Consider the following 261586-nt stretch of genomic DNA (forward strand, 5'->3'; position numbering starts at 1 on the left):
AATAACAACAACAACAACAACAATATATATATATATATATATATATATATATATATATATATATATATATATATATATATATATATATATATATATATATATATATATATATATATATATATATATATATATTGATCATCAGTGAATGTTCAACCCTTTTTTAATAGTTGTGTTTGAGTCCTCAGTGTGAAAAGATGAATCTCAAATCATACAGTCACTGCTGGAAAGGGTTCAAATATGCAAAAGATGCTGGAAAACTGAAGAATTTTCTGAAAAACGTTGGGCAGTTTAACTTCTCAGGACAAACAAGAGACTCATGAACCACCATCACAAAACAAAAAATCAGCCGTGGATCATCCAGGGAACGACACAGTATTAAGAATCAAAGGTTCATAAACTTTTGAACGTGCTCATTTTAATAAATTCAGCTATTTTTTTGTGTATGTAAAATATCTTATTCAGGACAGTCCTAAATAAAAAATAACACGCATTTTGTATGATCTTTATATTAAAATTATTATTATTATATATTTATTTTAGTTTTTAATAGACCTGTCTACTACTGGGTAATTCATACGATATTTTTTTATCATATGACAAATGTTTGTAAACAGAATACAGATAGCTTCGTATAGGCCTAATAATCAACATATGAGTCTAAATATAATATAGGGTAGAGTGGGGGAAAATGCCCCCCTTAAGGAAAATGTGACATTACAGTGAAACAAAACATAAATGTGACTAGAATTGCCATCCCGGTTTTGAGTGACTATGGCAGGAGTTATTCACCAATTATTAAAATTGCTCAGCCTTCATAATTAATTAGTATTTTGACTGAAAATATTTTTGTACAAAGGGGGCGTTTTGCCCCAGCAGTGGGGTAAAACGCCCCCCAAGGTGGGGTAAAATGCCCCCTTTCTTACCAACCAGTTTGCTTCATAGATCAACAGCAAAATGAACAGACTAATTTTTAATCTCTAAAAGTAAAAGGCAAGTAATGTATCAACATGTATAGGCCTATATATATTAATATTTATTTGAGGAATGTCCAACATGTAAAAATGTTTAACATTTAAATTTATACATATAACTAAGTCATGCAAACAAATATGTTGTAATAAATAAATACATAAATAAATATTAAATCTTATAAATTTGTATATTTATGTTGTGAAAAATATTCAATAAATGCATTAAAAGCCACTATGTTTTATCATTGGGTCACCTAACCACCTTCCATCAGTGAGCTAACTGTGCTATCAAGCTAGCCTAATGCTCACTTGAGGAATTTTTATTTTTATTTTATTCAAATATTTAGATTTTACCACCTAGTTATACTGCATTAAGTGCAAAACAAAGGATTTGATAGACAGAAATATGTTACTAATTATGAGAAACTATGCCCTCTGGGGGGCGTTTTACCCCACAAGCTATGACTTAAAAAAAAAAAAAATGTTTTAATATAATTATTATATGCCTTATAAATAACATATCCTCTCAAACTACAGACTTCACTATTCATCTATCATACATCACTGTGATATCCTGCAGAACAATATTCTCTTAAACACTTGTTTACTAATATCTGAAAATTTTAGCGCTTGCCATGTAATCCTCTTCTCTTCAAATACGTAGCTGGTGTCAGCTTCTCCAAGGAGATTTGTTTATCCCCGTTGTCAAACGTAGTGCATAGCAACAGTGAAAATGTATCTTGACTCCCTCTAGTGCTTATTTTGGGGAAAACAGGTGGGGGGCGTTTTACCCCAGAGGGGCGTTTTCCCCCACTCTACCCTACTGTTCATGAATGAATATAATATAAATATATTTTTAAAAATAATAGTAACCATTTCCATTGTTTCCACCAAAGTAGGCTAGTACCACAGTTGCTACAATAGGCCTATACATGTATTTCTGGAAAATTAAAAGTAGGCTAATGCGCAATGCACAGTGCCACCTAGTGGATTCTTTGAGTGCAGATTCCCAAGGGAACAGACACATTGTAGCCTACACTTGTCGCAAATTTAAGGTAACGTCAAATAAAATACTTTTGTGCTGAGCTAATGTTGTTAATATTGCAAATATTGGCATTGATATATGCTACTTTATGTCAGGTATTTAGTTTTACAGGTTATTGTGTGTAACTAGGCCGTGGTCGTTTGGAACCCCCAGTCATGTTTATGCACGAATACATTCGTTCATGAATTAGCAGTGGTTGGTTTTCCTGTCTCTAAAACGCAAACTGTTCTTTACATGTGGGGTACTGTATGTGCATCAAATCAAGTTTCCTATGTTTCACTTGTGAACGTCTTGGCATAAGTCAGCATTTTGTGTCTGTGCACACTGCAAATATGTCCCTTCTCCCTATTATGATTTCTCTCTTTGACAAATAATTGCACAAGTTGCATATGCACATGCATCTGTGGTTGTGCATGATCGATAGACAGAGTGAATACTGGCAGGTGGGGGTTTGTGGTTGTGCAAAGGACATCTTTAACCAGGAAGAGGTGATTGGGGGCTTATATACTGTATAAAGTATATATACAGTATATATATAAGTAGGTACATTCAGAGTGGCTGGGTGTATGGGATAATTGTAATTGATTTTAATAATTTAAATTGTATATTATGCTATAGGTCTACTTGAGTTCCCAGCATGCACTTCGATCAGAACAAATTAATTGTACAGATTGGTTATTGTTTGTTTTTTACTTGTTTGTTCAGACATCTGTTTGTGGCTCTTTACATTTTAATGTATTGGCTTCCCATGCTACTGTTGAGATTATGTTGGAGAATATTGCAAACTTTCACAACAATTTCTCTAGTATTGTTTTGGTAGGCCTATTAGCTATACAGTATGTTCATTATGTTGAAACAACAAATTATTGAAAATGTGAAAGTTCTGTCATAATGTAGGCTGCTTATATTGTTCCACAAACCTGTATGATTTTCTTTATTCCATGAAAAGAAAAAATAATGTTGTTTTGGACCCCATTAACCACCCACACGTGAACTTACACTAACCCACCACTTGATGGCGCTAGATGATTAGCTCATTCAAAGGTGAATTTGAAAGAAAATGCTTACAGATGTTTACTGCCAAGCTGTCAAAAGGCAACGTGTGATTCACCCATATTCAGCCCCTCATATGTTAACGGTCTCAATAAGAGGAAAACCACTGTTTTAGTTTGGCAGAAAGAAAGTTTCTCTAAAAGTTGCAGAGTGACAATCTGGACTCATAGATTTGATTCCGTGTAAATATACTTTACGCAAAAGCACGTCACAGAAAAGCACTTGTTTACTTTATGCATCACATGCTGCTTTTTATGAAATATACAAATGTAAAGTGACAGGTTTATTTACAATTATTTTCATGTGTGCTTTTAAACAATGTCAGTTACTGTCTCTGATTCTAGCACGAACACCTCACAGTGGAAGAGTCAAACGGTACCCACTGGAGCAATTTCCATAAGCCTAGAAGTTCTGAAAGCGCATGGAAACAGTGAGAAGAAGAGAGAGTGAGAGTAATCACAGGCCAGACTGCACAGGAACAAAGGAGTTGGTTGTAACTAGCCATTATCCTGTCCTTCTGAGAAAATAGATGGGTTTCTTTGGCTTATTTTCCGACAGGCCGCAAAAATAAAACGCTTCTTTTTGTTTATTCAGCTAAAGTCTGTTGAGCTGTTTGTAGTCTTATCAGCAAAAAAAACATAAAATTCATACATATTTGACACCCGCATTTACGTTGAGTAATGCATTTCTGATTGAACGTAGTCTGAAGTCTGATTTCAAATAGTTTGTCATTATCAGGGATATCTACATCTCTGTTTGAAATCACTCGTTTTAGCTCACGATAGGCATCAACTGTGAATGATGAATGCGTGAACGAGAGAGCGGTTTTGGATGCATATGGGTGATTGTGTAAATAAATACTGTACTTATTTTTTTGTATGAAATGCCTAGTGAGAACCACGACACAAAAATATCATGATGGACATGATGGACAGAAGCAAACATTTTCCGTCCTCTCTTTCCATGCTGACAGCTAATCTCAGATGTTGTAGAGGAAAGTCTCTTGGCATTGTGTTGAAGTCATTACTATGGCAACCGGTGAATTTATAGGAAATATTAGCTACTGTGTGCTAGACATACTCCATTTCACTGATAAATGAAATTACCGACAGGACATGAGTGATTTTATTACAACCATTCATCCATCTATCGTCTGTCTGTCTGTCTGTCTATCATCTATATCTATCATATCTGTCTGTCTGTCTATCATCTATCTGTCTGTAGTATATCTGTCGGTCTGTGTATCTGCATCTACATTTACTATTATGAACAAATCTAGATTTTTTTGTAGTTAGAAATAGTAGCAATAACTTTCCCTTTTCATTATCAAAAATGACATTTTCCTAATATATTCTTCTTTAAATGTGTGTAGTTTCGTTAAACCTATATTTGATGTAAAAACAGTGAAGACGCCCATCATTCAATGATTATGCATTAGGATGTATGAATTCTCTCTGTGGAGTTTTATAGACCCTTTTTATGTTCTAATCATATTTTTGTGCTAGATAGACAATCAAGTATATTTAATTGAGTATATTGGGTACAGTATATTTAAATCCTGAAGTACTTAAGGTTATAAGATTGGCCTGTGCAGTGTTTTAGCTTACAGAATACCAAGTCCTGTGCCAAGCTGCGTGTGTCCCTGAGTCTGCTCCTATTTCAGGTCTGCAAAAGATGTTCAAAATTGTTCCATGAATGCAAATGATATCGAAAGAAAAGGAGCCTGAGTAATGCGTATGAAGTGTTATGCTGTAAAGTGAGAGAAGTGTCAACTTAAGAATTACCTGTAAATAGCCTGTAAGTGGAAAATGTGGGCAAGACCACACGAGTTGATGCTTACACGATTGCCTAACAGAAACTACTGCAGGAGGAGAATGTCATAAAATTATGAGTGAAGAAAATATGTAATCTTTCATAAGGTATTGTTTTTCTGGGTGACGCTGTCACTTACTATCTAAGCATGTCCTGCCTCAGTGCGCCGGACAAGGTAATTATACGCCCCATTTTCAAGCAAGCTGCTGAGGCGGGTTGCCAGATCCTTCTATGATAAGAAGTCTCAGTTGCCCCAACCAGCTGTCAAGGGTCCAAAACCTTGCCTGCTTCCAATTGAGATTAGCACAGGCTTTTTACTAATTAATTAGCCTTTGAAAGCACCACTGATTGAAAAGCACTTGTTATTCCAAAGAGCAGGATGGCACTTTTTTTGAGCTGCTTGCAGTAGGAGGAAGAGTCGCTTTTTATACTTGAATGTAATGTAAAAACATATGGTTTCCATTGCAACCTTAACAATTCAAGCATTGCATAAACCCAATAACCATTAGCAAAATGGAAGCAGCCTTCATTGTACCACAATACGATAATACGTTTTATGCAATAAAACTTTATTGCATGCAATTTTAATTTTAAGCCAATTTCATTTCACAAATGATAATGCATTATAGAGTACGGCATGGTAAAACAAAATAATGTAAATAACATTTGCTGTTGATGTAAATCAGGCTTTCATTTTATTTCTCCTTTTGATTAGCGTCCCCGTTCTGCAATGTCTGCAAACCTGTCAAAATCTTCTTATTTGAAGACATACAGTAGTTATGTGGTTGTAGAACTTCTCTCTTGTGTGGTGTTTTCACTTGATGTCAGAGGTGCATTAAAATCCGCATGTTTTATTCAGTGTGTTACCAAGAGTGTAGTTTTAAGTACCTGCCTTTTAATTTCAGGTCCAATTCTTACCAAGGCAAGTGAAAATATTATTTTTATACCTTTTGATTTGGCTTAGTTCCTCAAAAATCACCTTCTTTATAGCCCACTGGAGTCAGAACCCAAGACTCCACAGAGGAAAGAGAGCGGATGGTTTAACCTGCACTGCATAAATATAAATGCACATAGAAATGAAAAGCAGGTGTTATTTCAACGAATTTCACGGTCTGTATATTAAGGTAAATATTTTAAAGCATTTGCTAAACCGTTCAGAATGCGGTCTATTCGTTTTGGCTCTCTGGATAAAGTGAACGACAGGTGAAATTCTAGATTTTACTGTTGTTTTTCTACTTATCTTCATATCAGTTTATTTTGTAGTTCACCAACAGGTCTGAGTTTGGCTTGCTCTTATTTTGCACACACTCTACATTTCTCCTCCAACACTTCCAAACAGCATGTGAGTCACTGTCATCCCAAGACCACAAACATCTGAGGCTGAAACCGCGAAACAGCTAAAGGAAATACTTACGCTGCTGGTTTTGGTGCTGTTCTACTAAATTACAAATCTATAAATATTCCAGGTTTCGTAGATGTAGATGGTGAGTCACTCAGAAATGTCAAAGTTCTCATCTAAGAAAACACCTTTCAAAATTATTTACGAATAAATTCATAACAATTTATTGAAATATGTTGAAACCATTAACACTACACTGCATGTTGGATCAGGCTTAACATTATGACCTAATATTGTGTTGGTCCCCCTTTTGCTGCCAAAACAGCCCTGACCCATCGAGGCATGGACTCCACTAGACCCCTGAAAGTGTGCTGTGGTATCTAGCACCAAGATGTTAGCAGCAGATCCTTTAAGTCCTGTAAGTTGCCTCCATAGATCGGACTTGTTTGTTTAGCACGTTCCACAGATTCTCAATTGGATTGAGATCTGGGGAATTTGGAGGCCAAATCAACACCTCAAACTCGTTGTTGTGCTCCTCAAACCATTCCTGAACCATTTTTGCGTTGTCCTGCTGAAAGAGGCCACAGCCACCAAGGAATACCATTTGAAACAGTGTACATGGTCTGCAACAATGCTTAGGTAGGTGTTACGTGTCAAAGTAACATTCACATGGATGGTAGGACCCAAGGTTTCCCAGCAGAACATTGCCCAAAGCATCACACTGCCTCCACCGGCTTGCCTTCTACCCATAGTGCATCCTGGTGTCATGTGTTCCCCAGGTTCCCCGGCTATCCACATGATGTAAAAGAAAACGTGATTCATCAGACCAGGCCACCTTCTTCCATTGTTGGTGTTTTTGGCGGTGGACAGGGATCATCATGGGCAACCTGACTGGTCTGTGGCTATGCAGCCCCAAACGCAACAAACTGCAATGCACTCTGTATTCTGACACCTTTCTATCAGAACCAGCATTAACTTCTTGAGCAATTTGAGCTACAGTAGCTTGTCTGTTTGATTGGACCACACGGGCCAGCCTCCACTCCCTACATGCCTCAATGAGCCTTGGCTGCCCATGACCCTGTCACCGGTTCACCACTGTTCCTTCGTTGGACCACTTTTGATAGATACTGACCACTGCAGACCGGGAACACCCCACAAGAGCTGCAGTTTTGGAGATGCTCTGACCCAGTCGTCTAGCCATCACAATTTGGCCATTGTCAAACTCATTAAAATCCTTACGCTTGCCCATTTTTTCCTGCTTTTAACGCATCAACTTTGAAGATAAAATGTTCACTTGCTGCCTAATATATCCCACCCACTAACAGGTGCCGTGATGAATAGATAATCAGTTTTATTCACTTATCATAATGTTATGCCTGATCGGATATGTATATTAAATATCATATTAATCCTCATAGTTTAAAATCTAGGCATCCATTTTAAAACGAGAGCATGCAATACATAGAATGGGGAAATAAGTTTACATATTTTTAATTATACAAAGTTCCAATGCAGAAATTCACATACAATTTACCAGACTTTGGTATTGGCTCGAGAAATCAATACGAATAAAAAAATCGTAATACTACAATCCATAAAAAAGTAACTACCTCCTACATGTGCAACTTAGAATCAGTTGGGTTAGTGTATGTTGTTTGGTTAGAAAAAGGCTTACCCACCTCTGTATGCAAGTATTGGACATCTCATGATGGGTAGAGGCAAAGAGTTCTCCCAAGACCTTCACAACAAGATTTTTCCCTACATAACAATGGTACTGGTTACAGAAGAATTTCCCAACTCCTAAATGTTCCTGTAAGCACCATTGGGGCCATTTTCCACAACTGAATGGTACATCACTGCACCATCAACTGTCCATGCAAAGGAGCTCCTTACAAGATTTCTGACCAGGGAGTCAAAAGCTTAGTCAGAAGAGCAGCCCAAGGGCCAAGGACCACTCGGAAAGAGGTCCAGAATAACTTGGAGGCAGCAGGTACAGTTGTCACAGAGAAAACAATAGGAAATGCACACCACCGCCACAGCCTCCATGCATGCTCACCACAGAAAGCTCCATCATTGAAGAAAAGGTATGCTGAAGCTCATTTGAACTTTTCTACACGGCATTCGGAAAGGTCTGATTTACTGGGAGAATTGAGTCTGGTCAGATGAGACAAAAATCAAACTTCTGGCAACAATACCACATGCCATGGTTGGAGGAGAAATGGTTTTGCATATGACCCTAAAAATACCATACCAACAGTGATGCTTGTAGGTGGAAGCATCATGGTATGGGGCTGTTTCTCTTCTCATGGTAGTGCAGAATCAATATTACTGAAGGGAAGATGAATGGAGCCATGTACTGGGAAACACCAGGATGGTGAAGATGAGACGTTGGTGGACCTTCCACCTGGACAACAATCCAAAACACACTGCGAATGAGAATTTGAATTGGTTCCAGTAGAAGAAAATAAAGTTGTTAGAATGTCCCAGTAAATTACCTTAATCCAACAGAGCATTCGTGGAAGGAACTGAAGATCAAAATTCACAAGAGATTTAAAGTTTGGTCATACAGGATGTGCCTTGAAGCTGTCATTGCAAAAAAATACTTCCAAGTGTGTTCAATACTTTTTGCCTGAGTCAGTTCACTTTATTACACATAACTTTTTTTATGGATTGTAAAATTATGATTTGATTTCTGAAGTTAATATCGATGTCTGATCAAAATGTATGTCAATTGCTGCATTGGAACTGTGTTTAATAATAAAAAAATATGTTGACGTGTTCAATACTTATTACCCCCACTCTATAATGTGGACCAATACACTTACACATGTGACAGAGAACAGTCAACAAGGAGGTCAATTTGATGCTGTTATAAAGATTTACCCTCAGAGACTTGCGCATATAAAATGTTTAGTAATGTTCCATGGTGGCATTTAACCTACTGACTAGGTCAGCTAAAACTATTTCATTAATCTGTCCTATAATTCTTCAAATCCCCCTGGACAGGTGCGCTGCTTTTGATTTTTACAAGTTGTTTAAACACGGAAATGAAAATCCAGACATAATATATGCCTTACAGACCCTGCAATAAATAATAGATTGATATGTTTTATTCCACGTGGCCTTTAAATGTCATTTTAATTATATTTTTCTTAAGTTCAGTACTTGGTTTGAGAGACAATATTTAACTTGGAGGGAAGCTTCCTGGAAATTATGATCATAGAATGAATTTAATAATAAATTTCTGCATTTTCTCTTTGAGTCATTTATCACTGTTATTAGAGAAAGAATATTTGTGTCAGCAAAAATTTTGATTGATTTCATGTTAGTGTCGTTTAGGTTCAAGATAAACTAGTTTGCATGTTAATTCAATGTTTTTGACAGACATACAGTAAATCACTTTAAATTTAGGTCTTGAGGCCTATGACAATATATTCAATATTTTAAAATTGAATGCCATTTTTTTCCATCTCATATGATGTATTGTTTTGATTACATTTTGTATAGAAATAACTTTTTTTAACAAATTTTATAGCTAGCATTGAATAACGAAGGCACATTAAAAGGTTTCCACAACCATTTTCATATAACAAAGAGATAAGATTATTTTTCTTTTTTAAGATGGCTCCTTAAAAGGGGACATAACAGTGCCAATAGTTGAAGAAACACCCAACCATACATTTTTGTGGCATTGCAAGAAAAATTCCTGAAAAAGAAGCACAAAAGTAAGCATATAGAATGATTAGGAATGTAATACAACATATTATTTTTTGTTTTTACAAGTTACAACCATAACATTTCCTCAGTAAATTGGCATAGTAATGTGTTTTTTTTAAACCTATTGTTATAGTAAATCATTCCGAATGAGATTCAGAATTCAAATGTGTCAGACTCCTCAGTCTTCTTTCATTTTGTGAAGGCATTCACCCATGGCAGTGCTATAATAGTGGGAGTGACTGTGCAAATTCATCAGAAGTGAGAGTCAGTGCCATTATTACATACCACAGAGAGTCAGATGACATTGTGATGAGCAGCTAAAAGCAGTCACAGTATGTCGTCTTTCTGTCAAGCTGTGCTGCCTGTCTTAAAAAGAGTGAAAGCCATATTGCCAATCCAAATGACACTATTTTTATGGAAAAGGCCATTTCTTTCTTTTTAAAATCCATCATCAATAGCAGCAACAACAAAAGACCATTGTGGTTTTGTATTTATCATGTGTTGACCCAGCATTAGCCTATATATTTTGCTGAAAAGAGTGTCAAATTCATTAATAGAAATTATAATATAAACCATGAAAGAGTGGAGTTGTCAAAAAAAAACAAAATCAGTAATTTACAGCTTTGTATTTGAATAAACCTTCATGTAAACAGTTTATCAGATCATTTTTTCCTTCACAAAACATTGGAAATACAAAAGCCTTGTTGCGTGTGTCTAAATACGGCCAGCGTTTGCCAGTGTTTTTTTTTTAAAACATATTTATTTGTGAATACTGCAGGTCAGATGCAAGGGCAGTTTGTTTTCCAGCGGATTTGGTTCAACAATGCCAAAAGTAATCACTACCTTGCGTGTGCTTGTTACCGCCAATGTTAGACATCCAGATTTAGAACTCATTTCTCAGCAGAACCGAGGCCAATTAAAAGCACAAGTCCCTTGTGCCACGACTGAGTCTGGTTTTATTACAGAAAATCTGCATTGAACTGTGTACTGATGTATTAATGAATTTTTTTTTTTTGATGGTAGTTGAGTCACCAAATGACATGCACTATAATGGTTTTTAGTTATTGCTAAAAAGACTGCATTCTAACCAAAAGGAAACATTTTAATATAAAGAAGTTTTTGACATGATAGTTTGATCCTTACATGAATCATAATCGCAGAGGCGTATTTGCAAGATCAAACTTTACTTGCTATGTGATATCATGCTCACACTATAATTAGTTTTTTAAATTAGTTCTTGTCCTGGCTATAAAAATAACTGAATCCTCTGAATGCAGTTCAAAGGTTATCCAATGTAACCTAGCAACCTAATAAGTACATAAACAACTGCATGTTGGTTTCATTTGAAGTGTTAAGACCAGCTGTGAAAACAGTGGGCACCAAACATTGGTTGTCATGTAAAAAAAATGATTTGAATTGATTCAGCAATGCTGTGGTGAGTCCATATCCTATTTAGTGGGCCTTGTTCACTAATAATTTTGTACAATTTGCATGTTTACATGTGAAGCAAAAATTGTCCACTGTAGTCTATTTACAACAGGTGCGTATATACACATTTGTATAGGTACCATCGATCTTCTGATGTTGAAGAATCCCTGATATTAATGGAGCATACAATTTCACTAAGATATTTGCTATTCGCAAATCACACTGAACGATTCATTAGTGAGAGGTTACAGTAGACTGGTACGTTTGCATCTGTTCTCGAGTCAACAACTCACTGATTCAAATTATCCTGTCAGAACGAGTCTCCAGTTAACAATTCACTGAATTCACAAGTCTGACTCAAACTGAGCAAAGGAGATCCTCAAGCTTGAATGTGCGCGTAACTGATGGCGCAAAAGTAACCCAGATAGCTCAAGTACGTCTGTAAAATATCTGCTAAAGATCTGAGATCTGGAAAACATCTGCTGTGTTAAAGGTCCCATGGCATGGATTTTTTTATTTTATTTTATAATGTATTCTGAGGTGTACTTATATTGTTAGTATGATTTTTACATCATAAAATGTCATAATTTAGAAATAAAAGGTATTTTTTCTATACTGATGTTTTCCCTCTGGCTGAATGCCCTGTTTCAAGGGGCGTATCTGCTGTGAGACTTCAGCAAAAATGCCCACTGTTGTGATTGGCTGAGGGGGCGTGGTTTAACGAGGTCTACGAGGCACAAGCCTGCCAGAGAGACGGATGTCACTTCTCATCAGTTCTCTCAGCATGTCTCAGTTCAGTGAACTGTTACTAGCATATACTTCAGGTTATTCGTTTATTTCTAGTCGGAGGGACTGTCACTCATATCAGAAAGTTAGTAACTTTGGTAAATTATGGATCAGCGCTGACTCGAGACGTGTACCGTTTAGAACGATTCAGCCCGATTTGGTGAATTGGTTCGACCGGTTCACTAAAAAGAACCGGATCAAAAGAACGATTCGTTCGCGAACCGGACATAACTAATGGACCAGAGATGGAGAGATTGCTAACAAAGTTATATTGAAACTACTGAGTTGTGAGAGCGCTGTCAGCGCGAGCTTATTTTGTTTGTATCCGAGAGTTCTGACTAAACACGAGTCCCAGTCACGCCGAGCCCTTCTTCCTCCTTATTCTACCAACTTTGTAATACATGTAATGTACCATTACAGCTGTCGAGATGAATGAGTTACGAGTAAGTGTTGATTATAGCATTGTTTTTAGATATTTTCCTATCATATGAAAAGCGTCAGTGCACGCACATTGAGTACACAGCGCAAACAAAGACACAACAGCAGTAATCGAATGTTATCCAGTTTATTGTGGGAATAGCTGGCTAGCCTAGCCCGGAGACCCTCACGCTTACCCCCCTTCTGCTTAATCTCGCGCCGCGAATGGTGCCTCTGCTGTGGGCGAGATGCAGTACTGGGGGTCGGTGATGTTGAAGGCCGACCAGCCAGTGCAACCCGAGCCTCGGCTTGCGTGAGGTTTATCTCGAAAGATGTGGATCTGCCGATGTTGAGCAGAAACTCACGACTGTATGCACATTTTAGAACAGATATACGCGACGAGGTCATACAAAAACACTGATTCACAAGATAAAAAACACCATTCTGTCGGGAGAGAGAGAAGCCGCAGCACGAATAATAAAGTTCTGTGTGAACTTGAATAATTAGCTACAGATCCGAAATCACTGATCACAGATCAGAAGGAACTGAAAAACGACTTCTGTTTTCATTTGTACATCCAAACACTGAGAAACTGCCAGCATTCACTAGTTCACAAGCCATGATCTCTCGAGGACAAACAAATATGGCGCTCGCATGGGCGTGCCAAATTCTCTGGGCGGAGGAAAGGGAGGTAACCGTTCCTGTTATGACATCATAACAGGAAAATTCAAGATCAGCTCGTCTGGGCTGTCATTTTCTCAAAGGCAGAGAAACACAGCCATAACTCAGTTTACACCGATCAAAATTTCTAGCCACTTGGGGACAATATTCAGGCTAGGGGAACTCATATTAATGTTGAAAAACCTCATAAAATGAAAATGTCATGCCATGGGACCTTTAAAACATCTAATAAATATCTTAGAGCAGTTTTACATTTATTCTAAACCATAAACATCTTACAAACATCTTCTAAATGTCTATATGACATCTGACAGAAGACGTCTCAGAGATGAATTGCAGATGAGCAAACACTCTAAAAAATACATCAAATATATCTAAATGGATACATTAAATAGACGTCTTTTGAGATGTTTGTGTGCTATCAGGGAAGTTACTAATGCCAAATTTTATGATTTACTATAGTAAATAAATCATATGCAGGTCATCATGACTGTCACTTGTTTGTGAACTATTGGTGCCTACTTGAAAATTCATAATTATTCATAATGATTTCAGACTGAGCTGTAATCTATTTAAAGGAACACTCCACTTTTTTTGAAAATAGGCTCATTTTCCGACTCCCAGTTAAACAGTTGAGTTTTACCGTTTTCGAAACCATTCAGCTGATCTCCGGGTCTGGCAGTAGCACTTTTAGCATAGCTTAGCATAGATCATTGAATCTGATTAGACCAAAGAGTTTTGATATTTTTCCTATTTAAAGCTTGACTTTTCTGTAGTTACATCGAGTACTAAGACCAAAATGAAAAGTTGCGATTTTCTAGGCTGATAACTATACTCACATTCCTGCATAATAATCAAGGAACTGTGATGCCGTACCATGGGTGCAGCGGGCGCAATGATATTATGCAGCTCCCCGCAGGGAGCGTACTGGGGACTATTTTCAGGTGATGCGTAATATCATTACGCCTGCTGCACCGATGGTACGGCAGCAAAGTTCCTTGATTATTACGCAGGAATGAGAGTATAGTTCCTAGCCATATCACCCTAGAAAATCACTTTTTTTCCTGTCGGTCTATAGTACACGATGTAACTACGGAAGAGTCAAGTTTTAAATAGGAAAAATATTGAAACTCTTTGGTCATTTTTGAGCGAGATGCTAACGGTCTAATCAGATTCAATGATTTATGCTAAGCTATGCTAAAAGTGCTACCGCCAGTCCCGGAGATCGGCTGAATGGATTCGAAAACGGTAAAACTCAACTGTTTAACTCTAGGGGAGTTAATGAGGAAAATGAGCCAATTTTCAAAAAAAGTGAAGTGTTCCGTCTAGTCACCTTGGCATTTTTGGCAAAATTGAATTACTGACATATTTCTATTCTGTGACAATTCTTTTACATTGTGATGACTTTTTATTTAGAAAACAAAATGGTTCTATCTACAAAGTTGAATGGATAGCATACAATATACATACAAATCGGTTTAATGTATGGTTTCAGTTGGTTCTAAATTGTATTTGTAAATGCATGTTTTGTACATAAAATGATAAAGGTTTTATATACTTATTTACACTCTCAGAAAAAAAGGTACAAGAGCTGTCACTGGGGTGGTATCCTTTTAAAAGGTACACTTTTGTAAATAAAGATTAGTACCACAAAGGTACTGTACATAACGGTACCAAAAGTATACATATTAGTACCTAGATTATACATATTAGAACCTTTTTTTGAAAGGGCCCCAACAGCCCCATACTCAAGTGACAGCTTTTGTACAAATTTTTTTTTTTTTTTCTGATAGTGTAATCTCATATGCACCTGACCTGTAAAGCAAAATTTTCTCTCAGCTGGAGAACTTTGTGTCACAGAGGTAAAAGTGAACCCCTCTCACTGTTCATTACTGTAAAACCGAGCTCTGGTTTGCATTGTTGTTTTTTTTCTCTCTCTCCCCAAACTGTACACCATCTTGAAAATCACTTTCCTTTGCCTTGAATGAGCACAACTGAGCTCATTTTTCCTCAGGAATGCACTTCTAACAGTTGAGTGCTGGATAATAAACAGGCTCATATATCCATATTCACCCATCAGGTGGTCATCATGAGGATTCTTATGGAGCAGAGCAGCGTGACTGATCTGGTGTGCAGACATCATCAGGTAATTCAAATCGCCGGCCAATCTAAATATAAACTATATTCGTCTACACTGTGTTCCACAGAGGAACAAAGGCATACAGGTTTGGAACAATATAGGTGGTGAGTGAATTATGACAGAATTTGTATTTTGTATTTTTATTTATCAAGTTACATAAGGCACAAACATTGTTTTTTCAATTTTTAGATTTGGTTTGCTTTTCATATAGTGTTATTTCAGACTAGAAAGACAACAATACACTTCACATCAATTACAATACATCTTTAAAGGCTGTTTTACACAAAATTAGGTTTTTTTTCTCCTGCACTTAGAACTTTTACAGTTTTATTTCTATCAATATTCGGTAGCCTGGCGTGGCCATACTCAATTCTAGTCAGAATATGAGTCTGGTACCGCTCCATTGAGCTTTGATTATGGGGCGTGTTTCAACCGAGCCAGGAAAGACCTCAATTGGATAGACCCACAACCAATCAGAGCAACGGAGCGACGCGTAACGTTAGTTGTCAAATGTCAACAGAACTCAACTGCACTGTGTTACCAAGTCCGTGTTTTTCTCCATGTCCGCGGGTTGAAGCGACCCCAATTATGTGATTATATAAACCCAGGAATGCGAATTTTAGCAGGCAACCTTGCCAAAATAACATATTTTGCCAACCAAACGCCATTTTTTTCCGGAGAACCCCCCGGAAAGTTATTGTTTTGGGCTATAGTTTTGAGTAGCAATTGTGCGCGACATTGCAAAAACACTTGGAAACCCTGTCTGCACGCACGCTGGATTAAGTAACGTTACAAGAAAAAGATGAGTGTAAACGATCTTTGCCAGTAATAAAATAATTTAAGGATACACAGAGTACTTACCAACACGATCATCGTTTCTGAGAGAAATAGTGAAGGTGAATGCATAATACGAACAAGTTCTCCGTTTAGGATGAGAGCAAATTCAACCCAAGAGCCTTCGATGACGTGGATGATTACGTTACTGTTGATCATCTGTCCATCATCGTCTAAAGCCCGCCCTGACAATTTCATTGGTCCGAACAGTTTCTGTTCGGGCATAATTCCTCCTCTATGGAGCGAGTCCAGACCGAATTGCCCGAGCAAAAAAAATTGTGGGCGGGGCTAAATTCGGCTGGCATCCAGGCTAAATATTCGGTGTTTACTGAGGAGTTTGTTCATACTATTTAATTTGCCTGATTTTTACATTTTATTCCTAAATATTTACCCAGCTCATCTAGAGTGTCTTGCCTTAACAACAAAAATTGCATTTAAAGTTAATTTTTTAAATAAATAAACATTTTAGACATCATCTTGATCGACATCTTTAGTGCTTTTTTCTTCCTTTTTCTCTCTCTTCTTCAGGAGCACAAACATATTTTGGATTCTTGGTTGCTGCTGGAATGTGAGCCACTGTTTTGTTCTGTTTCTCTCTGTCTCCCCTGAAGCCTTAATCTTTGCAATGTTTTTATTTTCATTTGTCTTTTTCCCCTCTTGCTCTCTGAGGGCAGTACCTGTTGGCCAGCATTTATGCTGTGGTTTATCTGTACTCCTGCGCCTTCTATTGTCCTTGCCAGAAGTGGTAAATCGTGCTTTCGTTCACCTCCTGGAGGTATTAAATTCAGTTGGATTCCTCAGTGTCACAAAAGGTTTTGTGTCTTGCTGAAAGTTAACGAAGTGCAAGTGTGTTGAGAAGCGTATATCCCCAGAAACCGAGGGTGGGTGATGGTTGTTTAAAGTCTAGGTCTTTTTTTCTCTCTCTGTCTCTCAGCTTGAAACAATTCTTTCCATTTCAGGCTTTAGATCTGTGGCTGGGCCAAAAGGATGTTGCCGTTTCACGTAATCCAGGTGGCGTTCAGACCTTTAAACATAGACTAAAATGCTCAGGTTGTCTCATTATGCCAAGCTCTTCCTCTAGTTCGTGCTCCTGGGCATCTTAGATAAAACTTGATTCAAGCTCTCCCAGATGATGTTGGACCACCCATGGCTGTGCTGAGTGGGCATTGCTGGTATCATGGGTGGCACATTGGGTAAATTCCCTGCTTTCGCCGACAGTCAGACACCACGATCCATTGAAATCCCTGTTTTGGTTCGAGGTTGGTGAAGCTGTCATTCAGACAGAAGTGGAAAAACCCCTTGTAATTTCGAGCCTAGCAGACGTGAAAGAAGAGACCGTGTTCAAGGTTGTAAGGATTTTCAGTGAAGTATAGTAACTCTGTGTGGAGTTAGCGCAGACTTTGCAGACATGCTTATTTAATCGGCTTGTGATGTCCATGAAAAGCCTCCATGGTAGCATATATCCTATATTTATGTATTATGACTATTTTGGATTGGGTTTTGTATATATAGCCTACTAACATTCAAAAGTTTGTGGTCAGTACAATTACTACTATTACTACTACTACTTATAATAAATATTTGTATTTAGGCAAGTTGTATTAGTTGTATATTTGTATTAGTTTTGTTGTTACAAAAAAAAAATCTACTTTAAATAAATAGTGTTCTTTTGAACTTTCCACTCATAAAAGAATCCTGGAATAAGTATCACAGTTTCCACAAAAAATATTAAGGGGCCCAACAAGATGTAATCTTTTTTAAGTGTGATGTCACCCTTCTCTGATGTTGTACATTTTGTTTTATTGATGGGTAAATATCATATCCATACTTGTAAATGGAAAAAAGGTAAACCCTCCGTATATTTCTATGTGAGTTTGTTCAAATGTTTCATAGCTTGAAATGCCTCAAAAATATAATAGATACTTTGTATCTCTTTGTCAAAATATCTATTATTTTTGTAAGTTTTTCTTTGATGTCTTTATAGGCTAACTGTTTGTTCTCAGCCTTACTCCGCAAACTGTTTTTTCTTCTTCTTTTGTTTGTTTTTGTTTTATTCCTATCCACATTCCTGTGTTTTGCAGTAAAAGAAAACACAACAGTTTTTTAACATGGATAATAATAATTAAAACAATTTTTACCTGATTGTAAAGTGTATATTCTGTTATGTTCAATTTCAGTCTTGTTTGCTTTGTTTCTGTTACCTGCCTGCCTGAGTCCTCATTAGTCTCCTTGATAAGTCATTCTGTTCAGCTGTTTCCTAATTAGTTCCCTTTGTTCCATGCATTTAAGCCCTGAGTTCACCTAAAGCTGGGCATACACTGTGCGAGTTTCGTCCGAATTCTGACTCGTGCAACTCTTTTTTGGGTCGGGCCGATTTTCAGCTTTGTCATGCGGTGCTCGTGCAGTGTAGGCTACAGGGGGAAACAAGAGGCGATAAACCTCTCTCGATCGGCAATTGGATGGTCGGATACATTTCAGGCATGTCAGAAATTCTGGTCACCCCTCTTGTGGGTATCGCACAGCTGAAGCAGAGCTACAAACCGATTGCCCTATTTTCCCCTCACTGCGCCTGCGCGAAAGCAGAAGTTGTATCATTTCATCTTTAATGCAACAAGAAAGAGAACGATAAGAGGGAGATCTTTAAGTTCTGTAGGCAGCTATCAAATAGCAGCAATTTAGCAAAATGTTGCATGATGCCATTTCGTTATGGAGCTTAGCTTAGCCAGCACCTCTTTCATTAAAGGTGAACTATGTAGGATTTTTGCAGTAAAATATCCAGAAACCACTAGGCCAGTGTTATATATTTTGTTCAGTTGAGTACTTAGAATTTCCCAAATGTTTCCAACTATTTGTAAATCGTGAGAAATTGCTATTTTAACCGAGGAACCGGGACGTGTGAGCTATGCGTGTGAGGGAGTCGCCTGTCGATTGCGTCATATCTGCGTCACTCTCGGTTTCCGGTTTTATTCAGTGAAACACTTTACTCTCACTGCAGTGTGAACAAGTGTCATAGCAGCCGCCGAGCGAACGTCAGAACTTCCTTTTCAACACACTCAGATTTATCTAATACGATAAACAGTTGCGTTACCTCATACTCGTGATTGGAAAAGAGGAAGTGCCGCCGGCAACCGTGTCATAATAAAAGTCCCGCCGGCGATTATGCCATAATAACAGTCCCGCTCTTCAATCGCTCCTGCGGCCTTGCTCAGCTCCACAACACTCGGTCCTGCTCTGCTTCAGACTACAGTAATGTTAATTATCGCATACATGAACATGATTTCTGCCCGAGTCCTATCCTGACTCTTTTCCACCGGCTGTGAGGTGAAGACCACATGTCCCAAGATTCTGCGCTCAAACGTGGCGTCATCAAACTACGCCTTTGTTTTGAACAGGCGACCTCTAGTGGACGGAAAAGTTACATAGTGTAGCTTTAATTCAGCTACTTGACCATTAATTTACTTGTTTCACTTTTCACTTTATTTACCCATTTATTTAATATTTACTTAATTTTATTATCACGGGAAATGTGAACCGTTGTCCATCATTTGACAATATGTAAAAAAAAGAAAATGTCATGTCGCAATATTGAAATTAATTTTTCTGTTTTCATTAAGGTGAGTCAGTGGATATCACGCAATGTGCAAACTTTGCGCGAGAGAAATGTCGGTGAAGTCTCAAACCTCAGTCAAATATTCACTACAGAAACTGAAATTAAAATCTGACGAGCTTTCGGCGCATATTCTCAGAGCAATAACCTACTTTGACATATGCTGAAAACGTATAATAATAATACTCAATTTGATACATGAATTGGAAATGCTAAATCCTCTTAATATCGATAGCTGATGCATTTGACCATATCTCTAGTAGGCTAAATGGTGCATTCGTACAGGTTTATCGTACACGTATACTGTAGTGTGAGCAGTCAAGTCGCGCTCGACGATCGGACCGTACAGTGTGAGCACATAAATGTGAGCTTTGGCTTTACATCGTATGTGATCTACTCGTACAGTGTGAGTAGGTAACCTTGCTGAAATCACACAGTATATGCCCACCTTTAGTTCTTTGTCCGTTCTCGTTTGTGTTATGTTACAGAAGAATGGACCTCGATGACGACAGCGCAGCGACAGTGAAGCAGATTCTGTACACTGACTACAAAGATGGATGCAGCAGTGGAACATCACTATCAGCTATCGCGGCTGTTTTAAGCGATTTAAACTTTTCCATTCCGTTAAAACCAGAGCAAAGAACAACACAAGAAGCCTTCATATCTAAAAAAGATGATATCGCTGTCTTACCGACTGGATTCGGCAAAAGTCTGATATACCAGCTTGTCTTAGCGAGAGCCCTCTGGTAGTGTTAATGTTTCACAAAATATAGTTTTAAGTCCTTTTCAGGCTGTTTTTAAAGCCAAAATCTGTGGTTTATTTATAAAGAGAGCGCCTTTTTGAAAATTTGATCTGCCGTTTTTGGAGTTGTGAGCTCCAGTGGACCAGCGGCGCTCAATTGCTCAACCCCACCGAGAAGCGCCTTTCCTCGGCCAGTCCTTCTGCCGTCTGCCGCTGGCTCTGATGTGAAGATATGATTCGTCTTGTGTAGATCTAACGGCTGATCTTTGCTCTCATTAATCTATAATTTGTTCCCTGACAGATCGTTTTGTCTGAGGGCAAAGTGAAGTTTCATAACTTTATATTTGTAAGCTATTAAACTTTACCGTTGTAGTCTCCTAGCGCTGACTTTCTTTGACTGAATTGCTTTATGTATTGTATAGCTTCTTATACCTTTTACTTATACTTTTAAAATGGATATTGATCACGCATTAAACTAACATTTAACAAAAAGAGACTGGGTTTTTTTTTTATGTCATATCTCATTGTATTACAGTGATAATCATAGGCTATCACTGATATATGCACACATGATATTACATGTTTTTATTTTTTAATGTAAACGAAAAGAGGCCGGGTTTTTTAAATATTTCGTTTTGTTGTATACATGCATTGAAGATAATATGCATTGCCTTCACTACATTTGTGTGGCTATAATATGTTTAATATTAACTATTACCGTAATCGGGAGTTCATTCTCCGGAGTCAAACTTGGTAAGTCACGGACGCAAGTTAGAAGTTCGCGTACAAAATATGTCATAAAACACCACTGCCTCATTTCATTAAAAAAAAAAAAACTTAAACATATTAGCCACACACATGTGGTTCAGGCAACGCGTAGTTAGGCCTACATTCATTATCTTATATATTTATAATAAAACGAAGTATAAAACACCCTGCCTCTTTTCGTTTACATTTTAAAAATAAATAAACATTAATATGTGGTTTAGGTAAGGTGACCAGATCTCTGAAATGGAAACCGGGGACATTTCCTATTTGAGAACACAAGTACAGACAAGTAAGCATATTGAGAAACGGCCAGAGTCTCAGATGTTTCTCCGTCGCTTTGCATACGTCATCTCCCTCATCGCTCTGATTGGTTTTAGGTCTATCCAATTGCGCCGAGAGGCATTTGAGCGACGCCCGTTGGTGACGCCCCTTTGGAAATGATTTGTCTATGAAGCTTTGCCAGACCATAACTCAGTTACTACTGAGAATGGTCTGGTTTTAACCAGGCTACCTCAGGGTATGTATACACAACAATGTTTTCAACTGAAAACGGAAAACTTTTTATGCGTTTTGGTCGTTCATTTACACTACAACTGCATTTTGAGAATCTGCCTCGTTTCCTCTGGCCACCAGCTCCACCTAGCCCAGTGGATCCCAGCCTCTGTACCCATCACTCAACCTCGGTCTGTCGACCCATCATCTCCGCCTTGGCTCCTCCCTCTCTCGGCTCCACGGGAAACCAATGTCCTGATGGAACCACCAGGCTCCCTCATCCCACAGGCTTTGCCTTGGTCAGACTTTGTCCTGCCTGCACCTTCTGCTCCGTCTGGCTCCGTCTTCCTCCGGTCTTCCCCTTCGTCTGGCTCCATGTTCTCAGTCCTCAGGCTCCCTGAGTCCACCTTAGCCGCTTGTCGCCGCGGCTCCACCTCATTATCCTGTGCCATCGATGTTGTATGGGCTCTTTGGCTCTTCAGCTCCACCCGAGTCTCCATCTCCAGCTGCTCCATCGGCCGTCTGGTAAGTTTTCACCATGGCTCCTCCCTCCCTCGACCCCACCCACGTTTGTGTTATGTTGGTTGTTTCTCTGTTCTGCTGAGCATTTTGTCATTTAAATATGGTTAATCTGATTCTTTTTCGTTCATGCAATTTATATACTGTCGAAAACCAACCATTACACTGAGCACCAAATCAGCATATTATAATAATTTCTGAAGGATCACATGACACTAAACAGCAGTAATGACTGCTGAAAATTGAACTAAATAATGTTAATTTTGACTGATTATTTTTACTTATTAATATGATTTATTATATACCAAATTTCTATAGATATCACAATAATATTATTGCAGGTTTTTTTGGCAATGATAATTGTGTAGTGAAAATCTGATATTGTGACTGCCCTAACTGTACAAATGTTTCACAATTTTAATGTTTTACTGTATTTTTGCTAAACTTGCAGCCTTGGTGAGCATAAAAGACTTATTTAATATGCTTTGTCATGTGTTAAATATTTCAGGAATAAAAAAGTAGTAATACAAATAGCATTCAAAAATGATCCAATAAACACATTTCTCAAACTGTGACAGTAACAACAGTTTTTGGGAGAACATGTCTGTCTCAGACATTTCTTGCTCTTACGCCAGTCTTGATTTAGATGACTGGCCTTTTGTCTTAGGGCAAACTTTAAAGATAATTTAAAACAATTGGACCTACTAAAGTTTGGCTTCAGGGGATGATTCTGTAAATGTCAGGGCATGGGCTATAACTCACACAGATTTCTGGACAGAGTTTGATGGAGAATATGACACTTAGAATGGGGAATTTTTTTCAGTTTTTCTCCACATTACTAATGGTGTCTTGGAGATGGTTTTGTGGTCTATAAATGACAAGAAGATATATGCAGAGGATTGCAAATGAATAGAATGGTGTTCATTAAAATGCAAAAGTTCATTATATTTTATTTCACCATGATTATATGGGTTCATTAAAATGTATAAATTCAGAATTGTAGTATTATTTTATTTTGCCATGATCTGTGTCACATTGATTGATCTTTCGCACTTGAACAGACAAAAACAAAATATGTCAAAATTTTCGTTGTGTCGGGTATCCTCATAATCAGTCTTAAAGGGGCACTTCAGTGCTGGGAAGATGAATGTGTATTTAAACTGTGTCATTTATGTAGTACTAACAACGCACACTGCATCTCGTCATCATCCTCATCAAGATGGCTACATATATACACACCTCACCTCACTCCAGCGTCCGGTCTCGTTCTCACGAAGTGGACTCTCTCCTTGACACTCCAACGTCTTCCAAGTTTGTTTCTCCAGCGATTCTCCTGAACCTACCTCCAGTGTCTCTGTGTGTGTGTGTGTCTCGGATATCTCCATCATCCACGATATACTGGTCCTACAAGGAAAAGGTCACCATTACCATCTTCATCAACACAGCTAAAGTATCATCAATCAGCTTACTTACCTTCCAAGATTCATCAGATCAGTTGTTGTCAATAAAACTTCCTGCTTAATGCCATCTTGTTCCGAGTCTACTTCCTTAACAGTTACCAATTTCCTTTAGATGTAACTTTTTAAGTATTTTTATTTTAATGAATTTCCAAATTTTTAACATAAAGAGGGATTTTGTGTAGGACATGTTTTGTCCCTTATTTCAAGAATAAGTGAGATATAGAAGCCAACATGAAACACCATTTGCAAAAAAAATTGTGACATACTGTATTTAAGAAAAAACATGTTTTGTTCCATTAGAATTATTAAAAGGAATTGCAGAAAATAATGACTGCCACTTTTCCATTGGTCGGACAAAAAGATATTCCCGTCCACAAACCAACATTGTTGCGCCACTGTTTGTGCACTCTTCACAAAACCAACCTCTGAATTCTTTATGGTTGACTCTGCATATAAAACTAGGATAGAAATTATTTTAACACTGAAAAAAAAAAAAGCTTAGCAGGCTAAAGTGAAAACAAATGTTTGGCTGAGAATCGTTTGCTTCCCACGCTTCAATTGACGTTTGTACTCAAGTTGAGCCGGGGACTTAGGAAAGGATCCTCTCTCATTTACTGTAAAAAAAAAAAAAAAAATTTTTTTGAGTGTGCAAAAAGTCAATGCATTTAGATATCCAAACTTATGACGAACTTACTCAAATTAATTATTTTATTCCATATCATTATTTTTAGAATCCCGTGAGATACTCCTAAGAATTAGATTGTTGCAGTGGTTTGTGGGTTGGAGGCAAATGTCTATTCAAGCAGAATTCACTTTGGAAAATGACACTCTATTCACTATACTAAATTAGCAGTGAGCTGAATATTGTGACTTTTGCTGGGAAAGACAAACTAATATGTCACAGACAGATCCTCAAACCCGAGTCTCCAAACATATTGAATTTTAGTTGTGATGGATTGTGGCTTTTGAGCCACAGCTCATTCAAAATCCATGTTGTAGGTGAACATTGTAATTCAGCCTGTGTGTGCATCAAGGGTGTTGTGAGGTCAAGAAAAACATGAATATGCTCTAGATCCCGACAGTTGCCGGGAGCAGCCAAAAAACGATGGAAAAAGAAATATTTTGGAAACACAAACTCTGGCAGATTATACATAAACTCTGAGGAAATAAATCTCGGACTGAAGATTCTTTATAGGTGTTGGTGGGAGACATGTCTTGGACTGCGGCATCATAAATTGGTTGTTTATAACTTTCTTATGCAAAGCCAAAACTAAAATGATCTGCCAATCTGTGCACATGATACACCCTGCTGTTGTTGTGCTGTTACTCTGGATGGCTTATTCAAGTTGTCAGTGTGCAAGAGGTTTCTAATTTTGTGTTTCTTGGATGAGTATATAACTCTCTGCATTTTAAGTCAGTTAAACATTTTTTTATACAAATCAGATGCTGCCTGATTGGGTACAGAGATTCTCTAATTCAGCTCATTGAGTTGATGGGTTCCTTGTGTGAATTCTGCTATAGTTTTCTCATAATATACATTGCAGCAACCCCTCTTTCCTCACAGTGTCTGAAAGGATTCGGTCTCTCTAATCCTCTCCTTTCCGAGATCATACTCTGCTCTGATTGGTCAGATCTGTTGCCCAGTCTGTTGTGATTGGTCTACTGCTTACAGCGTGTTAAAAACAAAAAGCACATTACCATATTTGAATATAAGCACTTACATACACAGTGATACGAACAGTAACAATGGTGTCGGTTTTACTATATCAATTCGAGCCTGAGTTTTCTTCCTGAGCAAGTGCATGCAAAGTTAAATTCTTGGTGTGAATAGACCATAATACTTGAGGTTTTAGTTGTCATAATCATACTTTAGAATTAGCAGTTTTTTGATCAAACAGCTTTTTTATATTATTATTTATATCATCTTTTTTTTTCTTTTCTTTGTACTACACAGACATACACTTTTAAAAGTCTGGTCATTGTATTTCATGCATATAATAATTTAGCAAAGATACCAGGTGGACAGTACTTTTTGCCAAAAATATATGTTAATTTGTTTATTGATCAGCTCCGCCTGATGAATTTGATTTCCATTTAGATGAATATTCAGTTGTGTGAATAAACCTTTCGTTAGTCTGCTTCACATTTTGTGTGAATAGCCCTAATTTTGGTAAATTAGTTTCCCTAATGCCTTAGGGTTCCCACTAATTTCTTGCAGAGAACGTTAAGAAGTTCAGCCAGTTCCATCTAAGTATACTTGTCTTGCTGTATGTTTTGCTTTTCTGCTGGCTATTTGTATGGATGATGTCACTCCACCTGTAATGTCCTACGGGAGTCTGTGGTCATTGCACCATGTTGCACTACAGTCCAATTTCCTGCCTCATCAGTACTTTGATGTCCCAGACCTGGAAATAATCCACACTGAAATGTGTTGGCACTGAAATTCAGCACTAAACAGAGTTCCTCTGGCAGTTACCAATAAAATGCATGTACTGTACATGTTGCATGTTCCCATCCTCCTTTCCTGTCCCGTTTTTTCCTGGCACTAAACAATAGTTGCTCAACTGGTTAATGAATATGCATGTTCAAATAAAAGTATTTTTTTTATTTAATATTTATATAAAATACTATAATTAGTATTTTTTAAATAAAGTTATTTAATTACTTTTTTCAAATTAATATGAATAAGAAAATATCAAAACAATTAAATAAATGTTCTGTCAGTCTGTCTGTCTAAACTAAAAGGGCCCTATTTTAAGGATCTAAGTGCATGGTCTGAAGCACAGTTAAACCCACTTTTGCTAGTTAAATGACAAAAAAAATGGTCTAAAAGGGTAGTAACTAAGCGGCAACCTCCCCCAGTTTCTCTTGAAGCCAATACGGAAGTGACTTAAACTGCAATTCATCGACTGGCCACTAGAGACAGGCTCCAAAAGGGAGGAGAATCTCATTGAGCCCCATGTTAAAATGACCAACTTTACAGCAGAACAAAAACATGTTTACCGCCTGGTACAAATTGTGGTTTTGGTCTATGTATCTAATTCTGTTAGTCATCACGTCACCTCAGCTCCACCCACATCCCGCCTTTTTGCCCATTTTCTGTTATCCGGGTGTGACGCACCATGACTGCCATGCACCACGCATGCACCATGCACCACGCGCTGCCAAGATGGCAACGGCCAGCTTGACCCTACTTTATGCTTCAAAATTGCTCGACAGAATTCTATGGGTGACGTCACGGACACTACATCCATATTTTTTTTACAGTCTATGGTAGTACCTCTCTTAATGTGTCATGGGTGTGTTTTGGGGTGTTTTAGGCGTAACGTGCAATAAACCAATCAGAGTCTCATCTCCCATTCCCTTTAAAAGCGAGTTGCGCTTGCACCATGGCGGATTCGCTATTTACATGATGGAATTTGCAAGTTGAAAGACTGAACGCTTCTCCAGAGAGGAATCCTTTTATTTGTAATATTTAAAAATGTTTATGTTCTTCTGCGCGTCCCTGTGTGTGTAACAGGCAGTGTGCGCGTGTTGTGCACCCGCCGATAGGCACATATTACTAAGGTGCCCTTTAAATAACAGAAAAATGCTGCGCTATTGACTTTAGACCAAGTTTTTGTTGGTCAATGAGGCAGTCGTTTTTAGTTGCCTCAAAATAGCAATGCGCTAACAATGCGCCTGAACACACCTCGTTTTCAGACCAGCACACCCATAGGCGCGAGTGCATTTGCTATTTAAACGTGGTGCTGGACTTAAAATTATAACTGCATTGGGCTGAAACTAGCAAAAAACACTTGCACCGCACTTGGTGTTACATTGCGCCAGGTGTATGATAGGGCCCTCTGCCTTTAAATTTTAAGGCGTTTTTGATTAATAGACACTGTACTCCCTTGAAATTATCTAATAAATAATGCTGTAGAATGAACTCTTTCAGAGAGCTACAAATAGCAATTTTTCTGTTTAATAGAATACCTTACTCACCTGTTGAATGATAAAAATGCAATCTCCACATTGCTTTTTCAACATTTCAAATCCCTCAGTTCTCGCCATCTCTGTTAAGGCAAGCCAATGTTGATTCTCGTTTTATTACGAGCTCTGTCGCATTCTCTTTTTGCCAGCAGACTTTACTCTGTTCTGTGTTTTTTTTTTTAAACGGGTGATTCCCCAGAGGTACAGTGGGGAGAACAAGTATTTGATACACTGCCGATTTTGCGGGTTTCCCAGTCAACACGTGAGATCATACGATGATCACAGTGACATCACACAATCCTCATACTGTGATCCTCAGCATGTGTGTAAAGCGTGAGCTCAAGGTGAGTTCATCTGATCCTCATACTGTGATCCTCAGCATGTGTGTAAAGCGTGAGCTCAAGGTGAGTTCATCTGATCCTCATACTGTGATCCTCAGCATGTGTGTAAAGCGTGAGCTCAAGGTGAGTTCATCTGATCCTCATACTGTGATCCTCAGCATGTGTGTAAAGCGTGAGCTCAAGGTGAGTTCATCTGATCCTCATACTGTGATCCTCAGCATGTGTGTAAAGCGTGAGCTCAAGGTGAGTTCATCTGATCCTCATACTGTGATCCTCAGCATGTGTGTAAAGCGTGAGCTCAAGGTGAGTTCATCTGATCCTCATACTGTGATCCTCAGCATGTGTGTAAAGCGTGAGCTCAAGGTGAGTTCATCTGATCCTCATACTGTGATCCTCAGCATGTGTGTAAAGCGTGAGCTCATTGTGAGTTCATCTGATCCTCATACTGTGATCCTCAGCATGTGTGTAAAGCGTGAGCTCATTGTGAGTTCATCTGATCCTCATACTGTGATTCTCAGCATGTGTGTAAAGCGTGAGCTCATTGTGAGTTCATCTGATCCTCATACTGTGATTCTCAGCATGTGTGTAAAGCGTGAGCTCAAGGTGAGTTCATCTGATCCTCATACTGTGATTCTCAGCATGTGTGTAAAGCGTGAGCTCAAGGTGAGTTCATCTGATCCTCATACTGTGATCCTCAGCATGTGTGTAAAGCGTGAGCTCATTGTGAGTTCATCTGATCCTCATACTGTGATCCTCAGCATGTGTGTAAAGCGTGAGCTCAAGGTGAGTTCATCTGATCCTCATACTGTGATTCTCAGCATGTGTGTAAAGCGTGAGCTCAAGGTGAGTTCATCTGATCCTCATACTGTGATCCTCAGCATGTGTGTAAAGCGTGAGCTCATTGTGAGTTCATCTGATCCTCATACTGTGATCCTCAGCATGTGTGTAAAGCGTGAGCTCATTGTGAGTTCATCTGATCCTCAAACTGTGATCCTCAGCATGTGTGTAAAGCGTGAGCTCAAGGTGAGTTCATCTGATCCTCAAACTGTGATCCTCAGCATGTGTGTAAAGCGTGAGCTCATTGTGAATGCTTCACACTCAGTTGGCGGTGGTAAATGCACCATCTAAGCTGGTCTTCCAACCACCATAAAACATGTAAAGAAGAAGAAAAAGTTGTGCATGGTATTGTTACACCGCAGAAATGGTGAGTGGCCTATTTACATACTTTTAGATTTTAGAAAAAATATTTTTCTTCTGCATGATCTATCTTTAAAGATACTCTTCAGAGAAGTGGGAAAAAAGATGAGGATGATCCCAAGCCCACAAGCTCTGATGTCTCAGGTGATTTAAACATATACACACATATACAAAAGATAAATTAATGTATTAATGGTGTGTATAATGTGTTACTATGCAGAGGTTTTTACACTTTATATTGCCAAAACCCACCATATATGATGAACCTTTAGCGAAGGAGTAATGTTGGACATGTAAACCTGAAGATAAACATTTTTAGTTCAAATTTTTTAGTTTTATAGAAGCTTTACAAAGAATTCTGTTTTACAAAGAAAAACAAATCCAATACTACAGATAAAAAAACCAAATATAAACACTTAAATGTCTCTATCAAGAACTTAAAAATGTGACTGTAACAATGTTTGAATATATTAATATTAATGTTTTTTATGAATTTTATGAAGACCCTTACAACCTTCTGGAGGCCTGTTGTGGGTCCCCTGACCCCGGTTAGAAAACCCATGCATTCATGTATTGATGTACATTAAGCCACTTACTTCTATATCTTCCTCTCAGAATTTCATGATCTTCAACAACATCACATGACTTATAAAGAAATTACAGTGCAAACCAGGATACCAGGTGTGTATACATTGTTTATTCATTGTGTATACAAGGTTTGTTATGGCAAAAGATTAGGTGATCATACTAATTTTAATGTGATAAACAGACGATGTGCATTTAAAGAATTCAAGAAATGCAATGAAGCGAGTTGGTCTGAAGACAAAGAATGTTCAGCTGGCCAAAACTCCCAGATACCATGGTAAGCTTGTGTTTTAACTTATCTAAGGAACTTAGCAGAATCAGCTTTATAATTTTATTTGCAGATTTTGAATGTCTTATGTCTTTTGTTGAAAGTAGTCAAGAGACCACTTATTCAGAAAGCTCTGTGTGTCAAAACATCTGGTGAGTATGAAACACTTTTTCTCTTAAATTGAATCTGGTTAAGCTAATTTGATCATTCTAATTCACATTGTTCAGGTGACTGTCTGGATGATAACAATGGAAGCCCTGATGACAGTTATTTAAACTCAAGCCAGCCCAACCCAGTATTCTTAGGTGAGACAATAGATATTCCCTTTAACACATGCAAACACATCACAAGGTACCTTATAAGATAATTTTGTGTCATGACTCTCACAGATACTCTTCAGGGAAATGTGGCAATGCATGAGGATGATCATCCCAAAAGCTCTGCTTCTTCAGGTGAGTTATAATTTAATATAATTTATTGTGTGTGTGTGTGTGTGTGTGTGTGTGTGTGTGTGTGTGTGTGTGTGTGTGTGTGTGTGTGTGTGTGTGTGTGTGTGTGTGTGTGTGTGTGTGTGTGTGTGTGTGTGTGTGTGTGTGTGTGTGTGTGTGTGTGTGTGTGTGTGTGTGTGTGTGTGTGTGGGCATGTTTTCGTGAAATATCAGGACACAAATGTGTATAATGACATGGGTATGACATAGGTATTACAAAAAGAGGGTGAAATATGAGGACGTTCCCCATGTCCTCACTTTTCAAAATGCTTATAAATCACACAGAACAAGTTTTTTTTCACAGAAAGTGAACTGCACAGTCTCCTGTGAGGGTTAGGTTTAGGGGCAGGGGCAGTGTAAGGGGATAGAAAATACGGTTTGTACAGTATAAAAACCATTACGCCTATGAAATGTCCTCACATTTCACAAAAACAAACGTGTGTGTGTGTGTGTGTGTGTGTGTGTGTGTGTGTGTGTGTGTGTGTGTGTGTGTGTGTGTGTGTGTGTGTGTGTGTGTGTGGCATGTTTTTGTGAAATATCAGGACACAAATGTGTATAATGACATGGGTATGACATAGGTATTACAAAAAGAGGGTGAAATATGAGGACGTTCCCCATGTCCTCACTTTTCAAAATGCTTATAAATCACACAGAACAAGATTTTTTTTCACAGAAAGTGAACTGCACAGTCTCCTGTGAGGGTTAGGTTTAGGGGCAGGGGCAGTGTAGGGGGATAGAAAATACGGTTTGTACAGTATAAAAACCATTACGCCTATGAAATGTCCTCACATTTCACAAAAACAAACGTGTGTGTGTGTGTGTGTGTGTGTGTGTGTGTGTGTGTGTGTGTGTGTGTGTGTGTGTGTGTGTGTGTGTGTGTGTGTGTGTGTGTGTGTGTGTGTGTGTGTGTGTGTGTGTGTGTGTGTGTGTGTGTGTGTGTGTGTGTGTGCGCGTTTTTTTTTTTTTTTTTTTTACATTGTACCAAATGTCCCCACAATTAAAGTGAACCACCTACATGTGCATTGTGGATAAAACGATCAGGGAAAAAACGATTTAATTGATGTAGAAAAATAAATATAGAAACAATATAACTGATTTAGATAAATGCAATTTCACTGACCTTATGTATGTAATTTTGATAACAGGAAAGGAACCAAAGGAAACAAAATGCAAAGTCACCATGGAGAAATTTTTTGGTATGTGATATATCAATTAGACATTATTTATTTATACAGACATAAAACATCCTTTGCTATATAACAATCTAACTTTACAATTTTTCAGATCTGAATACTAAGATACTCCAACAAATTCAAATGCTGGAACAGAGACAAGCTGTCATCATGAATGACTTGGCAAAAGTTAAGTCTGTTCTCATGAAGCGGGCAGAAGAAGATGCCCATGAGGAACTTTTTAAACAACAACAGTGCTCCAGCTTTGAAACGTTTGAAGCCTTCTGTCAGAGGCTTGAAGAAGACAAAAATTATCGAGAGCTTTATGTTAGTACTACTATATAAATGTAGCGTTTATCTTTACAACAAAGCCACAGTTTTATTTTTTTATTTTTTTGCAGCAGATACCATGTAAAAGAAATGTTGAAGCCTGGTATATTTTAATCATGACAATATTATGTATGTTTTTGTCAGGTACACTATCTCATCCATACTCACGGCAGCTCCAATATAGGTGAGATGGTGAGACAGGCTTTAAAAAGCATAGCGTCAGACAATGTTCTCTGTCTGTATAACAGAACGGGGAAAGATGGGAAGAAGGTGTTGCCACCTGTGCTCCTGACATGTTTGAAAAGTAAGTGTTTAAGTTTTGGTTTGTGCATCTGGATGCTGCTATAGAAATTGTAATGTGTAACCTTGCTCTTTGTGTTTTTAGAATGTGTCAGGTGTTTTCACAAACAAAATGAAATAGAGGTGAAGAAGCTAAAAGTAACCACCAGAACAACACCAGACGCGGAATGTATTCGCCAAGTAGACATTTTTTTGTCCAACGCCAACACCAGGCTGAAAAGGAAACCAAATAAAGGAAAAAGCTGACTTTTTGTTTGATTGTTTTTATTGATGGAAATAAAGAATGTGGGTGTAAAAGTTTGAGTTAACTGAATCATTTTAGATAACGGTGAACTAACACAATTATTGCATAGTGGTGTTATATGGTTATATGGAGTGTGATGTGACCTCATATTTCCACCACAGTATGAGCACACAGTGAGTGTGATGTGACCTCATATTTCCACCACAGTATGAGTGCACTGTGATTGTGCAGTGACCTCATGTTGTGAACAAAGTATGAGCACACAGTGAGAGCTCTGTGTGGTTACACTTTTAGTTCACTGTGACACTCACATTATGACCGCACCATGAGAATATTGTGAGCTCATAGTGTCATCATTGTGAGATCAAATTGTTGACTGGGTTGCCCACTTACAAAGCATGTAGAAGTCTGCAATTTTTATCATAGGTACTCTTCAACTGTGAGTGACAGAATCTAAAACAAAAATCCAGGACATCACATTGTATGATTTTTAAGTAATTCATTTACATTTTTTTGCATGACAGAAGTATTTGATACATCAGAAAAGCAGAACTTAATATTTGGTATAGAAACCTTTGTTTGCAATTACAGAGATCATACGTTTCCTGTTGTTCTTGACCAGGTTTGCACACTCTGCTGCAGGGATTTTGGCCCACTCCTCCATACAGACCTTCTCCAGATCCTTCAGGTTTCGGGGCTATCGCTGGACAATGCGGACTTTCAGCTCCCTCCAAAGATTTTCTATTGGGTTCAGGTCTGAAGACTGGCTAGGCCACTCCAGGACCTTGAGATGCTTCTTACGGAGCCACTCCTTAGTTGCCCTGGCTGTGTGTTTCGGGTCTTTGTCATGCTGGAAGACCCAGCCACGACCCATCTTCAATGCTCTATACTGAGGGAAGGAGGTTGTTGGCCAAGATCTCGCGATACATGGCCCCATCCATCCTCCCCTCAATACGGTGCAGTCGTCTTGTCCCCTTTACAGAAAAGCATCCCCAAAGAATGATGTTTCCACCTCCATGCTTCACGGTTGGGATGGTGTTCTTGGGGTTGTACTCATCCTTCTTCTTCCTCCAAACACAGCGAGTGGAGTTTACACCAAAAAGCTCTATTTTTGTCTCATCAGACCACATGACCTTCTCCCATTCCTCCTCTGGATCATCCACGGACATGTGGATGTGCCCTGGACATGTGCTGGCTTGAGCAGGGGGACCTTGCGTGCGCAGCAGGATTTTAATCCATGACGGCGTAGTGTGTTACTAATGGTTTTCTTTGAGACTGTGGTCCCAGCTCTCTTCAGGTCTTTGACCAGGTCCTGTCGTGTAGTTCTGGGCTGATCCCTCACCTTCCTAATGATCGTTGATGCCCCACGAAGTGAGATCTTGCATGGTGCCCCAGACCGAGGGAGATAGACCGTCATCTTGAACTTCTTCCATTTTCTAATAATTGCGCCAACAGTTGTTGCCTTCTCACCAAGCTGCTTGCCTATTGTCCTGTAGCTCATCCCAGCCTTGTGCAGGTCTACAACGTTATCTCTGATGTCCTTACACAGCTCTCTGGTCTTGGCCATTGTGGAGAGGTTGGAGTCTGTTTGATTGAGTGTGTGGACAGGTGTCTTTTGCAGGTAACAAGTTCAAACAGGTGCAGTTAATACAGGTAATGAGTGGAGAACAGGAGGGCTTCTTAAAGAAAAATGAACAGGCCTGTGAGAGCCGGAATTCTTACTGGTTGGTTGGTGATCAAATACTTATGTCATGCAATAAAATGCAAATTAATTATTAAAAAATCATACAATGTGATTATCTGGATTTTTGTTTTAGATTCAAAAAAGGAAAACCTGTAAAATTGGCAGTGTATCAAATACTTGTTCTCCCCACTGTATTTAGCATACTCCATGCCAACTTCTGCTCAACAACTGCTCATTGTGACAACCAACCTATGCCACTCCAACACATACACGCATCAAAGTAGCTTCAATAATTTTTCTCTATGACAAAACACACATGGGCAAGTGACATATGTACGCAATTTCCTGCGAAAAATGTCCCCGTCAGATCTAAAATATAAACACTTATAACACGCTTTGGAAGAAAGATTGATGATGTATTGACTCTAAATTTTGTTTATTTTGAACCTTTAATCAATCAGCATATTGTCATTATTTGTTTTAGTTGATTGGCAGCCCTACTAATAGATAATGAAAACTTAACAAAGATGGTTCTATAACCCTCAAACAATCACACCAGGTTATCTTGAGTATATTCCAGCTCACCCATGTGTTTTCAGGTCATTTTTTTCACCTTTTTTATGGAATGAAAGCTGCCGAAGCAGATAAAGTCCATCAGACTGAGTGAACAAGCATGAATCATATGTCCTCCTCTGAAAGGTTGATTTGTGGTCACCACATGGGTGATAAATCCCACAATACCTTGGTTCAAATGACATGATACTGCCCTCTCACACATCTTTCTCTCTATCACGCTGTTTTTCTCTGTTTTAGAGCCAAGAAATGTGGGAATGAATATCTCTTAAGCTAAAATATGCAATTGTACAGAGAACAAAACAAGATTTCATAATGAAATTGTCTGTGGCTATTTTGATGAAGCATGACATAGATAGGACAGCGTGATAATCTCCTGTGATAATGGCTAGTGTGGATTTTTAGGTTTTCACAACAGTTCTTTAACTAAAAGTGCAAAAGGTTTAGGTGCGGAGAACAAGTTTCTGTGCTTGTTTCAAGTGGTGACAGCATTATGACAAGTTCACATCTGGTTTTGCACAATTCACTGGTGTTGCTTGCTTTTAATCATGCTGTTGTGAAGGAAGCTGGCTTCATGGACAATATAGATAAGTGTTTCCAATCCTCTGTGGTTTACTGGAAGACAAAAGCATTGCTGTATTATGAGGAAAGATGCTTTTCACAAACAAATAAAGAGTCAGCAACTTTGGTTAGCCACCATATTTTCTGAGCATATGCATTCACAAAGGTGGTCTAATTTCCACTTCCACTTATGCAATGTTGAGAAGGCATGGAGTCCAGCTAATTGCTGAAATGTGACGTGTCTTGGCCAAGCACACCCTTCATTGGAGGGTAACAGACAGTAGCAGCATTTTTGGCTTTTCTGACATTTTACGATGGCTGTCTCACTACATTGAGTTTGCCTTCACATATAGGTCACCTTTGGATCTGTTGTGTAGAGTGGATTATTCATAATATTGTAAGCGCAAGAGCTACATATTTTAATTTCTATAAAAATTGTTGATATATATCATACACACAAACAAATGTTATAAGAATATGCATTTATCACACAGTTCTCATTAAACTCATCTGTATCTGGTTTGTGAGGAATCCCATGGATGTGAACCTTTGGATTACACTGCATATGCATATCATTAACAGATTATGTAATCACAGTGGGCAATGATAGTGATAGCTCTGACAAACACAATATATTTACAGCAAGTCACCATAAATCTAAAAATTACTGTAATTAAAGTTGCAATATGTAAGCTTTTTGCAGTAAAATATCCAAAAACCACTATAGGCCAGTGTTATATATTTTGTTCAGTTGAGTACTTACAATATCCCAAATGTTTCCAACTATTTGTAAATCGTGAGAAAACTGCGATTTTAACCAAGGAACCAGGACGTGTGAGGGAGTCGCCTGTCAATGGTGTTACCCTCGGTTTCTGCTTTTACTGCCATAGAAACCATGGCAACAGTTGTGGACAACTGCGTAACGTCTAGCGGCACGCTGTTGTAGTTTCGTTCAAACATTATAGACTATGGCAAGCAAACTTTGGAACAAAATGAGAAATCAAAAGAGGACCAGTAGCGACGTGGCATTTTCGAGATGGCTAGAGATTTGCAACAAACTTCGACTTGACAGAGATGCCGTTATTGCATGTGCTTTATTAGACAGATGAGCAAATGTACATAATCAATGTTATGTCACTCAACACAATGAGGAGGGGGGGGGGGGGGTAATAAAGAGTTTTTGAAGTGAAGCGATGCGTTTTTGTAAGAAAAATATCTAGCTTCCACCGGACCGCCTTACGTATTCAACTTAGAAAGTGTAACACCTCTCGCAGTTCAAAACGCTTACGCTACATCCGATGTTGCATCAGTTGCGCTTTTTCCGTAAGTTGAATAAGGAAGGCCCTGGCGGAAGCTAGATATTTTCTTCATAATGTGTTAAAAAGGGATACTTTTCTTACGTTTCTTATATGAAGCTTTGAAGCGTTATGAATCAGTGAGTCGAATCATGATTCGGATTGCGTGTCAAACCACCAAACTGCTGAAATCACGTGACTTTGGCGATCCAAAACGCTGAATAGACTCACTGATTCAAAACGCTTCGAAGCTTCATGATGCAGTGTTTTGATATCGGTCATCAATATATAAGTCGTTATTTAGGTTTTTTTTCGCACAAAAACTATTCTCATCGAATCATACAATTATTGTAGAACCACTGTAGTGAGATGGACTTTGTAACAACGTCTTTAGTACCTTTTATGGGTCTTGAGAGTGTAAAGTACATTGTGCCAATGGAGGCCTTTCTGAGCCTTCGGATTTCAACTAAAATATCTTCATTTGTGTTTCGAAGATGAACGGAGGTCTTACATGTGTCGAACGACATGAGGGTAAGTAATTAATGACAGAATTTTTATTTTTGGGTGGACTAACCCTTTAAACCCTAATCTAAGGCCTGTCTATGTAACTGGGCCTCAATGTGTCAGTGTTGTCATTCGTCTCTATTCAAGAGAATGCTTTAATCACAAACCCTTAGCACCACTCCAGCAGACATAATCGCATTGCTAAATATCCTTGAAATGAACTCCATTATTCCCTTCCTACACCATTAGATAAACTATGTGGGCGGCATTCATTTTCTGTACTATTTGTCTCCTATAAGCATTAAGTATGAAACTATGCGTTAATCAAAAAAAAAAAAGCCAGATTGTACACATCCATCAGCAGTTATTACAGCCGAGGCAATGGAATGTTTTTGTCTGACTTGTCGTGACCTATGGAAAGTCCTGACCCCTTTTTATTAGATTCTCGGCCGTATAGCATTGGCCATCCGAGAGCAAGTAAAGTAGAATTTGAATCGCTTCCAGAGTGAACAAATGATAAATGAGTGCTGAAAACATCGCACTAGTCATCTTACACAAATGCCACTGACAACACAGGTTCAGCTCACAAAGTCAAAGATGGTGTTTGTTTTTCCACATGCCAAATGTCTTTTAAGATGTTATTAATGAACCAAAGGTTATGTTGAAACGGTAAGCAGGAAATCTTATTTTTTCTTCTTTCCAAAGAAAACCTTCAGCTTGAAATGCTACTTTGCAGTGAACAATGGTGCAGTATCTGCATAGCAGTTGCTTAATTTTATCATTTCTTCAGTGCGATTACAAAAACAAATAAAAAACCCACTAACATAGACAAGTCTTAAGCTATATTCCAGACTAAAATGCATGTTTGAGCTGTTTAAACTGAAGGCAATTTCCACTGATATCTTAAAATATGTGCCAATGTTTTGTCTCAAGATGCACATCAGTAAGGTACTTCTATAAAAGTTACTGAAATGCCCTAATTGAACTAAGGCCTAATCCTGGCTTAATCTAAGCCCTGTTTGTGAAACCAGGCCTTATAATTTTAGCAGAAACAATGTGGGTTGAGCTGCACTCCAAAGTTGAATACACCACTGATAGCTGTATTGTTAAAATAAATGTTTCACACAAGTTGCCACTGAATAAGTATCAAAACATCTATGAATATCATTGCATTATACAACAAAAATAAAACTAAATGGCTCTGGATAAGATATAAGATATGAAACCAAGTTACACAAGATAAAATAATGTGCTATATACTAAAGGTATTTAAATGGACATTTCACATAAATGCATTTTAAAATGTGGCTTAATAGTTCAAATACTTTTTCAGTTCACCATATTACACAAAATGTATTGAGTTAGTCATAAGAAAAATATTCAGTGAAAATATTGTGGATCGTAACAGCGTTTTAGATTTTGCGCACCTGCCCTAAAATGCTTAAAATGCAATTAATTATGGATTTGAGTTCTAGGAAAATATTTCATTTTCTGTCAGTGTTTAATGTGTGCTTAAAATCTTATTGACGTTCTGTTTAGAAAATTAAGCGTGTCCACTGTTTTCCTTTTTAAGTTGTGTCCGTGGACATTTATTTTAGCACTGCAAATGATGAATTAAAGTCATTTTGATTGGACCAAAGGGCATATTCATTACATATCTTTTGCTGTTCTCTGACAGATCCATTCGAATACAAGCATAAGAGAAGATGAAGGCAAGGTGGGCTTGCTTTGCCCTCTCTGACTTCCATATGAAATCATTTCCCTTGAGAGGTCCCTGTGGTGCTGCGTTTAAATGAACAGCTCCTTGGTGAGTGGATCTGTTCAGAATGGTTAAATAGAAATTAACATGTTTTGTTGTACACTCTAAAAAAAATGGTGCTATATGGCACTAAAACTGGTTCTTGGCTCGTAATCATAGGGGAACTGCTTTTGGTGCTATATAGCACCATATCTTAACAGGTTCTGTATATGGTAGCAGTGCTAGCACCTCAGTCATTTAAAGAACCGCTGAAGAACCACTGAAGCACCAAGATTTGGTGCTATACAGCACTTAAAGTGGTTCCCCTATATGATTACAAGCCGAAGAACCACTTTTAGAGCTTTATAGCACCATTTTTTTGTTATTGATTGTTATATAATAGCTCATAAGAAAGAAGAATCACAAATGAGGTCTCTTTAAAATCTCAGTCACTTCTCTTTTGATTTGCTTCTCAGATGTTTCTCCATAGAACGACTTACATGACTTACATCCTTTCAGAAGAAGAAATGCCAAAAATAATAGCTGATATTTGCATTCTGAAAGTCTGTAAACCAAAAGTCAAAGATTAGCTCAAACATTTCTGCATAAAACCAAATTATCCAAAAATCTAAGTGACTGTATGTTATTCATATTAAAATTTCTATATTGTTTTACTCAGTATGTTAAGAATTATTGTTGAACCTTTTCACTTTTATTTTCCATTTTTTTTAGGACAAACTACAATTCAAAAGTCTGAGATCAGTAAGATTTTATTATTTTATTAAGTAAATTATTCCATAAGGATGAAAAGTGACAGTAAAGAATGTTACAAAATAAATGCTGTGCTTTTGAACTTTCTATTCATCAAAGAATCCTGGAAAAAAAATGTATCATGGTTCCCAAAAATATTAAGCAGCACTGTTTTCTACATTGATTATAATTAGAACATCAAATCAGCATATTATAATGATTTCTGAAGAATTACTGAAGACCGGAGTCATGGCTGAAAATTCAGCTTTGCCATCACATGAATAAATCATTTTAAATAGAAGACGGCGATTTTAAATTGTAATAATATTTCACAATATTACTATTATTGAACAAATAAGCACAGCCTTGGTGAGCATAAGAGACTGCAAAAACATTTTTAAAAATCTTACCGACCCCAAACTTTTGAACAGTAGTTTATCAGAGTAAAAAATTATAACTAATTATACTTGAGAAAAATAAGAACCCTGTTAAGTCTAAGCTATGAAAGAGCAACCTCTGCACAGTTTTTTCATTTAGTGAGATACTTTGTACAAACCAGTCCTTGATTTATTAACTAAACATGGATAAATTTTTTCTTGTAATATCTATTTCTACATAAAATTCTGTAATGCAAATCTGTCAAGCATTACCAAGAAACCATCACAGCATTTGAGAGCGAGATGGATCAGGTGCTAATACTGATTTGGCAAGACGAATAGCCTCATTCAAGTCCTCTCCCATATGAAGCTCTATAGAATCGCCATTCTTTGCTGTACCTATCAACAAACCTGTTTTTTTTCCCCACAGTTGTTCACTGATTGATCACACATATCCGTTTCGGTGCGTGCGCCGGCCAGTGTTTATAGTTACTGGAGTGTGTTGGGTAAATACTGGGATTAACATGAAGGATCGATCCGTTTTACATCAGCACGGAACTTTTGGAAACCCACCGTGTTTTCTTCACAGGCTCTAATCCTGTGGCGGAGATTTCTCAGCTGCTTCTTCCACTTGTGGAAATACGTTCCCAGGCATCTTTGCTTCATATAGATGGGCAGACAATGCCAGAGCACATGCACGCGTAGAAACGGACACTGAGTCACATAAACACTCATATACACTAGAGTCGCAGACCAGAATCAGTCAACATCAAACCGTGTGAGCTTGACACACACGCTCGGGGCTCAATGTAAATACGCTATGATCTGTCCTCTGATTTATTTACTACTGACATGCTTTTCCACACACTCATTTATAGACTGTCAAGAGTGCATGCTGGGAAGTGGTGTAACGGTGGAAAAAGAGACAAATCTATGCACTTTTTGTTTGATGGTTTAGGAAACAATTTAGCATAGTCATATGTATCCTTTTTGATTAAAAAAAAGAAAACTTTAAAATTCTGTCATCATTTTCTCACCCTCATGTTGTTCCAAACCTGTATGACTTCTTTCTTCCAATTAAACAGTATGATACATTTTTTCAGAATGCACACTTCTATTTTTCACATAAGAAAAGAAAAGTAGGCTATATAGTGACATGGGGCTGTCAAGCTCCAAAAAGGACAAAAGAGCATCCTGGACATTCAGGTTTGGAACAACATGAGGTTGAGTTATGCCGAGTTCATACTGCACGATTTTAGGCAAAATTTTCTCTCGCCGACAGGTTTTGTGAAATCGACGAATGCCCAAAATCATAGGCAAATTGTGCTTGTTCACGCAAGTGACAATCACGCAGCATGAATTATCAAAGACGCGATCTGAGAGAATCCTTGACAAGTCGCCGACGCCTGTGAGGTATTTGGCATGCTAAATACCTCACAGTCCAGTTATTTTTGCTAAATAACTGGACCCGTCACGATTCAAAATCCTGCAGTGTGAAATGTGTTCTGTCTGAAAATTACATCTGCGATGACTAACAGCCAATGAGAGAGCAAGATACAGGGCAGCGGGAAGTTTGGGGAGGAGTTATACACCAGAATATCAGGATTTTAATAGATATATTTACAATTATTTCAAACAGAAACAAAGAACAAACATTTGCTTGAACAGCAGCACATTGCAAAATCATTTATTTACCTCCAACTCTATTTGCAGAACACAATCCTTGCTCCCTGTGTCTCCGCAACCAATTTCCTCCTCCATCATTTATTTTTTATTTTTCTTCTTTTCGCTGCAAATCAGCGCACAGACAATTTGGAATGCAAGCTTCTTGTGGGCTATCATTTTAATAACAATCCCAGTCTCACGCAAGAACTCTGGTCTGATGCACGCATGATCTCGCGTTGTTTCCTTGTCACATCTCGTGTGTGTTTGGTTGTGAAGCGTAGTTTGTGGACGAGTGTCACAATCACAAGTGAGAGTGCCCCTGATTACCACCTGAGGGCACTCCACCCCGGACTGTCACTCCATCACAAACTACATTACCCTTAATCCTTTGCCCGGACTCATCATCACTCATTGTTTGCACCTGTGTTTCATCACCTCATTACCCCAGCCTATATAAACCATGTTCACTCTGTCATTAACGGCAAAGTCTTGTTTGTTGTTAACTGCATTTCTGAGCATTTTCCCTGGTTTCATGTCTGTCGGTTTTTGGATTTCTTGCCTGTCTCCTGGATTACCCTTTTGCCTGTCTCTCCTGCCTTGTTTACCTGTTTGGACTGCTTGCCTGTGTATGACCTTTTGCTTGTTTTTGACTACGATTGTGGATTACCCCTCCAATAAAGCTGCATTTGGATCTTCTACCTTCTGTCTCAGAGCAGTACGTTACAACGAGACAGAGTGGTCTGCGATTCCTCCTCTTGAATAGTCATGCAATGTGAAACCTCTTGTCACCGATCCATCATGCAGTGATAAACAGCAGCAACTGATAGTCATGCAGTGGGAAAAAAACTGTGATCTGATGACTTTGAAAATCGTGCAGTTTGAACTCGGCATAAATAATGACAGAATTTTAATTTTCGGGGAACTATCCCTTTAACGACAAAATGTGACAGCACACGTAATGCTTTACCTGTTTAGGTCAAATTCTTGCGGTTTTCCGCTCATATTATTTTAGTGCTACCCCAGCTTTGGTTGATGATGTGCGATTTTAGTGCAGGTTAAATTTTACAACCCTGAGGTTCCGTTGAAACTTGAGCTGTTTTTATTTTCCTTATCTAGATCTTAGCCATTTGAGGAATTTTCATCTTTTTGAAGCCTTAAGTAATATATAAAACCATACAGCAGACCCCAAAATTATTTAAATTTAGCCCAAGTGGCTTCTTTTATTTTATTTTATTTTATTTTATTTTAAGAAAGCACAAACTCAGTTGTGGACAAAAAAAATAGGGTTTTAGGTTAAAAATGATGTATATACTGTACAATTCAAAGGTTTTTGGTCAGTATACGTAGTATTTTTATGTTTTTGAAAGAAGCTCTTGCTCACGAAGGCATTTATTGGATCAAAAATACAGTAAAAACACTAATATTGTGAAATATTTAAAATGGCGGTTTTCTATTTTAGTTTCTTTTTTTTCAGTGTCACATGATCAAACATGATCAAAAACAGTTGTGCTGCTTTACATTTTTGTGAAAACTGTGATACTTCTTTTTTCAGGATTCTTTCATGGAAAAAAAAACGGCATTTATTTGTAATAAATAGAAATATCTTGTGACTTTATAAATGTCTGTGAAATGTGTCCATGCTGAATAAAAATATTAGACCCAAATTTGAACAGTATATTGGTAGAAAAAAAAGTTGGTTAAAAGTTAGTTCTGTGAGAAATCATTTGCAGATGCCACTTGGTTTGATATTTCTAATTCATACAATTTAATTGTGCCCTAAGAGTCCAAATACATTTCAGGGCCATTGTACATATCCATTCATTCCCTATAGGGCATTTCTGTATGACCAATCCTACAGTATGACAGAGTATACCCATTCTTACACATATGCAGCACAGATGTGCGGTTTCACATCTTTAAGCCACAGACACACAACCTGATGTTACTTTAATTTCTCTCCTATAATTACAAGTGTCTGCCTGCCGCCCTAGAACACCAGGATGAATAAAGTATTCACATATGAATACATGTGGCATGTCAGTCAGTTTATTTCAGTGATGCTGGTTAAAAAAACCTAAAACGTCACACATCCCACAGAGATCTGTTTTCAATGGATCAAATTGATACATTGTGTATTTGTTGCCATTCATTAGGTCTCCATGTAATGTCTGTCTGACAAAGAAGATAAAGCATTGTTTGGGTAATATTCTCTTTGCCGGTCTCTTATCTCCATCTCATTCATTAAAGTGGAAATCATGATGGATTCAATTTAGTCTGTGAGGGCTCAATGCCCAAGTAAACCACAATTACACTGTGATCCTGGATGTGAGCAAGTTACTTTTAGGAAACAAAGGGAAAGTGCAGTCGTGGAACAGTTTTATGAGCGATTTGTTGTATGTATTGTGACAATATTTAATATAGTTTCCCTTTCAGTGTGAAGAACATTTTAATAATATCTACTATAAAGAACCTTTTGTGGAAAGGTTCCAAGGATGTTAAAGGTCCTTCGTGGAATCATCAATGCCAATAAAGAACTTTTATTTCTAATAGTGTATAACATAGTACAGATAAAATAATCTTCCAGTAGGCTACTGCTCTTTAAATTTCCCTTAATGCCCATATGACCCTGTAAAAGGTGAGCGTATGTTACATATCGTAACTGAAAAGTCTGTTTTTCCATATTTCTACCCCTCTAGTCAACACAGCTTTCATACTAGCTAGATTGTCTTGACGACAGATATGCAAGCAAGCTCCAATGAGGGAAATCTGAGCAGACATCATGAAAGTTAATAATTCACCATCTGCACGGTAAGGCTTTTGCGTTCATTTGCATATTTTGACATGGTGAAAGATGAGCCAGTGAAGCTTTGGATTGCAAATTTGGTGAGGTTTTATAAAAGACAGACTGCATTGTTTGTGGTTTAAGTGGAGTTAAGTTAGCTTTAGCTGATTATAGCAGGGACGCCATGCCACTTATTTGAAGTCATGTAATGTTATCCTTATGGAGGCTTTCATGATTGAAAACGCAGTCGTCTTTTGACAGTCTAGAAACCAGTCTACATATTATGCAGTTAATATGTTGATATTGAGAAACGTACATTTTAGTCACAATATTGCCAGTTTCAAATGTTATAGCAGAAGTTTTGTGCATCATTGAACAAGCAGTTGTGTTCCTGAATGAATCATGAACAATGAGTCAGTGTTTTAACTTTTTACCAAATTGTTTGTCTGATTTATATGTAGGATTTTTGGATTAAAATATCCAAAAACCACTAGAACAATGTTATATATTTAGTTGACTTGTGTACTTATGTTATCCCAAATGTTTCAAAGAATGTTTAAATCCAGAGAAATATGCCATTTTAACCAGGACATCAATGACAAAACCTATCAATGACATCATACTTGTTACCCTTGATTTATGGTTTTATTTTGTAGAAACCATGGAAACACCAAAGACGCTTTAATATATTATGTGTTTTATTAGACAGGTGAGCAACTGTTTTGATGCATTCATCAACAGAAAACAAATTGTTATATAGCCCACACAACACACTCTAAAAAATGCTGGGTTAAAAATAACCCAAGTTGGGTTGAAAATGGACTAACCCAGCAATTGGGTTGTTTTAAACAAACATTTAACCCAACCGCTTGGTTAAAACAACCCAATTGCTTGGTTAAAACAACCCAATTGCTGGGTTAGTCCATTTTCAACCTAACTTGGGTTATTTTTAACCCAGCATTTTTTAGAGTGTATTGTCTTAAAAACTTAAATCTCATTTTCATGATTTACCGCGAGTACCATGTTTTACCATGTCTAATATCAATCTAGCTTACAGCAGTGTGCAAGAAGCGTCGGTCCTACTTTATATTAGGTGGCATTAACTACTATGTACTTATATAGAAAAAAATACTTTTTTAAAGTACAATGTACTTATTGTGTTCATATTGTATTGCAAAACACTTTTGCTGATATTGAGGTGGGATACGGGTAAAGTTAGGGACAGGTATGGTGGCATGGGTAAGTTTAAGGGTAGGGTTAGGTGTAAGGCACGGGTCAACAGAGTAATTATAAATGTAACTACAGAAATGAATTACAGATGTTATTACATGCAGGTTATTTTTAAAATGTAAGTACAATGTAAAAACATGAATGTACACAATAAGTGCATAGTATCAAATGATTCATTTAAATGTTAGCACATAGTAGTTAAGGCCACCTAATATAAAGTGGGTCCAAAGTGTCTCATAGTAGCTGCTTAGCGAACGCACTGAGTAGCATTATAACATAACTTTCAACACACTCAAATGTATCTAGTATGATAAAACAGCGCTGCGGCATAATAAAAGCTCCACTGCTCTCAAGCTGTGTGTCACACTTGTCTCTCATTAGTAATCATTCCAGTGGCCTCGTTATGCTCCACTGGCTTTCAGCACCACCCTGCTTCATACTAGTAACATTAATAAATCTACTTCAGCTCTGCACCGACCCACCCGTGGGTCCAATATTGCATCATCATAATCATTTAAAGAAATCTATAAGTTGTGCAGCACAAAACTAGACATATATGGTATCATTTAAAAGATTAGAACCTCAGCTTTCTTGATAACCCCCCAATCACTGTTGCATTTATGTTACATAGAAGAAGACAATAAGGTCTGAATTCTTGAGAAAATCATATGAATAATATTAAATTTCACACAAACTCACCAAAAATAGACAAGTCATATCAAATGAAAGCTCTCACCCTCGAGAATATATATTATTCCACCGATCCAACACTTTACAGTAACGTTATTATCAAAAGAATCACGAAGATGGAAATGACTCCTTTGAACAAGCAAACACATGAATCATATTCCTGTTCGGATCACTACCTCGTTGTGGAGCTTCTAGCCTCACTATATCAGCTCGTTCCTTAGGTTTTCTTCAAAATTAGACTATTTTCACATGTCTCTGAGCAAGCATGGCCAAACGACACTGTAATATTTCACCGATGTTCAGCTCAAAACATGTGATGCAGACAAATACTCTTATTATCCTTAGTTTTGATCGTCTTTGTTAGCCGCAATTTTTGATGACATCATCACGTATTGCGTCATACGTCAAAGAAGCTGAGTATCTCAGCTCTCTATAGACATGTCGATCATGCTTCTAGACCAATCAGAACCTGAGATCTCCCTTTACAAAGTTGAGGAGGCAGAGCCTTCTTTTCGATTTCCCAGCGGCAGGTTTAAATCAAAGCAAATGAGTAGGAGTTATTAGATAGTTTGGACAGATTAATCTCAATAACTTTCTTTTGGAAGGAGATATCAAGAAAATTCTGCTTAATACCAACTAGTGGAATCAACAGAAACTTTCTGAAGGGATATAGACCAAACAGATAAAAAATTATAGATTTTAGGTTAATATATTAGCTCATCCATGAATGTGATTTCTGCCTGAGACCCATCGATTGCTTTCCTGTAAAGGTGAAGACAACAACTCCCATGATTTTGCTAAATCAAGACGTCATCAAGCTATGCCTTTGTTTTGAATAAGCGACCTCTAGCAGCGAAAATTACATATTATGCCTTCAACTCACTTATAAAAACAGTTGTTTCATTCTTGAATGAATCAATATTTTGAATGAATTGGTTGAGTGAGTGACTCACTCAAATAACCTCAAGTAACCTGCAGAAAAAGTCACTACAAATTCCCAGCTGTTGTGGAAAGTTAGCAAAGGCATATAGTTAGTTATAGAATTGTTAGCCGTGAAAATGAATTTTGCGCTTATTACCACAACAAGGCTGCCTTTGACTTGTTGTCACCCTTGAGGTACAGTATGAGAAATTTACACTAACTACCTATTGACGTAACAAGAGTCTTCTCTTGTTTTATTACAGTGATACAAGAAGGTTGCCATAGTGTTAAAATGATATGACCACAGAGTTACTCAAAACATATGGCAGGGAAACCACAGTGTTACTGTAGAGGTTAGACATGGCTATGACAAAGCTGAAAAGAATGAAAGAGATGTGTGCTTCACTGTTAAGATCTGATTTTCTGCAGATGTGCAATACGTCACTGCCAGAGATGAGACAGTATACTTATGTAATTGGTTAGAATTACAATAGTGCACAATAATTTAGAACAAAAGTAATAAAATGTTGTCTTGATGCTATCACACTGTTGCCAAAATCACTTAATATCACTATAGAAAGATTTGTAAACAGTCATGTTCACCTCTCATATCATAAGTAAAATGTCTGAATTTAGGACTCTAATTTAGAAAGCTTTGAAATGCTCCACACAAGAGATCATTTATATTTTTTTAGTGAAGCACAGAGATCTATGGCTGTATTCAAGAGCTGAGCTCATCTAACCAAACCCTCTGGTCCTTAGTAAATTATATTTAAAAAAAAAGCAGTGAAGATAATTCAGAGGGCTTCACTTAAGATTATTCCTCTTGAATTGTATTTTTCCTTTGGCCTTTTAAAACACTTTGGGTGAAAAATGGGGTAGTTCTGGATATCCGTTTGCCTTAAATTATAAATTAGAGCACCTTTATTATTAAAGTAAAAATGAAAAAAGGATGTGTAAAAACATGTTTACATCCTTACCTTGAGGACATTCATGACTCACACTAAAGGTATTCTTAGTGCTGACCCAGTCCAGTAAAATTGCCTATTTTTCTTTTTAATGCTGTATTTCACTAGCCTGCAATACCCATAGCAAGATTACAGACCATGTGAAAGCCACATAATGCCTGTTCTTGTATTGTTTTAATGGAGTCTGTAACCACCAAGACAAAAATCAGTGACATGAAGGCGAAGAAAAAAGATTAACATGTTTGCTGTTCCAAAACCAAATGAGCTGCCTACGTAGGCAGTATCTTAGGGCAGCACAGCTTAATGACTTAATTATGCTGCCTCTTAAGATACCTTGTTTTAACCAAATTCTAAGGCAACATCACATTATGCATTTTTTAATAGAAAAGGCAACCATAAAAGCATTGCAATAAACTCAGTGAAAAAAGAAATCCAAGAGAGAAACATTAATATAAATGTATATTTAATTTAATACTAAAAATAGATTTTAAATTAGATCATTGCAATACATTTTTTTTTATTTTATACAATATTTGTTCTATATTATTTATGCTTGTTAGATCACCATTAACTATTTGTGTACATTTGTAGAGCTTTTTCAATCAGTCACTTATGAGTTTACTTTTTGTGCCATTTAGAAATTATTTAATAAAAAAGACGAAAAAACAAGTGGAACTCTCTCTAAAACTTTTAGCACGTTTTTACTATTACACCTCTCAAGGTTAACTAATCTTGAAAAGTGTTGATTATGGCATTATATTTAGATCTATGGCATTCGTGGCATAAAAGGTTGCAGTGCATGAGCGTTGTAGCCGATCACATTGAGCACATGCAGTGATCTCGTCATTTGCAACTCGATTTCTGCGCACTAATGAATGCCTTCATCAAAACTAACAGTGCAAACACGAGATTCGTTGATTATTACAGGAGTTTTGCGAGAGTCCAGAATTCGGTCACTGATAAACTCACGCTGTTTGATTGACAGCTCCAGCGATTGTAAAGGAAGCGTTCTTTGATCGCTTTCTGTACATAATTTAATCACAGTTTAAATATGTGAAATTGACTGTTTAGTCACTGGTTTGACTTACTGACACATAGACAAAGAACATCTGACTGTACATGAATCCTTACATATAAGAAAGCACTGGTCACGGATGATTTTGGTTAGACACGTACACATAATAAGTACATCAAACAAACTGTAACAAAGCAATAATTACACATAGTATCTTTTGGTAACACTTTATTTTACAGTGTCCTTGTTACACGTGTTGCATTTAGTTAGTAATAACTATAGATTATGAATAATTACATACAATTAACCCTAAACCAATCCATATTCTTAACTAGTAAGTACATGTAGTTAATTATTATTACTCAGTACTTAAAGGGTTAGTTCACCCAAAAATGAAAATTCTGTCATTAATTACTTACCCTCATGTCGTTCGACACCCATAAGACCTCCGTTCATCTTCGGAACACAAATGAAGATATTTTAGTCTGATGGCTCTGAAAGCCATCTTGGCACAATGCACGGTTCACTCTCAAGACCCTTAAAAGTTACTAAAGACGTCGTTACAAAGTCCATCTCACTACAGTGGTTCTAAAATAACTTTATGAGTATAGTTTTTGTGCACAATAGTTTTTGTGCACAAAAAAACCCTAAATAACGACTTATATAGTGATGACGATTTCAAAACACGGCCTCATGAAGCTTCGAAGCGTTATGAATCAGTGAGTCGAATGAGCAGTTTGGATCGCCAAATTTCAGCAGTTTGGCGGTTTGACACGCGATCCGAATCATGATTCGACTCACTGATTCATAACGCTTCGAAGCTTCATGAGGCCGTGTTTTGAAATCGTCATCACTATATAAGTCGTTATTTAGGGGTTTTTTACGCACAAAAACTATTCTCGCCGATTCATAAAGTTATTGTAGAACCACTGTAGTGAGATGGACTTAGTAACGACGTCTTTAGTACCTTTTAAGGGTCTTGAGAGTGAACCGTGCATTGTGCCAATGGAGGCCTTTCAGAGCCATCAGATTTCAACTAAAATATCTTAATTTGTGTTCCGAAGACGAACGGAGGTCTTACGGGTGTCGAACGACATGAGGGTAAGTAATTAATGACAGAATTTTCATTTTTGGGTGAACTAACCCTTTAAATTAAATTACACTGTAACAAGGACACCTTAAAATAAAGTGTAACCAAACTTTTTAATCAAATAAGTGTGTCAGATCCAGTATAGAAGGCATAGCATTGTTTTCTCTCTCTGTCTCTCTCTCTGCAAATCCTGTGTCAGAAGGAAGATTTTGTTTTGCACTCTTCAAAGGCATGTTCATCGCTTAGTTGCTTGGTCCAGTGTTAGCGGCACGTCTGTTATTTACCTACTATTACTTGTCATGAGCGGGGCTACAGTGTTAACAATGTTGAAGTAGGCGTTGATCTCCTTCTGCAGAGGCGGTCTTTCACCTACAGTGTATGAAGTCATAAATAGGCACATTTCAAAACAAATCGTTCTCTGGGATTGGTTTAAAAAAAAGCTGTTTTTGGACAAACAAGGACGTTTTCAGTTCTGAAACTTACAGATATTCTTATAGTATAATAACCTCTTATATGTCAAAAGGAAAATTAGATTTTTCCATTCATGACCCCTTTAACTCTTTCCAAGCCAGCGTTTTAAAAAAAAGTTTATGATAATTTTCACAAAAATGTAATGGCCCATAGAAGATTTAGTTGTATGAATATCTGAGCCTGCAATATATCAAAAGAAAGAGCAGAGCCTCTGCTTTTAAACAAACAAAAATGTATTCTATCTTCATGCATTCCTTTTTTATCAACACTTAAATAAGTTTAATAAAAAAAAGCATAATTTTGAACGAAAAGCTGAAAAAAAATCAAATTTTTGTCAAAGACTGCATCCAGATCAGATTCAGAGTGATGATTAAACACAGATGGAGTAGATCGAGTCCATCAACACTCCTAAAGCTTCACAGTCCTATAGCTCGTTCTGGGTCATCATTTCATTCAGTAACATTAGGCAGTTTTGATTTATATGATGTTTAATGTTGATGATCACTTTATTTTATATATGCATCTTACATACGATCGCTTGTTTTTTTGCGACTTCTTCGTCTGTGTTTAGATCAGGAGATTCTGAACTCATACAGAAGATGCGTAATAGCGCCCCCCTAGCGTATAACAGTGAAAACATGGAAACAGAATATTCTGTGTTTGGCGGGGAAGCGTTTTCTCACAAATAACGGAAAATTCTGTGTTTGGCGGGGAAGGAGTTAATAGGTGACTCTATTAGATGACTCCAACTCCTGAAAGGACTTCAGATGACGCAGTTCTGAAATCAACATTCACCAATGCTAAATTAATTTTTCTCATACCCTAATCATTGTTTACTTCATCTTTACTTCAATGAGCCCATTGTTTCTGCCTTAAATTATTACATTGTTAGCTAACTGTGTGATTTGTGTATGTACTTTTCTGAAATCCATAACTTGGACACAGTCTCCTCTGATAACAAATCACTCAAATAGTAATGTAGACGTATACATTTTCTGTAAAGCTGCTTTGAAATGATATGTGAAAAGCGTTATACAAATAAATGTGAATTTAATTTAATTAATACATTGTTGTCGTGTAAACATACCCTACAATACACAGGTAAACTAGAACTAAAACAAGACACATGTGATGATAATCGGTAACTATGGAAACAAACTGGAAACAGGAACTAAACAACAACATACAAATTAAGAGTAACTGGATCATAAACCAAACAGAACGTGACACTTATGAGTCTTCGGTTAGGATGCTGACTGGTTTTGGAACAGAACTGTGCACTGTCAGCCAAATTGTGAGATATTTTTTCCATTGAGCAATGCATGTGCTAATGGGAAAATGTAATTTTATTAATTAAACATTATGGCTGGACGTATTGGTTAATTTATTTACATCCTATAACTTGCGTCAGTTTAAACATATTTCTGATTGTGTTTTTGGCAAAGCTGCAGAACCAATTTAGCATATTTCTTTGGGAAAAATCTCAGATGTATTGATTGGTGATGGCAGTGTGCTGGAATTAATTATATCTAATGTCCCTTGACAGTTCTTTGAGCTGGAGTGCAGTCTGCACTGTGTCTACAGACTCCCAAACGTCTCGTGATTTAGCAGCTTTTTCTGCTCTTTTTAATCCTTTCTGCCAAAGTTTAGACCTCTGAGAAATTCTTCTTAATGAAAAAAGGAGTGTTTTCCATGTCTCTGTGCATGCTTCATAAACACGTACTACCTGAACTTTTGGGTTTTCTCGGTCCTGCCGGGAGAAAATCAAGACTCCCTCGGCTATCAACTATTAATGTTGATCGTATATTCTCTATCACCCTGCGAGAGGACAGGTGCTCAGCTGAAATGGGGTGAAAGGAACATTTGGCAACAAAATTGTGAATTTCTCTGAATCACAGAACAGCCACATAACTCTCAGGTTTCGATCATATCACAGTGTGCAGGGTCTATGGCTTCCTGTTGTAGTGAAAGTTAGTTGGGGTTTTTTAACAAACACTGTTTTTGTTTTCATAATAGATGTATTATTTTCCATATGGTTCATGTGTCTTTTTTTCCTTTTTTCTCTTTTAATTTCTGTTGAATTGTGGAAAAAAATGCATATGCCAGAATTATGTTCGTATCATTGAGATACCATTATTGTTTTTGTTAATATTTTGAAATGATTATATTTTCATATTTTTTGTTTTCGTTTTAACCCATTTAAGCCCACCGGCAACTATAGTTGCCACATTGTATAGTTGTCCTTTTCCTTTTTGTAAGTATTTTTCTAGATAGTATCCATGTTTCTAATCTCAATGACACACAAGAAAACAACCAAATCAAGGATTTCAAGAGAAAAAAAAAAGGTATTAACTTCCTTCCTGTCACATGAATCTGCCAACTTCCTACCCCTACTTCCAGGAAGCATAACGAAGGCAAAGCCTCCCAAACGAAGGTTATTTTCATGTTACTAATAAGTATTTTTTGTTGACATATATATATCTACATAATCGTGAAGGTCTCTAGAATCATCCAAACAAAACAATTCTTACAAGAGATCTATAGTTTTTTGTACACACTCCAAGTTGCTGGTGGGCAAATGACTTGTAAGTACATATAATGGGGAAATGGGGTATACTGTGTTAACAGGTTAATAAATCAAGATTTTTGGTCTTGTTTAGTGCTTTTTGCTTTCATAATATTCCACCTAAAACATAACTTAACCCTTTAACTGACATCTCTACTGTACAGTAGACATTAATTTGATAGGGGAAAATATACTATTTTATGATATTATGTCTTGAAAGGGCCAAAATATTGAGGACCCTTCATCCAGTTTGGAATGGATGCGTTTCATTCTAATCGGTCAAGGACCCTAATTCTTTTTATGACTAGTAGCTTACGATTCCATTATAATGTGGAAATTCATTAACATGACTATATGCATGAAACCATTCAGAAAAATGTAGGCACAAATGGGTTAACTTTAATTAAGATGTTAGTAATTTTGTTTTTGTCATTCATTTTATTCTAATAATTAAAAAGTGTTCACAACATATTTTTATTTGCACATTTTTTGACAGTTCTTTTGACAGAATTTCATGACATTCACCTTGACAGTATATTTCATAAGTATCTGCAATGCATGGTAAAAATGCGTACAGTAATGTAATGTGATGCATTAGTAATGTTAGTTGGGTGTAAACATCATTCAGTTACAACTACCAGCATTACTACCAACAGTACAACTTCACATTAGTTAATAAAGCATTGTACATTAGATATTTCATGCTTGAAATATCTCTGACTCTCTCTTTGACCTCTGTAAATGATTTAAAATGTGATGTACTTTATTTCTACAGGTTGTTTGCATGCAGACGCGCGTCTTCCTAAAGGTGATAAGGATAGCTAATCTCTGCTGTGTTGCAGTTCACCTCTCCCAAAGGCCTGTTCTTATTAGCGATGCACAGTTCCATCTCAGAAACAACCTTCAAATGGAGCAATATCCTGTGCTGGCTAATTATCAAACTCCAGATCTTAATAGATCTTTTGTGAAGGTAAAAGCAAAATCAATCACAAATGTAGCCTGAGAGAATCCATTTTCAGAGGACCAATTTGTCCACCATTTCACATCAATCGCTATCTCCCAGCCTCGTGTAAATTGAAAGCAGAGTGAGGCGAGTGAGTGAGGATGGATCTGGACGCTTCTAACACCTGTCTTCCTCGCAAATTTCACCCGGGGGTGAGAATGAATCAGGCTGAGGGCCCATTTTCCGAGTAGTGGTTCGCTATTGTCAGACTGCACGTAGAACTTTGCTTTTATTCTTTCTATCATCACATACATTTATCATTGGGTCTGTATTACCCAGGGTTGTGTGCTAATGCAGTTTTGAAACTGCTGATGTGAGAGGAGGGCCCTGCTCAAACAGAGTGGAATGAATGTATTTGAGATTTGCTTGGGCCCCAGATGCATTCATTTCACAGACATGCACACACACACACACACACACACACACACACTTTGTTTCCCAGCAGATATTTTGAATAGATACTTACACTAATCTCCCCCTGAAGATGTGAGCAATTGGTCATTTACTGGCAGAAGTAATACTATTTAAGCCTGTATAGCTACCTCCCATATGTTTTGCTCTGATCCATTTATCATTTTGTCCTAAGGTGGTCTATAATACCCGAAGAAAGGAAGCATTAACATTCATCTCAATGACAGTTGCAGTGTTACATGATTCTTCAGAAATCATTCTAATATGCTGATTTGGTGCTCAAGAAACATTTCTTATCTTTATTTGTGCTGTGTTGTATTTTTTGTGGAAATCATGATAATTTAGTTCTGGATTCTTTGAAGAATGAAATGTCAAGTCAAGTCAACTTTATTTATATAGCGCTTTTTACAATGCTTGTCTTAAAGCAGCTTCACGGTGTTAAACAGGAAAATAATGCAACAGAATTTGATTCGGCTGTACAGCCGCTTTGGAAAAAAAGGTGATGTCATCAGCTCATTTCAATTATCATATGTGACAATGTGGGCAGATCAGAAATTTAGTTTATATAGTTAATTTAGTTTACTAAATAGTATTTTTTAGTCGAAAATGTATTTTATACGTGTTATTTTATAACAATCTAAAATAATTTACTGTCACTTTATTGTCAGTGTCCCAATTTTTATGAGGATTTAAAAAAATAATTAATTAAGGGTAGGGTAGGCAATTTCGAGGAGGCTAGCAATAGCAAGTTAGCTTTGAAAGCATAAGATCCCACCCTCCCTTCAGAGCGTCTCCAAAGCCATGCCTTCTTCAAAACACATGAACCAGTCTGGTCTCATTGTTAATCCATAGGTATTAATATGTAACTTTCAAAGACACAAAAAATACGTTTTTGTACGTTTGAAGTGCTGAAACGTAGGATAAGGATGTATTGGTAACATTTAAACGTAGAATTATTACATTTTTACAGATAAAAATTTACAATTATTTACGAATCTTTCATAAAATATTTTTTTACGAATATGAATCTTTTGATTCAAATCTTTTTTTTATATATCATAAAGATATCTGTATAATTTTCCTTTTACCATTTTATATATCAATGTAAGATCCCTTAACACTACCCCCAAACCTAAACATACCCATTTTATACAGAATATAGGCCTAGAGAGAATAAAACATAATGGACAGAAATGTGTTGGAAAAGGACAATTTAGTAACAATACAGCATTAAAAAGATATATTGAAAGGCTAATCCTTTACCTACCCATAACCATTTATTAAAACTGCATACTTTTATAAATAAAATTATAACAGACACACTAATTTATTTATTGTGAAAATGTCAAACGCGATACCAAAAGTAGTTCAAATGACGATGTGTTGCAGTCACAGTCCTCCTTGGCGGTATATAACGCCGCATTCACAAGGGGCGTCGGCGTCAACGCTTCTCGTTTACTTTGAATGGGTGACGTCATGCGTTGTCGAACTGAATTGTGGGTTCCGTTGCGTCGCTTCACTCGCGTTGCAAGCGGCAAAAGTTGAAGATTTCTCAACTTTTCAAGCGCCAACGCAGGCGTCATCCAATCAGATCACCCTATGCAAATATCCTAGAGCAGACGCTAGCCAATAGCGTTCGTTTAAAACACAGGTGAATGAAGAGTGAAGAACGATCTAAAATGGAGGAAAAGCTAATAATTGCGGTGGGTAATCACCCGGTCCTTTACTACCAATCATTATTTACATACCGGGACACAAACTGGAGAGACCAGGCCTTGAAGGAGGCGGCAGAGACGGTTGGAGAATCTGGAATGTATCATGCTTGTATTCCGTCCGTGTACTCTGTTTATCATTGAATGACAGGCAGCATATCATATCATGTGTGGTTCAAATAGGCGCTATCCCCCAGCCAAATGAGGAATCAAATATTAAAGTGATCAGTTTTCATACACAAAATAGTCTCACAGACTAGCTGTCAAAAAAGGCGCTTTTTTGTCTTGTGTTGTGGTCCAAGCGGGAAGTAATGTGATTAGCTGATGTCACTATGACGGTCGCGTCAGCACCAAGCTTCAGCCACGCCCTCCGTCAAGCGTTGACGCCGAAGCCCCGTGTGAATGCGGCGTAAAGGCCCGGGTATACTTCACTTACCGCGCCCGGACGCGTCACGCGTGCAGCCCTGTCCGCGCGTCTTTTAAAGTATACTACACAACGGATGCGCGCGGAGGATCGCGTTCGACACATGCGCAGTAAAAAAGTGTCTATGCTCTACCAGACATCGGAGGGCAGCACTGAGTCCTGTCATCAAAGGGACATTTGCTGGGCATGATCGGAGAAGAACTGTAGTGGATCCACCATTGCAACATAGTTTGGAAGAAACACTGAAGAATCAAAAATTCTCTATTTTTTTTTAAGCGTGTTTTTTTTAAACCGGTCTTTGCACACTCTTCTTCGACGGCTGAACACTGTGCTCAATACTGTGTGTATTGCCACCTAGTGGACTCTTCTGTACTGCTGGCGCATGCGCTGTTGCACGTGGACCGTGTGTGACCGGGGTGTGCGGCCGGCCGCGAGCCCTCCGAATGACGAAAATTACGTCATGCGGGCGGTGCACGAACGCGGACGGCCGAAGTATACCCGGGCCTTAACGCCGGTTTCATTGTACGGGGTACATGTTACAAGCACGCCAGGCTCCACCCTCTCACAACCACAATGATCCCTATCACTGGAATACTGAGCACACACACCTGCACGCCATCATCACTGCAATCACCACCTGCACTTAAGCCCCACGCTCACACTCAGTCACCGTTCGGTATCGTTTGCACATGCTACTATTCATGCTTGCTTCCTCGGACTTACCTGACTACATACCTGATCTCCTTCGTATCCTGAGTGTCTCCTCGTCTCGTCCTGTCTCCTGGTCCTCGTCTCCTTCAATCCACTGTCCCGCTGTTCTACAATCAAGAAAACGTATAGTATCATCAGCATATCCAGCATTCACCTGAATCACTCTATCTGACTCTCACCTCATCTGCTCACATCCTGGTTCTGCAAATAAACTCTGCTTTCACCTGCCTCTGTTATCCGTGTCTACTCTGTTTGTAACAGTACAGAGCAGAATTTAAATTTAATCTATGAAAATATTAACCCCATTTTAAATGTACATCGACTGAAACACGAAATGTCACAATCTGTGACGAAGCAGGTGAGAGCCAATGAGCGTTCGATATCACTGCCGTAAATCATGTTGTAATTCTTCATGAGGGTGCACGTTTTTTAAATTCAAACTCATAATAATGAGCGCTGGGTTTGACATTGACGGTCGCTGCTGAAAATGAGATGAAGATCGCCTGATAAAAATGAATACAATTGTGTTTTGGTGTATCTTATGGTTGTATTGCCAGTCGCTGTCTCACGGCAAACAAACAAAATATAAAATGGTTGAACGATTACAGAAATGTTATTAATTTTAAGGTTTTAAAGTGCAGTCTTGTTTCACATTATGTAATCCTCCAAAACTAGTTTGCAGCAGAAGTCACGAAACAGAGCAAAATGTTATTCAATTTAAGTAGATTAGTAAACTGCATTTACTAAATGCGACTGAAAACATGAATGACATATATGATATGACAATAGAATCAAAACATTAATGCCACAATTGTAATATTCATACATGGGAATTGTTCACACGTAAATAATTTACGTTTTAGTGCAGTCAATACAGTATTGTACATTTAATGTGTATGAAAACCAGTGTTGGGCACGTTACTTTAAAAAAGTAATTAGTTATAGTTACTACTTACAAATAGTAACTGAGTTAGTAACTGAGTTATGTCATTATAAAAGTAACTAATTACCAAGGAAAGTAACTACTGTTACTTTTTTTTTTTTTTCAAATGTTCAAATATGTCAAAACTCAGATGCCCCCAATTTTAAATATGTTAAATGAATGAATTGGACACTAAATAGAATAAATTGCTATTATAAAACATTGTACATTAAATGTACACTATTGTAATGTTGCTGTGGGACAATGTGAGAGACACCCATCAAATTCAATATATTATTGTAAATATTATCAGTAGTATCACTACTATAGTTTAAATATTGTGTAAATAGTATCAGTACTTCTTTACTACTCCTCTGGTAGTGGAGCTCACGTTATCACCTGGGTTTTTAGCCACTAATGTTGTGGCTGTGATGACGTGAGGCTTCATTAGATTAGAATTAGAATTACTTGCCACCGACGTGGAGAGACTCTTTCTTCCTGGGCATAATCTGCACGTTACATAAACATTCTTACCTTTCACCTCAACGAGGGAAAAGTAGCGCTTATACTTCCAGTTAGCGAAAACTACCTTTGAAGTCGCTGGACTGCCATCGCTGACTGTGCGTCATAGGTGTGTGTGTGTGTGTGTGTGTGTGTGTGTGTGTGTGTGTGTGTGTGTGTGTGTGTGTGTGTGTGTGTGTGTGTGTGTGAACTCAACCTATCAACCTCAACCTTGTCTCCCACCCACCAATCATCATCAGTTATGTGTAGCACCCAACCCACCCCCCAACACGCATGACTGGCGCGCGCGCGCACACACGCTGCAGGTCCGACTGACAGAGAGCCTGTTGGGATGAAAAACGCTTCAGTGAGCTCAATTATAGTAACGCCGCATTTTTTTTCTCAGTAACGCTAACGGCATTGTAACGGAAGAAACAGTAATTCGTTTGACTACTCGTTACTGAAAAAAGTAATTCCGTTAGTAACGCTGTTTATCTGTAACGCCGTTATTCCCAACACTGATGAAAACTAGTGGTGGGCATAGATACATTTTTTTTATCTAGATTAATCTCACTGTAATCTTGGAATTAATCTAGATTAATCTAGATTAAAATGGCTCATTTGAATTCTGCCGAAGGCATTCAGAATATGTGTGCTCGTAAGTGATCGTTTGTCTTTTTGTAGTTTGAATAATAAATAACTTCTGTCCCTTTAAGACCTGACGCACGCATGGATCCCAAACACTGTTCCTGTGATCTGGTTACAACTGTGTTTACGTTAAAACTCACCAAGATGGGCATTGAGACATTTTTAAGTGTATTTGACCATTAATAAGATGGAAAAAGGAGCTCATTTCTGCACTTGTATGTCAGAGGCGGCTTTAATACCGTATGTGTGTGTGCTTCAGATGCGATCACGAAATCTGTGGGAATTAGTAGAATTAACGTTATGTGCAACCCCGCGCGAAATTCAGACCGGTCACACCAATACTAACATGCTGTCATGAAGAATAATCCAGCAGAACACCCGTTCGCCATGTTCAGAGGGTTAACCGGACTGAATGAGAGGAGGCTTTTTTTATCGCCCGATAAGAGTCTCACGTTAACGCAGCACGTTAACGCCGATAACGGCCCACCACTAATGAAAACGTAAGTAAATGTACGTGTGATAGAACCACACTTTACGTAAAAGAAACACATATTCTCATGAGATCACGTTGCATGAACACACAGCAGGTTCTGCAAAGCGTCACGAGAGACGGTGTTAAATTAGGCCCTACCTCACGTCTCAATCCACATAACATTAGAATGAGCTCTTATTTGTACCACCTGACTGCTACAGATTCATTTAGCCAGTGATGGTGTTAACATAGAAATGCAAAAATCTGAGTCTGAGGACATGAACAGCTCTGGGTAGAAGGTCGCAGGTTGCCATCTCGTAATTATGGTTATGACATGGTGTGAACGCAGCAAAAGCTTGTTGTTATGGTTCAGAAAGAGCTGTAAAAGGCAGCTGCTGTTTCTTTGCGGCTCTCAGTGACTGTCTGTCTACAACTCTACATAGCCTCATGAAACACGCTAATGATGTGTGATGTCTACGTGAGCCGGGTGCGCAGAGGTATGGAAATACATATGTTGACACTGACAGACAGGACATTGTGATGATTGGACGAACATTTTCTGGTCCTGAGAATTCCACAGAAGTTATATACATTTGTTAAATATTTAGACCACTTCTATTATTGATTGCCATCAGGATGTGAAGAGAGTGTAACAATAATACTACAAATTAATAATACTACAAATACACATATATGTCTTGTCTGTTTTGTCCTTGTTTAGTGTTTCTTTGTTTGTCTTGTGCTTGAGCACATGGCTGTGTCTTTGTTTAAGTGTGACATGTGTTCTGCTTCCTCCGCCTCCTTGTTTGCTGTTACCAAGCCCTCTTGTTTAGTCTGGTCTAGTCCTCATTTCACTAATTGTGCTCATCTGATCCTCATGTGTTCTGGTCCATTTATATTGTGCTACGTTCCCCTAATGTCTTTGCTGGTTTGTAGCGTTCATTGTGTGCAGTTCCCTTGCTACTTGTCAGTCAGTTAGGTTTCCTAGTCTGATTATATCCTTTTTGGTAAATTCAATTTTTTCTTTGTTCCTGAGTTTTTACTCTAGTCTAGTTCTTGTCTTTATTTTTGGTCAAGACTATTTTTTTTTAGTTCTGTCTTGTTTTTGCTAGCTTAACTTTTATTTAGTTGCTCTCTAGTTTCCTGTAAGAGTGCTGTCTTGGTTTATTTTCTTGGAGTTTTTTTTTTTTTCAGTCGTTTATAGAGCTTGGTTTTGTATAAATTCTCTTTTGCTAGCTCCAGTTATTATTTAGGTTATTTTGTTTTATTTAGTCATAGGTGTTAGTTTGTCTGTTATCTCATTGTTTTTGTCTCTGTGTGTGTGTTTTTTGTTGGTTCTTGCCCTGTGCCCTGAGTTTCCCCTGGCCACTGTCTCTAACTGCCTGGCAGCCAATACTGGAGCTGCTTCTGAGAGAAAACATCAAGCCTCAGGTTCTTGGTGTTCCTGCCTGGATTTTCCCACCATCCTGGTGTTGCCTCCCAAGCTGTCCTCAAGTTCGTTGTCTCCCTAGACTGGTCTCAGTGGTCATCCTCCCTGCCTGTCATTGTGGCGTCTGTCCCCTGCCCTGCTGTTTGAACTCTCACACCATGTCACTTCCTTGTCTTGCCCTGTCTAGAGTCTTGTTAATAAAGTCTTCATTGTTCATTCAGCGCCTGGGTCCTCCCTCATTCCGCAGCCCTGACATATACACTCACCTAAAGGATTATTAGGAACACCTGTTCAATTTCTCATTAATGCAATTATCTAATCAACCAATCACATGGCAGTTGCTTCAATGCATTTAGGGGTGTGGTCCTGGTCAAGACAATCTCCTGAACTCCAAACTGAATGTCAGAATGGGAAAGAAAGGTGAAAGCAATTTTGAGCGTGGCATGGTTGTTGGTGCCAGACGGGCCGGTCTGAGTATTTCACAATCTGCTCAGTTACTGAATTTTCACGTAAAACCATTTCTAGGGTTTACAAAGAATGGTGTGATGAGGGAAAAACATCCAGTATGTGGCAGTCCTGTGGGCGAAAATGCCTTATTGATGCTAGAGGTCAGAGGAGAATGGGCCGACTGATTCAAGCTGATAGAAGAGCAACTTTGACTGAAATAACCACTCGTTACAACCGAGGTATGCAGCAAATCATTTGTGAAGCCACAACACGCACAACCTTGAGGCGGATGGGCTGCAACAGCAGAAGACCCCACCGGGTACCACTCATATCCACTACAAATAGGAAAAAGAGGCTACAATTTGCACGAGCTCACCAAAATTGGACAGTTGAAGACTGGAAAAATGTTGCCTGGTCTGATGAGTCTCGATTTCTGTTGAGACATTCAGATGGTAGAGTCAGAATTTGGCGTAAACAGAATGAGAACATGGATCCATCATGCCTTGTTACCACTGTGCAGGCTGGTGGTGGTGGTGTAATGGTGTGGGGGATGTTTTCTTGGCACACTTTAGGCCCCTTAGTGCCAATTGGGCATCGTTTAAATGCCACGGCCTACCTGAGCATTGTTTCTGACCATGTCCATCCCTTTATGACCATCCTCTGATGGCTACTTCCAGCAGGATAATGCACCATGTCACAAAGCTCAAATCATTTCAAATTGGTTTCTTGAACACGACAATGAGTTCACTGTACTAAAATGGCCCCCGCAGTCACCAGATCTCAACCCAATAGAGCATCTTTGGGATGTGGTGGAACGGGAGCTTCGTGCCCTGGATGTGCATCCCACAAATCTCCATCAACTGCAAGATGCTATCCTATCAATGTGGGCCAACATTTCTAAAGAATGCTTTCAGCACCTTGTTGAATCAATGCCACGTAGAATTAAGGCAGTTCTGAAGGCGAAAGGGGGTCAAACACAGTATTAGTATGGTGTTCCTAATAATCCTTTAGGTGAGTGTACATTCAATAAATGGTCAAATCAAGAAAAACAAATACAGGTCTCATTTAAAACAATTTGCAAAAGACAAAAAATGCTTTAAAAGAGTAAATTTTGTTCATTCCAAACCCAAAGAGCATAAAAAGAAAAAGCAAATTTACCAAATTCTGAGTAAACCCACGGGACTTTCAGCCAAATCTGAAATGCAGATCTAGTACCTATTTGTATAAAAGGTAAAAAGATTGGAAATACAAGAAGGCAGTTTACCAAACATGCAATTTTCTCCTATGATGTAGAGACCAAGCCATAGATTTGTATACAACACAGTGATGCATACGTGACTCTGCGCCACAAATTTTAATGCTGCATTATAAACGGTCTAATGTACGGAAAGATGCAACTGAATGCATATAAAAGATCACCATAATTAATTATACACTTTAAAAAATAAAAATGGAAAATGTACTGGTAATTTTCTGCCAGGACATTATCCAGTAATTTTACGGAAATGTCCGTTAACCCTTAAAACACAATGTGTAATTCAAAATACAGGTACAACACCTTAAAAAAACAATATGGAAAATTTCTTCATATTTATACAGTACATTATGCCCTCTTTTTACTGACTTTATTTACAGTGTAGATATGTACTCTGTACTATTTTCTTTCTAGCAGGGAAACATTCAAGCGATAAAAGAACCCCACATTTGACTTTTTCCACAATGATTCTACAAAAATATAAAATTTTAAACAATGACAATAATAAATGTTTCTTGAGCACCAAATCAACATATTAGAATGGCTTTCCATGAGGGTCCATGCAAGTCATGCTTCTAGGTTACAAACACAAGATGTGGTCCCCTATTTCCTGTAAACCACCGTAACTCAGTTTTGACATATTTGAGCTCACCAGCTCATTAAGGTACCAAAATCACTCCTTTAGGGTGAAGTGTCTCTTATGTCCAAGCTCACTCCTCTCCAACATTCTGCCTCCACGCTAAATCTTTTCCTCTATGCATTAGAAGTGATATAAAACACAAAGGCTGAGTACACGGATGACAGTCAGGTCAGTGCCTGAGAGGGGCTCGTATGTCAGCGTGCCGAGATTGGCTCCAGATGCCGTGAAATGTATTACAGACCAACAGTGGCTTTGTAATGTGAACGTGTGGGATGAGAGCTCTCTGTGAGAGCCGCATGCTTCCCTTTTGATATGGGCGGCAGATGTATGCCTGGGCCTCATGGTAATTGCCTGCTCCATACGTGGTCTGAAGAACCTCTCAGAGCACAATAGGTAGGAGGATACGCTGTTGGCTGCTGGGTCTGTCCTTCTAGTGCAGAAGATGTGAGATTTTATGCTTCTCACGTAGTCAGACTTTTCACTTGCAGCAATAGGCTGGACCTTATTGTAGCATATTCTGGTTTGATTGTTTTTACATTTCATTTAGGGACGGGGTTATCTGAAATAGATTGTACAGAAATCGGTAACACTTTACAATACGGGTGCACTAATATGCATTAATTCATGCTTAACTAATGCACAGATAATCATAAGTTGATGTATGACTCATGAAGAACTAAACCATTACTGATTACTGTATCAGCAACTAATGAACATGCTATTAATTAAATGACATTGTGAATTAATTCCCTAATAACATATTATATTAACTAATAAAGCAAATTAATGCGTTATTTACCACAATGGGTCAAAGCCATGCATTTCAACTTCCAGTTGTCTGCTTTAATTAATCATTAGCTTTGCAAAGGTATCATTATGTTATGACTTTACTTGTTGAGGCACATGACTATTTACTAATTGATAAGTAATATGTCATTGTGGTTATGGCGTTTGAATTAATTTTGAATGAGTTAATAGTCATGTGCCTCAACAAGTACAGTAATAACATAATGATACCTTTGGAAATCGTTAGCTAATTATTAATTAAAGCAGACAATTGAAAGTTGAAATGCATTCGTAATTAATATATGAATTTACATTATTAGTTAATATAATGTGTTATTAGGGAATTACAGTTTTTCTCCATTGGTTTGGCTCATTTCTTGAAACAGAAATTACATTCTCAAAATTGTAAGATTGAATAGTCTTACAGTTCAGCACAACACTACAGCTCACTTGCAAAAGCTAATATATCTCCCAAAACTGTTCACTCATGTGTCAAAACTAAATTTCCTTCTCATTTAAACAGTCAGTGCCCCCAAAATGCTTCGTCCCTTTGGCATTGTGTAAGCACTGCAAGTCAAAATGTTTAGATGTTTTGTCACTATGGCAGAGGACCATTGAAATATCCCTCATGTCAACCTTTCAGTCTTAGCCCAGTACTTCATTGACAATGGTTAATGTACGGTTTTTTGTCTAGCTAACAGAATAAAGTTATGTATAAAACTGAAAAAAAAAAAAGAAATAGGGTAAAAGTAGCCTCCAAGGTTTGACATCACACATTGCACTCATACTGCAAAGAAAATTGTAGCCATTATTATTCACACACATAAAGTAACTTCTATTCATCAGAGTAAAATGAAAATGTATACAGCATAATATACTGTAATATAAACACACAAACAAAAAACTATGAAAATTATATGCAGCCTACAGTGATGTAAATAAAGCTGGAGTTTCACAACTAACAGTTCTTCACTGGTCACTGAAAACTGTTCACTCATGCTTCAAAACTAAATTTCTTTCCCATATAAAAAGTCAGTGGCACGAAAAAGGGCAAAGATCCTTCTCAATTGCTTTGGCATATTTCTTGAAACAGACCGGACGTTCTCAACACTCTTGGGGCTTTTGCCAAAATAACGTGGATGGTTCGGCACAACACCATGGTTCACCTGCAAAAGCTCATACCTCTCCCAAAACTGTTCACTCATGTGTCAAAACTAAATTTCCTTCTCATTTAAACAGTCAGTGCCCCCAAAATACTTTGTCCCTTTGGCATTGTGTAAGCACTGCAAGTCAAAATGTTTAGATGTTTTGTCACTATGGTAGAGGACCATTGAAATATCCCTCATGTCCACCTTTCAGTCTTAGCCCAGTCCTTCATTGACAATGGTTACTGTACTGTTTTTTGTAGCTAACAGAATACAGTTGTGTATAAAACTGAAGAAAAAAAAAAGAAATAGGATTTTAGGGTAAAAGTAGCCTCCAAGGTTTGACATCACACATTGCACTCATACTGCAAAGGAAATTGTAACCATTATCATTCACACATATAAAGTAACTTCCATACATCCTCTCTACCCCCTTCCCCTCTCTTCCCCTCTCTTCCCCTCTCTTACCCTCTCTACCCCTCTCTACCCCCTTCCCCTCTATACCCCTCTCTACCCCTTCCCCTCTATAACCCTCTCTACCCCTCTCTACCCCCTTCCCCTCTCTTCCCCTCTATTCCCCTCTCTTACCCTCTCTACCCCTCTCTACCCCCTTCCCCTCTATAACCCTCTCTACCCCTCTCTACCCCCTTCCCCTCTCTACCCCTTCCCCTCTCTTCCCCTCTCTACCCCCTTCCCCTCTCTTCCCCTCTCTTCCCCTCTCTACCCCCTTCCCCTCTATAACCCTCTCTACCCCTCTCTGCCCCCTTCCCCTCTCTTCCCCTCTCTACCCCCTTCCCCTCTATAACCCTCTCTACCCCTCTCTACCCCCTTCCCCTCTCTTCCCCTCTCTTCCCCTCTCTACCCCCTTCCCCTCTATAACCCTCTCTACCCCTCTCTACCCCCTTCCCCTCTCTTCCCCTCTCTTCCCCTCTCTACCCCCTTCCCCTCTATAACCCTCTCTACCCCTCTCTACCCCCTTCCCCTCTCTACCCCTTCCCCTCTCTTCCCCTCTCTACCCCCTTCCCCTCTCTTCCCCTCTCTTCCCCTCTCTACCCCCTTCCCCTCTCTTCCCCTCTCTACCCCCTTCCCCTCTATAACCCTCTCTACCCCTCTCTACCCCCTTCCCCTCTCTACCCCTTCCCCTCTCTTCCCCTCTCTACACCCTTCCCCTCTCTTCCCCTCTCTACACCCTTCCCCTCTCTTCCCCTCTCTACCCCCTTCCCCTCTCTTCCCCTCTCTACCCCCTTCCCCTCTCTTCCCCTCTCTACACCCTTCCCCTCTCTTCCCCTCTCTACCCCTCTCTACCCCCTTCCCCTCTATAACCCTCTCTACCCCTCTCTACCCCCTTCCCCTCTCTACCCCCTTCCCCTCTCTTCCCCTCTCTACCCCCTTCCCCTCTCTTCCCCTCTCTACCCCCTTCCCCTCTCTTCCCCTCTCTACACCCTTCCCCTCTCTTCCCCTCTCTACACCCTTCCCCTCTCTTCCCCTCTCTACCCCTCTCTACCCCCTTCCCCTCTATAACCCTCTCTACCCCTCTCTACCCCCTTCCCCTCTCTTCCCCTCTCTACCCCCTTCCCCTCTCTTCCCCTCTCTACACCCTTCCCCTCTCTTCCCCTCTCTACCCCTCTCTACCCCCTTCCCCTCTATAACCCTCTCTACCCCTCTCTACCCCCTTCCCCTCTCTTCCCCTCTCTACCCCCTTCCCCTCTCTTCCCCTCTCTACACCCTTCCCCTCTCTTCCCCTCTCTACACCCTTCCCCTCTCTTCCCCTCTCTACCCCTCTCTACCCCCTTCCCCTCTATAACCCTCTCTACCCCTCTCTACCCCCTTCCCCTCTCTACCCCCTTCCCCTCTCTTCCCCTCTCTACACCCTTCCCCTCTCTTCCCCTCTCTACCCCTCTCTACCCCCTTCCCCTCTATAACCCTCTCTACCCCTCTCTACCCCCTTCCCCTCTCTACCCCTTCCCCTCTCTTCCCCTCTCTACACCCTTCCCCTCTCTTCCCCTCTCTACCCCCTTCCCCTCTCTTCCGATGAAATTTGATGAAATGAATGAGAAATGCTATTCTGTTGTGAACAATTGCAGAGTGGTTTGAAGGTTTGTCCATGTTGTTTTGAGAATATAATTTCTGTTTCAAGAAATTAGCCAAACCAATGGAGAAAAACTGTAATACAATATGAAACATTTACCAAATAACAAGTTAATGCTTACTTAATCTAATGGTAATCTAGAATCTTAATTAGTTGCTGAAACAGTAATCATTAATAAATGGTTTAGTCCTTCATGAGTCATACATTAACTCATGATTATCTGTGTATTAGTTAAGCATGAATTAATGCATATTAGTGCACCCGTGTATTAAAGTTTTACCCATAAATCTTATTAAGGTAATATCAACATGCCTGCTAATTTATGCTTTATGTGACAGTATTTGTCTGAACTTTTGTTTCAATTTATTGAGCTTGATAAACTGCTGTTTATGTACCCAATGAGAACTTGTTTTTGTATTTCAAGTGGTCAACATCCAGCGATAAAACGTGAATTTTTGTAGTACTTTTTAAGTCTCAAGTCATTCTCTGTTTATTATAAAACTTTATGATATCGTCTTCAAATTCATGTAACATTCTACATATACTTTAACTCTGTGATTCGGTTTTTGTTGTTTTTGCTATACATTGACCCCATCTCATTTAAATGTACAAATTATGTTTATTTAAAACCTAAAAAAAAACCTTTCCAAAAACATTGCAGTTTGGTCTGTTTACATTTTCATTGTAAAACATATTTTGATATTTCATATTTAAATTTTTTTGGATTAATTTTGTTATTGTATTTATTAGGCAGATTTATTTATGTTATACTCACAAAGGCTGCATTTGTTTAATAAAAAAAATAACAGTAATATTGTGAAATATTATTGCAATTTAAAAATGATCCTGCTGATTTGGTGCACAAGAAATATTTATTATTATTATGATAAAAATAGTTTTGTATTTCTGTTGAAACTGTGCTAAAAAAAATTCAGGATTCTTTGATGAATAGAATATGTTATTTTGTAACAACGTAAAAGACTTTATTGACACTTTTGCTCAATGAAATGTATATTTTATTCAGGATAGCAATGCATCAATTAAATTAACTCTACTAGATTAATTAGAAATGCACTCATGTCACTCAATGTGTGTGTGTGTGTGTGTGTGTGTGTGTGTGTGTGTGTGTGTGTGTGTGTGTGTGTGTGTGTGTGTGTGTGTGTGTGTGTGTGTGTGTGTGTGTGTGTGTGTGTGTGTGTGTGTGTGTGTGTGTGTGTGTGTGTGTGTGTGTGTGTGTGTGTGTGTGTGTGTGTGTGTGTGTGTGTGTGTGTGTGTGTGTGTGTGTGTGTGTGTGTGTGTGTGTGTGTGTGTGTGTGTGTGTGTGTGTGTGTGTGTGTGTGTGTGTGTGTGTGTGTGTGTGTGTGTGTGTGTGTGTGTGTGATGATATCAATTATATTCATGTAGAAAGTAGACATGGAAGCAGCTCACTATAGGTTTTTGGAAAACATCTTTACAATATTCCATGTTGGATTCCAGGATTAAGTGGAAAGTCAAGCTTGGTGGTTGGTAGATATGGCTCTTAATCAGTAAGCACAGTGAGGGCCTCCAGATCAGCCGTAATGAACGGCGCACTAATTGGACTCTGGCAACCTCTGTCCTCATCTGGCTGCCCTTATTATGTATGGGTGGAACAGGCAGGAGCCAGGAAGCCCACCACTTCAGAGCACACCGCAACACAAATAAAACTGCACTGATGAGATTAAGCAATTCAAGATGTGTGCGTGTACTTTTTTTAGGGAAACAGTGAGAGAGAGACTGTTCCGCTCTTCCGTTATTGTTGTTGCGTCCGGTTGTCGGGTCCTTGCGTGCACACCTCGCACAAAGCCACATGCATTATGCTCCATTCAGTAAACAGAGCTGTATTGTTTTCATTGTGCCTTTATGTGTCACTCAATAAATAAACATTGTTTCCCATAACTATTATATGGGAAAGATAAATACACAAAGCTAATTAAAAATCTTTAGCCTTGGGACAGTGCTCAGACAACGCTCTGTGATTCATATTTTGGGTGAATCTTAATGCTGGCTAGGAGAAAGAGTGGAAGATAAACATTTAAAAAATGTGACTAGGACGTTAGACTGTTGACCACATGAAACCTAATTGAATTTGAATTGTTAATTTTATGCACATGCACATTTCATTGAACCAAGCAAGCAATGTTGCATTTTGGTTGCAGTTATGGAATGCCTATATATATATACACCGACCAGGCATAAAATTATGACATAATATTGTGTTGGTCCCCCTTTTGCTGCCAAAACAGCCCTGACCCGTTGAGGCATAGACTCCACTAGACCCCTGAAGGTGTGCTGTGGTATCTGGCATCAAGATGTTAGCAGTAGTAAGTTGCGAGGTGGGGCCTCCATGGATCAGACTTGTTTATTCAGCACGTCCCACAGATGCTCGACTGGATTGAGATCTGGGGAATTTGGGGGCCAAGTCAACACCTCAAACTCATTGTTGTGCTCCTCAAACCATTCTTGAACCATTTTTGCTTTGTGGCAGGGCGCATTATCCTGCTGAAAGAGGCAACAGCCACCAGGGAATACCGTTTCCAGGAAAGGGTGTATATGGTCTGCAACAATGCGTAGGTAGGCGGTATGTGTCAAAGTACTGTGATCCACTGTGTATTCTGACACCTTTCTATTAGAACCAGCATTAACGTCTTGAGCAATTTAAGCTACAGTAGCTTGTTTGTTTGATCGGCCGCCCATGACCCTGTCGCCGGTTCACCACTATTCCTTCCTTGAACTATTTTTGATAGATACTGACCACTGCAGACGGGAACACCCCACAAAAGCTGTAGTTTTGGTGATGCTCTGACCCAGCCATCACAATTTGGTCTTGTAAAACTCGCTCAAATCCTTACGATAATCAGTGTTATTCACTTCACCTCTCACTGGTCATAATGTTATGTATGCCTGATTGGTGTATATACAGTATATATATATATATATATATATATATATATATATATATTAGGGATGCAACAATACAGTTAGTCCACGGTTCAATACATACCTCGGTTTTTAACCACGGTTTTCGGTTCGGTTCGGTTCTGATGGCTTGTCACATCAGTTTTTTGCTATTCTATTCTTAGGCGACAGGAACCGCAAGAGGTTAAGGAGAAAAAAGACTATTTTTTAATTGCAATACTCTTTCTTTATTTTACTTAAAATAATTGAAAAACCTTACTTAAACTTAAAACTTTACTTTAAAAAAAAACCTTGTACACATTCCTAGTGTATTATATAATATAAAATAAATATATATATATAAAGATTTACACTGGCAGCTCAGAGCTGTACAGCAGCATTTAAGTATGAAATTGAATGAATAAATGTAAAAATAAAACACTACATAGACTTCACTATAAAATATACACTGATTCTTATTAAAGCTACTGTATTAAAGTTTTTCAGTCAATACAAGAGCAGTGAGTGATTTTCTCTTTGTCTTTTGTTGTTGTATTAACATTAAATGGATAGTTCACTCAAAAATGAGAAATGAATACAGGTTTGGAACAATATTAGAGTGAGTAAATAATGACATAATTTTATAGGTGAACTGTCCCTTTAAGGACCGCGTGTTCACTACTGCACTGCTTAAGACCTCCGTAAATCTAATATACAGACACACTCCGATTTTACTTTCACTTTAGACATAACCGACTGTGTTTATATTAACCTTGTGTGTATTTGACAGTATTAGCGCAGTAAGACTACTTAGTCCAGTAATCACGTGTTTGACATGCGTTTAGTGCGCGCTCTCGGAAAAGCGCATGTTTAAAACCTTGCACGCGAATGAGCCGGCAAGGCTTTAAAACGCATGCAAATAAGAACTTTCGTGATTCTGAATATCTATAGTGTTCCGTGAGTATAACTCTACCACTAACGTGTGATGTGAATGTATGTCACGTTGTTCAGTATTGGGATGGAGGCAAATTATAGAATTTGTAGAAAAATACTTAATTAAAGGCAAAACCGAAAAACCGCAATTCACAGGCGCGTATTGATCCGTGAAGGCCGTACCGAACGGGACAGTATGGAAAACGCAAAAAAAAAAAAAGAAGTGATTTCTAAATTTACTTTGACTTGTATTTCATTGCAGACAACATGAACACAAAATATTTCATGTTTTGTCTGGTCAACTGCATGTCATCTGTAAATATGCATCCTTTCCTGTCATTCAGACCTGCAACACATTTCAAAAAAAGTTGGGACAGGAGCAATTTAGGGCTAGTAATGAGGTAAAATGGTTAAATAATGATGTGATTTGAAACAGGTGATGTCAACAGGTGATTGTAATTATGAGATTTGGTACAAAAGCAGCATCCAAGAAAGGTCTAATCCTTTAGGAGCAAAGATGGGCCGAGGATCGCCAGTTTGCCAAAAAATATGTGAGAAAATTATTGAAATGTTTAAAAACAATGTTCCTCAAAGAAAGATAGGAAGAGATTTGGATATTTCACATTCAACAGTGCATAACATAATTAAAATATTCAAGGAATCTGGAGGAATTTCAGTGCGTAAAGGACAAGGGCGCAAGCCTAAGCTGAACAACCGTGATCTCCGATCCCTCAGGCGGCACTGCATCAAGAATCGTCATTCATCTATAAGCGATATCACCACATGGGCTCAGGACTACTTTGGCAAACCTTTGTCAAGTACCACAATACGTAGTTACATCCACAAATGCCAGTTAAAACTGTACTGTGCCAAAAGGAAGCCCTATGTTAACAGTGTCCAGAAGCGCCGTCGACTTCTCTGGGCTCGGAGGCATCTGGGATGGACCATCACACAGTGGAAACGTGTACTGTGGTCAGATGAATCAGTATTTGAGGTATTTTTTGGGAGGAATGGACGCCGTGTGCTCCGGACCAAAGAAGAAAAGGATCATCCAGACTGTTACCAGCAACAGTTCATCACTTGGTGTCTTCAGTCCCTAAACGTCTTTTAAGTGTTGTGAAAAGGAATGGCAACATTACAAAGTGGTAAATGCTTTACTGTCCCAACTTTTTTTTAAAATGTGTTGCAGGTCTGAATGACAGGAAAGGATGCATATTTACAAATGACATGAAGTTGACCAGACAAAACATGAAATATTTTGTGTTCATATTGTCTGCAATGAAATACAAGTCAAAGTAAATTTAGAAATCACTTCTTTCTTTTTTTTTTGCGTTTTCCATACTTTCCGTACTTCCAACTTTTTCTGATTTGGGGTTGTATATATATATGTATGTATATACAAATTGAGAAAGAGCAGGGACGTTTCCTCAAGGGAAGGAGGAGCCCAAAAAAACGGTTGAGAAAATAATCAACAGTACAAACATAAAACAATGCAAATATTAACCTGTAGGTAAAGTTACAGCGCGAGGCTTGCCTCCCCTGAGCCCATTGAATTTTAACAGGGTGTAATTGAGAATAAATGGCGGAAAGTCACGTGAGAGGAGGCCTTGCCTCCATCGTGCTATGATTGGATATGATCAGTTATGATTGGATATGATAAATCCCGCCTATTGTTTTTGTGCGTGTTCTCGAAGCGGCCTGAATGGAAACCATGTTGGCGTTAATAGGAAGACTAATTAAAAAGTAAGTAAACAACTCGACCACTTAATCGTCACCACTTTATATCACGTCAAAATCAAAACTTGAAATGGCATGAAAACATGATGACTGTGGGTGTGGGGGTTTTGCAGTTCTGTTTATTACAGTTTTTCTCATGCGCTTTGATACATTTGCAGAACAGTAAATGCATTTCTCAAAACAATTCGTACAAATCAAAACGCCATGGATTACCTGCAAAAGCCAGTCTCTTGCTCAAAATCCTTAGTTCATCTCTCAAAAGTAAATATCTGTGTCAATGAACATGTCAGTGCCATCAGAATGACAAGTCCTTGTGTCACTGTGTACAGATAAGACAGTCAAATTGCTTAGTCATGTTGTCAATATAATAGTGTACTCTGGAGGGATGTTCTGATGCAAACTATGGCGAAAGTTTTGATGACAATTATTGTAAATTGTAGGTTACACCTTAGTGTACTATATGTGGGAGTTTGATTGCAAGAGACTGGACAAAATTCACCTTTACACTTTTACTTTTTGTACTGTAATTTTTTGACTGACCATGTCATTGCGATACAGAAAGGAAATGATAGCACTGCATAGCACAAAAAAAAGAAAAAAAAAGTTGAAATGTGAACGTCTAATGGAAATGTATAGAAATATGCTTGACATATTATGACAACTTTGAATGGTTTTCAACCATTTTGCATGTAAAGACTTATGCTATGATGAACTAATGCCTAAATGTTGTGCGGGGTGAGACTATTCAACAGAGAATTATAATAAATTTTGATCAACATGACATAAGCAATTGATAATGTAAGAAACAGCAGAGAATTGTACATAATCATTTGCAACTTGTTCAAAGAAATTATGCTTTTTTGATGTGCACAAGCGACACAATGATATGAAGATTGAACAGGTAGTTTTGAGAATTTCAAATCTGATCTGAGAAATGTACCAAAGCGACTGAGAAAAACTGTAACCTCTAGAGCGCAAAAAGTTACGGACTGCAGCTTTAAATTTAAAACTGCATAAAAACACTAACTTGATGAATTATATGGTTTTAATAAATAGAACATTATATAATTAGTGTAAACATACAAAATAAAAATGTATTTGGTCTCTCTTTTTATGTCATGTTTATTTAACCAGGAAAATTAAGTGTAACAGGGAAATTTACATTTGATTGGTAAAAAAAGTATACTATAGATAGATAGATAGATAGATAGATAGATAGATAGATAGATAGATAGATAGATAGATAGATAGATAGATAGATAGATAGATAGATAGATAGATAGATAGATAGATAGATAGATAGATAGATAGATAGATAGATAGATAGATAGATAGATAGATAGATAGATAGATAGATAGATAGATAGAAATAAACAACTTTGTGGAAACTTATTTATTTAATAAAATCAAGGAACTGCATATGAAAAAAGTCATTATTGTTCTTATTATAACTTAAACAAAAACAAAAAAACTGTTTTTACAGCATAGTTGTGTAAGCTGGGACTGGTGCCCAGAGTTCTGATGCCCTGGCCACCATGGCTTTATAAGTTGGCTCTTGTGATGTTGTCTGGGATTTTGTTTTGCTACTGCTTAAACTGTCTCATTAGAAGACAATTCCTGTGTTTATGTTTCATGGTTAGTGTGCATGTGCATTTATTTGTGAAAAAGGCCAGCGTGTGGAAAGAGTTCAGAGTTTAGTTCTGTCTGATTTTTTTCCCCCCGTTAGAACGCCTGTCTCATTTTTAAGCCTGTCTGTCAACAGTCCACCATGCTGACAGCACACTATAGATGCTGGAAATATGGAACAGCAAGTGCCTAGAATTACCACTTACTGAAACGAGACATCCATTCAGCCTTCAAAGGCTTTGCAGGAGTCTGTTAATGCTTTAAGATTTTTCTTAGCTGTTTGATAAAGCGTGACGGACAAGCTTGTGTATCATGAGGAGAATATCTCATCATGAAGTATACTGCACTTAATATATGTTCAATTATTCATTCCATTTCTTAGGTTTAAGACATATATATACAGATGAAGATGAAACAGAGGGATATAAAAAGAAGCAAGACATGTGTTTTGTCATGTGTTTATCTTGCTTTTATCTCTTGTCCTTCACAGGATTGGTTTTAATAAGTTCATACTTTCAAATTTAAAGGCGCAGTACAGAACTTTGGCTTCTCTTTCACCATCTGTGGCTGAAACATACAATCGCAAGTTGCGGAGCTGTTTTTTTTTAGTAACCACTTGGATAATAATTCTGATAGTTTGATGATTTCCTGCCAAATCTGATTCGACACTCAAAATATAACGCAATATTGTAGGTTTAACGTAAGACAAGCACACATTTCTGGACAATGATATGTTATGCACTCGCTCAGTAATGGGACTTTGTTGTTGTTTTTTTATCAAACTCAATTGTCCATGCACTGTAAAATCCAACAGTTGTTCTTACTAAGACTTGTTCTTACTAAGACTTTTTTAGTAAACTTTACTTAATGTCCAATAATTTGTTGACATTAGTAAACATTACTTGACTGGTTTGAGTACCATTTTGCCAAAGCAAAAAAACAAGCGAGTGGACGGGCGGACGGGCGGACGGGCGGACGGGCAAAGTGTTTTTGAGGCAGGGCAATTTTTTCTAGACTTATCACTATTTTCCTCCACTTCTTCTCACCATAATTGTGATTAGTGTTCCCTTTGGTTGGACACTTGGAACTTCATTCATATTATAGTAATTAACTTCCTATTAATGCAGCAATGCAGCAAGAAATTGATTTCAAAATAAGGGAAGTAATATATATATGTATATATGTATATGTATGTATGTATATATATATATGTATGTATGTATATATGTATGTATATATATATATATGTATGTATATATATATATGTATATATGTATATATATATGTATATATGTATATATATATATATATATGTATATATATATATATATATATATATATATATATATATATATATATATATATATACGTATATATATATATATATACGTATATATATATATATATATATATATATATATATATATATATATATATATATATATATATATATATATATATATATGTATGTATATATAAATATATATGTATGTATATATAAATATATATGTATGTATATATAAATATATATATATATGTATATATATATATATATATATATATATATATATATATATATATATATATATATATATATATATATATATATATATATATATATATATATATATGTATGTATATATATATATATATATATATATGTATGTATATATATGTATGTATGTATATATATATGTGTGTGTATATGTATATGTGTATATGTATATGTGTGTATATATATATATATATATATATATATATATATATATATATATATATATATATATATATATATATATATATATATATATATATATATATATATGTAATATTTGTCCATTAATGATATAGAACATAACTATTTTTCATGTCAAATAATGACCTTTTAACATTTTTTTTGCTAATATTTATGGCATAACCTTTTAATTGAGTTGATATAATCCCTCTATGTTTGTCACAATATCATTTGACCATGCTCGAGTGTGTCACACACACACTTCAACATTCAGCATGCAAAACACAACAATGGTAACAAGGATTTTTTAAATTTATTTTTAAATTTTTTATTATTAATACGACCTTTACTATTTTACTTGCTGTCATTATTGGGGTTATGCTGACAAAAGACAAATAGTAAAATAAAGGCAAAAATAGTAAAACGAAGCAATTAATTTATTCATGCCACAATGCACTCTGGGAGTACACTTCCTCAGATCCCAGATAGAAAGTTGACAAAACTTAAACGGTTTAAGTAAGAGCAACTTAATGCAATTAAGTAATGCTTACTTAATTGAATTAAGGCAACAAGTTTGCACAATTTAATTAAGTAAACTGAACTAATTCGTTTTTACAGTGTGGTAGAACTTGAAATTCTGTCATTTACTCATTTGAACCAATGTTTCTATGGTCTTTGTATTTTTTTTATTTTACAATTGACTGAAATGTTTTATTACATATATTACATATATTGTCATTCGCTTGACAACTTTTTCACATTATTTATATACTATTATAGTATTTATTAATATTTTAATTCAGCTTTTAAATTTCCTTTTTCAGTGATTTTGAATGCTTGTCAATTTTATAAATTTATTTAAATCTCTCTATTTACATTTTAGTTTTAGTCATTTTAGTACTTCAACTTCAACTTATTTCATTTCAGTTATATTTGTGGTTGCTTACTTACTATTATTAACTTTTTCAGCATTATTGCAGGTTCAATTAATTATTTTGCAGATTACAATAAAACATCAATGCATACCCATGGCCTAAGATAAACTAGATTTAAAATAGTCTAAGATAAAATAGATTTAGTGTATATTATAAAATATAGTGTAAATTATAAAATAAAAATAAGTTAGTTTCCAAGAGAAGCAAAGTTTTTTTTTAAAATTCATATTATAAACTTATATATATATATGTGACCCTGTACCTCAAAACAAGTTATAAAGGTAAAAAAATATATATGTTTAATTGATTTATACATCATATGGAAGTAAATAACCTTTCCATTGATGTATGGTTTGTTAGGATAGGACAATATTTTGGCTGAGATACAACTATTTGAAAATCTGGAATCTGAGGGTGCAAAAAAAATCTAAATATTGAGAAAATCGCCATTAAAATTGTCCAAATGAAGTCCTTAGCAATGCATATTACTATAATAATACATTTGAAATGTATATATTTACTGCAGGAAATTTACAAAATATCTTCAAGGAACATGATCTTTACTTAATATCCTAATGATTTTTGGCATTAAAGAAAAATCGATAATTTTGACCCATAAAATGTATTTTGGCTATTGCCACAAATATTCCCGTGCAACTTATGACTGGTTTGGTCACATATTTTAAGTTTATAGTATTCACACATTTTTTATAAGCTTTATCAGCTCAATTAATGAAAACTATTTTAATACTTTTAGTTTTAGTTAACAATAATCACACTGATTATATTAAAATCAATAGTGATTTAAGTCTCTGAACATGCAGTTTGATTCACTTATATAGGTATTTTGCTATGTTACATGGAATGTTTCAAACACAAAACATTTGCAGTCAAAGGTTTTTTTTTCAATTATATTTACATACTTTTAGAAATGAAGTATCAGTACCCTTTATCAGCTAATGTCAAATAAAGTCTATACAAGTTGTCATGATTCACCAGTGAGAGTGCCCCTGAATACCACCAGGGCACTCCACCCCGGACTCTCATATCAAAGATTACATTACCCATAATCCTTTGCCCGGACTCACCACTCATTATTTACACCTGTGTCTCATTTTCCTCATTACCTCTGCCTAAGGCCCTGTCCCAAATGGCACACTACACCCTCACGGTCTTCCTCTGAGTCCGCACTTTCACGACGTAATGCCGTTTTGACTCAGGAAGGAGTCCGCTGTGTAACCCGCACCAGTGCGGACTTGGCAGAAGTGCACATCGAGGGCGCATATCGACCTCAAAGGGGGCGCTCGCGAGCACCCATCTGAGATCTAAAATGACAAATGGGACACCCTGCGGTCTCATGGACTTAACAGACACGAGTAAGTCATTGTAAGTCCACAAGACCGAAAGTGCACATGAAGTGTGCCATTTGGGACAGGGCCTATATCTAGCCTGTTCACCCTGGCTGAATCCGAAATTGCCCCCTAAACCCTCATTCACTATTCCCTACGTTAGTCCACTTATACAGTTCACTTGAAGAAGTTAATGAAAACGAGTGAGTGAATTCGGACAGCAGTTGTGTGTACATCGGCTGTACACTTGTTATTGCGGTGCAATGTGGGATTGAATGAGTGCACTCAATAACGTCCACTATGGTTTCGGACACCACTACAAATGGCTGAACAATTCAAGCCTTGGAGCAGTTTGTTACTCAAGTCAACAATTGTGGAGCAACAATGAGGAACATAAACTCTAATGTAATATGCATTGAACACCATTAGAAGTGGTCATTAAGATTATCAAACAGAATCACCTTGAGGTTGTTACAGTACTTTAAGTGGGCCGGTACGCCCCGGAACTCAGTACCCAAAACTTCCAAATACAGCTCTTGAGCGTAACGCCACCTCTCCGTGCGCCCAGAACGTGCTTTTAGCGTACCGGTACACTCATTTGCGAGCAGAGACTACATTATGCATACACCCTTGAGTTTTTCAAGTGAAAAGCGCATGCGTCGCTTTTGCCGCTGTCAGTGTCAACAACTCAAAGTGGTCCGGAGAGGGTGTGTGAAACGCGCAACCATAGCTGCTCGTTTAAAATCTATGGTTAAAATACAAAGCACTTGTGCCACGGTCGCGGTCACAAGTGGTGACGAGGACGAGAGTGACACCACTTCTACCGATGACAACAGCCGCATGTTGTAGCTGGGTCGTTCTTGTTATACAGTGACTTTTCTGTCTTTATGATTTACTTACTAATATTTTCTATAAAATGAGTCACATAAGAAATGGCTTAAATTATAAATGTAGGTCTTCTTTATCACTTAAACAGATTTGTATTTTACACACCTTTTTATTGATATATGCATTCAATTTTATCATGTCCTCAGTGCAAAGTAATCAACTTCCACAAGAACTATAAACCATGAAATGATAAAAATCTCAAAATATTTTTAGATTATGTTATAGAATAGGCTAAACTACCTCTAGTTATACATATAAATCATGTGAAACTATAGTTATTTTTTTTACAATTGTCTTCATTTACTGTGTCCCTGAAGTCATCTTCCACCCTGTTAGTATGTATTTCTCGACTTCCAAAAAAGACCACAATTTCATTGAGACAATTTTCAGGAAATTACATAATTAGTTTTTCCTGCTGGAATTCAACTGTACAAAATTAAGTAAGCTTCAACTCTCACCTCTACCTTTTTTTTTAGTTTTTGAAATGTTATCCTGCTTGTCCCACTCTTAAAGTTCCACCCTGTTAGGCTCTGTTATGAAGAATGTTTGTCCGGTCAAAAAAATGTTAAAACATATCTGACATAGTTATAAAAGCTCTGTTTATCTGTAGAAGGTTAGCTAGCTAAACGTTGATCCCTCAAAGAGCTACGGCTAACTTATCTTACAAATTTTGATTCCACCCTGTTAGATCTATAAACCTAACAGGGTGGAAATTCTAATAGAATAAATCGTATTTAGTGTATATTGCAAATTCTATAAACACATATATGCATATATAAATATTATATATAAAACCATGTTATATAGGTGCAGTGCCACACATTACTGATGGCAAATCATGCGGGACAATGACGGAAAACTCATCCACTGTTATGGTCTTCCACCATGTTAGGCGAGTCATTTTTGAATAATAATTTGACAGCAACGTTAAATGTTTTGCATACTTATGTTTTATTTTGGTATGTGAGGATCATTAACAGCATATACAATATATGTTTTTGAACAAATTTTTTTATTATTTACCATCCAGTTGGCAAAAACGGGTACAAAAAGTACCTGTTCTTAATAATCAAGACATTCTATTCATCAATAATAGTTTTGTTATTGTTTCAAGAATAAAAAAAAATACCATGATGGCATAAGGGACATATACTATCCAAGAAAAACTTGTTATTGTTTAACATTTACATTATTAACATTTTGTGATAACTATGTATATGTCCCTAACAGGGTGGAACACCTTCACGGCCCGTGTCTGAACAATGAATCTACCCATAATTAATATTTTATTAGTCCCTGAGCTTAAACTAGTTAAACATGTCACCATTTTGGTAGAATGCTAAAAACATGAAAATCATGTACTTTTTTTTCAAACATTTATGAAGCCATACCGCATACCAGGAATGACCCAGCTATAGTTTCTAACTGTGTTGCTATTTGATTAGAAAAAAGAAAGACAAAAGTGAACATTGGCCTGCATGGTAGCCTAATGAGGTGCCGTCAATGGTCTTGCTTTGTAAATAAACCGTTATTGTAGCAAATGATATAGTTAAACAATTACAAGAACTATATGTTAGTTCTAAGGCTGAGAACAAGTTAGAAAGAGCTTTAAAATACGGACCTTCTTGAATTATTGACTAAATAATCCCCCCATAACCACGCCCCCAACAAAGCCCCGCCCCCTCTGGTGAGTACCGGCACTTTATTTTTTGGGTTGTTATGATTGGAAAACTAGTTTCAAAGAACTGTTTTTGGTGTAAATATGTAGAGTAAAACCTTTATCTTTTACAGGGTGTGAACTGTGGCCGAGCAGGATGACCTCTCAATGGAAAAACCATTTCCAGCTCAGTCACTGCTGTTTGTCCCTCTCACATGCAGATAACTAATCATTTCCATCCTGTTTTTCATTGCTAGCAGTTTATAAATGAAACAACGATAACATTTGACGGTTGGTGTTATGTTTGTAAGTTCAGGGTATCATGTTTGACAGTGTGATGGTCAGCTTTGTTTACACATGTGCAAGTATGGTTTCTTGGCTTTGTTTTAGCGAGATTTGAAAATGGTTTCTTATCAAAGGTGTGGTCAGAGCAGTGCAATATTTTTGTCTAAAGTAACCGGTGAAATGTAATTTGTGGACAGTGTGCATAGTTTGTGTGGCAACCCAAACATAAAGTAACCTAAAAAGCATATTTCAGAAATGTTTACCGTATAGAATTCAAAGTGGTCTTTATGTTTTAGTCCAGCTGAGTGGAAACAGACATGGCTCTGGGTTATGGAAAAAGAGATTGTGTTTTGGATGACTGTCAAAATATTATCAATCAATATGACCAATCTAAATATTTTTCCCCCACATTGTACATCTGTCTCACTCTGTGTTATGCTGATATGCCTACTGTGCTGACCCGACGTCCAGATAAAAGCCCTCGACACACAAACAGATCACTTCCCAGACTCAATACTGAACCCACGGCTCGGAGAGGTTCTATAATCTCAGACAGCGCTGTAACCAGTGGGATGTAATTAAAGCACCTCAAGCGGTGCACAAAAGCAGCTCCTCTGGAGTTGAGGACATTGTCCATGTGGTGCCTTAGGTTTTATTTTTTGCATGCAGGGAAAATATGCAGGCCACAGTTGGACTCTTTCATGTTTCGTGACTCAGATAAAAAAATTCTGAACCAGGGGTTCAGTTTGTCATAATGTATTTCCATCATTTTTTTCCATTCAAATGTTTCCAAATGCATTTAGTATGTTAAGAAGTGAAATTAGCAGAGCAAAACGTTAAACTCTACTAAATCTCCCAATTAACATTAATCTTGCACAAAACATTATATGACACTTCATTTTAGCATTTACTCTCCCTTTTGAGTGTCATGGCAAAGCATGCTTGGAAATAGAAATCCCAGCCCAGTTTCAGTTGAATTTAAGTGTGTTTAACTGAAAAGAAACAAGTTCACTAAACTCAAAACAATTAAACAGTTCAGATTACTTAAAATGTGTCAGTTTTGTTAACGCAAAAGAAAAATAAAGTTCTAAATACTCATAAAACTTAAATTGATTTGTTTAATTTAAGTTTACTCCATCAAACCAATTAATCATTTTGAGCATTAGGGTTTAAAGTCTACTGGAGTTTTTCTTTTTTCTTTTTCTTTTTTCGGACTGTTAAACATAAATCTCCCCAAACTAGGTTAGGTGAACTGAACATAATTCTGTGCCCGGGGTTCAACATTTGGTGCTTTGCCCCTAGTCACAAGTAACACAGTCGTCTCTGTATATGGAAATGTATATGGAGCATTTTACTACAGTGCAGATGCGGCAAGTAATGGTGCTTGGTGCGCAAGTTTCTTGCCAAAGGAACACTATAGGCTAACTGTAGCTGAGCATGTCTGAAACTCTGTCTTACGAAAGCCGTAATTATTTCTTGTACTATATTCAGCAAAGTTTAGCATGTTTGGCAGTTTTTTTCTCACGATTTTTGAGTTAGTAAAAATGTATCGTTTAAGCTTTCATATTTAAGTCTGAGAAAAGAAAGAAAAAAACACAGGAGCAAAGACAGAAAAAGAGAGTAGGAGAAGGAGTGAGAGACACACTCAGTGGTAAATCAGCAGTCAGTAAACTGGGCCAGTTCTATTGTTGGTGCCTTGCAGCAGAAAACAGAGTCACTCCTCACATTAGTATTCAGGACTGGACTCATTACAATTCAGACAGTTTTCTTGCCTTCTTCATGTCTGCCTGTACACTATAAATGAACTTTGCAAACCCCAGTTATCACAGATCTAATGAATAAACTCTGAATTTAGCACAGGTGTGCACACTGCATAAGATAAATAGTAGCCTATTTCTTATTTATTGCAACTCAAAAACTGACTTGAAATAATTAGCTTATTTTATCTCAGTAGCCTTTCTTTTATCAGACCCTTTTGGTACCATAGGTTTGATAAATATGCCTGATAATAATAGATAATATTCTCATTCAGCCAACAAAGAATAAACAAAAATGTTCTTAGTGCACATTTAAATCATTAGTTAACCAATAGTCAAATTGCAACTATATATGTGCAGGTGTTTGGTTATTTTAAAGCTGAAAGTATTCGGAAAAAGCAGGTTTTATTTCCTATGTGGGAAAGGGAAGCTTTTAAAAGCTGCATGCCCCTGGCAAACTATTCCTCATGTAATGCTTTTAATGTAATGGGTCTTAAGAGGGGAAGTTGTAAGTTACCAACGGCAATTCTCAAGGTGCTAAATTCTGCATTAGGCTTGAATTTCTTCCTGATAAAACCGACAAAATAAAAACTTAAGCAAACTGTGAAGGGCTGTCTTGTATCTCAGGCATCAGTGTTGACAACAATAATGTGCAGTAATGTGTTTTCTGAACGCAGTTTTAGGCACCAGTCTCTTTTTCTTTCTTTTATACATACAGCTAGGTCAGCATGAGTTTACATTTATGTTCTTAGCAGATGCTTTCTGACCAAAGTGACTTAAAATAAAGTGCACAAATCATGTTAATGGCTATTTCCATGACAGATAATTGCCATTGATGTGATTTGTGCACTTCATTGTAAGTCGCTGCAGCATCACAGGCTGGTTAATCTCAGGTCTCGGCTCACAGTAACACACCATTACCTGCCAACACCTGCTGTCTTTCTCTTCCCGAATTCTATACCCCTTGAAAGTTCAGTCCACACTCACCAACATTGACTCTAATGCATAATGCATTATCTTCTTGCCCTTAAAAATACTCCCATAACACCTCTTTATTAGCCAAGAAAACTACTTTCACTATTTCACTTTCACAGCCAAATAACTGCGTCTTGTAGTTAATATCGATCTATAGTCATCAATGTAAAATGCATCAAATCTTTTCTGTTTCTGTGATATCTGAAGAGCTTAATTCATTCTCCTTTTAAAGCTTTTTTGTTTGCATTTGAAGTAGGTTTTGGTTCAGATCTGAATGTAATTGCCTGTAGTTTTATGCTTTAACCACAGGTGGCGATAGAGAGGCCAAATGTGTGTGAAAGGGCAGTACTTTTGATAAAGTACTTACTTTGTGACCGCTAAAAAGTACATTCTATGAATCCGGACATGCTTAATTCGCCATGTTATCACTGTCATGACCTACCGCTGTCAAATCTTAGTAAAGGATAATAAAGTGTCCATCGTATGTGCACTTCATAATCTAACTGGAAGTAGTAGGTAATCTAGGTCTTGTGTTTTGTGAATACTGTGAATTCAGACACACTACTCTTTTCACACACTGTTTTTCGCCTACTATAGTAGGAAGTACTATGCAATTTTGGATACATCCTATTTATGGCTTGCAATACAGTGCAAGAAACTAGTTGAATACTTTTAGGGAACATTTGTCATGTAGTGATAGGTCTTTCATAAACTATTTGAATTACATTTTTTTCCTGCCATAAATAAAATAAATCCCGGACAGTGATTATAATGGTTGTTATGCATCTGATTATACATGCTACATAATCTACAGATCTCGTTATTTACAGTAATTTGTGTTGTGTGTACTTGACTTGCAATTTTTGGGTTTAAAATGAGAGTGAGTAAATGATGACAGATTTTTATTTTTCAATTAATTAAGCCTTTAATGCATTAATGCTTTGCCAATCATTATTACATATTCGGGTCTGTAGCGACCCAGATCTATATCTAACACGGATGGATCTCTGCCTGTCGCGAACATATAAAACTCTCCTGATATTAGAGTAACAACCACAGAAGAATAAAATAATGCATATTTTGTTACCTTTTGGAGCTTGGAAGGGTTCAGTTTGAGCAGATGTTTTATACCATCATCAATGTCCTCCTCAGAGCTCATTTCCCAGTACATTCAGCATCTGGCTCATATTCGCCATCTCAAACATATTCTCAAAATTATAATTTTCTACATCTTCAAAATCAATATTTTGATCGCTGACAGCTTCTTCACCAGATCCACCATCAAGTGACAGTGACACTAATATTTGATTGCGTTTGGTACTTTGCTCTGCTGTAGAGACATTTCAAGTTTTGCTGATGATACTTCCTATTCTTTTGTTTTCTGCCTGCGGTAACTATGAGTGAACGTCACTTCATCATTGTGTATCAGACATTGCCACCTTGTGGAATAAAGGTGAATTGCACTTATTCAGTCATCAAAGATTCAATTATTATTGTGCAGAAAAAATATACTTACACTGTTACACACCTCGGGTCTTTAGCGACCCTATACAATTTTTGTTTTTTTAAATGAATGGGAAAACAAGCATTCTTTTATAATTTTTATTTCTTGTTATATTGTTTATAATGAATTGATTGAGGAATACTAAGAAGGCTGATGTCTAACTTTTACAAATTTATGAGGACGAGGGTAGTGAATGACATCCCGGGTCACTAAAGACCGGAAGTATACATTTAAGGGTTAACATCCTTTCAAACTCTTTTTTTCTGCCTGTGTTGATATCCTGTAAAGGACCCCCACACTATGCTCTGCTGTCAGGTGTGTCTGGACAAGTTTGTGTGTGTGCACCGTACAAAAAGCTGTAGTATGCCTGAATGCTCTGTCTGTGGTCTAGAGGATGATTCAGCTTTCCATGTGGATCTTCTGCCAGACACATTAGCTTCCATCTGCTGGGAATCTCATCACATGCTTCTTGGCTTTATGATGGCATGCTGCTCATCAGAACCAGCACTGCTCCACTGCTGGTTGTAAAAACCTTCATCAAAAGGGTTTAAGTCTAGAAACATCTCACATACCTTTGTAGAGGCTCTGTTGAAGAGTCTGTCATGCTGTCAGCGACAGTTCAAAGGGTGCCGAAGCCTAGATATGCTGGAATGATTGATGGGAATGTTTGATTTATCCTTGTTGCTGTGCAGCAACCAAAGCTGTCAGTCATTTTTTGTTAGAATCAAAAAAGTTATTTGGCTATGAAAGAATTATGAAATGTTGACAGTTGTTCTCTGTTAACACCCTTGAAATGATCCTGTCATCACCAATAAACAACTGTAAGTTAACGCAATAAACTTTTTTTTTTTTACCTTTTGCTTTTTATACGGAAAGGGGAGCCACAAACATTTGCATAAAGGTTTATTGCTTTAATGATTTAATGAGGCTCAGATAAATATTTGTCTATCACATACATCTTTCCAGTTAACAGGGAATGTTCTCAGAGATTTGGATAACGTTCTGGCAAGGTTCTCTCAGTTATGACCAAACATTCTTCCAGTAATGTTAACGGAATGTTCTTTCAAAATGATCGGGTATTTGTTCTCAAAACATTAGCACCGAATTTTTTTTTTTTCAGTTTTTTTAGTTGGATGTCCATTTAATGAACATTCTGAAACATTCCCATAATGTTCAAAAAATGATCAAATGGAATGTTCCCTTAACGTTTGCATAACCAAAAAAAGGTTATTAAAAACATTTGAAAATACAAAGCATCGTAAGCATCTGTCACAGGGTGTTTTGGTGACGGTTCATGGTAATGTTTTTAGTTTATCATGTTCATGGTTATGTTTATGAGTGTGTCATGTTCACTGTCTTGTTTCCTGGTCTTGTCATGTGACTCCCATGCCCTCATGTGATCTTGTGTCTTGTCCTGTCATTGGTTCATTGTCTGATCATCGTTCACAGGTGTCCCTTGTCTTGTCATTAGTCCATGTTTGCCATGTGTCTTCGTCTGTTATTGAGGTTGTAACCACTGTTGGTGAGGTTTGTCAGGTCAAGTTCTTGTTTTTTGTATCGCCAAGTCTTTTGTTTTACGTTTTGGATTTTGATTTTGATTTATGTTAAGCTTTATGTTGAATTAAAACTGCACTTGGGTCTAGCAGCTTGCCTCTTCAGTGCATCATATGTTACAGAATAACAGACTGCCAATATGAACCCAGCAGTGGCCATTCTTCACCTTCGTCAAGGCCAGCATGCCATAGAAAATTATGTTGAGGACTTTTGTGGACTATGCCATGAGGTTGATTTTAATGATGCTGCTCTCAAGGGCATTTTTCGCCATGGACTTGATGACCTTTTAAGTTACTTAATGCCTGAGAGCACTGTGCCATGGACTCTGACCAAGTATATTGACATTGCACTGCACTTGGATGGGTCATCTCTTACCGTGGGTTTACCGAGTCACCTGTCCAGAGCCAAGCCATGGCTCCAGCCCACGTCCAGGCTCCGGCCCACGAGCCCGCTCAGGCCCACGAGCCCATAGTCCTGCCCAAGAATTTTTTTGGGGGGGCAAGGGGTACATTGAGGCCACAAAGGCCGCGCTCCCAGGCCCGTCCATGTTGCACCTGGGGGGGTTTGATAACATGCATTTAGAAAATACACAGGATGAATTTTCAGTTCATGCCGTCTTTAAGGACCTCATGAAAGGGTGTCACAAATGAAAATTAGGGTTTGAGGAGCTTATCGAAGTGCTTGTCTTACTTTTTAAATACCCAGAGGCATTTAGTTTGTCAACACATGAATTGCTAATATGCATATTTTGTTCCTGGAATAGAAATACTGTACTTTTTTAAATGCATATATTTTCTAATTTTAGCTGTATAACAACATATATGTTGATCAAACCTAACAGATATGGAGTTAAAGGTGTAGTTCCCTGTTTAAAATTTAAATGATCCCATGATTTACTCACCCTCAAGCCATCCTACGTATGATTTTCTTCTTTCTGATGAACACAATCGGAGTTATATTAATAAATATCCTGGCACTTCCAAGCTTTATAATGGCAGTAATGGGATCCATTGAGTATGAAGCTCAAAAAAGTGCATACATCCCTCATAAATGTACTCTGCACGGCTCCAGGGGGTTAATAAAGGCCTTCTGAAGCAAGTCGATGGGGTTTTGTAAGAAAAAATATCCATATTTAAAACTTTAAAAAGATATCTATTTCTAAGATATCTAGCTTCCACCAGACCGCCTTCCGTATTCATCTTACGCAGAAAGTGTATTCAAAATGCATACGCTACATCCGATGTAATACTTTGCACCAGGTACGCTTTAAAAAAAAAAAGGTGAATATGGAAGGCGGTCTGGCATAAGCTTTTTCTTACAAAACCGGATTGAGTCACTTCAGAAGGCCTTTATTAACCCCGGAGCAGTGTGGAGTACGTTTATGAAGGATGGATGCACTTTTTGAGCTTCAAACTCAATTGACCCCATCACTGCCATTATAAAGCTTGTAAGGGTCAGGATATTTATTAATATAACTCAGATTGTGTTCATCAGAAAGAAGAAAGTCACATGATGGCTTGAGGGTGAGTAAATCATGGGGTTATTTTCATTTTAAGGTGAACTAATCCTTTAAAGGTCCCATGGCATGAAAATTTCATTTTATGAGGATTTTTAACATTAATATGAGTTCCCCTAGCCTGTATATGGTCCCCAAGTGGCTAGAAATTTTGATGGGTGTAAACCGAGTTCTGGCTGTCTTTCTCTGCCTTTGAGACAGCACTGCGACAAACAGTGAGTAACAGTGTTCATTAATGCCTGATCTGTGATCAGTGATTTCTGATGTGTAGCTAATCATTCACTTTCTTTCTAGATCGTTTAATGATCGCCGTTTTGATGCCCTAAGCCTAATGCATCAGTGAATCAAGCCAGTGACTAAAACGATCGTTTCTGTTAGTAGCATGAAACAAATCCGTTTTTTAAGTGATTAAACTACAGAGAGCGATCAAAGAACACTCTTTATAATGTCAGGAGCTGTCAATCACACGTTGCGAGTGTATCTGCACACTTGCCCAAACTGCCATTATAATGAATGACGCTGTTAAGCAGCACAGCGAAGCTCTTACTGTATTCATATCGACGTCGTGTTTGCTGTTAGTTGTGGTGAAAGCATTTTGTGAGAGAGAACGTGTTGCAATGATGAGATCACTGCATTCACGCGATCAACAGACTGTCTGTCTACTCAATGCTCATCACTGCAGCCTTTCATGTGATAGGAATAGATCATAAAATAAAGCTATAATCCACACTTTGACAATTTGTTCATCTCGATGGCTGTAATGGTAGAATAAGGTGGAAGAAGACAGAGTCGACGTGACTGGGACTGTTTATTCGGAACTCTCAGCTACAAATAAGCTTGCGCTAACAGCACAGCGCTCTCAGAAACTTGGTACAATAAAACTTCCTCCAGCTCTCCGTGGTTCACGAGTGCCCTGTCAGACTCTCTCTCGTGCAGTGCCTCGCTAAACCACGCCCCCTCCGCAACATAATCTAACACTCATTTCAAATGCAAAGATGTCAGCCAATCACAACAGTGGGCATTTTCACTGAAGTCTCACAGCAGACACGCCTCTTGAAACGGGGCATTCAGCTGGAGCGGTTATAACAGTATTGAAAAAATGCCTTTTATTTCTAAATTATGAAAAAAAAATGATGTAAAAATCATACTAACAATATAAGTAAGCCTCAGGAAATATTATCAAATAATAGAAAAATGCCATGCCATGGGACCTTTTAAGGTCTGTTCACTCCAAGAAGGATAACTATAAAGATAACTATATTAGTGTCCACACCAACGGACAATATCGTTCTGTTTATTCTAAGCGTGCTTGTCTGCCGCTTTCAATGCTCGAGCTCATTACAGCAGGATGGATTCTGATTGGCTGTCAATGTTTTTATTGTTCATCAGCTGGATAAAATCGTTCTGAAAGTGTTTCCAACAATATTATTTCTCTGTGCCGTTATGGTTATATATGTGTGTTGTGAACTCTGCTTTTCTTCAATATGGAGAACGATTTTTAGAACTATATCTTTATTGTTATCTTATCGTCCTTGGAGTGAACGGGCCTTCACTGCTGGCAAGATGGGCTTTTATTAAAACTTGTGTATGTAGTGCTATATTACAAGAAAAAAACTGAAAAACAGCTATGGTGTACCCTTTTGCCAAAAACGTTGACAATATTCACTTTTGATTTTGGCACCACCCCTCTTTGGATCTGACCGTCCATTGCGGGAATACGAAAATGCGGAAGTTGATCTGGTTTAACAAAAGCCTTGGAGATGTCAAAATCCAGCAGTTGACACAAAATCACTCTTTTTGCATCATCTGGCAAACTTTTGCTGAAAAATTAAATGGGTGCAGGCAACACGGAGATAGAGTTCTCATTGTTCGTTTACATATACTTTCGACATTGTAACAATACAAATAGTTGAAAATCGTTTAAGCTAACAGATTAAAAGCCACAAACTCCCACTTCTATTTCATGGCTTTGTAACTGTTATCTTTCCCACAACCAACGACCTAGCAACCATGCTAGCCTATAAATAGAAAATTTAGATAACTTAATTATTCCAAATGTCTTGCAGCCACCCTCTCTCGGTCCCAGACTTGAAGGTCAACACCAGTGAGTCTGCTGACCCACTTTTATATACCAGAAGGAGCGCCCGGCCAATGACTGAAAGGCATTCTGCAGCGCACCATCTGCGCACATGGATAGGTCAAATGTCAGCATGCCTTCTGAATCACACCTGGGGAAATTTCTAAAGTGTGATGGATTAGAGAGTATTGCTTAAAGCATACGTTATGTCCTAACGGTTAGGAGACCATCGTGGCTCACGGAATGAAGACACTCTCATCAATGTTAAAAACTAATGATTAACCCTCTGGTGCTCTTCTGTCCTTTCTGACCGGAAATTTTTTTTGTTTTGAAATGTTAAAAATCACAGCTTCATCGGAATGATATGAAACTTGGTGACTTTTCTTGCATTAGGTATGTAAACACACCAAAAAATCGGGCTCATGATTCGAGCATGCTAATTGGTTGTAATAAAAAAAGTAGCCTTCATTGTCTTCGGTCATAAATGACTGACCATAGGAAATGAATGGGAAATTGGCAAAAACACAAAAATTCACAGAATATTTGCATGTGCAATCTACAAATCGGACACAATGCTGAAAAAAGTACACCGCAGTAAAAGGGTGACACTCTAAAATATCAAGAGTGTGATATTGACACATCCACTCACACACACACGCACACTTATACACACACCTATGAAAAACTGAGCCTATGAACCACATTTAGAATTTTTCATTTTTCTTCATCGGATAAATATGAAACTTGATGACTTTTCTAGCATTAGGTATGTTAACTCAAAAAAATGTATGGCATGATTCGAGCATGCTAAGTGGTCATAAAAAAAGACTCCCACTTGTGCTCTTTGGTCAAAAATGACCCCCATAGGAAATGAATGGGAAATCTGCAAAAACACAAATTCACAGAATTTGTGTGTGTACAATATACAAATCAGCCACAATGCTGAAAAAAGTACACAGCAGTAAAGGGGTGACACTCTAAAACATCAAGAGTGTGATATTGACACATCCACTCACACACACGCACACGCACACTTATACACACACCTATGAAAAACTGAACCTATGAACCACATTTGGAATTTTTAAAAATCACAGCTTCATCAGAATGATATGAAACTTTGTGACTTTTCTAGCATTAGGTATGTAAACACAAAATTGAGGGCATAATTCGAGCATGCTAAGTGGTCGTAAAAAAAGACGGCTCTTCTGTCAAAAATGACCACCATAGGAAATGAATGGGAAATCTGCAAAAACACAATTTCACAGAAATAAATCTATATTTCTAACAACAAAAAATATCTAAAACTATATAATAAATAGTCTTTGAGATTTTTTAAATATATATTCAAATCCATCAACAAAAAAAATCAATAAATGTGTTCAAAACAGAAGGGAATTCTCAAGCCTCTCCATAGAGACCTCTAGTGATTACAATTCAATTCAATTCAATTCAATTCAATTCAATTCAATTCAATTCAATTCAATTCAATTCAATTCAATTCAATTCAATTCAATTCAATTCAAATTTATTTGTATAGCGCTTTTCACAATACACATTGTTTCAAAGCAGCTTTACAGAAAGTGCATTTCATAAATGTACATTGAAAAATGTTAGAAAGAGAATGTTAAAGAAAAATGTTAGAATAAGTTAATCAATCATGTATTAATTTAGGCCATAACAACGCTGGCTTTGAGTCGTCTCTTCACAGGCATCGAGTCGTCTCATCACAGGTGTTGGGGCATCTGAAGTCTCCATGAGAGGCTGGATACAAACTGGAGCTGACGAACTAGTTACCTCGGGACAAGTGTCCCGAGATAACAACAGAAAAGCAGATGGGAAATAATTAGCATAGCTGCTGTTCAGAATATTAATGCTTTTGATCCGATTTAACTGTAGTATAAAACGTATTTATAATGTGAATGCTTGGCTAAAGAGATGCGTCTTTAATCTAGTTTTAAACTGGGACAGCGAGTCTGAACCTCAAACAATATCAGGAAGACTATTCCAGAGTTTAGGAGCCAAATGTGAAAATGCCCTCCCTCCTTTAGTGGACTTAGATATCCTAGGAATGACCAGAAGCCTCGAGTTTAGTGATCTTAAAGAGCGCGATGGATTGTAGGGTGATAGAAGATCCGTTAAATACACTGGAGCTAAACCATTTAGGGCTTTATAGGTCAGTAGCAATACTTTGTAATTGATACGGAACTTAACAGGTAACCAGTGTAGAGATGATAAAATTGGTGTTATATGATCATATTTTCTTGACCTAGTAAGAACTCTAGCAGCTGCGTTTTGGACTAACTGTAGCTTGTTTATTGATGATGCAGGACAACCAGCTAATAAAGCATTACAGTAATCTAGTCTCGAGGTCATGAATGCATGAACTAACTTTTCTGCATCAGAAATAGATAGCATGTTACGTAGCTTAGCAATGTTTCTAAGGTCGAAAAATGCCGTTCTTGTAACATATGAAATATGATTTTCGAAAGACAAGTTGCGGTCTAATATAACACCCAGGTCTTTTACTGTATCGGATAAAGTGACAAAACATCCTTCTAAGTTAAAGTTGTATTGTGAGAGGTTTTGTGGGCAGTTTTTCGGACCAATAAGTAATACCTCCGTTTTATCTGAATTTAATAGCAGAAAATTACACGTCATCCAGTATTTAATATCATCAACACACGCTGTCAGTTTAGATAATTTAGCGTTTTCATCTGGTCGTGATGAAATATATAATTGAGTGTCATCAGCATAACAGTGGAAATTAATTCCATGTTTTCTTATTATATTACCTAGTGGCAGCATATATATTGAGAATAGCAGAGGGCCTAGCACGGATCCTTGCGGCACCCCATAGTCTACTGACGTCATCTTTGATTTTTCCCCATTTAGACAGACAAAATGGTAGCGGTCTGATAAATACGATCTAAACCAGTTTAATGCCTGTCCCTGAACACCAGTGTAATTTTGAAGACGATCTAAGAGTATTTTATGATCTATAGTATCGAACGCAGCACTAAGATCGAGTAGAACTAGTATTGAGATACAGCCTTGGTCAGAAGCTAGAAGTAAATCATTTGTGATTTTAACGAGTGCAGTTTCTGTGCTATGATGCGGCCTGAATCCTGATTGAAATTTTTCATAGATATCATTTTCTTGCAAGAAAGAGCACAATTGAGCGGACACAACTTTTTCTAGTATTTTAGACATGAATGGAAGATTTGAAATTGGTCTGTAATTTGCTAGGTTATTATGATCTAATTGTGGCTTCTTAATGAGAGGTTTTATGACTGCCAACTTGAATATTTTTGGAACATGACCTAAAGATAAAGACGAGTTAATAATATTAAGAAGATGCTCTTCAACTACAGGTAACTAGCCTGGCGTGGCCATACTCAATTCTAGTCAGAATATGAGTCTGGTACCGCTCCATTGAGCTTTGATCATGGGGCGTATTTCAACCGAGCCAGGAAAGACCTCAATTGGATAGACCCACAACCAATCAGAGCAACGGAGCGACGCGTAACTTTAGTTGTCAAATGTCAACAGAACTCAACTGCACTGTGTTGCCAAGTCCGTGTTTTTCTCCATGTCTGCGGGTTGAAGCGACCCCAATTATGTGATTATATAAACCCAGGAATGCGAAATTTAGCAGGCAACCTTGCCAAAATAACATATTTTGCCAACCAAACGCCATTTTTTTCCGGAGAACCCCCCGGAAAGTTATTGTTTTGGGCTATAGTTTTGAATAGCAATTGTGCGCGACATTGCAAAAACACTTGGCAACCCTGTCTGCACGCACGCTGGATTAAGTAACGTTACAAGAAAAAGATGAGTGTAAACGATCTTTCCCAGTAATAAAATAATTTAAGGATACACAAAGTACTTACCAACACGATCATCGTTTCTGAGAGAACTAGTGAAGGTGAATGCATATACGAACAAGTTCTCCGTTTAGGATAAGAGCAAATTCAACCCAAGAGCCTTCGATGACGTGGATGATTACGTTACTGTTGATCATCTGTCCATCATCGTCTAAAGCCCGCCCTGACAATTTCATTGGTCCGAACAGTTTCTGTTCGGGCATAATTACTCCTCTATGGAGCGAGTCCAGACCGAATTGCCCGAGCAAAAAATGTTGTGGGCGGGGCTAAATTCGGCTGGCATCCAGGCTAACAGGTAGTTTAGTGGGTATTGGATCTAATAAACATGTTGTTGGTTTAGATGCAATGATAAGTTTATTTAGCTCTTCCTGTCCTATAGTTGTAAAGCGGTGTAGTAGTTCTTGAGGGGCGATAATTGCGGTTGAATCATAAGACATCATTAAAGATTGTACATTTACAATTTTGTTTCTGATGCTTTCTATTTTCTCAGTGAAGAAATTCATAAAATCATTACTACTAAACTGTAACGGAATATTTTGTTCAGGCGATGCTTGTTTATTTGTTAGTCTAGCCACAGTGTTAAATAAAAACCTTGGATTATTTTGGTTATTTTCTATTAGTTTGCGGAGATGCTCAGCCCCGGCTGCTTTTAGGGCCTTTTTATAACGTGACATACTATCTTTCCAAGCGATTCTAAAGACCTCTAAATTAGTTTGTTTCCATTTACGCTCTAAGTTACGAGTTTCTCTCTTGATAACATGTGTAGCACTGTTGTACCATGGTGCTTTAGTTTTCTCTCTAACCTTTTTTAATCTAATTGGTGCAACAATTTCTAATGCACTAGAGAAAATGGTGCTCATACTGCTAGTCATTTCCTCTAGTTCATCTGTTTGTTTGGGTTCACTGAGCAGCTGAGACAGATCAGGTAAGGTATTTGAGAATCTATCTATAGTGGTTGGAAGGATTGTTCTACCTGGTCGATAACGTGGCGCAACATGACAAATTTCAGCAGTACGCAGTATGCAAGTTACCATGTAATGGTCAGTGACATCATCACTTTGTGGTATAATATCTATATCGGTTGGGTTGGTTCCATGTGATATAATTAAATCTAGTGTGTGATTAAGACGATGAGTGGGACCAGTGACGTTTTGCTTGACCCCAAAGGAATTTAATAGATCTGTAAACGCAGACCCTAACGCATCATTTGTGTTATCTACGTGTATGTTAAAATCTCCAACAATTAATGCTTTATTGACGTTGACCAATAGATCTGAGAGAAAGTCTGCAAACTCTTTTAGGAAATCAGCATAGGGCCCTGGAGGTCTATATACAGTAGCCAAGGCTAGAGATAATACGGATTTCTTTCTTACATCTAAGAGCGTAACATTTAGCAATAGTACTTCAAACGAATTAAACCTGTGGCCTGTTTTCTGGGTAACATTAAGAATATCTCTATAGATTGTTGCAACACCGCCACCACGACCAATCAGACGGGGCTCATGCTTATAACAGTATCCTGGTGGAGTAGACTCATTAAGACCGAAATAATCATTTGGCTTAAGCCAGGTTTCAGTAAGGCAAAGTACATCGAAACTATTATCTGTGACCATTTCATTTACAATAACCGCCTTAGGTGTGAGCGATCTAATGTTTAGAAGACCTAGTTTTAGAAATTGTTTTTGTTCACTAATATTGCGATTTTCTGGTTTAATCACAATTAGATTTTTCCTAGATCCTACAGTAGATTTAATGTTTGACCTCACTAAACGAGGAATAGACACAGTTTCTATATAATGTTCTACATTGGTACTTATGTCAATTAAGTTAGGACAAAATTGTTTTTGTTCAATAATATTGAGATTTTCTGGTTTAATCACAATTAGATTTTTCCTAGATCCTACAGTAGATTTAATGTTTGACCTCCCTAAACGAGGAATAGACACAGTTTCTAAATAATGTTCTACATTGGTACTTATGTCAATTAAGTTAGGACAGCAAATACTGTGATTTGGACTTTGACTTACTAGTCATATGTTGGTGGTGTGCAACGCTCTGGAGATGTTGTCCGACAGAAGAGCCGCTCCGATTCTGCTGGGGTGAAGGCCATCAGGACGGAAGAGCCTAGGTCGCTCCCAAAACAGATTCCAATTATTTACAAAGAGCAGCTTCTGTTCATCACACCATGACATTAACCATTCATTTAGAGCAAATAATCTACTGAACTTTTCATGTCCTAGTCGGTACGTGGGAAGCGGTCCAGACACGATGATCGTTGCTTCAGGCGATGTTCTGCGCACCGTCTCGATCAGGCTCCTGTAGTCCTTCTTCAGAACCTCCGTCTGCCGCAGCCTGGTGTCGTTCGTTCCCGCGTGCAGCACGACAGCTCCGATGCGCTCGTCACCGTTCAGGATCTCGGGAACCTGCGCAGCGACATCGAGAACACGAGCACCAGGAAAGCAGTGAGTGATAACCTTGCCTTTACCTGAGGTAGCGTGGACATGCCGGACGATGGAAGTACCGATGACCACAGCGTCGCGTTCCGTCTCGCGAAGAGGGGAGAAGCGGTTCCGGGTGGACATCTCGAAGACCGGGAGGGGCGGAGAGGTCCTCGATTACACCCATGGTTGCATGATTTCTTAAATAATTCCAAAAGAGGGCACTAATCTGCCTTCAAAAAAAAATATTTTGAAGGCCTAGTCTCTATTTTAACCTGAAATACTGCAATAATTAATTTTATTTTTTTTAAATTACAAAAAAAATATATATATAATTTTCAATGGCAAAAATAGACCATAATTATTGCATAAATATTAAAAAATACCATAAAATCATCTCAAAATACAATATTAAAAAAAGAAAAAGAAAAATAGATTGCATTGGTTTTACTGGGGTGGAGGAAGTTTAATTTTTAGGTGTCCAGTCACTTATGACCGGGAAGACAACCAATGCAACCCCTAAATGAAGAGCACCAGAGGGTTAACTCTATTTACTTAAATATACTCTGTGCACAATTCATGGATGCTATTCCAAAGAAGAAAAAACAACAACTTTCCCTTTCAGCTGACATCACCAATCCCTCTTATTTTTCAATCAAACCATTATTGTAACATCCACTTTTAAAGATCCACAATTTCCTGACAGATTAAATCAAGACCCACCTTACTTTTTTCCTCATTGAACTTGTTTGAGTCGGAAATGTGTCAAATTATGAAGTAAAATGGGTTGTGAATGCCAGTTGACATTGAAAACATGCTCTATTTGACTGATAGTGGGGAAAAATGTGTGTGGATATGGAAGAAAAAAGGTTTATTTTAGTGATTCGAGAGTTTTGAGTGTGGAAAAACTGTGCAACTGGGTTATGTGATTATGTAAATCAGATGTGGGAAAGCCATTGGATGCGGAGAGAAACTATGGGCAGCTGGAACAGGCCGGTTATGGGGAACAGGCCTCCATCCAAGCCTCTTAATGACAGTCATTGACCCCCTTCTGTCTAAGACTGTGAATAAAGCCACAAATATGCATACATTCCTACATTCATATAAACAGATGGGAAGTTGAAGATATTCTCTTACAAAAGGTAGGATCTTTTACCTGATACAAAGAGGAAGCAATCTTTTACACCCTGGAATTTCCTTACACATAAATTCATGTAGACATGAGCCTGGAGTAAGGTTATCTATAATTTTCAGTTGTTATTACACTGATGTTCGGGGTTAGATTTTATATTACATTCTTCTGTTGCTTGCGCCGTTCATCCATTCGTTCTTTATCGCACTTCTGTGAGTAATCTGAGATTTCCATCTCTGCTGGAAATAACCTTAACTACTTCTGATGTGTTGTGAATGTGTGCAGGTGCAGGTACTCAAGCGTAAAATACAGTTTCTTTGTGCTTTATGGGCATGAAACACTTTACGCCAAGTCGCTAACTCACATAATATAGTGGATCTTTTCCAAATACAGAATTCATTCATACTTCACATCACATGTCTTCGAGACCATAGTTGCTCAGTAGGGAACTTGCAAAACAACATTTTTTGCTCAGATAAGGTTACCAAAGTCAAAATCATGTGGACATGTGACTGGAAATGTTAAAGTTATTCATCTGTGACCCATTCAATCCAGGTCTGTCAAAGTCAATCTTGAGTTTAAATTTTCTAACTTGTTGAAGGTCGCAATGCAATTATTATTGAGTTCATTATTAGTGGGTATGCATGATGTTTGAAATCAAAGTGTAAAATGAATAGCTAGAGGAAAGGTACGGGATATGAGCATTTTCCTGGTATTGGCTATTGAAGGCCTGCTGACTTGCCATTTTCTTGCTTGTGAATGGCTTTCACATTCATATAAAGCCTCACTAATTACTTTTTTTAATTATGCATAAATAACCCTTCTCCATAAGTGGTCTGTTATGGAAATACCATTTGCGAATGGTACCCTATTGAATACAGCATTATCAGTTTTAAAAATGGTATTGCTAAAGGTCAGTTTATTTTTTGGCCAAGGAAATCTCTCTATCTCTAAACATTATTATTATTATTATTATTATGAAATTACATTTACAGCCCATGGTTCCAAGCTTACCGATCCTGCAACCATAAATGAGTAATGAAGGAGAAAATGTTATGCCACTCTTTCTAATCTCAGAGTGACAAATACACCAGGTTCTCCCATCCATCACCACATCCTTCTACATTAAATCATTCTGCCTTGAAATTAAATGGTAATATCACTTATGTGGCTGAAGGCCATGTTAAGAAACGGTTTTTAACTAGACGTGATCTTGTGGGCTGTTATCTATTAAATATAATAGTTGCATGGAAACAGATGGACACAGGGTGAAGCTTTGAAAAGAGGAGGATATAAAGTACAAAGAGAGTACAAACCTTAAAATAATCCAAAACATTAAATTACGTTTTTTTTTTTTTTTTTTTTTTTATTAAATAAGAATATGTTGTAGCTGTAAATGTACACAACAGTTAGCCCTCAGATTTGTATCACTGAATTATTCACCCAACATATTAATTCAGTCTTATTGGTGTGAATCATAGAAACATTCTGTCAACCGGATCAGTTTGTTCAAAAATGCTGATTCAACAAAGCACTTCTATTGTGTTTCTTGGAGATTCACAATGATTTATTCAGCTGTGACAAAACTGTGTCTAAAACGTACTCAGTATTACCAGCTTCTTTCTTTAAATGTAAAATTAAAGCAATGTCACACTCAGTCATGGAAGCTTCAGCGTAAATTCTACCAGGAAGATTCTAATGCCACGTCATTCATTGTTAAAAAAAAATAGATCTAGCCAATCACAGCTTGACTGTAACATACGCCCTGGGTCTGTGTTCATCAATGTTGCCATATAGACTCTTATTTTGAAGTTATTTTCTGTGCCCATTGTCCCTATGTTCTCTTCCTGTGTTTAGTTCCTGTTTGCCTTGTTACCTCGTTTATCTCTGTAGTAACCCTCATTAGTATCCATAGTAGCTTATCATCTACAGCTGTTCATCATTAGCCCTTGTGTTGTCTTTTGTCGGTCATTGTTCTTACAAGTCTCTTTGTAAGCTGTTGCGTTCCTGGTTTTCTCTTGTCTGGACCATGTCTCTGGTTCCCCTGTTTGGATTATGTTCCTGTCTCTGTTTTAGATTATCTTGGTTTGTGTTTTTTAAATAAACTGTTGCTGTACTTGGATTCTCACCTCTCCTCCTTCCTGCTTAAACATCGACACTTATACCCCTTTTCCAACAAGGCAGTGCTGGTTCGGAGCCAGAGCCTAGTTTCAAATCGGATCTTTGTCTTTCCACACCCAAAGCACCAGCTCCGAACCAGGAAAAGTGGTTCTTAAGTAGCGCCAAAACATTGCTGGTCTAGAAGTAAGAACCGCTTGCGTCAGGGGCTGGGGGCGGGATTTCCGTGACCAACAAGACAAACACAAACTTGAGATCCGGCATTTTTGAAATAGCAGCTAATCGAGCTAATAGTTGCTCGATTGTAATCTCCGTCTATACAAATTACGGCGAGCTGCACGAATGCGTTGGATTCGCTGTGTTTGGATCAGTGTTAATTTCGTTGACAAATAATTTTCGTCAACAACCTTTTTTCACTGACGAAAACGAGACGATAACTAAATAAAAACTAGTGTTGGCTGACAAAAACTGACGAAAATGACATTGACGTTGATTTTCGTCAGTTTTTAGCATCCAACACTAGTTTTTAAAAACAAATAAAAACGAGACGAAAATGTTAGGGAGGGACAATTAGGGAAGAGATCCAGTCAGAACTGATATCCTGCTTAACAGATGCGCACATTTGATTTGAACGTGCTGATCTAACCGCTGGAAAACACGGCGCTGTTGCACGCTCTACAGGCTCACACATCCCCAATACAGCACTCCAGAGAGATTACAATCAATGAATAGCGCACATTTATGCCTGGCAATTGTTTATGTACCATTGCTGATGAATAATGACAATGTTTACTTTACAATGTTTATATAGTAATATGTTTTAGACGGTTGTAACAATGCATATTTGATCTCCTGAACTTGAATGAGCATCCTGAAACTGCAATAGTAAGGCGCAGACATTTCAAAATAAGAGTCAATGCGTATTTCCAGCTTGTTCATAATTAAAAGTCACACTTTATTTCGTTTTTGGTTACAGAATAAACTGTATTTAATTTAATTTCCATTTAATTCATAGTCAGGAGGAAAGACCAGTATTTGACACACTTATTCAATAAAGTATCAGGGTTATAATAGTTCACTAAAACCATTAAAAAAAATCTTCATTACTTGAAATTAAATAAATGTTAACTGAAATTTAAAAAATTCATAACACACTTATTTGAAGCTTTAGCTTAACCTCATATGGCCTACAAACTAAAACAGAAATACAAAGTTATAAAAACTATCTAGATGTTTTTAAAAAACAAACAAAGTGAATTGAGCTCTCTTTCGTGTATTTTTAATGTCAAAAACAAAATGATGTCAAAATGTCAGTTCAAATGACAGTTGGTTATGTAATGCTTAAATGCTCAATGTATTACAATTCAACTAAACTCATTAGATTTTAGGAGACTAAATCTCCTGTAGATTTAGTCAACTAGAATCTTATGATATTTTGTCGACTAAAACTGGACTAAAATTAAAAACAATTCAGGTGACTAAAATATGACTAAACCTAAATGGCATTTTAGTCAAAAGACTATGGCTAAAACTAAATCAAAATTTCCTGTCAAAATTAACACTGGTTTGGATGCCGATGTAGGATCGTAAAGTTATGTGCATCGCCATTGTTGATGGAAGGCTTGTTCGAGATGCATCGAAGTCGATCGCCGTATGACATCAGCAACAAGTAGGCCTACAGCAAGAGCATACGACTCCTTATGTTTTTGAATTGCTCATGCTGTATTTTGATATCATACGCTGATCGGTCTGCGCAGCGCCTATGCATCTCAAACAAACCGTGTGTGTTTGTGTTTCCCGCTGCCTCGCTACAGGCGCTAGCGTTGCTGAGAAAGATGAGATGTATAGAGTGACGTAAGACCCGGCTCTGCGGTGGCGCTCTAGCATGTGGAAAGACAAACCGGTTCTTAGAAGGCTCGTCAGTCGAACCAACTCAGAACTGGCACTAGCACTGGCTCTGAACTAGCACCCTGTTCATTCTGGTGGAAAAGGGGTATTAGGGCCAGATTTACTAACAGCTTGCGCCAGCGCAACCCTCTTTTGGCGTTACAAAACTACTGTCAAGATTCACTAAAAACGCACAGTGATAAATTAGCGCTGAAAAGGCGTGGACAGAGTTATTTTTGCGGCTGACCTTATTGCATATGTATTTGTAGGAGTTTCCCTTTCAGGCGCAAAATTTATGGGAGAAGAGTATTTAAATTAATCATGCAAGATGATTTACTCGTAAATTTACTGGTCTTTGCGGCATTATTTACCGCCCCCCAAAAAAACACGTCTGGTTTGCTAACGGTAGATTGCGTTGGTCATTATGGAAACGATCCGGCTGTGTCTGTGTGCTTTAATTTGCGCGTCGTCAGTAGATCATGTGCAGAACTGTCCACTCCCATCGGCACATTTATGCTATTGCGCTCTCACACTAATTTGCCCTGTTTAGTAAAGCTGGCCCTTAATATAAAAGCTCGATCTTACTCTATGCTGCTTGTAGTTGTCATAACTGATGTTTCCATCCATCCTCCCCACCACCACGAGGTTGGCCCTTTCTGTCCGTCCTCCCCACCTCCACCAGGTTGGCCCTTTCCATTTGTCTGGGGGTTGGCTCCGCCCTAGCCTTCATCTCCTGGCAGGACCTGCCAGTTTACCTCATACCTGGACTAAGGACGGGGCTTACGCCAAAGAACTATGTGTATTGTCTTCAATTCTTTCACAAAATAAAATCTATTCAAACGTTTACCTGCCTATCAAGGCTTTCTGGTAGAAATGCTGGTGATTTGTATCAGACCAACCCCAGACAGCAACATAGTGTCCGCATGTGCCAGATGTGGTCAGGATCTGGGCTGTGTGCAGCACATGTCCATGTGATTTTGCTTAAATAACCTTCTGAACTGAAACTTTCTTACAATACAAAAAGACATCTTTTGAAACAGGCTAATTTCTTTTTAAAACATCCATGGTAAACCACAGACAAAGGGCCTTACGTTTTTGGAACATATTTATGAAGCACATAAAGTGCTGGTTATAAATGTAAATAACTAGGCAACTGAGTTTAAAACCCATATGTAAATAGAAGGCGGTTCACCTTGGAGTAATGGAGATTTCTCCCACACAGGAAACAGATTATTAGTAAATCATACAAATTTGACATTGACAAATGACATGCACCAATAATACATGTACACGAGGGATAACACCTATTTCATATACAGGAATTTGATATTATACTTTAGGTAATGAGATTTCAGCATGCTATTAAACCCACATCAAATTTACATGGTCTATAATTCTTCATAATCTTGAATTGTTACCCATAAGCAAACGGATATGTACTTAGGATTTGTAAGCTCTTTATTGTGTACTCAATCTATACCTTCAAATGTGAAGTTTGTCATTTGCAGCTGCCACACTTCAAGCTTACTTATTCTGCTCTAAAACAGATTGTGGGATTTGAGACTTTGCTAAGATTAAATTTGAGGGTATTAGTATAACTACGTCGGTTCTATATCTATAGAATGACAGGAATTTTGAGGTTTCTGTGTATATCCCTAGCAGGAGGCAAACAAAAATTGTTTGCAGATCTGATGGACCCCAAAAAAAGAGAGAAAAAAGGATTTGGGAATGTTCTAATTTTGGAAAATTGTAAAAATACTGAATTATTCCACTGTAATGTTTATGAAAACTTTTCATTTGTGAATATGAAATACAGTATAGCTATCTTTATAAATATAAAATACTCTTTTAGTGCTGTGTGTACAGAATTATCTCAAATGAAGCCCTGTGGTCAGGAGGGAGTCAAATGGTAATTATAGCCTCAGAAAAAAACAAATGGTTGTCTTGTGGCACACCCATTCCTTTAAGACAATTTCAGTGAAAATCCACCAAGTGCTTGAGTTACAAAGGGTCAGTTCCTGTGATTCCATCAGTTCTGTAATAGATTACATCATAGCCTCCTGCTGTTCTGTGAATGGCCACATTGAAGCCTGTCTAAGTAACCCGGGTCTCGCTATTGAACTAGAATTACATCAATATTCACTGGACCATAGAGCACTCTTTGTGTCCTTAGCAACTACAAGATTGATTTTTTCTCTCTTCCTCGGTTTCTTTTCTTCAATTTCTCAAGTCTTCAAAGGAATCCAAATACTCCCTGCTGTTTGAAGAAAGCAGTACATATTACCCATAAAGCCTGCTTAAACTGTATGGCTGCTGCTAAATGATAAATGTATGTAGGTGGAAGACCTGATTATAGGAGCGATACATTTGCAATGACAGTGTTTCTCCACTTTTGCCAAAGACAATGGCATGTGTTCAGAATGTGGGCCCTCTACTGGATGTTTTAAAATTCACCTCATTTAGGATTGCTTGTATACAGATTTGATCGACTCCAATGCGTTACTATTATTAGTAGTAGCCTACTGTTAGTACTAACAACAGCCATACTGAGGGTAGGATGGGGGAAGATGCCCCCCTTTAGAACAATGTGGATTTACTTCTAAATTGTAACATATTTAGATATAAGTTTAGCATGCAAAGGACATCAGCCAATGCATTATTATAGGAAATATATCGAAACATTTGCTAATTTAGTTGTTATAGCACATATTAAGATACCCCAACCCCTGGACAAACTTTTACAGAATGTACACATGACTTTTGATAGAATTCTTATTAATATTTATATATTTTTTAAGGGTCATTAATGTAGAATACTAAATAAACTATTGTTACATTTTTATTTTGACAATTCAGTAACCGATGACGGAAAAAGCAGGATTCCAGTAAAAGAGATTCATCTGAAAGGTAAAATTATTCTATGACTTACATATACAGGCATATGAAAAATTACTTATTTAATTGCCCATATGTTAATTGAAGATATAATAGAAACAATATGAATGCAAATGTATAATTTTAATGAGAGCAAAGATGTCTGAAATAATTCATGGATACTGGGGGGAAAACTTTCCGTTTCGACTGACTAAACCTCACAAATGTTGCTATTCCGATGAAATGACAAAATAAAAAATAGCGTAGTCATTCATCAAAGGTGCTGAGTTGAGATTTTGTGCCATGGTCAGGAGAAAAAATTAGGGTGGGAGGTTGGGTTGAGGGGGTCATCTGGGTGTTCGTGGTTGGTTTGCATCTTACCCCAAACTACTAGCCTGGATGCCAGCCGAACTTAGCCCCGCCCACAACATTTTTACTCGGGCAGTTCGGTCTGGACTTGATCGGTAGAGAAGTAATTATGCCCGAACAGAAACTGTTCGGACCAATGAAATTGTCAGGGCGGGCTTTAGACGATGATGGACAGATGATCAACAGTAACGTAATCATCTACGTCATCAAAGGCGCTTGGGTTGAGTTTGTTCTAATCCTAAACTATTTCTCTCAGAAATGATGATCGTGTTGGTAAGTAAACTCTGTGTATCCTTTTTTTTACAAAACCGGCAAAGATCGTTTACACTCATATTTTTCTTCTAACGTTAGGCTACTTATGCTGCCTTCACGTGCTATCGGAAATGTGATGATTCTGACTTCTGAAGTCGTGATTACGAGCGCATTGCATTCAAGTTTCAAAATGTGAGGGCGTTCATGTGCAATGTTTACCCAGGAAACTCGTATTTACGATAATTCCGAGAGCACGTGAAGGCAGCATTATTCCAGCGTGCGTGCAGGTTACAGGGTTGCCAAGTTTTTACAACAAAACCCGCCCAATTGCTAACGTTCCTCAAAACTAGCTAAAAACAAGCCCGATAGCTTTCCAGGGGGGGGTTCTCCGGGAAAAAAGGCATTTGGGGGGTAAAATATGTGTTATTTTGGCATGGCTGGCAGCTAAAAATTGCATTCCTGGGTCTGTATATCACATAATTGGGGTCGCTTCAACCCGCGGACATGGCAACACAGTGCAGTTGAGTTCTGTTGACATTTGATAACTAACGTTATGCGTCGCTCCGTTGCTCTGATTGGTTGTAGGTCTATCCAATTGAGGTCTTTCCTGGTTCGGTTGAAACACGCCCCATAATCACAGCCCAACGGAGCAGTATCAGACTCATATTCTGACTAGAATTGAGTATGACGACGTCAGGCTACCAAACTACCCTATACTACTAATAACTGACCTGACTGGTTTTAACAAAAGCTGAGTGCTATACAATACACTAATTAACTGAAGAGCTGAGTGCTAAACTCAAATGTATCATTATGGTTGCAGATCTAAAATAATTGATTTCAACACCAATTCTTTCAAAGTGACACATTTGCTTCAAGTTCAAGTGTGACAATGTGTCAGTGTCTGAAATAATGAGATCTGCGTAATGACAAAATGACTTCCTTTTGAATTTTCACTCACTTGTCTAGGGTGGACTTTTATCACATTTTAAATTTGCACTGCTATATTTATCATTAATTGCTCTTACCACAGCAAATTAAATCTGACACAAGATTTAAGACATAATATGCCATGCGCTCTTATAAGCCACATTTTAGGCTGTAGAAGAAATACTTAAATACAGGCATTTAAATGCATTTATTTTACTGTAGAAAAAATCCTGTTAAATTTACAGAACAAAAAAAACAGCTGTTGCCAGAAAACTGTAAAAAAAAAAAAAAAAAAAATGACGTTGACATCATGCATGATTTCATAATGCATGTCATTAAAGGGTTAGTTCACCCAAAAATGAAAATTCTGTCATTAATTACTTACCCTCATGTCGTTCGACACCCGTCAGACCCCCGATCTTCGGAACAGAAATTAAGATATTTTAGTTGAAATCTGATGGCTCTGAAAGTCCTCCATTGGCTCAATGGCACCGTTCACTCTCAAGACCCTTAAAAGGTACTAAAGACGTCGTTACAAAGTCCATCTCACTACAGTGGTTCTAAAATAACTTTATGAATCGGCGACAATAGTTTTTGTGCGCAAAAAAACCCTAAATAACGACTTGCATAGTGATGACGATTTCAAAATAAAGCATCATGAAGCTTCGAAGCGTTATGAATCAGTGAGCCGAATGATGATTCGGATCGCGTGTCAAACCGCCAAACTGCTGAAATTTGGCGATTCAAACCGCTGAATCGACTCAGTTATTCATAACGCTTCAAAGCTTCATGATGCTTTGTTTTGAAATTGTCATCACTATGTAAGTCGTTATTTAGGGTTTTTTTGCGCACAAAAACTATTGTCGCCGATTCATAAAGTTATTTTAGAACCACTGTAGTGAGATGGACTTTGTAACGACGTCTTTAGTACCTTTTAAGGGTCTTGAGAGTGAACGGTGCCATTGAGCCAATGGAGGACTTTCAGAGCCATCAGATTTCAACTAAAATATCTTAATTTTAGAGGTCTGACGGGTGTCGAACGACATGAGGGTAAATAATTAATGACAGAATTTTCATTTTTGGGTGAACTAACCCTTTAACTGATATCATGTTAATATACCAAACAACCTTAAAGGGTAACTTCAGTGATTTAGCATTAAGCTTTGTATCAGTAGAAACCCCGAAGTATACTAAAATTATGGTACTTTCCCCCCTCATGTCCCCCTGAGACGAGAAAATTATGCATTTTATTTCTGGAAAAATTCTTCCGATGACGCAAATATCGTCATTTTGCGTCATCTGAGGTTTTTTTGGCCAGAGGCTAAAAACTAGAAGGAGGTGTCCCGCATGTTTTCAACCCGCCCACAGGGAAGAGCTATCACGCACAGAATGTAAATGCGCACGCGGCTCGACCTCGGGCATTCATAACAGAGTTGTGCAGAGCAAAGTGAGTGTTTCAACTTTTCAATGAATTCCTATTAAAGTTTAGCTTCCATATGCGTTCAGAAAACGCGCCAGACTGGACATGCGGTGAGAATGACAGCCGCGCTTACCTCAGCTACTACTTCCCTCTCGTGCTGAATTAAATCTGACTCCTTCTGCGTTTGTCCTGTGACTTTCGTTCGGCTCACTCACACTTTATTGAAAAGACACGTTCAGTTTTTAATTGTAGTGTTTATTCTCTAACTGAACGAAATTATTGTATTATTATGAAGATCAAAACAAAGCTGGGGGCGGTGTAGGGAGTGGCCTTGTAGGGCAGCGAAGCAAGTGCATTCTGGGAGTTGTTGTCTTTCATCCACATGAGACAAGAATGCATTTTCTGGCTTTTCTCAGTCTAGAAGGCACCAAATTCAAAAATAATTTCACATTTCTACTACATAAATGACAGAGTTTAAATACACATTCATCTTCCCAGCGCTGAAGTGCCCCTTTAACTACTGAAATGTACTTTGAACCTTAAAATATTATGAATCAAAGTTCATATGCCATAAACCATATGTGTCCCTTGCCATAAACCCATACACATAAACAGTGCACAGTGTCATACACACAATGACAAACACCACCAGAGTAACACAATATAAAACGTAACATAAACCCCTAAAATACGAGCAAATATAACAGATGACAAAAGATGAATCTTGATAGTCTGTTGCATACCTGTTAAAATGGACAAATGCATCAGAGAGCACAGATATTTTTCTTTATTTAAAGGGATAGTTCACCCAAAAATGAAAATTATCCCATAAATGATCACCCTTAAGCCATCCTAGGGGTACATTCTTCTGGCGGACCGCCTTCCGTATTCATCTTACGAAGAACGTGTTATGCCTCTCACAGTTCAAAATGCTTGCGCTATGTCCAACGTCATCGTCGCGCCAGTTACACTTTTTTCGTAAGCTGAATACGGAAGGTGATCTGCCGAAAGCTAGATATTTTTTTTAAAATATTGATATTTTTCGGACACAAACCCATCGATTCGCTTCAGAAGGCTTTTATTAACCCCCTGGAGCTGTGTGGATTACTTTTATAATGGATGCCAAATTTTAGGCTGCCATTCACTGCCATTATAATGCTTGGATTAAAAAATATGTTTTAATATCCTCCGATTGTAGCCTATTCGTCTGAAAGAAGAATGTCATATAGCTACACCTAGGATGGCTTGAGGGTGAGTAGGCTAATTCATGGGGTTATTTTCATTTTCGGATGAACTATCCCTTTAAAAGGTCTTTAACACAGTTAAATGTGCTGAAGGCGGTGGATGACAATTTGGATTGCAGAAATGGCTGCTTTATTTGAATTATGGTTCTTAAAAAGTAACACCCTCAAATTGTAGGCTATTTTTCAAAATGTTTTGTTTCACTAAATAGGTTCATTTTATGCAAGAAAATTGAATCAAACATTGTGTAAACATTTTATAATGCGTGCAATAGAGGGTTAAGTCAGACAGTGTGTGTGTGTGTGTGTGTGTGTGTATACATACCCAGGAGGAGGGGTTTCGCGCACGCGCACTGGAACCACTAACCACACGCGGCTCAATCACGACATTTATTCGGCGTCCACTATGCATCATCTCAACACTCTCAGTGTAAGGACGCCCAAACACAGTAGACCGTACTGTAAATACTATATGTGTCCCATCCACTCTACCTTACAGGATTCTCTCCGCAAATAACATGGGTTAAGAGGAGGATGTCTGGATAATTCATTTCAACTCTTTGCAAGGATGGGGACTCGGATATTGTTTTCTGGCAGAGGCATTTTGACAAAGACGAAGAGAGAAATCAAAGAAGGGCTTTAATATCATCCTCCAACTCTTTCGTTTCCTTTCCTTCTTTTCTTTTTGAGAGATGATCGCAGAGTTGGTGTGCAGCGCCGTGGCACTGCTCCTGTATGTCAACACACTGGACGCCGATTTCTGCTACGATGACAGGTATGCCAATGAATGAATCGGATACATCTGCACGTTCTTGATCATCTCAGGGAGTTCAGCGGTTTCATAGCAACCGGAGAAGGTTGAGCCGAATGTAGTAGCGGCGGCTTTTGTTCTTTTGATTCTGTTACATGTTGCGACAACGCAGGGAATGGCGGCGCGCGGGCATGACAACTGTCAGCAGATAAACACAGCCAGTCGTGCAAGTTTGAAACATTGAGTGTTGTGCGTGTTTTGCTGTGTTTTTGTTTTGTTTTTTTGCCAATGCGCTCAAGGACGCGAATCACGTGCTTTCTATTTGTGATTGTACGGAAAGTGATGATGCCTAAGAATATCACAATCTGCTCGTTAATTTATAATAGGGGAATTGTCAGCCCGGGGGAACTGACCGTGTTTGAGCCTGATAATTTAGGATTCGTGTCGTACGGTGATATTTAGGAATGGGAATCATGTTCCGATTGCATTTATGATCCTTTTAGTACTTTTGAGGAAGAGTTCTTATTGCATGCATGCTTACTGCCCTCAGCTGTCTTCTGCCAAATTGATTAGATAAACAAATAGGCTATAACAAATGAGAAATAAAAGATAAAAAGTGTTAATACCGACTTTTAGTGACTTTTCAATTACTTTTTTTTTTAGAAGCGGGACAAGTGCGGTTCAATTAGAACTCTTAGGCTATATTAAATAATATGTGGCAACATTTCTTTTATTCATAAAATACAATTGATTAAACACTGTCATATCACTAACCTATGACTGAAGTCTTACAAAGCATAAGTAGCCTACAGTTTTTTGTTCATTTTGTATCAGACATTACGAATGTAATTCGCTGTTCGATGAATGAGTCAGAATAACCAACCACTCCGACATATTCATACGTGTTTTAAAAGGGATAGTTCACCCAAATATGAACATTCTCTCACCCATATGTTGTTCCAAACATGTATGAAGTTCTTTCTCTCTGCTGAACACAAAATAAGATGTTTTGAAGAATGCCGGTAGGCTACAGACAGTCAAACAGTTGACAGTATCCACTGACTTCCATACATAGTAGCCTTTTTTTTCTTCCTACTATGGAAGTCAATGCTGTCAACTCTCCTTGAAATATCTTCTTTTTAGTTCAACATAAGATACAAAAATAAAGAAAAGAAACTCATACAGGTTTGTAACAACATATGGGTGGGTAAATTATGATTTTTTTGGGTGAACTATATCCTTTTAATTCCCTAAAAAGAACTGACTCCTCATTTGTTGGGGAATCGGACGGCTATGGCCGCTCTGTATGGTTTTAATTAAACTAAATAGAACCAGTTAATAGGACTAATTTGTTTGTGAATTGGACTGTACCGGTGTCGACGTCTGCTCCCCTATGTTTCCTATGGACTGTCTAAACCGAATCCTAATCCTAACCCTACCAGTAGCCTATGGGGAAACGGGGGGAATAGACTTTGAAGTAAGACCAGTCGCAATGGATGTTTTTGATTTAATAAGTAGAACCGATTTATGAACCAGAACGTCATGAAAATATCATAAATCTCTGTTCCCATTCCCAACCCTAGTAATATTAAATATGTGTTGCAAAACAAATATCTCAACACTTGGTCCGGTCATTTGTTTTGAATGGATGGCAAAGCCAGATATCCATCAACCCTCTCACAGGGAGAACGGTAGCTCTTCATAATCTATTCACCCTTCCACCCCATGGGGAAGACAAATTTATTTTCCTAAGTAGCGTTAGGGCATGTTATAATAACATTAAAGAAACCTAGAGCTGCACGACAGTTACGCGCAGTTGAGAAGCAATAATACAGAGAGCGATCAAGCCTTGAACACGTCAACTGTCGCCAATTGTGAAATGAATGTGTCTCCAGGGTTAGATTCCTTAATTTACAGTGACTAATTTATTTAATTAGATGCCTAACAACTTTCTTATGTTATAAGAACCATAGGATAGCCATGTTTTTCTTTCTTGACGCACTTGACTATCTCAGAAATGTGTGGAATCTTTAAAAAATGGGGTCCATTGTTTTCCTCAGGTCGTCAAGACATGCATTTTCCTCATAGGATATAGTTATTAGAGCAAGTACAGTCCTCTGGGTAATACTACAAAAGTACCAGTTACTACTTTTATAGCATACAAACTGTGCACTATATTGGTATAGTTGTGTAAGCTGCAGTCTGAGTACATTTTTCAAGCAATACCCTCTGTTTTTAAAATGCCTCATGTCCGTAATTAGTAGCAGGCGTCATTTAAAAACTGAAATGGCATTTTGTCTCACAGCATTCCCTGAGGTGGAAGGAACGCCGAAACAAGTGTCAGGCCGGTCCTGGGCAATGTTACACACCCTGTGCTAGTTATCGTTTAATTTGCGCTGAGAAAGAGCAGATGTGAGATGGTGGGGGACGAGAAGCCTTTTTTTGAATCCTGATATCACATGTGTAAACGAGAACCATCTCCTAAATCACTACACTGACCTCTGTTATTGAACCACAGGCTTGTGAGGACCAACATTGGTAACATTTAAAAGAGCACTATCAGATATCCCTAGTCGTATAAGGGCTTTATTAAAAACGGGAGGTTGGCATTTGATTTTGGAGCATAATAAAAGCGTTGAGGAATGGGGGTTATGATTTTTAATGTGGAGACAGGAAACGGTGCACTTAGCAAAAGTGGTTCGGCACACATATATATTGCATCCAGAGTAATGCACAAAACATTCGCTTCAAAATGCTGGCTAAAAAGCTGAAAAATGTGAACTTTTGATGGCAAAGGCAGCATGAATTATATGTCTAGTCACTTTTTAAGCATGACATGTAGTTTCATTTTCAGGCAACTCACGGCTGTTTCTTGTTGGAAGAAGTTTACAACGGGAATTATTGTCTTAAGGATTATAACAGAATTCTAAGTGGAAAAACATTTCAATCCTGATTTAAATAAGTTGCCTTTTAAAAGTGCATCTGCATCTCTTTGTCTTGTGGTTTTATATATGATGCACTGTTAAATCCATTTATGAAAAGACAAAGCTGCTGTAAATCTAAAGGGAAATTAAAATTGTCCATCTTATAATACCAGAAATAACCATTACTACATTTTATATTGCTTCCTCATTAAAAACTTCAGCTTCTTCCTTTATTGTTATCCGTGAAGCATTTACTCTGTTGTGACAAACCATCACTCAGGTCTATTAGCTGTTGAGTAAGCTTGACTTTAGTGCTGTGTGTCCCAGCGTTCCCCAGGGAGCTCTCTGTATCTGCTCTCTGTCTCCAAATCACACCCGACCCTGACACCTGCGCCGCTGAGTGGAGGCCATAACTTGTGGGGCTCATATCTGTGATGCCATAATCCCCACACCCAAGAGCAGAGATGGAGAAAAGAGTGGAGAGATGCCAGGGCTGAGTTATGGCTTCATCTCCGTGGCCTGCTGTGAACCTGTCCAGAGGCCTGATAGATGAACTCGCATGAGGAATCGTCGTCATTCACCTGAAATTGAGGGCAAACCTATTGCCGTTTCAAGTTCTTGCAGGCTGTATTTATTTGGGTTTTGTGGTTTTGGAAAGGAGAAGGCTTTGAATTGGATGAAGGAGTTCCTAAAATGGCTAATTCTTCTTTTTTCCTTTCTCATGTCAAATAGCATCAGATACGTTTTGACAAGTTCCTCCACAAGTACTTATGAAGACAGCACAAAATGGCATTTGCAATGTATTTATCTTCCATAATGGGACATTTTTCAGAGTGTAAAATAATATGGAGCTGAAAATAATGTACAATTGGATTTGTTTAGACCGTGAAAAGTGGACCTCGGTAGACTGATATTGTTGGTTAATAGTATTTTTTCCCTCTCTGTGCAGCCTTTGCTGTGTGTGTGTGTGTGTGTGTGTGTGTGTGTGTGTGTGTGTGTGTAGGGTGTGTCTATATAGGGTATATATGATATATGGTGTGTGTATGTATGTATGTATGTATGTATGTGTGTGTGTGTATATATATATATTAAACTAGTAATTGGCTTATTGTGAAGATAATGCAAAAAATGAACTGACAGCTCTTGTTAAGACAGAGAGATTTAATATTGACAGAAACAGCATTATATTACTACACTACATAAAGGCATAGCTATGTGACATTTATTATGGATTTATGTGAATATTGTTTCAAGTTCACTTAGATTCAGTGTTGTTATTTTTTAAAAGCCTGTTAAAGGTTTAGTTCACCCAAAAAAGGAAAATTCTGTCATTAATTACTCACCCTCATGTCGTTCCAAACCCGTAAGACCTTCGTTCATCTTCAGAACACAAATGAAGATATTTTTGATGAAATCCGAGAGCTCTCTGACCCCTCCATAGACAGCAATGCAATTAACACTTTCACGAAAGGTACTAAAGACATCATTAAAATAGTCCATGTGACTCCAGTTGTTCCAACCTTAATGTTATGAAGCGACAAGAATAATTTTTGTGCGCAAAAACAAACAAAATATCGACTTTATTCATCAATTTCTTCTCATTTGTGTCAGTCTCCTAAACGCAGTTTACGTTGTAAATACAGTGCAGGGCTTTCAAAGCTCTATGGCAGAACGGCCGATGCTATTCATGTGAACACCTCGATGCATGTGTGTGATGCTGATGCAGGAGCTAGCCAATGGTGAGCCGCCATTCTGCCTTAAATATCTTAATTTGTGTTCCCGAAGATGAACGAAGGTCTTACAGGTTTGGAACGACATGAGTAATTAATGACAGAATTTTCATTTTTGGGAGAACTTACCCTTAAAATGTTCAAAACAATGGCTCGCAATTATACTGTAATGTTGAACGGCTATAATTATTCACTTCATCCCCAGAATTTGAGGAAAGATCCATTAAATAGAGACATCAGTAGCAGTATTGGTATCGGTGATACTTGGCTTCATTCATAGTACTTGGTAAAAAGATGAACAATTTTAAAACATACTGTCTGTGGTTTCTACATTTATTTTGGAAATAAGTGTAAAAATATTATAGTGTAATAAAAATGTATTACAATTTTTTTTTGTTAGGTGCGATTAATTACAGAAAAATATTTTATTATTATTTATTTCGATTAATCGATTAACAATCCAAGATATTGTTATAAATGTATTATTAAATGTGTGCTTTTATATTTATGCTGTAAGAATGATTTATTTAACTTTTGTGGATATGGAAACAGAGGGTTTATATATATATGTGTGTGTGTGTAATACTTGCGATACTGACCTTGTGTCGAGAGGATCTAAAATATTGATACAAATGCTTAAACTAGTAATTTACTTGTAAAAATTAATGTGAAAAATGAACTGATAACTCTCTTTCAGACAGAGAGATTTAATATCGACAGAAACGGCATATTATGTCACCTCCACACTGACTCTTCTCCATTAAGCAATTTTCCGAGTGGTTCTGCTGGTAGTTTAGCTACCAAGCCTGTTTAGCTGAGGCGGCAGGGATGAGCTGGTGTGCGCTTTAAATAGTCTGCACTGTTGGTTTGGGTTTTGTGGTGCTGTCTGGCTCTGTTCTCCTCAGGCGCTGCTGGAGTGTCCACCCTGTGGATCCGACCGCACACTTGGGCTCTGTGGTGATGTCGAGATCCAAGGGCGGCAACCCGGACTCGGAGCATCTCTCTCCTCAATCCGTCCATCCCAGCAGTACCCTGTAATTATCTCGGAGAGAGAAAAATTAGAGCGGGAGACACACTACGGCTCGCACCACCCTTACACGGCCCCCTTTTAATCCTCCAACAGCTCAGTCCAGATGGTCATGTTTGCAAAGCATTGTGGGTGTATTTTTTTGTTACGCCTCTTCTGTACTTTTGTTTGAGGAGGATTCATGTGGAGTTTGATGTAGACATCAGAATTCCAGATGACTACGATTATGCCATCGACTCAAAGAGTCCCTTGCGAGAAGACGCTCGGATCATTGGCATATTGTGGTCAAGTGTAATGTGTCTGTTCGTACTTCAGTCAGACACTGTAGAGACTTTGTTTGTTAGTCTGTTGTGTTTTCTGCATTGCGCTTTATTAATTAGTGCAATGTGTTTCCTTGTGAGACTTGTAAATGGTTGACTTCTATGCTTAGAACTTTCGGGATAAGATTAAAACCGAGGCTCATCAATTTTTATGCACAGACAGACAGTGCAAAACTACACCAAGTGCGTGCCAGTGGCTTGCAAGTTTAAGAGACTTCAAGCTGTGGGTTAAGTCATATAACTTCGGGGAGTATTTTGGCACATCCAGAATGAGGGAAACGTATTGCCTCATCTTTTGGTTTGAGTAGAGATGTCATAAAATAAAACACCAGATTGAACAGCCACCTGTGCCATTTCACTTAAAGCTGCCTGTGAAACAGCTGCATTCGCTTTCTCGGCATTATAAATATTTTTGCTTTAAGTTCATAATGGCGTGACAGTTTTTTGCCATTTGCATCAGTGTAAAGATGGAATCGGAGCCCAAAGTTAACACTGTCATAGTGGCAAATGCTAGTTAAGTTGGCTTTGGTCAGCAACCTGTAACCATTTGGCTTGTAACTTTATTAGGAACCGCAACATAACTGGCGTAAATCATGGCATGCGTGAATCGATTCTGACATACAGACTGTCCACTTAAGAAAAGCTCTGTGACGCATGTGATTTATGACAATCTGAGTGGAATTAAGCATGTTTTTATGTAATAAAAAATGTTTGTTTGCTTTTTTTCTCTGTAGAACACATATTTAAATGGTCACAAATATGTGAAATATTATATAAATATATTTAGAAGGAACCTTTCCATTGCACAAAAGCATTGAAGTTACACATTTTATTAGTATTTTTCTAAAGTCTAAATTATTGTATTGCTAGACTGGAAAACATTGTTCTCGTTGCCCTCCGAAACACCTGAATTTGCACAGGATTGTGGACCGTCAATAGCTGTGAAATGTATAGACGTTTTTGTTCTCTGAGAGGATCCTCTTGGACCATTCTCTCTCTGTGACGTACTCTAACCTCTGAGTTCTGGGTCAGCGGCCTTCTGTCAAACCACAAACACTATTAAACACAACCCGCTCTACTGTAGTTGGCGTTTGTGTGCGGGGTTTTGGTGTCTCCCACTGAGTAATCTGACTAACAATTACTATGGCCATGACCTCGTAAGGTCAACTTTCTCAGGGCTGTAACCTCAAACCAACCATTTCTCCAATTTACTGCCGTCCTGCTGTGTCTGGGGTTTAAACTGACTGAAAAACACCATTCTGTATTTCTCAGAGAGAAATACCAGTGCAGAGTTGTACTCTGAAATGTTCTATAAAGGTATGTAACCTAAAAAAATTGCTTTGAAAAAAGCTTAGAATTTTTTTTTTTAAAGAGTTTGCATTTGTGTAGACCTGCAACTTCATATTTATGTGATATTTGACATAAATATCGATGCAAGGATCCAAAGTATCAGTGCTATATTTTGAAACAAAGTTTTGTGATGCATTGATATCTTCACTCTTTGTAAAAATCTGAGATGAAGGAGGGATTGGAACAAAAGCAGTTTTCAACATTTGTACACACTGAAAAAAAAAGTGTACTAGAATTTACTCCTCAGAAATGTATAGTAAATTTTACAAAATTTCACAAAGATACAAGTAACACATTGAAATAAATAAACATGAAATATACAAATGCATGGAATACATGGTATCAGGGGGAAAAAATGCAAGTGATCGTGACAGCGCCTCCATAGAAAGACTTAAAAAAATGTTTTGTTTTATTTACAACCTAACTTTGGCCAGGTTTCACAGACAGGGCTGAGATTAAGACAGGATTAGGCCCTAGCTAAATTAGGACAAGTAGCTTTTATAGGGGGGAAACATTACTGATGTGCACCTTGAGACAAAAAAATGGCAGTGACATATTTTAAGATCTATCAGAGCAAGTTGTTTTCAGTTACAACAGCTCAAACATGTATTTTAGTCTGGGACTAGCTTAAGCCTTGTCTGTGAAACCGGCCAATAAAGTTTTACAGTGCATAGCTATTAAGCATCAGATCAAGGCTCTGAATTCCTTTTCAATAATTTGAACTCAAACGTATGCTTTACTATGATTAATGATTTGCAAATTACTTCTTTATGGACATCAAACATTTGGAGCAAACTATTATTTTGTATAATTTTTTAAAGCAACAGCTAAAATACTTCAATCATGCAGGTGCCTCTTGATAACCGTGTCCATTGTCCAGATGGCGTCTAGACTAAAATGTCGGGATTGGGAGCGAGCCGAGGTTTTTCCCCTCTCTACTCAATCGTCTTGGTAAGCAGCAGAGGGGGGGCTCTCCCTCCAGCTTGATTACTGAAGTGAAGCTCTGTCAGAACAGACTGAAATTGGATGGCCGTCATCCCACTCCATTGGCTCTCTGAGGGAGCAGCTTCTCTCTTTGTGATTGCCAGGGCAGATGATTGTCATTTGTGATGTGTGAGCAGAAATGAACTGCAGGCCAGTGCGGCCTGACCCATCGCTGCCCATAGGGGCTCTAAAATGGGTTGTTGGTCACAGCTGATGGCCTTTCAGCCCTTGTAAATCAAACAGGCCTGGACAGGCCGTAATCAGGGCTGAAAGAGGGAGGCCATATGTACGGCAGGTTTACTGCACAGTAGAAGACAGCAGTGCAGATTAACTTTATTGGACATGCTGTAGGATCGCATGGCTACCTCCACAACTGCGCTGCTTCTTTGTGGCTGTCATTTAATTAAAACCTAACAGATTATCTGTCTAGATTCATTATTTTGGCCGCCTTCTTTCTGCCCCCTTCAATTGTTGAACTAATCACATTAGCCACTAATTAAGGTTGAATTAAACCTACTTTTAAACTGTATGCAAATTAAGGTAAGTCCTGTTCTTACCTTTGTCCTATATACTAGGGTTACACAATAAAATGAGAAAAAAAGCAAGTTTAAATGCATAATTGATAATATTTAAAAAATAATAAATAATACTAAGATTATTATTTTTTATAATGTAATCATTTTTGGTCAATTTCTTCACCTTCACCCAGCTTTGCTAGAGTTTTATTGATGTCAAAGTTGACCGCTAAATAAATAAATTAAATGATTAATTAATTTAAAACTGTATGGAAGTCGCAACTAAAATGGAGCAAAACTTCATATACAATGTAAATGCAAAAACAGCAAAATAGTGTTTGTGCTCCATTCAATATAAGAGCTGTTGTTTCAGTGGGATTGTGTCTTTTTTGTTTTTTTTTTTTTTTTCAGGCTGTATATGAGCAGCAGAAATATTAGACGTCCCTATATCACAGTTCAAATCAAAGTCAAAATATTTGTCAAAATAGCACCACCACTACAAACACTCTCAGAAATTACTTTAGAGACAAGAATGAACTTGAAACACTTGATAAACAACAAAACTTGGCTGTACTGACGGTAAAGATGGATTTTATCTGTGAATTAGTGTGTTCATGCTTCAGGGGATATTTAGATGGAAGCCATCCCACCGAACGTTGATGTGATGATGTGGCCTGATCATTGAGGTCTCAAATCATTTTCTTTCATTTCGCTAGATGGGAAATGGCCAGAGACGAGAGCTTTGATTTAGATCTAAAGTTCTTGATGGATCTAATGCCATGTTCCTGTCCTGTGCTGGCCTGCCTTCATTTTAATAGGATTAGCAGTGCCCTGTGGATTGTGGGGGGTGCTGTGTCAGTAAAGCGTCTGATCCATTTGAAGCACAAAACCCCCCTGTTGCTAGCATCTAAGGAGGATGCTATAGTGCACTTAAAAAAATAAAGCAAGCCTCTCTTTTCCTTGGTCTACCTTCTAGTGTCTCCTGTTCTGCGTCTGTGCCTGCAGAGGAAGCTGGGACATGACCTGGCCAAGAAGCTTTTGTGCTTTGTGGAGAGCTGTGTGGTCTCTATTCACTCATCCGCCTGTGCACACCATTAGCGCTCACTGATGAGAAATAAGCCTCAGTTGTGTTGCCCATTGGCTCAAATGAACAATGAAGTGCTCGTTTTTTCGCTCTCCTTGGAGCAGGGAATAGATGCATTGCCTTTGTGTATCTATCAACCTGTCAGAAACGATTCTGATCAGCCCTGCAACTATGTACGTGCCAGAACAGACATCTTCCGCTGAAGACCAGAGCATTATTTAGTTGTTTTTCAGTTTCTGTTGTTTTTACTGTATAGGGTATAGATCTTATGCGCCAGATAACCAAGCATGCAACCGTCCTTAGAATTTTGTTTTAAAAATCGATTTATTTATTGATGAATTAACAAAAGTTATCATGAGCATTTTAATGTTCGAAGCCGATGTCAAAACAAATACAAGTAGACCGGAAATATTTTAAAATGAGTGGTTCATTCATAAATCTGTAAGATCTTACCTTCATGCTGTGGAAATATAAACCCGAAGACAGAACACAATGAGCGCAGTGCTGAAAAGGGGCGGTGCAACATAGTCTATAGTCAGCTTTTTTTACTGCTTGTTCATTGGATTAATTGGAATAAATAATTATATTAAATCCGAATATATAGTTATAAGCCTGAATATTAGGGGTGTAACGATACCCTCATGTCACAATTCGATACATATCACGATACGATATTATTGCGATACTCCAATGAATACTTTTGGTATTACATTGGGGCGGAAATGAATAGGCTTGGACTGCTGGAAACCCAATGCACAGGACAATGGTAACACCAGAATAAAAATATTCATGATTCTGAAGCTAAAAATACAGAATTATTTTAGACGAATATGCTTGCACTCTGTCACTGTTACTATAGGCCACTTTTTACTGGTAGACATTTGGCCTTTATCAGCACCCACAAATATTCCCCCATTGTATTGTTATACATTATATTCAACATTATATAATGTTTAATGTAGTACTGACTCTACTGACTCTAAAACTCTGTAAAAACAATCTCACACAGTGATTATAACTATATATTCAGATTTGCATTCATATATTCAAATTTGTATCTATTTATTCAGACTTATACACACATACAACGTACCCATTTATTTCACATGCATTGAATTGGTAAAGATCATATCAGTATTAGATCATATGGCCAGATTTTCAATTGTTGCATTTCTGCTTCCTAAGTAGCAGGGAAATGGAAATAATTTTACTGAGACTTTCAGTAATCCAAAAAGTATTCCCTCTTTCTTTCTTTTTATAGATCTTTAAATATTTGCACAAATCTTGTAATGCATTTATGCAAAGTCAACACATGATGTTGTTTTTGGCTCCGGCTCTGTAAAGCTTTCATTTCTCAAAGGTTTCTGTTCCACAGTCCTTTTTCTACACTGATCTTATCATTGAGATTACCTTTGATTCAGCAATCCTGTGGCCGGCTTTGCAAGCCAGAGAGGACTTTGCCAACCTCATGTAAGCAAACTAGGGCATGTGAGCCGTCTGCTTTCCATATGTGACATCATGCCAGATGGGCAGTGCCCGTTTTGGTTTCTTACAGAGATCAGTGGGATAGGAGGATTAGATTCTTGTATTTAGTAATAAAGGCTTTAGAATATGGAAGTCCAAATAAAATTATTTGCACAGGATGCCCTTGTGTACCTGCAGTCTGGTTTCCTGTATCTGTCACTGCTTAAAATGGGTAATTCACCCCAAAATTAAGAGGCCGTTTACACAACACCATTTTCAATTAAAAACGTAAAACTTTTTGTGTTGGCCGTTTATTTACAAGAAAACAGTTTTTTGGGGGCCTGAAAATGCTAATTGAAAATGAGACCATTATGTCTATGTGTAAACAAAAAAAAAAGCAAGTTTGCGCATGCATATTATGTGTTCAGTTTATAGGCGTGTACTAGCTTATATATGGTCCATATGGACGGGGATCGTTTTGGCAATGGCGTCATCTCTATACAAAAAATGCAAAGGAAAAACGTTTCAGTTTTTAGTACATCATTGTTGTGTAATCCCATTATTTGCCCACCTTCATTTCTTTGCAAACTCGTTAGACTTTCTTTCTTAAATGGAATTTTTTTTTTCTCGCAAGCTGTTTAGCTGTTCTTTTGAAAGCCAGTGGTTACTGATGGACAATAAAAGCTTGATGAAGGTGCCATAAAAGAAGTCCACATGTTCTCTGTAGACTGTAGCGAAACACTGGTTACATCACTTGCCCACTGCGGCATGCCCGCACCCACCGTCGTTTTGATTTATATAAAAATAAAATAATTTAGTTCAGATAGAGAGCAGACACTACAATTTAAATCTGAACGTGTCTGCTTAATGAAGCTTGAGCCGAACGAGAGTCGCAGCACAAACTAGCAGCAGGAGTCAGATTTCATGTATCACGAGAGCTGACTGACAAGATGACAGCGGAAGATTAGGTTTCTAAGCAGAATGTAAAAGCATCTATTTTAGTGAGTTTGTCACAAGCGGCTACCTCCCACAGTTTCTCTTGAAGCCAATACGGAAGTGACATAAACGGCAATTCATCGACTGGCCACTAGGGACAGAATCTAGGTGCAGAATCTCTTTGAGCTCCATGTTAAAATGCCCAACTTTACAGCAGAATAAAACATGTTTACAGCCTGGTACAAATTGTGGTTTTGGTCTATATGGCTAATTTTGCCCTTCATGACAACTGTGAGGGGGGTTAATTTTTTTGTAACTCATTCGTGTACATTATATAAAGTATTAAAGTTCTTCAAAATTAAGGGCGTAGCTACTTCGAGTGACAGGTTGGATAGCCATTTATCTGCTATCCGTTAGTCATCGCGTCACTTCAGCTCCGCCCACGTCCCGCCTTTTTGCCCATTTTCTGGCCATTTTCCATTTTCATCTCAAGATGGCAACGGCCAGCTCGACCCTACTTTACGCTTCAAAACTGCTCATCAGAATCCTATGGGTGACGTCACGGACACTACGTCCGTATTTTTTTTACAGTCTATGGTTTGTCATTATACTGATTTGTTGTTGTCTTTTTCATTAAGAATAATAGGCTAATGAACCCACAATTCAAGCAACCCGCCCCCGAATTAGCGCTAATTCTATACCGATAGAAAAATGCACACGGCCGCACAGTCACTCATTCACGGCCGCACAGGTGCACGCATTTACGGCCTCACTGTCATTCACAGTGCGTGTCCCCTGGCGTGTTTTCAGTTCATGCCTATGGAACCTTAACTTCCATAGGAGTTCATTGAAAACACTCGCTTTGCTCCGCACCCTTATGAATGCCTGAGCGGATGTGCACATTTTTACTTTTGGTTTAGAATTGGTGATTTAAAAGCCCCCACCGGTGATACCGGTATTACCGGTGTTGTCACACGTCAATTAAACGGTGGGAAAATTTCCTCACCATCACATTCCTAGTCCTCTGATTACTTTGCGTGAAAAGTTATTTTCATATTTGCTGCATTTCGTAAATCTCCTTAAGCTTGCATTTGATTCAAATTTGCCCTGATGGTCATGAAACATGAGAGAATTATTCAAATTTGCCATGACGGTCGTGAAACATGCGAGAACCTGTGAAGTTTGACACGTCACTGATGAATGTATTTGAGAACTATGGTAGAGGGAAAGATTTGGTAAGTGAATGATGAGTGATTTTATTGGTGAATAATTAATTTAAATTCATTGATTTTGTATTTCTAATTGAAACATACTAGTCAGCATATATATAACCGATGACAATCTAAATTTAGAGCTCGTTATAATGATGTGTGCCTGCCTTCTCGTTGCTGTCTGCATGTGGTCTCTCTCAGTTTGGCACTGAGTTGTTAATTGGCCCCATGGAGAACACGTCTGAATGTCTAATGCAACACTTGCTGTTTGTCATCAGTTTTCTGTCTTTTAACATCCAAAAAACATCAAACCAACTTACTTTTTTCAATCTGTGATCTGTGATATCAATGTGTCTGAGGAGACCAAGACAGCCTGCACTGAGATGCATGTTCTTTTTTTAGTTTTGTTACATTTTAGAAATGAGAGAAGGAGGGAACAAATCAAACCCAGCAGCAGTCACTGAGGCTTCCTTTGGCTGTGAGTGATCGCTTAGAACATCTTGGAGGTTGAGTCATTGCTTTTGGAACAACGTTCATTTTGTCCTACTTCCAAGTTATCTCTTCTGTCATCACTGTAATGCAAACAAACATCTCTAGCTCTGACATCAGCAGCAATATGGCAGGGAAGAGCATTTGTAGAGCAGCTTATGGGACAGACTGGATTAGGGTTGTCAGAACACTGTAATTTTAGTAGTCAATACCAATGCAAATGAAATTGCACAATTTAGAAAGAAATTAATGCTAAATTACTAAATAATCAAACCCTCTCTTGGGGGATAAAATCAGGAAGATGTTTAAGTGCTTTTGCTCACCAACGATGCAATTATTTGATTAATCTTACATTAAAGCTACAATTGTAAAACTATAAGATAACTGTTTTCTGTTTTAATGTATTTTAAAATGCTGTTTTTATGTGAAGCTGAATTGTCAGCAGCTATTACTCCAGTCTTCAATGTCAAACGATCCTTTAGAAATCATTCTAATATTCCGAATTGGTGCCCAACAAATATTTTGATTGCACTTTACTTTATTTGTGCACTTACATGTACTTTCAGTGAGCTTACCTAAGAAATACTGGGTAATACAAGGTAACTACATGGGTTAAGGTTAGGTTTAGGGGGTATGTTCAGGGTATTGTTATTACCCCGTAATTGTAATTACAATAATAAGAGCATAGTATGTACATGGGGAACAGGACTGTAAAAAGTGGTCTACCAAATATTGCTGCTGCCAGTTGTGCTGCCAGTAATACAATAAAGAACAGTGTAACCAATTTCAAGCAATATAACATGTAAAAATTGAACTAACATTAAAAATTGCACAAAGTAAAAAGTGATCGAAGTGATTTTTCAGGAAGTGGTCTTTGTGTTCTTTCTTGATATTATTGTAGTATATTATTTTGCAATATAATAGACACACACCATTATTTGCATTGTGCATAGCTTGACCTTACATATTCAATCCATTCAGACTTGTGTTTTTATTATTAACTAACTTTTGACATTCCTAGACTGGATACCATTCCATCATCCACTGTTTGTGCTGAACTCTAAAAGGCCTATATAAGGTTTAGGCTGCTAATTTTTATACTTCTCACACTAAAAAATAATAGTAGTTATAAAACCAGTCATAAAACCAAATGAAAAGTTGTCATGTTTTATATCCACAATGCTTTACTGTGAAAAGATGCCTAGTCAGGCATTTCTCCAGATAAAGAAATGCTTTTGTGAATTGTGTATGTTGCAGGGCATTGATCTTGAGTAAACAGAACTACAGGAAGTTTTCCCTTGCACTTGAACTCACACACTGTTTAGTTTGCCCAGTGGGACATCAGGCCGAGTGGGGTCTTCCTTTCCTGGATGGGGGAGTTAGTGGAGGTTTATTTTTGGGTCTCAAAGGAAATTTAGCTTCTGAGAGAATACATGTGTCTTTTTGACAGGTTGGCCAATGATCCTGCCACAAAATTAAGTGTGATTCAACGTTCTTGCTTCTGAATATCTCCAATTCGAAAAAAGCCTTTTTAGTCTGTACTAAAAATCCCCTTTCACACAGCAATACCGGTAAATTACCATAAAATTACCAGAATGACTTTACCGGTAAATACACAAAATATGCTGTTCACACAAGCAATGGTGTTCTGGCTTTTTGCCGGTTAGAGACCGTTCACACATCAGCATTAAAATACCAATAAATTCTGTGATGTCAGTCATCGGAAATGATCCTTAAATGCTGTCTTCATCCGCCCACATGAGGAGAAGAGCTTTTAGTTGCACAATCTGTCCAATTTGACATCTTTTTGACATGTGAGTGACAGGCATAAGGGGGTGATCAAACAGAACGCATTTTTGCTCTCAAAAACATAAGACTCGCATATCCAACTGCAGAGCCACTGTGCTGATGAATGGAAAAGAAGGCTGGGTCTTGAGCGCGACACATTGAAAAAGCTGCGAGACGTGCCGCAACGGTCAAAGATGATTATTTAGCACATATTTAAATAGAAAAACTATTAAAAACCTTGCTGTAAACAGCGTGGAGTAATCATGTCATCTTCATAAGTCTTTATGATTGGCCCAAAGCAGACTTCTTACGTCAGCTCGTTCTGATTTCATACATGAATATACCGGTAATCTTCATTACACGTTCACACAGAGCACATTACCGGTATTTAACTGGTAATGTTACAACTTCCCTTACTGGGAAATTGCCGGAACCAATTTACCTGTATTTTGAAAAGGTCCTGTTCATGCATGATCTGTTACCGGTTATTTACCACTAAAGATTGTATGTGTGAAAGGGGCTAAAGACTAGCTCAGTCTAAACAAAGCGTTGTTAGATTTAAGTGTTCAAAGAATAACAAACTAAGAACTGAAGAAATGCCCTTGGTGAGGATCTTTACATAATCAATAGAGTAGTCAATAAAGTAGATCCTCATAAGGACGTCTGGACCACCAGATGTAGCCCACCAGCTTCACTGCCATGTTGAAAATGTCAACATGTCTAATTAAAACCATTTCAAATGATGCGGAGCCTCTTCATCTTATCGAAGATGTTTGCTTTTGCGTGATTGACTGCTATAAACGTTTGAGGCCCATGTCAATGGTTCTCATCAGAGAGACAAACACAATAACTTCAAAGTTTCCATCTTCTCATCAAGGGCTTAAATAGAGGAACTGTTTGGAAACTCTCAATTGTGCTGGCCTGTCACTGTCTGTGATTGATTTAGTTAAACCTTGTGGTATGGTTCAACATTACACAATTTATTTGGAACTATTACCTATGATCCTCCTCTGTTTGTGTGTGCAAATGTTTTAGTATAAAGGCTAAACCTTCGGAACGAAGTCATCATGGCCACTCTCTCATATATATCTGTTCAATGTAGTTTTTTAAGCTTTGGTACATTACAGCCATTTACCAGTTATTGGCCAAAACATTAAATAATTGACAGAGTCAAAGACTTTTGAGATTAGGATCTGAACCTGTTCCGTCTGCACACCACTAGGCTACGGCTCTGTCTCTGTTTCTAAAGGTCAGAAATCCAAAGATCTAATGCAGTAATGGAAGTCACTCTGTCAAGATGAGATGTTGCTTCCTGGTAATGCAGTTTGTCTGTGATGGACACAAGTGGGTTTTATTGTCTCGAGTCACATCTTAAAGCATTTTGTGTCAAATTACAGCATTACCAGTTCATAGCAAACCCATGTATTGACTGCAAAAGCACTTTTCACATTTATTACAAGAAGCATTGATGAAAAGCTTGACAGATGTAGATTTTGATGTATGCATTGTTTGCAGATTGCCATAAAATGACATCATCTGTTGGTTGTAGCATCTACTTTCCAGCCCTAAATGCCATATAAACGTAATGTGTCTGGGAAAGGCATCTTTCCTGCACATTTCGTCTGGGGAACGGTTTGTGTTTGTGTATGCATGTGGGTGTGTTAATTGTCTCTGTGATTAATAATGGTTGTCTGAAGTAAGATGAATTGGCAGGCTCCTACCCTCAAATGTTTGTTGATCTTTAATTGCACAGTAATGGCCTGACATGAGAAAGAAAAAAAAAGATCTCTGGTAATCATGAACTTAGATTCAAATGTAATCACATCTTGCTCCTAGCTTCAGAAGGCAATTAGCCAAAAAAACAGGTTTTGTTAAGAAAAGAAAGACCAATTTTGTCTTGCAAGCCTAAGAGGACATGTTTCCAATGGGTGTTGCTTAGTGATGCTCATGCTCAAATGGAGCTTAAGAAGTAGGCAGTTTCTTTTCCAACCACATTACACTGACCTTGAATTCATCGGTTTACCCTAGTTGCATCCTCTGTATCTTCTGCTGATTTCATCAAGAGACAGTAAAGTGGTGTTTTCAGAGTGTTTTTGGAGAACTGTGAGTCGATCCCCTAAGACCAGAAAAGCGTAACGGAAAAGCGAAGCGGAAAAAGCGAATATTTAGAGTGCGAATAGTTCGCGTCAAAACCATTCACATCAGCCACGACGCGAGTTTGCGAAGTTTCAGAGCTCCAACATTCCAAAACAGTTGCGGCGACAGCTGAGAAAACACGGACACTTCATCATTCAATGGAGACAAGCTTTTCATTTTATTTAAAAGGCCAAAAAGAAGGTTTTGGGTGCACCCAGTCTTAAAGAACAGAGAGTCTGAAGGGGAGTATGCTAATCTTGTACGGAAGCTAAAACTTTATCATGGCCGGTTCCGCATGCACTTTCAAATGTCCGTGGGATAGTTTGAGGAGCTCCTCTAGAGACAGTAGCACCGCATCTGACGAGACAAACACACACTTCAGGAACCAATCGATCCGGAGCAGCTCTGTTTCCAGCTATGTTTCCAGTTGAGTCACAATGTAAACATTTAAGTGCCACAGTCGTACTGACGGAAACACATTCACTTTCTATAGTCGCGGACACAATTAGGTTAGAAAAAAATCAACGTATTGATTATAATATCGTAATCTGTAGCCTATAGTGGGCAAACACTGCTGCATCTGTACAGCTGTAAACACAACTACAGCTGTAATCTCGTGAGAAATGCGATACCTGGCAAAGGTTAATGTTGATTGAATGGCTAGTGACATCAACTGGACATTTCGTCACCTTTGTTTCCTTGTATGTGATTGGTTTAAGCCTTTTCTATCGCTGCGAGTGTTAAAAAAAATAGAAACAAAAAAATAAACGTTGTTTTTTCGCCGCGGCACATTCGCGTTCAGTGTGGAAGCTCTCATTACACAAACAGCTGATCAAAAAATAAAACCCTCGCGCAAATTATTCGCGCGTCAAAATTGCGTCCAGTGTGAAAGGACCTTTACACACACACACGCAACGAGAGAGCGAGAGTCTTACATACCACACAGAATCAACACGGTACATGTAAACGATATTCTTTGTTGTATTTTCCTGTCCAAATAATGAAGTTCATTTGGAATTATTCCGCTTTTAAGAACTAGCAGAAGATATGCTGGTTTCTCCGGGAGTGGGCGGAACTAATGCGCAAACGGCAATCGCTCATCTATTACTGTCCCTGTTTTGATTTCAGGAAAGCAGTTTTTGAGCGAACGCTGACAACGTGATTTCATATTCATGATCTAGTATATCAGTCTGGCGAGTAAACTAAAAAAAAATTACTAGCCAATGTCGATTCTATTGCCAAGGTGTGGGTAGAGGGTTGGAAAGTAAATGGGGGTCCATTTTGACTTGAGTTTAGAGTACTGAATTCGTATTTAGGTTGTGGAGTTTAAAAAACTAAAAAAGTCTTAATCCTAAAATGACATTGCACTTCACACATTTTGACACCATTCAGACTTCTTATATTTGTTATTTAATATTTCAAGCCTTGTCATTAAATGTATTCAACTATAATTATTACATAATCTTGCCTTCTTGGGCTAGATGTTCATTTCAAAGCCAATGTTAAAATTAATCATCCAGAGCTGCTGCTGCACAATGTCTAAGAGCACATAATCAGCTCCATTAAAAATTAATTCTATTAATTATCTGCATTCAGACATCCGTTCGTTGCATTTGTCTGATTAAAGGGGGAGGGGGGAGTCTAATGCTATTTCATGCATTCTGACTTATTTACACTGCTAAGGAGTTGGATTCTCATGCTAAACATGGCCAAAATGTCAACAAAAAAAAATGAGTTGGACATATGACGGAGTATTTCTGTAACAAATTCAGGATTCGAATACATTTCATAACATTTTTTTCTTGTATGGCGGCATAAGGACGGTATTGCAACGATCTTCGTTTGGTTTACAGAAGCTGTTGGCAGTGCTGTCATTTTTGTTTTTAGACCACAAAATCAACAATGTCACTAAAGAAGTGTCACAAAACCGCAGGCGGTGAGTGAAACTGCATCAAATGTCTGTGTTTTGTTGGCAATATAATGTAAACAACCCGAACGTATAGTGAATCGAGTTATCCATGGATAATGCCATGATGTATTTTGTGTGTGTGTGTGCGCGCGCACACTTGTGACTCTTTAGCTCCTCCCACTGCACACCTGCACGAGCTCGGCTGTTTTCGGAAAGAATCGGTACAGCGCATCTGTCTTTTAAAAATATGATAAAACTAAAGACTCTTCAGAGATACAAAGGATGCAATACTACTCTATAGGTACTCAACATTAACATGAGACTGGCAGAAACTGTGTGCGTTATGTAGCTTTTAAACATGATCTAATCTGGAAGGCAGCCATTAAACAAAGATCATCTTGCTTTGTATGAATAGGACATTTACATTTGAGTGAACAATACAAACCCTGCGTTTCTTACTGACGCTGATGACTTGACCGGCACTGTGGCTGGCTGCAGATTTTTCCATTCTTCCCTTCACCCAAGCGGGCACGTTCAAGTCGGCGTTCCAGTCACTTTGAAGTATCTGAAGTTAAATTGGATAGTGTCTGCGCAGCGTAAAGAGCATTCGAGAGTTATTTGTCTTACTTAGACCGTATCTGATTTATAGTTGAAAGATCCATTGGAAATAGCAGTTCCCTCTGAAATCTATATCCTCAAAACCCACGGAGGCACTTGGCTTTTCACAGGGTTTGGTTTCAGCTTGTGTAATGGTTGTCGTTGGTTAATATCACAATTTAAGATCTGTTTAAATGCTTTAATCATCCATTGGCCAGGATTGTCTTTCTTTTGGGTCTGACTACTTGGCATCTACTCAGGTTGACTTGGCTTAAATAATACTGTACTTTCAAATGATGCTTTTTCAACTGTTTAACCAAAAGTATTCACCCTTTGCACATTGGAAAACATAGTATACCTATGCATGTCAATCTACAGAGCCCCTAAAGGGACCTTTGCAAAGATAAAAAAGTATTGACTTTCCCAAATTGTTCCTTTTAAGTTGCAAGTAAATGAAGGCAACATTTAATAAGCAGTAGTGCCGATTGAACGGCAGCTGTTTCGGGCTCAGACTTTCATGGTAAACCGGAGTAAAGGTTAAATCCCCATAGAGTCTGGGTCTGAGAAAACCCTTAATCTCTCCTGTGATTTTTACGTTTGTACACCGTTTCATAATTGTGTTTATAAAGGAAGAAAAACAACAACTTGAAACACCTTGATTATCTTTGCCACAGGGTTGTGTCTGTTGGAACAGACTGAACTAGAACTGAAACCTGTTGTGTAATGCCGTTACCGTCACAGGAGAATGTCACTTCTCATAAAGAAACATGCAGTATTTGTTGAAAGTAAAACTTGTTGAGCTTGAAATCCTACATGAAGATGCTGGCTTGAGATTGGGAATGTTTTGTTCACATGAAGTGTGAAGCTCAATAATGTAAATGTAATTTGGTTTGTCTCCATACTGAAATGTCACTAGTTTTTTCTTTCTGTGGCTCGTTCTATCGTTCTTTCTATCACTTTCTTTCCCTCATTCTTTCTTTTGCTCTTTCACTCCAGCTCTTTCGTGCTTTATTTTGCTCTTTCTTTCTTTTCCTCCCTTTCTTTTGCTCTTTCACTCTTCAGCTCTTTTGCTCGTTCTTTCTTTCACTTTCTTTCCCTCACTCTTTCTTTTGCTCTTTCACTCTTTCCTTCACTCTTCAGCTCTTTTGCTCTTTCTTTCTTTTCCTCTTTCTTTTGGTCTTTTTTCTTTCACTCTTTCTTTTCCTTTCTTTCACTCTTTTTTTCCTTTTATTTCACTCTTCAGCTCTTTCGCTCTTTTTCATTCTTTCACTCGTCAGCTCTTTCGCGTGTTCTTTCTTTTGCTTTCTTTCTTTCTTTTCCTCTTTCTTTCGTGCTTTCTTTTGCTCTTTCTTTCACTATTTTTTCTTTCTTTCGCTCTTTCTATCATTTTCTTTTTTCCGCTCTTGCTGTCTTTAATTCTTCAGCTCTTTCCCTCTTTCTTGTGTTTTTTCTTTCTTTCTTTTGCTCTTCCTTTCTTTCACTCTTTCTTTCGCTCTTTCTTTCTATCCCTCACCCTTTCTTTCGCTCTTTCATTCTTTCTTTCTTTTGCTCTTTCTTTTACTCTTTCTTTCGCTACAAAACACTGTTATCATTTTTGACGTCCATGGTATTATTGGTCAGTAATCAGTATGTGATTTTGAAGTTGTAGATTTAAATGAAACATGAAACGTTCGTACAGTTCTTGCAAATGCTAATACTGTTTTTCTCCAGGGGTATATTGCGAAGAGCTATTGAATTTATTAAGACCGGGACAAGCATTTCCATCTGTGAGAAATGAATGTGAACTTCACAAGCCCCTTCCATGAATGTTCTACATCTTGCCGTGAAATTCCCTGGTCACTATTTGAGTTCTTCACTCACAGCCCTACACTTTCTTTTGTCTCTCTTTTCCTCCCACTGTTTGAAGTCATTAAGTGTTCATCTACAGAGAGCATCAGGGATAGTTCCGACAAACTCAAAATTATCTTGAAGCAGTTTAATAAGCTCAGACCTTTAGCACACTCACTGTCTAACAGTATTTAGGTACAGAAATTGAATAAACAAATGTATTAATAACACTGCACATGTTTAAACTGACAGGACCTTGCAAATGATAAACTTTCACTCTATGATGGTTAAACTTAGCCTGACAAACCAGACCCACATCAAGATGTTGGGTCTGGGAACACACCATTGGCAGGGCTCAATCCGAGGGGCGGGATAAACGGTTGTCTTTCAAATTCCCTCTGCATGCAATAGGATAGTGCTAGAACCAACCAGAGCGCTATCAGTGGTGAGACAACAATCACAAGCGGGTTGTGGCTGAGTCCCATGCGTTTTCCCACCAGCGGAGCTAGTTGATATAAACTTTTGCCGTATCCGGTCGGCAAAACTCCGAACACATCTTCCTTTTTTAAGAATAACTTCAGTGCCGGAAAGTAGCAGGGATTTCACGCGGAACCGTCATTATGTTAAGGCCGCCCACTGACTCTATACATGATGTGATTGCCTGACTAGAGTTTGGTTTTTCATGCTCGCAAGCCAACAGAGAGTTACTAGACGACCCTGGCTTCAAATTACATAGGGTGCGTCTAGATTCCTAGGCTAGGTTAAACTTGCATTTCGAACCGTGGGGCCTGGTCCGGACGGATCAACTACGATCCCCATACTTGACATCGCACATCATGCAACGTGACTATCGATATATTGTGCAGCTCTACTTGGTGTCTGCATGTATAGTCTTACTGAGACAAATGGGAGGATGATGATTTTGATGTAGATGTTAACTGACAGAGATTGAAATTAGTTCTGTCTGTGAGCAGTATGATGTATTGAGATTGCATGAATGTATTTAGAAGAAAAAAGTGAGTAACGTACAATAACACATGCTGATCATCATGACAACAGTAGCATTTTAAGCCCTGCCCAGCTACAAGGGTGCATCTGAAGTGACATTGGAAAACGTAAAAAACTAAATGTTTAGACCTCTGCCATCTGACCATTTGGAAGTTGCTGTAACTGTCAAACTATCTCTATGTCCAGATATATTTGATGTTAACTCTTTCATATAGCTGCACGTTTGAGGTATTTTTGTGGTTTGTCACTATTGCATGAAGATAGTATTTTGTTTGAGGAATTACTGGGTTTGGCAATCCTGTCATGTTGATAATAGGTAGTTGTGAGGAAAATTTATATTTTCGATACCATCTTTCAGCTCTCCTTTGCTATTATGCCTTCAACTCTGAGTGGATTTATGGGTATTCAGAGTCAGCGGTTCCAAAAGTGTAATATAAGCCAGTCATTGTCATTTCAAAAGAGCACTGATAAACGTCTTGAGCATCTGACAAAGAATCATGCCAAGTCTTGATCCTGCATGCTTATTTACGGTTTGCAGACATTTTCAATGCCACATATTCATGTTCATACTTTCTAAATAAGCAGTTCCCAAAGAGTGGGATTATTGTGCAATTGTAACGTAAGAAGGATCGTTGAACCCATTAGGATGTGTTTGTGGTGTTAGCTTGGCGTTGAACATTGACTCGACCAACCAATAAAACCAATGCTGCTTTTGTATCAAACAGCTATTTGCCTCAACATTGATTCCCAACTTGCAGCTAGCTATAAACCGCAAAATGTCCTGGTTTCTGAAGTCCCTAGATTGTGCTTTTTTTGGGGGGATAGGGATTATTTTGACTCAAATCGGTATGTTGAGATAAACCTCAAGTGTCCATCCGGTGCGTTCACATCTGCTGTGAGAATTCGAAAGATTGTTTATTTTTCTTGATTCAAAGCTGTTTGGATTCTTTGTGTCATTTTATTGGATCAGTGGTAAAAAAATTCTATTGTTTCTTCTAAATATGTGCCTTTTTAGGGATGATTCATGTGGCTGAATGATGCATTTTGGCCGCTACTAGGTCATTGCTGAGGAAAAGTACATCCATTAGTTTCTGACTTGGACGTTGGCCAGCAGTGAGCGGTCCTTTAGGCTTTTGCACTCTATATTGATCAAAGGAGGTCATCGCCATCACTGTTCCCAATAAACGCTTGGACTCAGGCATTCTATCCATTGTCCTCCATTACCTAATTGGAAAGGATAAATCAATGGCAGTGGAGCTGAAATCGGCCAGATTAGTTCCTGTCTGTTCTGCCGCTATTGGCTCTGATTGTGCGTGAGGTGACGGATGCGGAGGCCATCAATGCAGCAGAATAATTAAGGCGCTGTCTGTGTTCTAAGCCATTTTAACTGTGATTGGACTGCCTGGGGCAAACCATCTCCTGGCCAGCCTTCAGAGAGAGTACTCCTCAAAGACACAAAAACACTTTCAAATGAATGTTGAAGGACAGCAGCCCTGTTTGTCCAACAGGCAGACAGCTATGCTGGGGAAAGGGCTGGTAATTAGGAAGGATCGCTGTAGTGGATCCAACTGAGCTTTTAATGGCAGCTAAATGCCACATAGGTTTTTTTCATGTTCAGTGTAGCGGTCTACAAGGACAGCCCTGGGTAGCACTGACACCTCACAGCAAGAAGGTCCACAGTTCGAGCCCTGGCTGAGCCAGGAGTCATTTTTGTGTGGAGTTTGCATGTTCTCTCTGGGTCAGCGTGGGTTTCGCCCACACAGTCCAAAGACATGCAGGTTAGGTGGTTTGGATATGCCAAATTGGCCATAGGAGTGTGTGTGTAAGTGTGTCCCAGCACTCTGAGTGCTGGGTTGCGTCAGAAAGGGAATACGGCATAAAACCTGTGCCAAATCTAATATGTGTGTGCTGATAATTCAGATGAAAAGGACCCTGAAAATGAGCAGTACTAGCTATATTATATGATATAGTGTAGAGTTCTACAAACTGATGAGTTTTGGGACATGTATGGGTCATTTCAAGTTTGCAATTTTGTATTTAATGAGAACTCATTTCAGGGCAAAAAATAGAGCATGCACTAGGGGTTGAACAACCTCATATTCGATGGTTATGTGATTAAAGTCGAGTTGACATTGACTAAACGCTGATGACGTAATTAATAAAAAAACAAGAGATGGGAATTATTTGCAACATGCCACAATTTGCAACTAGAGGCTAAAATTTGTGAAAACTTTGATGTTGGCTTGAGAAGCCTGAACTTGGTCTCCTTGTGCACAACTGCAAAATGCTGCCCTCAAGGCTATTGTTCCTACGTAACAACTTATTTATCAGCTATTTTGTCTATGGGTTGTTACATTTCTTACAGATTTCTGCTAATTCCAAATCAGATAGGGATAAAGTAGTATATTACATTTATTTGAATGCATTAGTGATTGAGCGATTGCATGTGTGATTAATCCTACCTGTCGGTGTGACGTCTCTATACTAATAGTGAAGCTGTGCGTTTTTTAGCATTTACCCTATCAATATTGAGCATCCAGATGGTAGGAAGCCACGTCTCCTCCAAAACACATGAACATGCACAGCCGGAGCAGAGTCTGCAAAGTGTATCGAGATGGCGTTAAATTACCTTGTCTCAAATGCACATAACTTTACATTAATGATGAACTTAAACCATTAATTTCGGCGTCGATAGTGTTGCCATGGAAAAGCATAATTCCGAGTCTGAGGACGTGAACCGCTCAGAGTTGAATGTCACAGGTTGCATCTCTTAATTATGGTAGTTATGTCGTGAATGCAGCATATGCTATTTGTTTTAATTCAGAAAGATCTTTAAAAAGTGGCTGCTGTTTGTTTGCGGTGCTCTGTGACTGTCTGTCTACAACTCTACATAGCATCATGGAACACACTGATGACATGAGGTCTGCACGAGCAGGGTGCATGGAGGTATGCAAATTAAGGGATCATTAAATAAATAACTGAAGGAAATATATATTTGCTAAACAAATTGAATCCACAAATATGATTCATACTATTTTGGTTTCTCTACCTTATACATTAAGAAAATATAAATCCAGTGAGCTAGAACCAAAAAAAGTGGTCCACTTGTTCTGGAAAAAGTGGTATCAGTGCATGCCTATTTTTATGTTTATATGTTTATAAGTTATCTTTTGCATGAAAGCCCTACTGAGAGGAAATGCTCTATCAAGTTAAACATAACTAAACAGAGAAAACTCCTTGGAAAGAGTCACTTTGTATTTCTGTATTCAGCACAAATGCAAACCCAACTGAATGTAATTCAACCATTTGATCCTTTTTACAAAGGTGGCTTATGCTGTTTGCTGCTTTAATAAAGTGTATGGGCCACGGCAAACAGTGCTGGTCCCTCACAGCCAGCTGCCTCCGTAAGTGATTTGATGGCTGTGTTTCATAAGTGATATAATAGTTTCTGAAACCTGACAGTATTGAAAATGATCTGAAGCTGGTAAGGATAAAGTACTTTCACACAGTGGCTAGTGTTACCACTGCAGAGTCCATATACAGTGTCTGCACAGCCAATTTGCTTTTTATAACCATATGCTGGACCAAATGCAGTGCACTTTTGAACTGTTTTGACCAAATTTTTATAGTCTCAGTAGTTGTTTGAGCATTGCTAGGTGGTTTCTCGGGTGCTCTTGGTGGAGCAATGTGCTTGTCATGAAGATGCATTTAAGAGTCAAGATAGTTGTCAAGTGTGAGGTATTCAAGTGTTTAAGGGTTTTATTCCTCTGTAGACTAAAATAAGGAACTGTTAAAGCAGCTGCTTTCTTGGAAAAAAACAGATCCAAATCCAGTGTTTTCATGCACTGAGCCTTAACATACCTGGCAACGTCGCCTTCCAGCAATAACACTCACAGCCAAAACAGGGTTTGGTCAATTGCACCTACACTTTTCAAATCATAAAATCTCTATATGTGTATTATTCTTTGGGTTTAAGAAGTCCTGAGCCAGGGAATGGGAGGAGAGGGGATGAGGAAGTCGAAATAATACTCTGCTTTGCACCTCATAAAGAATGGAGCTTGCATGTGAAGTAGGGTTATGTTATCCACAATCCTAGCTCACTCGTCTGCTCCGAGTGTTGTTTGATGTGATAAAGACTTGTGAGAGGAGCACAAATCTTCCACACGCTCGCTGCTTTTCACCACCTTGTGTATCAAAGTAGAAACACCTGCTTGTTGGTCAGGATGCCCATTGCAGTCTAAAAAGGAAACGTTTCTGGAAAACTTTAGAAAGAGTTTAATTTACTATGCGGACATACTCTCTTTAAGTTAAATACGATTGGATAAAAAGACAAAATAGTGTTGTCTTGGCTTTATGCATGTAGAAACAAACCTGTTGTTAGTTATATTCAGTAACTATTTATGAGGTACCTAATGGGTACTGAATTAACATGTGACTTGCTCATAACTTGATATTTATGTTGTGGCAGATTTTGGGTCCATGCAAAGTCAGCTTTTGAACAAACAGAACTTTTATTTGTTTAGTTAAACACACCTCATCATACAGGGTTTATACGGTCATGAAACACCTGTAAATGTAATGGAATTTTAAAATGGCAATTTCCAGGCCGGGGAAAGTTTTGGAAAAATAAACATCCAGAAATCTTTGGAAAAGTCAAGTTTAAAATGTGATAATATTGGTTAAACAAACTACAATACTTAACGTTCATTCGATCCATCCGACTGCGGCCTTCCCATCAGATTTCATTTTGCAGCGTTGAGCATTATAACCCAATCACACGCGTTTCTGTTGAGCTTAAGAATGTGTTGGCCAATCAGAGGCGTTCAGATTAGTCATTGCTGAAATGAAGATTTTCGTTCAGTTTGCGCGCTCTCTGACTGAATTCTGACTGAAAGTGCAGTTTAAAAACATTAAATGTTACAAACAAAATATTGTATTGTTTAGTATTAGTATTTAGGACTATTTAGTATTTTTTTATATTTTATTAGTGTGCTGAAAGTTGTCAGTTTCTTGGTATAACTAAAAAATTTTTATAGCATCTTTTTTACGTGCATTTTTAAATGCACCTCGGCACTATTGCATTTCGTAACATTTAGTTGTGCTCAGTGTACCTATTTTTTTTGAATGCAAGAATGTTTTTTGTAACTGGTTTGGCTCATGCAGTCACCAAAAACTCATCCAAGTTGGTCCAGAATAACCTGAAACCAGTCTAAATGTTCAGGACTTAATTCAGGTAACCCTCGACTTGATTTAGAAAAATGTGTAGTTTGCACATCATCACCTTTTAGTTTGTAGACGGTTTATGGGCATGAATTATGTTAGCAACACATTTCAACTTGACTTCAGTCTATCTATCAATCTGTTTTTGACATAAGTACCATCTTTTAGCAGTTCTTTTACTGTGGTAGAGTTTTGGGTATGTTTTACCTCTCCTGTTTCCATAGCCTAGACATTGGCAGGAAGACCGAGCGATGCAGGACATTATGTGCTGAGATTAGCTGCATTCGGCCACAAATCCCAAATGCTTGTGGCCGCTGAGCAGAGCTGAATGTGCGTACTGTGTGAGGTTTTAACCCACTTTGCGTGACTTGAATATTTAATAAGAGTTAAGCTCTAGGAATGCGCACACTCGATCGGACTCCCCTGGTCTCGCTTCTGTTTTCTCTTTCTCTTTCCCCTCATTTATTTAATCATTCTACAGAAGCTTGGGGGAAACACCCCCATATGCTGAAGTGCTGATTTAATTCATTCAGCGCATTAATGAAATAGAATACATGGGCGTCAACAGATGTCATGCTTCAGAGAGTGTGTATCTGTGCTATACGTGTCTTAATCTGAACTTGTTTATTTTTGCAGTACGGCTGGAGTGTGGTTAGACCACGGCAGCTATTCTCTCAACAAGGCTGTTTGGGGGGGGGGGGTGTTTATGTTATTTAATTGTGTATATAATCTTATTTAGTATGTGGTAAGGCTCTTTGCAGCTTTTAAATAAAATTGCCCTGCATAATATTTCCTGAATGAAATCCAATACTTGTTTCTTAGTACTTTTGGTGTGCTGATTACAAAAATAGTGTTTTGCTCTAGCACATCACACTTTCTCACAAAATATGATGTCTTATGTAGCATTTTTGCTTTTGACAACCATTTGTATCCCTCAATCACCTCAAAAACTCCCACAGAGACATGATTCTTGTCTTCCTCTAAGCCACTATTTGTTCAATTTTCAGCCAATTTTTACATATTTTTCATTATTTTATGCCTAATCTTGATTTCAAGCTTAGAATGAGTGACAAGAAAATGCTAATAATATATATACATATACATATACATATCCGTGTGTGTGTGTGCGTGTGTATATATATAATATACATGTGTATACATGTATGCACTGCCATTCAAAAGCTTTTGATCGGAAAGATTTTTTTATGTTTTTAGAAGAAGTCTCTTATGCTCACCAAGGCTGCATTTATTTTATAAAAATATAAAAAAATATTATTAAAATGTAACTGTTTTCTATTTGAATATATTTTCAAATGTAATTTTTTTCTGTGAATTTTCAGCATCACTACTCCAGTCTTCAGTGTCACCTGTTCCTTCAGAAATCATTCTAATATGATGATTTGCTGCTTAAGAAACATTTATGATTATTATCAACCAATGTTGGAAAAAAAATTCAGTATTATTTTATGAATAGAAGGGTAATATTAGATTTTTTTCAAGATGCAGGGCTGTGTAATTAATGTAATATTCTTGAATGTTTTTTAACCACTTTCATCATCATCCCCTCAGCTGTATATGTGATCATACTTGATCACAAGACGGGTATGGGATTATCCCGATTAACCTGACAGAGAGCTGTGGAAGGCCCTGAGTGCGTCCACACATCCTGCTGAGAGAAGCTTAACCTCTGTACCTAGAGAGTGAGTCGCATTAGGTGATCTGTACATAGTTCAAGACTCATTGTTAAGCTGTGTGATGCAATACAGCCTAAAGACATTTGACACTGCACCGGTAAATCTCTTTGACTCTCAGACTTAATGTCATCTATGTGCCAGTTGTCACCGGGTTTGCGTTATTTTCTATTTTTTTAGGCGAGGTTTTGGTGCAAAGCCTGTTTGACATGAGATTTTGGTTCATAAAGTTCAGGTTTGGACCTCCCAGCTCAGTCTGTTTTACTCATTTGAACTTTAAGATGACCTTCAAACTTTCCATTCGAATTTGAACGATTTAAAGGCAAAAGCAATCAGAAAGTCCTGGGTTTGGTAGTTTCCTTACAAATATTCTTTTGCTTTTACTTGAGAACATCTATAGATTTTTCACATTAAGAAGGTGAATTTTCTGCTATTTTCCCAGACCTTTGACTAAGTTGTCATCTTTCTGATTTCTCTATATCGGTGCCTTTACATACTTGGTTACGCAGTCATTCTTTACATTTTTATTGTCTAATTAACCTTGATACGTCTTGTTGAGAGGGTTTTCTTTGACCTGAGCTTAACCACGCAAATCAGATCACAATGAGCAATAATAAACACAGATCCAGTCACATATTGACCTCATTGGATTGATTGACACGTACTAAATCTGAATGTCACCATCTTCCAAACATCACTTTGACATGTTAGTCCTTCGGATGTCTATTTCTTTAAATTTATACTCAATTCTGTCCTTTCAATTAAGTGTTGGCATTCTATTGTATGTATTTATGTTTCTGTGTTTTACTAGAAAGAAATGTCAAGGTTTCTTGGAAAGATTTGTATAGATATGGTCAGGCTGGGTTTTTTCTTTTTTGGTGCTAATTTTGGGTGAAAACTTTGCTTGACAGGTGTTCCAATCCAAAAGTTTTCATATTTTTCATTTTGTATCGGCCTTGGATATAAGTTTATGCTGGAAAAGCTGGGTTGGCAGTGAAATATTAGGAAGAAAAATCTTTGACATTAGGCATTCTTAATATTTAATAATGTTTTGTCTGCCTCTGGGCTGAACATAGAGCAGGGTTCTTTTTGATAGGAGGAAATGTACTGGAGTATATTTGCTACAGTTCAGAAAATTTCTGTTCAGTTTGTTTTTTCTTCTTCATAGAAATAAATTACTTTGGACTTATAGAAATAAGGGTCACACTTTAGATTAGGGTCCAATTCTCACTAATAACTTACTATTAGCTAATACTTTTGCCTCAATCAACTCCTAATTACTGATTAAGGATTAAGGGATGTAGAATATGGTCATATAGAGAAAAAAAAGTAATATGTGCTTTAAGTACTAATAAACAGCAAATATCCTAGTAATATGCATACTAATAAGCAACTATAAGGGATGGTTCACCCAAAAAATTTTGGGTGAACTATCCCTTTATAAGTGAGAATTGGACCCTAAACTAAAGTGTTTGCAAAATACGTTACTTATTAAACAGACTAGGATGCACAATATATTGGTAACAGGTTATCAGCCTTTATTTTCTACTCTTATAATAATAATTTAACCAGTTATTAGAAATGTAATTGTGCTTGCTTATTTCCCTTATATTTCTACATTTAGAACACTTAGGGACGTTAAAGTCGGCATGAAACGAAAGTTGGAAAATGATTGTCTTTACTTTCATATTGTGATGTATATCTGAGTAAAACAGCTTTTTGAACAAGAAGAATATGGTGGGGCATGGCTTGATTTTGTCTATCGAGAATTGATTGGATTGTTTGACTGAAAAACATCAGAGATTATGTCGCTGCAAGTGGGAGGGTAAGATTTTTTGATTAAAGATTGCGAGGGCACATGAAAAAACAGTGATTTTAAATAATTTATAAAAATACTGCAATATTCCATTAAAAATAAGAATAGTTAAATTTGATTTCATGGTGATTTTAAATAAATAACATGTAAAGTTAATGTTTAAAACACCAATAATTTAATAATACTGTTAACAAATCTCAAAATTAATATAAATTTTTCATACTTAATTTTCATACGGTTTTGTTATTCACTTATTGTTGTATTCACTTGCATTTAAAACAACTGATTTTAGTATTTTATTTCTTTATTTTAGACAAACATCAAATATAGCTTTAATAATGCCATTGGAGATAAGAGTTTATTGCTTAAAGAAAATCCAGAATTTTAATATCAGTGCATTCCTAACACAGACACATTAAAGGTGATGCAAGCACAGGAGCGTTGTGATAAATGCAAGGACAAGGCTGGCAGGTGAGTCTTATCCTCTGTCCTTAATGAGAGGAAGTTGTCTGTAATTATCATTTGGCAGTGACGGAAATGTGCATAGGATCTCCAGAAAGGCTTTGATGCGGTAACATGCAGAAGATTACTTGCAGCCGCTATCTGTTTCCCAGACTCACAAACAACGTGTGCCTATAAAACAGATTTTTACCCGACCCGACATGGCTGTGCAATGTTATTTGCCTATAAAAAGAGCTCGACCCAAGCCCAAACTAGACACAGAGCACATGATGTGTTGTATTCATTTGTTCATTGTGATGAGAAAGTGCCTTTGTGGTGACAAGACGATTAGGTCTGCGCTGAAGGCAAGCAATGTATGCACAAACAAACAAAAACACATCTTGAATTCAAGTTGTTTTTTTCACGCTAGTTGAACATATCAGTGACACTTTTTGTCATGTGGAAGGTTTTTTTCGGTGAGGTTTGTTTTCTTTTTTCTATATTTGGGAAGCCACCCCGCCGTGTAGTTTATGTCCTTACTTTATGAGCTTGCATCTGTAATGTCCCGGAGAGAATTTACTGCGACAGATTTCTACAGGGTGAGCAGGCTCGATTCCCAGCCCTCGCCCCAGACCTCCCAGTCCCTGTTTAAAGGGGGCGCTTCATACAGGCAGTCTGGAAGTCACAAACTGTATCGTTTTAACCCTTAAATGCATGAATGTGTCGTCAATCATTAATACATATTTGTGTCTTTAGCGACCCAGATCTTTATCTAACACTGTTGCGAAAATATAAAACTCTCCTGATATTAAAATAACAAATACAGAAGAAAAAAATTAAAGCATATTTTGTTACCTTTTGGAGCTTTTGAAGGGTTCAGTTTTATACCATCATTACTGTCCTCATCAGAGCTCATTTTCCAGTACATTAAGCATCTGTATCTCAAACATATATTCTCAAAACTATCATTTTCAACATCTTCAAAATCAATATTTTGATCGCTGACAGCTTCTTCACCAGATCCACCATCAGGTGACACTAATATTTGATTGCGTTTGGTACTTGATCTGCAGTTAATTGCTGAGCCATTTCAAGTTTTGCTGATGATACTTCCTATTCTTTTGTTTTCTGCCTGCGGTAACTATGAGTGAAACGTCACTTCATCATTGTGTATCAGACATTTTGTGGAATAAAGGTGAATTGCACAAGATTAAATTATTGTTTTGCAGGTAAAATATACTTACACTGTTACACACCTCGGGTCGTTAGCGACCCTATACAATTTTTTTAACAAAAAAATGTATGGGAAAACAGGCATTCTTTTATAATTGTATTGTTTTTGTCTTGTTATATTGTTTATAATGAATTGATTGAGGAATACTAAGAATGTTGATGTCTAACTTTAAAAAATGGAGGAGGGTAGAGAATGACGTCCCAAGTCACTAAAGAACCGCGGTAATTTATTTGCTCTGTCATTTGTGTAAAAGTCTTCCTCTACTATTGCTTTAAGACTTCACCACCCCAACCAAAATTGTAATGCATCAGATGTTCTTCTTGTTAAACAATCATAATACTGTGTACTACTACTGTGTAGATGCAAGGTGTATTAAATTGCATGCTTTTTTGTGTGCCTTTTTTTCAAGGCACACTCTCATCTACAGTACAGCTGGAAGACGGACATCCATAAAAACGTTTAATTGCTACCAGTAGTTGGCTGTCCAGCTTTCCCATGCTCAGCGTACAGCACTCATGCCATCATGCAGTGATATAACGTCTGGTATGAGAAGGTGTAGCATTTTGTTGCATGTGCTTTGGAGAGAAATTATATGAGAAATTGAAAAAAGTGAGAGAGAAAGTGACCATAATCCAAAGATTTTTTTCTTTCAACACCATAACATTTAAGAAGCACTTTGTACACCTTCATATAGTGGTTTTCACTGGTATGTTGAGTATCAAATCCTTATCTGTTGGTTGTAGGAAAAAAAGTAAAGAACTATACAAAGAGATATTTTGAGAATGAGTAAAGTGAATTTTGAGGAAATGATGGGCACATTTCCATCAGAAAAGAAGTCTGGTGTGTGTTTGTGCCTTGATGTGGTTCCAGCACTTCAGCAGCAAGAAATTCTTGTGCTCTTTGCTCTTTAAACGTGGCCCCTCATGTCATTTTGATTTAAAATGTGGTAAACGTATCCACATGAAAGCACCGCTGGGTTGCTGTTAGTTGTCAGTGCACTGTTAGAAACTTTGCGATAAGTCACTCTTTCAAGCTGGCAGTCCACTCAATGCCTGTTATTTTGGAAACGCTGCTTTTTGCAGTGATGTGCTATTAATATGCAGTGCCAATAGATGCTCATTATGTTTTATTTTCAGGAATGCAGTGCATCTGGTTCAATTTCCAAACCTGGTTGCCAGGGTGTTTGGCATGGTTGCTAGGTGGTTGCATTTTGAAAAGCCTTTAGCCCTACTTTAAGTATGAGCAATAGTAATAATGAAGCTTACCTTTTTCTTTAGGGGGTGTTTACATGACACCGTTTTCAAGTTAAAACTGAAAACGTATGCGTTTTGGATTTATTTACATGACAACAGTGTTTTGGGGGCCTGAAAATGCAAGTTTTTGAAAACGGGTTTTCATTATCGTCTCCATGTAAACCAATTTTTTTTTAAATTTGTGATAACGGTGACGTTATGCGTATTATGTGTTCAGTCTATAGGCATGTAGTGTTTCTTTACAAAGTGAAAGTGCCAACTACTGGCCTGGCATGCTTAATACAGCGTTTTTCGTCGTTTTCACAGATCCGTGTGAATGGGGATCGTTTTGACAACGTTGTCGTCTGTATGGGGAACAAGTAAAGGAAAAACATTGCCGTTTTCAGTACAACGTTGTCGTGTAAACATACTCTTAAATTCCTGTCATGCTATGTTTTTTTTTATTTTATCCAGGAGAATAGGTTAGTTTGATTAGTGTAATTACATTTAACAAGAAATTTGACTAGCTTGCTTCTTTGTCTGTCTCTCCTCCTCATAAAATAATTACAAGCATATGATGTCACTTCACCGATGTAGTGCTTCTTTAAAAGGCCTGTGCATGTGGCACCCTGGAAAGCCTTTTACCGCTGAGAGCCTTTGAATCCTTTCTGCTGGTGCTTTCTAGGTCACTGTGTCATTTGTTGTTCTTGCACTCCTGTTTATAAAAAAAAAGGAGGGTTAACCTAGAAGGGGGGATGGGCAAAACATTTTACCAATAGGGTTTTTTCTTGTCTAGTTTGCCCACTCAACCCCCCCAAAATAGGCATCAATCTCAGCAGCTTGACCCAGAAACACACCTCTTTCTCGGTTGCTAAGCGATTAGAATCCACAATGAACAATTAGCCTGAATTAAAGATCATTTAGGAACATTCTGTTAACTACTGGCATTAGTATGCTCTCGGGCCGATACGTTAATAGCCAGATGTTACACTCTTTTTTGTCTTTAATGAATTATTTTTAATATTTCACTTAATTTAATATTTGATATATTACCCAGCTCTAGTAAGGGCTAATTTGTGATCTTCTCGAATGCAGAGCTTTAGCTTTTTCACATCATCTGTTTTTTTGGGGAGGGGGGTTTTAACCACTTGATTTATTTTCATCCCAGTTATTTTTATTAACTAGAGAGTATACCTTTTGAATAACATGACCTTTTCATGTTCATGACCGTCTCCGTACATAAATATACTATCTTACATTTTTACTTGACTTGTACAGAATGCATTTATCAACCTATACAGATAACTTTTCACAGACCATGTTATGGAATGATGTTCCCCCAATCACAGTCCTCCTTGTACCCAGATGTTTATGAATTCCTGATCAGAGCATTGCTTTTGCAGGTTATCTGCATTCTTTACTAAACAAAATTCCTGCTGAAGTTATAAAGTGCTGGGAAGATTAAATGAGCCTTTCTCATCCAAACGCTTTAAGCTCTCCAATAAGAAAAGGTAATGTTTCATGATGTTTCGCTGTAGCTTGGCTGAGCTCGAATGTTTCTTTGCCTGAGCTCTCAGATAAGATAATCTAATGTTTAGACAGCTTAAGCAATAGATTGTGCAGTGGTTAGATGTGGCTGTCAACACTAATTGTCTTCGTGCTGAACATTTTGTATCCCTGGAGTGATAAATCTGTTAAGTTCAGAATTCCCTTTCGGTTTCTTCAGTTTTCTTTGTTTTTGTAATTTTTATATTTTATTAGTGGTGTTTGTCAAGGCTAGTTTTATTACTGCTCATATTTATGATTGGGTTTAGAACAAACTCCTCACCCCAAGTATTACATTTTTTACATTTTATATATATATATATATATATATATATATATATATATAGGGCCCCTTTAAAAGCCCCAATTGGCTTTTAAAGGGAAAGGGAGATGAGACTCTTATTGGTTTATTGCACGTTACCCCAAAACACACCCATGACTCATTAAGAGACTAGGTACAACTCTTTTAGAGCATGCGCTTGGCGTGCCGACCAAACTAGCAAAAGTGGATTTGGACACGCCCTAAGTTCACCTGCACTTTGCGCTTCAGACCATGCGCTGAGATCTCTAAAATAGGAGTCATAATTGTTCCGCAAGTAAATCGATTATTAGAATGACTGACACTGACATAATATGTATTCTATATTTCATTTCATTTTTGACAAATGCGTGGTTTAAAAGTGAATTTAAGTGTGAATTCGAATCGAATTGACAAATAAACACTACTGCTACCATATTTTCATCACCATTTTATTGCATAATGGGCTGCTTGTATTTCCCACATTCAGAACAAATGCCCTCAAGCTAGTCTCCATGCTAGTAAACACCCCAGACACATGGTCTTCTGTCAGCAGTGGTAACAAGCTGATGACATCTGTGTGCGTCTGTTTATGTTCGCAGTACTGCCTGTTGCACATATAGCAGACTGCAGACGGCGTTCAAGAGGAAGTGCAAGGCTGTTATCTCAGAGCTCACCATCCTTCACACCTTCCTTCCTGCATGACGCTGCTGACATGTACATGCACAAACACTTTGACCCTAATTCTTTAAGAGGAGTTTTCCTGGGTTGTGCTTTGTGACCTTGTTCTGCGCATGGCCAGGACGGGGAATGCAGCGACAGACTGACGTACACTGATGTAGCTGTTAAGAACGTGTTTGAAGATGTTTGGTCTGAGACAGTTGAGACTCCATCTGTTGTATTTTGCCTGCTTTGACTTTAAGAAAGACATGGCACTTTAACAAAATGTCAGCTGCATTCATCAGAAACTGATTCGAATGAGAAGTGACTTGAGTTCGCACCATTTGAACCTCTTCAAGCCCAAAATAATATTATTTAATGCAATAAGTTTTGGCAGAAGTAGCCATTGAGCAGCCAAAAAGGCTGAGACCTCAAACGTTGTAACACTTGAAGCTTAACATGTTTGAGCAGTGCTTTCTGACAGGCATTTCTTAAAATTCTGATTGTTTTGATTTCTCTTAAATAAAAAAGAAAACATTAGATTTGCCATTACTTCCATCAGAAAGGAACACATTTCGGATTTTCAGTTCTTCAGTACGTGTGTAGATCTACTTAGTTGCACTTCTATGTGGTGCCCTGTAGGGGTGTAACAATATATTGTCAGAATATATAGCAATACAAAAATGCAACAATATCTATAGTCTGTATTGTGTATAATTCACCCAAAAATTACTGTGTGAGGAAAAAAAATCACATTTACAGAGTTTTGGTGTAAGTACTATTATGTTGAATATAAAATATAATAATTAAATGGTGGCATATTTGTGGGTCCTGATAATGCAAATGTCTTATGTTACCAGTTAAAAGTGGCCTAGATTATTTTAAATGTATCTAGTCAGTGACAAAGTGCAACCATATTAGTCTAAAATAATTCTGCATTTTCCGAATCATGAATATTTTTATTCTGGTGTCTCTATTGTCCTGTGCATTGGGTTTCCAGCGCATTGGGTTTCCAGCACATTGGGTTTTCATCAACAGTACATTTTTTGTTAACCTTTTACCATGTGTCTTGTAGTATTGCAATGATATCGTATTGTGAGTTCCGTATCATGATATGTATTGAATCGTGACATGAGTGTATCGTAACACACCTAGTGTCCTGCTGTATTTACGTGTCTTTTGTTTTGTATGGTAACTTGTGACAGTTTGAGTTTTGGTTGGAGGGTTCACCAGGGTTGTACAAAATGCATAATTGAATAATTGGCTTCCGTTTAATTCATGTGTGAATTTTGATTAGCTACACCCCATAGAAAATGGAATTTGAATCTGAAATTACTGAAAAGCTGTTCAAACAAATTCAACAAAGTATCTGTCTCTGCCTTCTAACTATCTTTCTTCAAACATTTTCAACAAGGCTTTATCAAGCAAGCATTCAAAGTTTGATTTTTGCTAACTGATTTTATGCCCCCCCCCCCCCCCCCCCTTTAAACTCAGTTGTATTCAGGATGACTTATTACATATTCAAATGTCTACTACCTCAATTAGAAATTGAAAGAATAATTAGAAATAAGGAATGAATCTGGAATCTACTGGGCATTCGCAATTCAATTCTGAAAGACACACACAAGCCTGGTGTTCATGTGTCATTTACATAAGGTAAACACTGACTTGCTTATTAGTTTTCTGGAAGACTCTAGTCAACTAGTAGAAATTAGTAGTTTTACAAGCCCTGTGATAGTCATTGCACTATTCCTGTTTTCTCTCTCCATTCTCCACTTTGCCACCTGGAACAGTTTTCCTCTCCCCTGAGGTATTTTGAAGTGCCTGCATATTGCGACGCATTCAATAACCTCCTCAGTGACGATGAATGGGCTTAACTATTGTTTCTTAGGGCTTTTCTTAGTTATCGGGGCTATTTACCCACCGAGGGAGCTTCCGTCGTCTCGTAGGCATGGGGAATAGTCAAGCTGTTACTGGCTGAGTAATGGACCACACATGATCGAAGCTCACACTGTTCCTCTATTGCCGTGTGGGCAGAGGAGCACCTCTCCTTCTCCGCCTCTCCCTCGTTCTCACTCTCCGCCGCCAGTTGAGAGCCTCAGTTGTTTCTTTGTGTCATCCATTCATAGGGTTGGTGTATTGGGCAGAGCTGAGCCTGGTTCTTTGTCCTTAACGTTGGGAGTACCCTCCCTCAACCCCCTCCCCTAATCTTTCTGCTCTCCATCTACAATCCAACAATAGACCACTAGCAAGCATCTCAGACATGCCATGAATGTTAGTTCCCTTTTGTTGGTTTTCGTTTGCCCTGATAGAGCAGTGAAAAGCAGGCATTTTCATTTTAGACACTGACACTCAAGGTTTTGTCTCATATCCGAGAGTTGTCTGCAGTCTGAACTGAGAATGTTATCTTCCTCTTTGTGAAGCCTAGACACATAGATGCTTCAAAACGTCTTGCATAAGTAAACTATTCTTGACATTCTTATATTATGTACAGACACATTTATGGAGCTCAAGCATTTGTATTGCTCGAACAGCAACATTTGATTCCAAGAGAATGCATAAACTGCTCAAATGTATACATTGAATGCAATTTAAGTTGCTTTGGTTCAAAGCATCTGCCAAATACATAACTGTAAATTTTTTAGATTTCCTAACCAGACCCAAATCAGATTTCCTGGTTTGAATAGATTCTGATTCACAAGCTCTCGACTTGTTTCAGTTCCAATTAATTTGGGTGTATTCCAGTTATAATATCCATTTTGCTTGCATAGAAAATGCATTTTGTCTTCTGTCTTATGGTAATGATACACGGGGCAACTTTTTGAGCAATGTTGCTGGGCAATGTTGCCGTAAATGGGCAACGAGGTGAGACACAGGACCCACGACCGATCTAAGGTATCCTGATAGAAATTTGTTGCCCAATCTCAATGGGAAAGTGCCCATAGCAACATCGCTCGGCAACATTTCCCTGCAAGCAATTAGACTTTTGAATGCAAGTCAGACTATGCTGGTTGTCTCATATGTTGGTTTTTGCTTTTCTATATAGAGGACAAATCCATAGAATCACTTTTGTGGTACACATTCTTTTTATTGTATCACATTCGGTACAGACAGCAAACTCACATTCACAGCTTGCTAAAATGTGATTTCTTTTGCTGTGGCGCTGAAGAATCAGCAGCAGGAGAGCATTTTCAATGTCAATTGACTACAGAAGTGCATAATGATCCATCTAGTAGGTCAGACCGGGAGCTTTATTTTCTGTGCTATATGGAATGAAAGGAGCCTGACCTTCTTCAGATGGTTGCCATAATCACATCTGCTGTTCTGCAACATAATATACACCACTTAGTTTCATATTTTTCCATGACTTGTGTTTCAATCATAATTCCTCATACATGTGAAGGCCATTTTCTGGTTAAAACAAAGAACTGTTTGATGTGTCTGCAAATTCTTGCTCTTGTCTTGCATCGTTGGGGTCTGTAGTAAACGACTGTTGACCTAGTTGCTTTTTCCCCACTTAAGTACAATTTTTGTGCAAACTTAATAGCTGACGTGAATAAATGCACTGTAAACATGCCGTTTTTATTAGTGCAAAAGTTGTATTACTTGTCCGCTGGCCTGCATCGACGGAAATATTAACGGATGTATTGAAAGTTTTCTGGAATTATGAAAGTAATCCATTTGCAGGTTGATTTCCCTCGAAAGTATAAACACATGGCTGTGATGATTTCAAAACTTTGCTTTGGTTCAGAATCCCTTCCGGCGCAACATTGACATTGAGTCTGGGGGCGTGACTAACTGTTTGCATGAAAAATTGCAGACGGGCATAGTGTTTGGGAAACATTTCATGTTTTTGCGATTACATTTGGTGCCGCTATTTGCACAGATTTGACTCTGTCTCTTTAATTCGGATTGAAGAAAATCTGTGCGCATAAACAGTCACTGATTAGGATGTTTATGAAAGACCTCTTTTATGAACTTTATCAAAATAATCTCAGCATAAGCAACGCAGAAAACCTCTTTTTCTCATGCACAAGGCTGTTGCTAATCAGGAAATACATTTTGTTTGAAGACTTCAAAGACGCACACTTGACAATGGGAAATGGCCTCCTCCTGACAAATGTTTGTGCTTCTTTCCAGAGGAAATGAAAACACCTCTGTAACGCACTTTCAGCTTTAGGTTCATGCTCGTACGTCCTGTCATCTGGAGGAATGTAGTAAGCGATTTGTCAAGTAGGCCTCATCTGAAGTGCTGACTTCCCCAATACCTCAGTTTTATGTTAAACAAATGATTTCTGTCATCATAATTTTTGCAAAGTCAATCATGCACATTTTAGCCATAATTGTGGCGTGTGTTTTAGCTCCTTGTGAGTCAGTAATGTATTGTGTATTAGGTCTTTTTCCACATTAACGACCGGATAATGCAATTATAATGACGAGTGCGTGGTGTGCCACTGGCCTCATTCAAAGCGAGGTATTTGCAATGGCCTGTCTGTTGGGATTCAATTCCAGAAGACGGTGGAGATTTGGCTCAGAATGGTATTGATTGATGGATTGTACTCTGAGTATTCCTCTGTTTCTCCATCTCAGGCAGTGAGGAGGAGGGCATGGTGCATGAAATGTTAGCTTTTTTCTGATGGGTTTCCCCTCTGCGTGGTCAGCTGCAGTCGTGCACTGAAGATCTCTTGGGTTCTGATTCATTGAAACCATATGAAGAACCAAATATTTTTGAAAGCAACCCAAGCAGTGAAATCTGCTAGTTATTTTTTAAATGATTTAGAATTGATCAGTCTTGGGTGGTAATTGGTAACTCGAGCTTTAATTTTAGTGATGCTTGGCCTTGTTGGAGAAATGATGTCTTTCCTTTGTGTACCTACAAGGATTGAAAAGTCAATTGCGAAATCAAAAGGCTATAAAAACAGAATTGCTTACCAGGATGGTGGTGTGGTTTCTGTGATTTTGTGACTATAAAGTCTAAAATGCATAAATGAGCTCCTTTACAAAAATGCAAATTGACACCATGTGGAAGACAAAGCATTTAAAAACAGTTAAGTGGCTGGTTGGGTTCCTTTTAAGAATGTTTACGGGGTTACCAGACGCTTTCGTCTCACGCAATAGCACCGCTAAATATATTTTGGTAACACTTGAATTAATGTCATGCTTTAAGGGGAAAGATTTTGTTGTATTTCATTTTATTGCAAACTTTTCCAGCCCTCATTTTCCTTCCAGCCAGTAATTTAAGAAAATCCTTAGTTTGTTTAAAAAGTCAAAGGCCATGCTGCACTGAATGAAGCGATTTGGATTGTTTTCCGGAAGCTTCATCAGGGATTCTTGCTTTTCACTCTTCACTCTTTCTAATTTAACGGTGATATGTTTAACTTTTTGAATATTTACAACTTTTATAATATATAATAACAGTGCATTATTTATTATAAGTGTTCTTATTGAAACACATTATTATAATACAGTATATAATAAAAGTGGGCTATATTTTAAAAAGTTAATTCATCATTATTTCAACATCTTTAACATCATTCAATTATATTTCAGCATAAGAGCCTTTGTTTTAAATATATACATTTTCTTGGGATATTTATCATTTAAAGGGGAGAAGTTTAATTTTCAAAATATTTAATACCATATAGGTATGTATGTATATAATGCATGTTATGTATGTATGTATGTATGTATGTATGTATGTATGTATGTATGTATGTATGTATGTATGTATGTATGTATGTATGTATGTATGTATGTATGTATGTATGTATGTATGTATGTATGTATGTATGTATGTATGTATGTATGTATGTATGTATGTATGTATGTATGTATGTATGTATGTATGTATGTATGTATGTAATGCCGATTTCAGGCTGCACGATTTTCAAACTCGTTGGATCACTGCTCTTTTCACACTGCATGACTATCTGGGCCTACATTCAGTCTCTGCTGTGTTCACATTGCATGATGGATCGGCGACAGGAGGTTTCACACCGCATGACTTTTCAAGAGGAAGAATCGCCGACAATTCTGTCCGGTCTGCAAACTACGTTTCACAAGCAAACACATAAAAGATGTGACAAGGAAACAACGAGAGATCACGCATGCGTCAGACTGGAGTTTTCGTGCGAGACTGGAATTGTTATTAAAAATGATAGACTGCAGAAACATTACAATCCAAATTGTCTGTGCACTGATTTGCAGCGAAAAGGAGAAAAAGACAAAAGATTATGGCGGAGGGGAGACACAGGGAGCAAGGATTGTGTTCTCCAAAGAGATTTTGAACTCATCTGCGATTCTCTCATATCATGTCTTTTGATATTTCACACTGCGTGATTGTCACTCGTTTGAACAAGCATCCATTGATTTCGGGGATTTTTTCTGTGATTTTGCAAAAACTGTCGGTGAGTTAAAATCAGGGCTAAAATCGTGCAGTGCAGTGTGAACTCGGCATTCTGTATGTATGTGTGTGTGTGTGTGTGTGTGTGTGTGTGTGTGTAAGTATATGTGTATATTTATATATACGAACATATATACATGTTATATGTTTAAAATATATATCACATCAACTGTAACTGATGCACTGTGACAAGCTCAGTGGGCTATATAATGAAATTATGAAAAATAGCTCTGTGTAATTCAAAATGGATTATATTACCCATTATTTGTGTGTACTGTTTTATGCTTATGAAAGTATCACACTGTTAGCTTAGCAGCATGCTATCATAAAATTCTATTGAATTTGTCAAGCCTATTTTTTGCTGCCTGTGTAGAGCCTTCCAGATCCCTCACTTTTAAGGTTCCATGACTGATAATGCCTATGTAGACAGTGAGGCAGCTGTTGTGTCTTATGTTATGCACAGAATGCATTATCGGACATGCTGAAAGGATGATGCGTTCAGTGGCAGGAAGGGGGTGTGGTCAAAGTCAAGGTCTCATGTATGTACTGTTGGGGGTCATCTGTGATTTCACTCACAGGACACACACACGGGACGGTCAACATATGTACCTTCAATTATGAGCAAGCCCCCTAATGTTCAGCTAATAACTTGTGCGCTTGAACAAGAGGCATCTGTGATAACAGTGTGATTGCATCTAATGAGATCACACTGTGTGCCACCATGAACAATCCTCTGTGATTGTCTATAATTAATGGGGAACATGTGGAATCACGCATGGAAGTGTGCTTTGTGCTCCAGTGAGCTCATTAACGAAGGGAATTTCTGTATGGTTGCAGGACAGTGGGATAGAGACACTGATCATTATACAGATCAGTGGATCGAGAGTTGTTGAGATTTTGCAGTGTAATTTAGGAATATTATTCATGATTTTGGCAGTTAATTTCGTTAATGAATAATTTTCATCAAAGTTTTTTCTCTGACGAAAACAAGAGGACTTAATAAAAATAAAAAAAAGTTTTTGACGACTAAAGTAAAATAAGAAAATCAATTTTCGACCTTTTTGTCAACTAATAAAACACGGATTGTTAGACCTACCTGAAAAACTTAAAGCATTGTTTATGTAATTTGTATCTTTGTTCTAATGTATTTGGGCTATTTGTTTTATTTGTTCGATTTCAGTTGGATTTTAGTGGCTCTTATTTGGATTTTATGTTTTTTTGTCAACTAAAAATATAAACAATTCAAATCACTAAAAAAAGACTAAAACTTAATCACATTTTAGTCAGTCGGATTTAGTCGACTAAAACTAAAACAATTTAGATGACTAAAATATGACTAAAACTAAATGGCTTTTTAGTCAAAAGACTGACTAAAACTAAATCAAAACTTTCTGAACTATTACTGTTGTTTTATTGGCCCATTGTTTCAATTTTAACTCAGAACATAAAATAAAAAATCATAAATTAATACAGTAATTCAAATGAAATTAAGATGATTTTGTCCTCATCTTGTTTTATGAATGCTTCATATAATTATGAATTTTTACCATTTGAATTTGTCCCATTTTAGACTTTGTTTAACATTGTCTAATTTTAAATTGTACGTCAGGGGAAAAAAACGTCTTTATTAAAAAGAATTAAAAGATATTTTGCGGTTTTATTTTTGATTGCATGCATTTAAATTAATTGACAAGCACTATCAGGAACTGTTGTACCAAATTTAACATGCAGCATAAGTGTATTTTTATTTTTTTTGTGACTTCTTTTTCATTCATGGACTACCGATTTTCCTTAAAATCTGTGAAATACCATTCATTAAGTATAAATCATGCACATCACAGATCACCCTAGAGGTCTTTGAGCTGTTGTCAGCCTCCTCTAGATTGATTTGCGATCATGGCCTCTAGTTGATAGATTACCTGGTGTCCTCCAAAAGGCCGAGGTAATCAGTATCCCTTCCAGCAGATCAGACTTATGATGAACAAAGGTTTTTGGGGTCACGATGGAGGAGAATATCTGGAATAGCCATATGCAGCAGGCAAAAAAAAAGAAGTAGTATTATGGTCTGAAGGCATTGGGAGCTGTGTGTGGGTGGCAAAGTGGTTTTGGCTGCCAATATTTTACTGAAGATGCTCAGATTTGGTCGGTTGAGTTGCTGGCATACACGGTCGTTGTGCTGTGCTCTTAACTGTAGTGAGTCTTGGCTAACCAATAGCGTGCCATGGCCTGGCGCGGCCCATTTGCTGGTATGCCTCATAAAAAAGGACTGCATCGCATCCAAGCAGGCACTCCAACCCACAACTGCAGAACATCCGCCACGTGTCCGTGGACCAGGAGTCTGTATGCTCCAGTGGAGGAAGCAAAGCCAAGTTAAGATGCAAATGACACTCAGATGAATTCATTTCATTTCATTCCTTTCTCAAAGTATTTCTGATGATTTTTGTCTACAATGCAGATGTTCTTTTTGAAAATTTCTGAGATTTTTCCAGACTATTGCACATAACTGTCCGTAAAGCCAAGACACCCCGCTGACAAGGCAACAACTGAGAATGTTGCTGGCACACCAGTCCAGAAATGAAGGAAAAAAGAAAATTCTTAGGAAGAAAAGGGAAAAGAAAAGCCTGCTCAGTGGTCGCAGTATATTCGCTTCCATCTGAAGACTTTGTGTGTGTGTGTGTGTGTGTGGATCTCCACGGTATGCATTCCCATCCCTGTACCACATGTTCCTCTCTGCATTCTTTCAGCTGGTTCTCATCCATCCAATGTCATTCTCCTCATTTTCCTTCCCACGTGCTCCTGTGGGTCAACAAGAGCCGCACGAATGATAAACCATCCAATCGGTGGTCAGGATAGGCCGTGCAGTCAAACACAACGAGCAGGCCGCCCACTCTCTCGTTCGCTCCATGGGAAGACAAAGAAGCTCCACAAACATGCAGGAACAAAGTCCAGCTAATTTATTGCACTCCGGCCAGAGGGACTCGAGCCGTGACAAAAGCCTCCTGTTGAGAGGCCTGTGTACCGTGGCCAGAGAGTGGGCTGAGTATTCAGACCTGGGTCAAACTCTATATAAAACAAAGGCTCTTTCATTTACCAGAGGATTCACAGAGCATGACACGTTTGGCAGATTAGGCTAATTGATATTAGATGGATGACATTTTGTATCCATTGTTGCAGCTAAGTAGCATTTGACAAAGCTTATCCTGAGAAATTTGAAAACCTGTTTGTTATCATTGTCGGAGAGAAACTAAAATACGAAGTAGCAGTGAACAGTAGCTCATCTGTTTTAAAAAAAAGTGGCGGAGTAGCAATATTTTATATTTATTTTATGTTTTTAAATATTTCATTATTATTATAGCATTTTCTGTGTATTTTGATGCAGCTTGACAAGTATAAATCATAATATTACTAGTATAGTATTCTTTTGCTGCTACACAATTTTTTGAACCTAATAATTGCATAAAAGTAATTTATTTAGTGGTCTTTAAACCAAATGTGTAAACTGTGACAAAATAATACTATACTTTTTTTTTTTACCTATTTAGTTAGCCTGACAAGCCAGACCCACATCAAGATGTTGGTTCTGGGAACACACCGTTGGCAGGGCTCAATTCGAGGGGCAGGATAAACCGTTGTCTTTCAAATTCCCTCTGCACGCAATAGGATAGCGCTACAACCAACCAGAGAAACGAAGAAGGTGAAGTGGAGCTAGTTGATAGATTAAACTTTCGCCGTATCCGGTCGGCAAAACTCCGAACACATCTTCCTTTCTTAAGAATGACTTCAGTGCCATTCTTTGTTCTTTCCTCAAAGAAAAGCTTAACTCCAAGTCTTCCAGAGTCGTGGCCAAAGCCGATTCGAAAGGCCGCTGTTCGTTTGTTGCAGCCCTAAAGTGTAACTTAGCTACTGTTTTGTTAGTTAGCTACCATTTTCAAAAGAATGGCTTGACTGGAGTTTAACTATATTGAGTGATGTATAGCTTTGGCGAATTACGTTTTGAGAACACTGGTTGTGGGGGATCCAATATTTAAGTGTGGAGTGGGAGCTTTTGTTTTGTATTTTCTAAGGTTTAAGGACCAGGTGCCGTTTGCAACAAACCCTGAAGATTTCAACTGCAGGTCGGCAGCATGTGTGCAAGTCTCTCATGTAGTTCAACAGTACATTTGTTTTAACAATCTATTTGATGACTATTCAGAAAATCTCTGTTCAGCACATTTGTAACCTTTATGCAAGATGTATCTTGTGTCAACACCGGTGCCAAACAGGTGGCTTGGTTTGCAGTCTGAAGTGCTGACCGGGAGGACGCACATGCCACTTTATGATCCACAGGAAATTAACTAAGCTCCAAAGATTTGACCTGATACAGGACAAAGCTTGTGCACCTCTGTGAACAATGTTTTTTTTTGCAAGATCTTGCATGGTATTGCTTTAAACTCTGGAAGAAATTCAGCTTTTTTTGTCTGTTTTGGTTCTTGTTAATACTGGTGTAAACCATAAGAATCCATTTAGTGGTTTGCTATGTAGGGCACATGTCACATTTTGAGCAGTTGAGCTTTTCCTATTTGTTTTAAAAGGAACACTATGTAACACTAGCTGTTAAAAAACAGAACTGCATGCATTTTGCGGAAGAACATTGTTTTGGTTGTGCTTTGTTGTGTGGATGAATATGGTTATCCTACTGCTCATAAAACATTCACTACTACTACAGTTTAGATGGAAAGAACCTCAAGCTGACTGTCTGAAGACATTTACTGTAGCTATATACATTAATAGACACTGCACTTCCTTAAAAATAAATTCCAGTTAAAATGACCATTTGGAGAGCTACATTTGGCAATTTATCTGTTCAAAAGAATATCTTACTCAGTTGTTTAGTTAAAAAACGTAATCTCCACGTTGTTTTTACAAAATTTCAAGTCCCTCAGTTCCCGCCATCTCTGACAAGCCAAGCCAATGTTGATTTTCGTTTTATTACGCGCTCTGTCACGTTCTCTTTTTGCAAAGAGAACACGCACGGACAAGTTACACAAGTACGCAATTTCACGTGAAAAGCATCCTGCTCGGCCTAAAATATAAACACTTAGTTATAACAGGCTTACCATAGTAAATCAGGGTAAAACAAACACATGCATTGGAAGAAGGATTGGTGTATTGACTCATTATGTAAATTTTGTTAATTTTGCACCTTTAATTGAATATGTTCTAGATCGGGGAGAGCAGGGACGAAAGTACCATTTTTCAGAAAATCGTAATTTTAAAAGATAATGTTTTAGACCGAGATATATTTTTGCTGTGGCCAATAATAGAATTCTACAAATGTAGAACGACTACAGTATAATTTCACTTTGAACATAAGCTGCACATTGTTACTTTTGACCCCATCAGGTGGGACGAAAGTAACACACAGGTGGGTCAAAAGTAACACAACAATACAAGCTAGATTTTTTGGTGCTACTCTTGTTTTTATTAAACATACCTGCCTATGACCTTGTTAATATGTAACTGCAAACATATTTTGTCCTTTATCATTGCAAAAAAAATTATTAAATTACATTTTCATTTTATATGTTAAAGTTCATCAAATGTAATATGACAGTAGAAACTTGAATTGTTTAGAATATTTTTTATTTGATAAGTTTTTTTCTTCAACAGTATGAACCATATAAAAATTAAATTAAATTAAATTTGCATAATATGCATTATATATATAATAGCGGGACAAAAGTGACAAGTGTTACTTTCGTCCCGACAGGAAGTCCTGACATTTAAACACGATTTACTTTTATACTGAAAAACTCCGAAAAGACAAACCGTCAGGGTGTGTAACAGGATTAAATAACCCATAGATTGATCATTACTGTGACACATGAAACAAGAAACACAACTTGTAATTAGAAAAAAAGTACTGCTTCATTAATTTACTTGCCGTACTTGAAAACTGCATTTCGGACCTAACCGCGGGAAACGATGGTGGAATCACATGATATTTGGCAGATCCGTCAAGGGTTGTGTGCTGAACGTGCTGTCATAGCTTGAAATCGCTCGGAGAAAATCGCATTGTTACTTTCGTCCCATGTTACTTTCGCCCCGGTTCTCCCCTACCTCATTTTGCCAAAAATCAGACATGTTCTCTTTTTGCAGATTGTGATTAAGACAGTGAGGGGAAAGCAAGACAGTAATAGAGCATGCTGGTATATTTTTGATTTGAGGAAGCGGTTTGTCCTATCGTATGCCCTCAGATTTATGAGAGTCTAAAATACAGGCATGTTCTTTCATTGGCTTTCATGCCTTATTCTTGTGATAATCTCTTACCCCTAAAATGCTCCCTTTTTCCTAGAGGCCAGACATTTCTTTTGGGTTTAAATAGAGCATCTTCCTATAGATGTTCCACTGACCATCCTTCTGGAACGTCTGTTACCATCCATGAGTGTATTACAGAGCAGATGTTTACGGTGTAACTTATTCGCTTTTGGCCAAAGCTGCTCATGTTTTGTATATAGTTGTCTGCTATTTACAGCAAATATTCTGTGCACAGGAAGTGGAGGAAGGAGTGACTTTTTTTCTCTTCTCCTCCTCTTTTTTTCTCCTCCTTTTTCTTCTCTATTTTCTGCAATTAATTTAAATGATTTTTGAAGGTTATTTTACAGTTACACATTTGTTTTTCAACTAAAGCACAAGTTTAATTTTAACTTCAACAGTGTTCTTTTTGTTATTTTGAATGTACTGATGCACTTATTTTAGGAAATCTAATTAGTTAATGCTGTTATCTAATTGATAGAGTTCAATTGCAGCATAATGATCTCCTCATTGTACAACAATTGTGATAGTGAGTCCTGTAGAAGCAGTTTTTCCCAAGAGGGGTGGCATGATATAATGAAATATGGTGGCCGCTTTTTCATCATGCTAATTTAGTGGGAGCTCCCAGAACCATGTGCTGAGTAAGCTTTTTTTCCCCTCCTTTTTTTGTCAATAAGCCTAAATGGAAATGGCGCTTTCATTGATTTGCCATTAGTGGACAATTGATTCATTCATGCCATGAAAAAGTTAAAGTGGCTGCTGATGTGTGCATATTATTTTGTGAAAATGGTTCAAAGATGAGTGTGTGGAAGGTATCTTTTGAATGTGTCATAAATTGGATCATCCTTGAATGTATAATATAAACTTATTTCTTTCTTAAATGATAAAAACAAGAGGAAAAAGTCTACACCCGTTCTTTTTTTTGCTTTGACATGGTTGTAATCTAGATAATGTGGCTATTGTGGCATTTAGATCAACAATATCCAGCCATGACCATGTTGATTTCATGGTGACCCGAGATGGTTTGTTCTGTCTGCAGAGCCCCCGACCCTTTCAGTGTGTGTCTGCTCCACTATTTGTTGAAACCCACCAACTGAAAGCCTTTAGTCCCACTTTGTCTGACTCTGACCCTAATTCAATAATACACCAGCTGACATTTTGACTAACTTGCCAGACTGACATATTGAAAAATACTTTGACCTAGTTTACCGTGGTATTGATTTTGTGTTGTTTAAAAAAGAAACAGTTTAAAGTGTCAAGTCCATTAGTTAATATCTCAAGAGAGCACTTTGTACCTCACTCATTCCTTGACATTTTTCTGCTTGTAAATTGGTGACGGAATGCATTTTTTGTGACTTTGAAATGTCAATAGTTTATTTTTCTTTCCGGGCGTATAAATTGATTTGTAATGCCAGCATTTATACGATTAGCCTGGTGAAAAGTCTTTTCACCTCCATAATCTTCCTGCCGTGTATAAATGATTTATGCAAATAGATTTTTTTATTTCCCCAGTTTCACGGAAGTTGTGAGGGTGTTAAGACCTTTTGACATGATTTGAATCATGATATAAAGCTCTTCATCTGAGGAACTATAGGAAGCATTAACTGCAATAGCATATGTGTTAGCCAGCAGTGACTTCTTGGTAATACACAGACATTATTTCAGATTGATCTTACATAAATTTGTCGAGCATGAACCCCATCTTCCTCTATCTAAAATATATTTTACTAATATGACTTAATAATAATTTATTTAAAGGTGCAATGTGTCATATTTATGAGGATCTGTTGACAGAAATGCAATATAATATACATAAACTGTTTTCAGTGGTGTATAACGAACCATTATGTTTTTATTACCTTAGAATGAGCCATTTCTATGTACATACACCGTGGGTCCCCTTACAGTGAAGTCACCATTTTGCACCGCCATGTTTCAACAGTAGGCCTAAATGGACAAACTGGTAGCCACCGTAGCTTCTCTATGTGCTTCGAAAGGGAGGAGTGAGTGATGGGCGGTTGTAATTCGCAACCTCACCGCTATATGCCGCTAAAATTTACTCAGTGCACCTTTAATGAAATTGTATTTTTTCTGTGGCATTACCATGGTGCAGTGATGGAATCAGAAAGGAACACCATGGTGTTTTGATATATACTTGTAACAAGGTTTGTTGATAAGGAAAGGAGGCGGGAATCAGGGAACGTTAAACAGAACTTTTAATGATACAATAAGCAAACAGCAAAACGAAAAACATAAAGTCCAGGCCTGGTCTTTTCTCTTCCACTGTTCCACTGTTCTCTCCGCCCTGCTTGCCACAATACCTTTATACATAATGATTACCCTCTTTATGTAGTATGGTATTTACATGGCACTTCAAAGTTAAAGCAAAAACTCTAGGCAAATACACCCATTAGTCAAAAGTCTTGTGGACGCATATCTATTGTGTGTTTTGAGGCCTTTATTTTAAAATAAATGTTTTTGTTTTCTCAAAAACCATGCAAAAACATTTTTCTTTCAAAAATACAAGCATTTACATACATGTTGCTCACACATTATAGTAGCCCAGTTTGTGCTGAATACAGTGTAATTACACTTTTGCCATTAATATCTTTATAAGCAACTGAAAAAAACACATGTCAGAGCATGTCAAAACTTCTAAAGGGCCCTCAAATAGCTCAGACTCCTAGGGGTTAAAAAATCAATATAAACTTTGAACCATCTGATATTAGCACAGTACATATCCAAAAATGGTATTATCAATGTACCATGTCCAATGAATAAATAATTGAGAGAACGAAAATGAATGAAAGAATAACAGGACAAATGAAAGATGGACCGAAAGAAAGTTATACTGACCCAGGGAAAAAAGGAAAGATTGACCAAAAGAAAAAATGAATGAATGAACACACGAATGACTGAAAGAATGAAAGACATTTGTGCTTTGTGAGTTACTCGGCATGGAAGGTGTTTCCTCAACAGTTCAGGCCTTTATTCTGACAAATTAATTGATTTTCCTCTCTTTATAGCCCATGCAGCTTTTCTTCATGAAACTACACAAAGGAACAAGGCTGTTGTCCCTGAGAGCTCTTCTCGCATAAGCACCACATAAGGGGAAGGTATTCTGTTATTGACCTGCAGGCATTCTCATGGGAAGAAACCATAGACAAAAGCCCAGGCATGAGAGCAGAGTGGACAGACCGGACAGCCTCTCTGTAGGCACTCTCAAAATATGACCGCGGCCCTTTCAGACACTGAAGCCGGGTGATGACACATACTTGGCAGACTGAGAAACACATCTCCCTACTGCCTGTGCCCCCCCCCCCTCTTTTTTTACTTGCTGGCACAAATAGAAAACAATTGTGCATTGTCTCAAACTTTCAGAAGAATATCTGAAACCATTTTTCTTTTTGACGTTAGGAGAAGTTATTTAGGGAGCTTTAAGTTAAAAAGTATAGACCCTGGATGTACTTGTGTTCTATGAACACTTGCTGACACCCATGCACTTTGGCAGACAGAATTAACTCTGCATTAAGCTAATCATGGGTTGAGACTAAGCATCCGTCCGATTCATAAAGAAAGACAAACCCTGGAATATGGTTGCACTGTAGTTGGTCACTTCTTGCTTTTGATTCCAGAGACCAGACACTTTGCATGGTTTTTGTTTTTGGCTCGAATTATAAGCCTTTGTTTTGGATCTAGCAAAGCTGTACTTGTCCGAAAACATTGAGGTTGCAGCCTGCTATCGACACTGCAGCATTTAAGCTCCTCTCATGGCCGCAGAGCTAAATCTTGCTCCCAGTCTGAGGGAACTGGGTTCTAGATTACAAAGGACTTATTTTGGATTTCACTTCTCATTAGAGCTGCGGTCATCCAAAATGTAACAACGTACCGGTCACGGCAAGGATGGAGTGATAAGCAAACATGCTTTGACAGATGTGGTCACAGTATCCGCGGCATGCTGATTGGAGTCTAGATGAAGCAGAGTGGCCAGATTCGGGATCGCGTGATACCACCAGTCCCCTGAGAGTTGACGAGAGTAAGAATGTGCTCCTGCATATAAAAAAAGCTTCTACTGGACTCCTATCCCTGTCTACATCCTCTACAGGCAAGAAGTATCAACCCATGCCAGAGATTAGCTTTCACGTTATTTGTCTCACTAACACCAATTAGAATCATTCTAGGGAGTCAGACTTCCTCGGGGTGCTGTCAAGCCAAATCAGGCAGCGGCTCAAGAATTCATGTACTCGTCATATAATCCGAGAGCCTCCGCTGTTCCTGATCTTCAGTTACAATCCAGCACTAGAGATCCAAGTGTTCTTTTCTGATTCACACTTTATGCGAAAGCCGATCTCTGAAGCCTGATGCAGTCTGTTGTCTTGTCTGAGCTGCTGGGTGTCGAGTCTTCAGGCCATGGTGTTTGTTTTCTCTGGCTCACCAAAGTATCCAGTAAATTGGCAACTCCATCCAATTGATTTAGAGGTGTAATTGAACCACAATGGCTCTCGTGTTATCCCTTTGTTTGGAAGGATGGAGATCTAATTTGATGAATGGTTTGGAGAAAATAAAGAAGCTATACCTTAGGGAGAAAAAATCAGGAAAGTCTGCCAAGACAGTGAATGATTCAAAGTCAAGAGAGAGATTTGAAATGTGTCCGATGATGGAGAGCTTTATCTCACGGAGAAATGTAGTTCTCAATGCATCTGTTTTTCTTGTGGAATCCTACAAAATAATGGCCACAATTTCAGCGCGTCTTGTCAAAAATGTCCCTCAAGACTACAGAAAAAGCTGAAGCATGTCCTGAAGTAGTTCTTTTTTGGCAGTTTAGTCTTTTGCAACATCTCCTCACTTTTCCTAGTTCCATCTGTTCTCATGGGTGAGGAGTAGACGGGAGTTCGCTACTGCCAACTGTGCAAGTGTGCAAGCTAGTAGCAAATGATAAAAGACACTGGCTCTACGGCCAGGGATCCATTGCTCTTTTTGCATCATATCTTTCTCTTGTAAACATGTTTCCATTAAACCCTTTGTCTTCATTCTGTGTTAATTACACGTTCTTGGCGCCATTTGCTGTGAAGACTGATTATTCTGTCGCTTAGATGGTGCGTTATCGCACTTGTCACATATTTCCCGGTGCATGTTTTAATTACAGCTTATGTCATTGCTTGCACTCTCTAAGGAGACTAATTGCGCTCGACGGCTCAACACCATCTTCATGTGTGCAGCCGTATATTCACGATCACGGGGGGTAGAGGGTTTGTTTCACAGCAAGATATCACCGCCTAGGGTTTGAATGACATGGATTTTGGCACGGATGAATGCATATGGAATAACGTAACTGCCTAGTTGCTTTGTTTACATGTGTTTGTGTTGTTTGTTTGCCTTGAGGGCTCTCCCAGTCTTGTTGGGCGGCGCAACGCAGGCAGACAACGTGGGCACAGTATGTGTCTATGCCTCCAGAGCATACATGTATCCCACCCTGCCTCCTCCTGTTCTGCTTAAATCTACACTTTTATGAGGCCTTCTTCAGACATATTTAGAGTCCCAAAGCCTTTTCCCAGGGAGTAAACGGCACATTTCTCCTTCCACTCACTCTTTTCTTGCACTTCTGGATTTTTCATTCCCCTTAGCTTTTTCTTTTTCTTTGTCTTTGAGTTTCTTTCTGGCACAGCCATATTGGTTTGATTGACAGACATTTGGTACCACTTTGTGCTTGCTTATGGCTAAATGGAGATTCCTGTTTTTCTGTTGATCGTTTTTGGTCAAGGGTGTGGTACATGTCCTCAGTTTCTAAACTTTTTAAGGAAAGTCAGAATCACACATTGATTTGCACTTTCTAGGGTTCTTTATGATCCCTGAAATCAGATAAATCATTACAATTTAATCAATTTGACTTAAATTTGATTATGGTTTCATTGTTCATTGAAAAAATTGGAAATGGAGACAAGGAGGCAGGAGAAAAAAGACAGCCGTGTTAAGATTCAAGGCTTTAGAAAGTGACAAATGTAAGTCACAAATATCATAGAGCAGCTCATGCAATAACAGAACAAGTGATGTGGTATGAGGACTATCTCAAACTTCACTCTTCAAAGCAATGTCCTTACGTGCACTGTAGTGAATTAATTGACATTGTTTTATAAGTTTGAATAATTCTGTTAATGTCCTTTGACTCTATTTGGATCACCAACTCTTTCTTTTTCTCCACACAGCCGTGCTATCAAGACCAACCAGGACCTTCTCCCCGAAACGCCTTGGATCAACATCTTCTACGATGACTTCTGGGGGACACTTCTCACCCACAGCGGTAGCCATAAGTCCTATCGCCCACTCTGCACGCTCTCCTTTCGACTCAACTACGCCCTGGGTGCCTTAGATCCCTGGGGTTACCACCTGGTCAATGTGGTTCTACACTGTGCCACGACTGCTCTGTTCTCTAGCCTCTCAAGCCTGCTGCTGGGGTCTGGTTGCTGGAGCCTGCTGGCTGGGCTTCTCTTTGCTGCTCACCCCATCCACACAGAGGCCGTGGCGGGCATCGTGGGCCGGGCCGACGTGGGAGCAGCCCTCTTCTTCCTTCTGGCTCTGCGCTGTTACATATGCCACTGTGCTCTGAGGACGAGCGGTGCCCACGGGCGAAGTTTGACGTGGTTCTTGGGCACCTTGGCATGTGCTTCCTTCAGCATGCTGTGGAAGGAGCAAGGCGTGACGGTGCTGGCTGTGGCTGCCATGTATGATGTGTTTGTCTTCCACAGGTTTAAGCTGCAGCAGGTTCCTGCTCTCTTTCAGAAGGTAAACAGCCTTTATCTGCTATTTTGAAAAACCAGCTGTGTTTTTTTTAATGCATGTACTTGATTTCCTAAACTCTTACAGTGGCTCGGCAAACTGTGGATAGTGCATGTGTGTGCTGGTGGATAATTTGTATAAACGTTCATGTGTAGTGTTTGCTTTCCATCAGGATGAAATGTGGAAAACATTTTGGCATGTATGTTCAACTGAGTGAACCGTAACAAATTGTACAGTTTTTTTTTTCTTCTTCGTAATGGACTAGAAAAATGCAAGAGCCAAAGGCAATCAAAAGAAAATTGGTGTTTGTTTGGTGTATTTACATACATGCATCTGGCCAGAGATGTTTGTGTTTTCACTTGGCAGCACACGACAATCTGTAATTACACGAAAACGTTTCTGCACCACATCAAATTTCGGTAACCTTATTGCATTTATGTTCGCTGCCCTGATTTGGAGTTTGCTGAAAGCTGGCTCTTTAAATTTCAATGACCCGTTCTGCTTTCTCAAACTACCGTTCATCTGAACCCGGCACGGGTGAAGTCAGTCCCCTGTAAACTCCTGTTTGTAATGAACCCTTTATAATTGGAAAATATTTCAAGTGAGGCTGGAAAGGCCTGGCTAACGTTCTGAAATTGTTTTATTAACGGTCAGAGTCCAATCATAACGAAAGCTCCTTTAATGAAGTCTAATGATGTGGATGTATTGTGTTTACACGGGAATAGTAATTAGCGCAGCAATCGCTCATAAACCGTATAAGTCAGTGTGTGTGCGTAACGAGGTATGGTGGAGAAAGCTGGACAGGAAAATCAATGATATTAGAAGGATTGCACACAGCCGTGCCCCTGCTCCTTAGTGCAGATCTCTGTTCTTCAAGCACCCGACTATCAGGTTGAATTTTACTCAACCCTGGCTTGTCAAAAAGATTTACCATCAGCTGTCAGAACACCGTAACATTCGTAACCCCCAGCCAATCAGTGCAAACTGTATTGACGTGTGCACAAATGTGACTAGGATTAGAGACCCACTGAACTCTCATGTCAGGGTGTAAAGATAAATGTTAGTAATGTCCATTTCATGCATTCATTTTCATCATAAATAAACTAGGGGGAAAATTCCTCAATTCCACAATAAGTACCATATGATTTGTTGGTGATATTACAGATTTGTTTTATTGCATCTGTTGATACTTGATATATTGGTTGATTAAGTTGTCCATGCTTTTTTTCTTTTCTTATATTTTTACATTTTCTTATATTTTAACACTTAAGATTAAGGTTTAAAATCGCAGATTTAATAACACCGTTAAATCTAATCTTTAGCCATCGCAAAATAAATACACAGTTTTCGTTCGATACATAATTTTGTGAAGGCTAAATTCATTTGAGTGTAAGTATAGAATAAGTATAGAAATATAATATTTGCCATTTATCAGTTATCAGCCATAACATGAAAATAACTGCTCATCTTATCGGCCATAATTTGAATATCATGCAACGTTAAATTGTTTCCATCAACTTCCATGACCTATGGGTAACAGTTGTTTAGATTGAGAATTTATTTGAATCAATTTATTCAATTCAAATGCATTTAGCATAAATAGAAAACATGCTCCTCGTTTATTTTGTGTTTGAAAAAAACTCATACTGGAAGAAAATGGGGCAAAAATTTGGTCCTTAAAAAGTTGATTCTGACACTTATGGGCACAAACATACAAATGTGCATGGTGTATTTTGGACTTTTCATCACAATGGCCTGTGACATCTCAAGAAAGAGGCTGAGCTGTGATGCTGTCTGCCTTTGGTTTATTCATAGACTGTAGCAGACAGGCCCTCTAATGGCACATCACTTCAGCCCGGGAAGTCTGTCCTATTAGGTGACAAAAGAGCATGATCTCTCCTATCTGACAACTCTTCTCACTCTGATTGACCATATGCTCATCAATCATCAGCTCTTCTATTGGCACAGCTGTCATTTTAACTATATTAAGCCATACAGTAGAAATGCTTTGCTCCACAGTGTGCCAGGGAGCATTCGCTTATCCCGATGCAAACCCATGTGCTTTATATATACTTCCTGCATCAGGTCCCGGCTGGGTTTTCACATTGCTGTCATCCGGTTCAACAGTCTTAGTATGTTGTCAGAGGCAAATAATTCCAGATTTTCTTCTTTGAGGAGAGACCGTGTCACTCTGACTTATGACAGCTTAACATGAAGTAGAGTCGAAGGGGAAGCCAGAATTACTATGTAAACACATAAGCATCAAGGCGTCTACGATCCACAAGCCCAAGGACAAATACCTCTCATCTGCCAGGCTGCAGTGCGGCGATAATTCCAGAGATGAAAGCTGGATGGGTTTTAGTGAGGAGACAAACTGCTTCCTACATGCAAGGGCCTGAAGACTCATTCGACGTAATGAGACTATAAACTAAATATGCGGGAATAAACTCAAAATCGCCAGTGTTTAGATGTTAGAGCGCATCCGTCAATGTGGCATAGTAAACACGTCTATAATTCTCTCTGCAATGCACTTTTGGTGTGATGTGTCTGTGGGCTTGCTTAATGTGTGAGGCACAGATACATATTAATGGCCGTTCATTGTCTGTCCATATAAAATGTGCAGGCGTGCATGAGAATTGCGGTGTGATCGTAAATTGGGCTGCTTATCTGATTGCGCTATGCAGTTTATGACATCATCCCATAGCTTTATATTGATACTAAATCAGGATGTCTGCTATAAGTAAATGCTCCCTGGGCAGCTGGTCTGGACTCAGGACGATCACTTATGAGGATGGATGGTGCATTCGATTTAATAATCTCAAGTTTTAAGAGGGTCTGGTCGTTGTGAGGCTTCTAAACTGCATTAAAGTGTTTTTTAGAATCTCCTTGGACTGTTCAGTATACTCAATTTATTTCCAATCTTCTCCAACTTGAATTTGTAGTTACGTTATACGAGTAAAACCACAGTGTTTTGATGTGCTTATTGCATTAGAAGAGTTCCGACAAAATGGATGCCACATTTAATTTGATGCAAGTGAAAATGAGGCTAAAAGGAACAAGTTCAGTCCATTTAATATGTGGTACCGTCTGTAGTGGGCTCTCTTTGGTGGTGCTTCATTTTAAAATGTCACTTTAATACAAAAAAGATTGTTATTCTCATAATGACATAAGCACATAGTGATGTTGTGGAAGTTGTTACAACTTTATAAAGTGCAAAATTGTACGGTTAATATTCGGTTTGAGATTACATTTAACATTTGTGTTTTAGTGTTTTCAAATATTAGATGTAAAGAGAGTGTTAATGACAGTAATTTAATCCAAATTAAATAAATGCAATAAATGAACTATTCAACATCAGCAAATACACTATATTGCCAAAAGTTTTGGGACGCCTGCCTTTACATTGCACATTAACTTTAATGACATCCCATTCTTAATCCGTAGGGTTTGATATGGAGTTGGCCCATCCTTTGCAGATATAACAGCTTCAACTCTTCTGGGAAGGCTTTCCACAAGGTTTATGGGAATTTTTTTACCATTCTTCTAAGCGCATTTGTGAGGTCAGGCACTGATGTTGGATGAGAAGGCCTGCCTCACCTAGCTCTAATTCATCCCAAAGGTGTTGAGGTCAGGACTCCGGCCAGTCAAGTTCCTCCACACCAAACTTGCTCATCCGTGTCTTTATGGACCTTGCTTTGTGCACTGGTTCACAGTCATGTTGGAACAGAAAGGGGCCATCCCCAAACTGTTCCCACAAAGTTGGAAGCATGAAATTGTCCAAAATGGTATGCTGAAGTATTAAGAGTTCCTTTCACTGGAACTAAGGGGCCAACCCCTGAAAAACAACCCCACACCATAACCCCCCCTCCACCAAACTTTACACAATGCACTCAGGCAAGTTCCGTTCTCCTGGCAACCGCCAAACCCAGACTCGTCCTACGGATTGCCAGACAGAGAAGCGTGATTTGTCACTCCAGAGAACATGTCTCTACTGCTCTAGAGTGGCGGTGTGCTTTACACCACTGCATCCGACTCTTTGCATTGCACTAGGCTTGGATGCAGCTGCTCGGCCATGGAAACTCATTCCATGAAGCTCTCTATGCACTGTTCGTGAGCTAATCTGAAGGCCACATAACGTTTGGAGGTCTGTAGCTATTGACTCTGCAGAAAGTTGGTGACTTCTTTTTCCAAAAGTGACCAATATTGTTAATGAGAAAATATCAATAACCAATATGGAACTGGTATATCATACATTCCTATTCCTAAATTATGCACATTTCCAGCTTTGAAATTTACCTGGCTCTTGTGAAATATGTATTACCTGAGCTGGACTCGGTAACACTGGCATGAAAAATAGACTTTCAACCTTATAACTTCTAATAGCATTTTTTATCCCTTTGACATGTCTTTTTCCATATCCCTGTAATCATTCTCATACTAGCGTTCTTTTGCCTGGATCAGGGTGTAATGGTCTGTCTGCACATTCCTCACACCTTTGCTGTCTCACTGTCGTAATGATAGCCAGACAGAAGTATCAGCTGTGAATGCATAATGAGATCTTTCCATTAGAGCCGTGATTCCATTACCCCTGCAAACAGTTGGACTTTCTGTTTTTGTGGCTGTATTATGGCTTCATTGTGAGAAATCACACTTTCATTTAAGGAAATCAAGGCACATCTTGGGTTGCATTTTACTTCTACACTACGGGCATGTTTGAAGTAATTTAAAGCTCTATTTTAAAACCCAATGAGCTGTCTCCATCCTAACATCGAGTGAGCGATTTGCACTCTTTCTAAATCTGCAGCACATCCGTGTGGCTCCCAAATAGTGATCCATGTGGAATATGGACTCAATCAATTGATTCCAAGAGAGTTTGACAATGTACAGTTATGTTGAGGATAACGATTAAATTTTATTTATGCTGAACTATTTTAGTTTGATGACTTTACAGTGTTGTATAATATGTGTATTATCATGTGTATTATATAATCTGTATTTTTCTTGTCGCAGTGTTATGGGATATATATGAATGAGGTATCTGTGTTGAAAGTCAAGTTTTTAATGTTGTTTATATGTCTATGTAATATGCTTTCAGACAAAACATGTGCAAATTCATGTCAACACCATTGATGGTTTTTTTTTCTCCTTAAAACTGCAGTGAACCAAAGACAGTCTTAAAAACGCGGTTTGAAATCGCCAGTGTTTCTTGCGTCACAAACTAACTTGTATCCAATCACATCAACATGCCGGCGGGTTTTGCATATCATTGACTATGTGAGGTTATACCGGTCTCATTTTCTGTTAAAATCGGGTACTTTTAGCAATATACCGGTTTAATTATGTAAATTATGTATATTATGATAAACTATATTCCTTTCTCTAGACGTTCTATGATGTTCAAAGCGTTTCTAAGAATACTGCTTTTTAGAAGGCAGACTGAGATGGCGAACGGGAACATGGTTTGTGTTACATGAGCAATACATTATTAGATGTTTGATAATGTAGGCAAGCAAAAGACAAATCATATTAATTACTGTTATGTGCCCAACGTTGTAAAGAGCGATAACTTTGTGCTGTGTTTACTACAGTAATTTGAACAAGTGGCTCTTTAAATTGGTGTGAGTGGAGGGGGTGATAGTTTGTATATTCATGGTTCCACGTATACTTAAAGGGTTAGTTCACCCAAAAATGAAAATTCTGTCATTAATTACTCACCCTCATGTCGTTGGACACCCGTAAGACCTCCGTTCATATTCGGAACACAAATGAAGATATTTTAGTTGAAAGCTGATGGCTGAGAAAGGCTTCACACAGGCCTCCATTGGCATTCAGTACATTGACACTTCCAAGATCCATGAAAGGCACTTAAAACGTCGTTACAAAGTCTATCTCACCACAGTGGCTCTACAATAATCATACAATGCGACGACAATAGTTTTTGTGCGCAAAAAAAAATCAAAATAACACCTTTATCCAACTTGTTCTCGACTTCCGTGTATGCCTCCACGACGCATGCGCGAGAATATGACGCAGATCCGGCGTTCGGACATATGACCCAGAAACGATTTGTTTACTATCAGAGGAAGACGCGCGTGTCTAAGCTGTTGGATTCTACATTGATCGTGCTTTAGGTCTCGGCGTAGTGCTCAAAATGGGGTTAGAGTGTGCATTTCATGGAATCCCGAGCCCCGGCGCTACGTCATATTCTCGCGCATGCGTCGTGGAGACACACGCGGAAGGCAAGAACAAGCTGGATAAAGGTGTTCTTTTGATTTTTTTTTGCGCACAAAAACTATTGTCGTCGCATTGTATGATTATTGTAGAGCCACTGTGGTGAGATAGACTTTGTAACGACGTTTTAAGTGCCTTTCATGGATCTTGGAAGTGTCAATGTACTGAATGCCAATGGAGGCCTGTGTGAAGCCTTTCTCAGCCATCAGCTTTCAACTAAAATATCTTCATTTGTGTTCCGAATATGAACGGAGGTCTTACGGGTGTCCAACGACATGAGGGTGAGTAATTAATGACAGAATTTTCATTTTTGGGTGAACTAACCCTTTAATGAACCATGGGTGTAGAGTTACATTCAAGCTATTTTAAGGCATGAAGATAAGGAAAGAAATGTTAAAATATGTAATTTTGGTGATCAAAGATTAGTTTCAAAGGATAAAATAATTTACTACAGTGGGACTTAAATTCAACATGAAATCAAAATGGACAGTTGCAGTATTTATAATATATATATATATATATATATATATATATATATATATATATATATATATATATATATATATATATATATATATATATATATATATATATATATATATATATATATATAATTTTTTTTTTTTTTTTTTTTTTTTTTTTTATATGCCCTCGCAATCTTCAAGCTAAATTTCTAAATAATAACTTCCCCTGCTACTATCAGTGACATCTCTTCTCTTCTCTAATGATGTGTTTACAGTTGCGAGGGGAGGACAATCTGTCACTCACATGAGAACACGGCAATAGCAAACCACAACCATCCAATCAATTCCTAATGGACAAAATCAAGCCGTATAAATTTTCTTGTTCAAGAAGTGGTTTCATTTGCCATTTCATATACATCCCAATAGGGAATAAAAGGCTAGCGCAACTATGGCGACTTTAAGAGGCAGCATATACATCTGGATGTGTACGTTTTGAAACGGCCTGCATTGGGCACCTGTGATGCCTAAAATGCAGTCAAGATAGGCGGTTTTGGAAGTTTGCACATGCCTATGAACATGAGAAGGAGAGGGAATGAGTTAAGTGCATAAGCACATGTTGAGTTAACAGGGAGCTGCGCTTTTAAGCGCCTTTGGCAGCATCTCCCTCCGAAGCTCTTGGGGGATTTTTATTAAGAGTTCTGGTAGAGCTCTAGGATGCTTTTGGTCATTGCTCACCCTTTTAAAAAAGCCTCCACGCTCACAGCCAATCAAAGTGTGCTTGCTGAGATGTTTTACATTTTATACTCACGGATTGACGCAGATTTTCAAACTTTATCTGTAACCCTTAGTCTACAAGAAAATGAATTTTTAGAGCAGGTCAAACCTGCATTACTATGAACGTAGGTTTTTTAAATCTAGCTCTCACGTATAACATTGTTGGCACTGGCAGGTATTGCATTTATGGTGTAATCAGTTTATCTTTATGTGGAAAATGCCGTTTTATTAGCTCATTTTCTGGAACAAGTTAATAGGCTCATTTTCAGTAACAGATACTGAAGTTAGATACAATTAGCACAGCACGTTTGGCATACACACCTTTCAAAATGAGATCACAATGTTTATTCATCAGCATTAAGCTGTAAAATGTCTTTCCTGAGGACTTGGCAATTTTACTGTTTTTCCACAATACAAACGCATGGTTGGTAAGCTAATAAGGTAAATGTGTTTTGTGACAGAATTTTGCATGGCTTTGTGCTGTACAAGGGAAAAGTTGTTTACCAGTTGTTTATGTTTTTATATTTGTTACAATTTGTTGAACTGTAGTTTTGATATGGAAAATATGTCATTAGAAATCAAATAATCCAGTAGGGCTGCGCAATATATCGAAATATCACAAATGTACATATCGCAATATGCATATCGCAAGGGTACGCAATATCTGAATGATTTTAATAGGCTACTTCAACATTGTGAAAAATTTACGTTTTAGGTCGACGCATATAGCAGAGAATAGACTGGGCACACGACTGTTACTTTTGTGACTTGCTTGACGTCAAAAAGAGTTAATAAACGCAATAACTTGCACAAATCACCTCCTTGCAGTCTCACACTGTCTGCTGTCTGACACACACACCGAAACGTGTGCACAAGCCGTTCTGTTTTACGTGTCTTGTTACACACTCAAACTGTCAAATACACACACAGTTATATCAAAATGGCTGTCTTGATGAGTATTCATGTAAACACAGTCGGTTATGCTTTAAGTGAAAGATATCAGGTTGGGAAAGAAATAGGTTTTACACACTTAAAGCAATATCGTATCGCATATCGAATATATCACATTCATTAAACAGGGATATCGCATTTTTCTTCAATATCGCACAGCCCTATAATCCAGTAATAAATAGTTATGCAGTGCCGGTATGTGAAATTGTGGGTGATATAAATAAACATTATGAATTCCATTTCCGCCACACAAGAAATAGTAAATCATAATTATATGACTTGCAAATTCGCAATTATTACATCAAAAATTCTACATTTTAAGATTCAAATTATGAGAAGTCATAATTATGACATAAAGTTTGAGTTTTGATCGTAATTGACTTATTTGTTTCATAATTTTGACTCTTATGATTTTGACTGTTTATCTTTAGTATCATATCATTTTGACTCCATATCTCATTGATTTATGTCACAATAGACATTTTTTTTATTGAAAAGAGATTCAAAAAACACTAAAACATCAATGGACATTTTGACTTTGGCATCCAAACTAAAGGCCACGGGAGTTGTGCTTTAATGCAGGATGTTTTTCCTATAAGAGCAATGTGGTATTCCATAAGTCAGGTGGTTTTACTGTGTGGGTGGTTCAGTTCAGAGGAAGCCCTGGTATGTCAATGAAGCATGTGTTAAGTTCAGCTCTGGGTGTGGGTGGCTGTTTAAAGGAACAGGTGTGAATTTATTACATGGCCTTGTGTGTACACATGGTCACGTATGCACATTCTCACACAGATGGCATGTGTATGCTCTAATGCCTTCTGTCAGTGTATGATGAAGTGATGCTTTGTAGGCTTCACCCCGTACAGGAGCACCTGCCCACCAGGAGCACATTTGTATCGGCCTATATAGCCGCTTCTAGAATCAAAATGGCTGCAATGCAAACCAAATTCTTTCTTCTATTGTTGTCTTGTTTTCTGGTCTCTTTTCACAATGAATGGGAATTTGAATTCAGGAAGATGCTAAGCTCTCTGCATGCATATAGCATGAATTAAAAGAATCTGCTGTGTCGTTGAGGTCAGTGTAAGTGGTGACCCTTCTGTGCATTCAGGCATATCACCCTTTGCCCTCAGCCTTTCTTACTACTTTCAATAGAGCACAGCAATGAGCGATATCCGTGACATTTCAGAGATAGTAATTCAGAGTTGAACACAATGTGTGAAGGAACCCAATTCCATTTTGGTTTCCCTAACACATAGGAAACATATCTGCATAAAAGGGCGGAGTCTACGACTAGAGGGGGCACTGTGCTCTCCAGTGCCACCTTGTGCCCTCTTCACATTGTTTGGACTTATCTGTACAAGAGATGAAACATCAGTTAAGTTTTAATAACCATATTTTAATAAACATCAATTATTGTTGCGTAAGAGAGTACCTTGGTTTTTGTTAACAGTGGTAATTGTATTTATCTATCGAGTGGATATACTTAATTTCAATTAAAATATTTGTAGCTTATTAGTTTGTTTAAAAAAAAAATTCACTTGAAGTACAAAAAGGAGGGTAGTGTTATAGGTGGTGCAATTTAATACATTTTGGTAAAAGTTCCTTCCTTCACATTTTAATTGTGTGAATAACACATTTTAACAAACTTTTTAATAATAACAACAACAAGAGTTGTATATTTGTGTTTTTATATATACAGTATGTATGTTTTTATATGGTATCGTATCACCAGATTTTTGGCAATACACAGCCCTAATATTTATAAAATATATATGATTTTTTTTTTTTTTTTTATGGAACATTTATTTAAAAAATGGTATATAAGGCTTTAGAGGCAGTTGCAGAGAAGAACAGTTTAATACATTTTGGTGCTCAAACCACAGTGCTCAAAAAAGCTCTTATTGTGTAATTCTTTTGTGCTTGTGAAAATGTATCTTGTATCGCTGCCTTTTCCTTGTCTGGTTTAATTTGTGTTCTCAGCTTTGCGGAGAGGTGTGTGAAGCGTTGCAAGGCTTTCAGTGTTTTATTTTTCCCAGAGTTATACACAAGAGAGCTCAGATCCAATGATCTGTCATGCATCCTCTATATATAGTGCTCTGTGGTTAGTGTGTCTGAGCGGGTCTCTCCTCTGCTGTCTACCCTCAGACTTTGAGTTAATGCAGCCTGGAAACACGAGACTCACTTTCACACACAACAGCAGTGAGGATCCACTGATCATTTGGAAGTATCTGATGAAGGTGATCATGTTGAGTTAATTGGCTGACCTGGATATCTGACATGCTTCACTTTTGAATAAACTCATTCAATGCTATAATAAAAACACAATATTATAATATAATTTAGGCATATTAGCATAAGCTTTGTTCTGACAGGGATAAAAAAAATAAAATAAAAAATTGATTTGGAATATGACTCAAATTTGTTTAGGTTGTTATATATACACTCACCTAAAGGATTATTAGGAACACCATACTAATACTGTGTTTGACCCCCTTCAGAACATCCTTAATTCTACGTGGCATTGATTCAACAAGGTGCTGAAAGCATTCTTTAGAAATTTTGGCCCATATTGATAGGATAGCATCTAGCAGTTAATGGAGATTTGTGGGATGCACATCCAGGGCACGAAACTCCCGTTCCACCACATCCCAAAGATGCTCTATTGGGTTGAGATCTGGTGACTGTGGGGGCCATTTTAGTACAGTGAACTCATTGTCATGTTCAAGTTTTCTTTGTGACATGGTGCATCATCCTGCTGGAAGTAGCCATCAGATGATGGGTATATGGTGGTCATAAAGGGATGGACATGGTCAGAAACAATGCTCAGGTAGGCTGTGGCATTTAAACGATGCCCAATTGGCACTAAGGGGCCTAAAGTGTGCAAAGAAAACATCCCCCACACCATTACACCACCACCACCAGCCTGCACAGTGGTAACAAGGCATGATGGACCCATGTTCTCATTCTGTTTACGCCAAATTCTGACTCTACCATCTGAATGTCTCAACAGAAATCGAGACTCATCAGACCAGGCAACATTTTTCCAGTCTTCAACTGTCCAATTTTGGTGAGCTCGAGCAAATTGTAGCCTCTTTTTCCTATTTGTAGTGGAGATGAGTGGTACCCTGTGGGGTCTTCTGCTGTTGTAGCCTCAATGTTGTGCGTGTTGTGGCTTCACAAATGTTTTGCTGCATACCTCGGTTGTAACGAGTGGTTATTTCAGTCAAAGTTGCTCTTCTATCAGCTTGAATCAGTCGGCCCATTCTCCTCTGACCTCTTGCATCAACAAGGCATTTTCGCCCACAGGACTGCCGCATAACGGATGTTTTTCCCTTTTCACACCATTCTTTGTGAACCCTAGAAATGGTTGTGCGTGAAAATCCCAGTAACTGAGCAGATTGTAAAATACTCAGACCGGCCCGTCTGGCACCAACAACCATGCCACGCTCAAAATTGCTTAAATCACCTTTCTTTCCCATTCTGACATTCAGTTTGGAGTTCAGGAGATTTGTCTTGACCAGGACCACACCCATAAATGCATTGAAGCTACTGCCATGTGATTGTTTGATTAGATAATTGCATTAATGAGAAATTGAACAGGTGTTCCTAATAATCCTTTAGGTGAGTGTGTATATATATATATATATATATATATATATATATATATATATATATATATATATATATATATATATATATATATATATATATATATATATATATATATATATATATATACCATGGTCTGTCTGAATACTCTATTCTGATTAGCTGGAAGGTGTGCAATAATGCCGTTTAATGCACAGGTAGTTCTAATTCAGTTTAATCATCGTTCTATATTAGTGATAATAAATTAATATTAAACAATTTGAATGCACCTCTGCTTAACGTCAGGTGGTTCTTTGCCTCCACTTCGTGTTTTTTGCACAGCTAGTCGTGGATTATCCCTTACATATACGATTTATATACAAACATATTGCCTAAGTGAAAATTTGTTTAGATATTTACGGAGATGTGAGTTCCAGGCCGTCAGTGACTGTTCAGCGCTCGTACCCACCGAAAACAGCTTTATCTTGGCCAGTCCTTTAGGAATTTGCCACTGGCTCTAATCTAGGTAAGAGGTATAATTAGTTTTGGTATATCAAATGGAAATCTTTGGTCTTATTAATCTTTTACTTGTTTCAGAGCAAATCGATTTGGCTAAGGGCAAAGTTAAGTTTCATAACTTTATATTTTTATTTAACTAACTAGAGTGCTGCTATAGTACTGTTGATTTGAATTGTTTGCTTGTTTATTTCCTAGTGTACAAACTTCTCATACTTTTATAATGACTATTATTGCTCATTTAAATATTAGTGTTTAATAAATAATATTTTATTTTATATAAATGAAGGATCTGCTAGTGACTGATTTCGACTTTCAACAGTGAAAGTTACATTATGACATTAGATGGCGGCAAAGACTGTCTTTATGAGTGAGTCAGTAGCAAATACTTTTATATTGAAAAGGACTGAAACAAGGTTGTAAACGAGGACATTATTTTTACTTTAAACGACACCTTATAAGACGCAACCGACAAATGCATTGACTAGTGCTGTTATGGGAAATCTTGTTAAAAGGATACTAAGACAAAAGATACAGCGTTCCTCAGCATACATTAAAACAGATTTTTAATATGAATATCAGATTCTCTCTCTACATAATACAAAAACCTTTAATGGACCAACTGAACTGTCAACTTGACACTTGAATCCGTGGTGGAAAGAAGTAGTTCCGCTCAAAAGAGGGTTTTAAAAGACACTCCATTGTTGTTTCTTACTTACACACTTGTGCCATCGAACTATTGTATAAAAGCAATAAAAGCATTCATTGTCGTGCGATATCTCTTTATATCAGCACGGTTGCGCTGGTCTACGGCCTCATTCCTATGGCCTATTAATCACAGCCGTATTGATATAGAGCCATGTTGCACTACTACTATTATTATCTCCACACCCGTTTGCAATGAAGACTAAAGAAAAACATAATGAGCTACTACAGCCAAAGCTTTTTCTCTCTTATCGGAGGAGTATCTTATTAATCTAATGATGGTGAATAAATTACTTGCAGATTAGCTCACTTTATTGTTTCTGCTCGTAATTTCTCACTCCCTAATTATCAATTAGCATTATGCTCAGCCGACTCGCCCACTCATGTAATTACTCGCTCAGCAAGCGGAGCATCTGGAGGTCGAAATTAGATTTGCATCCTACCTCTGAAAATCCGCACAATGAATCAAGGATATGTTAATGCAATGTTTGTTTGCTAAGGAATGTTTTTGTCTTTATTGATTGTGCACTGCAATGTTCCGCAAATACCGATGGTCCTTGAGGTGGCGTTTTAAAGGGCAGCTCTCACATACAGCATCTTCGGCACGCTCCTGGAGATACAGCGTACTCTGGAGACAGTGCTGCCATTTTGCATTTCTTGCTTCAGCTAAATGGCACGATCACTGAACCATGCATCCATTTGACTGCATTCAAGCCAAGGGGAACGTTCAGAGATGGCACTTTTGTTTGGTGCTTTTTCTTTCTGGCTTAAAACTGCTTTTAGGAACTTGTGTAAAGGGGCCACATGCTGCACTTTTGTATCATTTTATTTTTTACTCTGAAATCCACATAATGTTAGCCAAGGTTCTTACACAAAAAAAAAACCCATAATGTTGCTTTACATGACTGTTTTCCACTTAACCTTTAAGACAAGTAGACGATATGAATTGGTTGTTATATAAATTTTTTACTGTAAATGACACTGGAATTAAATGAGAACTTATGCATAGTTTTGGCTACAAATAAAAATGTTTACCCTTAAGGTTGTTCGTTTTGTAATTGGCACTTTGTTAATTGGGCAAACAGACACTCATTGGCTGCGTCCGAAACCTAGGCAGCTGACTCGTTGCCTCACTGCCTTATCGGACAATGGCTTGTAGGGCAGCGTTTGTGCATGAAGGCACCTCACAAAACTAATTTCGGACCGACTTCTTAGGCAGTGTAACCGTTTAATGGTCTACAGCAAAACAGAGAGAGCTTTGGTGAGAACTAAACACATATTTAATTACTACATTAGTAATTTCTCGCTAGAAATGACATCAGAAGTGGAAAATGTTGGTAAAAAACATACATTTACACACAAACGCAACTTTCGGACGCCATCTTTTTTTCCCAACTCAACTGTCACAGAATGGAAAGTACAGGATTGTGGGATATCAAAGGCAGCGAAGGATACAAATATGCTTCTTTCAAAAATCGATCAGATGAAGGCATCTCAGGAGACTTAGATTTGGACGTGCCTTCCTGCCTTGAAATGTGTCCTCCGAGGGCAGCATTTTCCAGGTTTCGGACGCAGCCATTGGCTTAATCATTGATCAATCAGTAGTTGAGTTCTGTAAGTTAGGATCTACATAATAACTGGAACCATTTTATTTCAAAGGAGCAAAATAAATCCCCTTTATTTGATACAAAGATCTTCATATGCTCTAATTTAAGAGACCACCTATGTTCTAACTTAAGAGAGTTATGAATATGTAAATGTAAGTTTCATTAAATGATTTCTAAAGGTTTGGAGTGAGATCGCTTAGGTGGTTGGTACATACTGTGGAACTCTTTCTCCACAGATCTCTGTGCTACGCTATGCACTAATTTCTATAAAACCAAGAGGGAGAGGAGAAATATAAATTCATGTTCATTATCATAACAAAGAGGCAGTTTAAGCAGTGTGATTAATGATCACAGGGACGTCTGCGGGGTAACTCCACTCTCTCATTTCACGTGTGTATATTTTGTTATTTATGCACATTTTTGTTATGTATGCTAATGTGCAAAAAAAAGTTGCATGATGCTGTACAGCTGTTTTTTCTAAAAATAAAAAAAAATTAACCCACTCTTTTATTTTTTCTAGTTCTCATAGAATTATTACAGTCTTGTTAGTTTTGTGCCCATTTACAATGTGGACGTGTCCCGATGACTTGCATTTGTAGCACTTTATAAACACTTAAAACAGGGATGTATCTAATAGAAAGGAAGCGTTTTTGTTTTTCATGAATTGGACCAATCCGGTTGTGAAGTTCAGCTGACTCAAAGATCCAATCGCAGAAAATTCAGATTGGCTGAACAGTCATGTTTCAGAGAACAGTTATTAAAATGGTCCTATTATGTTTTTTGTACAACTTTCTTTACTTTGTAATGTTGCTGTCTGAGCATGAAAAAGGCACAAAGTCTAGTCCAAAAGGGAGTTATTCTCTATACCAGTGCGCAATGTTTCTGTACTCCCTGAAATGCCTCGATTGCAGTCTTGGGTTTTCTTCTGGGAACATGCATGTTACAATTACAAAATTCCTAATTTAAATAATTCCCACCAAGGCATATGCCAAAAAAAGGCAAGGCCTTGTTGAGTTGCGTTAGTAGTGTGTTGAAAGAAACTCACAGTTATGTTAAGGGGAACGACGTTACCGAAACGCGATCAAAGCGGTTGACCAATCTCAACACACTGATTCCAGCTGACCAATCAGGTGCTGCCTGCAACACATATGTGAAAATGTTTTGAAAACCTATTCTCGTAGACCCCAAAAACAAAATCAAGACAATACGTCCCCTTTAAAAATGTGTTAGGAGTACTCAATCTCAATTTGCATTGCAACATTTCCCTTTTACAGTGCATCTTTTTTGTATTTTGTGAGTAATCTTGCTCCATTTCTCATTTCTTTGTTGTACCACATTGGAATTATTAAATGCTGCTGCAGAACCGTATAGGAATCTACACATGACATGAATGCTAATATTGTTTAGAGTGGAAAGGCTCCATTTTTCTCTAATGTCAGAGTTGGTTGCCACTTCAGCAGTATTTCAGTGCTGTGATGTTTTTGTATTGAAGAGCTGTCGTTTTGATTTAGCTATAATTCAGCAGCGATGTGGTACACACAACAAACTGAGAAGAATGTGAGATGAATGTTGTTTCTTAGAAGTGTGCCTGAACACATACAGAAGTGAAAGGAATAGTTTAACACAACCCTCATTGCAAAGTGCTCAGCTTTTGTATTATTTCCTAATAGTTTAGATGAAAGCTGCAACAAGCTAAGATGCTTAGAGAAACGCCACAAATACAGGAAAACGCCAACAACCAAAAAAAGTTGGCTGTAATTTTCCCACACTCTACTTCCAATAATAGTCTCTCTCTCCCTTGTTTGTATCTTCCATTCCTTAAGTTTTTCCCCCTGTATCTTTTTGGCAGACATTTGCCCACAGAAGCAGGAGTTGCTCTTTTATTATGCTTCTATTTTAGCCCTCTCTCTCTCTCTCTCTCTCTCTCTCTCTCTCTCTCTCTCTCTCTCTCTCTCTCTCTCTCTCTCTCTCTCTCTCTCTCTCTCTCTCTCTCTCTCTCTCTCTCTCTCTTCACTTTTTAATTTCCAAATATAATATTTCCGAATGTGTTGCACAAATGTACGTAATGAATTTAATCCTGTACGAATCAAACATGGTTGTTTTTATCACTCACACAATCCTAAGTAAAAGTTACAGAGAAAATGTAATACTTAACTACTTAACTACTTAATCCCTTCCCATTATTACACAGTAAAATGTATAATGATAAATGAAATAGTAGTATAAGTAGTAAGAAGTAGTAGAAATGTGAAATAGTTTTAGAAGTTGGTGCCATCTAGACTGAGAAAAGCCAGAAAATGTATTTTTGGCTCATATGGATGAAAGACAACAACTCCCAGAATGCACTTGCTTCGCTGCCCTACGAGGCCACTCCCACCGGTTACATCACTTGCCCACTGCGGCACCACCCCCACCGTCGTTTTGCTTTTTATATTAATGTAATAATTTAGTTCAGTTAGAGAACAGACACTACAATTAAAAACTGCCTACTTAAGTGAGTTGGTCATTGTACTGTTTTGATGTTGTGTTTTTCATCAAGAATAATAGGCTAATGAACCCACAATTCAAACAACCCGCCCCCGAATTGGCGCTAATTCAAAACGAAACTAAAATGAGCACGGCACGGGGTGGCTGAGGTAACCCTTTCATTTCTTTACAAAATACTAGTTAGTGAAATACATAGTTCACAGCAATGAACATTTTTTCATTTACTCATCCATGCCCCCCCCCTTCCATGTTGTTCCAGAACTATATGACCGCCTTGTTTCCCATATTAGTGAATGTAGCTGTATGTGGTCTCCATCCACTTCCATTGTATTTGAAAAAGGCAGTCGTGCATGGTTAATAATGAGAATATAGTCCAATTGAGTCTCATTTTGTGTCTCAGAGGAGTCTCAAAAGCAAGAGTCTTTGTACTGTGAGCCCTAATGTAAACCGTGGGCCAAAGTAAGCCTTTGTTTAGGTTGTAGTTGCTGACTGGTTAATTTATTGTTGCCTGTCCCCTCCGGTCCAGCGCTGGTCTGGCTGAAGATGGAGTGTGGTGTTCAGGAATCCATAATTTCCTTAGAAAGGCTTCTTAAGCAATGCCTTATGGGAACTTTTAGCATTTTCTTCAAAGATTCAGGTTCTTTGTGTGTACTTAGTGCTAAGGAACATTTGCTGGAAGGACAGGATAGAACACAGTATGACCTCAAGGTGGCCACATACATGTACACAAACAGGCTGCCATATACCACAGCTTGTCGAAGGGCACTCGATCACGTCCAGCGTGTTTTCTTTGGTCAAGCGCAGCCAATGCAAACAGCCCTGGATTTGCTATATGTTGATGCAGCAACAAGGATGGAAGGCTGGAAACTCAGCAAGTTCAAACATTATAACCTACCCGGCAGAATCACAAGTCGTGTTCGTTTCAGATTATTAGTTTTCGAAGAGCAGTGCTGATGGTGCACAGGAGGTCTCACTCGGCATCACAGCCCATCCAAACTCTGCCATGGTGAAAGTGCCAAGTTGTGAAGCTGTGAAACCCTGAAAGTAGTTTTACACATATACAGAGTATGCTCATTCATAAATCCCACTTTAAAGAAATAGTTCTCCCAAAAATGAAAAATCTTTCATCTCATTTACTCCATACCTGACTTTCTTTCCTGTGTGGAACATAGAAGAAATATGAAGTCGTCGAAGAGGTCCAAAGCAACACTGGACCCCAATGACTTTCATTGTATAAAAAGAAAAAGCTCTTTTGTGTTCTACAGAAAAATGTAAATGTTAGTTTTTATTTTTCAGATTTTTGAGTGAACTACAGAAATCTTAATCCCATTCAGATCAGTACATGAAATCACAGATGTACTGTGTTAATAATTTTGACTCGGGCTGTTTTGAAAACGTATCCAGTTCGAATAAATGGCTTAATATGTTAGTTATAGTTTCCAGAGTGGTCCATCACATGGCAAAGTTTTTTGCAGAAAATTCTCCTTGACCTTAGTGACCTCTGAAAGGGATGAATCAGTATCTTGTAACTGCCATGGAGGATTGTGGACACGCACAGGCTCGCCGAACCATTCAGGCTAAATAAACAGCCGCGATTTAGGAAGTAGAAGTTTATGCTAGGAGGTCTCTGTGGCTGCACTCAATAAATTTTTCACAGGGAGCAATTTTGAGTTTGAATGGATTGAGGTTTCTCAATCTCATCACTTTATTTACGTTTCAGATTTTCCTCTTTTGTGGTTGAGCTTTGTATTTTTGGGGAATGGTGATGCATAGCTGCAAGGCATTTCTTTTGGCTACCTTGGAATACTCTAATACATTGGCGTGTAGGCCTACAAATCCTTCAAATGTCATTCTACTCTGTCTGTGATCTAAACGGACTGCTGACCTGGCTGAAATACAGAGAGTAGTTTAGAAAGCAAGCAAACCCAAAGCCAAAATAATTTATTTTTCAACTTTCTGATCCCATTTGTGTTTTCCACAGTTATGGCCTTGCTAGGTAAAAAAAAATTCTCTTTATTTTTTAATATTAAGTTTCATATTCGCATCGGCTCAAACTAGAGCACTCCGTGAGTCAATACCTGCAATCCAAAGATTATTACTTTCTCTTGATAAATGTTTTTCATATCCTAATCATCCATTATTATTTTCTCATTCTTTTGCAAGCACCGCATTTCTTTTCTGCTTAGCCGCATTACATTCACCTTGAGAATTTAGATATCTGTTAGCCATTTGAATATGAAGTTTGTTACGCTTGGCATATCAGTAGTGGCAGCTTATCTGAGCACATTCCTGTTTGAGCTGGAATGATTATTTTTGGACTATGGCATCTGGGACACAGGCACATCTTCAGGTATGGAAATCTTTTAATATCCCACTAAACAAGGCCAAACACCTTTTTTGTGCAGCTTGATTATGGCAAAAATCATAATCGCAATTATCATGTATTTAACATGATTATTGGTGGGAAACTCTTATTTCATGATATGAGTAATTTCAGTAAAATTTCACAATTATCGATAGGCTAATTCACCAAAAACCAATACAGGTTTAACTAATGTAGCTAAGTAAAAGGTCCTCAAAAACATTTACAGAGGACAAGCAAATAGTCAGCAATACAATAAGAACAAAAAGTAATTACAAACAAAATGGACAAATAAATACAACGGAACAAACAGTGGTTTAATTTTTTCAGGAAGATGTACCAACAGTGATATTCAGATAATAGCCTACAACAGAAACTGAATAAAGTAATCAAATGTAAAATAACACTGCATAGTCTTCACTCTATACATTAAATATAGATTAATCCTTATTAAAGCTAAAAAATCGCTAACTGTCGGTTCTTTGAGATTATTTAGGAAAATAGGGGTGTGCAGCAGAGCCAATATCTGTTTATGTAACGATCATAAAATTATTCTTATCTGTATTTGAATAAAGTCGGAATTGGGCAGGGCTTTAACTGAAATTTCGTAAAATTACTTGAGAAGCCAGTTTTAATTGTAATTCTGTTCCCTTCATAGTTGTCATTTAACAAATATGCATTGTATTACTCATAAAATAATTACTTTTATTATAATCATAACTATTTAAATATCTCCTAATTGTCGGAGCCAAGAGTCTCGTAGGCAGTGCTCCGGTTGTGCTTCAGGCGACCCGACCTCGGATATCTTTTATGATCATATCTTCTAAAACAACAATAATAAATGTTGAATAAAATGGGGGAAGCTATTATTTTTTTTATTTTTCTAGAGGAACTTTGTGTACATTAGTTATGTCATGTTAAAATAAGAGGACTCTAAAATAGCTGATTATAGAATATGGAAATTGAAAGAAAATATGCAGTAGCTGAAAAACTTTAACTATGCATACAAAATGCAAGTCTGAACAAATTATAGGCTTAAATATTACATACAGTTTGGTGGTTAACGGATGAATTCCCTAGGAGTAGTACATCAAATTCCAGAGCATGTTTTTTTCAAACAACCCTGAATAGCCTGAATATCATTGCATCATATCGTACATGGTTTAAAACATTTAAATAGACATGTCAAGTATAGAACATTTGTATGATTTGGTATGTTAGTTGATATCACTCTTGACAAAGCTCTGATTTCTGAGAGACTCACAGAGATAGCAATGCCACTATTATTTGCGATCGTGCTGTGTTCATTTTATTGATTTAAAGTTTACTCTCATTCACTTCACACAGCCGTTGTTTAGTGATTTTACACAGTGAGTGTGTGAGAGTTTATCTATAATATTGTGCTATGCTATCCTGTGGATCAGCTGTTATCCAGCAAACACAAGGAGTGACTGTGTCTGCTGAATATTTTTCCTATTATTTGGTAGAATTTGTTATTCATTTTGAAGCCATTATCCTTGCCTTTCCGAATAAGGTATTCTGCTTCGGGCACATCCCCAAAATGAAAAAATGCTGAAGTGGGATTCTCTATAGAGTCCCTCTGCTGATTCTATTTGTGGCTCATGGAGAATTTGCTGAGATATAATAAGGCTCTAGCTTCATATCCTCTTTTCTTTGTGCTTATGGATAATTCCGAAGATGTTTTCCTCAATCCCACCATAATGATATTGTTTTATTTTACAAAAAAATGCCATTGTTACTGGTTGTCTTTGTGGTATGATTTAAAAGGTACATTGCAATAGTATCTCAATTTCGATCCGTCTTTGTTTGTTTGTTGTGTGCAATCTCATGTGTGACATTTCAGTCCCTCAAATGTAATTTATTTATCTTATCTCAGCTTCTGCTTTAATAAATGTCACGGTTTATCTGAGTGGAATTTCTGCTGCTTTTCTTGTTGGACTATGTTGAGCCATGGTTCTCATTTGGGTGCTATGAGTTCCCATTCATTTTCTTTGTTCTATCCTGGGGTCTCTTCCTGAATTATTATTTTATTCTAAATATAATTTACTAATTTATTACAAAACCTTTTTATTAAAGTCACATCCTCCAGACTTTGACCCATAGCTCTCGTGCAGAATGTAACACAATCCCAGTCATTTTCTGTCACTCTTTTCTGTCTCAATCTATTCACAATGATAATTTTCTAGATATTTTACCTTAAAGGCCTGTACACACCGGGACGAATATCGCACGCGCTTATCGCCAGCGTTTTTCGTGACGTTTTTCGGCGCGTCTTGAGTGTTCACACCCAAGCGATTTCCACTGGCGATGCGCCGAGTGAACGTGCACATTCAGTAGATGCGCTCCCGGTACACAAGGTGGTGCTGCGGCACTTACGCTTCTGACACTCGCTTGTCACACAGAAGGAGAAGAGAGACAGTATTTACGTGCTTGCCAAAACCACAGATATATTATATCTATGGCAAAACCATTCATACACTTTTTGCTAACTGGCAAGCAGCATTAGCAGCCCATCTTCTTCTTTGTCTACTTACTACTTCTTCGTCGTATCAATGTGTGCTCGGCAAGACCGATTTTGTGCTTGAGCGCCACCAAGTCGTGTTTTCCTGTCACTTCAGCAGCTCCAGGCACGTGAACAAAAGCACTGATCTCATTGGTCGGCCAGTTTTTAACGCGCCGCGTCAAAATAAAAAAACGAACCCGAGGCGTTTTTTTTAAAATGACGCTTTTACGCCTGGCGTTTTACGCGTCGGTGTGAACACTCACATTGGCGCCCATTGTTTAGTCACGAGGCGTTAAACGTCGGCGATAAACGCGCGCGAAAATCGTCCCGGTGTGAACAGGCCTTAAGATTATGAATGTTTTATATGTTGAACAGTTTAGTGTAAAAAAGAAATGCTGTAGGGTTGGACAGTGGCTCCATAAATCTTGATGGCGGTGCTTGGAGGTTTGTTGTCTGAGCTTAGTAAATCATTGTCTGCAGCTCTACACTTGTCTTCAGGCCCAAAGTTGCAGATTCATGTGAAAAGTCTCATTAAGAGCAGCGGATTATTAAGTGCAGACTCGGATGGCTTTTATCCATCGACTCTGCTCTCACCAAATCCCTCTTGGTTACAGCCAATTTACTCATGAAGGAAAGTCAAATATTTAACACTTCCCTCTTCTATCAATCATGTAGGTTAAATCCAGAGTGATGAGGCGTGCGTTAGCACTCGGGAACTAGAAACACTGACAGACAAAAATTCCTTACTCTGAAACTTTGAGGAAAGCTCAAAATACACTGGTATAAGTGCAATCTGGACATAATATGAGAGTGGATGGTTGGTTTAAGTGAATTTTAAAAGCTAAATCCCCATATGGCATCTTGGCTGATGGGCTATTTTTTTCTTGATCCGTTTATAACTGTGCTCAAAGCAACTTCAGAGTAAATATTCAGCTCGTTGAAGCTGAATTTCAAATCTCACGGGGTATTCGCTCTGACAGAATAGCTTAGATGTTTTCCAGTCATGTGCTTTTTATTTTATTTAGAGCAGCTGGGGACTGCAAGACTTTGATTTAGGTTGTAGCATACCTGTGAATGGAGTAGATAAGAGTTCTAATGAATTGAATTTGTATTATTTATGAATTTATTTGTAGTTATGGTGGTGTTCTCATTCTTATATCAGCATATTAAAACCTACAGGCATGTATTGATTTTTTTTCCAGGCCTCACAGATTTTTTAAAAGCATAATTTAAGAGCTATACATCAAGGCATACTGCTTGCCTTTTGAATATAAAATGTGTATAGGCCTGTATGTTGTAAACACAAACAAAAAATGTATCATAAATCATGGTTATGAGACACTAAAGGACTTAAACTTAATGTTAGATCTCTTAGCAACTGTTATTATTAGTAGTAGTTGTTTTAAGTAATCAGTATCAATAATTAACTGTGCATTCTTATTTGTATTTGTACTTTTTATTTATTTATACAAAAATCTTGCACCCTTTAGTAGTTATTAATTTTTTTTATGTATATGTTTTATTTCTAGTATATAATTTTAATAGCAGCCATGAAAACAGTCAGCTAATTGTTATAGACCTTTTTTTTTTTTTTTACTACATAGTTGAGAGAAATAACTGTAAAATGTCTTCTGGTTTTTTCCCTTTCTCATTCAATAAATCTCAGAATATTGGGGGGGGGGGAATGCATTTTGCGGCAGAATCCAAAGCTTATTGAATTTTTGGCAAGCTACTTTTTATCCCAAATGTCCTGGAAAAAATTGCTGCCAAAAATGATTTTCTTTCTTTCACTTTTCTTTTGAATTGGTCTGTTGTGTGCTTTATCTCCATGGATGTTATCCTCATATGCCTGTTCCTAGTAGTTTAATTTCAAACTGATGGAGAGAAACTGACAATGGGAGGAAGGGAGCAAGCCTGCATCCCTCCTACCGGGCAGTGTTAAACCACTTACTTCAAGACAAACTGGATTATAGACAAAAAAAAAAAAAGACAAAAGCTAAATTCCACATTGTGCTGCATAAGGCCTGACACTGAAAACAGGGCCTGTATTATGAAGATGGACACTTTTATGCATTTGTTTATGCTGGTGATGATGGAGATAGAACCAAGCACTACGATCCTTCTCAGTCTGTGACTGGTGGTCGTTCTCTAAGGGTTTAGTGTTATCAGACTTTGTTCTGCCTTTCTGTCTTGTTCTATTCCCCTGTTCAATCTCTTGAGAATTAAATGCTGTTACAGGGAAATGAACATTGCGTGCATAGAATTTATTTTTTTTGTACTGTGTGATAGTGCTTCGAGTCCATTCTTTTTTAGTGACATGTCTCTGCATAGACATGCAAATAGCAATGTCTCCAGCGTGCACATATGGATGCGGTTAGGTCCGCTGTGTTTTATCCAGTGCTAGTTACTAGACAGACTAAAAGTGACAATTGTTGTTTGTCAGATGGCCAGGTAGTGTGAATAAGAGTTTTACTATGTGTTTGTGTTCTTAAACACTCTTCTCTGTTTTTTCCACACAGCCTGAGGATGTTTTCGCTTGGTTAAACACAGCCACATTTAGTCCAGCATTGTACATCAGATCAAGGCCGTAACCATGTCTTAAACATTGGGGGGGGACCATCTTTATTTTTATTTTTATAAAGCATAAAGAAACAGAACAGTGAATGAAATTCTAGGTCTAATTCTAGTTGGGAAATAATCCTTATGGGACTTTTTGCAAACAATATTTGCATTAATTTGTACCAAATATATTATTAGTCTCTAGATTCTTTGCATTAGTGAATAAATACATAGATCTGCTGTTGACATTCAAATTCCCTAGTGGTCTGGTGGTATAATATTTGTAAACCGTGTCAAAGTTTCTGGGTTCTAATCCACTCTCATATAGTTTTTTTTTCTTCTTAATTAAAATCAAAGATGTTCATCAATGATTGTGTATTAAGAGCAGGGACACATTTGTGTGCATTTTGTTTTGTGATTTCACCGGAAAGAATAGAGTCTCTCTCTGAAACAGCATTAAGCGACCCTCGTCTGTGTGTGAAGACTGTGCACGAGCCAAAAGAGAACGTAAACCTCGCCTACTTTCATTTGATTGGCCATCTCAATCATTTTGACATTGACGAGTGCTGTTAGACCACTGAGGCCCACCAGACTAAAAATGTAACTTTTAAACCCATTTCAAATATTGGGGGGGACAATTTGGTTATTTCTAATTATGGGGGGGACTTGGCCCCCTCAATGTCTATGGTGGTTATGGCCCTGCATCAGATACAATAAGGCAAACACATTCCTGCTCTCTCAAATATGGTGTCGTCTTGTGAGAATTGGGAGATAATTTTTTCCCAACAGGAAAAGTCAATATGTGTTTTGCAACCCATTTTACTTCAGTAATATGACTTCTACCATGGTCTGTCTGAATTCTTGATTCTGATTGGCTGGTAGGTGTGCAATAAAACTGTTTAATGCACAGGAAGTCAGTTTAATCACTGTTCTATCTTAATATGCTGCTCTAAGAAACTTTGCTACTGAATCGCTGCATTATATTACTCAGCAAGGAGGTTGTAACGTCGCTGTTTTTGAAGTAATTAAACCTACAGCTTCATTGCTAGTAGATGGACACAGGTCATTCACATGCACATCTCTCTCTCTCTCTCTCTCTCTCTCTCTCTCTCTCTCTCTTTCTCGATAGGCTAATTCATTCAAATAAATGGTATAATTCAATCAAATAAATGTAACCTTATCGCACTGTTTTATCTCTGTGTCTGATTTAAAGGTGCAGCGTGTGAATTTTAGGGGCATCTAACGGTGAGGTTGTGATTTGCAATAACACACCGCTCACCACTCCCTTTCGAAGCACAGAGAATCTATGGGGGCCGACAAAGGACAAAAATGTTGTCGTCGGAGAGAGCAGAGAGTGACTAGCACTCTGTAGAGCAGTTTGTCCGTTTAGGGCTACTGTAGAAACATGATGCCGCAAAATGGCGATTTCACTGTAAGGGGACCAGCGGTGTATGTAGATAGAAATGGCTCATTCTAAAGTAATAAAAACATAACGGTACATTAAGTAAGGTCTTTTTACACCACTGAAAACAGTTATGTATATTATATTGCATTTCTGTCAATAGATCCACAGAAATACTACACACTGAACCTTTACAGTAGACAAAATGCTAGATCTAATGAGTGGTAGCTGATGAAAATAAGCTTCCAATGAAATGTAATGCTGCAAATATCAATGGCAGCTTCAACTTGTCAATGCTGGCAAATGATCATGGTATAAACTGGATAATCCACGGCTAGCTGTGCATTAAACTGTTTGAATGCACTCCGCTTTGCATTGGGTGGTTCTTTGACTCCACTTTGTGCATTAAAATTGTTTTAGTGACATGTTCAATAAGAAAAAAGGTATGGAACTTAATTTTATCATTTGGAATACACTCTGGGTTCAATAAAGAACCTTTGTTTTTAAAGCAGCACTAGGTAACTTTTGCTCTTGGGCTCCCCCTACAGTTGTGAAACAGTATTGTCCTCTACTACTGTCGTAAACTGTCATTCTACATCAGCGGATGCATCGCACGTGCATTTGTTGACATGACAACTATGATAGCCCTGAACACTGCAGGAGTTCACATGCAGGTGTTCTGCTTGCGTCGCGTGTGAAATGTCTTCATCCCAGGTACAGTGGCATATGTTTCAGCATGTCATATGAATATAATTTCATGGGTTTTATTTTTTTCAAACGCCAAATGATCGCGATGCTCACGTTTACAAGCCAGCGTCATTATAGTAGCCTAGTCTATTGGTTCCCGTTTTACAGAATCTATATGATACTTCAATTCAATGTTTGAGTGGTAGGTAATAACCATATATCGTCAATATTATAATATCAAGCTACCCTAGATGAATCTGCAAATTTGAAAAATCGATTTGCATTATAGCTTGAGGAAAGACAAATAAACCAATATCACAGACATGTTAGGTATCCTAAAATATGATTTTGTACGTCTTATGTATTTACTTGCAAGAATGTAGCCCCTCCTCCTTCAGCTCACGCCAACGAGCAAACGCTGGCCCAATGTTGATCCTCGTCCTGCCTTTAATCCGATCACTTTCTCGTTTCCTCTTTTTGCTTTCCTCCGACAAAACCTTTGCTTTCTTATTTTTCTGTGCTGCTTCGGCCATGACTATAACATTTGGCAAACAATTATAGTTTTTCTCGCACGTCCGAATTTAAGGAAGTGGGGGTGGGGGTGGGGGTGGAAGTGACGTATATGCTGTAAAGCAGTCAAATTTTGTAGTTCTTTTTTTTTCTCGGGTTACTACCCGAAACCCGAAGTTTAAAAGTACGATTAAAAACGATACAGACCCCGTCAGGCTATGGCAGACGTGTCATTCAACCTATTGTAAGTCGATGTATCATCACAAGAGTTTTGAAAATATATTATGAAGGTTGAAAAGTTACCTTCATGAAAAGTGGGCCTTAGACCCGAATGCAGGCTTGCTAAAACAATGCATATAGCTATAAATTGGTTAATTTTACCCAGTAGTTCATGCTGCCGTTATCACATGAATAAAAAGAAAAGGGAGATGGAAGTGAAGTTTCCTTTTCTTAGGAATAATGTACTTATCATGTTCAGTAAGATCAGTGTGTTTAAAATGTAAACTAGGTCAATTTTGATTTAATTTGGACAAACAAGAAATGGCATTACCATTACATTTCACACCCATCATTGTACATATATTAAGCTGGAAATAATATAGGCTGAAGCTTGTTTTTAATATATTTTAAAGCAAAAATTGCATCAGCATAAAATAAGTTTCAGAAATGTATTACATTTGCATGAAATATTATAAAAGCAATCTAATTTTCTTCATAATAATGTGCTCTGATGACTTATACAGGCAAGACCAGGGCCATCATGTATAAAACGCTCTATCGATTTCATCCTAAATCTAGATTTTGCAAACACACAAACATTTTTCAGATTTATAAAACCATGCATATACCAGAACAAACCCCAGTCAGCTAAATATTTTGCGTACATGCCTAGCTCCACCCCATCTCCTCCCTGAAATAATCATTTATGGAGCTCACAACGCCTAGTTTTGTCATGCATAATGTAATTTGCATATCATTCCCATATGAATATTCCCATCCACGTGATACCATGTTTAACGATGCAAGACTTTAGGAAAATATGAGATTCAGACTATAAATGCCATTTGTGCTGGCACATTACATTGCTAAAAATTCGGTATCCTTGTCTTAAGAATAATTCAATCCAAATTTGTCTGTACACAACACCAACAGGACACCTGCGTGCAGCAGAGGTTGTACATTACTGTGTCATCTGACCTATTTAAACCGTCATTATACCATCTACGGAGTCACATACGAATCACTGATCATTATGCGCGTGGAAATATTTTCTCAGAACATGAGTTCTCCTATTTAGAACAATTTTCAAGCAATCCTCACTGTAGTTAAAACATTAAAACACAGCATGCCACAGGGAAATTGTTTAAAAGTCCGCTACAAATATTTATTTAAATTCATATAAAAAAGGTTGTTACTTCTGGATAATGATTTTATGTAATTTGAGTGCGCATATTTAATCTAATTAATTTAATCATATTTAATTTAGTTCTGTTTACGTCATTAATTCACTCGCAACAGTAAAAGAGTTCATACGCATGGTCTAGAGCAGGTGTCTCCAAACTCGTTCCTGGAAGGCCACTGTCCTGCAGAGTTGATCTCCAACCCCAATTAAACACACCTGAACCAGTTAATCAGTGTCTTACTAGCGCCTTGTAAGACACTGATTAGCTGGTTCAGGTGTGTTTATTTGGGGTTGGAGCTAAACTCTGCAGGACAGTGGCCCTTCAGGACCGAGTTTGGAGACCCCTGGTCTAGAATGTCCGTACGGTGCGCACATTTATGCCTAGTTTCTTTTTTATAAATCCCGTTATGTTCGTGTAAGTTGCGTACGCACTTTTCAATGCCCATTTTGTGTGTACACAACGTTTATACGTCAGGCCCCAAATATATATTTTATTTAAAAAAAAAACATTTTCATTTAATTTGGAGTACTTTTATTTGTGCTTGTTTTCATTAATATATCTTATGCATTACTATTTAGGTTGAATATAATTTTATTTCAGTTTTAGTTTTCTAGTTAGTATTTATTTTCAGTTAGTAATTTTATTGCTTCAACTTAAACGTATAAAATATATTATACATGCATAGTATCTTCTACACAAACACATACACACAGAGAATCAAACCTACGCAAATCCCAGGGTCTATGTGTTTTGGCTCACAACCTGCAAGTGCTAAAACCCATGCTGTTTCTTGAGAGCCTGCGCAGTCCCAAACCTGCAGCCGCCTCATAAATCCAGCGAGAATCCTGTGTGCAAGCATTCACACTCCCGCATGACCTCACTGACACATCTTCATCCTCCGCTAGAGCTCCACAATCTGTCTCTCTCGCTGCATCTCACCCCCACTGGGCTTAAGCTCCGTTAGACCACCGGTAATATGTATAGAGTTGAGTTTTTATTTATTTATATATTTGTGTGTGTGTGTGTGTGCAAGAAACTGCCCATATTTGCAGGCTTTTCGTGAGGTTGGCTGACAGGGTTATGTGGAGTTCAGTAATTCGCTTGTAAGAGCACTAAAATGACAGATGCGTCCCCATCACCATACTTATTTGCAGAGATTTATACCTGTTGAAAAGTATGAATGTCTCTCATACTTTCATCTGCTTGAATTCACAGTCCTTCAATGCTAGATGAAGATGGTAATACATCACCCGAAAGCTCTCCTGGCCTATACAATAATCCCATATCAGTGAAGAGAAACATTCATGAGAGAAGTGTCATTAGATGTGAAGACGTTTTGAAAGCTTTTTCATGCAATAAATTCTTTGACTCCAAGGATGTATTTTAATTATGCCTGTATGCTGTGTGATTGTCGCTGTCTTACTGGTGTAGTTCACTAATTCGAGACATGAATTGCAGATGTAGTGAATTATGTGAGGACTTCCAAGTGTAACCAAGGAAATAGCAGTACTTTGCAAGGCAGCAAAAAAATTTAGCTAGTTATGTCCAGTCTTACGAATTTGCTTTTTTGTATAAATAAAATGGCTCATCTAAGCCGCTGTCGATGTTATCATGACACTCGGTAGGTATCTTGTTTTCAGTCAGCTGTCCCCGAGAAGCAACACAATGTAATATGCTGTGTGAACCACAGATAGTTAAATAGATATAAGAAAGAAAACCAATCTCTATGCAAATGTGCAAATTTTACAGTGACCATCACTTTCAGTTAGATTTTGCATGCTTTTATGTAAATGGGACATGACAATGTAAAATTTACAAAAAACGAATAAAAAAGCAAGATTAGAAATGATTTATAAAGCAAAACACTTTATGCTTTTTATTTGTATGTATATTTATATTTGTATATTTATTATTAATATTATATGATTTGTTTTACATTTATTTGTGGGGGGAAATATATATATAGATTGTGTTTTCATAGTTAGTTGATGCACACCACTAAAAACAGACATGGGTTAAAAGATTGATTTGTTCTGGATTTGGATTGGATCATTAGGATATTTAAGAATCGATACTAAATTGTTTAAATAAAAATAATTACTGAAAACTGTTATTTTTGCTTACTGCAGTACTTTTTTCAGCTACACTTTATTTTACACTATACAGTGTGTATATACATAAATAAAACTAAGTCAAGTCACAGTTTCAAAGCAGCTCTACGGATAACATGGAAATTATGCAACAAAATTTGTTTCGGCTCTACAGCCGCTCTAGAGAAAACAGTCATGTCATTGTCCAGCTCTGTTCAATTTTCATACAAAGGTGTTAATGCTGGCAGATCAGTAATGTAGTTATATTATAGAATATTTAGTGTCCCCGACTAAGCAAGCCAAAAGCCAAAGGCGACAGAGGCGATGGTGACAAGGAACCAAAACTCCATCAGGTGATAGAATGGAGAAAAAACCTTGGTAGTAACTTGTGTAGTAACAAGGACACCGTAAAATAAAGTGTTACCGTTTTTTTTCTTCTTCTAATTGTCTTCTAGTTAATCTGTCTATATCCTAATTTTCTTATAGTTAATCCGTCTATATTCTATCTTTTTTGAGATTCATGTGGGCAGTTGTAACCTTCATGCCACTGTAGTTTAGGTTCTAAGATGTAGAACCTGCCTGGCTACAGTTCTGTATTTCTCTTCAGTCGGACAGTTCCGCTTGGCCTCTGTAGTCTGCTGCTTCAAGACCCCTGTGGGACCTCCTGTTTACGACCTCTTCCCTTCAACCTACAGTTCACTCCACTGGGACATGCATGCGTGTTCCACCTGAAACAGCCAACCATACTGTATGCATGGAATCAAAATTGTATCAATATTTATCATGTCAACCATTTTTGTTCCTGTAAATGTTTAGTGTGTGTAATATCTTACTGTACTCATTTTATGTATGTTCAAGCCTATTGTTGTAGTTAGTTGTATTGCTTATTCATCTTTCGGGATCATTAATGCACACATCATCCTTCTGTCATTAAACTTAAACAGATGTCAGGAACTAAGAGACAGAGGCAGTTAACTTGATGTTGTCCCGGACTTTAATTGATGACAGATTGATATGTCTTACAGACATGGAGACTGTACTGCAAAACGGGGTTACTTTTTAAATTGCTCTCACGGTTTTGGTGCATTTTTTTTAAAGGTGCACTATGTAACTTTTCCGTCCATTAGAGGTCACCTGTTCAAAACAAAGGCGTAGTTTAATGACGCCACGTTTGAGCGCAGAGTCTTGGGACATGTGGTCTCTACCATAGATATACATAATAAAGGCTAGATGTCTAGTCCGCGCTGCTGGCCAATGGAGGTCGACGTCCGCACTTGGCAGCCATCTTGTCACAGTCAGCTCGCTCACTCGTAACATTGTGTTTTAATGGGGCATGTACTTTTTAAATAATCATAACTTGCTCAATTTTCTACTGATTTTCAAACTGTTTGGTTTGTTATAAACGTCAGAGATGCAGTTATGACACTGAATACTTATGAATAATTATTCATAATTTGTTCAAGCATCCAGAATTATAGCCACGTTAATAACGTTTGAAAGAAACCAAACCATTTGTAAATCCGTCAAGATTTCAGCAAGATAAGAGTATTTGTGTTTGTGCATATCACTCACCTTACATCAGGTATTACAGAGCCCGCCAGAAAGCTTGCCTGTGACAAGATGGCCGCCGGTGATGACGATAGAGACTCCGCCGTAAGACATCTAGCCTTTAGTATGTATATCAATGGTCTTTACCTCACAGCTGGTGGAAAAGAATCGGGATAGGACTCGGGCAGAAATCATGTTCATGGATGCTATTATTAACATTACTGGAGTATGAAGCAGAGCAAGACCGGGTGTTGTGGAGCTGAACAAGGCAGCTGGATCGATTGTTGATAAGATGAAGGCAACACACGCCTCACGAGCAGCGGGACTTTTATTATTACATAGTCGCTGGCGCAACTTCCGCTTTTCCGGTCATGAGTATGAGACCTCCTATTGTTGTAGTTGATGGTGATGGTGGTGATGGATGAGATGGTGATGGATGAGATGGTGATGGATGAGATGGTGATGGATGAGATGGTGATGGTAGTCCAGTGGGTTAAACCATGGAACTGACATGCAGAAGGTTGCTGGTTCGATCCCAGCGGTCACCACCAGTGTGTCCTTGAGAAAGGCACTTTACTCAATGTTGCTCTAGGGGGATTGTCCCTGTAATATGGGCACTGTAAGTCGCTTTGGATAAAAGCATCTGCCAAATGCATAAATGTAAAATGTAAATGTATGAGGTAACGCAGCTCTGATTATTATATTAGATACATCTGAGGTTGTTGAAAATGAAGTTATGATATTACTCTGTGCATTCGCTCGGCGGCTGCTATGACACTTGTTGCACACTGCAGTGAGAGTACAGCGTTTCCCAAAATAAAACAGGAAACCGAGGGTAACGCAGATACGGCGCAATCGACGTGCGACTCCCTCACACGTCGTGGTTCCTTGGTTAAAATGGCAATTTCTCACGATTTACAAATAGTTGGAAACATTTGGGATATTGTAAGTACTCAACTGAACAAAATATATAACACTGGCCTAGTGGTTTTGGTTTTACTGAAAATTTTTTACATAATATAAATATAAATATTAAATCTCAGACTTTGATTGGTTACCATTATTTATATATATATATATATATATATATATATATATGTCATTTCTGCCACACCTAAATGTACATTTATGTTTTGGTCTATTATTTAAAAAAAAACCTCTCTGGTGGCATGCGGTCACCATATTCATAGCTGTGTGCCTGTCAGGACTTATAGTAAAGGTTATGTCATTTGGGATATGCTCTGTACATCTGTGCTACATAACATGATTACATGGGAAGTGGCCTGTTATAGACATTTCCCCTGTGAGTAATAATGTGCTCTTTGTCTGAAGCAGAGATGACCAAAAACAGGACAAAAAAATCAATATTGTATAGTACAGCTGGACATTAATGCAGAACACATACTCACTGTCTCATATCATTCTGTTAGTGAGTCAGCAGGGAGGGGAAAAAATTCTCTAAGTTACAATAAATGGTGTATTGGGCTGACTAAATTGTTCACAAATAACCTTTAGGGGAAATGCTTTGTTAATACTTCCCACATTAATCTTTAATATGAGCAGATGAACAGATGTACTGTACATAACATCTTTTAGGGGTGATGAAAATGAAAAATCTGCCTTTTACTCACAATGTTCCGAATGTGTGGAATACAAAAGGAGATTTATACTGTTCTTTTCCATAGATTGAAAATGGAGGCGAATGCTAGCAAGCTCTAAAACTGACAAAAAGTACCATAAAACTAGCATAGAAATAGTCCATATGAGTTTCTAGCTGAAAAATGTCCCCTCCGCTGCAGATCTCAAATATCATTTGCAGTTCTATGTTGCATTATTTAACTTATGAAACATGCATTTGTCATCACTGATGCCAAAAATGAAGATTAAAAAAAAATTACTTAAATTTTGGTCTGTTCCTCACAAATTTTCATAAGGCTTTGAATATGACGTACAAGTCATATGATTAACTGTGGTTCAACTGTGTCTGTTCTCATTCACTATCATTGTACTCAAATTAACAGTGTTAACCTCCCGGCTAACATTTCCTTTTGTGTTCTGCAGAAGAAAGTAAGTAATACAGGTTTGGAATAACATGAGAGCGAGTAAACATTCATTTTTGGGTGAATTATCCCTTTAATGGCGATTGATGTGGCCTTGAAGTAATCACTTGTGTGTTTGTTTGCCATCCGTGCCGAATGAGTTCCGTGTTTGGAGGAAGTCATAAAATTGCCCGAGGGTGTCCTCGATCCAAAATCAACATGAAAAAGAAGGCGTACTGAACTCTGCAGCTGCTCTACTGGGAACTATACAATGTATCCCCCTTTTACTTAACGTGTAAAATATTCAAACACTCCATAAATACTCTGAAATCATTTTCATGTTGGAGTGTTTAATATCAGCACTGCGGTATGATGGATTGGCACCTTTATGAGGCCATATCTTGTTTATTTTATAAAGTCTGTAAAAGCCGGCTGTACGAGACAGAGATAAATGCGGCGCTGCCTTTAGCTGTGACGTCAAGCTGTACTCATTGACCAGCAGTCAGTGACGCTACGTTTATTATTCTGGCCTCTGAAAAATGTGGAAAATGTGTGTCTACATTTGGCCGACAGTTTTAAATTGTTTGCAGTGACTGGAGATGCAAAGGTCTGATTCTCGTTAACCATCACAGGCCTCGCAAGGATTGATGTCGCGATGAAACCGTAGTACGTGCATGTGGTACAGAATGTATTGAATAACACTTAAAACTCCAACAATCGCTCATGAAGTTTTACTCGTGTTCCAGATTGTGCTAGTGTTTATTTTTCTGATCTCGATTTACTTGCTGTTGGATCTGCTGCTTTTTTTCTTAATTTTTATTTCTTATTTAATACAGTTGGAAATCTTTGACTTATTGGTCAGTCTTGGTGTTGATTTACTAACGAGACCTTGTCCAGACTTGAGCTCAAGGGTTTAAAGTCATACAGGAAAAAAAATATTCCGCCATATCCACTTTGTTCTCATCTACGTTTTGTTTTTCATGCAGAAATTGCCTCCCTAGAACCTTGCCTTAACCCTTAAACGCATGAATGTAACATAGATGGATCTCTACCTCTCGCGAAAATATAAAACTCTCCTGATATTAGAGCAACAATTAAGAATACAATAAAATATATTTTGTTACCTTTTGGAGTTTGGAAGGGTTCAGTTTAAGCAGATGTTTTATACCATCATCACTGTCCTCATCAGAGCTAATTTTCCAGTACATCCAGCATCTTGTGGCTCATATTCGCCATCTCAAACATATTCTCAAAATTATCATTTTCAACATCTTCAAAATTAATATTTTGATCGCTGACAGCTTCTTCACCAGATCCACCATCAAGTGACAGTGACACTAATATTTAATTGCGTTCAGTGCTTGCTCTGCAGTAAATTGCTGAGCCATTTTAGGTTTTGCTGATGATACTTCCTATTCTTTTGTTTTCTGCCTGCGGTAACTATGAGTGAAACATCACTTCATCATTGTGTATCAGACATTGCCACATTGTAGAATAAAGGTGAATTGCACTTATTCAGTCATCAAAAATGTAATTACTGTTGTACAGAAGAAAAAAAAATACTTGCACCATAACACACCTTGGGTCGTTAGTGACCCTATAAAAAATGTTCAAAAAATGAATGGGAAAACGGGCATTCTTTTGTAATTTTATTACGTTTTTCTTGTCATATTGTTTATAATGAATTTATTGAGGAATACTAAGAAGGCTGATGTCTAACTTTAAAAAATGAATGAGGAGGAGAGTAGTGAATGACGTCCCAGGTTACCAAAGACACAAGGTATGCGTTTAAGTGTTAAAACGTCATTATATAAAAATCTATACAAAATCAGGCCAAACTACAATGCTTCTGAAAAGATTTTTTGTTCAGTTGTTGTTTTTTTATTGCATACTTATTAAGTCTCTTTTTCCAAAATTAAATCAATGTTCCTTTTTTGTATGTTGCAAGTTGGATGTACCTAGCTTCATTTCTTTTGTTTTATGAATTTGAATATGTTTTGTCTGCCATGCGATTTTGCCTCATTACATCATTACATTTTTATGATCAATAAAAAAATGCTTCCAGTTTGGACTGAAAGTTGTTCTTTTTCTTATCTAGTCTCTTTTTCTAAATGTAATCAAGTTCCTTTTTTGCATGTTTTTGATTGATTGTGCCTAGCCTAATTTCTTTTATTGTATGAATTTGAATATGTTTGATTCTGCTTTTTTAAACAATTCAGTAATTTTGTGTTCTCATCTGTTGTTTTCTCTGTTTGTTTCTCAGAAGAAGAACCTGCACCTGCTGTTGAGCGTGTTCCTGTTGGGCTTCTGGGGTATCATCCTTCTGGCTTGCCGTCTTTACTGGATGGGCAACAAACCTCCAAACTTCTCCAACTCGGACAACCCTGCAGCAGATTGCCCCTGTTTCCTGACTAGAACGCTAACGTTCTTTTTCCTCCCCGCCATGAACGTTTGGCTCCTCCTGTGCCCTGACATGCTGAGTTTTGATTGGTCAATGGACGCCCTGCCTCTTCTGAGGAGCATTGCAGATTGGCGAAACCTCCACACCGTTGCCTTCTACGCCTCGCTTCTGACGCTGGCGTGGTTTGGACTTCGCCAATACCCAACCAAAAATAAGGAGACCAACGGGAAAGCCCATCATGTAGCAAACGGGAAGTCCACAAACGGACACAGTTGTAGCTCTGATTATGAACACTCAACTTTTTACTCAAACTCAGTGCACGTGAATGGAACAAACGGTACTGCAAAACACTATTCGCCATCTTTACCCACCACAGAAAGTTTGGTGGTCTTCTCATTGGGCCTGCTGGCCATTCCGTTCCTGCCTGCCACCAATCTGTTCTTCTATGTGGGCTTCGTGGTGGCGGAGCGAGTACTGTACATCCCTAGTATGGGCTTCTGCCTGTTGGTAGCAGTGGGGATGAGAGCTTTATATGTTAGATTGAGGAGGAAGTCCTCCAGAACTTTGGTTCTGGGCTGCTCTGCCGCCCTGGTCCTTCTCTTTGGGATTAAGACAGCGTTGAGGAACCGTGACTGGCAGAACGAGGAGATGCTATATAAATCTGGAATATCTGTGAACCCTGCTAAAGGTAATATAGTCCAAGTAATTCAGGAGATTCAACCACCTATTGCATGTCTGCTCTACCTATTTTTTGTTCCCTATATTATTATATAATTATTCAAAGATATTATTATCACTATCAGAAGCTTTCAAGATTGTTCTCTGTTCCAGTGTTATTTTAGTATCATTGAGATTGTTTATAGTTTTTATAATAATAATATAATATTTAAAAGTTGTTGTTTTTTCAAGTTGCATTTCAAATTTTGTCTTTTTTTATTTTTTTAGTCAGTTTTATTTTAGTTTTAGTTATTTTGGTACATATACGTTAAACTAAATGAAAATGAGAAATTTTGCCTTGGCAACTAGCTGAAATAAAATTAATTTACGCTTTTTTATTTAAATATATTGTTATTAAATTTCAATTAACGAATATTATTTAATGTAACTAAAATGTTTTTATAGTTTTTATTTTAGTTGACTATAATAACCCTGCTCTATTCAGACCATAATTCTAGTTTATTTAGCCATATTGTAGTATTTAGTTACCCAAAGATCCATCAACAGTACAACCAGGAGATTACTTGATGAGGTGAAAGCAGGATGTGTTGCGATCATTTATTTCCCCAAAATAAATAAATGCTACTGCAAACCAAAAATGAATCATGAAAAGTTTTGAGGCTTGAGGTTTCTTAATTTCTGTACTTCTTTTAGAGTTTAGTGGTCTATTACTCAGATTTTTATTTATATATAAAAATTTTATTTATATTTTTTAACTAAGTGATGTTGACATTTACGAAGTGTAAAGAACCAAACCACAAATGCCTTTTTTTTCCCCATTTCCTTTCCAATGCCATTTTTTTGTTGCTATTGCTAATTTCCATTAACTCAGAAAATATTACTTATTTTATTGTAAGCAAGAGATCTAGTGCATGCAGAATAATTTAGAAGTTCCCTCACTTTATCACTCACATGGATTCATGCATCAAATCCATTTTGTGTGTGGAGGAGAGCCACTGAACTGTTAAATGATCGTCCTCTCTGATTAAATTCAATCTATTAATGACAGCCCGTTATCTTCATTTGTGAAATCTCCCAAATTGATTATCACAATTTAATTTAAATCATTTATCAAGCCAGACTGCATCAATATGACTTTGTAATTACCTCCCCGTGATTCAATTTTACAGACTATGGCACAGATACTATGCATGGGTAGCGTCTAAGATTGCATTATTTTAATGTAATTTACTTTTTTTCCTTGCTTGTGCTTCTCTTAAGCAGTATTAGCCTTTGTGCATTTCAGTTTCTGTATCCAGTTTACTGCCTTTGTGCCTTGGAAGCACAAAACATTTTCATAAAATTTCACAATGTTGCACCATAACCTAACCGCAACCAAAATGCAACAGTCTGGAGACCACATCAAAGATAGACCAATAGTGTAACAAACAAAATGACATGCAAATTACATAATTCACTTACTAGAAAAAAATGTACCTCACTGCAACATGCATGTTATGTTTTAGTTGATAAATACGTGTTTATACAACCATAATAAAATGTCTTGGAATTTATTTATTTATTTTAATTCCTCCCTGGTGCGGTTTTGCTTTAAAACATCATTCATTTTTATAATCAATAGAAAATATATATAATAATATTATTATTATTTTAAGTTTAAGGTTAGGTTTTTTGCAATTGCATACTTACCTAGTCTCTGTTTTTCTGAGGGAAAAAAATAGTTTTTTTTTTATTTAATTTTTATTTTATTTTATTACAAGTATTTTGTAGGTTGTTTGTCCATCAATTCCAGCTGTGTCTAGACTCATTTCTTTTGTTCTATTATTTAAATATGCTTTATTCTCCTTCCTCAGCCTGGGGTAACTTGGGAAACGTCCTCAAGAACCAGGGAAAGGTGGCGGAGGCCGAGCAAGCTTACAGGAACGCTCTGTACTATCGGAGGAACATGGCTGACATGTTGTATAACCTGTGAGTGAGCGAACTTCCTCCTTGCGGCAGACTCTATCGATCTGTCCTATTAAATCTGAGGAAATCTCCTGAGAGGCCAGACTATGACTGTCCCCAGATTCATCAGCCTTCCAGAAGACGTTGACAGGGACCCCCCTAGACACATTAACCCCCACTGTCAGGGCATGAAGGCACTTAATACATAATTCATATACCGCACACGTTTGGGCTATTCAGATATCCATATAAAGCAGTGGGAATGGGAATCCTTAGGCACCTCACATTTCGATTTGGCTTTAATTCATCAGAGAGTCGTGATGTGATTACAAAACGATTTTCGATGCATCTCAATTTTTCAACCAGCGCATACATACCCACTTTTTAATAATAAACAGCATTATATTATTAATAATTATCAATGAAATAAGTAAAGATTAATAATTCTTAATCATTTAGAACTATTATAATCTGGTTTCTATTTTAATTGTTTAATTACATTTTTGTCTATTTCTGCAGAATAATTTGAAAACCCATCACAGGGCATTTTGGGGAAAACATTTCTGGTTTCCTTCTGAAATATTAGTATAAAAGTTTTAAAAAAATATATATATATTTCACGCAAAGTCGATTTCATAGATAGGCTATGTATCTCAAATATAATTGACTATAATGGTTTATTTATGACCTTTTAAATCTTTTGACCATTTTTTGAAACTGTTCTTGTTTTTGTTTTTTTGCAGGGGTCTTTTGCTCCAGGAAAACAATAGATTCTCAGAGGCCCTCCACTACTATAAGCTGGCCATTGGGAGCAGGCCAACGCTGGCTTGTAAGTACAGCTCCTCTTTTTATGAACAATTTCAAGCCTTCTAAGTCTTCCCTGTGTCCAGGCAACTACAAATTGAAAGGTGTGTGTGTGTGTGTGTGTGTGTGTGTGTGTGTGTGTGTGTGTGTGTGTGTGTGTGTGTGTGTGTGTGTGTGTGTGTGTGTGTGTGTGTGTGTGTGTGTGTGTGTGTGTGTGTGTGTGTGTGTGTGTGTGTGTGTGTGTGTGTGTGTGTGTGTGTGTGTGTGTGTGTGTGTGTGTGTGTGTGTGTGTGTGTGTGTGTGTGTGTGTCGTTCTCGGATGAAGTCCAGCATTAAAGAAATAATGATTATTCACAGGCCTAAACAGTTGCTCTGTCTCTTGTCAAGGAATGATAGACGTTTGATTTGATTTCAGCAGGGGAGGACAATCGAGGCCAAAAATCCTTTCATACTATTTGGCAAATATGGATGCATTTGCTTGTCCCATATCCGGACAAATGTGTGTGCTATTTTTGTCCGTTTTAAGGATTCTCATCGAATTTCCCATGTTGTTTTTAGTGTCATGGGAGGAAATTCTTGCTGCTCTGCTTAAATTAGTAGATTTGCCCAGAAAATGATCATGATATGTGCAGTGGGGCCTTGGGATTTCTTAAGTTCAAGTTTTGCTTTTCAAAACGATGCGACATTTTTGGAATGAACTTGCAGGTCAGTCAGTGTATAATTAGGCTGAGAAGTCTGTAACAGATCTGTAATAGTGTGAGATCAGAGCATGCACATGTTGCAGCCTTCAAGAGAGTGATGGATGTCTTTGCTGCATGAGTCGTGATGGATTGTCCCGTTCTGTGATGTAAACTCATTTCTATGTGTGGTTCTGTTTGTGTATATGTTCTATTAAGAGCATCAGAATTAAGCCGGCAGCTGGAGTGGATATTCCCCTGCTGACTTAGAGTTGATTCTGGCCAGGTGGATAGTGAATATGTATTGGCACCTTATCGACTAGACTGCAGGCCGCGCTGATCTGCATAAATCAACTAGTCCATTCCACTAACCCCAGTGGAAGGCTTTCTTTGAGCCTCAATAAGCCTCATTACCTTTTGCACGGATATTCACCCTTTTTTTTCTCTCTCATTCAGCCGCCTACTTGAACACAGGAATTGTCCTGATGAACCAGGGCCGTCTAGAGGAGGCCAAGCGCACCTTTGTCACTTGTGCCGATATCCCAGATGAAAACCTGAAGGACCCTCATGCACACAAGAGCTCAGTCACCAGCTGCCTGTATAACCTGGGAAAGCTTCTTCATGAACAGGGTCACCAGGAGGTGAGCAGATCTTTGCACAGTTAAACCCTTTAGTTTTAAATCTGTTCACATCAAGTGTGATGTGATTAAATGAAATGACCAATGCTTTAAATGCGAAGTGTGTAATTTCTGAACCTTTTCAAACTGGTTTCACAGGACACACAAAAAAGTGAACCTGAATTTCAGACTTGGTGTTAAGAACTTTTGTTTAAAATGTTTGTTTGCTTGGAATTAAAAGGCTTTTAGTCTGAGTGCTTCGTTATGCTTATAGTTGTGTTTTTTTTATTGAATTATTGTTGTTATCCATTTTTAGGAGGCCATATCAGTTTATAAAGAAGCGATACAGAAGATGCCCAGACAGTTTGCCCCACAGAGCCTTTATAATATGATGGGTAAGTCTGTCTCTTTTCCACTCTCTAGAATACTATATATATATATATATATATATATATATATATATATACACACGCACGCACACACAAGCTGTAGCCTATATGTTATTGCTGTCTATAGCAGCATATTTGTTGTATTTTTATCTCTTAGAGGATGGTATTGGTAATAATGAGCATTGAAAAGAATACAATTGGAAGTATACAATAACGTTCAAAGGTTTGCGGTCAGTAAGATTTTTAAAAATGTTTTTGAAAGCAGTGTTTTATAAACATTTTAACAATATTATTAAGATTTTAAATAACTGGTTTGTACTTTTAATATATTTTAAAATGTAATTTATTCCTGTAATGGCAAAGCTGGGGTTTTTTTTGTACTTTTTTTTAGGATTATTTGATGAATAGGAAGTAAAAAAAAAACAGCTTTTTATTTAAAAGTAGAAATCTTTTGTAATACTATACGTCTTTACCGTCAATTTTGATTAATTTAATGCATCTTACTAAATAAATTATAATTTCTTTTTTCTTTTTTTTAAATGAAGGAAAAAAAATTATTAAATAAAAATAACAATGTAATATTATTGCAGTGTCTTGTTTTTAGGCAGATTTTTTTCTGAAAGCACTGGGTTTTAAGGCTTTAAGCTATCTACAAAAACAAGATAAGCTAGTTAAACTGTCTACAAGATAATTAAATATATTTGAACTTAAATCAATATTTCTTGTGCATGTACAGTGTTTATTTGGTAAGCATAAGTGTAATAAGTGGGATAATGTACAGTCAACAGATCATTGCAAAATAAACCCCTTCAGGGTGATACAAACCCTCAGTGTCAGCTTTATTTTGTGACTGACTGTACATTATATTTTACACACTATAAGTGTAACTCCATATTGTCTTACAAGAGTGGGTCTGTAAGTGTATCGTTTCTTTTTCTCATGGACCCATTTCCAAAGCTTTCTTTGATCTGTATAGAATTGATTTTGTCAGATTGAGTCAACAGCTTCACAAACAAGATAAGTTAGAAGCTTTGCACAACACAGAGAGCGTGAGAATTGTTTTCCCATTTTATTTAAAGCATGGGAGCAAACTGTTGGATTTTAATATCTTATGCAAGACATTTACCAACCCACAGCTTGTAGTCTTTCCCTCCCATCTCATTTTCTCACAATTATCTCCTCATAACTGTATTCTGTCCTCCTTTTCCCATGTTTGATTCTCCCCAAGCTCATTTGTCTTCGTCTTTTTTGTGTTCTTGTGTTTGTTTTCGCTGTTTCAACTGTATTGAGCTCATTTTAACAGCCAAAATTGTCAGCTGTCTTCTCTGACCTACTAAGCCAAATACAACTTTACTGAGGAAATCAGATTGTTTCGAAATATTAAACAATCCTTTTAAATTGATAAATAGACCAACATGTGTATGTTTTGGATATTTGGGCCAATGACAAATAAAGCTTCAAAAAAAGTTTTTTATCTTTTCAAAATGGATGTAATGCATATTTTAGAGTCAGAAACAATGCGTTAATAACAAGTTTCAATTGGTAAATAATATTTCAAAGTGTTTAAAAATAATCTTTTGGCTTTTTTTGCCAGAAGTAATATTTGTTGCGTCACCCGACATTTTGGGGGTTTAAGATAACAAAACATAAAATAATATTTATTATTTGAATGTACTGAAAATGAATTAGGGTTTATAGAATAAATCAATAAATAGGTTTAAAGAATAAAGTGATACATGTCATGCATTTATACAATTATTTTAAAAGGAATGCACTTTGACACAGAAATTTGCATGTCATGTCATTGACCCATTTCTGGTTAAAATGTTGGGGTAAGTAACTTTTTTTTAAATGTTTTTGAAAGAAGTCTCTTATGTTCACCAAGGCTGCATTTATTTGATCAAAAATACAGTAAAACAGTAATATTGTGAAACATTTTTACAATGTAACTCTTTTCTGTTTTAGCATATTTTGAAATGTAATTTATTCCTGTCGTTGTAAAGCTTTTTGGACTCTTTGGAAACAATAATGTATCTCTATTGCACAAAACAAATAATTGGAGTGACAAATGAAGAATTGTGTTTGTGTAAGATTTGCTGAATGAGTCAGAGTTGTATTTCTGCAAAATCGAATGGGTTATCCAAAGCAATATTGTCGAGAGTTTAGTGTGACATCATCATAATTTTGGACTGTGATTAGTGATGTTGTTTTTTCTTTATAATAGCTGAAAATTTCAGAGTTATTTGACTTGAGGCTGTTTTAATGACCCACGTGTCCTACATTTGACACCAACATGACACAGACAGAGTTGTATTCAGACTGGCGGGTCATGTGAAACCCCAGTGTAGTCACGTATCCTCTGCTTATGTTATTTTTGCTCTAATTACATTACATTAACAATGTTTAGGCTGTGTTATCTCCGTGAAGTAGCTGTGATTCGCTCTTCTGTAATAATCTGTCTGAGAGGAGCGTGTGTGTTATTGCAGAAGGGTGGGAGCTTGAGGATGGCTGAGGTATTAGATGATGTTTAAAGGATAGGAGTGTTTGTTTATACTCGTGTCTTAAGGAGTCTGGATTTATAAGAGTAGAGTTGGCGCTAGGACAGTTGCTCTGCTGAAGACCAAAGGGGCAGTGTTTTTAGAGAAGTATACATAGTTTTTTGTTTCTTATATATAGTTTTTTTATTAAAAAAAAAAATTGTTAATCAATTAATTTATTTGTGGTTTTTGCCATTTTAGAGTGTGCTTTAATTAGTTTTGCTCAGTAAGTATTTACAATTTTTAACTTTAACTTGTAACTTTTTATGCTCAATCCAAAATGAACACTGATGAAGTGCGAGTAAATATTCTTAAGGAAATATTTGTATTTTTTACGAAATATTTCTATTTCAAATTAATCCTGTTCTTTTGAACTTTCTATTCATCTTACATCATATTAGAATCTGAAAAATATTAGAATCATTTCTGAAGGATCACGTGACTCTGAAGACTAGAGTAATGGCTGCTGTTGCCATAACAGAAATACACTATAAATAACATATAAATATATAATATTATTGCAGTTAAAATAAATAAATAAATACATTAAAAAAAAAATATATATATATATATATATATGTATGTGTATATGTGTATGTGTATATATATGTATGTATGTGTATATGTATATGTTTTTTGTTTTTTTTACTGCAATAATATAATATTTTGCAATAGTATTTTTTTTATTGTACTTTTTGAGCAAATATATGCAGCCTGGGTGAGGATAAGAGACTTCCAAAAAGGCCATTAGCAGGATTATTTTAATATAAAATTGCTAAATTATCTAATATAAATATTCGAATGTAATAAATAATTGAATGTCTGCTGGTCACTAAACAACCACCCAGATTAATGTTGGTTTCACTCAACTCTCATTTTACATAAATTAAGGAAGGCTCCAGAATCACATTTCATCGGATGTAAGACTTTTTTGGGTAATTTACAGTTGACTCTATGGGATAAACCATGGCGAGGGGGGTGGTTATGTGCTTCCTTAACTTCTGACATGTTGACCTGACCCATGTCTCCTCCCCTCACAGGAGAGGCCTACATGAGGCTGAACAAACTGACAGAGGCAGAACACTGGTATAAGGAATCTCTCCGATCCAAACCGGACCATATACCTGCACACCTCACTTACGGCAAGCTCCTGGCTTTGACGGTAAACTCACACTCTAATTAACATTAACCGAATAAGGGGTTGAGTTACCCAGCTGTTAAAGAGGCCATATTATGCCCTTTTACAATATCTTTGAGGTCTACTAGAATATGTTTTCATGCTTGAAAGTTCAAAAACGCATTGTTTTTCACGTTTTACAATGTTGCAGCACCTTCCCACTCTGTCAGTAGCTCTTTTTAATACCTGTCTCTATGAAGCCCCTCCGTCTGAAAAGCACAATATATATACTCTGATTGGTCGGCTGGACCAGTGTGTTGTGATTGGTCAACCGCTTCAAGTGCGTTTTAGAAACTTGAAGTTTCAGCTTCTCAGGTGTAAACACTAACACTTGGACATGCCAACATCTAACTACTAAAGCAACTTAACCAGGCCTTGCCCCCCTCTTTTTTTGCATATTGTGACATCTACATTCCCGGAAAAAACTCAAGACTATAATCGAGGCATTTCAGACCTTTTTCATGCTCAAACAGCAACATTACTCAAGAAAACATACTCATCTTTAAATTGTTAGGCTAGTAAACAAAAGTTTGCAAGTTTAAAAATAGTAAATCAAAAAGGTCACCCATAAACTATCCATTGCTCGAGCTCATAATGCTGATAGTTTCATAATAAAATTAATATTCTGTCATTATTTATTATCCCTTTTCTGTATGACATTCGTTCTTCTGTGGAACACAAAAGAAGGAATTGTGAATAATTCTTTTTGTCCTTATAATAAAAGTCAAAGGGTTCCCAAACAACATTGGACCTCATTCATTTTACAGACAAAACATCAGATAAATGACGAATTAGGAACCTAGTAAACATCCTTATCTGGAAGTCAAAATTCTCTGAATGAATGTTATATACCTTTTAGGCGTAATGAAGCTTGAGCACACATTGGCTTTCTGTAAGAGAAGATAACATGAGAAACCTTTTTCCATCTATAAATTTAAACCGAGAAGTCATCCCTTAAGACCAAAGGCATTCTTTCTTTCTCTCTGAACTTAAAACTTAAAACCGAAAAACTGATCTAGCTAAAAAACAGAAGACCAGATTACTCACACGTATGCCCTGCTTCTGAATTCACTCAGCAGAAATCCATGTGGACAGATATGAGAGAAGATGTGTTAAAAAAAAAATGGTTAAAGGGAGGCGATTGCTCTGAGAGTTTACCTGTGCCTGTCTCCTTTCATTTCCACTCTGGCCATATGGTCCTCTTCAGGCCTTTTTCATCCATGAGGCCACCACCAGCTGATTATGTAAAGAAAATACAGGCTGTCTTAATTTAGCATCTTTGAAAGCTCAGCAGACAGTACAAGGAAAGCAGTGTGTTTTTGAAAGAGCGATTGTTCTAGCAGAAATTGAGCTTCACTATTAAGTGAGTATGGCAAGAAAATCAAATGAGAAGTGTGATGGAATCGCCACTACATAGCGGTATCGTGTAATGTCAACATACTTAATACAGGTTCCCGTTTTCGGTGTGAATGATTCATCTGTGCATGCATGTTATTCTAAAGATAAAAGGTATTTTTGTAATCGCACTGAGAAATAGCAGTTGTTCAAGTGTATATACTTTATTTAAAGTAGCAGGAATTATATATATATATATATATATATATATATATATATATATATATATATATATATATATATATATATATATATATATATATATATATATATATATATATATATATATATATATATATATATATATATATAAAAATACAGTAAAACAGTAATATTGTGTAACACAACGTACTGATCCCCTGGTTAAACTTATTTACAGTTTAGATTAACCAAACATTTTTGTCAGTTTCATAATTTCACATGACCAAGAATAAACGATGCAAGATCAAGGGGGTCTGTCTTTCTGTCTCTTTGACATCCCTTTCTTGGTCAGTTGACTAAAACCCCAAGACACTCTGTCCTCAAACATCCCAAGCCAGGGACTGACTCTAGAGGCCTGCACTCCCGCGGGACCCAACGCAACAAGAACAATTAACATAAAATACAATAAAAACTATTTACAGGCACGACAATAGGTGGAGCGTGTGTAAGGCTTGGCAAGGCTTAGCCTTCCCCTGCCTACTGTTGCTTCTGATTACTTTTGGAGGGAAAAGCTGCCCATGAATGCTGATCTTGGATCAGTTTTCTCCATAATAATAGCATTTGGGTGAAACAGATTTGGCAAGAGATCCAGTACATATCTGTGTTGGCGCTCTGGAGATCATCAAAGGTTTCTTTTTACACATTTTTGCAGCATTGAGCAATGTAGCCAATCATAGACATTTCTGTTTTTTTCTTAAACACAATAGCCAATCAGAGGTGTTTGAATCCACTCACCGATCAAAACACCAGAGTTTTTGTTCAGAGTTCTGCACGCTCGCGAATCCTCTCATTATGACAAAGTGTAGCCATTATGAGAGATTCTGTGCAGTCAGCTTCATTAATTATAACAGAACTGTGGGTTCATTTTAGATTAGATTAACTAAAATGAGTGACAGCTTTTCATTGATTATAAAGGGAGCACTCTTTGCCTTGCCATATCATGCATGCAGTAGCCTATATTTGCTTTGCTGTTGAAATTAACAGTGGTTTGTGAGTGTAGATGCTTTATTAACAAATCATTTTTGGGAGAGTTTATGCTGGGTTGTGTAGGTCGTTGCTAGGTGGCCTAACTTGAAACTCTTTCATGAAAATTTTATTTATGGATACTTGTTAAGAAAACATGAATGTTGTGGGTTGGGGAGGAAGAAGGTAACATATTTTTGCGGGAGCAGGACAGAAAAATCCATATTTTGCAGGCCTCTAACTCACACTACAACCAAAGAAAGCAAGTAAACTACACAAACTTCCTGAATAAAGCCATTTGGAGAGGCCAGAACAAAGTCAGTCCACCAGAGACAAAGTCAAATCCTTCACAGAATCGCACTGCAGTGATGAAGCTCACACGAGTAGAAGCAAATTCAAAAGGTGTTTTCTTGACTTCAGAGCCGTATTGATTTTGAACAAAGTTTTCAGCTCAAAGCTTTCAGGTCCTTTGCGGTTTCTGCTTGCTTAATGCAGAAGCAGAGTAAAACATGAGTACTCATAATCCTTTGGGTGAAAATAAAGCTTTCTCAGGGGTGAGGGGAACCTGGACTGTGATTTGATCAGTTCACTGACCTTGAACAAACTTGAGAGGAGAATAAATTCAGTGTCTGTTTGTTAGTTCCACTTATGGTACATATTGTTTAATGAGTGTTTTAATTTCATTTTGGAGTGTATTTGAATGACAGCATTTATAATTATTTGGGCTGTCAATTTAATAAATGTTGGAATTGATTCAATTATGTGATATGCTAATTTATGATATTAAATGAAAAATGAAAATGAATGTATTAAAAGCTTGAACTGCTGTGATGAGAAAAAAATCCTATAGATACAATTGCAATTAATTATAAGGCATGATTTAATTGCCTTAATTTATAGCTTTTTAAATTAATTATACTGAATTAAAGCGTTAAATTGACAACCTTATAGTTATAATAGCCCTTTAAATTGGATACAACATATTTATATCCCAGTGATTTCGGTCTTCTTTAAAATTACAATTTAAAATAACTGTTTAGTGTTTACTATTTTAATATATTTTAAAATGTAATTTATTCCTGTGATGCAAAGCTGAATTTTCAGCATTACTCCAGGCTCACATGATCCTTTAGAAATCATTCTGTGTGGATTTGGTGCTCAAGAATTTTTATTTTATTTCAATGCTATTATCAAACAGTGCTGCTTTTTGTGAAATATATTTGTGAATGAATGGATTTATTTGAAATGGAACATTTTTACATTATTACACAATATTCTCTGTCCCTTTTGTAGTCTTCTTAATGTCATTAATTAATGGAAAAATACACAGTAACAATGAGGAAAAGCATCACATTGTCCCAGGCATCATTTCCAGGTGGGGACAAGGAAATCTTCACGGTCAGGGGTCGAAAGAAGGAGACATGATGAAACTCATTCCTTTCCCCTGCTGTGCTGACCTTCCCTGACCTCCCTTCACAAACTCACCGGGTCAAAGAGCCCAACCCCAGGGATGCAAGTGTGCGTGTGTGTTATGAGTGCTTCAGCTGCGTTATTGAATTCTCTCATTTCCGTCGCTAATCAGGCTCAGAATCCGTTCGAGAACACCTCTGAGACATTGGAACAGCAGTGTGTCTGTTGTCTCTCTGATGTCATGCTCAGATTAAGGGGTCGGAGGTCCAGCAGAGAGGGGTGTGTGTGTGTGTGCGTGTGTGTGTGTGTGTGTGTGTGTTCAGAGGAAAGTGGGAGAAGCAGGATATTGCTTTAGAGTGATAACACGACCTCTGCGAATGACACTGACACGTGTTTGTCAGGAACTTGACGAAGCTTATCTTGATGCATGTCCTTACTTATTCAAGTATATTTTTCATAGATTTTTAAGCCAGTTGTTATTGTTTGCTGTAGTGTGTCAGTGGGAAATATCAGTTTACATTTCCAAACATTCCTTTTGCCATTAATTGTTATAATTCAGTTAGATTTTTGTAAACATAAGGAGTCTGACAATAGCCGGTATGCTCCACACAGAGATCTGATCTCACCATCATCGAGTCCATCGGACGGTTATTACATGAAGAAACAGATGAAACTGAGACAGAATAAATCCAGAAGAACTGCTGCAATGTCTCCAAGACGCTTGAAGAAACCTAACTGCAAAGCTACAGTACTGTGAAACGTTTTAGGCACTTCTGTAAAAAAGCTGAAACGTGAGGATGCTTTCAAAAATGTCATTAATGGATTTTATTTATCAACGAACTCAATATTTGGTGGGACCACCCTTTGGTTTAAAATAGCTTTTGTCCTAGGTACACGTGCACATAGTTTTTCAGGTCGCTGAAAATGTTCTTTATCTAATCAGGGTTTGTTTTATCAAAACAGGGATTGTTTGTCTAATCTACCCAGGCCGTAATATGCGGCCTTGTTAGATGATGATCAACGATATTTGCTACACCTGTGACTTGTCATGTTGTTTTGGCTCATCAGTACAATAGTACGGAACCGCTAAAGGTACCTATGCAAAAATAAAAAATATACAGACGTTTGCGTGCGCACGAGAAACATTTGTATGTGCACAATAATTTTAGAATAACTTTTCACGTGTGCGTGGGAAGTTTTTGCAGGCTCACGCGTTACAATTTCCTGTTTATGTATACTATAACCTTTCCGTCACTGCCATTACTATAAAAAAATTAGAGTATGGATGCGCTTGAATTAAAGATCTATTTTATCAATTTTGCTTTTGTTTGGACAGTATATCTCTAATATTATGACGGCCTTATGTCCGATTTAACACATCCTGAAATGGACTGATGCCACAATACAGCTGTTTGATTTTGTCCTATTTGCCAAGTTCAAGGGTGCATAAAGATTTGGTTTTGTCGGGACAGTACGCCATATTTCAAGGCCTTATATCAGCTTTAACAAAGCAAATTTAACTCTGACGGAAAAAATTAAGTGGCACAATTGTTTTCAGAAATAATAAATTGGAAGAAGAAATGTGTCTTGAGCAAATCAGCATATTAGACTGATTTCTGGCTGCATTTCTTGCCATCACAAGAGTTACATATTCTGCTGCGCCACTGCTCTAACCCTTTTTTTCCCCATTGCATAAACTATAAAAGTCAAGCGTCCCATGTGACTGTTTTTTTTAATGTCTTTCACAATCTCGACACGGTGTAAGTTCGCAAACATCCATGTCTAACATTAAACAGCACTGGCTGTGTATAGTGTAGGCATCACTGTGAGTGCAATACATTGATTTAAAGTTTCACATCGCTGCTTTGGGGATTTAAATTATACAGTGTAAATAAAAAATATATCACTGTTTTGCAGCAGGTCTGCAGATAACTTCATGCACTGTTAATCAAGTGAATCGTGAGAGCGTGCTATGATAATGTGTCTCAGACTGGAATCAGTATTATTTAAGGTGTAAATTGCATTGGAGGTGTATTCACTTTTTTTCTCACACAATTCTCTGGAATATTTGATTCTGGTCAAATAGTTTTATATGATTAAATATTCTTTCCATTTTATCTCACATCATTCTGAAATTCACATTTATTTATTTGGTAAGTAGCATATAAGAAGTAGAATTTACAATCGTCTTACATGCAAATTCCATTTTCAGTTTATTATTTTATTTGTGTGATATTTTTGCAATTTTTTGTTGTGTTTGCAAGAAGTCTGTTACATTTTGAATGATTTAAATCATGCTGTAAAAGTGTGTAATTATAGCAGCATTAAGCACTGGAATTGCTAGACACATTTCCTGCTGCTCCATTGAACGTTACACATCAGATCAAAAATCATCAGGTTAAAAATAAAAGATTCCATAACCTCGCCCTGAAGAAATTCCTGATTATGATTTGCTTGTTTTCATTTCAGGGTCAGAAAACTGAAGCGGAGAAGTTCTTTCTCAAGGCGATCGAGCTGGATCCTACTAAAGGAAACTGCTATATGCATTATGGTTGGTAATGCTTTATTTCATCTCTCCTAACCGTGCCCACATAGGCTGAAACGACATTAGCTAGTCATCCAGTAATGCAAAAATAATGAGGTCATATGGATCCAAACATTGCATCTGCTCTAGCTTTGCTGATGTAGTGAAATTTGTGAAATACTTTTTATGATTTCACTAAACTGCGTATTGGCCATAATTGTTCGCATTTAGCTCTTTAGCTGACATTAGTTTTGTAATTGCGGTTACGTTTCTAGGCTTTTTCACAGCAAGATAGATGGTGCTGTGCAGGAAGGCATTGTTTCGGTGTTATCTGAAGCGTACCTGGAATACAGATGTTATTCCAGTGAGACGAAACCACCCACGTCTCGGCGAGCAAAGAGATAACGAGACCTTATTTCTCTATGGAGAAAGCATACGAGTGTGCATGTGTGTCTGCATGAACATGGTTTATCCAAATAATAGCCTACATCCATTTTCTCCAACTAAGACTCCGATTATTAGAGCTCAGTTTACTATATATATAAGAGCAGATTTAAAAACAGTAAGAGAATAAGCCTGTCTGATCACAATGGGAAGTGAATTCCATAGTGTAGGTGCACAAGTGGAGAAGGCCCGGTCACCCATAGAGCGTAGATGGGTAGAAGGAACAACTAAAAGACCCAATTCAGAGGAGCGGAGATCACGTCTAGGCTGGTAAACAGTTAAAAGTTCAGAAAAGTAATGAGGCGCCAAGCCATGTAGGGCCTTGTAAGTCCGCATTAGAATTTTAAAATCAATCTGGAACCTGACAGGAAGCCAGTGCAATGACTAAAACTGGAGTGATGTGTTAAGCAGATATATACATATATCTTTTACAATATTTTAGTTTAGTTCAAACACCTTTCTTAAATTAATATTGTGCATCACATCCTTATTTTTAGTGTTAATTTTTACATAGTTCATTTGTGTCCTGTTATTTTCATTCTTTTTAGTCCATTTAACTGTTATTGAAATGTTGATGAAAATAACATTTTGGTTGATTAAACCAAACTGTAAACATTAAAAAATATATATTCTAAGTGCATTATTTATATTGTAGATGTATGCCATCATATTTTTATCTACAGTATTTGCTTTAAAGTTACAGTAGTTTCAAATTTAATGTTGAAAAAAGTTAAATTGTCTTTAGGATGCATTTTTGCTTTATCTCGGAATATGCGTCTTCCTAGTATCGTTTTTCCTCATATCCTAGATTTCCATAGTTGACCTGTCCCTGGATGCTCCCATGTATGGATTTAGTCCAGAAAAACACAGCATCACTGACTAACCCCAACAATGTGTTTTCCACTCAATCGCTGCCAAGGCATCTGCGTAATATTATTTAGTACGTGTCTGATCGGACTTCTTTAGAACACGTACTATCCAAAGGCCGTGAGGAAGATCTTCTATTTCCTTCTATTGTTCTCTGGTGTATAACCACCGTCCTGGAGAACGTGCCTTCTTCTTTGTATTTTCCTTTTTGCATGATATACCACATTGACATTTACCATAGGGAGAAAGCTGCTTTATGCCAGATTTGTGCCACCCAGACATGCCTTAATTGTTTAACCCTTAAACGCATACCTCAGTTATTTAGTGACCTGGGACGTCATTCACTACCTTCCACCTCATTCATTAATTTGAAGTTAGACATCAACCTTCTTAGTATTCCTCAATCAATTCATTATAAACAATATAAGAATAAAAAAATAATGAAATTATAAAAGAATGCCTGTTTTCCCATTTATTTGTTTTGTAAAAAATCACATAGGGTCGCCAATGACCCGAGGTGTGTAACAGTGTAAGTATATTTTTTTTCTGCTGAACAATAATTGAATCTTTGATGACTGAATAAGTGCAATTCACCTTTATTCCTCAATGTGGCAATGTCTGATACACAATGATGAAGTGACGTTTCACTCATAGTTAACTTACCTCAGCCAAAAAAAAAAAGATTAGGAAGTATCATCAGCAAAACTTGAAATGGCTCTGAGATTCACTGCAGTGCAAGTACTGTCACTTAGACCCGAGTATGTAATAATGATTGGCGAAACATTCATGCATTAATGCAAGGTTAAAGTGCCACAATTATGCTTTTATACAGGTCTCTAATTTTGTTTTGGAGGTCTCTTACAATAGGTTTAAGTGCATCAAGAGTCAAAATACACTTTAATTTTCTCATAATATACATCACCTCTTTTCTCACAGAGTCTGAAACAGTTAGATAAAGGATTCGGTCTCTCTAAACCCCTCCTTTCCGTAAGTGTACTCTTATTGGTCAGATCTGTTGCCTATTTGTTGTAATTGGTCTAAGGCTTGTAGCGCGTGTTGGAAACTAAACGGCAATTACCGTATCTAACACTGGAAGCTTCCTCAGCACTTGTATACACAGTGATATGAACAGTAACAATAGCGTTGATTTTACCGTATCAATTTAAGTCCAGTAATGAAACATTGAAAAAAAATCGCTGATATGACTTGAGCTGGATGTTCTATGTGGTAGACATTTTTTTGCGGGCAGTCAATGAAAACCATAGACTGGCATTATGCAAAATTGTTACGAACATACGTAAGTTGATGCAGGAAGTTAGACTGGAATTAATGACAAGATGACTAGTTTCAGGCAGTTCAGTATCAGTTCTTTCTTTTTGGGAGACAATAACACTTTGATCTTTAAACTTTGCAGCCTTTTTACATTCACAAGCCGCTATATTACACACTACATAAAAAGGTAATAGCCGGTAAAATGCATAATTGGGGCACTTTAAGCTTTCTTCCTTTGCATAACATCACTTTTTATGTTTCTTCTTTGGTCCATTGCTATTTGGGAAAAAATGCTTGGTTTTGGCCCAGCAGTGTTCAGGAGTGTGGAGAGCCACTTCGCCAAATAGCAACAGGCTGTTTATTCCACTTCAGTCTTGACCGATGCCTCTAGCAACGATACTGCAGAGGTTTCAGATCGCAGTCGGTCCCCTTTCCACAACCTTACAGGAGTAAGCATTTAATTTGTCACGGAAACATGCCTATCGGAGAAATCTCAATTGGACAAATGGTCTGTCAGATGGTTTGCGCGGCGTGCAGCACCCTTGCTATCTCATGTTTCACAGAATCATTGAGAGGGCAGACCAAACTATCCGTCCCACAGCCAAAGGAAATATTTCACATTTGTCTTTGCGAGGGAGTAAAAGCAAATATAAAATGAAATTCCCCCTTTTCTTCCTCAGGTCAGTTTTTGCTGGAGGACTCGCGGCTTTTGGAGGCTGCCGAAATGGCAGAGAAAGCCGCCCAGTTGGACAGTGAAGAATTTGATGTGGTTTTCAGTGCAGCTCACATGCTCAGGTGAGAAGGACATGCTAAATCCATATAGACAACATTTTTTACTATGATTAAATACCCTGGACAAAGCATAAATGTTTCCTGTAGCAATCATCCTGGTTCAGTTCGGTTGGTTCTATTGAATTTGAAAGACAGGATGCAGAATTGACTGAATTGTAATTTAAAGGAAATGTTCTTCCACCCAGGTCCAGATTGGTTTCTCTGCAAGGTCAATAAAAACCTTGCCAAAACGTTCAAGCGAGAACGTCTTGACAAACTTTTTACACTATTTATAGTTTAATATATATATATTTACAAACTGGATTTATATGAATTTCAGTTTTTTAATTCTGCTCCCTTAAATTCAAATTGCGGTTCCACTTTAGCTATGTTCACAGTGTCAATCCAATTCCAATTATTTTCCACGGCCACACTGTGTATCGCAACTGTTCAGATCTGATTTATGTATCCCATGGCGCTCTTTCGTTTTCCGAAATATCTACATTTGTTTCTATGGCAATGACATTGAGTTGGTTGGTATGTGCCAAAAATATCAACAACAACCACAACATAGATGGGTTTGCAATGCAGAAGATGTTTTATTTACAACATAATGTGTAGACGTGCTGGACTACTGCATCTGAAACGTAGGGAGGCTGACTTTATTCCGTTCCGTCATCTCCACCGGTTTCAAAACATGTCTCTCTTGTCATTTTCTGCTCGTCCGGCACTTTGCAACAACACAACCTTGTTTCTGCAGCAACTTTCAGCATGTTTCCTATAACAACGTCTGACATTTAAAGCAACACTGTGTAACTTTTTTGGTTTAGTCTTAGCTAAAAACACTTAGTTCTTTCAAAAATATATGTGCTCATTAATGTATATTTACTTCTTTCAAGTAATAAAGTATTCTCGTAAATTTATAATATGCCATTGAAAATACATACGGGTGAGGGGTTCGAATGCCGGTCGCCATGTTGCCCCTCCATCTTGAAAGTACATCAGCCAAAGAGGGACATACCCGTAAATTCAAGCTTCGCCTTTCGCGTTTTAACACTCGATGGCACCGTGTCGAATGTGGACGAGGTCGAACTGGAAGCCATGTTAATCTTGGACTAAATCGGCCACCGTATATTGCATCTTATCGGTTTTCAATCTGATATGCTCAAAAATCAGTCTTATCACAGCTTCAGTTTTCTACCATAATAATAATTCGGTGCAAATCCAGAAATTGAACTCAAGTTTAACCCCTAAGAGTCTGAGCTGTTTTGGGGCCCTTCAGAAGTTTTGACATGCTCTGACATTTGTGTTTTTTTTTCAGTTGCTTATAAACACATTAATGGCAAAAGTGTAATTACACTGTATTCAGCACAAACTGGGCTACCATAATATGTGAGCAACGTGTATGTACATGCTTGTATTTTTGAGAGAAAAATGTTTATGCATGGTTTTTAAAAAAACAAAAAAAAAAATTTTAAATTAAGGCCTCAAAACACACAATAGATATGTGTCCACAAGACTTTTGACTAATGGGTGTTGTTGCCTAGAGTTTTTGCTTCAAACTGATGTGAGAATCATTGAGCCTACTCATTCACATAAACTGATTTAAAAATTTGTAAGACAGTTTTTCTTTGCGAGGAGACGTGATATCTAATGAATAATGATGGATATCACCTGAGAGGACAAAAGAACATAATATCCCGCATAATGAGCTGCATAATGAATGAGCTTAATTCAGGTGTGTTACTGAGAGCAAAGGACATATATTATATATTGTACTTATCTAGTAAATGCGTCTTGATTTAAGAATGTTTAAATATTTAGACTAGAAACAAGACAAAAATTGTCTTGAGAGCAAAAAAAATTTAGAGCATTTTTTCTACTTTTTTGTACAATTTTTTTTGTTTTTGAAAGTAGTCTCATGTTAAACAATTTAATAATAAATAATTAAAATTAAGATACAATTTATACAAAACGAAATTCACTGTAAAGAAAGCAATTCACTTTCTACAAAACAAAAAAAATCACTTTCTACAAAATAAAACTCCAGAATCATTTATTTAGAATGTAGTCAACAAAGGCCTATTATATTTTAAATGATCAAAAGATTTGACTACACTGAAAAAAATGCTCTTGTCAATTTGATTATGAATGGTGCAGAAACCTTTTTATTTTTACGATGAACAATATTGGTCCTGTGTTGCGTTGCCACTTTGATGTCCAATGAAATATCTGGATCCTGAGGCGAAACCAGTTGAGAACCGCTGCATTAGAGGATGTTTTTCTATCTTGCCCTCTGTCTCTCTTTCTCTTACTCTTTCCACATACCCAGTTGTATGGATGCTTTCTTTCTATTGCAGTGCACCGCAGGACATGTAATGGAAAGCCTGCATTAATACCCTTGCCTCAAGGTTTCTGTTGAATACACTTCTCATAATTACTACATGGAGTTCACATGGTATATAGTTACACATTTCCTAAAAAATATTACAACCCTTCAGCAGATTTTGCATGGGGCTTTATGCTACACGAAAACTTGGTTGTTAATTTCTGTCTTAGGCCATGTCCCCTGCCTTTATTCTGGCTTGCGGTCCAACTTATTTGAAGATCAGGTTCCTGTTGTGTTTGTCTTGGAAGGACATGTAGAAGGGTCTCAGATGGGGGGTGGATGTGAGTGGGGTGGGGAAGTACGAGGCCGCTTCAGATGTGCGGCATTTTCTTACGGCTCTCAGGGGCCCGTCTGCACCGACAAGTTTGCTTCCTTACTATCAGTTTCATTGCCCTCTTCAAACGGCCGCTGGTTATTCTAAACCCCAGCCAAACTGTGTCACTGCCACGCTAAGGAAAAGTTCCAAACAAGTTTTCCCATGTTGTTTGTTTGTCTATAAAAGTATCATATTTAGTCGAGACAATTCATTATACATGCTGCACATTTTTTCCTTTTTTTTGTTGTATTTTTAGCAGTAATTCTTTTAAGGGGGATACATTTATAAAAGCATCTTCTTAGAGAGGATTTTAGCGTTCTGACAGTCTTGACAGTCTACGGCATGCTAAAACCCTCTCCTTCAACTCGCGCCCATATTTAATCTCCTTTAAAGCACCACTTTTGTAACAAATTCACCTCCTTCCACAACACATTTCAAGACAATTGCTGTCTGATTTCAGACAAATTGCCTCCTTTGAGCATTGTTCCCATTATTATCCATAATCCATAATTTTTGTAATGGATTTCTATAGCTTTGTACAATAAAATTTTACCATTGAAGCGCTCGTGTAATGCAGTCTTAGATGGTTACATCAACAAGTCATGAATTATTTTATGCTTTTTCTCTGAATGTTGGTGACCACTTTGGAATGATATAATGAGCAGATTGCGGTGGGATGGAGGAATAGTTTTGGTTTCCAGAAATTAAACATTTGTTTTATTGTATTTTGGAGGTTTAAATCTGACCTAGGGAGGTCCAGTTGATGCTGTCTTTTAGATTGTCACCATATATTGCAGTTGTGGAATGTGGTCATGGAGACCAGTCCAGTCCTAATACTGTTGGGTTTTGACTTTATGTTAAGGGTGGTCACTTTCCAACTGATGATTATAAGGGAATTCTTTGTCCCTGCAGACAATTGTGGTTATGATCAAGTCATGTTTTATTGCGTGCATGTGAATGTGAAAATTACACAGACTCGTCGTTTGGGAGGAAAGGATTGTAAAACAGAATTGTGGATGGTGAACAGTAACACATGGTTCTGCTTAAATGCTTAAGTCTACTGTTGAGAACCGGTCATCCCATAGATTTTTGTGTGACTTTTTATCTTAGATTTTTCTTTATGTAACTTTTTTATCTTTAGATTTTCAAAATAACATAAAATTTTTACCCTTGTATGTTCAAGGAAGGTCAGGCCATTAGGGAAAATTCAAGGTTTAAGAATGAAGATAAATTATTAATTTTTCAAAATGGTTACATCTAAATGAGGTTATTAAACTTTAAAATGAAGGCAGCTGTATATTTTAAGACTCATTTATACTGCATAAGAAGAAAAAAAACAATGCAAAAAAAGTGTACTAAATAATTTAATATTGTAAATGATTAGAAAATATTGTCATTCAATAATTAAAATGTTTCAGATATGTTTTCAAAGTCACTTTATTTTATTTATTTGTTTGTTTTACATTTTTATACTTCTTTTTTCTTCTGCTGACCCCCAGAAGCCGACTGGACATCACCGCAATTTGAAAAGGACTGATCTAGATTGGCTGTATTTATAAATAAGCCGCTCATTTTAAAATATTCCTGGTCTACTTACATTTTGTCATGACATCTGCTCCAAACATTAGAATGCCCATGATAACTTTTATTAACTTTACAATAAGTAAATTCTCTTCACCAGCTAATTACTCTTCGACTGCGATGCCATATAAATATACAGAGTCTGCAAAAACGGAAGTTCAAACACAAATTCTAGGGAATGACAATACCATTTTTAGCTGTTCAAAGTTCACCATGACCCAAACCATTTTCCCACACAGCACTTTATTACATTTTTTTGTCTTTTTTATTCATAGTATATCAGAGGGCAGGAAATTCAAATGTGAGGAGTTGAGAATGGGATTGGGAAATGTTGCAAGCTGAATTCAAACGTGTGTCGCCCACATTAGCAACCAAGCATGTGTCTGAAATGCTGTACAATAACTCTGTCCTTTTTAACCTATTCCATCTTCAGCTTTACTTGTAGAAATTTCCTCCCGAATTGTATATTAATTCTGTCTTCTTTTATCTTCTTCCTTATTCATCTTTCTCTCCCGTGTCAAGGTTGGAACTGGAATGTTTTCCACAGACATAATTTATCCGTCATCTCATTGCTTGAATGTTTCATGTACAGTCCATCCTATTTTCTCTTAATAAAAAGCTATTTCTTGAAACATTTAACCTTAGCTCTTTTCAGCAAAAACAATTTTTTTAAGGAGGAAGGAGGGTCTATAAAACTCGCCAGAATAAGAAAAGTGGTCATCTATCATAAATCTTTGGCTCTTTCATCATTACAACTCGGCCTGTCTTGGCCAACGGTCATTGTCTCCATATTGAACTCACTTCACAAAGAACATATTGCTACCAGAAGGTACAAGCAGCTAGAGGATGCATGTGGGGTGTTTTTACATGAAAAAACTAAACTATCTTTAGGTTGTAAAGAAGCTAAAGATCTTCAAAGAACATCCAGAAGGTTGTAGGTCATGACCTAAGAAATAAGGGCACTTTTCTCTGCTCAAAAATTGTGAAGTCGGGCAGTTTTATAACCCTATTTGGCTCAGCTTTTCCATGGCATTAAAGTTAGTCAACAAATGGTCCCTGGTTTAATGGCCAGCAATAAACCTGTGCGACAGGATGAAGTAACACACAATGTTTATTTGCTCTTTCAGGCAAGCCAGCCTCAATGATGCTGCTGAGAAGTACTACGGACAAGCAGCCAGCCTGAGACCCAATGTAAGTACCCAAGCAGTGCTGCACATAGGACATGTGCTATCCGAACACATGGTGGTTGACTTGAATTGATTGGTGTGACTCAACGGCTCCCCATAAGTTGTATCAGTGCCCAAATGTACAAGCTCTGCTGGCGGTTTTGGGGTTTGTTTTCACAGCATCAGTCTCCAAGAGACGCAGTGTGTCAGAAAAGTGTACTGTGAGGTTCGCAAAACACACAGTTGTTTGATTTCTTTGGAATATGTGAATGCGTTTGATGTTTAGTGTGCAGCTGCCTGAAAGGAAGTGGCCTTGTAAACCAAAAATAAGTGTAAAATGGTAGAATTAATGTAAAAAAATGTGACACTGGACCACTAAACCAGTCATATTTGTGGCAATAGCCAACAATACATTGTATGGGTCAAAATTATCGATTTTTCTTTTATGCCAAAAATCAGTAGGATATTAAGTAAAGATCATGTTCCATGAAGATATTTTGTTAATTTCCTTCTGTAAATATATTAAAAATATATATTGTTAGTAGTAATATGCACTGCAATTGGACAACTTTAAAGGCAATTTTCTCAATATTTAGATTTTTTCACCCTCAGATTCCAGATTTTCAAATAGTTGTATCACAGCCAAATATTGACCTATCAAACCATACATCAATGGAAAACGTATTTAGTCAGCTTTCAGATTATGTATAAATAATATATTGACCCTTATGACTGGTTTTGTGGTCCTGGGTCACAAATCTGAAGAATTTTTGGAAGGCTGATGGGAGGCTTAAACTTGTTAGGTTGACGTTTAGATTTAATAAAACTGTTTTTTATTTATTTATTATTATAATGGCAGCAAACTGGTAATGAACCCTCATTAAAATAAATGGTTGAAAAAGTTAACCAGATAAAAAATTATGTATTAAAAGATATAATATTATTTATTATATAAAAATAGCTCTGTCCGAGTGATGGTTATGTATGCTTATTTACATAACGTTATTTTCTTTTCTCTGCTCTATATATTATATCTGTGTAGGAGAAAAACAATATTTTGGTATGAAATGTAAATTTACAAAAGTAAAAAATGACTGATATAGTTTTACCCTAAACTCAAGCCACTGTTTGATTTAGCGTTGCTATTGTATTTAAAGCCTTTAGAGGTAATATATGAACTGCCATTGTCAAATATAGTAAACTGTAATTCCTGTGTTTTTTCATTAATTTAAAGTGCAGTCAAACTACACTACGTCTTGAATTCTTTGCTAACAGTAGTAAACCCTAATTTTTTTATTTCAGTATTGTACAGTGTCTGGACTTTTTGCACTGTCTTCAGGGATGTTTGTCTCAGCAGCTGTTTCAACAAAGGTCCCAAGATCCTTTCCACATCTGGTACTGCTGATGCTGTGACTGCATGCCATGATAGTGTTGTGAGGGATACTGTGCGGTTAGAGTGTAGGGTGAAGAGGAAGGAGGGAGGTCAGGAAACTTCTGGAGGCCACAGCGGGGCAGATTCCCCTCCACTGCTCACTTCCTCTCACCTGACAGTATCTAGAAAGGCTCTATGTTGTGGTGATGGTTATTCATAGTTTTTGGCTGGTAAAGGCACAGGACATTCTCTGCAGAAATCGAACCTGGAGAACTATTACACCCTTCTCAAAAGTATACAAACACAAAAATGCACATACAAATAAGAGTTGGCTTGACTTTTAAATCCATTTTGTGAACTAAAATTAGGAGGGTTTTTTTTTTTTGACTCTTTTTTTTTTTATTGATACATAACATGAAGCCGTTTTTACATGTATGCCAGACATATACCATATGAATCTTTTCAATTTTCAAAACAAGCGTTTTGGTTTAAATAAAATAGTAAAAGTAGATTAGTATCTTTCATTAACTGGATAATCCCAATACAGTTTTAACCAAATTATGTATATATTAATGTATAATCATACCATAATGCAAGTTTTTATCAAACCTGAATTTTCAATGCATACACTTTAAAAACTGTCCGTACGAATAGCCACCCAAATGTACAGTGTTAATATAAAGTAATATTTGGTTATACTTTATTTTATGGTGTCCTTGTTTCAGTGTAATTATACATTTAAGTACTGAGTTAAATTAATGACCTACAATTGATTAAATAATTAACTACACTTAATATAGGGTTGGTGTTAGATTAGGATTTGTTTTAGGGTTAGTTGCATGTAATTATGCATAATTTATATATATTAATATAGTAACTACATGTAATCTGTGTAACAAGGGCACTAAATAACTAAAATAAATAGTGTTACCAAATTTTTATTTTACACAGATGTTTTAACCCTAAAACACATTGTATTGTGTTTTAGGGTTAAAGAAAATGTCTGTAAACTTAGGAAACGTCCTTGCAGAACATTGCTAGTACCTTTTCTGTTTTTCTACAGGTTTTTTTCTTACAGTGTACTGGAGCTAGTGCTGAATATGTCTGAATATATTTGGTTTTGAGAGGAAGGTATATGTGTCACCTGAGTGCAGTTAATACCACAGTTTGCAGTTCATTTGTCCCTCAGTCTTGTTTTGAGGTTTGACTTCCCTGTGTTGGGTCAAATAGTGCTAATATATTACTTGCGCTTTGTGTAATTTTACAACGGTCGTCTCTTTCTACTTTTCCGTGTGGAAAACCATGGCAGCTGGCCTAAAAAGTCAGTTAGTTTAAGTTTTATTCTCAAGAGTGTTAGATAATATACAACTCTTTCCCTTCAGAGGTGGCAAGTGAAGCATGTCCAGAAATGGTTTTGTATTAAATCACATTAACTTCTTATAATTATATATTTTAGACATATTTGTGTTTAAATTTTGGTGCTGCAAATGTGTTTTGTATGTCCATGTAAGAACTGGGTTTAGTTTAGGTTCATTTTAGATTTATGCATCTATTGAAAACTCCTTATGTGAGAAGAATCGGCATAGACAACATATTGTTTCCATTGAAGCCTGATGCATTCAACATTACTCATGTAACTTTGACATAAGTAAAACAGATGATGTGCATCCAGGAGAGTTATAGACTGTAGAATAACAGAGTTTCTGGTTAAATTTATGGACGTGAACCTGAAAACATTTCAGAAATCACTAAAATCTTGGCTTGTTTTAGAATAAGCATGCAAAAAATATTATTTGCTTCCATAAGGTGCGGTCACATTAGTGAAATTTTGCATACTAAAAAAGGTCAATTTTCAATAGTGTAGAGGCTCACACTTTCACGTTTTTTGAAGTCACTTTCAAACCACGGTCAGCGACCAATTTTTCCTCGGACAAAACTCCCAATCGCACAAATTCCTATTAGGATGACTGGATTTCACTTGCAAAATTTCGCCGAACAGCGGTAAATGTGACCACACTTTCAAAGTGACTTTTTCCTTAAACTGGTGTTTTTTTTCCCCCACAGTATCCCGCAGCCCTCATGAACCTCGGAGCTATTCTCCATCTCAACGGCAAACTCCAAGAAGCGGAGGCCAATTACCTGCGAGCCTTGCAGCTGAAGCCGGACGACACCATCACTCAGTCCAACCTGCGGAAGCTATGGAACATCATGGAAAAACAGGGCTTAAGGACCATGGCTCCTTGACTTGGACACATTTGATCGAGCACCTTCTCTGAGGTTCTAAAGGATCTGAGCTCTCAGTAATGAGGTAATCGACATCCTAGGGCTGACAAAGAACATCTTCAAAACCTGGGTTACCTCATGGGATGCTTAAGCATGTGAGAGTGGCTTCGTCTGGTAAAGCGGAGACATTCTGGAACAATCTAGAACAGCGGAGCTCCTCGGACGTGTCGGGAGTCCTTAACTTGAAGTGGCCCATAGATACATACTTGAAGTCTCATGATAGATTAGATGTTAATTAGTCAATGCTTAATAGTCTTGAAGGGCAATATTTGCGCCAAAATATTTTGAGACTGAGAAGGAATTGAGAGTGCTACAACCCCCATGAGGCTATACTCTGCATGTACAGTACATTTAAATGTCATTTCTCCATTCATATGATTGGAATCATTAATATTTAATGAGCACATCATGGCTGATGGAAACATGTGGACGCAAAACAAATTCATACCATCTAAACATCATTCAAATAATTAGGTAAATAGGTCAAACATGTCTTTCTAACTGTAAAAAAAAACAAGTTGTGTCAAAATGATTGATGTGTAAGACTTAGGGTGTGTTCACACTTGTAGTTCGGTTCTCTTGGTTCTTTTGGTCTGGACCAAAAAAAAGAAAAACATTTAGTCCTGATTGGCTTAGCATTCACACTGTCATTTTTAAGGCCAAACCTAAAGAAAACGTATTTTGCGGCAAAATGTAACGAACATCCAAAACAAGGACTAAACGCACTCTTCCATTTTGAATATATGATAATTGAGTTTATAAAATGTGTGTCAAAACAGCGGGAGGAATTCCTCCGTTGCTCACAAATGCAAGGGGAGTGCGTTTCTGACGCCTGTACCAAACTGTAATGGGTATCTCATATGTAACATGTAAACGTATCTCATATGATGAGAAAAACAGGTATGCTTCAGCATTCTGTCCATTTTAGGTTGTTTTTGGTTCGTTTCGATGTCTTTGGTCTGTGTAGCGTTCATATTTCAGTCGAATCACTCCAGAGTTCCCTTGGGAAGCGGACGAGACACATCTTTTCAGGGTTCTCGATCAGCTTGTTTGGTGCGCACCAGGGTTCGGATGCCACCGTTCACACTTAATCCTCTGGAGTCTGAGCTGTTTCGGGGCCCTTTAGAAGTTTTGACATGCTCTGACATTTGACAAATGAACTGCACTAACAGAGCAATCGGACCAGAGTTCATTTTAATCAAACCAAACCTGCCAAGTGTGAACACACCCTTAATGACACTGTACATACGAGCACAGATGAGTTTGGTTTGGGATGCAGAATTTTTAGCGAATGCTTTTCACGTTCCGTCAACGTTTTGTCAATCCAGACATGACACACCCACGACACGAGATAACAAGTGGTCTGTAACTTCTGGGATCAAGAAATTGGATCCATTTGCTGTATCTTGCCAAAAACGACAGGAAAGGAACATTTCAATAAGCTATGTAGCCTAAAGGAAATTAGGGAATTGAATTTGCAAGCTTTGCCTTACTTTGCAAAAAACTGTTCTGTGACAGAAAGATTCAGCGTATTTGAACTCCTTGTTGCGTTACTAATAAAAATGCGGATGAAAATTTTTTCATTTGTTAGAATATCACATTTAGCAGAGTGTGTTTATTCACAGTTACACAACCATTCAAAAGTTTGGGGACAGTAAGTTGTCTTTCTTCGAAAGTGACAGTAAAGACATTTATAATGTCACTATTGATTTCAAATAAATGCTGTTCTTTTGAACTGAATTTACTCAAAAATATTAAGCAGCATAACGGTTTTCAACATTGGTTTTAATAAGAACTGATTCTTGAGCACCAAATCAGCATGTTAGAATGATTTCTGAAGGATCATGTGACACTGAAGATTCAGCTTTGTTACATTTGAAAATAAATTATAATTTAAAACATTTGTAATAATATTCACAGTATTACTGTCCAATTTTTGATCAAATCAAATTGGTGAGCAGAAGAGGCTTCTTTCCAAAACATTTTTTAAAAATCCCAAACTTTCGAACGGTAGTGTTTATTAGATCTGGGCCCGTATTTATCAAACATCTGAGAATTACTCATAAGAACATTGTTAAGAAAATTATTGGCTCAAAGCTGCGCTTAAAGGTTAGTTATCAAGGATCTCAATAATACTTTAAGTGAAGTGTAGGACTAAATCTTAAGTATCAGTCTTAGAGTTGATTCACGACACTTTGCTGTGCCACAAATGGGATTTTGGATGATGTCATAGGCATGAACCAATCACTGAATAGATGTCCTTATTTAAGAATATTCTCAGATAAATTCACTTTGAATGCTGAAATTCCTAAGAGGAGTAAACATTCAGCACACCTTAGACAATAAAGAATTTTCAAGACAATACAATATAATATACACATTTGAAATGTGTAAACACGTTTTCCACCATGTCTTAATTAAATATTTTAAACTGGTGTGCTGTTAACTGACCTGCCTATGTATAGCCTAGATTTTTTTATATAATCAGCCACCATGGATTCCAAAAGAAAACCGAACTGGCGTGAGGAAGACGCGCTACTGCTTGCTGAATTAGTTGAACTGCGTAATGTTATAAAAGGCAAGTTCAGCCCAACATTAACCAGCGCTAACAAAGATGATGCCTGCTCTGTCCAAACGATATCGTTTGATTAACTGCTCATTGTCAAACATTTCAAAAGCATTCTTCCTCTTCTAAAAAGATTTGCGCACGTCTCTATCTCCTCAGTGCCATCACAAGCCCCAACTGGCAACTCCTAACCACTTGAGAGACCTCTCGAGCTGTCTTAAATAACTGGGAGAGTAAGAGTGATTCTTAGCTTTAAGAAATTTGATAACTTGCTTTTATACTTAAGTTTGAAAGTAGGAGTACATTTCATGAATTCTCAGCACTTAGACCTAATATGGCACTTTGAGAAGCTTGATAAATACGGGCCCTGAACTTTAGGACAGTGGACATCGACTAGTTCTGCTGGTTCAACAGACTGGAAATTGCAAAGTTTTGACTGGTAACTCCTAACCAAATACAGATACTTTTACTTGTTGCACTCATCTAACAATATACAGCCATAGTTTTGTAAGGGATTGTTTATATGTAATGTTGGTTTAATATTTTTCTTCTATGTTCGAGTGTATAAATGGAGCCTAATATATACAAAATGACACATTACACAGTATGATGTTGTTGCTCAAACAGAAAACAATGAGCCAGAATCACGATATGCGAATTACTTGTTTAAACATTCATTACTTTGTTTCACAATTTGTCTTTTATTCCGTGCTTGTTCCTGATTTTTAACTTGGTGCTCTTATTTGGTGATCCCAACTATTTTTATGATTTTTTTTTGTGATATGAGCCTTCTCACCATTGTTTTAAAGAAACAGTGATTTTTTTTTTCACCCTCAAACCCACATGACCTACTTTCTTCTGTGGAACTCAAGAAAAACAAATGTGGGGGGGGTCATGTAGCTTTTCCTTGCAATTACAATGAAGCTTAAAAAAGATGAAAAGCGCTGTAAAAGTGGTCCATACAACTCATGCGCTATATGCCACATCTTCTGTATATGATAGCTTTGTGTTGGGAACGAATATGGGAATCTCATTTTTATGATTATGATTATAGTTCCCATTCATTGCAACAGCATGGAAATTGGTATGACACAAGGGTGAATAAACAACAGAATGTTCATTTTTGGGTGAACTATCCCTTTAAAGTCCTAACAAATGCCATGTCGGACAGCTGAGTCAGTATTAACTTATTCCTTTTTGTGTTGTCTTGAATCTTGATGGAAAAAAACAAAACAGCTGGCTCTGTGTTATGTCAAAAGTGTATACAAAAATTTCTGATTCAAGATGCCCTTTTTTTAAACACATTTTTTCACTGAACTAATTCATCCATTGTTTCATTGAGACGTGTGTAATGGGAGCATTTTAAAGGGAATAAACCCAGAATTTGTCATGCATTCGTCTTGATGGTCTCAGACGATCCTGTTTCTTCATATTTCTCTATTTCTGTTGTCTTCTTTTTCCTTCCAAAGTTACTGAACTCAAATGCAAACAATAATAACTCAATACAGTCTGATCTTTCTAATATTAATGAATATTAGACCGATTAGAAAATACAATATATATAGAATAGTTATCATGTAATCATAGAGTATATTAAAAGTATATTTCTGCCAAAAGTTAAAATTCTGTAATTATTTACGCACCCTCATGTCATTTCCAAATCCGTATGATTTTATTTATTTAGCAGAACAACAAATACAATTGGATTTTGAAGAACAGTTTGGATCAACATGAGAGTGAGTAAATGATAAAAGCATTGTCATTTTGGAGTTAATTATAATAAATGAATATATAGTACCGGTCAAAAGTTTGGAAACACTATCTTACTATCTTTAATGTTTTTGGAAAAAATCTCTTATGATCATCAAGCCTCCATTTATTTGATTAAAAATACAGGGAAAACGATAATATAGTGAAATATTATTACAATTAAAAAAAAAGATTTTCTATTTTAATGTACTTTAAAATAGAATTTATTTCTGGGATGCAAAGCTCAATTTTCTTCAGCCATTACTCCAGTTTTCAGTCACATGATCCTTCAGAAATCATTATTTGATACAATGTTGTTGTTGTTGTTGTTGTTGTTATTAATGTTGGAAACGGTTGTTATTAATGTTGGCTGTGCTGCTTAGAATTTTTTTTGGAACCTGTGATACTTTTATCAGGATTCATTGATGAATTAAGTTAAAAAGAAAAACATTCATTTAAAATAGAAGTATTTTCTAACAATATAATCTTTACTATAACTTTTTTATCAATTTAACTCATCCTTGCTGAATAAAAGTATTAATTTCTTTCAAAAAAGAAAGAAAAAATTACTGACCCCAAACATTTGAATGGTAGTGTATATTTTTCCAAAAGATTTCTATTTTAAATAAATGTTGTTCTTAAAAAAAAAATCTGGATTCTTTGATGAATAAAAAACTTTGATGCATAAAAAAATATCAAGCAGCAATACTGTTTCCATCATTGATAATAAATCAGCATATTAGAATGATTTCTGAAGTATATGCGACTGAAGAAAATCCAGCTTTACATCACAGAAGTAAATTATATTTTAAAGTATATTAAAATAGAAAACCATTCTTTTAAATTGTAATAATATTTCACAATATTACTGTTTTATTCAGTATTTTTGATCAAATAAATGCAGGTTTGAAGAGCATAAGACGCTTCTTTCAAAAACATAAAAAATAGGACATAAGATTGGAATACCAATCATCTCATGTTGTCAAAGGACATGCATTCTTCATAGTTAGCAGCACATTACCACAGTAAACCATTTGTAATTTTATTCAGTCTCAGTCGTGATTGTCTTGTCTGTCCTCCACAGTGTAAGTTATCTGAGTAGTTTCTAGTGGTACTGGTTGTGACTGCATCAATACTGTGCTGTTTTTAGCTGTACCCAGTGTGTCTGTTAAGATGAGTTTTCACATGGACTCGCACAATGCAGACTTACACGACTAAGACACTTGCACCCGTAGGCGTGTGTGTGCGTGTTTGTCTTTCCTCAGGGATTTTGAGAGGGGATGATATCGAAGTTGGTGCTCTCAGAGCAGAGAAAGAGTTTACTTAATAAAAGTATTTTTTGGAACAGTGCATTTGTATAAATTATCAAGATTTGTAGCCTTTCTTCTGTTTTTGTATAAAGACTGACGTATGTGCCAGATAAGACTTTTTCCCAATGTCACATTTTTTCCATAATAAAGTACCCGGTGTTCTGCTCTCTTCTCCAGACTCTATATCATTGGAATACAAACATTTCAAAAGTCTGTGATCCATTCCCTTTCATCTTGTTTTTGTTTAACGTCATTTAACTTAAATGTTGTGCACCGGTGATGCTTTGACCAATGACTATAACAGATATAGCGTTGAGTGTTTTGAATATTATAGCTGCAAATCTTTAGGGTTACATAAATACTTTCAAACAGAACCAAGACATCATGGTCTCCATAGAAACCAGTCTTCAAGTAGGTGTTTCGTGTAGGAGATTTATTGGCATCACTTTACAATATGGTTATTTCTTATTAATGGATTAGGTATCATAGTTTACAGCATTTATTAATCTAGCTTCATGTTAATTTATACGTATACTTTTGATGGTTATTTCATGTCTGCTCAAAATATATACACAAATGTTTATTTATACAACTGGAAATATTAATATATGTAGAAATTTGCATTATCTTAAATGCTGTAAACATATTGTTAGTTTATGGTATTTAATGAATTCACTAATGTTGACAAATTGAACTTTATTGTAAGTGTTACAGAGTTTAGAAAGATGCAAAAGATTTCTTTTTCAAATATATCCTGTTCTAAAATATTAAGCAGCACATCTGCTTTCAACATTGATAATAAGAATAATAAATGTTTCTTGAGCAGCAAATCAGCATATTACAATGATTTCTGAAGGATAATGTGACACTGAGAAATGGAGTAATGCTGAAAATTCGGCTTTGCCATCACAGGAATACATTATATTTTAAAATATATTAAAATAGAAAACCGATATTTTATTAAATTGTAATAATAGTGCACAACATTACTTTTTTTGCTGTATTTTTGTACTATACTTACAAGAAAATCTGATTCAATTACTTTTTAATATGAAGGTTTCAGCAGTTTCACTGTTATCATTGCTCTTATAGCATTAGAGGCTCGTTCAGAAGTTTATTTAGCTGTTGCTTTTCTAAGCCATCAAACTTTCAAATGATTGTACCTTTACATTGAATGATGGACCCAAGATTTTTGCATAGCCAATTACCCTTTTGAAGATCTAGTTAGAAGTTTGACCTGCAAATGTATTAAATGCGTCATTCATATCTCAGCATTTGGTCTCGCCGGCTATATAACTATGTAATGTAAACATTGACATTGACATCTGGGACGTGTGTTTCGCCCCTCCTCCACACACACTGTCCTGTTGACAGCCAGAAGCCGTCCACCCTGGAAACGAGAAACTGAGCCATGTGTTGTATCTCACATGTTCTTCTCCGTGGCCCTTTCTCACGTCTGATCACACTATGGGGCCTTGTTGATTTAAAATGTGCGAGGCGTTTGTGTGCATGTCCGCTACATGTTTCTCATCTCCTTTACAAAACACAGGTGTCTCGGATCTCAGCTAGTGACAGTCAGACAGAAGACTGGTGTGAAAAGTGCTTCAACTGAAACAGTACAGTCTTTGAACTGCACAACTCTGTTTTCCTACGCATGGCTTTTCTTTCCAGCCAGGATTTGAGGATTTTCCAGAAAGCCAATGATGTATACCTTGAGGTACTTCAAATTCTCTCAATTCTTCAGCCAGTCTTGTCCCGTTTTCTCAAACTTTAAAAAAGAATAATTGGCTCTTTGTTACATATCCTAAAATCTTCAAATAAAGGCTACGTTCTGAATAGCATACAACTCCTAAACATTTTGCAATATATTGTATGAAATACACTCACTGGCCACTTTATTAGCTACACCTTGCTAGTACCGAGTTGGACCCCCTTTTTGCTTCAGAACCTCCTTAATTCAACAAGGTGCTGGAAACATTCCTCAAAGATTTTGGTCCATATTGACATGATAGTATCGTAGATTCACCGGATGCACATCCATGATGCAAATCTCCCGTTCCACCACATCCCAAAAGTGCTGTATTGGATTGAGATCTGATGACTGAGGGGGCCATTTGAGTATAATGAACTCACTATCATGTTCAAGAAACCAGTTTAAGATGATATGAGCTTTGTGACATGCTGTGTTATCCTGTTGGAAGTAGCCATCAGAAGATGGGCACACTGTGGTGTGGCCATTAAGGGATGAACATGGTCAGCTTGCAATACTCAACTAGGCATTAAAATAATGCTCAATTGGTATAATGGGTCCAAATTTGTGCCAAGAAAATATCCTCCACACCATTACACCACCAGAAGCCAGGATGGATCTATACTTTTATGTTGTTTACCCCACATTCTGATGCTACCACCCGAATGTTGCAGCAGAAATCAAGACTTATCAGACCAGGCAACGATTTTCCAATCTTCTATTGTCCAATTTTTGGTGAGCCTGTGCGAATTGTAGCCTCAGTTTCCTGTTCTTAGCTCACAAGTGTGTTCTTCTGCTGCTGTAACCCATCTGCTTCAAGGGTTGACATGTTGTGCATTCAGAGATGCTCGTCTGCACCTCAGGTGTAATGAGTGATTATTTTAGTTACTTTTGCCTTTCTATCAGCTTGAACCAGTTTGGCCATTCTCCTCAAACCTCTGGAAACCTCATTTTCAGCTACAGAGCTGCTGCTCACTGGATATTTTCTGTGTTCAGACCATTCTCTATACACCTAGAGATGGTTGTGCATGGAAATCCCAGTAGATCAGCAGTTTCTGAAATATTCAGACCAATCCGTCTGGCACCAACAAACATGCCACATTAAAAGTCACTTATCACCTTTCTTCCCCATTCTGATGCTTAGTTCTTCAGCCAATCGTCTTGACCATACATGCCTAAATGCATTGAGTTGCTGCCATGCGATTGGCTGATTAGATATTTGCATTGAGCAGTTGAACATGTGTACCTAATAAAGTGTATATACAGTATACTTTGCATAGTATGTTTTCTTTGCATATAGAAAATCTGCATATGACCAACTAAAGAGCACTGGGTACTTTATTGCACAATGCAATGCACTCAACTTGCAGTAGTGGCTCATCAGGGGAGGCATAGCCTACCCCAAATTTTTAGGTGAAAAGGGGAGGACGACTATTTAATGTTAATAAAATGACAGGTATTCATTTTTTGTCTCAGAATGTATATTTATTGTTTGTATTTATTACAAGTTTGAGGGGATGGAGAAGGGGGAGGCGAGAGATTTGTGCCTCCATTGGTAAAAAAAAAAGTTTCAGAAAATCTTAAGAAAAGTGTTAAGAAAAGTAACATGGCAGAGGAGTCTAGCCTCCCTTGGTATATCAATCTAACATCGAAGAGACGTGAATTACATGATATTAGTTTGAACAGCTACCGCTGATGTACCAGTATGTATGGAGAGTAGAGATATTTGATCGCAAACAAATGTATCAAACTATCGAACAACAGTTTTACAAATTAAAACTGAAGACCCCATGCAGCTATCAGCTTCACTAAATGGCCGAAAGTGCTCTTTGAACACGGACATTTAAAGGACTGGCTAGGTGATTCAAGTGATAGGCTATGTGAGTCAAATTATATTTGTATTGTCTTACTGTATGTGTTGTTGTCTGTAAATTTTCTGTCTAAAAGTGACCAAAAAAAAGCCATTTTGTGTGCCTTCCACCAGCCGCCCCAGTCAACTTGACCTTCCATGTCCAGAATTAATGTCAGCTGCAAATTTCAACATGATTCTCTTATAAAATTAGAAAATAAAATTACACAAACTAAAGCCCAAAGTATACTACGTACACTAGCATGTGCGTACAGCCTTTCAAAGTATACTCCATTTTATAGCGTGCCTGAACGCAGGCGGTCGACACATACACTCTAGAAAGTTTGTCCAGTGTCAGTGCTACTTTTCTCCAGAAGTAATGACCGATAAAAATGTCTTTGTACTCTTTTAAAATAAAGTTGCCGTGATCTCATAACCCCCTCACACAAGTGTTTAAAAAAAAACTAAACAGCATCGAGTTTCAAATATCAGTATAGATTTACTGCAGCCTCATTACATGGCGTGAGTTACTTCTCATCTCCAATCTCATCAAAAATATTCTCATGTAAAAATTTCTTAATATTTCATTTATCCGTCCATCCATCATCTTCCGCTTATCCGGGGCCGGGTCGCGGGGGCAACAGTCTAAGCAGAGACGCCCAGACTTCCCTCTCCCTAGACACTTCCTCCAGCTCTTCCAGGGGAATACTGAGGCGTTCCCAGGCCAGCCAGGAGACATAATCAGTCACAAAATGCATTCCATTTACCATAGGTGTCCTAAGCCACCTCAGCTGGCTCCTCTTGATGTCTCGATGTGAAGGAGCAATGGCTCTACTCTGAGCTCCTCCCGAGTGACCAAGCTTCTCCCCTGCGGAGAAAGCTAATTTCAGCCGCCTGTATTCAGGATCTTGTCCTTTCGGTCAATTCACAATTCATGACCATAGGTGAGAATAGGAATGTAGATCAACCGGTAAATCGAGAGCTTCGCCTTACATCTCCACGACAGACCGGTACATTGCCAGCATTACTGCAGAAGCTGCACCGATCCGTCTATCAATCTCCCGTTCCATCCTTCCCTCACTCGTGAACAAGACCCCAAGATATTTGAACTCCTCCACTTGAGGCAATGCGAACCAAGCTCCTGCTCCGGTTGTACAGGGACCGAACAGCCCTAATCAGGGCAGTTAATACATTACTGTATAATAATACAGTTAAAAAACACACTCAAGATGAAAGGTAAGGTTAAGTGCATTGCATTGTGGGATACAGTGTGCTGTGCAGTGTGTTGTACAGTATGCTGCACATTCAGCAGCAGGTATTTGTAGTAGGAAAATGTGCATACTGTGCATAGTATAGATGATAGATCCTGCAGAACATATGCTATTATATAGACCCTAACGCTAACTTAAAGGCCCCCTGAAATCAAAATGGAAGCTTTTTAGCTTTTAGTATGACTATGTTAGCCTTAAGGTTATGAATAAGCTGGTGTGTTCCAAAACAATGACAAAATTTGGAGATATAAGCATTCAAAACTTACGGTCTCTCACTTCCGTTAAAATGGATCACAGATTTTGATGACATCATCGCAGACTTCATCTTCTCATCACATCTTCTGTCCAATCAAATGGTCTCTAAAATCTGAAGCGCCTGCCCCCTATAAATAGACGCTGAAGCCTGAAATCGGTCAGCTGTTCACACATTTACTATTTTCTACATGGTGAATGGCATATAGCGCTCTATACATGCGATAGGAAACGATTCAGACAGTGTAAATATGCTTTCAGATGAGGCAAATGAAGTCTGGTTTCACTTTACTTTCATGCGCACCGCCGCAGCGCACACACATAGTCTAGAGCAGAGCCGTTGACTAGAGACACGAGAGCGCGCTGCGCGGATCATATGTGTGTGAGTCGGCGCGTACAACAAAACATATCGGACCCATTTCAATTCTGCACAGAATGCTGTATTTCAAACCGATATGGAGGAGATTATGATGATAAACGGTTAGAGATTAGGAGGAAACTCTGGCTTTACCAAACAGAAAGGCTCTAGTCAAACTGTGGTATTAACGAAACGCTATTGGCTGTTTCAAAAAAGGGGAGGAGCTGTTTCAGGGGAAATTACGTCAACACATTGAATAATGCTGCGCGTTTCAAGGCACTTCAGTGGGCCTTTAAAGGGTTTGCGGATTGTTTTCTCTCTTTCCACAATTTCTCTGCAGGCCTTTGTTTTGCAGCTGTGCATGCTCAACTAATCATTGTAATAATTAGCCATGATCCAGCTGCAATTAATGTACTAATAAGATTCATTAGAGGGAAGTCTGTGTGATATTCATGGCTCAAATGAATATAAATGTGTCTGCTCTCAGCCAAAACAAGCCTTTGTTCTTCAAAGTATGCGTGGTACTGTTAAGCAATACAAATTTGTAGGTTACTCACTTATTTATAAACTGTAGGTATGTTACAGGTGCAAGTAGGTTTGAACACTGTTGGAATATATTTGTTAATGGTGCGCATTATATGCGTTGCTGCATTAACTGATTTTCATTTACTTGGTTTATGTTTGCGCACCTAATTAAGTGTGCTTAATTGTATTGAATGTGCCGTACTTTAAATCTTTAAAACTATATATTAAAAATGTAATGAAATAAAAGGCCACTAAAGTGTATTTCTTAACACTTAAGTACACTTTTAAAAAGTACGCTTTGTAGTAATGTCAAATTAAATAATCTTTTGTTGTGTTTTAAAGAAGTACACTTATTGGTGTGTTGACTAACATAAAGCAACATGTAAAGTACTTGATTATAATTTGAACTGTTGTGTTATTCAATATTACATTTAAAGATAAAGATTCCATAAAGATACTTAAGTCCTACTTAAGAGGGTCAAAAAAGGCACTTAAAATTGAAAATGTAATATGAATTTAAACTATAATACATTTTCATTTAATTGCAATTGCACAGTTAAGTGTCTAAAAACATTACATTCAGTTTGCACTTAAGCATATTCTTTTGAAGTATGTTGTTTCTGTAACAACTACTTTTTGTAAGTATGCTAAAGTGTAAACTTTAAGCAACTTTAACACTGTTGCTCTCCATGCTTCATTCATGAACATCTCATACCAAGTTCTTTTCAACATTAGCCGCGTTTCCACCACAGGAACTTTCCCCAGGAGCTAGGGACTTTGGGGTGGTACTCGGAGTGTTTCGTCCGCAGGGACCAGGGTCTAAATTAAGTTCTGGGTAAAAAGAAAGTCCCTGCTCGTGAGGTAGTACTTTTTCAAAGTTCAGGAACTTTCAGGGGTGGGACTTGGGCGCTGAACATGATGATTGTTTGTGTTCACGCAGCATTTTGATTGGTTGACCAACCAGCATTTTATCACCATTTATAAAAGTCTGTTGCGGTGCGTGCAGTCGTTTTCTATTCAAATCAACAATGGAGTTTAAAAAATATGGCCGATGGACTGACGTCGAGGTTCAGGCTTTATTAAGCTTATATGCGGAGGACCAAATCCAGCGGGAAATGGAAAGATGCGCACAGTCCTAAATCACCGGAATGGTACTTTAGACCGCTATGGAAACGCAGACAGCTACAGGTCTGGAGAAAAAAGTTCCAGGTAATTGCAGTGGAAACGCGGCTATAAATAGGAGACAGTCCATGATTGTGTGCTACATTCCCTCCTTTCCCAAATGAACACCTATGAAAGTGCAACTGCGAGCAGTCAGCAGCTTTGACGGTTCATCTGGCTCATAGCCTTGACCCAAAGTTAATCTAAATATATTGTGATAAATCTCACCAAAAACCTCATACGACACAGGCATCCATCCATCACACGCGATATGATTTCCTGCTTCTTTATCAATAAGTGCACATTTTGATCTTTTTGATTAGGCATTAAGTCTCGGATCCACCATGTCCAGCGATGGAGGAAATCAAAACATCTGTCTCTTGTTTTCATGACCCACTTCATCATTACAATATTACCTTTTGCATAAACAGAACTCTTTGGTAAAGGAGAGGAGCTTACCGTTTCCTTATGAGCGCCTTTTTCTTATTATGTTGTTATATAGCAAATCTGCCAGCTGTTATCAAGCAAATATTGTTAGGAATGTGCAGACAACCTATTGGGCCTTTGATCTGGCTGGCCGGTTCCAGCAGCCTCGGGCAGACACGCGGTATCTTTTGAGGGCAACACGGTGCGTGACGCATGGAAGTCTTTGCCTCTAAACCCAATAGCCGATGTTATTGCATGACAGATGGGGTATTTGGTAAGGGATTGTGCACAAAATGCTAAACTCAACAATGTGGTATCGGTTCTTTTCATCGAGTTTTTTGAAGCGTGAAGATAATTACATTGGAGATGACAGGTATGTAGTAGCAGAGCTGTATATTGGAAGAGTTAAGGTGGTACTGATAGTAAATATACTAACTCATAACACAAGAAAATTGGAAAGTTATTGGCTGTGCATTAGACTGGAACCTGGATGCATGAAAGAGATAAACAGCTGAAGCAAGCACTATTATTATTGAGATTACACTTTATTTTAAGGTGTCTTACTATAGGGTTAGGATTGGGATTTGGTCTAATTATGTATAATTATGCATAATTTACTGTTATTACTATAGTAAGTACATGTAACTTGTGTAGCACTGAAATAAAGTGTTACCATTATTGCTTCTTCTTACTGTTGGGGGTTTTTCCTCAAGATCTCAAGATCACAACATTTTTCTTTACATATAAAATGTTGCAGTCCCATTCTTAAGATGCTTAATTGTAAATGCTTTAACCAGTTAAATAGAACACCAAATAATATAATGTAATGTATAAAGCATGAAATAATATAATAAAGAAAACAATTAAAGACATTATTTCTTTTTACTCTGTGGTGCAAAGGAACAAACAGACGTCAGATAAAAAGTAATAATTATATTTATTATATATTTCTATATTTATTATATATGTATTCTTGCAATAGTACAGGTATGGCTAGGTTAGGTTAGAGCCCTAAAACAGAGGAAAGTTGTATGAATTTTATATTGAATATATACAATTATAACATATTATAGTGACCTTTTTTTGAGATTTCTTATGTTTTATGCAGCTAAAAGAGACTGGGCTCAAATTGACCCCAAAGAACACAGATGCTACAAAATGTGTACAGGACATTGGAAAAAATATCATCATGTTAATTTTATGTTTACAGAGTTGTCCTCAATAAATTAGGGGGGGGGGGGGGGGTCAATCGTGTTTTTACATACGTTAAACATTGAATGGGGTCAAATTGACCCCAAAGATAATAGGAGGGTTAAAAATCTTTTTCCTCTTTTAGTAAAAAAGAATCAGCATGTATACGTTTGCTTTTATCAAGCAATATAAAAAAAAAAGCTGTACTGAAAAAAAAAAAAAAAAGTTGTCAATTCAAACATGCCAGTTATAATCACAAAGATGTGCAATTTCTAAGGGCAATCAATAATTACAGACAGAATATTTTAACTTCAGGAAAACCAGTCCAGACACAGCTGCATAGCAAATATTGCATGTTGTTTTTGTTTTCTGTTGGTATATTACAATACATTTGTCACTGGCTTTTTAATTTATTTATTTTTTTCAGGTCAGAAGTGTAAAGATGACTCTCTGTCCACTGCCTGCGTGTTTTACATGGATGTCACCTAAGCAGTTCCAGTGGCCTACTATTCATCAAGTTGACGTCTTGATGCGCATGCAATTTTTCTTCCCAACTGAATGTATGATGCAACATTTGAGCAAGCAACCGCACAATAGTGCTAATCTGATTCGACTGTATGATAATACATGCTGTTTTTTTCCTGTGCGCCAATATTAATCATAAACTTGATCCACACTGGTATTTCGTAAGAATACAAGCTAATCGTCATATATTAAGCACTGTTTCGCAACAACAGCCCAGTTTGGTGGCCAATAGAATATTGACACAGATGTTTGTAATGTTATTTGTTAAGTACTGGAAATCTTTGGTTGAATATGATCCTCCAAAGTTTACAAAATATCATTTAAAACCCCCTAAAGGGATAGTTCACCCAAAAATACAACATTATGTCATCATTTATTCACCATGTTGCTCCAAAACCTTTATGATTTTCTTTCTTTGGCAGAAGACAAAAGAAGATATTTTGAGGAATGTTTGGGTCCAAACATTATTGAAGCCCATTGACTTTCATATGGACAAAAAGGTTACAGGTTTGGGAAGGTTTTCCAAATGAAGCTTGTTTCCGCAACAGAATTAAAAAACATTATAATTACATAACTTTATGAGCCCTATTTTAACTCTCTAAAGGCCTGTTCACACCGGGATGATTTTTACGCACGTTTATCGCCGACGTTTAACGCCTCGTGACTAAACAATGGGCGCCAATGTGAGTGTGCACACCGACGCATAAAACGGCAGGCGTAAAAGCGCCATTTTTAAAAAAACGCCTCGGGTTGGTTTTTTTATTTTGACGCGGCGCGTTAAAAACTGGCCGCCCAATGAGATCAGCGCTTTTGTTCACGTGCCTGGAGCTGCTGAAGTGACAGTAAAACACGACTTGGTGGCGCTCAAGGACAGAATGGTCTTGCCGAGCACACATTGATACGAAGAAGAAGTAATAAGTAGACAAAGAAGAAAATGAGCTGATAATGCTGCTTGCCAATTAGCAAAAAGTGTGTGAATGGTTTTGGCATAATATTTGTGGTTTTGGCAAGCATGTAAATACTGTCTCTCTTCTTCTTCTGTGTGACAAATGAGTGTCAGAAGCGTAAAGTGCCGCAGCACCACCTTGTGTACCGGGAGCGCTATCTACTGAATGTGCACGTTCACTCGGCGCATCGCCAGTGAAAATCGCTTGGGTGTGAACACTCAAGATGCGGCGAAAAACGTCACGAAAAACGCTGGCGATAAGCGCGCGCGATATTCGTCCCGGTGTGTACAGGCCTTAAGTCAATGGCACGGCCATTTTTTAGTTGCCTCAAAATAGCAACACACCAATAATGTGCCTGAACACACCTCGTTTTCAGACCAGCATGCCCATAGGCAAAAAGATGGGCGCTAGTTGCATTTGCTATTTAAACAATGTGGCGCTGGACTTGAAAATGATAACCGCGTTGGCTGAAACTAGCAAAAAACGTCACGCCTGGCGTCATACCCATTGCACTGGGTGTATAATAGATAGTATATCTCGCAATTCTGACTTTTTTCAATTTTACATCTCCCCATTGCAATAAATAAATTTAGATTTGCGAGTTTATATCTCACAATTGTGAGGAATAAAGTTAGAATTGCGAGTTATGAAATCATAATCTGGAGAGAAAATAATTGTGAGATAAAAAAGTTGCAACCTTATTATTTTTTCCTTTTTAGGTGAACTATCCCTTTAAATTCTGCCTTGATTTCTAAATTCTAACACACTTATGAGATGTTATGCGATGGTTATATGGCCAGGACATGAGTAAGTTGCACCACACGGGTGATTCTGAGAGATATTGCTGTAGAGCATGTCTCAGCTGTCTTTAAGTCTTGTCTAGCACCCTATTAAGGTAACAAACTGATTATCTCAAGGGTGGCTATGTCACATCTTAATGCCCCACACTGGCAGTAAGCCTGAATTGTGTTGGAGGGTGCAATCACACTGGGTGTGAAATGAGGAGTGAGCGATATAACCCAGACCACTGCCATCCCATAATGTCCATCTAAATTATAGGGAACAGCCATTCTGCCAAAACCGGGGAGTCTTTTTTAAAATAAGTTATAATCAGTTGACATAGTGGACAAGGACAAAAAAGGAGGAGGGAATGACAGCCCTGTCAAACTAAATTGGTGTTTGTATTCTCACACTCTTTCTGTGTCATGTTGTCTGTGAGTCTCACAGCTGGGATGTTTTGCATCTGTTCAGCTCAGTGTTTGTGTAGGCAGGTGGGTATGTTGTGCATGTATTCTGGTTTAATTAGTTACAGGCCCACAAATTGATGCAGATATCTCAACAATACAGGTGGAGATCAATTCAAATAAGGATTGGATATAGTCCAGGGACACTGCTGAGATGGATTTGTCCCCAGACACACGCTGCTTATTAACCTTTCAATCCAAACTCGGTGCACAATATAATGAGGTTTTCAACGTGTATTGACAGTAAATGAGATAAAAATAGAGAGAGCTGTACCACCTGTGCCTTTCTTCAAGGTTAGATATGTCCCTACTCTTAGAGATACATTATATATAGAAATGAGAATAAGGAAGAAAATGAGTTTGATGTCTGCCAAAAGCATGTATTTTGTTTTGTTCCAAGTAATATATTTTCTGATATGGTAATTAGTGACTATGTTTTACACAAATTTGTATAAGTATTTGCATTATTGATAATAATGTGTTATATATATATATATTATATATATATATATATATATATATATATATATATATATATATATATATATATATATATATATATATATATATATATATATATATATATATATATATATATATATATATATATATATATATAATACTCACCTAAAGGATTATTAGGAACACCATACTAATACTGTGTTTGACCCCCTTTCGCCTTCGGAACTGCCTTAATTCTACGTGGCATTGATTCAACAAGGTGCTGAAAGCATTCTTTAGAAATGTTGGCCCATTTGATAGGATAACATCTTGCAGTTGATGGAGATTTGTGGGATGCACATCCAGGGCACGAAGCTCCCGTTCCACCACATCCCAAAGATGCTCTATTGGGTTGAGATCTGGTGACTGTGGGGGCCATTTTAGTACAGTGAACTCATTGTCATGTTCAAGAAACCAATTTGAAATAATTTGAGCTTTGTGACATGGTGCATTATCCTGCTGGAAGTAGCCATTAGAGGATGGGTACATGGTGGTCATAAAGGGATGGACATGGTCAGAAACAATGCTTAGGTAGGCCGTGGCATTTAAACAAAGCCCAATTGGCACTAAGGGACCTAAAGTGTGCCAAGAAAACATCCCCAAGTATGTGTATGTTTATATATAAATATTTATATATATATATATATATATATATATATATATATATATATATATATATATATATATATATATATATATATATATATATATATATATATATATATATACTTACACAGCTCTCTAGTCTTGGCCATTGTGGAGAGGTTGGAGTCTGTTTGATTGAGTGTGTGGACAGGTGTCTTTTCTACAGGCAACGAGTTCAAACAGGTGCAGTTAATACAGGTAATGAGTGGAGTGGAGAACAGAAAGGCTTCTTAAAGAAAAACTAACAGGTGTGAGAGCCGGAATTCTTACTGGTTGGTAGGCGATCGAATACTTATGTCATGCAATAAAATGCAAATTAATTAATTAAAAATCATACAATGTGATTTTCTGGATTTTTGAAGTTGAAGAGTACCTATGATACAAATTACTGACTTCTACATGCTTTGTAAGTGGACAAAACTGCAAAATCGGCAGTGTATCAAATACTTGTTATCCCCACTCTATCTCTCTCTCTCTCTCTCTCTCTATATATATATATATATATATATATAGAGAGAGAGAGAGAGAGAGAGAGAGAGAGAGAGAGGGGGGGGGGGGGGGTAAATACTGCTAGTATTTACTACTGGTATTTACCATGGTACTAAATTCCTAACATATTCAAACCATGGTACGTTTTGGCACTTTTTTTGTTAAGTGATAAGTTTGTTGCATGTAAGTCATCATATCCTAAATGAGAGGTTGGAATTACAGTACACTGTGAATAAATATTATTATTTTATTATAAAACATAGGTTATAAACTAGAGTAATATGACCTTATATCTCCTGTAACTAAAAGTGATTTTCTATGGGATGCTATAAAATATGAAAATATAAGTGTCAAAAAGGTATAATAAATCCCCTGTGCATCATAATACTACTTCTTATTTCTATCATGACTCTCCTGACCTTTAACTGTCCCACTTTTGACAAGAAAGGATTTTTCTCATCACATATTTCTACATAATGTTCCCTATTCTCACTCTATGCACACCCACTCTTAGAGCTATAATACGTTGCAGTAAATCATTATTTATCCCTTTGACATGAATGCGAATGCTTCAGCGAGGAGTAATCACTGTTTATGTGATCACACTGTAAAGTACTATTAGCCATTTTCGGAGTGCGTAGCAGCTGAAAGTCTTCAGCTCTGGGCGCTGGCTTGTTAGAAAACAAAACATTCTTTAGAGTCTAAATTTGAGTGCATTTATGAAATGAAAAATGGTGAATATGAAATACATTTTAGTTGATGGTATAATGTAGCCTTTCGCAAAATAATGATAGTAGGAAGAGTCATTTTTCTTGCGCTGTGATGTTTAGCGTCTCAGACGAATTGCAGAAAGAAACACTATTAGCAACCCTTGAGAAAAGATGGATTAATGCAAGATCTTGTTTAAAAAAAACAACACAGCTATGAATTTTGTCATTCATTTAGCTCTGTAACAGCTTTTGTTCATTAACCGAGAGCATAAGAGCATTAGCATTTCAACACTTAGTAGTTAGCTCCATTTTGTATGTCACCAACCGTACATGCTTAGCGGTGCTTTTTCCTCATAAATATTGTTGATTTTCATGCTCCATTTCAGGAACTCTGCTCGGAGAAATATACTGGCATGTGGATGCTGGCATCAGCCACTTTCGTTGGTTCCTTTCGTTCCCAACCATCTGTTAAGTGTAATAATTGAATCTTTTGCCAAGATGTATAGGAATCAGGCTCATTTCCTGAACGGCCACAAAAAAAATCTGATTGCACCTAATGTAAATGTGAAATTCATCCTTGTGCCACATTAACTATATAAAATTTGTTTAATTTTCCTTGCTGAAAAATCCAGCTCAAGATGCTAGCTGTGTTTTGGAACATGGTTGCTGGTAAACCATCTTGGACTTGCAAAAAAAGCTGCAGCTGATCTAACCAGCTTCAGGTGGTCAACTGATTTTTGGAAAATGGTTGGCTTATCCAACAACCAGTTTGGACCAGCTAATCAACAGCTACCACGTTCCAAAACACGGCTACCATCTTAGTTGCAATGTAAAAGAAGTAGTGACAGATCTTTTCTTTCATATTGTGATGTAAATCTGTGTGAAATAGATTATCGAAAAAGAAAAATTGTAGGATCGGGACTTGGTTCAGTTGGTTCAATGGTTGATTGGTTGGAGCCATATCTGAATACAAGGTTGCAGTCGATTAGAAAGGAGGTGGGTTTAAGCAGACTAAATGATGGAGAAGTCTGTCATTTCACCGGAAGTTTAAGTTTGAGATATTTTGGCTTGGTTTCACAGACAGGGCTTAGATTAAGCCAGGAGTAGGCCTTGGTTAAATTAGGACATTTAAGTATCTTAAAATTACTGGTGAGACAAAGCAATGGCACTGACAGATTTTAAGATATTTCAGTACAAGTTGCTTTCAGTTAAGACATCTCAAAAATGCTTTCATCAAGGCTGCAAAAGTTCTCCCTTCTTTTTTTACTGTAAACAAACCATTCAAGAAAACAACATCCAAATAAGCATACTCAGTTTATTGACAAACGAGTTGGATATTGTCATGTAGTTGAGCAGGTAACAACATACGTTTTAAGGGATTTGCTTTGAGTTACAATTGGCTCATCAAGGTGAGTTTCGTTGCACAAGCTAGTCAGCATTTGCATTTTCTGCAAAGGCTCAGGGTCAATGGGGTGGAAGTACAGGATGGTACTGTTCTACAGGACAGCTTTTAAATCTATCATATGATATGATATCTCAACATGGTTTGGTAACCTGTTTATTAAAATTGGGTCACAACTTCAAAACGTGGTAAGAAGAGCTAGAAAAATAATGTTTGCCCCATCTACTGCTCAGGAGATATTTGAGAGGACTGTAAAGAAGCAGGACCTTAAAATCATTGGTGATTCAAGCCATATTCTAGCAACATTCACAAAGAGTACGATGCGATGCCCCTGGGCAGGATGTATAGGATGTATGCCAACCTGCAAGTTAAATTCTCTTTAGTTCCTCTATCAATTATTGAACAATAAGTAATGATGGGAGAGGGTGGGTGTAGATGTGTAATGTAATGTTTTAGATGTATAAAGTGCAATATTTAAAATGTGCAATGACTGAGGTGTGACATTTGGAAATGCTATGCAATGTTTTGTTTATAGTGTTGTATGGATATGAGTGTAACTGTATGGTGGGCTGTAATTGTGTTGCAAATTAATGGTATGTGTGTTCTCTTGCTCTCTCTATTGCAAAAGAGACAAAGATTAAACTAAACTAATTTTATTCTGGACTAGGCTTAAAGGGTTAATTCACCCAAAAATGAAAATTCTGTCATTAATTACTCAACCTCATGTTGTTCCAAACCTGCAAGGCCTTCATCTTCAGAACACAAATGAAGATATTTTTGCTGAAATCTGAGAGCTCTCTGACCCCTCATAAACGGCAACACCATTACCACTTTCAAGGCCCAGAAAGGTAATAAAGACATTGTTAAAATAGTCCATGTAACTACAGGGGTTCAACCTTAATGTTAAGAAGAGACAAGAATATTTTTTGTGCGAAAAATATATATATATATATTCTTCTTGTGTAATTTTCCGATGCTGTCTGTGAAACCGGGCTTTTGATTGAAAGTTAAGAGATCAAAATGTTAAAAACAAAAAAATTAAACCCATGCATGGATGAATCGTTCACAGTAAGAATAATAAGAAGCATTAAGATAATAAAAGAGTGAATAAGTAAGAAATAAGTTATGACGACAAATGTTTTTTACATTGCTTTGACTCAAAATAAGTTAAGCATTTTTAAGTCATTTTAATGTAATTTAAGCCGAAATGACTTAATCATCCAAGTTGATTGTACTTACACATTCAAGGCAGCAACTTTTTTTTTTTGTTTTACAGTGTATTTACTTTTCATGGCAACTTTAAGCAGTATTTTCCAGGTTTTACCTTCCAACACCTGTTTTTCTAGATTGAAGGAACATGTCAACAGCACTCAAAGCCTCATGCCAGAGAACTGCTTTCTTACCTTACAAAAACATCTCAGTGGAGCCAATTCGGAGGCCTTTTGAGCCACACAAACCATCAGAATTTCAATGTGGTGTTTGAAGTGAAGCCAACACACCTTACACTACCCTTCAGGATGGGTTTTGCTACCTGCTGAGTGTGTACGGAATGACAGGTAGGCCTCTATTTCCAGAAGAGAGCATATGTTTGGAGTATATATAACTGACTTTCCCTCCCCTAATGCAATGAATATCATCTTGCTGAAAACAGACTGCTGACTCTGTACCACAAGGTGCTGTTGGTACCTTGTTGGACCCCCAGAGTGGGTCTAGCGGGGCCCTGTGGCTCATTATTTATCCACTGAGCTCCAGTCATTGCTGATTGGGGTCCTTAGGGAGCCATTATAGCAGACGATCTGTCCCAACCAGCCACTGGATTCATCCATCATGCAAAACTGGAGCACTGGCAGGCTGTGCACACCCTCGGCAGGTCCCACAGAATCTGTGGCGACAGTACGAAAGGGAGTGCAAAATGTTGCTAATAGGTTTGGACGCTCATAGGGGACAAAAATTCAAATGTTGGAAACGGGACACCAGTGGGTGGATGCATAGGCGTGACAGAACCTATATTGGAGAGGTTTGTCTTACCTTGTTTTGACAATGTTGGCTTTGCTCAGCACACACAGGTCCCCTGCAGTAGCTGACCTGTGTAGGTTTCATCCTGGCAGGCTCGCTCCGGTAATTCAATACTTTGCTCGGGGTTGGGACCCTATTTACAAATGGGTTCAGAAAGAACGGGGGCCAGTGTGTTTCTGAAGTTTTTGACAGTTATGATACGAATCCCAATGGAACGTACTCAAACTTGCGGTTTGGAAGACTACCAAGAAGTTCTAGAAAGTTAGTGGTTTAGGGTCATTTCTCACTGATATGAAAGTGAATATTGTCCCAGAGATTTGGAAGGATTTGAAAAATTGCTACCAAAAACACTTACATTTTTGACATCCCTAACCCTAGTAAAGTGTCTTCAAATTGGATCTTTTTTTCCCCCTATTTGGATTCTTAAATGTATCGTTTGGACATAAACTTGAGTAAGCTTTCAACTACAAGTTATTTTGCCATTTGTCTCAAACACAATAGACTTTCAGTTCCATTAGCATTTGATTAATTTGCCAAAGGTTTTGCTTTCTAAACATTCACAGCAGTGGAAAAAGTGCAGAAGTTCTTCATATGTGAAGCAACAGTTGGTGCTCAACACTGAGGTGACACTCTTTTGGATGAACATTTAAACAATGATACAATCTTGCACAAAGAGCAGTGTACAGTATATTCATTGAGACCAATATATTATCACTGTTGCAGAGTAACTAACTATCATTATTCAGCTTAAGGTTTGTTTTACAGACAAACACTAGTATTGCACACAAGTGACCTGAAGCAATAATCAAACACTGTCCTCTATTTTATATGTAGTGTTAAAAAGATTCATACAAGTGAATCAGTTTTTGTTTGTTTAGTTACTTTAGTTTAAACAAACCAATTAAAATTCTAAAATTTTCATTATGTTCATTCATATGTTTTTGACAGTAATTAGGATCCGGTATCCACAAGTTTCCTACGCCCCATGAAGCCTTGTGTCAAAAGTGGTAGCGTCTTCCGGTTCGCAGTAAACAAGCAGGACTTAATGCATTTCCATCGTATAGTTTATGCGCACGTTTTCGTATCGGATAGAAAATGTATCCGACTCAAAGGAGCGCATACGTTTTGTATGCGCATTTATGGAATTCATGCGCATCTTGGCGTTTCTATTCAGCATTTTTTTATGCGATATCCCAAAATGCGCAAAAAAATAGGTGGATGGAAACATAGCTTATTGACATTCAACAGTTGACAGTCATTCAAGCTATCCAAATTTTCTAACGATGTGGAAACACAATCTCAACGAACTTTCAAAAGGGTGAAACAACAGTTCCTCTACCCTCCACTGTAACGTAGTTGGTTGGGAGGATGGCGTGAAGAAGTGGCCTCGTATCACGTACGGTAGCATTTTTAGCTATTTTCTAGATTGAGTAGTCTGTGATGGTAAGGCGATGAGCAATTTGAAAAGCTCAGAGGCGTATCATTATCTGTCGGAAACGATCTAAAAGCGGACATTGAGCCGAGCCTGAGCCTACTCGTATCCCATCACAAGGCATGGGTGCTATAGCATCAGTGACAGGTGAAGGACAGACAGCGGGTTGTTCATGTATTGCAGGGCCAGGACGCTGTTGTAGTCATGCAGCAGCAGTTTTGTGGAAGGTCAGAATAGTAAGGACAATTAAGGACACGAATATTGTATTGTGATATCATTAATTAACTAATAAATGTACTAAACTGAAATGTTTAGTGTGTCTCCTTCATGTTGCAAATGTTGCTTCACAGTAACCTTAATTTAACCCTTGTTGCACTGGCACCGTCTGATTAAAAAAAAATTGTAAAAATTATAATTTTGAAACCTTGCTAATGATCCGAAAAACACTTAGCCTCTTCACTAACTAGCACACAAAATACCATTGTATACTACTTCCGCCACCTCACCGGAAGTTGTACCCACGTTTTTTTTTTACAGTAGCACCCCCGGAAACGGGTGGATATAATCTTTTCTTTTTTTTGTAGTGTACATGTATCTACTCCAATGTAATGCTTTCACTCTACAGTAATTGACATTTTACTTTTAAAATAAATCTAAGATGAATGCAGATTAATTAGTGTTAATGCACACAACTTCTTTAATTATGAAGAAATACGTGGCAATTTTTTTTTAATCACTTTTCTTCTACCTGTACCCAATTTTTCTTTTACTTATGAACCCACCAAACTGCAATGCTTTCTCAGAAAATTCTGTATATGACTGAAACTATCAAATTATATTATTCTTAGGACATAAGCTAACTGATTATCTATAGGAACTTATTATTGTGTTTGCAAACCCAATATTTAAGTCTATTTCTCTTATTAAACATTAATTTGGTGGCCTACTCCTGAGGTAACCATTATGTTGTCAATGTAAAACCAACCATTTTTCTTTATTAGGTTGGGAAAGTTGACTATTAGGAACCTATTTAAAAATGAATCATACAAACCAAACTCGAAATTGTTTCGGAGACCAACAGACCTCATACCTTCATTATATTTTTATATAAAGAACTATTATTTCTCCTAAGCAATAACAATGAGATCCCATGCCATGAGCAGATAAGCAAAGCAGGCTTATAGTGCCAGAACAACAACCTGGAGCTCAGTATTGACCTCAGGCAGAACATATAATTCCATAATCGTATGCCCGTCAATCAAGTGTTTGATAGTACACTTGAATGGACTTTCAATATCATAAAATTATTCTTCATGCATCTACGCAAGACGTTGCCAGATTTTTCAGTAACAACAAACAACCAGGCTGAAAGTGACTTGATATTCCAAAATAATTCTAAATAAGTGACAGAGAAAGAAATAATTCTTGTTGCCCACTTATTATAAGTGATTTCTGGCCTTTCCCCCCATAAAATACCTTATAAATACGGGCCGGCGTGGTTTTCATTTTTTGGGCGTATTTCCAGAGTACAGTCACACATTTGAGCTTTCTAATGCTTGGCCCCCGCAGCACAATAAAATATGTCTGACCACTAATAGCAGTTGTCAAATATCTGACCTACTGTTCAAGCCACACTTTGCATGGGCTGCGTTTCCCAAAAGCATTAAGCCTAAGTACATTGTAGAACCATTGCCACCAATGGTCTCTACGATCAACTTAGCTCACAATGCTTTTGAGAAACACAGCCCTGGTTTGTTTCTCCATATCGCTACTGCCAACTGAGCCAGATATCTACAGAAGTTATCCAAAACGTATATTTCACAACCCAACAGGAATGTAACAACATGATATACTGTATATTTAATTTCAGGTCTCTTTGATTAAGAAAATTCACAGATACTCTAAACATTTACACTTGTTAATTTATGACATAATTCAGTGATAATTTCTACCTCTGGCTTTTATTAAAAAAAATAATAACGTAATATAAGGTTATGGCTTAACTCGCTGTCATTGATTTCTCAGAATTTAGTCAGTACATGAAGTCAAACTTGCACTTGCGTCATCTGTTTATCGGTCTCCACAAATAATACATTCTCAGACTTGTTGAATTATTTATGCTGAAATATTCCACTTCTAAGCAGCTGTACTGAAATTCATAACAGACACGACATCTGAAGTATGATGTCTGCGAAAATATGTTCTATGTTTTACACCCACAATTGAATTAGAGCGCATATAAATTCTGCACAGGTTTTGAAGGTATAAATGTAACTTGTGTTTTGCTTGCGCAGCAGAAGTCTTTTTTTTCACCTTCTGTGATGGCTGAACATCAGAAGCACTTCAATGTTTTAATAAAGGCAGTATATTCCTGTGATGGCTCCTTCGAAGTTCCCTGTCAACAGTCTGAACCCGCTCTAGTATGCATTGCATTACAGAAGCTAAGCCGTGTGTGTGCTAGCACTACTCTATGAGGTGAGTGCAATGTGGTACTCTTAATTTGGGGTGTTTTGAGTTTAAATGAAGCGTTTTTCTTTAGATTTGTGGTTTTAAGAATGTGCTCGTTTGAACTCTAATGGTGGTTAATACTAATAATTGCTGTGCTTTATTAGCCTTGATGTTTCTGTTTGTAGGCTAATCATTTACTTGAAATGTGATTGCCAAGTAACAGATCTGTCACCTGAAAGAATCATTGTGGGAACATAAAGCTATACAGGCTGGTTTGATCTACATCAAAGCCTCCCTATGTTACTGAGTTCCGAGAACTCAGTAAGACGGCTGAGCACAAAGACTTCACACAAACCAGGTGAAACACCCACACACATTCATAAAAAAATTGCTGCTAAAGTAAATCAATGGCATTATAGCGAATCAAAATGAGTACTGACAAAAGTCTTAAAGCAGCACTAGGTAGTTTTTGCTCTCGGGGTCCCCCTACAGTTGAGAAACAGTATTGTCCTCTACTACTGTCGTAAACTGTCATTCTACATCAGTGGATGCATCGCACGTGCATTTGTTGACATGACAACTATGATAGCACTGCTATGAACACTGCAGGAGGAGTTCACATGTCTATCGAGTTCACATGCAGGTGTTCTGCTTGCGTCGCGTGTGAAATGTCTTCATCCCAGGTACAGTGGCATATGTTTCAGCATGTCATTTGAATATAATTTCATGGGTTTTATTTTTTTCAAACGCCAAATGATCGCGATGCTCACGTTTACAAGCCAGCGTCATTATAGTAGCCAAGTCTATTGGTTACCGTTTTACAGAATCTATGATACTTCAATTCAATGTTTGAGTGGTAGGTAATAACCATATATCGTCAATATTATAATATCAAGCTACCCTAGATGATCTGCAAATTTGAAAAATCGATTTGCATTATAGCTTGAGAAAAGACAAATAAACCAATATCACAGACATGTTAGGTATCCTAAAATATGATTTTATGCGTCTTATGTATTTACTAGCAAGAATGTAGCCCCTCCTCCTTCAGCTCACGCCAACGAGCAAACGCTGGCCCAATGTTGATCCTCGTCCTGCCTTTAATCCGATCACTTTCTCGTTTCCTCTTTTTGCTTTCCTCCGACAAAACCTTTGCTTTCTTTTTTTTCTGTGCTGCTTCGGCCATGACTATAACATTCGGCAAACAAATTATAGTTTTTCTCGCACGTCCGAATTTAAGGAAGTGGGGGTGGTGGTGGAAGTGACATATATGCCGTAAAGCAGTCGAATTTTGTAGTTCTTTTTTTTCTCGGGTTTTTTTCTTTAAGCCCCACAATCAATCAATACACAACAAAAAAAAAAATGGTGCTAAATGGCACTAAAAGTGGTTCTTGGCTCGTAATCATAGGGGAACCACTTTTGGTGCTATATAGCACCTAACAGGTTCTGTATATGGTAGCAGTGCTATATAGCATCTCAATCATTTAAAGAACCGGTGAAGAACCACTGAAGCACCAAGATTTGGTGCTATACAGCACTTAAAATGGTTCCCCTATGATTACGAGCCAAAGAACCACTTTTGGTGTTATATAGCACCATATCTTAACAGGTTCTGTATATGGTAGCGGGGCTATATAGCACCTCAGTCATCCTGAAGAACCGCTGAAGAACCACTGAAGCGCCAAAATTTGGTGCTATACAGCACTTAAAATGGTTCCCCTATGATTACGAGCCAAATAACCACTTTTAGTGCTATATAGCACAATTTTTTAGTGTAGTATTGAAAAAATTGAAAATCAAAATGATCATAAAACAGGTGTTTAAGTCATTGTCCATTGTTGCTAGCCATTTTATATTGCATTATATTTATTAATGTATATATATACTAATGTACATATATATTAATGTAAGTTATTAGAGGAGACATTTTCTGTTTGATAAAGCTTGTAATTGTAAATGGCATAAAATGTATGAGTATCATGAAAAACATTTCATTATTTTGTTTATGGTTAGTGCTGTGTCCTCTGATCTGCCCATAACCTGTGCATGTGTGTTTACAACTGGTTTCTCCTCAATTATATGTTTCTCGTTTCTTGGAATTCACAAAATTGTAAATGATGAGGTCAGTTACTTAAATCACTTTAGTTAATACTACATCCACAGCAAATGACCCTCTGAACACACATCTGTGTACCATAAAGCCAAGACCTCCCCATTATGCCAAATTCTTGTGTTTCACACATGGAAGGCACATTAGTAGATTAGTATTGACAATGACTGAAACATGTGGACACCATTTGCTAAAAGCAACACCATGCAGCCCACGTTTTCACTCATAGCAGTTGACATTTTTGAACATTTGATA

The 261586-nt window shown here is 37.6% G+C and overlaps 1 protein-coding gene across 2 annotated transcripts; it reads left to right on the forward strand.

Moving 5' to 3' along the window:
• Positions 1 to 110520: 110520 nt before the first annotated feature.
• On the forward strand, positions 110521 to 236417 carry tmtc2b (transmembrane O-mannosyltransferase targeting cadherins 2b). 2 transcript variants are annotated; one of them, XM_079825509.1, is made up of 13 exons: positions 110521 to 110949; positions 167262 to 167838; positions 204540 to 205365; positions 207209 to 207323; positions 208043 to 208128; positions 209237 to 209421; positions 209714 to 209792; positions 213364 to 213485; positions 219939 to 220020; positions 223257 to 223371; positions 228761 to 228824; positions 230102 to 230194; positions 232236 to 233054. In XM_079825509.1, exons 1-13 carry the CDS (start codon positions 110867 to 110869, stop codon positions 232413 to 232415), a joined length of 2607 nt encoding a protein of 868 aa, XP_079681635.1. In that variant the 5' UTR covers positions 110521 to 110866; the 3' UTR covers positions 232416 to 233054. The 2 variants fall into 2 exon arrangements, with proteins under 2 accessions (XP_079681635.1, XP_079681636.1); XM_079825510.1 differs by lacking the exon at positions 230102 to 230194 and having other exon boundaries at positions 232236 to 236417.
• Positions 236418 to 261586: the final 25169 nt, after the last annotated feature.

Source organism: Gobio gobio (assembly GCF_949357685.1).
Source record: "Gobio gobio genome assembly, chromosome: 9".
Lineage (NCBI taxonomy): Eukaryota > Metazoa > Chordata > Actinopteri > Cypriniformes > Gobionidae > Gobio > Gobio gobio.

Bases quoted from the DNA above. Each gene is read 5' to 3' on its own strand.
- tmtc2b (XM_079825509.1), top strand. From the start codon at position 110,867: ATGATCGCAGAGTTGGTGTGCAGCGCCGTGGCACTGCTCCTGTATGTC. The intron at 205,366-207,208 runs GTAATATAGTCC...CTCCTTCCTCAG, and splicing joins ATCTGTGAACCCTGCTAAAG to CCTGGGGTAACTTGGGAAAC. The intron at 209,793-213,363 runs GTAAGTCTGTCT...CTCCCCTCACAG, and splicing joins GAGCCTTTATAATATGATGG to GAGAGGCCTACATGAGGCTG.